At 45.7% G+C, this 288,358-nt stretch overlaps 1 protein-coding gene across 3 annotated transcripts; it reads right to left on the bottom strand.

Moving 5' to 3' along the window:
* Positions 1-65,560: 65,560 nt before the first annotated feature.
* On the bottom strand, positions 65,561-211,943 carry SATB2 (SATB homeobox 2). Of its 3 annotated transcripts, XM_054171396.1 has the most exons (12): positions 211,732-211,943; positions 206,409-206,487; positions 202,962-203,180; positions 183,279-183,455; positions 142,890-143,016; positions 141,513-141,636; positions 136,090-136,192; positions 121,302-121,774; positions 106,361-106,573; positions 101,674-101,829; positions 89,309-89,506; positions 65,561-68,393 (listed from the first exon to the last, which is right to left on the bottom strand). In XM_054171396.1, the coding sequence occupies exons 3-12, from the start codon at positions 203,128-203,130 to the stop codon at positions 67,938-67,940; spliced, it is 2,196 nt and encodes a 731-aa protein (XP_054027371.1). In that variant the 5' UTR covers positions 203,131-203,180; positions 206,409-206,487; positions 211,732-211,943; the 3' UTR covers positions 65,561-67,937. The 3 variants fall into 3 exon arrangements, with proteins under 3 accessions (XP_054027371.1, XP_054027367.1, XP_054027362.1); XM_054171392.1 differs by lacking the exon at positions 211,732-211,943 and having other exon boundaries at positions 206,409-207,214; XM_054171387.1 differs by lacking the exons at positions 206,409-206,487; positions 211,732-211,943 and adding an exon at positions 203,699-204,389.
* Positions 211,944-288,358: the final 76,415 nt, after the last annotated feature.

Raw genomic sequence — 288,358 nt, 5'->3', positions numbered from 1 at the left:
GCCCCAATGCCAGCTAACTGCCTTAAATTTATTCCTGATTTTCTTTAGATCTTTTTATTCATGAAGCATCTTTATCTTGGACACTGAAGATCCTACAAAGCCACAACTGTTGCCACTAACATCCATTCCACGTTCAAAGACACTTCTAGCTTGAAGGTGTTTATCTTTTGCCTCTACATTTGCTTTACACTGAATATCCTTCTTGCAAAGTCCTGGTTTCTTATTTGAGTCTGGGGGAAGCATCACTGAGAGGCAGCATCACAGATTGTGGAGAATTTGCCGCTTCTCAGTTCTAGAGAGTTTCACAATCTACACACTTTTCTAAAAGTAAAATACTTGAGCTTTAAAGTAATTTTCCCAAGTTCCCCCAAAAAAACTAAATACATGTTTGCCACCTTATACTTTTGTGCCTCCACACAACTGCATGGATCACATTTCCCCTCTACCTTAGTCACTCCACACAAACCCAGCTTTCAACCTCCTGGATTCTTCCTTCTCCAAACATCACTGCAGTTCTCACCACTGAGACATGGAGAAACAGCAAATTCACATCTATCATCTCGGACAATTTCACTGTAGTGCTGGATAGAGTAGTGCTGTAATCTTATAGACACTCACACTGCATGCTTCTTATGCCCCAGTCCACTACACAATCTCTCCAAGTACTCTTTCAGTATTTCATCACTAGCTTCTTCCACCATCCAAACAGCTGCCCCCAAATGCTTCAAGCTTTCCTGTCTCCAAGCTGACGCTTTTCTGACCCTCTTGTCTTCTCCTTCTGGTCTTCATGCTAGGCCTCCTTTTGCCATCTGCAGAACTCTAGCTCCCACACACAGCCCCCTCTCCTCCTCCAGACACCAGTGCAAGCCATGGGAGGACGTCGGATCTGTTTTCCAAAAGAGAGCATTTGGGGCCTTGTCATTTGCAATCAAAAGCCAGCCTCCTGGCAGAAAAGAGAGTTTGGATTAAATCAGAGAAAGAGTATGTTTTAAAAGCTTTGCTCTCTGCCTCATCTTGCTAGAGCCCTCATCATCAATACACCTCTTGGGCTTCTTAACACACAGCCCTGGGCCACTTGTAGACAAGCAGTAAGCACAGTCTTGCCTTCACACAGCTGGAACAAGCCCACAGTAACTACATGCTAGCAGCAGCAACGCCCAGGAGCTCTTCTGGCAGAGAGCAACAAGCCAGTTCTACCCCTACCTGTCCTAGAGACTGCCTTATTTAAGGGCTAAGGAAATTTTAAGGTTAAAACATGAAGGTTTTGCTGAGCCACTTCTTGATTTTGCAAGGATCTGGCAAAAAATAAACTTAGCTCCAGTAGTTTGTTGAGGAATTCAATTAGATCTGGCCCATAGCCAAGGTCAGCCATTAGAGAGTACTACACTCTTGTCTGCCCGTACATTTTGAGACGATGAAACTCCCTCAACCACTGTTCTCCTTGAGAGCCTTAAAAGGGTTCCCTCACTCCAGCAGAGCATCTCTCACAGCCATGTTATTGCTGGAGAACTGAAAAAATACAGAATAATACCTACATCTGCTCTACCCAGCATACAGAGGGGTTTTTTCTACTTCTCTTGCCTGGAGCACCCAGACAGAAGACACAAAGCTGACTCTAGCAGAGAACAAACCAGACACCTCACGCACAGCTTCTGCAGTTCATGCAAGGTTTCACCTCTTCTTCAGGCTGTCAAGAGGCAGCATGAAAAACTGCTTGCATCCACTCCACAAAGGACTCAAGCCTCTTGCTTAAATCATAGAATCATTTGGGTTGGAAAAAACATGTATGATCATTGAGTCCAACTATTCATCTAAGACCACCATGGCCATTAAACCACGCCCCCCAAAGTGCCACGTCCACATCTCTCGAACACCTCCAGGGATGGAGACTCCACCACCTCCCTGGCCAGCCTGTTCCAATGCCTAAACACTGTTTCAGTAAAGAAATTTTTCCTAGTATCCAACCTAAATCTCCCCAGCACAATTTCAGGCCATTTCCTCTTGTCCTGACACTCGTGAGGCAAAACCATCCCTTATCTCACTCCAGCCTCTTTTCAGATGGTTGCAGAGGGCAATGAGGTCTGCTCTCAGCCTCCTCTTCTCCAGACTAAAGGACGCCAGCTCTCTCAGCTGCTCCTTACCAGACCTGTTCTCCAGACCCTTCCCCAGCTTTGTTACCCTTCTCTGTACACACTCCAGCAACTCTATGTACCAAACCACTCTTATGTCCCAATTACTACTCCTATTTTTCTGCAAAAGGACTCCTTTTCATACCACACACAGCAACATAATAAATTTGTTGGCATATAGTCTCTCTTCTAACACAGTGTAGTCTTCTAAGTTCTCCAACTTGACCCAGAGCAGAAAAAAACCCAAGACTTCTTTCTTTCCCAAAGGAGTGCCACTGGGAAGCAGAGCATACAACGGGTAAGTAGATTAAAAAAGTACAAGCCAACCAAAGACAAAAGGCCTTACCTCAGGAAGAAAATCTGGCACTACTACACTGGACTCCGAACAGGCTGCTTCTCCCACCAGGCTCCAGCCAGCCCATTAGCAGCCAATTTGAGAGCTCACAGGTGCTAAAAGCAGAGCAGTCTGGGTACCTTGCTGTGGCAAAACCCTGCAAAGCAGAGGGAAGGTTTACATCAGCCAGAAGTGGTCAAATGCTCTAATCATACTAAGTCTACCAAAAGCCTTACTAACCCAAAAAAGCTTTCTTTTTCTTGTGCAAACTTTCAAAAACGTGAAGCCACTGATGGCTTTTCACCCTTTCCTTCTCAGCTGACAAGTACATTCTTGGCATTTCTGGTTCTGACCTTCATTTTCCCCAAGTTGTTGCCTGGAACAGTGCCTGGAAGCCTTAACTGTAGAGACGTAAAGACCTCCAGGGGCTAGACAGTCCAGGAGGTGGATCCAGGAAATTGTGATTTTTGTTACCCAATCCCATAATCCTGCTATCTCTTTATAAACTGGCAGCAAGGCCAACTCAGTCTCTTCTCCCTCCTTTTGGCTCTCCACAGGGAATCCTTATCTGGTAACATGGGGGCAGAGGCCTGCTTGTGGTCTTCAGAGGCCTGGCTAATTTGTCCTGTGCCATTTTGGCCTGTTTAGGCCTAATGAAAAGGAGACAATGCTGGGGGGGTGGGGGGAGCACTGGGCCTTGTAGTTTAGTCTGGTTGGGGGAAGGTTTTGGGTTTTTTTCATGTATCCTGTACACGTATTAGGAGTTAAGGATTCATGTGTTCTGTATTTTCCTGTATATTTATGAATATAATTCTGCATTTCCCTCCAATTCAACAGGAGCATTTTATTTTACTTCCTTTGGGAGTAATATTCTATCTGTCCACTCTTTAAACAAAGACAAACAAGCGCTCAGCACCAGCCATGCAGCTTGGTACAGCTGCATTCTGACACAGGGGTTTTGGTTTGTTGCTGGGGGGGTTGTTTGTTTTTCTTTGTTTATTTCATGTATCTATTTGTATGTGTGTGTGTATATATGAAAAAATACATATGAAAATAATAATAATACAAAATATATAGGGCGACAGGTACAAACTTCAACATACAAAGTTCCATCTAAACATGAGGAGCAGCTTATTTAATATAAGGATAGTGGAACACTTGAACAGGCTGCCCAGAGAGGTGGCACAGTCTCCTTCACTGAGACATTCAAAACCCACCTGGATGCCTCCCTGTGTGATCTACTGTAGGTGAACTTGCCTTGGCAGGGGGACTGGACTCAATGAGGTCTCTTCTAAACTCTAAGAAGTGCTGGTTATGCTGAGTTGGGTGGGGAAAACATCTTAATTTGTTCCAAGGACTTCTCAGGATATCAGGTAGTGATAGAACTAGGGGGAATGGAATGAAGCTGGAGGTGGGGAGGTTCAGGCTGGACGTGAGGAGGAAGTTCTTCACCATGAGAGTGGTGAAGCCCTGGAATGGATTGTCCAGGAAGGTGGTTGAGGCCCCGTCCCTGGAGGTGTTTAAGACCAGGCTGGATGAGGCTCTGGCCAGCCTGATCTACTGTGGGGTATCCCTGCCCATGGCAGGGGGGTTGGAACTAGATGATCCTTGTGGTCAGAATCACAGAATCACCAAGGTTGGAAAAGACCTCAAAAATCATCAAGTCCAACCCATAACCACAGACCTCATGACTAAACCATGGTACTTCCAACCCTGACTGATACTAAGTAGAAACTTACCTTTTGTTATGATTCTAGGTTCGGGAAGTAAGTTACAGAGTAGCAGAGTATTTTTCAGTTTGAGACGAAAAGCCAATAAACCCATTAATTTATATCTTAATCACCTTTGCTTGGACAAAGCAGCTGCCTTCAACAAAAAGAGGGATTTTGTTTAAAAAGTCTTTCTACCTGCTTTGGTTTTCCAAGCTATTCCTGGGAATTTGAGCTGAAAAGATGTGGGGAAAAAAGATGTGGGAAACAAAGAATGCTACGGAGGAGAACACACTGCTGGATTACAAATGCAGGTAGTGCTGACAGCTGATGCTAATAAAGCCCTTTTGAAGACAACTTCTCTTGCCTTGTTGTGGCTGCATAAGGCAGGAGAAGTGGAAGAACAGTGGTGCACAAAAACATTTTTGGCCTTTAACCTCCACCAAGGAAGTGTTGGGTTGTGATGGTGAAAGCTACAGGCTAAGCTGTATCCCAGAGGTTCTCCCAGGACAGGGTGGGAGGAATACTGATTCACCAGATCCAATTTTAGATGTGGTTTGCACTATCCTTTCCAGGCAAGTCACTCACCTCTCTGAGCTCAAATTCAGGCTGGGAATGAGCTTGGTATTTGAGACAAGAAAATCAAACAGCATTTTTACTGCCCCCTCTCTGGCTCTCAGAGCAGAGTGGCATGGAACTGTTGGAGCAGGTCCAGAGGAGGGCCACAAAGATGATCAGGGGGCTGGAGCACCGCCCCTTTGGGGACAGGCTGAGTAAGGTGGGTCTGTTCAGCCTGGAGAAGAGAAGGCTCCAGGCAGACCTTATAGTGGCCTTCCAGTACCTGAAGGGGGGCTACAGGATTGCTAGGGAGGGACTTTTTATGAGGACTTGTACTGAAAGTCAAACCCCTACTAAAAAATAAGGCATGAAAGAAAAGTTGAAAGACATTGAGAGTGATTTGTAGTGATACAAGGGTTTCTAGTGATAAAATTAGGGGATAGCTTTAAGCTGGAAGAGGTAAGATTTAGACTGAATATTAGAAAGAGATTCATTACAGTGAGTGGAACAGGTTGCCCAGGGAGGTTGTGGATACCCCCTCCCTGTCAGTGTTCAAGGCCAGGCTGGATGAGGCCTTGAGGAACCTGTTCCAGTGGAAGGTGTCCCTGCCATTGGCAGGGAGGTTGGAAGTAGATGATCTCTAAGGTCCCTTCCAACCCAAAACATTATATATGATTTTTTTTTTTTAATTACTTGTCACAAAGGGTAGGAAGACTAGATCCTCATTTTCTGTAGCACAGCACCATGTTTAGCCACACAGTACTCAGGATATTTAGCCTGGAGAAGAAGAGGCTCGGGGAGACCTCATTGCTCTCTACAACTACCTGAAAGGTGGTTGTAGCCAGGAAGGGGTTGATCTCTTCTTCCAGGCAACCAGCACCAGAACAAGGGGACACAGTCTCAAGCTGCACCAGGGGAAGTTTAGGCTCGAGGTGAGGAGAAAGTTCTTCACTGAGAGAGTCATTCGTCATTGGAATGTGCTGCCCAGGGAGGTGGTGGAGTCACCATCCCTGGAGGTGTTCAAGAGGAGATTGGATGTGGCACTTGGTGCCATGGTCTAGTCATGAGGTTTGTGGAGACAGGTTGGACTCGATGATCTTTGAGGTCTCTTCCAACCTTGCCGATACTGTGATACTGTGATACTGAGCTGAATTACATTGCACTTTGCATCCATGTTCATCAGAGCGTGGTGTGGCATTCCCCTTGGTGCTGGGTGGTTATTATTTGACTTTTTACCAGTGATAAATACATTGAAAAGTATAATGGGAAGTGATTCTCATCACCAAATCACTGGGTGGGCACTGGATCAGGCTGAGGCCAGGTAAAGCAACTTGTCTTGAGCTGCAAGAGATAAATGTGAGAGGGCAGCTAAATCTTCTCTGGCAAAAGATTATAAAACACCCTCCCTTAAATCAAGACAAGAACCATTGGAAGATGATTGTAATGTTGTTTCCCCCACCCAAGCCCCAGGAGGGGAAAGGCTAAAAGAAGTTTAATTTTAAAGGATCTTTAGTGAGTTTTTCAGTTTGTCATGCAGGCTGCCAGTCACTCCAGGCTGACAGTGTCCCCAAGCCAGGGTGAACAGACTGCCAGGGGCCACGGACAGAGGCAAGGAAAGAGCCACTGGTAAACTCATTCCCTAGATCCTTGCCAAAAAAAAAGGCACGGGGCTAAAGAGGAGGGCAGTCATGCAGGTTTGTCAGCAACAGATCTGTCTACCAATGTGGCTGGTTCCTTTCTGGAACTGGCAGAAGTGATGAAGTCCCACAAACTGTTTCAGATCTGTTGAATCAACCTTTACCAATGGGGGGAAAAAAAGAAAAAAAGGGAAGGGAAAAAAAAAAGGGAAAAGGAAAAATAAAAAAGAATAAAGATGTTGTGGCTGGATAATTTTTCACCAGATCTAGTTGTATGATAGAGCTAATCAGAGGCGGGGGGGGGGTGTCACTATTTTCCACCAGCACTCACTCCTGCCCCATTGCACAGGAAATACAGTACAGACAGCAGGACAAGCTGGAGACTTTGTTCTACACCTGGGGTGCTAACACATGAATACTTCAGCAGTGGGATAACACCAATTCCTGCAGAGAGAATGTGGGCAGAGATCCCACAAGCTATGCCTGAAGAAGAGCTGATTAGGGATGCCAAGTTTTGTCCGTGTGTAAATTTACAGTTGGTGGCATTTCCACTGTAAGTGCCATTGTCAAGATTTTAGGATTGGATTGCAATAAGGAAAAAAAGAAGAAAAAAAAAAGAAGAAGAAAAAAAAAAGAAAAAGAAAAAAAGCATTTGACTGAAACTTGCCATTCAACTTCTCATCATCAGAGTAAAATACCATACTGTACCAAGAATGAAAAGAGAGAGAGAGAGAGAGAGAGAGAGAGAAAACAACAACATTTAGCAGGTTTTAAAATTATGCAGATATTTTTAATGGCTTTGGAGTATTCAGACACTCACTCATATGTCAGAAAACAGATTTGATTTATAGGAATGACATTTGGCAGAGCAATTAATCCATACTATGTTCTAATCATGTTTGGTACAAGGAGAGGAAAAAAAAGTCAAACTTAGGTTTAAAGCTGACTGTGCCAGGAATTATTTTCAAAGAAGGCTCAGAAGGGTTTTTTGTAAGCTCAAGGACAAAATCTGGTCTTTATTCCTTCCCCACTCCACCACCCAACATGTGAATGAAGACTGCATCCCATTTTCTAGTGGAAACTCAACAATTCAATCTTCTTCCCTCCATTGGAGGTGAAACAGGAGTCTGGACCCCGTCAGCTGCTAAACAGAAAAACGTTCCCCCCCAGGTTATTCCTGAGTCCCAGGAAGTCCTGAGAGGGTTCATCAGGAAAACCTCAAGATTTCATCAGGCAGAGCAGGGATTTGCCTTTGTGTGAGGGAAATTTTGCCTTTTGCTTTTGTCTGATTTGTTTCTTCTGGAAGGAAACATTCACTGGTCAACACGCTGTCCATCTCAGACACATTTCTTGAGGCAGAGTTGTTCCACTTCCCACCTGGCATTCTTGGATCTCAACTGATAGAGCATTCACAATTGGCTTTGGGGGTTTTCACACCACAGAGAGTAGTGCACCTCAGGCACCTGCTGTAGCATAGAATGTTAGGGGTTGGATGGGACCTCTGGAGATTATCTAGTCCAACCCCCATACTAATGAGAGTTCACCTAGGTCACATTGCCGAGGAATGTGTCCAGGAAGGTTCTGAATGTCTCCAGAGATGGAGACTCCACAACCTCCCTGGCCAGGCTGGCCCAGTTCTCTAGCACCCTCACAGTAAAGAAGTTTCTCCTTAAGTTCACATAAAACCTCCTGTATATTCCAGTTTGTGACCAGTGCCCCTTGTCCTATCACTGGCCACCACTGAAAAGAGACCAGCCCCATCCCCATGACCCCTATCCTTTAGAAATTTATATGCATTGATAAGATCTTGTCTCAGTATTCTCTTTTCCAGGATGAAGACCCCCAGGTCTCTCAGCCTCTCCGTGTAAGAGAGATGCTCCAATTCCCTAATCATCCTCACAGCTTCCTTTGAACTCTCTTAAGTAGTTCCTGGTTCCTTCTTTAACTGGGAAGCCCAGAACCTACACAACATTTCACATGCAGCCTCACAGGGGAAGCAGAGGAGGAGGAGAACCTCCCTTGACCTGCTATCCACACTCTTCTTATGGCACTCCAGAATACCATTGACCACCTTGGCCAAAAGAGCACATTGCTATCTCATGAGGAACTTCTTGTCCACCAGAACTCCTAGGTCCTTCTCTGCAGAGCCACTTTCAATCTGGTCAGGCCCTCACCTGTACCTGTCCAAGGGATTATTCCTCCCCAGGTGCAGGACTCTTGCCTTTGTTGAATTTCATGAGGTTACTCTCTACCCAGCTTGCCAGGTCCCACTGAATGACAGCACAGCCTGACAGTTTGCTAGTCACTCCTTCCAGTTTTGTAGCATCCACCACCACGGAGGACCAGGCCTAAGGGGAGCTCAGTCTGCAGCTTCCCTCCTGGGTGCAGAGTGGGACCTTTTGTTCCCAAAAGGGGTGTGCTGCTGAGACCTATCAAGGGTCCTGGGATGGCAGGGCTAGACTGCTTGCTTGCCCAGCAGCTGTCCTTGCTCCTCTAGGTACACCTGTGGCTGCTGGCACCTCCCTTGTGCTCTGCTGGTTTTGTGCAAGCATGAGCCTCTGCTTCTTTTAGTCCTGTCTGAATCCCAGATTTGGAATTCTGCAGAGAGGAAAAACAACTCTGTGGTCCAGATGTGACCATTAAGAAAAGCTTCTCTGACAAATCCATTCTCAAGCACAAGGGCACACGCTCCATGGCAGTTCTCACTTAGAGACTATGTAGAAGCTGTGAAGTAGCTCACACAGTAACTACACCACATCTAATGCAGCATCAGTGCCAGTTTGCCAGGAGAAATCTCTCTTGAACCCTGTTTTGTCCCAACTCTTAACAGCTGTTCCACAACAGACTGTTGCTAGATCTGTAGTTGAGTTTGGACCATCAGCTGCTCCTCACTGGTGGCTGGACATTCACCAACAACTCCAAACTGTCTGACACTTCAGGTGGTTTTCCTGTTGTTGTTTTTTTTTTTAATTACAATTTTAAAATGCAGACCTCCTCCTTCCACTACCTCCATTAAGTCTCCTTCACATCCCATCTCCAGAAGCTTCTGCTTAATTTATTCACTTATGAAAACAGGTTCCTCTCCATCCCTTCAAGAAGAGCTTTAAAAAGCCAAGGTTACACATCTAAGACAAATAAATAATTGCTTTAGCAGATTGGTTTTAACACCTGCTATGAAGATTGCAAAACCATTCACATTCTACCTATAACTCAATTTTCTCACATTCATAACTCAGAAAATATTTGCCTCTGGGTTTAATAGTTTCCATATTCTTTTGTGCCTGAAGATGTGTTGTTAAATATTATCACTACTGGAGGTAGGTTGGGCAATGTCTTTCAGCCAGATTTGGATTAGAGGAAGAGAGAAGAAAAATTCTGACCAGATGCACAATTTTTAGAAGATGAGTGAAAAAACCCCAGCTGGTCTGAGCTAGCTTCTACTGAAAATTACACCTCCAGGAAAAAGTAAGGCAGGAGAGAAAAGTTCAAAGACATTGAGGAGTGACTTGTAATGATACAAGGACTTGCAGTGAAAGGATGAGGGGGAGTGGATTGAAGATGGAAAAGGGAAGATTTAGACTGGATGTTAGGAAGAAATTCTTTACAGCAAGGGTAGTGAGACACTGGAACAGGTTGTCCCGGGAGGTGGTGGGTGCCCCCTCCCTGGAGGTGTTCCTGGCCAGACTGGATGAGGCCTTGAGCAACCTGATCAAGTGGATGGTGTCCCTGACTATGGCAGGGGAGTTGGAACTAGATGACCTTTAAGATCCCTTCCAACCCAAACTATTCTATAATTCTATGACTTTGCAGCCTGCTGACTCTTTCACTTGCAGCCAAATAAGGATTCAGCCCTTTGCAGGTTTGTGCCAGCTCCATCACCCAGCTGAACCAGCCCAGCAGGCCAGAGAGTCCATGGGGCAGTCTGTGCAGTGGCTCTGTAGCTCTTTCAGGGAAAAGGCACAATAATGCACAATACAGTAAAATACAGACATTAGGAAATGGAGAGTGGAAAAATATCACAAACGAAAGAGTTGCCACAAATACATCCCCACTCTGTGATGGCACACACAGATCTCTGCCACACAGGATGCCTTTGCAGCCTGAGCTGGTTAAAACAAATGCAGGGGTAAAAGGGGAAGCTCCCCACCCTTTGAATTCAGTACATCTCTTTCTGCCTCTCCCTCAAGGGTACTCTCTGAAGGCAAGACTTCCTGCCTACATGGACTCCCATGGGTGTTAGTAGATCGTGTATCTCTCCAACACAAATGCTCCCTCACTGCCATAGAATCATAGAACGTTAGGTGTTGGAAATGATTTCCAGAGATCAGATGATTCCCAAATGATCCAACCCCCCTGCTAAAGCAGGCTCATCTAGGGCAGGCCACACAGAAACGCATCCAGACAGGTTTTGATAAAGTCTCCAAAGAAGGAGACTCCACAACCTCCCTGGACAGCTTGCTCCACTGCAACTTGTGCATTCCTGAGCAACTTGAGCCTTTTGCTTTGATTACCCTCAAAATCCTCCTGTGCTACCTCATGCCTGTTGGAGAGGGAAGAAGGGGTTGGGGAAGATGCCAGATTTGCTCTTCATGCCTCCCAGGCTCTGCCCCACACCAGCTGGGGGCAAAAACACCCATGCCAGCACCCAGAAACTACCACCCTTACGTCACCAGCTGGCTGTTGCAGCCTGAAGTAGGGCTGTTGCCTCCACAGTGGAGAGACTGATGTTTGTGCCCAGTCTTTCTATTGCCTTTCCACTGGAAAAACTCTTGCCTGTCCAGATGTTGCTCTTGGGGTGTCAAGGGCAGTCCTGTGTTCACTTTGCCCCAGCAGCTGGCCTTCATTTAAGCACTGACTTTGATCTCAGCAGGGAGCTGTGAGCTGCTCCACTGTCTCTGCGTGGAGCCAGCTAGAGGATGGGGTAGCCAAGGTGTGAATTCACAGATGACTTTTGGCACTAATAGTCTGACATTCCCCCCGCTAAATAAAATTACAGAATAATAACCAAATGTGGCATTTCAAGTCCCCTGCCTTTTCCAGGGGAGCATCTCAGGCTGTTACACTCCCACACAAGTTACTCAGATAAAATTGGAACAGAAAAAGTTCCCAAACCAAGCAGTCAGTATTCCATTTGCACATGTGAGGCCTTATGCAGAGCTCAGCTGAGTCAATAGAAAGACACCTACTGGCTTCCCTAGCCATAGTAAGCCTGCTTTGGCCAGAACACAGAGTCTGACTTACACATTTTCACTTAAAACCTGACATTTTGCTCTGAAAACTTTTTGTTATACCTGCCTGAAGCCTCACCTCCTGGATCTACTGCTCATCAGCGCTCTTCCCCCGCGTTGTCAGAGCCAGTCAGCGTCTGAGGAGTCATTATTCCTCACACAAGCACACAAAACTGGTAAGCGTTTCAGGTTTGATGTTACAACTGCTCACTGTCACCTTGGTGTCTGCTGCTGCCAGTTATTCTCTCCACAAACTCTTTGTCACAGCGCTCACAGCTTTGCTGGAAGGCTTTCAAGTCATTTTTGTGAGCTGAAATCCACATCACAGGCAGGCAATGCACACATGCACAGCCTGGAATCGCATAAACAAACAACGCCCCCCCAGCCTCTGCAAAGCCTCTTCAAGAGCTCTTCTCTTTCACAAGAGAACACATGTGACTTGCTCTGAGGATACCATAGGCACTGGGGTTTGGTTGGGTTGCTGTTTGACTTGGTTATGTTTTGTTGTTGTTTTCACAGAATCACAGAATGTTAGGGGCTGGAAGGGACCTCAAAAGACCACCCAGTCCAACTGCCCTGCCAGAGCAGGATCACCTATACCAGATCACACAGGGACACATCCAGGCAGGTTTTTAATATCTGCAGAGAAGGAGACTCCACACACCCCCTGGAGAGCCTGTTCCAGTGTTCCCTCAGCCAGTGAAAAAATTCTTCCTCATGTTTCCATGGAACTTCCTATGCCTCAACTTCCACCCATTGCCCCTTGTCCTGTCAGTGGGCATCACCAAGCAGAGCCCGGCTCCATTCTCTTGGCACCCACCCTTCACATCTTTATAAACATGAATGAGGTCACCTCTCAGCCTCCTCCTCACCCAGCTAAAGAGCCTCAGCTCCCTCATTCTCTCCTCCTAAGGAAGATGTTCTACTCCCCTAATAATTTTAGTGGCTCTACACTTGACTCTCTCAAGCAGTTCCCTGAGGTCCTTCTTGAACTGAAGGGCCCAGAATGGGACACAATATTCCAGATGTGGTCTCACCAGGGCAGAGTAGAGGAAGAGGAGAACCTCTCTCAACCTACTAACCACAGCCCTTCTAATACACCCCAGGATGGCATTGGCCTTCTTGGCCACAGGAGCACATTGTTTTGTTTTGTTTTTAACAATAGGAAATAGGGGTTTCCTCAGTGCCTGAACTTTGAAATCTGGAGTGTGAGCTCTCCATCAGGAGATGTGGCCAGCCCACAGGTATTCTCTCCTGTGTTTAGAACTCAAGTTGCTATAACAACCCATGGCATCTGCTCAGCCCACTAGCTATGCCATTTTTTCCCTTTCCTTTTGGGTCTCCCTATTCTTCTCAAGTCAAGTGCTTTGCTTTGATTTTTATTTAAGAAGGTAGCTTACACTCCAGTGTCTGTATGTAGAATGAGCTGAAAGAAGACAAATTTCTTTTGGAGTACCTGGCTGAGTAGGACAAGTTCAGGGCCTTCTTCATGCTGAAGTGAAGATTCGCCAGCTCCTGCTGCAAGCCTGACATTCACTGCCACAACTTGTGGAAGTGGGGAGTCTCTGCTGAACGATAGACAAGTGATGGACACTACCAGGGAGAAGCCAACAATCTGTATCCTTGGCTCTGTATAACTATTATATTTCCACCTTATCAAACATTTTCTTCTCTTCTAGAGAAAATTTCAATTTTCATTGAAATGGATTTTTTTCCAGATTTGGCTGGGAGGAGAGGCAGCAAAATAAAAGGGACATAATTTTTCTCCTTCTATCAGAGCAGCAATGCTGCAGAGGAACCATGATTTGGATTTCAGGCCCTCACCTGTAGATTAGCTGCCCAGGTCTCATGCCCCTGGGTCAGAATAATCCTCACTATCAAAACAGGCTGAGGGATGAGGAGATAGAAAGAAGTCCTGTGGAAAAGAACTTGGGGGTGCTGATGGATGAGAAGCTGGACATGAACAAACAGTGTGCACTTGCAGCCCACAAGGCCAATGGCATCCTGGGCTGCATCAAAAGCAGCTTGGCCAGCAGATCAAGAAAGGTGATTCTGCCACTTTGTTCTGACGAGACCTCACTTGGAGTACTGCATCCAGCTCTGGAGCCCTCAGTACAGGAAAGACATGGATCTGAGGGAGTGGGTCCAGAGGAGGGCCATGAAAATGGTCAGGGGGCTGGAGCACCTCTGCTACAAAGACAGGCTGAGGGAGCTGGGGTTGTTCAACCTGAAGAAGAGAAAGCTCTGCAGAGTCCTAACAGTGGCATTCCAGTACCTGAAGGGGGCCTACAAGAAGGATGGAGAGAGACTGTTTACAAAGGCCTGGAGTGTCAGGATGAGAGGCAGTGGTTTCAAACTAGAGAAGAATACATTTAGGTTGTATATAAGGAACAAGTTCTGTACTGTGAGAGTAGTGGAACACTAGAACAGGTTGCCCAGGGAGGTGGTTGAGGCCCCATCCCTGAAGATATTCAAGGTAAGGCTCAACAGGGCTCTGGACAGCCTGATCTAGTGGAGGATGTCCCTGCTGACTGCAGAGGTGGCTGAAGTAGATGACTCTTGGAGGTCCTTTCTGACCCAAACCATTCTATGATTCCTTCTTTCCCAGACTGGTGTTTATGTTCTTCTCTTGAGAAAGGAGAAGTTAAGATCTGAATCCAGAGAAAGTATTTAGAGACTTAAGAGGACACAGAATCTAGTGTTTTTCTATCTTGAGCATAAGCTCTAACCAATAAATAATCAATTATGCACAACTAAGCACAAAACAGGACTGCAACCCTATTGCTATCCCTATACATTACCAGGTGTAATTCAACCGCAGATTTACACAAAAACTGATGTGACTGTTACTCTGAGATTAATTAAATGTTATAGTATGGGTTTGCTGTGGTCAAAAATTGGTTCAAATACTTCTCAAGAAATCAAATCAAATCAATATACTTTGTGGGAATAGTCAGAAGTAGAAAAGAGCCCTGAAAATTCTAATCATAACAAGGTACAGAACTCTGGGCACGTAGCACATTTTACTAGTTAAAAACTTAGAACTTGGCCTGCATCAGGAATAGTGTGGGCAGCAGGAGCAGGGAAGTCATTGTGTCCTTGTACTCAGCACTGGTTAGGCCACGCCTTGAGTACTGTGTCCAGTTCTGGGCCCCTCAATTTAAGGACATCGAGACTCTTGATCCTGTCCAGAGAAGGGCAATGAGGCTGGTGAGGGGCCTCGAGCACAGGCCCTACAAGGAGGGGCTGGAGGAGCTGGGATTGTTTAGCCTGGGGAGGGGGAGGCTGAGGGAAGACCTTATTGCTGTCTACAACTACCTGAAGGGAAGTTGTAGCCAGGTGGGGGTTGGTCTCTTCTCCCAGGCAACCAGCACCAGAACAAGAGGACACAGTCTCAAGCTGCACCAGGGGAAGTTTAGGCTCAAGGTGAGGAGAAAGTTCTTCACAGAGTTGTTAGCCATTGGAATGGGCTGCCCAAGGAAGTGGTGGAGCCACTATCCCTGGAGGTGTTCAGGAGGGGATTGGATGTGGCACTTGGTGCCATGGTTTAGTATTCATGAGGTGTTGGGTGACAGGTTGGACTTGATGATCTTTGAGGTCTTTTCCAACCTTGTTGATTCTATGATTCTATGACTCTTCATACAGCTCTGCCTGTGAATAGATAGCTACAGCTCCCATGAAATGGGCAGGACACTAGGTTCATTGGGAGCCTTTCTGGTTTAGGAATGAAACATTTTGTCTGTGAGTTTTAAAAAATACTTACAATGTTTTTATCCATATAAATGACTCATTTAAAAACTCTGTTTTCTAAAACAAACAAACACACACCCCACAAAAAAGCCAACAACAACAACCAGAAAACCACAAACCAACCAACCAACCCAAACCACAACCAAAAAAACCCAACACCCAACATCAACAATGGTTTTCACAAGAATGTTTGCTTTTTCCCATCAGCCCAGTCCCAAAATGCTGCTGCTATCAACCAGCAAACAGCAGTGCTGGGAATACCCAGGTCTGTCCATTGCCCCACAGAAACAAAGATGGCACTTCTCAGGGGCTTCAGGGCAAGCATTCTGAGTGTCTCAGAAGCCACGGCACATTGTCTACCAAAATCTGCAGAGCAACCAACTCTCCCATATGTAATTCTGCATGCAAGCAACTTGTACATAAATTAAGGCATGAGCTGCCCTGTTCTGACCCAAACACACCTCTGAATTCATGTCTCCCAAGCGAGGCACTGCTGAGGAATGTGCTCAGACCTGTAAGACAAGGAGACAAGGCTTATTGTGGGTAGGACCTGAAGGCTTTTTCCTGCTGTGTGAGCTCTGCAGGAAGGTGGCACTGGGAAGCCAAGCACCTTGTCATCTCATGCAGGTGCCTCTGCCTGCAAGGAAGCTCTCCAGCAATGGCTGATGCAGCTAGTGAGAGGCCTGGTGTGCTGGAGCGTCCCTTCAGCCTTGGCCACTTCCCGTCCCTCATGCATCAGCTATGAGCGCAAGAGCTCACAGGGACTGGCAGGCTGGGCAGCGAGCAGGGCTGAGCCTCACAGGCAGGAGACAGCAGCTCCGGGATCAGAAGGAGCAGTCCTAGGTAGGGCACAGGAGATAGCTCAGAGACATCCCAGAAACTGGACTCAGGGAAAGCCTCCAGAGAGGTCCGTCCTCCCACAGCCTCTCTCTCCTGTGACAGCACTAGACCTAACTTTAATCTTCACTTGCACCTACAGAGCAACATCTGTACTTGCTAGGGAGAGCCAGATGTAGGCAACATGTCTGTCACCCCACACAAGGACTTTCAGGGCTAACCATAACTCAATCCTGTGCCACGATAGCTCCCATGAGGGGCAAGCAACCTGGTCTCCCATTTGTCTCAGGAAGCATGAGATGCTTTCCTCTGAAATCACACCTTTCTCCTTTAAAGCTTCTGTGTATATTTGGTAGCTTTTACATATGTCATTTCTGTACCACAGCCACAGCTCCCACCTGGAGTTTTGCAACATTGTCCACATGTTACCTTTCCTGCAGGATATAAACGTGTTACTGATACTATTTTTGCACTACAGAGAGAAAATGAGATGAAAAGAAAGCAGAAGGAGTGAAGTTTCATGCCAACTGCCAAGCTGGGGCTCACCTTGCACTGGAGGAAAGAGAACCAGGAAAAGCCACCTTTCCCCTTTACCTTGCAAGCACTTAGGGACGGCATCTCTGTCCAGGCACAGGGACAACAACATACTAGGCTGCCAGCAACCTTGTCAGGGTCCTGAGAAGACATCTCTGAACTGTTCCACCCCACCCCCAACAGGTAGCACTTGTCTCTGAGGCTCTGCAGCCTCGGTGCAGTGACACTGTGCTGTACTGTGGCAGATGTCAAGCCAGTGCAGGAGAAACCTGGACCAGGCCACTTTGCCATCACAGGACTAGTCACATATGTGTGATAAACCATAAGGGTGCTCCCAGAGACCAGTTGGAGAGGCAAGTATCTCAGGAATGCATTTTCCACTAAAACAGACACACAGAAGTTTTGTTCCAGCAAGCTTATTTGACTTACACTCTGAGAAATGCTGGTGTGAACAAAAGATAATGTCCGAATATGGACACATTTATCTCTATTTCATTTTACCAAGAGCTTTCCTTACTCAGTTGGCCAGGAAAGAGGCACCTGTTCATTCATCAGCTTTCTCCAAATCCCAGGATTAATAGACTCCTACTCTGAAGGCTGAGCAGGAGACAAAGCAGCTAGAGTCAGTTTTTACTGTAACTTAATGCTCTGATCACAGGAACACAATCTGACCCAGGACCCTCAGTCCTGGGCAGAGGTTATAAACAAATGACACAAAGGTTTCTTTCATTGCAGACATGGCAACAGGGGCAATGGTTTTAAGCTAGAGCAGGGTAGATTTAGATTGGACATGAAGAAGACATTTTTACTATGAGGGTTAGTGGAACCCTGGAACAGGTTGCCCAGGGAAGTGGTGGAGGCCCCATCCCTGAAGATATTCAAGCTCAGACTTGATGGGGCTGTAAGCAACCTGAGGTAGTTGGGGATGTCCCTGCTTATTGCAGGAGGAAAGGACTAGACCTTTAATAGTCCACTCCAACCCAATGCATTCTATGATTCTATGACGTTTTGATCACAGATGACTAAAGTTCAGAGGAGTCTCGGTCTGATAAATCTGAGAGCCAGGTTCCTTCCCCTGCACCCTACTTGCTCTGCTTCTGAGCGTTCTCTGCACCACTCCTCTGAAGATGGCTCAAGTACAGGAAACAACATTTTTAATTCTACCTTTTAAGCTTTATTGCAAACTTCAGTAATAGATTTTCATCCCTGTTCTGCCAGAGTTTGAATCCAGACAAGTTTACCAACCTTCTGGCCATATCTCTGAATTTGTACTTAAGAGACCTAAAATGAGGTATTTATAGGGTGTGTGGACCTGGCACTTAGGGACATGGTTTGGCAGTGACCTTGCAGTGCTGGGTCAAAGGTTGGACTGGATGATCTTGAAGGTCTCTTCCAACCAAAGCTATGAGGAGAGATTGAGGGAGCTGGGGTTGCTTAGCCTGGAGAAGAGGAGGCTCAGGGGAGACCTTATTGCTCTCTACAACTACCTGAAGGGAGGTTGTAGACAGATGGATGTTGGTCTCTTCTCCCAGGCAGCCAGTACCAGAACAAGAGGACACAGTCTCAGGCTGTGCCAGGGGAGGTTTAGGTTGGATGTTAGGAAGAAGTTCTATACAGAGAGAGTGATTGCCCATTGGAATGGGCTGCCTGGGGAGGTGGTGGAGTTGCCATCATTGAAGGTGTTGAGGAGGTGACTTGATGGGGTGCTTGGTGCCATGGTTTAGTTGTTTAGGTGGGTTGGATTGGTTGATGGGTTGGATGTGATGATCTTGAAGGTCTCTTCCAACCTGGTGTATTCTGTGTATTCTGTGATTCTGTAACAGTTCTCCTACTTTTACTACACTGTAATAAAATCCCAATGAAAACACCCCAATCACTAAGGCTGGTCTCTAAATCAGGATCCAGAACTGGGACTGGAGTCCACTAGGTGCCTCAGGAGGTCTCACTGGTTGCATGGGAAGTTGTTCCACCCTGATGAGCAGGCAAAATTACAAATCCCCCTGAATACTGGTACCTTGGTACTCTGAGCTGTTTGCAGTAAGGCTCAGTGACTTTAAAACCTGGGCTCTTCGACATCTAATCATCACCGACAGCCTGATAAGCAGCTCTGCTGCAGCCCAGCAAGCTCAACAGACCAGACTGCCTGTGTTCCTTGGGCAGGTTGGGACCAAAGGCAGACCGAGAGATGTTTAAAAGTATTTTCATTAGCCAGCATTTCCAGCTGTACCACTAACACTGTTCAAAATGGAAAGCAATTCTCTTCCTGGCACCATTTCAGAAGACTTAAAATGCATCATTCTAATTACTGCCTGACAAATAACCCTGGAATGCTAGCTGGGAAGTTTGCAGTGCAGACAACAGATACATTATCATCACACTGGTATATTGAACTTTTTATGATGTCTAATATCTTCAGGTTATACGTGAGGGAAAGCATCCTTTGCCACTGGCAGAGAACTGCCCTCTAGCACACAAACTGAAGGTTCAAACCATTGTGTGACACAGCTATAAACTCAAGGTCATTTTGTGGTAAAAACAATCTAGAAGAGTTGCCAAATCAGTCTTTGAACTACTCTTCATCATTTTGGATGGTGATTTCCTTTGGTCTTTATGAATTTCTGGAGCAGGAGACAATGTAGCTGAAGTCAGTCATAGAATTCCTCCACGTTAAATTAACTCTCTGCAGTTCTGGTTGCATTAGAGAGCAACTGCCTAATCTCAGAAGAATGGAGTTTCTTTTATCAAGTCCACACATAGATCTGTATCAGTTTCTAGCAACAGAGCTAAATTCAAACTTCTTCAGAGGTCTGAATAATTCAGTCTTTCCCCCTCCCCAGGTTTCTGACAGCAAGCCACATTGCAAAATACCATCAGGACCTTTGTCCTCCCCATACACGCAGCCCATATCCAGTTCAGGGGATGCAGAGACCTCACAGGGCTGCCTCCATTGGGTGCTGTTTGCCAACCTTCCATTCCAAGTTTTTTAAGTGTTGCCTGTGACTTGGACAAGGTGCATTCATACAGAGTTGATGTAAAGCTGAAGCCTAAACAAGTCCAAGCAAACAAGTACGAATCACATGTCAAAGAGTTTAAAAAAAGCTTCAAAGTGTGAAAAGCAGCCATTAGGAGAGGTAAGAAAGTAAAGACTGATTAAGCCCACTCCCCACCTCTGCAGTGCCCCTATCATCATGAATGGGACTGGGTAACACTGAAAACCCTGCTAGCTGCCCTCTGTATACACCTCTGGCAGTAACTGCTTATCACCCAGGCTAGCAACATGGACTGATTTCATGGTATTAGATTAATTTAAGCCCCCTTCTCTCCCCTTTTTTTCCCCTTTTTCTTCAATGAAATAGCTATTTGACATAAACATCTTTGTTTGCCATATCACTAGATCTGCTGCTAATTATAATGCTGAACCCAGATGCTGGTGGAGGAAATTAATCTACGTCCTGCGTAGTTTGTTGGGCTTGTTTTAGTAGGTTTGCCAAATATTTAGTGAAACCCTCATCTGACTTTTATTATCCAGAGATAGATATTAAAGGGCCAAATACTGTTCTTATTCTCACTGGCGTAAACCTAGACAGCTCCACAGAGGGAAATAAATATCGTTACATTACTGTGGATTTACATGATGTTAGTCTGGATTTACAGTACTGTAATTCCTCAGCAGTGGAACCAGGAAGCTAAACCACAAATACTCCACCATCTAAACCTGGGCTCTGTTCTCAGCTGAGAAGCACAGTTTTGATCCTGAGCAAAATGCCAGTATTCAATATGCATTTTGCTGTGTTGGCATACAGAAATCACTTGTATTTTGCAAGCTGGCCTACAGAAAACACCTGTAGAATAACTGGCATCAAAATGACTGTTCAGAAAAGCAGAAATGTTTCATTACAGATCAGTTCTGGCTATGAGCTGCTCTAAGGGCCAAAGAGCCTCATCTGCCTGCTTGGCTCATCTGAGCTCCCCATAATCCCTCAGTAACACATCACCAGTGGAGGAAGGCTGATGGTGATAGAAGCTGTTTGTGTGGACAGAGCAACCCTAGGGCAAATGCCAGTCTTGGACATGCAGAAGTCCCAGGAAGTACCAAGAGCTCACTGAGGTCTGAGAGAAGTTCATGCTCCCTCAAAGAAAGAAGTTTCAGTTCTGCTGGGAAAAGTGGTCCAGTCAAAGAAAAGAGACATTTCCACTGGAAGAAAATAATCAACTGTTGCTCTGTAGAAAACATTAAGGTTTACTAAGCTCCCCTTTCCACCCTCATTTTTACGAAACAGTAGTTTTCTGTTGCAAATCTTTGGGACGGGGAATCATCAGAATAATTGGTAATTCCCACACAGAAAACAAGTGTAAGCTTTTGGCTCTAAGCTTTAACAAAAACAAAACCAAAAAATCTAACCACCTTTAAACCAAGAAGTACCAAAGTCAGCATTCCCCTGACAGAAGCAAATCTATGTTGTGAGAAGTGTATTTTCCATGAGAAACAAAACTGACAGAAAAATTCCCACTCTGCTGCAGACAAAACTGTGTAAGCCAGAAGAGCATCCTTGTATGCCAGTTGACATTTAAGGCAGTAGCATCATCTAAGCAATACAGACTTAACAGACAGGGAATTTCCTAGGGAGAAGAATAAAACTCTGTTGAGAGATGCTGACCTGTGGCACACCAATGTCTGTCAGTCTCAGCAGGGCATCAATGGTGGGACATGCCACAGCCTTCAACTGGGGTGAGGATTTTAGGAAACAGGTATCCACAACGTAATGCTATAAATGTTAAATTTAAATAAACCATAGAATGATTTGGGTTGGAAGGGACCTTAAAGATCATCTAGTTCCAAGCCCCCTGCCATGGGCAGGGACACCTTCCACTATGTCAGGTTGCTGGAGGCCTTGACCTTGAACACTTTCAGGGAGGGGGCATGCACAACCTCTCTGGGCAACCTATTCCAGCGTCTCACCACCCTCACTGTAAAGAGTTTCTTCCCAATATCCAGTCTAAATCTGCCCTCTTCCAGCTTTTTTATTTTGGTTGGTTGGTTTGTTTTTAAGATGATGTGGTTTCATCCAGGGCATATACAGCATGTTCTTAATTGCAGCCCCCTGGTGGAAAACCACTTTTGAGAGCAACACCAGGCCCTGTGATTCTGAGCTGCTGCCATGACAAGAGGCAGCAAGACCTCTGTCAGTACCACACAATTCTCCATTCCTGTGGAACAGGCTGTAGAGCCCAGATCACAAGTTAAGAGATCCTCAGGGATCCAAGTAGATCAAAGCAATTTACAGGAGCCTGAGGCTAGCTGTACAAATTGAGCTAAGTCCAGTTCTCAGCCCGACAGTAATTGAGTGGGACAGATTTTAGGCAAAACAAGTTCCTGCTCTGCACAGCACTTGGAAGGCCTCCACAGTTTGTCTCTGCACAGGTACAGTGAGCAGCAGCAGCGCAGGCTCTCTGGGAGAGGATCCTCTTTCACTGCAGATTTGAAGACACTGCTATCAAATAAGTCATATCAGAAGGTTTCTTATCTCTCTTACATCCTTTTGCTCTGATATTCTCTGTAGAGCTGTTTGCCACCTGAGCTCACCCTGCTTTTTGCCCAGACTACACACACAGGCTTAATTTCCAAGTGTCTTTTCAAAGCCAAGAGGGGCAGAAGTTATTTGGTACATTATCAGGTTTGGTACCTTTCCACACAGCAGCAAATGCTGATCCTTTTTGACAGACACGTCTGGAGCAGCAGAGGATACTTTCCCCTTTCATGTGGGCTTTGAGAACTGCAGTGTGCTGTGTGTCTCCTCTTCTGGGCTATGGCAAACACAACATAATTTGCCATTCTGCAGTGTGACTCCAACTCAAGCTAGAATCTGGCAAAGCAAAGCAATGCTAGAGAGAGCAAGCATGAAAGAAATCCAAATAATAGTTATGTGCACAGCAAGACCCTCTGTGCTTTTTTGGACACTAGAGCCAAAAATGGCACCTTAGACTTGCAATATTCTGATAGAAGCCCAGCTACACATCAGTACTACTTGGACAGCAGAGGCCCACTAAGCTTCCCAAAGGAAGGCCTTCAGCTAACACCTTGTACTGCAGCTAGGGAAACCTTTCTCCCTGCAGAGGAATCTGAGTGACAGAGGTTTTGACCGGAACACCTCTGAGGGTAGCAGCAGGAGCACAGAAGCCCCAGGCTGTTGTAATGTACACCTCATACATTCATGAATGGAGTCAGAGTATGGAGAATGTAGCTCACCAATCATTCCAGTTACCCATCTACAGGTAAAAAAAATAGAGCTGGAGACAGCACAACCTCTCCCTTCTGAACTGCAGCAGGGTTTCCAGTATCACAGAAATCACAGCAGAAATGTGGTTGCCATACATTTAAGGAACTGACTTCAGGTGGGCAACCTGCTCTGCCAGATTTTGTGTCCCCATGCCAAAGTGTACTTGCTAACATTTCACATCAAAGAGCAGGTGTGCACATACATGCGCGAGCAGCACACCAGGACTCCAAGCCCTGATCCAGTTGGAGCTCTCTCCAAGGAAGCATGGGACACTGCCAGGGTTCGAACATGAGGCTTGGCTCCAGACAGGATGGGAACCACTAGACGACACACACTTCTTTGGCACAGGTGGAGCCCAACCTCAGCGATCTGGAAGACAACCAAGTACAGACAAGCCACTACAGCCGGCGTTCAACACAGCTTCACACAAGCGTCCTCCTGTAACCTTCCAGCTCCACAGCCTTTGGTAGCAAAATGCAGCATGAGGAAGAGTCGCATTTCCAGAAATCCATGTGATATACAGACCTGTGTGAAGAATTCTTCTACAGGCCAACGTATCACATGGGTTTCTGAAACAATTCTTCAGGCAGGTCAGTGCTGCCCCCGCATTTTTGCGGTGCACTTCTGATTGCCTTCAGCCCACAACAAATGCTGTCAGTGCAGTAAGCTAAGAGAACTGACCTGTTAACAAAGATTATTGATAGTGCCCTGCTTCTAGAGCATTATAATCTCTGCCTAGAGATTGTGGAGTTCATAATAGCTGGCAATAAAATATTTTTATCCCTCCAGAAGGAAGATAACATATAAAGTACTCAAGGGCTTAGCATTTCTAAACCTGTAATGCTTGTTCCAACATTATAGTTTCATAAAGAGTTCTTTGCGCTGTCCTTTTAGTTACAAATTCTGTTTTGGTTGTTGTTTTTTTTCCCAAGGACAATCTAATAGAGTCATTTAAATTGCTGGCATTTACATCTCTAATAAACTGTAACCTGATAATCAAGGACTATAAAGGATTATTTCTCTTGCATTATGACAGAGCAGCCATAAAAGTACAAAATCCAGAGAACCATGTGTACATAGCCCTGCTGACAAACACAGGGCCTCATCCTTCTGGCCTCAGCAAAACCTGACAGACAGGGCCTCCGAATGCGAAGACTAAAATGGTTGTTCCCCACAAACATTTACTCCTACTTCCTCCTTTCTCAAACCAGATGCCAAGCTCCTACTGCCTTTTCACTTTCAAGAGTTGTTGGCTCTTTGCTTCAGGTCTGCTGGGGCTCTGTGTGAACAGAAGCACCTGGTGCAGATTGCACCCACCACCAGTTACACCAGGAAGGGATTGGGAGAAGAGGTCCTCTTTAACAGGAGTGCTTTGGGCGTTGGCACATACCTACACAACAGAGCTGATTTACTTCCTCCTCGAGACATATTTTAATAACCTATTTATTACACTTTCATTTGACGTAGGGTGCACAGGAACACCCTAACACACTTTTACACAGAAATCTAGCAGCAGCAGGGGAACTACAAGAACACAAAGACCACGTCATGGAGCTTAATCTGAGGGCCAGCCAGACCAGGGATCACTCTCCAGACTAATTTAAATGACAAACTCTGCACCAGGCAGGTGAAACCCTACTTGTAAAATTTGCTTTGTTCACTTCATTTCCACTTACCTGAGTGCTAGCCATCAACATCAATTTCCCCACACCTTTCTTGGATGCCCTTTTCCCCTTCCCTTTCTGTTGGCTAATTTCAAGATACAGGATTAAATTATGAGAGGAAAATATGGGAAGGAAAATCCATTGTGGGTCAAAATTGAAGCAGAACAGCAAACAAGGCACATCCTCACCTTATGCCAGGCACATGCTCCTGCTAATAGGGATGGAACAGTGCTGCTGGCAGGGCATCTGGGGGGCAAGCATGGGCTGTCCCACGTGCCACCTCCTGGAGATGGAAACAGCCCCACTCTGCTATGAGGTTCTCCTGGCCTTTCATTTTTTTAAAGGACTGGGAAAAGAGAGGCCCTTGTACAAGCAGCATAAATAAATCCAAACAGAGACATAATTAGAGTGTCTTTACAACAATACAAAGAACAGCAGAAACACCAGTCTTTAGCAATAAATGACATTTCTAGTCTTGAACAGATTATAAGTGCTATGGAACGGAAAGTCAGCCTTCTCCTTCCATTCACTAGCTCACATCTCTCTTACAATGGAGCCCCTTTTAATGGCTAATCAGTATCACCACATCCAATGAAGAGCAGAAGCAAACTGGCCTAAAAGTCTACAGCTCTGCAAGGTGGCAACTGCACGAAAGTTTCAGAGAGGGGTTGAACTGAATTGAGGCACACTGGGTACACTGGGAGCAGCTGCAGCCCTGGGTACTTTGCCACAAAGCACTCTGCAGAATCAAGGGCTCTGGGATCCACAGCCATCTACAAAGCTACCAGCCAAAGCCTCTTCCATTGCAGTTTTTGTTACCAATGGTTTTGTGGCTCCTCCACAGCAATGCCAACAAGCATCAATTCCATTTCCTCTTGGTGTCACTCATGCCAATGCATCTCCACTTCAGTGTGATTTTTCTCTGGCACCCAGAAAAGTAAGCTGAGGTCAGCTCCACAGGCTTCCTGCAGGCACTCACGCCAGCACAAAGCAGATGGAAACCACATCAGGGTGAGGATTGTACTGGCCACCTGCTTGCTCTACTGTGGGCAGATGCAGTGCAGTGGGGATTACAGCCTTGGGCCTTCACAGGCTGCAGCTCTGCTCTGTTCTCTTGCCAGTGGGGCTGTCCATAAAGTTTCCTCTGAGGGAACCAAGGATTCACTAAATGCCCTATCAGATGTAAAATACATTCAGAATGGTCCTGCAAAGGAAATTTCTGCAATAAGGCTGAAAGAAGTCATTGCCAAGTGCTTCAGATGAATAATGTTTATAGATTGAGACTGACTCCCTTCTCCCTGTTGAAGCCACAAGGGTCAGCACAAGCCAAAGCAGAAACAGGTTCTGGCTAATTCCGGAGCCCTCTATTGCTGAACCACTAACTAGGTGTAGCTGGTGGGTGGAAAAGCTTTTAGCAGAAAACAAGTAGTTTTGGCTACCTGGGAGCTAGGAACTCAGGAGAAACAGAGAAGAGACACCAAGTACAACCAGTCACAGTAAATGGGTCACTATTTAGAAATGCAAAAGCTTGTCACATCCTTTTAATTATAAGGATAAGTTTAAGAATAAAAAACAATTACAGCTGAAAAAACACCTCCCTTAAAGACTGAGTGAATTGTTCTACCTCCTGCAGCCTTCCAAAAGAAACATTTCTAGGGCGTAATACGTACATAAAATACCACCAGAAACTCAGTAACAAGCTCTTGAAATCTCCTGGCCCGCAGAGCATTCCCTTCCTACGGGTGCAAGCAGTCACTGTGCAAACACATTATGGTTCTACAAAGAGTGTGTGTTGGAGCAGAAGTGTTGTCCAGGCAAGAAAACAAGCAAGGGCAGTCTGTAGAGCTTCCCAGGCATAGTGATCCTGTTCCCAGCCACAGCATCTTTCTGTGGGCCTTCAGAGGTAGACTAAGCAATATGGCACCATTTGTACCCTGCACTAATACCAGGGCTGCTGTTTAGCCTTTGCCTGTCCAAGCTCTGGATCTGGTAGCCATAGACACTACTGGAAAGCCCCTTCTCAGCTTGACACCTTCGTTTCCCGGGCTACCCAGGCAAACATCACGGCCTCAGCTAAAATGCGAATCGCAAGCCCTGCCTTCTACTGGGAACAGCTGCTTCGGGTCTTCCAAGCCGTTCTGAGCTTTCCTTTGATCCTCAGAGCCGTGCAATTTTGAAGTCCGGCCTCAAGAGGGAGATGCCAGAGCTAAGGATCTTCCCCGCTCCGCATGTGCACATTGTAATAGACTTAAAATTCTGGTATCCCAAACTGTGCTGCCAAGATAATCCTTCTATGGTTTCCCTTAGCCTTTGAGACACGCTTTCACTGACAACTCCCTCCTGCCAGCTGGAACCTGCCCACTGCTCCCAAAACACAAGTCTGCACCGCTGCTTGTCCCAGTCAATTCCACCAGCCAAGGCTGAAAGCCTTACTTGTCAGTGGGAGCCCAGCACGGAAGCCCTTGGATGGATCAGATCTTTGCATCAAACAAACACTGATTACAGGAATGCCAAATACTTTGCAGGGTCATATCCTCACTTCCCATTCATTTGCAGCACATCTTTCCAGACACAGCTGAAGCAGTAATCTTCAGCTTAATTTTTCACAGTTCAGGCAAGAATAGAACTACGCAGCATCCTGCTCTCAGCAGCATGGACATCAGCCCAAAGCTGTCTCAGCTAAACTGACCTAAACTCTCTGCTGCTACTTGCACCTGGCTCCCTGGGGCACATTGGGCTTTCTCTTCAGGAAAAGCTCGGTGCCACGCACTTCATGGAATCCATCCCACAAGGCAACATATTTGCAGTGCAGAAAATGTTTGCAACATTCATTTCCTCAGGTGTTCACATACTCCACAGCACTACTGACAGCTCGTGCACCACCAGGCTGCTTTGAGAAGCCTCAGATATGGAAGAGGCTCGGCTCGGCTCAAACTGAGGTCAAAAACCTACACCTAGTTTGAACCAGAGTGGGACATATTAGGCCAGCAGTACACTTGAGACCACCACTGCATAAAGTTATGTTGCTGAATGCGAGAAGAGCACAGACACGCCGTTTGTGACCATGCAGGAAGGCAGGTGTGCAAGTGAAGAAGAGCCAAGGTGGAGCACTGGACAACAAATAGAGCCTTACACATACTCAGGAGCTCTGGTCCAATTCCAACATTCCCATATCTCAAGAATACATTCAAGAGACAAGGTGGATGCTGCTCAATCAGCAGCTTCTCTTAGAACTCATGGTGGGATGCTAGGGACAGAAAATTCTGATAGCTGAGGCTGCATTTGGTTCAAGCCTGGTCTCATCCTTTATCAGAAGCCAGACTTCATCCCATCCAGTTACTACAGCAAAGACATACTGCTTCCCTTCAAACCACAACCACATGGGCAGAGCAGCTGCCAGATGTCCTTTCCACTGGAAAAGTGGGTTCTTCTCAAGCATCCTGAAATTCTGGGCAAATGTACTGCCTCTTGAAGATGTCCAAGGGTCCCCTCCCTCAGCTGTTAACCTGTAGTGTGATGACAACTTGTATTCTTATACAGTTTTTCTTAGGTACCCGCACACAAATTATTCAAGTATTTGTTTATTTGTGCTCTAAGCCCAGCTGATGCACCGAGGTTTAGCAGCATATCCAAAGCTGACCGTTGAATCTAGCCCTGGCACAACAAAAATTAGTTGGGGAGGAGCTTGGCAGCTCAATGAGGGGTTTAATATTTTGGTGTCTTTCCAGCAGCCCCCCACAGAAGAGACAGGTTTTTTTCTAGCCAACCCAAAAGGGAAGTAGTCCCTCAAGGTACCAGAGGGGCTCTCCCACTCCTCACAGTGGGGAGTTGCACCCAGCAGGGCAAGACCAGCACTGGTGGGAAGGTGGCCTCTGCCCAGCAGGTCCATGCTGCTCCCAGCCTTGCAGGTAGGCACACTCCTGGTGTGCTGCACCTCGTGGTGACTCACACGTGTGGGGAGGACTGGCAAAGCAGCCCAGGAAAGGGAAGCCCCAGCAGAATGTCACTTGTCCATGCAAGCTCTCCACAGATATTAACAGGACAGATGGCAGAAGTGATTGGGCTTTAAGTGATCCAGCTTCAAACTGGAGTCTGAAGACAACACAGACAAACTCTCTAACTCTAAAGGAGATTTAGAAAGCAGCAGATAATTTGGTTGAACAAAGCCAAGTTATCAGACATTTGCAAAGCCCTAAGCTCACCTAAAGGCACAAAGAACTAAAGAAAGCATTCAAAAAGTTACAGAGGGAAAGAGAGAGAATAAAATAAATTCCCCTAATGTACCACAGATACCAACCACCACACACTACCTACAAACCATATGTTTTTCCCATCTGTTCTGTTATCTTCAACTAAATTTATAGTATTTGGGCTATCAGAAGAATTGTCAAGCCTGAGCTGGGCAGGATTATAAAACCTAGGTGTTATTACACTTTAAAAGACAATTTTTCCCTCCCCCAGACACAGGACTATGCATTTCTCTTGCTGCTCTGGTCCCACAGATGATGCCACACTTCTTGTCACCTGCCATAAGCAGCAGGGCAACCCCAGCCTCCCAACAAAACAGTAGCTCCCCTACCTTTCTGCTTTTCCTCTCTCTTCCCCATGCTTCTCTCCAGGTAGGTCACAGACAGAGGTGCAGAGGCTGCAGTGCTGCTTCTTGCAGTGCTGTGAACCAGTGAAGCCCACCTAAGTCAGCAGGAGCAACTAGTGCTCTGGGGCAGGGCAGCAACAGCACCACTTGAATTCTCCAGCATTTTCATATCTGAACCAACAGTGCTGTGCTTATGCAACAGTGATGCAGGGAAAGAATGGGGTCAGGAGAGCAAGGTTTTGCTACCAAACATAGAGGAAGTGGAGGTCTCCTTGGGAAGGAAATAATGAGGCTCCATAAGGCATCACTAGCATTATGAAATGAAATAAGCCCTTTCTATTCCCCACTCTCTAAGCCAGAGAGCACCGTGGGCTGCTATTACCCCAGCACAGAGCCTCCTTCCACAGACTGCGTGTCACCACCACTGAGGAAGTCAAGAGCTTTTAAGCTGGTCTAAGAAAAAGCACTTTTAGAGACAGCCTGGGTGGCTCACAGCCCACCCCTTCACTGCTAACCCTACAGCCAGTCTTTCAGAAAGAGCTCAGCACACTGGATATCAGAGCTTCTTGAAAATATAGCCCTAGTCCTGGGAGCCACATTTCCAAGAGGTGTTCTCCACTGTGTGCTTCCATCCATAGCATGTTAGCTCTCTCCTGCACATGCAGCAGCACTACTTTCAGGAGCCTGCACACAGAGGGGAACAGCTTGGAATATCCCAGCCCTGGCTGTCAAGTCAAATCAGGACCCTTCATGCTGAACCCTATCCCCTTTCTGCAGGAGCCACTCCAGCCCCTGCATTGCTGGCAGTAGCTGCCTGCCTCCCAGCACCTCTGTCCAGAAAGCAGCATGACCCACAGGGCTCCAGCAGCCTCCCAGGAAGCCCACAGAGAAGTAGAGAGGGGAAGGCTCCAGTTTGGTTTTCCACTGGCCAAGGATTAGGGTAAACGCAGCAATTTTCCACATGGAAGCACTTTATGGAGCATGTGGAATTCCAAGAGGTGTCTCATTAATGGCAAGTGGTGGAGTAAACAGTGCCACACTCCTGCTGTCTGGTCCACCTGCCCCTTGCCAAGTGCTGCTCTGCAGTGCTGTCTCAACCTGCCCACTGCCAGGTGATGGTTTCCTGCTGCCCTCACCCCTGCCACACAACCCATGCTGCCTCTTCTTCATTTGCTTAAAGAGCTCCCTTTTGAAATGAGCTGAATGCTGAAGCTCAGCCTGAATCCCTGGGAAAGCCCAGCTCCCCCTTTGCCCTTAACTGGTGCATTTGGGGGATGTGCTGGCACAGCACCATCTCCCTTCGGCCACCCAGGGTGGATGGCAGATTGTGAGGCTGTTTTCCCCCACTCCCTCCACACTCACAACTTTCACCTGTCGCAATCAGCTGTTATTGCCAAGCCTGCCCCTGTCACACAAGAGGCAGATGACTTTAGGGAGGGGAGAGAAAGGCTGTTTCATTCTTACAAATGCTGCACAGAGCAGTTTTGGGGGTGGTGATTCAAACTGCAAAGGCTTTTTAGAAAGAAAAGGGGGGAAAGAAGAAGAAAAAAGTTTGAGTGTCTGAAAGCATTCTGTCTTCCCTCTTTTCTATAAAGAATAAAACCCCATTGGTTAATCAATCTGAGTTTGCAAACTTGAATCATCACTGCAGAAAATGTGTCCATCTCTGTATTACAAACAGCCCAAACTGACAAGCTTTCAGAAGTGTAAAGCAGGGGGTTAATACAGATACAGCTACATGGACAGAATGCAAACTATTCCAATTCTTAGAGCCAAAACCATTCATTGAATTTGATCCAAATTAATAGTTGTGCCAGTGTCTGAGACATGGTGCCCCCTGACCAACTACCTTGAATGTGTCCAGAGAAGGGCAACAAGGCTGGTGAGAGGCCTTGAGCACAAGCCCTATGAGGAGAGGCTGAGGGAGTTGGGGTTGTTTAGCCTGGAGAAGAGGAGGCTCAGGGGAGACCTCATTGCTCTCTACAACTATCTGAAAGGTGGTTGTAGCCAGGAAGGGGTTGGTCTCTCCTCTCTAGCAGCCAGCACCAGAACAAGAGGACCCAGTCTCAAGCTGCACCAGGGGAAGTTTAGGCTCAAGGTGAGGAGAAAATTCTTCACTGAGAGTCATTCGCCATTGGAATGGGCTGCCCAGGGAGGTGGTGGAGTCACCATCCCTGGAGGTGTTCAAGAGGGGATTGGACATGGCACTTGGTGCCATGGTTCAGTCATGAGGTCTGTGGAGACAGGTTGGACTCGATGATCTTTGAGGTCTCTTCCAACCTTGGTGATACTGCGATATCCCCAGCTTCTACATTGCTCACAATGTCATATTGGTATGGAATACTCCTTTGGCTCATCTGTCTTGGCTGTGTCCCCTCCCAGCTCCTTGTGCGCTCCCAGCCTCTGCTAGCAGAGCAAGAAGGGAAACTGGAAAGTCCTTGACTTGGGATAAACACTGCTTAGCAACGAATCAAACCTAAGTGTGTTATCACCATTTTCACCTTAAATCCAAAACACTGCACTGTTACACAGCTACTAGGAAGAATTTCACTGTTGAGAACAGGACAATAGTTGGCTATGATAGCTCCAACATTGCATTTGGGGCAAATGAAGCTGATTAGGTGAAAATAATCCAATCCTTTAGGAAGTAGTTGTCTTTCCATAGCTTTATATTCAATACTGCATTTAATGCTGTACAGTAAACATACTAAGTTCACAAAACTTGCTCCATTCTTCACATCTTTCTAAATTCTCATTAGCAGGGTTGGGTCCTTTTTTCCTTAACATACCCCCTGCAATAACTTCAAATATGAGTCCAAACTCAGTCCCTCACAATGCCCAATGAAAGGCAGTCACACAGCCCACAGAAGAGATTACACATAATCACAGAACATTAGGGGTTGGAAGGGACCTCAAAAGATCATCCAGTCCAACCTCTTTGCCAGGGCAAGACCACCTAAAGCAGGTCACACGGGAACACATCCAGGCAGGTTTTGAATCTTTCCAGAGAAGGAGACTCCACAACCTCTCTGGGCAGCCTGCTCCAGGGCTTTGTCACCCCCACAGCGAAAAAATTTTTACGTATGCTCCAGCTTGCACCCACTGCCCCTCATCCTATCACTGGACATCACTGAGCTGAGCCTGGCTCCATCCTCCCGACACTCACCCTTCACATCTTTATAAACATGAATGAGGTCACCCCTTAGACTCTTCTTCTCCAAGATGAAGAGCCCCAGCTTCCTCAGCCTTTTCTCACAGGGGAGATGTTCCACTGCCTTCAGCATCTTCATGGATCTGCACTGGACTCTTACAAGCAGTTCCCATTCCCGAGAATCATTTTGGTTGGAAAAGACCTCTGAGATCGAGTCCAACCATTGACCTCTGCTCAGCTTGATCTAAGGATGAGTGCAGAGGGTTACCAAACACATCCTCACCTCTGTAAAATGAAGAACTCTGACCTGGAACTGACAAATGTGACTCTGAGAGCCTTACAGTACCACTTGGAGAGAGTAATTTTTAGAGTAGAGCAGGCCATGAGAACCACTCATGTTTGGAAGGAATCAAAACTTTATTCCAAAATTAATCCAGGATTTTAGAAGCTATTTTGTATGCAAGACACAAAAGAGATTACTGCACAGAACAAGCACTGTTAAAACTTTGCAGGAGGGCAAGAAAGCAGGGCTGCTGCAGCAGGATTTAGCAGCAGGTCTGCTGCTGCATTCACCCAGCAGGCAGACATGAGGCACACATGCAGGTATGCTCGCTCACTCTTTTCATCCCAAACCTGCTTCCCCTCAGAGTTACTGCCCTGAAGTGAAGCAAGGTGCTGCTGATGTTGCAAGGCAGGACAGTTGGTCTGTGATCAGGCAGCCAGCCAGAAAGAACACCACCACTGGGGATGCACACTTTAGCCTTTTCCCACATTGAATGGGGCATTAACTTCAAAGTCTATGATCCCTTAAATCTTTAACAATAATTAATAGGAGGAAGATGACTAATATTTGTGTTTGCCCTTAAACCTGTGCTTGGGGGAGAAAACAAGAGCTCAAAGAAAGTGACTCTTTATGCAAGCAAAGTCAACAATATTAGTTATTCCTGAATTGGTTTGCCTTAACTCCAATGTTAATGCTTTACTTGGCCTTGTGCTCCCAAGTGGATTGCATTTAGCACTTCAGCTCCTAGAGCATGAAATATTGCACTGCCCAGGTCTCCCTGTGCTAACTACAGCAACTTGAGGGTTGCAGCGATGTCTGCTACTGCAGCCCTGAGGAACTGTCACAGCCCAAAGAAAATCAGCTCACACCATCCAGTTCTGGCTTCCAGGCCTAGTGGCCTCCACAGTGCACCCAAGATGGCATATGGGACCCTGCAGGGAAGCAGCACACCAAGCAGGCTGACAGGCTCCCAAGCCCAAGGGAAGATTCACATCTATTATCTCTAGGTGTTAACTTCAACAGTGACCTCAGGCAGTCAATATTTCACTGCAGTAGGTTGGTTTTCTGGTTTTCAGATATAGTGTGGGGCCTTTCCCCCCACCCCCCCCCCCCTCTGGCTGAGATAACTTTATACTTTTCTGAGTAGAGAATGTACAATATAGTTGTAAGAGAATTCCATGTTCACATCATCTCCACTGTGCCACTTAGGGAAACCTGCTAAAAATTAGACAGCTGTTCTTTCACACCAGCCAGAGGTCTGCTGAGCAAAGCCAGCTTTCTTCCATCCACTACTGTCGAACAGCTATACCAAGTGAGGTTGCACACAGAGTTCAGACAGGCTAAACCAGCACAACATACCAATTCTCCAGCATTTCTTTGTCAGCCTTAAACAACTCATGGTAGAGGAGTGCTAAAGTTACTGATTTTTTTTTCCCCTGTGATTTCACTGCAGATGCTCACAAGGCCCTTTAAAGGTGCCTCCATGCTCAGTAGATCCTGGTGTGGCTTTTGACACACCAGTATGCTAAGTCAGGTCAACAAAGCCCAAGCACTGTTTGCTCCTGAGGCAGGTACAGCAGGCAGTGAGAATTTATTCAAGTCCCTTGCAGAGATCACAGAGAAGTGGGGAAGTGTAGGAATGTCATGTGGTAAGGAGACTTCCCCATATCCAGCTCTGCTGTGTGTACCAGTACAACCTAAAGCCACCCCAAAATAAGAGAAGCTTGGGCCATAAACCATGGAGCTAGCCCTCCTCCTTTACCACCCAGGCAAACTTGCTATGATATTCAAGAACAGGATGAGCCTCAGGAACCACAAAGAGGCCCCATGAGGAAATGAGCCTTAGGGTCCAGCCCAAATTTTGAGGATCTCCATTTCCTTTGGAATTTTGAAGCCTACATATCTCTTGCTGTTCTTGCTCTGGTTTAAACACCACTTTATGCCAGGCTACCATTTAAAGACTATTTAAATTAATATAGGAAAACAAAAATTAAGTAGATGTTGTCAGCATCCAGCCAATCAATAAGGGAGCAAAACTGAGATGGAAGATGAATGTCCCCTAGGACTAGGGGGAATGGATCCAAACTAGAAGAGGGGAGATTTAGATTACGTGTTAGAAAAGTTCTTCACCATAAGGGTGGTGAGACACTGGAACAGGTTGCCCAGGGAGGTGGTGGAAGCCCCATCCCTGGATGTTTTTAAGACCAGGCTGGAACTGGCTCTGGGCAGCCTGATCTAGTGGAAGGTGTCCCTGCCCACAGCAGGAGGGTTGGAACTAGATGATCCTTAAGGTCCCCTCCAACCCTGACAATTCTGTGAGTCTGTATTTCAGAAGAGCTCACTGCAAGGATCCAACCCAAAAGCCACTAATCTAAATGAGAGTCCTTGGATTAGGGTCTTAACAAGTTTCAGATGCTCAGTCATTTGCAGAGATGGGAATGAACTTCAAAGGGTTTGATGTAGAACTGAAGTTCCAAGACTTTGGATCTGAGCATCCTGGGACTTGTAGGTATGTTTCCAATCATCTGCAGATGCAGCCTGCAATGAAAGGAAACAGATCCCTCAAAGTTCAGTATTTTGCAGACAGAAAGGTCAAAAAAAAGCATTTTGTTTGCAGGAGAGGGTCAGTTCATTCTCTCACTGATTCTTATCAAACCCTCACACAAGCCAGCTGAGAACCACAAAGTCGGGAGCCAAACTACTGGAATTTAATGGCTCATTCTCCAAAATGTATTGGCTCATAAACATAGGCTGTGTTGTCATTCAGTGCTAATTTACTTCAACAATAAACTTATTGTGACTTGTGTTCCCACTTCAAAGAGAGTTTTTATGTGGCAAGTGGGAGGGGCATAAGCGGGAGCTTTCCTCTGGTGAATAAAACAAAGATACAGTAAGGTGAAGAAAAAAGCTCAGTAATTATCCTCCACAGGGTGTAAGGCTATAAAATAGCAGTGCCTCAAATTATTTGCAGACTTGTCCACATTTGAGAGAAATAAAATCTTTCAGAGGAAAACACACCTGTGCCACAGGTAATTGCCCTCACTTACAAATTAGAACTGGCCCAACAGATGTTTATTCCACCACACACAGACAACAGAAGCAGTAGAAAAGGCTTTGCCTCTTTGCAGAAGTGGAAAACGATTAAACCGCCCATAAACCAGTAAAAAGCAGCTTTGCCTGAACCTCTTCTTACAGTGGCTGCTTCAGCAGTGAGCTGATCATCCCTTGACAGCACAGATGTGAGCCAGCCAGCTGGGAGGTGGGCAGGACTCAGAGAGAACAAGAAAGCAAACATGCATTTCTGGAAGGTGTTGAGAGCCAGGACCATGCAGGGAGAGCACCCTTGAGGTGCCCAGGGAGGAGGAGGCAGGTGCAGAGGGCTCCAGCGTACCAGAGAGGGCCCATCAGGCCCCAGCACACAGCTCCGGCAGCAAAGCTGCTACAGTGATAGCTAACCCACCCCAGCATCACAACACTCAGATGCAGCAGCCTGAGCTCAAGACAAACTGGCACGTGGGCATTTTGGAACCAGTGTCCAGGGTTTTCCAGCAGGGTTTACACCTCTATCCCAGCACATCTGGCTGGGACAGCCCTGTCACAGCTGTGTGAGACTGTGACACGCTGAGGGATGGATCCCTAAAGGCACCCAGGGCTTTTCATTTAGCTCCCATTGATTTGGCTGGGAAAATCCAAGCATGTCTGTGAGGAGCTGGCTTAGCATCTCTCCTTTCCGTTGTTCTGCTTTCCTTATCAAAAGCATTTTGCTTTCCTTTCTCTTTGTAACCAGTTCTTTTTATTGTACCACTTGGTTAAATCCAACCCACCCCTGCACTACAATGTCTCCCCAGGAAGACTCTGCTCTTGAAGAAGAACCCAACAGAAGAGCTGTTCACAGGATGTGGGAAGGGTCAAGGTCAGCCTGACTTCCACCCTGGATGTCACATCCTGGAAAAATGCAGACTAGAACAATTTTCCTTGAAAAACATCAATATTCTTTTGGTGAAACCAAAATGTTTGGGGAAACATGTCCACTATGATAAAAATGTAATGGGGACAATAGTCCCAACATTCCACTGCAATCATCTTGTATAGTTAATGCTACAGTAAATATTTACACTGACCTCTCCCAGCCATGCATTTCATATTGACTGTGATTATCACACTTCACCTTAAACCTAATAGAACCATTTCTAGGCAAATAATCAACGTTGCCCTGAACTGGCTTCACGTGAAGATGCTGAGATGTTCATGTCTCACTTCAATTACAAATGAATTTTAATTTTTAAACACTTGGACTTCCTGCCAGCCAGGAACAGTGGCTCCTCACCACCAACATTCTGAGGTTAGAGAAGTTACCTGGAGTGGCTGGTGCACCTCCAGACTCTTGCTCTTGAGAGAGTGCTTTGGAGACAGTCCACCAAACAGGTTACCCCCAGGACAAAGCTTCAGCACACCAGAAGCGAAGAGTCAAAGGCAGCAGTACCAGCCAGGGCTGCTCCTGTCACACCTCTGTCTGCCAAATTCCATCTCTTCACACACAGACAATTGGAGGCTTGTGTTTGACCACAGCAATTTCTTCCTTTTTTGCCCCAGTTTCTCAGTCTGTCCCTGAAGATATTACTGCTCCCTTCTACCTCCTGATGAGCCAGTGATCTCCACCTTGCATGTCACACACATTTACATATAATACTAAACCCAACTCCTGGTAGATACATCACTCAGAACACCACATTAAGTCACAGCCTCAACAGCACAGGCCAGGAGCCAGGAGTGTGGTGGCAGCTAGAAAGGCACCACCTCTGAAGTATGTTAGATCAAGTGTGACTTATTTAATCTGCCATTCATTTTTTGTGCTGGCTCTGCAGCTGAAGTGCTAGCTGCAAGCTTGAGTTTTTGAGGTAGGAAGCTTCTTGCTGTGGCCCACTGCTCTACAAAGGTGTCATTAGAGAAGTCTGCCTGAAGAAAATATCTCAAAGTTCTTTGTGCAGCTGACATCTACCTTTCTTAAGTGTGGCATTCATTTAAGTATATACCTAGCTAAAGTATATATATAATTATGTGTAAAGTGTATATATATCCACTGTCATCATTTAGCCTAACAAAATACTCAATCCCATTATCTTTCCTAAGTGTTCTGCATACTTTCTTCTTTCTTGCCTTATAGGTGACTTAAAGCAATTGATTTTATGAGACACCAAGTGCATTTCCCTTCATCACTCAAACCCACAGGCACTGCCTGGCATAGCCAGCCACACCTTTCCCTCAAAAATCCTCTAACCAGCCCTGCCATACACAGGAAGGTTGGACTAGATGGTCTTCAAGAGACTCCTTCCAGCCTTAACTGTTTCCACAACAAAACCAAAACAACATGGGGGAAAAAATTTGAACCATAAAACCAGTCACTTCCAAAGGAACAAACTTTTCATAGATTCATAGAATGGTTTGGGTTGGAAGGGACCTTAAAGATCATCCAGTTCCAACTTTCCTCTCACAGGCAGGGACATCTTCCACTAGAACAGGTTGCTCAAGGCCTCATTCAACCTGGCCTTGAACTCTTCCAGGAAGTGGAACCTCCCTGAGCAACTGTTCTTCTTACTTCATTCAGGCCTTGCTCCTGCACACCTTTCCAGGATACCTCCTTACAGTCAAAACCTGATGCACATCTAGCAGCTGGATGCAACTGGGAGTTGTGCCAAAATATTTAGCAGGACTCTGCAATATTTGTCAAGCATCTTAAAGCACCAACTGTGAGGTGAATGTGTGAGAATTTCAACTTGCATTTGGCTAAACCACACAGTGGTAAGCTGTCACAGTTACTGAAGATAGGCATGCTTAAAACAGAAGCCCAGGGCACCTGGAGAAACAGAAATCAGAAGGAATTCAAGAGGCTTTAAATCTAAACTATCCTAATTTTTAAGCCTCCACGTGCCTGAGTTTTACTTTGCCAATAGCTAGGCTTGAGAACATTGATACTATCAACTGAGAAGGAGTTTGAGCGTTGTAATGGAAAATAAATAGCTTTGCCTTATGACTGTACACAGTACAGGCTATACAGTATTCCAACTGGATTAGAAAGGCTGGGACTCCGAGTAAGCTGAAAAAAGATGCCATTAATTTCCTGGTAATTTCAGGGCAATTTGAGTAGTTCTACGGGACCTATCAGTACACCATACATGCAGCTGAAATGTGCTGAGAGCAGGAAAAAAAAGAGAGGTGTAGGAGCACAGCAGTGACACATCCCACAGATGAGCCAGGGTATGGCCACCATTGACTGACAGAATTCTATGTTCAGACCTAATGATTAAGACTACAAATGAAACAAGCCAAAAAAGTGTTACAGGAACAGAACAATCCCATTTTCTAACACATTTTCAGCTCCCACAAAAAAAGCTCTCTCTCACATTAATGTCAGTGACATGAGGAATACGTGTTCTTTCTGGGAGAGGGCCAGCAGCAAAGGCTCTGCCACTTCAGAAAGGCATGCTGTCTGCAGGAGCAGAGAGGAGAGCTTGTTGTACCATTAAGTGAACACTCATTTCCTGCATCTTTAAACTCTGGTACACTGCATCACAAGACACTCCAGCCCGCCTGGGTCGCTCATGTCAAGTACGCAGCCTCCTGGTTAATAAATTACTTAATAGCTCATAAAGTGTCCCGAGGCTCCCCTCCGACTATAACCGTTCCCATGCAGTAAACCAAGTACTGATGACACTTGGAAGTGTTTACATATCAAGTGTCAGAAAGCAGAGGGCAGGCTGTGCCAGCATCCTATAAACACATTCTTGATGCTTTTAAGAGGGGGAAGATGGACATCCTTGCTGCAGAGTAGGCAACAGACCTCCTGGACTGCACTTTCATTTGGTCACCAAACTGCAGAGAGATAATAAAACTGGGTATTCACAACAAACACTTCAACCCTCGCCTTACATCAGCATTATCCTACAGTTTATTACCCTGGACACAGTCATTGGCAGCTCACATGGCAGCAGTAGGTGGGCACGGCAGTAGCTAAGCTTGGTTTCCTCCAGAGCAAAGGGCACAATACATTTGCACCACAAGCCCAGCTAAAGCATCTGGACTTTGAAAAGTGCCAGAAAACGTGAAAGTTTGCAAATTAACTTCTGTGTTAATCCCACTCAGCTGGTGTAGAGTGCATCAAATGCTACCACCGAACATGTCACAGAGCATACTTGATGAAGGATATTTAACACGAACATCTGGACTTACAGGGTCACTGCAGCATCAAGTGGTTATCCAAGTGACTGCTGGCCCAGCCTCTAGCACAAAAGTTGCTATTTCTTTTGTATCCTACTACTAATGCACCTGTTCCTTTCTTTAAGCACAAATCCTAAGCAAGAAATCTACTAAGACTAAATAATCTGATCAACAGCAGAATACAGAACAGTTATGAAGCAGAGAAAAAAAAAGTGAGTAAGAATTTTAAACTCTCCACCACATACTCTGAAGGAGTCATGATTCCACCCTAGAGGGTTTTATTCCTGGAGAGATTTGGTCTAAATGACTATTTTGTATGTAGAGTCTTGCAGCACAAGCTAGGATACCAAATATCAAATGAAATCTTAGCACTTATTGGAAGAAATCACAGTTGCCTGGAAAACCTTCAACAGTTACATTAGATCTATAAAATATCTGAAGGCAATATTTGAAGACAATATCCCAGATTCAGCTCTCTATGCAAGGTGCAGCAGGCAATACTCCTCCACTTTCTCAAGATGTGCTTTAACAAAAGGATTAAACACCCTTTTCAGGAATCATCTCTCCCCCCTCTCAGCTTTCCAGACAAGGTTGTTGATATTTTTTTTTAATTATTTTTGCTGCCAAGCCATGCACAGTTAAGGCAGTATCAAGGTAGCTTTTGTCTTCTTGTTTCCACAAGGACAAGCTTCACTGACCAAAGAAGCTCCAAAGAACTGTCACATCCCCCACCTTAGTATCATGGCTGTACTGCTGGAGCTGCTGCAGGGTCAGGTACTTCAGCATGATGCCAGCCATGACATCATCTCCCAGAGATCCTTCACTAGAATCCTAAGTCTAGATTGGGCTGAGCAAATCTGGAGGAGTGCCAGCATGTGGTCAGGCAGAGCTCTCCAAGAGCAAGGCAGAAGAGCATTGTCCCACCACAGGAGCACAACATACAGCATCCTTGCAAAAATGGCCTGCAGACTGAGTGCATCCAGGTGGAGAAGCATGTACCTCTGGGACAGCTCCCAGAAGCCACTTGTAATTCTTCTGCCTTCTGCACAGGGCTGTTCTAACACTCACACTTCAGCTCCTTCTACCCTTGTGACAACAAGGATTGTCTTGAGGGAACAGGTTGCTCCCTAAGCTCTTATCTTTTACCTCCGACAGCCTGTGCTTTAACCCCACACCAACCCAGGCCAAGCTGTGGCTGTGCAGGCTGGTGAGAGGTCTCACTGCCAGTCCTGTGTGGCTGCAGAGCAGAAGGGGTAACTGGGCTGGAGAATGGCTGCAGAACCTTACTATGCAGGGTGGCTTTTGCCAAGGTAAGAAGCAGGCTGACTTTAAAAGGATCAGGATGCATTTAACCATGCTGACAAAATAGGAAAAAAGAATAAGAAAACAAACTGAAGGCAAATTGCATTTGATCTGGAAATTATTAATATGTGAGACAATAAAGCCAGCCCCCTTGAACACTGTTTGCACAGAATCCCTCCTCAGAGCCAAACCACACTTTGATGGACTTCATCTCAAAAGAGCACTGCCGAATTGAAACACAGCTACTACCACAACTGGAGGGTTGTGGTGCCAAAAGATGTCAGATTGAACACGAAACAGAATTTTCATTCTTTGGTGGAGTCCATAAATATTAACAACTTGACACCCCCTAATGACAGGAAAATGCACTTAAGCACGGACAGAGAAACCAAACTAGCCAGCCATTCTTCTTTTAGAATTGCAATTGGCAATTGGTTGTAGAGGTCAGGGTTTTCCAGAATCACTGTATGGGGATTAACTCTGCGGACATTGTGAGTACACAAGAGGAGAATTTGGGCTCGTGTGGCACAAGAGGATTGCAAAGTCCATGAAATGGCCACCCCATCCTTCCAGCCCTGTGCTGCATGGAAGCAGCTGCCAAATCCTGAAGTCAGCCATGGAACAGAGGAGAGAGATGCAGAACGGGGCTATAGCACCCCTCCTGAAGCAACCTAATAGCTGCACAGCATCAGTCCCTCATATCCATCTGACATACTGACAGAGCCTGAGAGTCACACAAAGAAGAAATGTCAGTGCTTGGGCTTGGACTAGATGACCTTTGGAGGTCACTTCCGACCCAAAGCATTCTAGGAGTCTGTGAAGTGACAGGGAGAGCAGAGCACCCAGGACTTGCTGCAGTGCATTACTTTGATTCATACCAGTTGAGCAAGGTGAGAATTGTTGGGCTCATTTATCTGATAGAAGGAACTGTATGACTTTTGGGAAAAAACAGCAATTATAGCCCAAATCTTATCATTTAAGTCAGAAAGCATATTTGTATTGGTCCTCCTGCCCATCAAAATAGGTAGGACATTATCCTCTAGGTAAAAATTTCCACCCTTCAAGACATGCCACAACAAAGAAGTACTAACTCCAAGGGAAAACAAACAAAAAGGCAAGAATAACAAAATTGTTTCAGTTGGAAAAGGCCTCTAATATCATATCCAACTATCAACCTAAGACCACCATGGCTATTAAACCACATCCTAAAGTGCCATGTTTCTTAAATGCCTCCAGGGACAGTGACTCTACCACCTCCCTGGGCAGCCTGTTCCAATGCCCAACCACTCACGCAAGAAAGAAATTTTTTCCTAATATCCAACTTATACCTCCCCTGGCAAAATGTCAGGCCATTTCCTCTTGTTCTATCACTTGATACTGCACCTTCAAGACTTCCCTCTGTGTCCATCCTTCCTGGACTCCTTGGCCCCTTAGGACTGCTTCCCAAGGGACTCTGTCCACCAGTCTCTGAAACAGGCCAAAGTCTGCCTGCTGGAAGTCTGAGGTGGCAATTCTGCTGACCCCTGTCTTTACTTCAACAACTGAGAATCCAGTCATTTCATGATCACAGTGCCCAAGGCAGTCCTCAGCCATTACATCACCCACAAGTCCTTCTCTATCCACCAAGAGCAGGTCCAGCAGGGCACCTTCTCTAGCTGGCTCACTCACCAGCAGTGTCAGGAAGTTCACCATGTACTCAAGGAACCTCAAGGACTGCTCCCTCTCTGCTGTGCTGTATTTCCAGCAGACATCAGGGAAGTTGAAGTCCCCCACAAGAACAAGGACCAGAGATCATGAGATTTCTGCCACATGCCTAAAGAGTATTTTATCTGTCTCTTCATTGCTTGGGTGGTCTGTAACAGACTCCCACCAGGATACCTGCCTTGTTGACCTTCCCCCTGATTCTTACCCATAAGCACTCAACTCTATCCTCTCCATCATTAACCTCAAGACAATCAAAACTCTCCCTGACATGCAGCACAACTCCATCACTTCTGCTTCCTTGCCGATCCCCGCTGAAGAGCTTGTAGCCCTGGATTGTGGCACTCCAGCCACATGAGACATCCCCCCACATTTCTGTGGTGATCACTAGATCAAATTTTCCTGACAGACAATGGCTTCCAGCTCCTCCTTTGTTTCCCATGCACTTAGTGAAGATGCACTTCGGTTGGTCTGAAGATCTTGCCACCTTTTGTAGGAAGAAGTCACAGTTCCTGCCCTGCTGTTCTCAGGTGCTCCTGTGGTTGCTAATTCATTAGAAGATAGACACTCCGGCTAGTCTGCTTGGGTTTGGCTTGGAACATCCACAAAGCACAGGATATTCTGAATTCTGAGTTTTGCTCCAAACATCCCTCAACAAAACTTTTCTATATAACCCTTGTAGAGAACTGAAAGGGAGTGGGAAATTGCCTCTGTGTGTGGAAAGAAGCAGAAAATAAAAACAGGCCTTGTGGTCCCTTCCAACCCTGACTGATACTATGATACTATGATTTGTTTCACTTGCAGAGGCTTTTGCACACACATCAGGAAAGAAACATATTTATAAATATTTGCATTATTGCCCAGAGTGGAAGTCAGTTTCAGCACTGAGAAGGGCACAAGTTGATAAAAATAGAGCTGCACAGTGCCTTGCCGCTTTCTTAATGATGAGCACAACCAACAGAACATGTGCCTTCACATACTTTCTTCCACCAATCTCAGAGAGAAGTTCAGGAGCTGAAATGAGGTCTAAAGGAGCAACAGTGCATCAGGCAATGAGAATATTCCCCAGCCAGTCACAACTATTTCAACCTTTGCAAGTCCCAAAAGAGCTTTTTGAATGGCTGCCCTTTGGTTACCACAGAATTTCACCTGCTGTATTTGAGGCAGAAGCAAGCTAACCTCTCTGAAGCCTCTGGACACGGAGGAAAACAGCAGCTTTGCTCCAGGAAAGCTCCTTCCCCATAGTGAGTGCTTTGCCTGCAATCTCCTATTGCAGGGATTGAGGCCTGACCGAGCTTGGCCTTGGGATGCGTTCACATTCTGCTCCAGAGCAGAAGGAAAGCACCGTGGAGCCACTTCTTCATGATTTACTATTGTACAGGAACAGGGATGTCCTAGGCACATTTCTGAACCTCAAACAATATTAGAAACACATAGGAGAGATGGTACCAACCTCAAACAAACACTGAAGACAAAGAATCCTTTTGTTTCTAGCATTAAATGAAGTCAGCAAACAGATCTGGGGGGAGATATTTCCATGAGTCCCTAGAAATCATTTGGAGCACCAGGTTACTGCCATCATCCTGGCTCGCTCTTCAGCTTCAACTTGGAAACAGAAACCTTGCACATATCAATGAACAGCCCTCAGGAGCAGCTCCTGTACAAGCCTCGGCTTCTCCTGAAGAGAGCCCAGCACTGCCTGCAGAGTCCTTCCCACTCCTGCTGAGACAACCTGCATTTGTATGTGCTGGTAAAAGCAAATTGTGGGTGGACCTCCCTCAAGGAAGGGGTAGAGCTCTGCAGTGCTCCTAATCTCTAAATTGTTTAGGTAATTCCATTTGACTTTCCTGATAGACCAGGAATGTATTTTGCAGAATCATTTACTGATTGCCCATTTCATTGCTTCTGAAGCATTCCCAGAAAGGTGAGGAAAGGACAGGGACATTTTGTTCCATATTATCATTTCTTCATCTGCAACCATTAAGGTATTTGGCTTTAGGTCTTGTTCAAATTTCCTCTCCCAATGAAAGAGTGTAATTTCTTTCTCTCTGTCTCCTGCTGCCCACCACTACCTTTTCTACTCCCCTGGAAGTTGCTTTAGGAGGACATGCAGAAACAGCTGCTGCAAGAGCACAAAAGGGACCAGTGACCCCTGACAGTGGTAACTCACACCAATGCTGCTGGAAGAGGCACTGAAACTACCTCTTGCACCACCACCCTTTCAAACTCCTGCCACAACAACGTTCTGAACTTCCCCAATTGTCTGTACAACATACTTCCAGCGTCTGACCACTTCCACAAAGAGCTTCAGTAGGCCAGCCTACATGTAAGACTCAAAAACCCCAACAATGACACAAGAAAACAAAGACAGAAAAAATAGCTGTAGAAGATTTCACCAAGGCTGTGGCAGGAACTTAACTGCCCAGCCAGCAACACGTTCAGGTTAGGAGCTTCTACCTTCACCCCAGCCGTTGGACCCCAGCAGATGCTAGTACCCTCAGGATGACTTGATCCAACTTTTTCTTTTTTACATTAAAAAGTACACAAGAACAATATAAACCATTATATAAGAGACAAATGTGTGTGGTTTTAAATTAGCTTGTTCCACAAACAGGGTATTGAGCAGCCCCATCTGCACGTGGGGAGGCAGCAATGGCCAGGTGCGTGCGTAGGAGAGGGGAAGGATTAAGCAAGGAGGGAAAAACAAGAACAAGTAGCTGAGTGCAACGTGAGGATGTAGGGAGAGGGAAAGAGGACAGAGCCTCCAATGTGGCTCAGTGGCAGACAGGGCTGACCTATGTCACTGCTGCTGAAGCTAGCATGAAGCAGAGGAGCAATTCCAGTACTTTGGGTGGTGATCCTGCAATCCCTCCACCACCAAATCTTGCTCCTCAGCAGCTTTCTGCAAGCTGCTGGGCCTAGGCCACTCTGGCACTCACCAGAGTGTGTCTGGCCTAGACTGTAGCTGCCAGAGCATTTCACTGGGAACATGAGGATTTTTGCAAAGGTAACTTGGGAGCAGCTATGAATTCAGGTTCCTAGCTTTACATGGGCCTGCAGGGCTAAGACTAATTCATACTTTAGGACAGTCTAACCACTCTTCCTGGTGACCTGACAAGCTCAGCAGGGATATGGGTCTCTTGTTAACAGCTGATGAAATACCTTCAAGTGTAGGAACAAACTCAAAAAAAAAAAAAAGCTACAAATGTCTAAATTTGAGCAGCAATGAGAAAGCAGAACTCCTGCTATCACATTTCTGACAGTGCCAACAGATACTCAGTGTTTTGGGGCATGCGGCAAGGGTTGGATCTTAGGTCCTCCACTGGGGTCCAAATTCTTTCAAAGCACTATTATTTTTTTTTGCAAAGCACTTAGTGCCTCAAATTCTTACCTGACCTGCCAGATATCATAGGCAGCCTCAGACATGAAGTTTAGTTCAGGTCCATCTGTAACACAGAGACATTTTTGCCAGTTGCTCAAGGTACAATGTAATAAATTATGGCAATTTAGCAGCAACTGAGCATGTGTTGCTACACAGTATTATAACGACAAACCAAGAGATCACCTCTAGCCACATCTTTTCTTTCTGAATCAGAAACCCCTTTGTGACACATGCTAAATGAGATGAATTGATAGCTACAACACGGGAACAGGGTGCAAGAATTGGGGTTGTTCTGGAAAAGAGAAGGCTCGAAGAAAACTGCATAGCAGCCTTCCAGTACTTGGAGGGGGCCTACAAGAAAAACTGGGGAGGGACTTCTTACAAGGGATTGTAGTGATAGGATGTGTGGGAATGGCTTGAAGCTGGAAAAGGACAGATTTAGGAAGAAATTCTTTACAATGAGGGTGGTGAGACACTGGAACAGGTTGCCTGAGGAGGTCACGAATGCCCCCTCCCTGGAAGTGCTCAAGGCCAGGTTGGACAGAGCCTTGCACAGCCTAGTCTAGTGGAAGGTGTCCCTGCCCATGACAGGGGAATTGGAACTAGATGATCTTTAAGGTCCCTTCCAACCCAAGCCATTTTATGATTTTATAATCACCAGAGCTCTCCTGCCTCATATTGAGGTTTAGTCAGGAGAACCTGAAATGTTCCTGTGTTAGGGAGAGCCCAGAAAGCCCCTGTGTGCTTGACTTCCAGGTGGCTGTACTATAACTGCTAAGTACCACTGAGCATCCTCTGATGCACAGCTACCCAAAACACAGGAACACAGAACATTTCTAGGCCAGACTCTCCACCACCAAGTTGCATTTGGCAGAGATGGGGACTATCTGCAACAGGCAATTCAGTTCAGGGCAGATATCCAGGATCAGGGGACCTGCAGCAGTGCTGCCACACCAGCAGCATGCTTTGCCCAGCTCAGCTGCTCTACAAAGCAGTAAAGTAACTCAGCTGCTCCTGGGGTGGGTGCCCACTTGCAGCCAGCCTCAGCTCACTGCTCTGTGCATCTGTTCAAACACCAGGCTCCTAGCTTGCTTGCAGATCAGCTGAGCTGTATCTAGCCTGCACAAACCATGGAGAAGACAAGCTTTTCATGACAGCCACAGGCGTTCCCTGCAGAGGGTTTTACCAGCTACGCTGGATTTGGCTAGGATAGAGGAATTTTCTTCACAGAAGCTTGTGTCACACTATGGTTTGGACTTAGGATGAAAACTCTTTCTTTGGAGCCCTCCTTACTCACACCTTCCAAACACAGGCCTGCTGCAGACAAGCTATCCCAGCTAAAGCATCTGCAAGGATTTGTCTGATGTCCCAGAGGAAGCATTCCTCCCCTGTGCAAGTGCCACCAGTGAAAGTTATCTCCACTTCCTATACATAGAACTAAGATCCAGGTCCCTAGGAGCCCAGAAGTTAAGAGGGAGGCTGTAAATTTAATAAGGCACTGATTACATACAATTGGAGAAGACATCCAACTATAATATTGATATGAGGTGGATCACAGGGCTGCAAACTTGCAGAGACATTCCATCATCAATTGGCATTTCACATGGCAGCTTGCTGGCCTACAGGATCTCTGTCAAATGCATAAATGGGAGCTTTAAAGGACTACCCACAGCTTAGTTAAGAGCTAAAGACCAAGAGCTTGCAACAACTGCAGAGATGAGGTTTGTTGTGTTCTCATTACCCTTGGAGACACTATCAGGAGTGGTCACGTGCTCATGACAGGTCTCTTGCAACAGCAAACTGGGCAGTTTTCCAGATTGGTATCTCCAGAGCAATCAGAGCCAAACTGCAGCTTATCAGACTCTGACTGTTAACTTTGTCCCTAATAGAGATGTTTCCACATCTCACTCTCAAGTCTTGGTAACTAGACTACTTTATATTTCAGACACTTGGCAACAACAATGAATACATCGATGAAGTTCCTCCTAGATGCCCATGTTGAGGTACCACACACTCAGACCAAATCTCATTTTGTGCAGGCTAAATGAGCAGCAGTGCCAAACCAGCACAGCTTGTCCAGGGCAACTGCAGGGATACTAACACAACCATACAGAAAGGATTTATAGGGAAGGGACCAAGAGGCAGTGGAACCTGAAAGAGCTGCAGAAGTTGGTGACTGGATCATTTGCTGATGTAGGTGGAAAATGTAAGAACCACTTCTTCTGGCCTGAGCTCTGGCCCCATCCTATTCAATAGTCCCATGAGAGAGTCAATGCTCAACCACAGCATCAGCTGCCTGAAATACAAACCCTGACAGTACATTATTTCTCCCACCACATTTGTTCTTCTGCAGCTACTTCCAGTTCTGCTGCCTGAGTCCCCGTTAAGGCCAGCTAAGAGAAGCACGGTAGAGATTTATCCCTTAAGAGATCAGTGGGGTTTTCCCCTGTACACCTCTCACTGGATATGGGGGCTTCACTCTGCTTCCCATCCCTATCTCCCAGCTCAGGGAGCTGGGTATCCAGCAAACAACTGGTCTTGCTATCCAAGACTGAGGCAAAGAAGGTATTGAGTCCCTCAGCCTTTTCCTCATCCTTGATGACTGTTCTTCCCTGCACCCAACAGAAAACAGAACTTCTCCTCAGTTCTCCTTTTGCTGCTTATATATTTGTAGAAGCATTTCCCATTCTCTTTAAAAAACAAACCCAGATTACCTTCCAGTTGGGCTTTGGCCCTTTTCATTTTCTCCCTGCACATTCTCACAACAACCATGCAGTCATCCCAGGTGGCCTGGCCATTCTTCCAATGACCACAGACCCTCTACCAAGCTTCTCTATTCAGCCAGGCCCCTTCCTCCCCACCAGCCTGGCTTTCACCACATAGGGTTGGCCTGTTTCTTTGCTTTTAAGACTTCTCTCCTGAACAGTGTCCAGCCTTCCTGGACTTCTCAGCCCTTCAGCACTGCATTTGGTATTATAGAATGTGTCAGAAGAAATCCTAGTGTTCAAAAACACGATTCTACACTTGTGGAAATTATGCACTGGAAATTAGACAATGACAGCTGAACTCCAAAACTTCTTTCTTAGTTTTCATCTTGGTTCACACAACTCTAGGTACTTGTGAGCTGCTTCTCAAAGGATCCAAAAAATATCCTCTCAGAAAAGCAAAACATGTCAACTTCAATCAGGATCCACAGCTCTACATTAATAAAGACAGCTGAGTCTGTGTAATCACTGCTCATATTGCACATTACCATGTATGCTAAACCCCCTGTTTACATTAGAGATGTACTGAGAGCATGGAGTTCTGGCCACTGCACATTTGGAGCTATAAGGGTTTAGATTTTAAGCACTCTGAGAACAAAGTTAATCTCACTCTGCAGCTAAAAAATGAATATAAGCAAGATTCTTTCATATCAGAAATCCTTCACATGTTTGTTATTACATGAATCCTCCAGAATATTTTCTAGCCAAAATACTTGGCACGCTAAGAAAGTTCTAATGTATTTGTTCAGTTTAAAAATATCTATTAAAAAAAAAAATCAAGTTAAGATTGCAAGGCCAGTGATGCAGTCACAGCCCTGAATAGCATAGAATCAACCAGGTTGGAAGAGACATCCAAGATCATCAAGTCCCAATATAACCCAAGATGAAGGCAAACCAGGAGTGGGAGGACCACTTATACTCAGGGACTAGGTTGTCAGCGTGAAAACCTCAAGTGGGCTGTAAGTGTAGGGTTGACTGTCTTTGGGGTTTTTATATTTGCTGATTCAGCTCTGCCAGTCAAGCCATGTTGTTCTTCAATTTGACTAAGCAGGCTAAACCAACTGATTTCATGTTTATTTCAGGTTTCTTTGCCTTATCTTGATCCATTTGGCTGATAACTCAGCCTCACAAGAAGCCATGGTGTCTTCTTTAATCATCACCTTCTCCAAATAAGATCTTGCTCATCTTCAACATGCAGAAAGCCAGACACAGGCAGAAAAGCCCCCAGCTACATCCACCCAAACTTAAAAAACCTCTGTGTGCCACACAAAGGCAGCACTAACGGCACTTGGCTCACAGGAGACTTGTATGCTGGTTTCAATTGCCAAAGATTGGGAATTCAAAAGTTTGTTCAGTTTGTAAGGGTTGTTTTTAAGTGCCCATTAAAAGACAAAACACTTTACACCATGTTACCCTTCAAGCCTGGCTGTGTGCCACATGGTGACCTTGCCCAAACAGTTCCTCTTCCTTTTTCCCTTCCTTCAGAACACCTTGCCCTCCATCAGCTTTGGTGCCATATTCAAAGGGACAGTGCAAAAAACTAAGAACGAGATTTGTTTGGGGTTTTTTTTAAAGGTCTAGTGCTATTTTGAGAGTTCAGAAGCAGTCAGAAGTGACATCACTTTTCTAACATATGTTCCTAACCATAAGTGGTGGGAATTTCAAAGCACACTCACCCTGGGTCTTTTTTCTTTTTTCTCTGAATCAGTAGTCAAACTTCTATTGACCCTAATGGGAACTGAATTGAAATACTCAACAGGAGAAGGATTAAAGGGTTCAATGACACCAGCAGTCTCCCGGATTTCAAGACTGAAGCCAACACAGGACTCTTCATCGTGCTCCTCTTTCCCCACCGGTGACCCAGCATCGCCTGGGCTCCTCATGCAGCAGAGCAAAGAGGCAGCCCTCCTGCTTTCCAAAGGCGCTCTCACCTTCCTACACAGTATGAAAAAACCCCAATAATAAGGCACTGTTTTGATAGAGACAAAATGGTTGTTCAAATAGTTCTGCTAATTTCACAAAGATGCGTGATAATGTTTCACATATGGCTCTGTGCCTTTTAATAACAGAAATTGAACACACGTTTCAAGACACAAGTTTTGTTGATAGGCTGCTGATAGTCCAGAGTAACTGTTTGCCTTGTGGTTTTAATTATTCTAAAGACAGCCCAGGGATCATTTAGCCAGAGCTAATGGGTTTATGGGCTCTTTAAGAAGCATGATAAGCCCACAGATGTGGCAGCAAACAGCATGGGGGTCAGAGCTACCACAAGGGTCTGCACTCTGGAGGATGAGAAGGTCGCAGTGAAGGGTTCATCCTGCAGCCTCAGGCCTCTTAATTATCACATAGCCATTAGGGTAGCTGTGCTCTGTGCAAATATCCCTGTTTTCTTGGGAGGAGACTCCAATTTTGAGAGCACAGTCCACAGCCCAAACATTCCTGGCTTCACAGCAGTAGCCCCAAGGATAGCCACTCATGCCAGAGAGCAGCAGGCCCTGAGGTTCAGCCTCCCTATCCCCTCTCCAGAGGGGAGGCACTCGTCCATAGTGTCACCCCCACTTACGCTTGCCAGTCTCTCATACAACCAATATGCATGAGGAGACCACAGCCATCCCCATGCCCACCTTGCCAATACCTCATGCCAGCCCAGGCCTGTTTGAACTGGGATAGGAACTGGACAGCTGGAATAGGACAGGCTGCAACTAGTTATATCAGCTAACATGACAACGCTTTGGCTGTGAAAATAGGTTTTGGTTGCCACTAGGCCTTGTGCCAGGAACTAGACCAAGATGATGACAACGCTGTGCCATCAACTGCATTTGGTGACATGGGGAAAAGGGCCTGCAGCTCAAGTACTTATGAGCAGAGAACATGTCTGAGCTCTCCAGAGCAAGGGGGACCACCCCACCCATAGCTGCAACCTGTCAGCTGCAGTGCTTTTACCTGGATAGCAAGTTTGGAGAGTTTGGAACAGCATCAGGCTATTTTAGGACCAGCTCTCACTCAACACTGATCTGGCATGAAGTCATTGGTGCTATTCCTGGATCACACCAGTAAGAGGGAGTTAGGAACCTGGCCCCTTCTGTACAGGCTGTGCTATACAGTGTTAAGCATAGTTTCTTTTAGAGCACTACCTGTTAATAATTCTAGACAAGAATTTATATTCTAGTGATTAAATTTAATCAGCTTCACACAAAGAATCACACACAGAATGTTAGGGGCTGGAAGGGACCACGAAAGATCATCTAGTCCAACCCCCCAGCCAGAGCAGGATCACCTATACCATGTCACACAGGAAGGTATCCAGAAGGGTTTTGAATATCTCCAGAGAGGCAGACTCCACAACCACCCTGGGGCAGCCTGTTCCAGTGTTCTGTCACCCTCACAGTGAAATTTTTTCCCCCCATGTTTACATGGAACTTCCTATGCCTCAGCTTCCACCCACTGCCCCTTGTCCTGTCATTGGGCATCACTGAGCAGAGCTTGACTCCATCCTCTCAGCACTCACCCTTCACATCTTTATGAACATGAATGAGGTCACCTCTCACTCTTCTCTCCAAGCTAAAGAGCCTCAGCTCCCTCAGTCTCAGCATAAGATGTTCCACTCCCCTATCATTTTTGTGGCTCTGCACTGTAGTCTTTCAAGCAGATCCCTGAGGTCCTTCTTGAACAGGGGGGCTGAGAACTGGATACAATATTCCAGATGTGGCCTCACCAGGGCAGAGTAGAGGGGCAGGAGAACCTTTCTCAATCTCGTAACGACATCCCTTCTAATCCACTGCAGAATGGCATTGGCCTTATTGACCACAAGAGTACATGGTCAACCTCCCATTCACTAGGACCTTGGAAGCATCTTGAAGGCAGATTATTTTATCCATGAAATGGATAAAACATGAAAACACAGGCAGAAAACACAAAAAGTCCTAGGAGGTAGAAGTCAACAGTATCTTAGGTTTCAAGAGTTAACAACAGATTTAATGTGCATGAAAATGCAACAGCTTGATTCCACCTGCACTAGGACAAAGCAGGAAGCCAGCAGCTTCACAGACACCATATTGAGACCTCTTGTCAGGGACAGAAGGAGGACCAGGCCACCCAGCTGCAGAAAAATCTCTGCAGTTCATGTGGACCTTAGAAAGAGATAAGGCCCTGCCACATTAGAAGTTTCTCCTTCTTAGCAAGAGACCCTATCAATTTTGCAGAGGTTTTCAGCCCATTATCACATTACAGGTAGACAGTTGTCATAAAGCATTAGATCTAAGCAAGGCTGACAGCATAACTGCAGGCTAGCTCCAGGCTTGGCAGTCTGTGCAGCACCTGCAGGCGCAGGACCAGAGCGTGCTCCATCAAGAGACAGGCTGGTGTAATCTGCTGTGAATCACTTGGAATTGCTGCCCTTAATTGACAGTGCACTCAAGACCTGGCCTGCTATGTAGACAAAATCCTCAAAGTACCAGCACACACACTGCTGCCAGGAACCTGCTTGCCCTCAGATGAGCAATGGCTAGAGGCCCACCTTTTCTTACTAGAGTGAGAGGGCACCTCCTTTGGCTTCAGGTTTTGTTGTTCTCATTGATGTCAGAATTTTAACAGACTTTAGACATAAATTCTTATGCTGCACTGGAAACATCAAGAAAATAAAACTAAGAGTGCTTCAACGCCCATGCTGCCAAGACAGGAGGTAGAGAGGCCAGGAAACAAAGGGAATTCAGGTCTTAGAGGCCCCTTAGCAGCCTCAGGTTTTTAATTAAAGCTCCAAAAGCGTTTGCTGAAAAGATTAGGGGGCAACATTAAGAACATGCTGGGGAGTAGGGGGGGTTGTTCTGGCTGTTCTCTGCCACAGATGCAGTTGTTTGCTTCCTGGTGAGAAGCCAGCTGAAAGAAAAGCCATAAAGAGATCACATGGCTGAAGGAGCAGTTTCCATGACTAGACAAACCCTTCTTATTCTCTTAAAGCCTGCAGGGCCCACACGACAGTACCTGACCAGACTGACAGCTGCTTGCTCAGAGCCACAGGACCTATCCAGGGCTGCATCCTGCATGGGGCACAAGAGTCTGCCTCACTCAGCACCTCCATGGTCCAGCCCAGCCTCTCTGGTGTTTGCATAGCCCTGCATGTTCATTTCAAGGGCCCATTTGTAAGATGGACCACCAGCAACTAATGTCAGATCTGGTTTAGGACTTGGGTTTATGGCATTTAGATAGAAGAATAATTGCACGGGGATGTGGTTTGCTCTAGAGAAATAAAGGCTGTGTTTAAATGTCTGAAATTCCTGGTGACTCTAATAATTGCAACCTCTGCCTCAATAAAACGTACCAAAGGTATTATTTTTGGTTTCAAACAGATGCAGTAGTCAGTATTTAAAAGGAAGACGTCTGGGCGGGCTCACCTCTGTTTCAAGGGAAGAGAAAACTCCTGGAATCTTGGTTTAGTGTCTCTCTCTCTTTCTCTCTGTTTTTACAGCCTCCTTATTACAGCATTATAACCTTGCTGCAGTTCCTCTCTTGCTTCTTCTAACCAACTGGAAAGTAGCTCTACAGCTGTGCAGAGAAGAGGTTTTATGACATTAAGGTGTGTTTAAGAGCTTGACCTGGTAAACCACCACGTCCCTAGAGAAACACTATCTCTGCAGCAGCTCAGCATCCCTCAGCACCCTCCCGAGTCAGCCCCACAGGCACTAGCACTGCTCCAAGAATGACTATTGTACCACTCTAGCAGGCACCAAACAAATTTAAGAAGTTAAAAGTCCCCTGCCAATTTTAACTTGGAGGATCATAGGGATACACAACAATGGCTTATAGGTCCCAAGACTGTATTTTCAGTGGCATCTTGATACTTCAAGGTGCATTCAGGCACCTGACAGTAAGTCTCAGAAGGTATAAGCTGGTGAAGCGCCCACCTGCAGCTGTTAAGTGCTGCAGTACCAAATGCCTGTATCTGGAAAAAAAAACCCAAAGCTCAGGGTCCCCAGCACTCTTGGAATTTTGCCTTGAGCTCTCTGCTGACCTGCATTGCTCACATGAACAAAGTCAGATGCATCTCACAGAAGCTGGCAGAAATTGGGCCAGCGTTTCATGATTCATGTGCCTATAGGATTAGCTATAATTAGCATCTTCAAGCAAGACAATAACTGTATCATGCTATTGCACTCCACAGATGCAGTATCAGCACATATGGAAGTAATTTATTACTATAAATATTCAGGCACTTGATAGTTATCCAAAAATACAAAATCAGGTTAATCATTCTATCCTACAATCCCTGGCAAGAGATTTGAACTCAGGTTTTTCTGGCTCAGCTTAAGGTTTTACATATATGATCAGCTCTGCCAGCTGGCAGCACTAAAGTCTTGGGCTGAAGACGTTCAGTAGCCAAATCTATCTGCACAGTAACAGTACAGAGCTTAGCTTTTTGCAAGCCACATCCTACCTAAAGATACCTTCCTGCTGCACAGAGCTCTGAATGTTTATGTAGGACAGGTAGAAGAAATACTTCTCTTTTTAGAGTTAATCATTAACACCTCTCAGGGAAATAAGCAACAGAGGCTATTGTCTTATTTCCAAAGGTTACCTACCCTGGGGGAAGTGAAACACTAATTTCACTTGTCCCACAACACACAATGCAAAGGTGGCTGTGCTGTCCCCACATGCTTGTGTGTAAAATTGTTTCCATAAATAAGTGGAAGATAAAATCTCTCAGGAATGCATAGCTACCCATCAGAGCAAAGGCATGGGAGAATAAACTGACAAACCTCCCTTCTCAAAAACCACTCAGCACCAGTGGTTACTCCACTTCCAGGAACCCAGCACACCATCCTTGGACTCATCAGCTCTCCCACAAATGCAATAAAACTCAATGGCCATTTTACAATCTCCTATTAGGTGTCATAAAAGCCACAAGACCCATGTGTTCCTCAGCAGCCCTGCTCTTCCAAGGGAAGCTGCTGGGGTTTCAGTGCACACAGGTCCATGATTGGTGATGTTACAGGACACACACAGGCCCACCCTCAGTTCCTGGCCGGTCTCAGCCCACCTGCACCATCTTTTATGTGCATTAAGATGAAAATGCTTCTCAGATACCAACTATTCAGAGGCCAGGCTGTGGCTCATGACCCCAGTCCCAGCCCCAGCCCCACTTCATGAACAGGCCTGGTGACAAGACAGCTACTTTCACAGGACACAGAGTCAGAACCAAAAAAAGCACTGATGGAGCAGAGCCAGCCCTGTAGAGAGACAGCCTGGGCACCGCTGCAGTGAGTTTCTGGAACTGGGAGGCTGGCGGGGAGCCAGCCTAGGGCTCTGCAGGACCCGCACATAGCTAAAACCTCCAGCAGGAGCCAAGCTGGCTCTTTACTCTGTGACACATCTGTGCCCCAGCCTTCAGCACATCCCAGACTGGACCTACTACCCAGATTATCGCATCACCCATCAGCTCATGGCCAGCCGACTGGAACTAGAAAAGCTGGTGTGAACTTGTTACTAAAAGAGACTTCAAAAGAGAGCTGCAACTAGCAGCTGAACACAGGGACATCATGCCTCTCTGCGAAGGGGATTCCCCCAGCCACACAGTGTGGATCAAGTGTTTGGCTTCAAAATATTCAGTAATGGTCATCTTGAAACCCCTGAGGAACAAAACTTCCCTGTACCACCACAGTACAGGTACAAAGTAGAGCCCTGTGCAGGGAGGCTGAAGCAGACAGCACAGACATGAGGTTTCTGCACTACTAACAACAGTGCCTCAAGTTCTCTCTCTTCACTGGGAAACTTCAAGTAACTCAAATAACCTGTCCAAGAATGCTCAAGTCTCCCCTTCCTACCCTTCATCTACTCCACAGCTTACAGACTCACCACCACCTCACACACTTTCTCAGGAAGCACCCAGACTCCTCATCCTTACCTTGTTTGCTTCCAGGATGAACTCACCAACATGTTCTTCTGCAGTTATTCTTGCTCCTCCATCAGAAGGTTATAGGTTGCCACTCCTCCCTGCTTGCTGTACCAGGTCAAGCACACACCCACAAACTAAAGAACTGTTTGGCCAGAAGACCACCTCCCTTCTTTTGCCTTATCTCTCCCCGAGTCCATCACCACCTGCTAATCAAAAAGCAGCCCTGAAGTCCTGGCAACAAGGCAGCAAGTTGGGCTAGACCAGCCCCCTCACAAACACACCTTGAGGTGCTTATACAAGTGGCCCCACACCACACACCCAGGTTAGGTCCCAAAACTGAGTGAATACCTTCCTGGGCCAGTAGCTGCTGCCTTGAAACACCTCCATCTCACAGTTCAAGCAACATGCCTCTCCCTGCACGCCTTATGATGTGTTTTGGGGAGCAGGGACAGAATCAGCAGGGCAGTGCACTGCAAGGTCCTGAGGTGAGCTTGGAAGGCTGGGTCACCTGCTGGATGTTGCAGTGGTGGATATATTCATTCAGATGGCCATACACTGCTTTCACCCCATTCCTGCATTTGCAAGACAGTGTATAGCTCTGTTTGTCCACAGAACCTTAACTAACATTGCATCAGGGAAAATAAAAGAGACAATTTGCAGAAAGTGAGTGCCTGTTAATCATAAGCTAGAGGGGAAAGGAAAAATTTTAAGTGAGATATAAAGGGAGGAAGTGACTCAGTGGGTGGGAGGGAGGGGACAAGCGTTCCAGACAGATGGGACATGAATAACTTTTCCATCTCCCTCTCTCTCTTCTCTCTCAAGTCTTGCAGGAACTGCTGTGTTGAAACAGTCAGTCATTAACTATTTGATGAGGTTTTAAAATCTGAACTGAATTCTCTGAATGCAACCAACTATTATTACAGGGCCTGCAGCACAGCAATGCAAGTGTTGGAGCCCTTTGGCAAGCCATAGCCAGGCAGGCCAGGACTTTGTGCTCTGCAGGAAAAGCCACTAAATGGCCTCAGCTGCTCAGGTCTGCACAGCCCTGCTCAGGCTCAAGCAATCAGAGCAGCAGCGATTAGTGAGTCTGCAGACCAAATGTGACCAAGCAACGGGACATCCACCTACACAGCCAGCTAAAGGGACAACACCGAGGCTCCACTGCCCAGCCTGGGAGAACCAGGCCCATGGATGAAGACCACACTGGAGGACATGACTGTGGGCCTCCAAAAGCCCTCTCGCTTTGGTTTTCCTCCTGCAGTGCCATCCTTGGTGCAGATTCTTCCTCATAACAGCATCCACCTTCTCAGAGGGCTCAGGCACAAACTGCCCTTTGGTGAAGGGCAGGATTCAGACCACAAGTTCCTCTACTGCCAACGGGGTAACTCTGCCTCTCAGACCACCTTATGTCACACCAACAGGCTCTGGAAAAAAATGAATGAAGCATTTCCCTCCCAGATGCCAAAGGCTAATTGACCAGCAGGAGACCTGCTGAACCTGGTGGAACCAGGGTGGATATAATCACTCAGGAGAGCCAATAAGCAATTAACCGAATGGCTTCAGCAGTTTCGAGGTCTGCCCCTTTATTCAAGAGCAAAACAAAGATCAATTTCTTCATAGGCTCTCTAATATCTGCCATTCCTACCTTCTCATTATTAGTATTAGCATTGCAGCAGTGTTTTCTGCATGTAATGAAAGAGCAACACAAGGGTTGGTATGAGTGATAGAAAAGGAATGAGCAAAATCTCAAGCTCCAAACCCCATAGATACATACAGATACACACATAAACCAGGAAGGCTGGACAAGTCCTCCACAGCACAGGTCCACCAGGCCACAGGGGGATTTACACCACAAAGTAAGAGGCTTCTCCTGCTAATCACTCTAACGAGTTTATCAGAGCTTTTGCACAAGGAAAGGTGAAAAATCTCAGTCACAGGCACCGCATGCGGTGACATCAAGGACTGGTCCGGGCTCCCCAGCACTGCTGTGACAGCCGCGGGCTCACCCCACCCCATGAGCTTGGCCCTTTACTGCTGGCAGGTGGAAGCCAGAGGAGCCAGCTTATGATGGGGTACAATAGCCCAGAGCTCAGCTGCTTGCTGGCCCTCCCATGGTGAGATTGTGGCAGGCAGGGTACGGGCACACACTCTCTTCTGCCACTTGAGGACACTGGCCTCTGGCCGGGGACCCCAAGAGACATGGTCCTCAAATCCCAATGCTGTATTGCCCTGCAGTTCCCCTATGTATTTTCCCTTTTGAAACAGCAAGCTCCTACTCTCTGCAGATACATCGCCAGCTGAAGTCATGTTCCCTTTGTCAGAGAGCTTCCAGCACTTCTTGCAGTATGGCAAGAAGCGGCAGCAAAACAATGTAAAAAATCCTCCCTGCCTCCCAAGCCCTCCTTCTCTCCTCCCCTGAAAGCAGGGCCACTTGGTGATGATAATCTCACCCGTGAAGACACAAACAGTGTTGTCTACGTTTCTCAGCATCTCCCACATACACCATCACGTGTTATCAAGCAGCCTTCTGGTGAAAGTGTAGGTTTCCCTTTTTGATGCATGGCCCTGCTTCTCCACACCAGCAGCAGCAATACTGCCTTCATTTCCCTCATCAGCATGTTAGCTGAGACTGGTTTACACGACTGCACCGCAAGAAAAAACATTGAAGAAGAAGTCTCTGATGGATAAACCCAGAACTAAGAGGAAGAGGATGATGCTGGAAGCCAGCTGTAGTAGCTGGATAATTATCCAAGACAGACAGGCTTGTTGATTTCCTCACAGCAAAAGGTACAGGGCTGTTTAATTGATTTTAGACTGTAACTAAACATACACTTTCAATATAATAAACAGCAAAGCTATAATACTGCTCTCCCAATGCAAATTGATCCATTACAGATGAGTGTTTAGATCAATGTGTCATGTCCCAATTGGAAATAAAACTGTTTGCTCAAGATCACTATACAGACTATAAAGACAACAGGCACTGATAGATGATACTTATGTGACAAGAAATGGCTCTTAAGAAGGAGATTGCCAAGACCCTGTCCATCAGCTATGAAACCAACGTTCTCACAGCAACCATGTACACATTTTTAAGGAAAACAAGCAAGATTCAAAGATCCCAAGGCCTTTGAGACAGAACACACGAAGCACTAGAACAGCAGAGGGTCCTGTCAATGGGTGGGAGAGCTTCACACCCACACACAGTAACAGCAGAAGCCAGCCACTAAAACATCATGGACCACATCCTCTGTGGCTTTAAGCAGACAGGGGGCCTGAAAAAGTCTCTAAAGCCTTGTGAGTTTATAGTAGCAGACACTTTGCAGGTCTTCCATTGTTAGTGTTCATTTGTGAATCACAGAACGGTCAGGGCTGGAAGGGACCCCAATGATCATTCAGTTCCAAACCCCCAGCCATGGGCAAGGACACCTCACACTAGATCAGGCTGCTCAAAGCCCCATCCAGCCCAGCCATAAAATCCTCCAGGGATGAGGCTTCTACCACCTCCCTGGGCAACCTGTGCTAGTGCCTCACCAGCCTCATGGTGAGAGCTTATTCCTAACATCCAGTCTGAATTTACCCATTTCTATTTCTGCTCCACTCCCCCTACTCTTCTCACTACCCAACATCCTAAAAAGTCACTTACCAGCTTTCTTGTAGGCCCTCTTAAAGCCTTGAGGCTCAGGTCAGCATGGGGGGCAAGGGACTATAAATGTAAATCCCTTAATGGAAGAGGCCCTCCTCCTTTTGGTGGGCACCGTCCTCAGCCAGGGCAGAGCTGAGGTGTCAGCAGGGTGGTGCAGGGAGGCTTACTTCCCTCAGCCCCACAGTCCTGCTTGCTTTCCAGAAAAGAAACTTCATGTCAGCTCCAGTACAGTGGCATGGGGGCCCATGACCATACCTTGGGCAGAAGCAGGGTAGCCAGCACCTGTGGGTCACGTGGGACTGCATGATGCCATTTGTCCTTTCACATTACAGTGGGCTTCTGGTTGCTGCAGAGAGCAGCAGGGTTCATCCTGTGTGCTTGTGACCCACATTTTGTCACCTCTGAGCACAGCCAGCCAGTGACCTTCCACCTCTGTCGTGATTAACACACATGCAGCTCTTGCTGAGACCCCTTCACTGCGGGCTTTCCCCACCTCACAGAATCACACACTTGGTTGGTTGGTTGGAAGGCATCACTGGAGATCGAGTCCAATCCCCCAGCCAAGGCAGGTTCACTCACGTAAGGTCACACAGGACACATCTAGGTGGACTTTGAATGTCTCTGGAGATGAAGACTGCACTATCTCTATGGGCAACCTCTTCCAGTGCTCCCTCGCCCTTATATTAGAGAAGTTCCGCATCATATTTAGGCGATACTTCATACGTTGAACTTTGTGCCCGCTACCCCATGTGCCTTGCTTATGTGGGGCATTTCCACCTCCCTTGGGTACCGAGACATTTTTCTTAGTGCAGGAGCAAGGGGCTCGCCTTTGCGCTGGGCTGTGCCCCTGCCATTCACTGCTGAGGCAGCTCCAAGAATTTCTCTTGCTTCTATACAAAGGCTGTCAGAACCCTCCTGGCTGCTCGGGTGACCGGGCTGCTCTGCAGCCCCTCACTGGGCGGGCCGGCGCACGCCGGAAGGACCCCCAGCTCCATGGGCAGAACGGATCCGGCCCACTTGGGCCACGCCTGCCCGCCCACGGCAGACAGGGCCCCGGCGGCGAAACGGAGCTGCCCCAGGGCCGCGACCTGCCCGGATGAGCGCCACACGCACGCCACCGCCTCACACAAGCCAGCGCCACCAAGGGCGCGAAAATGGCGGCTGCCACCGCAGCGCCAACACCAGCCAGCTCGCCCCACCCACTCCGGCTCCGCCCTATTCTATTGGCTGGGGCTCCGCCAGCGCCGCTCCCTATTGGCTGTGCCTGCCTTCCATCTCAACAGCACCGGGGCAGGAGCCGGCGGCGAGGGCGGTGTGAGGTGGCGCGGCGGCCGCGGGCAGACTTGCAGCTGTCAGAGCGCTGGGGTGGCGGTGGCTCACACCCCAACGGCTGTCCGCGCGCCGTGAGCCTTGCCTCGTCCTCAGACGGCGTTGGTGCAGGATTGTGTGGGCAGCCCCAGGGGCTCCAGAGCCGGGTGGACCCACCGCGGCCTGAGGAGCAACGGGACGGCTGAGGCCTGTGGTGACAGGGTTGTGATGGCGCTGGACGGGCAGGCGCTGCAAACAGCGGGCTTGCCTCTTGTTGATGGATTGTTTAGGTGCAACACTGTCACCTCGGGATCTGGCAGCCACAGACGCCCGTAGTGGGACAGGGCTGAGCTGGCTTAGCCTGGTGAGGCTCAGCTGTCTATGAATGTGAGGGGTGCTGGGTGGCCGCAGGTCAGGAAGGGACACTGGGTGGGGGAAGCTAAATGAAAGGACAATGTTCACAAAGAACAAATGATGCTAAATGGCTTGTGAAAACAGATCCATTAAGCGAATTATATTCTGCAACAGCACTTAAATACAAATAGAGGAGAAAAATAGCCTTTAAATACAACAGAGGAGACTTACCAACGGCTGGACCCTGTGGTGAAGGACTTCATTTACTGGTCATCTGCTACTCCTTGTCCCTTGCCTCAGTTCAAGACAATTCATCTCCTTGGAGCAAGGAAAAATCCTTCTTCGGTACCTGGGACTTTCACCCAGAAGGGAAAGGCCTAACAAAAATCAAAACCAGGAAGGGATAGCCAGACAAATTCCCCTTAGAATGTGGTACAGATTTAGCAGGGAGAGAAACCACCATTCAAACAAACTACTGAGGGCAACAGTAAACATTCTGGCTCCTGAGGCCTTCAAATCAAGACCAGACCCTTTCTGAAGGGTAAGTGGTATCACTGCTCTAGAGAACTGGCTGTAGCTCGAGAAACACTAACACGGGACAGTGTGGATGACTCTTGCCCTAAGCAGGCACTGCCTCAGGCAGAGCCAGTGGTGGCAGGGCTGGGGCACAGTGTGCCTAATGTGCGTGCAGGACCATGGCAGAGGTGAGCAGCTCAGCAGCAGGGCAGCCTTTTGCACAGCCAGACCAGCACCAGCTCAATGTGTGAGCCTCACCTTGCCTTTCACACCGCCAGACCAGCGAGGGTATCAGCGGCCACAGCTCCCCAGTACAACGTGCGAGCTTCGCCTTGCCTTCCGCCGCCTTTATTCCCCGGGCTCTAGTGAACCACACCCACCAGCCGGTGAGGACCAGCAGCTGGCCACCAGCAACTCAAAACTGTGGGGAAGGGAGAGCCTGCAGAGATCTGCGCTTGAACTGCTGCTGCTTCTCCCTCGCCACTGCCACGTTTTTGCCCGAGGTGGGGCTGACTCACCCGCAGCACGCTCTCCGGCTGGCAAACTCCCCGCCGGCTGCGCTGCAGCCAAGGAGTGAGCGCAGGCAGGTTTCCTGCCACCGCCGTGAGAAGAGGCTTCCACGCTCTGAACTGTCTGTGAGCAGGAAGAAGGGGATCTTGGCAGGGACTCCAGAGCCGCCTCTTCCCATCCCTGCTTCCATGAAGTTTTCCAGAGGTTTCAAGTGTGGCCTGCATTTGTTGCTCCCTGTTGGCTTTGTCACACTGCCTGCTCCCAAAGTTTCAGGCTGCCAGCATGTCTCCCCTGGATGACTTGGCTCATGTTATTTTGTGTTAAAACCGGTATGTTTTTTTAATGGCTATAAATAAGTTAAAGGCACATCTTTAATTAATCACTGCTCTTCATATTGTAAGTGGAGATTTTTTTGTAATGACTCGTTTATGATTTTAAGATGCCATTTGCTTGCTGTCAGATGTATCTAGCATTTATCCCTCGGTCTTTAGCAGGCTCAGGACACAAACAAAATCTCGTCAATGAAGGACCGTAATCCGTTTAGTCTAGAGCAAATAACTGGTTACTAAGTGGGAGGAGATCGAGGGGATACTTTTATCTAAGCAACAATGAACTTCAGGCAATAAAGCAATGTGTTCAGAATCCTAAAACCATTTTAAACTAATCTTAAAATGTTTATTTTTCCCTCACACAGATTTGAAATTGGAAATACATACGTCTGGACGCCTGCAAGATGAACAACAAATTGAAGCAGCATCATGCAAAGTACAGAGAAGTAGAGGCATTAATAGAAATATTTCTGCTATAGTAGCTATTAAATGTTTGTTTGTTTGTTTTTTTACAGTTTGGAATAAGAACCCATATGTTTATAGGCATTCTCCACCTCCCCAAATGCATGTGTGTCTGTCCTTCTCTAAGCATTCTTTAGCTGCACACAGACAGCATGTGTAAAATTGTCTGTGAACTGAGAGTGCTTCTTGTTTCGTGGCCCATGGGACAGGCAGAAAAGGACACCCAGTTCAGCACCATCAGCATCTTCACAACCTGCTCAGTGTCTCTTCCTCCATACCCATGAGAACCTGGCCTTCCTGCCCTGTGCATCGGGGCTGTGCCTGCAGGTCAGAGCAGAAGTGGCTTGCAGTGCCAGGCTCCAGGTGCTCTCAGTTACTGCCCTTTCCTGACACAAGCAGGAAACTGAAGTGACAAGCAGGTGACTGGATATCCAAAAATGTGGTTATTCCCCGCTCCCTTATTTTTTTTCACAAGGGAGTGGGGAGGTATTTTATAGAGGATATGAAAAAGCTATGAAAAGAAGAACTGTTGCACTGGAACTACAAAAAAAGGTAAAAACAGCTTTAAAAACTTGCTCTACCTTCATTCCTAGACATCTCAAGCCTGACATGCAGTGTATGATCTGTCAGCTAGGACTGAATCCGGGCACTCATCGCTTTGTTAGCTTAAGAATTTTGAGCAGTTTTTTCCATTTATTTGTATTCTCCCCCAAAATCATTTCACACATTGCTCAGATACATCAGTCCTTCCGGCATTCCTCTAGACACTCAGTAGGATGCCCTGCTATAAATATAATAAAGCCTTTTATTATGTCCATTAACCATGGACATATGTGCTCCAAAAGTTTCCTGACACGCAGTCATTTGTGGCTTTTTAATTATAAACAGGGAAAAAAAACACCCAACAGCTCTACCAGCAGACTGGCAGACTGGAAGTGGATCTCTCTGTGTGTGGAGTGTGTTTTCCGATGGGCTGACGCACCCACACCCTTCTCCCAATCCCACCAGAGCCTCTCTGCCTCTCTACAAGAGCCAGTGACACAGCGGATCATCAGTCCTGGGTGGTGCAGATCTGTCACCTGTGCTGGCCCCAGGGCTTCTGCAGGTTTCCATCTCCTTTTTCAACATGCGCACACACCCATGGACCTTGTTCCACCTGAACTCAGCCGAGGGGGGAAAAAAAGAAAGGCACAGTAAATTACTTGACAAATTAAGTCATATTTATTGAATGCGTTTTATTTCAACAACCAAAAAAATTCTAACAGCCTAACAATGCACATAAGTTAAAAATTAATTATCACTTAGTGATAACGAAGATAAAGTTGATTTACATGGGGGGACAGGGGGGGAAAGAAGAAGAAGAAGAAAACATTTACAATATGTTAATCCTTATTCACATTGTTGATACCGCAATAAAACACAAATATTATTTTTTTGATTTTTCTCTTTTTTTTTCTTGTCTCACAAAAAAAAACAAACCAAAAAACAAACCCAAACCAAAAAAAAAGGGCGGAAAATTGTGCTTTGTTAAGAGGCACTACAAGAAAAGTTTCTTTCTCCAAATAGATATTATATGATGGATATTGAATAAATAGGCAATATATGCATTGCAATTCGCAAAGTTCTGGCAAGACCACAGGCTTAAAATGCCCACAGATTCACTTAGAACCACTGCAAAATTGGCAGTGAAATTAAAAATAAAAAGGCAAGACTCAGCGTTGAAAAAATACCTAATAAAATTTTTGGTTGAAGTGTAAAAGATACCAAATGTCAATGCCATCATCAGATAACAGCCTCACACAGCCTGGCAAAGCTCAGCTTCCTTTCACGTGTATGGAGTGATTTCATCTACGGGAGAAGACGACGGTTCCGAAAGAGCAGCTCCGAGAGAAACGTGAAGCAGCAACCACCGAATTTCTGATTAAAGCTGCAGCACACTATAGAAATGAAGGATGAGGAGCAGAAGTAAGCAACCCACCAGCGTTTCGCAAAGGCATGTGGAATTTATGTAGAGATACTCTTGTGGTTCAAACATTAGTTCTGAAAAAATTCCTTAAAAAACCCAGAGGTTACTGAGCAGCTAGAATTAGCTTGTATTGCAACATCTTCTCCCTGTAGAGCGTCTGTTCGGAGGAACTATCTACACACAGAGGTTTGTGTTCCCTTCCTAACTCCTACCTTTTATACCTCTCAAATATATAAATAGTATTAACAGTTATAGTACATTGCCTGGTGGAGTAAACAGAAATGAACGTTCAGAGTGATATTGCATGAGGTCTTTGTCGAGGTCACACGAAAAGCCCATGTGAAAAAAGGAAGAAGAAGCCTTGTTGGTCCATTATGACTGCAGTTTGAGCAGGGGTCTGAACTCAGTCCAGCTGAAGGGCAGCGAGGGTGAGGTCTGGGAAAGCACTGCACAAAGTGAGAAGCAAACACTCCCTGCTGTCCCTTCCAACGTGACACCCCAACAAGCGTGACACGACAGTGGAGGGCAGCGTTAGTGGTGGGCCATGGAATCGGCCTGCGCTAGCTCTGCCTTATGCCAGGGGGCTGTGAGCTGGCTCACTGCAAGGCACCCGGGGAAGGCATGGGGAGCCCGGGATGCACCACACCACGGATTTGATGCACAAGAGCTGGGCTGGACACACTGCACTGCACTGGCACGAACCTGGCACGGACAGAGCCCAGCTGAAAAAGCAGCATGATGCAGGTGGGCCAGAAGTCAGCATTCCAACCCTACCTCCACCAGCAATTTACCCGCACAGGGCTGCTGAGTCTGTGGCACTTTGTGTCCCCATGTAGCTTTACGTGAGTGTGTGTGTTTCACCTCTGTACAAACAAAACAACGAGGAGGAAGCTTGTAAATGTGAAGGTCTGAAACAGAGAACAGGCAAATAAAATCCACAGCAAAATGTGGTTTGTTGTATGAATTCCATACCTCAAAACTCAACAGGTTACCTTTCTTCTCTTTCTGTAATCACCTCGTCAATGGACAAGTCTTCTCTGCACTGAACTTCAGTTCTAGTAATTCTGAATCCCATGAAACTCCATCTGTCCACTGAAAAGGACTGTCTGGAGAGTGGAACCTGCCGTATCCTTTTAAGTGTGCACTGTGGTTAATGTACTTTAACTCACTAGTTCTCTTTTTAAAGTGCCCTGACTTGTTTTTCCATTTTATCTTTTTTTTTTTTTTCCCCTCCTTCTTTTCTTTTTTTGGCAGTGTTGATTTATGTCTTTAAATACATACCTAAAAAAATTACCCATTGAGGTGCCAGATAGGAAGCCATATAATAATGAAACAAAACAAAACAAAAAATCAGGGATAAACAGAAAATAAATAGGAATTCAAAAATAGTCACCACACCCTGAGAGCAGGTGGCAGTTTATCAAAGAGCCAAAGCAACTCATTGTGAAGTGGTTTTAATACATAAACAAGTCTCATCGTTAAGGAACTTGTTTCACAGTCTGTACTTCCAGGTTGTCAAGTTCCGTCCCATGCAATTTTTTTATATATATATATATATATATTTTATGTAAATATATATATACACACAAAGTTGTCAGTTTTCCTTCATTGATCACATAGGACTTTTCCTTCCCCTTTACTTGCTGGCTGTCCCTCTCACAAGTGCAAGGCTAGCGAAGGCATAATCCTGTGTGACTGCAATGGGTACTTCAGCCAAACGTAGGAGTGTCCCACGGGAGCGTCTGTGCCGAGGCGATGGCTGATGGGGCAATGCTGAACTCGTTCGGTTTGCACATGGACCGTGTGCAGCGGCAACAAACAAACAGAAAGGGAAAAAACAAAACAACTGAAAACAGGAACAGAAAATCCGTGGATCGATGTATTGCTTCCTGCGCCCTTGTCTCACATTATCTCTGGTCAACGTCGGCGGGAGCTGCCTTGCTTTTGTCGGGGTTCTCCTCCTCAGGCTCCACTTTGTACATTTCCTCAGAGCCCTCCTCGCTGTCATTCTCCTCCGACTCCGTCAGCAGCTCCTCATCCTTGTACTCTGCCACATCGACCACCGTTCCCAAATGCTCTTTTAGCTTCCCGTGGTGCTTTACGTGGTAACGCTGGTTCTGGAAGAATTTGATGATGGTGTGTTTAGGGAGATCCAGCTGAGCAGAGAGGGTATGGATGGCTTCCTGGTCGGGGTAGAGACCCACATCATGGATAAAGCTTTGAAGAATACCTAGAGCTTCCAAAGAGATCTTGGTACGGGACCTTGGCTTTTTGGCACAACTGTCCTCAGCAGGTGGAGGAGGAGCCTCTTCTCTTGGTGGCGAGTTCTCCTTTGCAGGCTGGGACTGCTGTCTGTGCAACACCTACAAGGTCAAACAGACACAGACTTCATGGACATGCTGACCCACTTGGTGCCTGAGCTAAGGGCATTGTACAGCTTTGGGTAGAAGAAGGCTTTGGTGAAGGCAAGGACTCACTAATATCCATTTCTGTTACCTTCCTCACCTATTAGACAGCTGCATGAGTAACTACAGGCTGAAAGGAGAAAGGCATAGAAAAGGTAAAACATATATAAAACCACTAAAGGTGCTACTTTATAATGAACAATAACTTGGCATTTAAATCCATCACAGTTGCTTTATGGAGGGAAAAATTAGCAGAGTTTTGTGAAAAAGACATCACAGTCATTTCAGCCACCCCACACTGCTGCCTTTAGCATCTCTTGAACAGATCTCTCCGTATTACGTCTTCATTAATTTATCTAGTTAAGGGGTTCTGAGTCAGATGATTATATCCCTCCATCCCGAGGAGCCCTCTGGGCAAACACACTTTTCAGTCCCGTAACAGATTTTCACCAGCAGCATCTCCTCTTTGGCTAATTTAAATAAAGCACAAAGCACACACAGCTCTTCATGTTACTTTAACTAAGAAAGGGCCTTGTGCAGCCTTTGTTCCAGGGGAAAAATACCTGCTCTGTGTTGTTCGAAATAGAGGAGCTCCAGATGCTTGCTTTAAACCAGTTCTGTACACGAGAGATTAACGACAAAAATCCCCTCCAGGACTGGGGGCTGGATTTGCCCAGAGGTTCCTTCAGATGCAGGGAAATAATTATTAGAACTCAACGCTCCAGAGCTAACAAAATCAATATGAGTAAATATTTCCTTCCTCAAGTAAGAGGGAATTCAGGCTTTTCACCCAAGAAGAAAACGTCTCTGCTGCAAACTGTAACATCCAGAAAATCAACCTGACATGAAAGCTCTCTAAAAGGAAAAAAAAAAAAGGATAAGTAACAAAAATGTGCTGAGAACTGTCATAGCCTGGTGACAGGCACACTCCTGGCAGGAGCACTGAGAGCAGCAGAACTGGGATCGCTGACACAAGCCAAGGACACAGCCCCATGAATGTGCCACACAGCCCTTACCAACATACTCTCCCATCCTGTGCCCTCTGCTCCTGTCCCCTGGCAGGGCAAGGCCCATAGCAGCCAAAATTCCCAGTGGATTTACCCGCAGAAGCAAACTGCCAGGGGATTTACAGACAGCGTCATTGAGAAGCCTCAAGTAGCATCACTGATCAGAAGCTGGATCCAAGCAGCAGCTAACAGAGATAGGAACGCGTCCAGGAAGAGCGTGAATTACTCAGCTCGTTCCTGCTAGAGCTGGAAGTGGCTTTTTTTCCCTTTTCAGCTGACAAATAGCATGAGAAACGATCCAGCCTGAGAAATGTTACAAGGCTTCCAATCAAATATAATGATGAAAAAACCCCAACAATACAGGATCAGCAGCAGTAAAATGTTTAATTTGAAAGAGATGAAGAGATGCCTACAGCATGTATAAAGCAATCAACCAAAGAGAGGGCTTGGGGAAGAAGGGGAAGAAAGTAATTTTACTTAACCCTTCCTCTTCTGGAGTGACCTCTCCACCTGGTCAAGAACAGAGGACACATGACCCAGGGGTTGAAAAAGACCGTGCTTCATTTCCCTTGTTCTCTTCCTAAGTGATACAAAACCCTAAAGCTACTCTCACAAGGGGTAAATCTCCTTATTTCCCTGACTCACTCGACTAGCACAGGACTAGTGACACTCAGAGGATTCAGCAGCACAACACTACCCCTGTATGAAGAGATGGACAAAGACAGAGAGTTGCCCTCAGGTTTAGGCTGTGATGGATTTGTGCTTCCTCCTGAGAACACAGGCTGTTGATTACAAGAGAACACACTTCCAATGGGAAACGAATTGGCTGCTGAGGCACACCACGCACTGTGAAATCTGAATGGCCTTTCTCTACATGCTCTGAACCAAATTTGTAAACCATGCTGCTGGATTGGGGCAATTTGCTTACTCCACGTCCAGCTCTGCAAGCCACAGCCTTGCAGAGGAACTAACCATTTCTGGCAGTTTCAGATTTTCAGGTTTTGAGTCATTATGATGCTCTTCCACTGGCTTCACATGCTGCCTGAATGCTGCAGGCCCTCGCAGGACACTTTGGATTTGGGTCAGTCCTGCTCTGTTTCTGTACTGCAAAGAAGGAAACCCCACTGATGTCCCATGATTTAGATACAGGCTACAGTGCATTTTCCAGCAGAAATAAACCCAAAATGATGGTCTGACTGAGGATGAAACACCACACATATGGTGGGCTGCAGAGAGGAGGAATAAAAATGATGGCCATGCTCAGCAATCCTTCCAGGCTCAGGAGGGTGTGCATCCCAGCATAGGTGCACAGTGTTCCCCTTTGCACTCTCTCCTTCATGCCCTTCCCCACCACTCCCAGCCCACAAGTGGGGCAGCCTCCTCCTCCTCCAAAGCCACCACCATCTGGAGCTGACTTCCCTTTCCCAACTTCGCTTCTCACTGTCTCCCCATCTACTTCCAAATCAAATGTGAAGATAGATATTTCCTTCCATGCCCACAGGACTCATTTCCTCCATCCCTTCAAGAGATTTAATTTTTAACTTCTACAGCCATGGCTACCTTCTCAAGTATTTCAGAACAGAGCAGCTTTGGAGGATGGTACTTTAGGAAGGTTGGCTCAGGTAGGCATTAATCTTAACAGCTAAATTCATTTTATCCAACAACAAGAACCAGCTCTGACAGAAAACTTGCAAGAAAACAAGTCTGATGGAAGTTGACTTCAAAAGATAAAGTAACTGGTCTTACATGGTACTGTACTGAAATATGATTTGAAGGCCACAATGAAAACCAGCTGGAAGCCATGTGTAAAATATAATAGTAGATGCCTACAGGGAAGGAAGTGAGATATTGAATGATTAAGTTTAGGAGAGTATATAATGTAGTGTATCATTACGGGGGTGATCAGGATTACTGGTAATAAACTAAGGGTTTGTGGTCTTTCTAAAATCCAAAGCCAAAGTTACTGGGGGAAGGGATCACCGCACTGTTTGACACGTACCTGCTCCCAAGGTCTTGGGGCTGAAGAGATCTGCCTTGGGCAGGCTGGGACAGCAGAGTTCCCACATGGAGGAGAGGTGAGCAAACCCAAACCGAATGACGAACGTCATGGAACTGCCATCTGTGTCTGCTCTCTATTTAATTTTGGCTGAATTCACTCTCCCACTGATCTTTGTTTCCGTTTCCCCCTACTTTCTATCTAGGATCAGACATGTGAGAATGGTGAGTGGCTAAGGGGAGCTGAGCAGACCACACACATGCACTCGGGCACCGACCCCAGCGAGGCACTGGCTGACGGTGCTCGCTCCATGAAGTGCCACCTCTTGTTGACTGAACAGCCATTGCAGCAGGTTAGGAACTGCAGCGCTATGTTGGAATCCTAAGCTCTGTGCTTAGGTAATAAGGTCCTTTTGTTTCCTTTGCAGTTAGGATTAGTCACGTGGGCTCCTTTCCAATGTGTTTAGCTGAGATGACAATGTGCCCCTTAGCATGAGTGATACCAAAAATGGTACATTCCTGGAAAACAGGACTATGCATTTGCAACAGAGACTGCCCTGAAGAGCCACCACCTTCCTCCATGCACAGACAGCATGAGCACTAACAGGCACCTCTAGTGATGGCCACTATCAGTCCTCACCAAATCCAACAAGTAGAGAAGTTCAATGGCTTGGTCTTCCCTTCACCCTTCCCTTCAGCAGGGGAGAGTTAGATTGGACATTGTGAAAACTTTCTTCAACAAATGGGTTCCAAGCCCTGGAACAGGCTGCCCAGAGCAGTGGTGGAGTTCCCATCCCTGCAGGAATTGAAAAGCCATGTAGATGTGGTGCTGAGGGACATGGTTTAGTGGTTACCTGGCAGTAGTGCATTAATGGTTGGACTTAAAAGTCTTCTCTAACCAAAATAATTCTGTCATTCTATTCTCTGTGATGGAAAGGGGTCTTGCCTTTTAGTTTTCCTTTGTATTTCCACTGCTCTCATAGCCAGCCATAACACTGCATCACCACAAGAACCTTAATACCAAAGAGAACATAATTCTAGCCTGCTTATGGAGCCCGAAATAACAGGCAGAGCGAATGCACACACATTACAAAATGGAAGTTCCATACCTATGTTTGGTACATCTGATAGCTCTTCAAGAATTCAAGCCTAGTCAGCAGGATTTGCCACCAGCCTGACCCAGTGCAAACAGATTCACTGTGTACTTCATGTAAGCAACCCGGCTGGAGAAGGTTATTCCCAATGACCAGTTGAAGTCAAAGGCAGTGTGGAGGACAAGCTCAGACAAGGCCTTCGGCTGCACTTCACTGGGACCAGAAGCTGGAATGTGCAACACTTCACCTCTGCAAGCTGAGAGCACCCAGGCAGTGCTTAGCTGCCATGTTAAGAGTTTACTTCAGAGACAACCCCTATTACCTTGTAAAGAAATCTTGAAGCTAGAGGAAGCACTGTCCCTCTTGGAGATCTTACAGGAATAACCTGTCAAGGATTATCTACTTGAAGAGCCTCATGCTCCCTACCCTCAGCTCCTCTTTCTTCACACACGGAATGTGCAAGAGGAGAGCACAGTGAAGCTGCTGCAACAAACAGGCTTGTGCCCCACCCCAGCCTCCCAGTCCACATCTCACAGGGGTAAGGGCATTAATTAGACACAATCGCTGTGCCAAGGCCCTTTACAGGTTCCCCAGGAATGTCTGTTGGAGAACCTGCAGCAGAAGTTATAATTTGCACCTGCGTCCATTTCTTTCCTCTTAAAAATTGCAGTTGTTAGGCTAATCCTTGGGGTTTTTTTCCCTTGCAAAAATACCTTCATTTGGGTAAACACTGCAGCGCTGGTCGCAGCTCCAAAGGAAGTGTTTTCTTTGGGCGCCTTCTCACAGCGGTGATTTCACACTCTGACACCATAAAGCTGTGTTAAAGACTGTGGTTTAGTTCCCTTGCTTTTCTTGGATTATACAGTATCCTAAGGTCAAAACTCAGGAAAATCCAAAACTGTTATTAAAAAAGAAAAAGTATCTATGAAGTGATGACAAATTGCAGACTACAGGTGTTAGATTACATTTTGACTCCAGGCAGATTTAATATACTTTAGTTTCCTTTTTACAATTGCCCTTAGCAGGTACTGTTATCGGTAAGGGATTTTAAAAAAATATATGGTACTCAATAAAAGCAGACCGTGCCAAGAGAAATCAATACCACCGTGCAAAATGGTAGGAAGTCTGACATGGATAACTATGTTCACGTTCATCTAACTCCAGCCTGAGCTTCTCTTAATTTTGTAGCTCGAGTGCTAACCACATACCCCATGCATCCTCTACTGCAGCTTGGAAATTGCTTCACAGGAGTAAACAGCATTATTAGTGGTGATTAGAGTCTGTGTTTGTGGAGCTGATGTACCCCGGCTCGTGCAAGCCAGTCCAAATTGGCCAGCCAGTGCTGGTGGCTACAGCATCTTGTAACCCAGCAGCCTTGGTCCTGTTCAGCTGCAAAGACAAAGCAGGAACACAGTAATCCCCCAAACATCCAGACCTTCACTATCCCGCTTCTGCTGCTACTGACCACTACTGCAGCCAGAACGTCACACCAGACAAGCCCTGCGTCCTAAACCCCTCAGCTGTGAGGTACAAGTCACTCTCTCAGCTATACAGAAGGGGAGTTAGAGAGAACTGTGAGGAGAGAAATTAATTCCATGGGGGACCCAAAGTCAAAGGCAAGTTTGGTTTCCAGGCTGGAATGCAAGTGGGTTGAAGTGATTCATTTCAACATCTTTGCAGCACGCTCGCCACATGCTTCCCTTTGCGGCAGTCGCGTGGCTTTAGGGCAGGAAATAGGCAGTGATCTGAAAACACGGCGAGACATGAACAAACACCCAGGCTCTGAACAGCTGCCCCAGCCCTTAGCTCTTCTCCAGGACCAGGCTGGCAGAAGTGGTCCAAAAGGTGACCAAAAAAAAAAGTGACCAGGAAGAAAAACACCAACCAAAACCTGACAGAACTTTCAGCTGTGCATTGCTTTTGCCCTTCCACACAAAGTGATAAACCTGAGCATTTAGCAAACCATAATTAATCTTGACTTGAGGGCAGGGGGAAGGTGTCCACACACACACACCCCCCCAAGCACACACTGCTCCCATTAATGCTAACAGGAGCTTAGCACGCATCAAAGAGCAAATACACCACAGAACACTTTTAAGAGCTATCATCACTGGAGACAGAATATAAATTACAGCCTGATTACACAGCACTGCTGAGAGGCTGCACATGCAGCACAGGTCACAGCCACAACTGCAGGTGACTAGGTGACTTCTGGACAGGTCTAAGGTTACTGCAAAACATCTGGGCAGAGGAATCCATCCTTCTCTTGGCTCTGCTCTCAAGAAGCCATGGCACTGCTGTCTGCACAGTTGTTTGAAGAATGTTTACAAATCAGCTTGACAAAGAGAAAAAAAACCCTCTGCCATCACTTGACCACAATCATGATCTTATTCTTCAGTAATGCGTGGTTTATTTCCCTTTCCCGATCTCCGTTAATGGACAGCACGTGCCTACACAATAGCCACTATTTTGTCTGCCTAATGTTAAAAGAATAAATCACAGCCCTCTGACAAGGCAGAGCAGTGTCCCGGTGTGTCCTGGGTAGTTGCTTTCCCTCCAACACCCGCTTAGTTCTCCCCACAAGGGCACAGGCACTGCTTCTCTTGCTGCATTGCCTAGAATTGGCTGATTTTATAGGGAGGCACAAACGAGCTCATGCTGACAGAGGCCAGCAGACTGGCTCTGGATACCCCCTCTTTGGCTGCTTTAAGCCAGCCATGCAGGTTCCCTGCACAGTGACTGTGGCCGTCGGTGAATATCCCTCTCCCGAATGCCCTGCTGCAGCAGGGAGGGCTGCCCACAGCTAGGACTCAGCTGGCAGGTGGAGCTGGCACGTACCTGCTGTACAAACACCCACCAGGCCGGGTTCACTCTGGCTCCTGCTGGCACAAACCGGGGCACTGGTGACAGAGGCCGCTGCCGCCAGGAAGCATTGCACAATGCCGAGGCAGACTCTCTCCTGAAGGCATCAGTGATGGATGGCTCCATTGTCTGGGGATGGGGCATGGCCAGCACAGCTGGCACTGGGCTGGCTTGCTGCGGCCACGGGCAGGCAGGCAGGACACTGCTGCCCTTGAAGAGACCATGAAAGCCTCTTTTGCATGTAACCGATGGTGGTAAAACCAACTTCTTCTCCAAGGGAAAAAGCAGTAGTCCTGTAAAGGTTGACATTGCCCTTATGCACAACGATGCTAACCAGAATCCCACTGCAGTGGGACTTACAACATCTGTGTGCACACCGAGGGCCACCAAGACCTGCTTAATACTTATCTTCTTCCAAACAAGTCCATGAACTTCATGGGCCTCTGGCCTGCCCTTTCTGTGCTTTCTCTTCCTATCCTGGCATGGCTCTCTGGGGTGCTATGGCATGCAGAGCCCTGCTTGTCAGGTTCCAAGTAGAGTCTGAGCATGGTTGTAGCTGGAGAGAGGATCTGTCAAAGACTTTGGGTTGATTCTGAGTTTCCCCCATCCCAACTGTAACTAATCCTAATGAGGAGCTGGCAGAATGCCACAGGAATGAAGAAAGCAACAGAAAGCTTTTTGGTTTGCCTTTCTGTAGACAAAATACTTCTGGTATCCTCTGTGTTGTCTTGTTTAATTAACACAATACATGTTCTCCTTCTCTTTTGAATACCAGAAGACTATTCATGGGCAGCATGAGCAAGATCTTTCCTGACAATTCCCCCAACCTGGAGCCACGCTTAAGGTCTGACCCCTAAACACAGTGGAATGAACAGCACCACTATAATCACACTGTTCCCAGTGCTGGGAGTGGGCACTGCATTATTTCAGGCAGGGTATGTTTGGGTTAGAGGCTGGATTTGGTGGTGGGGGGAGGGGAGGTGGGTAATTATTTGTCCCATTGAAGGGCTGTTTGGGGTTCCGGGAATACCCAGCTGTACTGCTGATTTTTACAGTGGGGGTAGCTAGGAGTCAGGGGAACCTGACTGTTATGGTTAGTGAAAATAGTAGATTTCTGCTGATAAAACACTACTCAGCATGTTTTTTGCTTTCTAGATGTAACCACCAATGCACTTAATAACAGGACTCGAGCAAACTGGACTGTGTGAATCAAACACATAAAAGTCTAAAAATTCCTTTTTTTAGAAAGCAAGTCTTGAAAAGTGCATTATAATCAACTACCAGGGTAAAAGCAAAATAGCCAGCACTGCCACACACCCAACTGGCATCATGTGCTTTATTATACCCTGAGTTTCAAAATGGGTAAACAAAAATCAAGTGACCAAAGTACAGCCTCCTGCACACATCAGGACACTGAGGAGAGGAAAACTCCAAGAATCAGCTCTGAAATCTTTTGTTTTCCTCACTGCACTGTGGAGAAGGTGGGCAGGTCCAGAAGACTGAGGAAGCTACAGTGGTGTTACTGCTCCTTGTGTCCCACAGCTCTGATCTGCACCTATTTGAAAGATCCAGGATGCTTTATGGAAAGTAAACAGCACCTGCAGTTAATATTCACACCACTAGAGAATATGCAGGTGGGGAAAAAAGGGCATTCCATATAAACCAGTTTGACATCTGGCCAGTGAGGCACCACTAGAATGAAGCAGAGGATGACAATATTAATGCCCTGGGATCCATCCCTGGTTCTGCACTACTTGCTGTGGGGACCTCCATAGACAGCTCAACCCTGGCTGGCTATGAACACACAGTGAGAAGTTCACACTTCACCGGAGCCTGCAGCCAGTGTAGGTCTGTCTGCAGGGAGCCCCAGGCTTTTCCTAGAAATGCAAAACACCATTTGAGATTTCATTATGATAGAATCATGTGGCATTTCTCAGTCAAAATTCATTCTTTTGGTCAACAATGTCAACTGAGTGACATCAAAGCACTGCCTACATGAAGCTGGTTCTGCCAAGTCGTTTGCCTGCAGTGGCAGGGGGTGGGTATTCTGACAAAGTTCAAGCAGTTGTTCAGGCACTTGTCGCTACACAGCATATTCTGCTTGCTTTTATTCAGAACAACTTTTGCTCTTGAAATTTGTGCTATTTTCCCTTCAAGTATGACATTGCTGTAAACTGCCACAAACATTTTCTTTTTTTTTTTTTAACTGAAAATAGTAATTTTAAAAGCACCAACAGATTTTTTTGGTTCTCCTTTCAGTATTACACAAAAGTGAGTAACCTTTAAAAATCAGCTCAGGCCCTTCTACGGCTCCAGGCTGTACCACCCAAGGAACAGCAGCTCACAGCCATCTCTTTACCCACTTCACCCTGAAATATACAAAGGGTTGCACTGATGGGAGCCCTGAAAGAATGAAATATAATGCAGTTTATAAAAGGAGCTGGATGGGAATCTCTCCTAGCTCAAAATCCAATAAAGCTTACGATTTTTATTGCATGTGGGAGTCCTTTGGTCTATTCAATACCGATTAGCAGCTTGGTCAGTCTGATAAACCAGAAAGTGCTTATGAATGTATTCTGGCCAGAGACATCCAGGAGCAAAGCATGTGTGCTGCAGCTGATAGGCCTGGGGACACACATGGACCTTGAGATTTCTTCCTTAGTTCTGTGCCATGGTTTTATTCCACTGACTCCAGGCCTTGCTCATCTTTGAATCTTCCCAGAATCACAGAATGACAGGGATTGGAAGGGACTACTGGAGACCATCTAGTCCAAGCCCTCCGCCAATGCAGGACCACCTAGGGCAAGTCACACATGAAGGCATCCAGGTGGGGTTTGAGTCTCCAGAGGAGACTCCACAACCTCTCTGGGCAGCCTGTTCTGGTGCTCCGTCACCCTCACATTTAAGAAGTGTCTCCTTGTGTTGAGGTGGAACCTCCTGCGTTCTAGCTTATGCCGATAGTTCCTTGTCCTATCACTGGGCACCACCAAATAGAGCCTGGCACCCTCACCTTGACACCCACCCCTCAGATATTTATAGATGTTGATAAGATCTCTTCTCATTCTTCTCTTCTCCAGACTAACCAGCCCCATATCTTTCAGGCTTTCTTCACAGGAGAGATGTTCCAGTCTTCCAGTCATCCTCATAGCTTTCTGTTGGACACTCTCCAGCAGATGCCTGTCTCTCTTGAACAGGAGAGCCCAAAACTGGACACGGGGAGGCATTATCTGAAAACTATTCCCCCTCACCCTTCCAACACACATGAACCCCAAAAATTTACAATCTGCTTCAGAGTTCTGGGCTGGACTTCAGTGGGCCCCAGGCCAGAGCAACACAGCAATCTCACTCCTGATTTAATTTAAACAAGGGAACACCAGGAGTAACTTCACTTACAGTAAGCAATGCTTCCTTGGTGCTCATCAGGCCATTGAAAAGACATAAGCAGTTTGATGCAGGGAGACAAAGACAACCACAGAATGAATCAAAACCAGGGTAAAATTAGAGATTAAAAGTAATAATGCTCCTTTCAGCAAACCACAGTCTGAATACATGGTAAGCGGTTAAAAGGCACTATCACTGCAAGATCTAGCGATGAAAAGAAGTCTGCTGACTGCCTGCAGTGTCAGCTGAAGTTGCTGTGGTGCAGGAGCATTTCCCTTGCAGGGCAGCATTCCCAGACCCATCTGCAGCAACTGGGGGCTGCCACAGCTGACCCTCCCCAGTCTCGCTGAAGAAAAACACCCACACTCCAAGGCAGCAGCTGGAGAGAAAGGAAGAAAAGCCCAGGTGTGGCAGACCTTCTAGAAGAGAGCTCCATGGAGGTTCCCTCCCCAGACCAGCAGATGGTTTCCAGTTGGTCAGAGCCAGGGTCTGCTTGTTCCCTGCCTGCTTGCCTTTGTAGCTTATCTAGATCCCATCAAGATCTGCAGTCTGAAAAACAGTAGAATGGCTAAGCACAGAAATTAGGGAAACTAAGCACAAATGAGCCTTAGTTTGCACTTGTGCAGGTGAACAGGGGAATCTCTGGGGATGACTGCAGCAGTGCCAGCCCACACAGCCACCCCATGCTGTGACACAGCTCGCCTGAAGAGGCTGGGTCAGGTCCTCTTAATGCTGGGGGAGGCACCAAAGCCGAGCTCAACTCTACCCAAAATGCCTTAGGAAACAGCTCAGCTGCTTTGGAGATACCCCCGATGCTGATTTACATCCTGACTGCTTTAAGCCTAGTGCCAGTGCCTGGTGCTCCACAGTGCATCCTGCCCTGCTGATGGCCTTCTGGGGTGGGGGGTGCTGGCACACACCAGCGCCTACTGATGAGCTATGTACAGCTCTGAGCAGGAGCTGGCTCTTGCAGTGTTGTGCACGGGTCAGGCACAATCCCACCAGCAGTCTAAGCACAGGCTACCATATGGAACAGGCACTCTCAAATGAAAGCCCCAAAGCCAGACGAGATCTGAGCAAAGGACAGTTTCACTTAAAGGAAATCTCTGAGGTCAAGCAGCAATTAACTGAAAGGTTCTGATTGAATCTGCTATCGACTGGCTCCCAGCAGCCAGCCTCCTGTGTCTGATACCTTCTGGGCTGTCTAGGTGCCAAGACATTAAACTGTCAATAATCTATTAATACAAAACAGCTCCTCCCACCGTGCTCCCCCCCGCCCCACAAATACTCTCAGGCTAAGGAACTGCACTAAAATGATGGGAATTCAGGAAGTGAAATGGAAATGAGCTTTTGACAGTATTTCTTTGCTTGGTTTCAGCTGAAAGTACAGCAGCATCCATGAACAACATAACACGTAGTCTATAACTACATGGGGGAAAAAAAATTGTGCTAAAAAAACCCCACCCAACCCAGCCATGATTGAGACCATACCCTGAAATCTGGCTTTCTTTCCCAAGCCATCTTTAAACAGTCTAAGTTAGATTTAATTAACAATTTACAACAAGGAGAGAGAAGTTATTTAAAGAGAGGCCTACAGGTCCTTAACATTCGGTGTCTGGGAAACAGTTGTATGTAAAGAAGTGGGGGGAAGTTTTAATGAATTTAATAGGGAAAAGCACTTTAATTAAATGCTGTCAAAGAGGATTGTATTAATGACTGCACACAAAGGAATTTGAAGCCAGCCAAGTATATTTAGCAAATAGGAAGTAGGCTTTCAGAGGCTGCAACTATTTATGTTTCTGCCATTGCAATGCATCTAGGAGATGGCGCTGCCAATTGTGAGCAGTTACGTTATTAGATATGATTTTATTTATTATGGATTATTAAAATTTCAAATGCTGCAGGGAATGCATTATTTCCCTTCCAAAATGAAAGAACAAAGATATTTCCTGCTTGTTCAGTAAGAGGAAATAAATAATAAATAATAATAATAACTTAGCACTTAACTAGTGAAGTGCTGTCCAGATAGATCTATTTACGAGGCTTCTTGCCTTCAGGAATTTTTAGTGTGTCGCTTTCTTCCTGCTGCAACTGGATGGATTCAGAGTTGCTACCACAGCTTCCCTCCACACAGCACAGAAAGAAGAACCAGCTCCTACTCTTCACAGGCAGGATATAACTCCTTCTTATGCCCTGTGGTAGCACAAAGGACTGCTGCCACCCTCTGTGTGTTTCACATCTAAAAATTATCAAAATCCAGAGAAATGGAGGGAGGCTGGAACTAGATGATCTTCAAGGTCCCTTCCAACCCAACCCATTCTGTGGATCTATGAATCTAGGTTACCAGACTAATCTTCTGATCGCATTTTTTTCCAGACCTAACCAATAGACTTAGCGCTCACATCAGCCCCCAACAACCATGGGTCCTCATTTTGGCAGAGCGTGCTTGCCCCCCTCAATATCCCTGTGAGGGCACTTGCGGCAGGAAGGAAGGAGGCTCTTCACCATCCCCCCTGCCCTCACGCTTTGGATTCCAGCACAGCACATCCAAAGGGTATGGCCTAATAAGAGCATAACACAGGGCTCCATTCCATAAATTTGAGAAAGAGCAACTAGAAAATTCAAGAGAGTCAACATTATTTTGTATCCTGATGGTACAAATAGCATCAATCTAAATTTAGTCCAAACTGGAAACCAAGGAATGTTTTTGACACAAAGTTAATGAGATGGCTGGGTCTGTAACATCCAGGCTATGTTCTGTGATTTACCACATCCTTTCTGCCATATGCAATGGCTAATAACCATTTTAGATGCTTTTAACTTCTGAGAGCTCCACCAGAGGCACCTCAGATGTGCCTGTAGTCCTTGGTTTCTGAACACAGAGTCCCTCTTATGTTAGGCACCATGATGTGAGCTAGTCCTAAAGTACTGGTTTCAAAATCTGTTCATTTGTACAAGACTTTTACCTTGTCATTGGGAACATGAAGAAGTGAGTAGAACTCGGGGAAAAGAGACTGGGGAGGAGGCACAAGGGGACATCCACTGCCTTTCACAATGTGAGTAGCATCACAAATGGTGGAGTTCAATTTTCTAAATACATTATCTGATTTTTATTTTAAGACTTTAATAAAAGTCATGTGTGATATATGTTGAGAATGTAGCCTTTGTTGTTCCACAGCTAGGGATCTTGCAAACAGCTTTGCTTTGTCTGTGCCAAGATATTTTGGAATATTCTTTGAAACACTGTAAGCATAGATGACTGTGAGGGGGGAAAAAAAAGTGCTACTGTACTTCTGTATAGTGGATGTGTGAGAATAGTGCACACACAGAGAAACACCTCCTTTTCAGTCTGCAGAAGCTTCAGTTCCTGTAGAAGTCCATACAAATACAGAACACACACAGCATGCTAAGGCATCCCTGCATACACTGCAGTGCTGTTTCCCTCCCCATGTCATTTTTGTCCTTGCCTCCCTGCACAGAAAGGCCAGCTGGCTCTGGCTGGGCTCTGACTTTACCCTAAGAGTTCTGTAAGGAGCCTGAGAATAAAGTGTTGCAGATGGCCCATAGCCTATAAACATTTACACATCTCTAAAGCCTGCTGATACCATTTATGTACAAGTGTGATGGACAGAGAGTAGTTAGGGAGCATTAAAATGAAATGTAAAAGTGCAATATTTGTAACTGCAAACATTTTCAAGCGTAAATGGAGCACAGGCTCAGCTCATGGCTTTGCAACCTTCAGGATTTGCCTGCTGCCAGCTGACAAGCTTCAAAAGTTCTGTGAATTTGAAGAGCTTTATTTAGTACTTTTTCTGTAGATGTTTGCTTATCCTCAAGCTACTGCAACTCCATACAACACTGGCAACTCAGCACTTATGGAGAAGGCCAAGACTAGAAGAAATGGGGGATAAAACTGGTCCAGCTGTGTGTGAAAGGCAAAGGGGTGAGATGGCAGGGGCCAGAGCCACAGTGATGTAATTTGCCAAAAAGATGACCTACAAGAACAAGACCAACACAAACCAGCACCCTGCTGATGAATGCCAAGTCTCTGCAGTGCTAAATCTGCACTTTCACCTTTTAAGTGAAGTTTCTACCTGGAACATCCCTTCATGGGAGCCAGGGCAGCCTAAGCAGAGACGCTCCAGGGCAGCCTCACACAAGCTGCTGTATGCCTCAAACTGGGCTGCATGTCCTGCATGGCAGCACACTTGTCCTGGGCTCCAGGGACTGCCTGTACCTCTGCTGCAGTGTCAGTGTCCTCACAGTCTTCGTTGTAAGAAGCTGGTGAAGAAAAGTACCGGCCATGCTCTCAGGGCTCCCTTGCTTAGGAGTCCCATGTCATTCCTGCCCTGTCCTCAGTTGATCCTGGACCAAATGAAAGCTGTCCAGGAGCAGGTGACACTGAGATGACCTCACCTCAGGAGTCCAAATAAATGCAGAGAGGATGTACTACTTCAACAAACCTAAATTTGACACCTCGGAAAAAAAATGGAACAATCCCCTTTACTTATCTCCCATTTTTAGGGTTAAATGGAACCACGTTAAGCCTAAACTGATCTCAGAACAGAAGCAGTTTTGCTTGAATTGCAAGTCCACTCCCCACTATCATTTCCAGGGGCATGGCAGGCGTACAGCTAATAAAAAGCAGCAGCACTTCTCAGCCACATGAGATGCCCACACTAAAGATTAACAGCCGAGGAGGCAGGAGGCAGGTTTGGCTGTAGCAGTCAAAGCTCATCAGCTGCCCACTGCAGTCATGGTAATGCACATCACTAGAAGCTCTGCCAGACACCTGAGAGTCCAGTGTAAAGGAGCTGCTATCTGATAGGCACTTACAGGTACTGCTGTCTGCAAAGAGAGTCCCTTATCCCCACCAGAGAGCAGACACACACACACCTGAGAGAAATACAGAGTAAGCGGCACTGGCAATACATGTTGCCTTCAGCTTTAGCACTGCACAGAAATAGGAGTTACATCATTTGAGACTTCTTTTTTTCAGTGGTTTTTGAATGGTTTAGGTTGAAAGGAGACACTGAGATTGACTGATTGATTAGAGAGCGAGAATGGAACTCTAGATCACTGAGGGAGTCAGACATTCTCCGCTCACAAAATGAACAGGCCTGGTTCTGACATGCTTTTTCCCCTGTAGTTCTCAAAGACACAACAAATACTCTAGCTGCAGCCCACTCAAGCCAAAGCGCTGAGCTTTTTCAGTGAAATGAGTAAACCTGCAATACAAGCATCTCTACAAGTCCACCTGGGTTTGTGGAGTACAAGTTTTCACACCAACCTTGACCACTGCTGTCTTGAGCATACATCACATCCTGCCATGGGTCAGGGAGCTGAGGGGACCAAAGAGCAGTGGGCATCCAGCTGTGGTCTGTCTTCTGGGTGCAGGGAAACCATCACTGAGCAAAACTACCTGGGTGCAGCTATTAAGAATGAATCACAGGGCACACAAAGAAAAAATGTGTCTATATAAAGCAGTAAGCACCAAAGTCAGAGAGCTAGCACAGCTGGGGAAAGTAGGTTTTGTCCAAGTCTCCCAGACAACCCAGTCTGGATTCCCAGTGTGAGGAATCCCCTGCTGTAACCCATACAAACAGGGCAAGAGCTCAGTGGGCACATCATCCCATTAAGCACACCATGTTCCCCTATGGAATAACAGAGCTTCGCTTCACTCACCTTCTACGATTGCCCAAGTATTATTAATTAATATTATTTTAAAAGAAAAGCAGCATTAAGGCTCCCTGTTTTTTCCATTTGCATGCTCTGCTCTGTGTGACCCATGAACCCTGCAATGTTGTTTAGAAGCAGATCTTTCATTAGGAAGCACCACTGTGGTGTTCACTCCCCTCCTTATTACTTCTAGAAAGGGAATATGAAATTAGTTTCATTGGACTGCCATCGCCACTTGCCTTGACCCACTTTCACGAGGGCTTCATGTTCTGTGCTTTGGTATTTCATTGCCATTTGTGAAACATTTGTCCCTTTGCATCCCACACCAAATGACAAAATTAGTGTTTCATTTACTTCTGTGGGATGTTGTTTTCTGCACATTTAAAGAGAGACCACAATGTTTGCCGTGAACACACAATACCAAAAGAGCTTTCCTACAGCTTTGTGCTGTGCCTTCTTTTATTTACTAGTGTTCCTTCATGATTTATGACCTGAACTATTGTAAATTGCCAGATTTGTCTAAAACAAAGCTTCTGAGGGGAAAAAAATAAAAAAAGAAAAAGGGCAGAGGGACATAATTTTAAAGAAGTGACAGAAGTAGCAGTGTATCAGAAAACGTGTGAAAACCATTCCTGTTTCTTTAAAGTCAACATTTGACTGCTCTTCAATCAGTATGTAGCCAGCAGTGCCTGTTAGCTCGGGCAGAAGAGAGCCCAAGGTCTCCCTGCTCTCTGAGAGGCAGCATGCTGTAGCAGTAGCTCCTTGCTCCACAGAGCCAGGCCTTTTCACCCCAGCGCTCCAGAGGCAGCAGCTTGGTTCATCCTTTTCCCAGCTGAGGCAGGTTTCTCTGCCCTGGCAATTAACAAAGAATTAACACTACATGCCAGGAAAGATGCTTATTCTCTGGAGTGGTCACCTTGGACACAGCAGACCAGCAATGGGAGAAGGGAGACAAATTTTCTGTGGTCCAGCATGACTGTAATATACATTGAGTCCCTGGCTGGCAGTGGGAAGTTGCTCTGGCACTCCTCAGCATCACCACTCCATATAGGTCCATCACCAGCAAATGGCCTGGGAAGGATGGGGTTTAGTGAGGGATGGAAAGTAAGACAGGGTACCTTCATCTCTACAAAGCAAGAAGCTGAACTCAGAAGCATGAGGACTGCTTGCTGCAAAGTGACTACTGTGCACTCAGTCTGTCCAAGAGATCTACCTGTGGGCTGGGCCAGGCCAAAGGTCGAGCGAGGGGACAATAGGACAAAACTATAAGGATGCTTCCAGCATATCCTCCACCCTCCAGGAACCTGTGGCTGAGGCACTCCATATATCAGAAATTATGTCCTTGAGGTACCCAGCTAGCAACCATCTCACGGGTCCCTTCCCCAGTCCCACAGCAGCACTTTGTGAACACACCACACTGAAGCGCTCCTTAACACCCAAGCCAACAGCTGTGGCCAGCTCAGCCTGCAGGTCCACAACACGTAGATGCCACAGCATGGATGTTCTGCTCCCAGGCCGGGTAGGAAAATCCGCGCTCCAGCATGTCCATATGGTCACACCCGCTGCCACCAGAGAATGCAGCTCTGTCACAGAGCTCCACAGGCCTCACTTTTTATGGCTCCCCAGCACAATAACAAATAAATCAAGTGTGCAGGGAGGAATTTCTTGTGCACTGAGCTTCCACTATAGAGATTTTTCATTTCAGCAACAGGAAAATATTTGATTAAATGGATTAATACATGGCTGGTGGGAAAATCTAACAGAAGAGAGAACCCAAAGCTGAACAGATACTGAACACAGGACAAAGACCTGCCACAAAAGAAATAACAATCCCTTAAATATCAAGACCTAAGGTATGCCCAGTTGATCCTCTACAGCACCATGAAGACTGCCACATTGTGCACACCCTGCTGAGAGAGGACAGAGAGCACACTGGGCACTAGGGTGATCCCTTCACTGAAGGTGTGCCCAGCCCTGTAATCGGCCAAAGAACTACACAAAACCCCATCACAATTCAATCCCTGCCATTTCCATGAGGCCATACCAGGAAAAAGGCTTAAATCTATCTATCCATTATCTTTTGCCTCCCACACCTCTTGTGACAACAGCTAGGATTTCCTTCCAAGTCCTTCAGTCTGACAGGGTGATCCCAGCTCATAGAGGGCTGGACCGTGGGGGCAGGGAGCTCTGGCAGCCTGTGTGCAAGCTCTCCCACCCTCACAGCTGGAGGAGCAGGAGCCTGAAGCATCAGACACAAGTTACTATACACATGTCAAACTCATCAGAGCAGAGAGAAAGATGGGGTGGGCAGAGAGAGAACAGAGGTAAGCCTCCTGCCTGCTTTGGAGTTAACAGGACTGCGCCCACTGTCGTGCACAGTGCTGCAGTTCCTACCTTCTTTAAAGGACTCTCATCTACAGACCAAGGCTGCAGGTAAGGGCTCGACTTACAGTGCACTTCTCACTAGCAAAACCTGCAAAGCAAAGTAGGTCAGAGACTGCAGCTTTCAGATGTTTCTGCCCCCTGCTAAAAGGCATCCAGGCACCCTGGCAGACGTTCTGCACCCACCACTGCTTTGAGAAGAAAATGAGAGCTGCTTTCCCACTTGACACTACAGGGGTATTTCAGATAGGCAGAATGTAATTACTTGGCCTGGAGTTCGGCCAGGAGCAGGGCCCAAGACCCCTACCCTTATGTAAAGTGTCACAAAATCTCCAATGACTGCAAGTGTGAGGACCTCAGCTTTACATCTCTGGCTGCTGTCATTGATTCTTCATGGCTAATTACCTAATAGTGACCCTTCCAGCAAAGCCAAACCCCAAACCTTGCTGCTTGAAACAATCCAAGTCCCAGAGACTGAAAACTACACAAAAATTGCTTGGTGCAGACTATCTTTTGCCAGTAGGGAGCAGGTGGACAGCAAGCCTCCTGTGTCTTGCACTGGTAGCGTGCCACTCGGAAACCCGCTGGGGTTTTTGGATGGGCAAACATAGCTTTAAAACACAGCACCCCCAAACCACAAGCCTACTGTATCAACTGCAGAGCAGGGTCTCCAGAGTTTTGCTGCATGTAGTTGCCAGCTGGTTCCATTTATTTTTCTTCATTTTTCATATTTTGACTGTAATAAATAATTAATCCATGGCTTTGTAACTTGCTGACAAATACAAATGAATCGCATTCCAACGAGGTGTAACATGTCACTCACATGAGCCAACCTGCATGATGCAGAAAAGTGATGTGCAGAAGGCTTGGAAAGTAGGCTAATCATCAAGGTCACCCACCAGAGCTCAGGGAAACTTTCTCTTCAGCCTGTCCTTTGGAGGACATTCCTACTTGCTATAGGCAACACAACTGGCTTTGCATGCTCCAACTTAACCAGTTCCAGTTATCTTCCCACACAATTAGCTCAGCCCTTTACCTTTCATAGCTCCTTGCCTCCCAGATCCCACAAATTTTAGGGGAAAGAAGTTGATAGCAGAAGAGACAAGAGTGAACTAGGCAATATTTAATCTGGGTGAATCCAATGTGCTTCAGAAGGGGCAGGACTACAAGACAGAACAACTTCCTGTCGATGGATAAAGGTGACTAGAGAGCTGGCAGCAGTGCTAGAGGCAGCAGAGCAAGAGCAGCGACAAAGAATAGAGGCTGAATGCCAAGGTTCACAGCAAGAGCAGCAAAGCAGTGCAAGCTGCCATCAAATGGCAATGGGGACAGCAAAGGTGGGAGGAGGAGCTGTGAGATCATCAGAGAAACACAGCATGGACAAGTCAGAGTGGTCACGCAATGGAATCAGGTGCACGGAGTTCCAGAGGCCAGCCAAAAACAGTCTGTGGTGGAAGGTGTTACCTCAGCTTTCTAGACTGAAAAAAACATCTCCTGAGCCTCTCCTGGCCATCAGCAGATGTCTGACTTTGTGTTGTGCATCACTAGTTATTGAGAAGACTCATAGGGCTGATTTTATCTTCTGCCTGAAGCTGGAACTGCAGAGATGAGAAATCCTGCAGTATTTTGTGTCAGTTTTCCTACTCAGATGAGTATATTTGTTCCTCATTCTATTAAGACCCAGGACAAAGACATAATGAGGATGCACAAACCAAAAATGCATTCTAGTAAACAAGGTGGTAGAGAAGAGCAAAACAACCCTGAAGAGGCTGTAGAATGAAAGCCTGTTCCAAGCAAATTATAGACTCACTGAGGTCCTTTCAGAAGTACTTTCAAGTTTCAGTGGGTATCTAAAAACACTTCTTTATGTTACACCTTTCAAACCCCTGTGTTACCCCTGCACAAACAAACTTCTCCTACGCTCCTACTCCTGCTGAAGTGTCATCTGGCTCCACTGAACAACAGCAAACATTCAGCTGCAGTTGCCTGTTTACCACCATTTGAGAGTGAGCATCGAGGTGCTCAGGCTGTGAGAAGCAGCAAGTGACCAAGTCCCCTACTCCTGCTTCAACAGCTGCACACTTCTAGCTGTTGCTGAGGGACACATTTGTATTCCTCCAGAAGCTGGTAGCTTTAGACAGCTAAACTGTGTTCTAGCCACAACTACTGACACAGAGGGGCCTCTATAGCATCACTTCTGCTGCCCTGGCTGTTCTGGGTGGCAGGGATTGTCCCAGCCCTTCTCTTCAAGCCCCAGCACAAACCTGCTGCAACATATGCTCATATGCTGAAACATGCATGCGGTGAGCTCTGAACTGGAGAGCTGTGGCCTGCATGTGGCCCTGCAGATGGATGAAAACTGGTGTGTCTCACCTTGCAAAAGCAGAAGACAGCTGGAACCAGCTGCTTCTCTCCACCTCCAGCAGCTGTTCCCCCCCCACGGAGACCCTGAGAAGGAAGATTGCCCTCTGACCTGCACGGGCTCAGGAGTGAGCTGGACAACGTGCTGCATACGCTCGCTGTGGTGGTGCCTGGACTCCTCCTCGTAGATCACATCCCTCTCGTGCTGCGGCAGGTTCAGGAACCGACGGATGGTGCAGAGGTTCTCCCAGAGGGTGCGGTTTTCTGGGCTGGGGTTTTCTTTCCAGCGAAGCAGCTCACACAGCCAGCCCTGCAGGGGAAAGGTCAGCACAGGTAACTCACCCAGCACCTAGGTGGGAGTGAAAGGTCAGCTAGATTTAAAGCTCTGTGCTGCAGATTTTACTGGCCTCATCTAACACAGAACATGCCATACCCTCAGCTGCCCTTTGGTCTCAACAGCTCCTTCATATGTTTTATCTCCTGCAAACTGGAAAACAATCACAACTATCACCACTTAACAGGAACGAGGAAGCACAGCATCTCACCTCCTTTCATAACCACACCACCTTTAAAATGCTTAGATAGAAATATTTTTTCTAAAGAAAGCCAGAGGTGAAATAAAGATGCACCTCCACTTCTCTTTCAGAGCCCCTTAATTTCTTCCCCCAAGCAGGAGAAAAGGAGATGTAATCCCCGAGACTTATTAACAACCCTCACGTTTGCAGCTGCAGAACTAGAAATTCAGTTGCTACAGAAAACATTTAGAAGATACTATCAAGTAAAGACCACAGATCTACTGTCATTGTCACTCCCCCAGGTCTGAACCCCACAAAAATTTGACAGCTTTAAATAATCAAATGGCCACTTAAAAGATGCAGACTCACAGAACGGAAATCCTCCAGTATTAGGCACAAAAGCAGCACAGTCCTGCAGAATCATAGGATTGTCAGGGTGGGATGGAATCTCAAGAATCATCTAGTTCCAACCCTCCTGCCAAGAACAGGGACACCTCACACTAGATCAGGTAGCTCAGAGCTGCATCCAGCCTGGCCTTAACAACTTCCAGGGATGAGGCTTCTACCACCTGCCCGGCAACCTGTTCCAGTGTCTCACCAGCCTCACAGTGAAGAACTTCTTCCTAATATCCAATCTGAATCTACCCATTTCTAGTTCTGCTCCATTCCTCCTAGTCCTATCATTACCTGACACCCTAAAAAGTCCCTCACCATCTTTCTTGTAGGCCCCCTTCAGATACTGGAAGGCCACAGTAAGGTCTCCTTGGAGCCTTCTCTTCTCCAGACTGAACAGCCCCAAGTCCCTCAGTCTGTCTTCATAGAAGAGGAGCTCCAGCGCTCTGACCATCCTCATGGACCTTCACTGGACATGCTCTAGCACATCCAGATCCTTCTTGTAATAGGGGCTCCAGAACTGGACACAGTACTCCAGGTAGGGTCTCACCAGATTGGAGTAGAGTGGGAGAATCACCTGCTGGTGATTTCTGGGCTGCAAGTGCACACTGGTGGCTCATGTTAAGTTTCTCATCCATGAGCACCCCCAAGTCCTTTTCTTCAGGGCTGCTCTCAAGCCAGTCGCTGCCCAGCCTATATTGATGCTTGGGAAGTTACAAGAGATCAAGATGCTAGGTGGAGGTAGTTCCAAACCCAACTACAGGTCACAGTAATAACAGATTGTATTCCTGCTGTATGGTTTTAAGGTTAGCTTGAAGTGCCTTAAAAAGTTAGCACTGTATGAGATCGTGTGGGCCCTCTCCACAGGGGAGGAAGCTGAGAACCTTGGGGTGGGAACAGGAACCACTCTAAACCACAGAGCCAAACAGAGAGCACACAGCAATAGCTGCTAGGGTGAGGACAACCCCACGTGTGTGGTGGCACCCTGGTGTCCATAGCAGGTTAACCAGGGATGGTGGCTGTCATGGCTCGTGTCTGTGGGGGGAACCACAGGACACAGCCAGCCCTACCTGGGGCTGGGGACAACCAGCTCCCTCCTGTGCCTGCACACAGGAGATGCCATGCAAATGACAGAACACAAGGAGATAATGCTGAGGATGCTGTCAGTGTGCCTACTGACTCCTGTCAAAATATTTTACCTAGTAGCTCTATAACCCATCATTGTCAAGCTACAGCTCAGCATTTCGACACCATTTTGACAGGCACCTTACAATACCTAAAAGAGAGCTTGAGCGATGTGAAAAAGGCTCAGTACCAGGAGCAGCCAAAGCGGTGCTCTTCCCAGCAGCAACTGGAGCAGGCTGGTCCAGCCAGGCTCATCACCAGCCCACATGGGGTTTTGGTATTGCTTTTTTTGTGTGACAACTTGTAAGCCATTGACAACTTCTCCTGTGCACTCTAAACCCCACATATAATATCATAAGCCCTTGTTTGTCTTACTCTCCACTGTGTCTTCTGCCCTCACCCTCCCAAAAAAGGCAAGATTTGATTATCTCCGCTGCATCAGCCAAGACAGCAACACCAGCTGTTCTCATTGTGCAGCCTCTTCCTCACGGCCTACATGTTAATAACCTGATCATTCCATTTTCTCCTTCAACTGCCGGCTGCAGCACAGCAAAGAGACAAAAACCCAGGCCCATCTGCAGCAGCTGTAGGCACTGAACTGTGAAGCCACCAGGGATTTATAAACTAATCTGTAACACAACACTGCCTTGTTTTTACAAGTGAGAGGCCACATTTGTGCAGACCTGATCTTTTCTTGCAATAAACTAGGAGAGGTGCAAGGAGGAGGGGGGTTGGGGAGCAAGGGTGAAAACAAGATATCTAATCATTTACTTGGAGAAGAAAGTCATCTGTGTTATATTTTCAAAGTGTTTTGCCTGATATTTCGGTGATCTCTCAGCCAGGTGATGTCTGCATTTTTATGTGGTTTGTCCACAACCCTTGCCCTCAGTTCTCCCCTTTTCCTCTGCTCTGAAATCCCCCAAACTATCTCTCTTTTAGAGGAAAGACAGGAAGACAATCCGGCAGCTCCACTGTGTTTTCTCAGGGGTTCCTCCATACAGAGAAAATAATTTCTGCAATGGAAAAGAAACCATCTGTGGAAAAAGTAAGCTCCTGCTTCTCCCTGTTTTCAGCAACCTGAACAGGTCTCCAACAGAACTCTTTCCAATGTTCCAAGCAGCACACAAACTCTTGCACTTGGCAGAGGTGGAGCCCTGCACAGGGCTGACCCAGGGCAGGATGGCTCCTGGGGCTCTCCTGAGGGCTGTTGGCACTTGCACAGCACCCAGATCCAGTGGAGCCCAGGGATGGTTTGGCAGGGCCACGTCCCCTTCCCAGAGCTGGACCTGCTAGCCTGATGGCGACTGCTGCGTCTTGATTGATCTGCCCCGTTATAATCAGTACTCATTACGATCACTTAGCCCAACACTACAGGCCTCATTATGGACTAGGCACTCGCTGCCATTAGCCTTTAAGAAGGATGGCGCTCAATTTGCCTGGCAACATGCGAGGTCCTGACCTTGGAGCTATTAGGGAAAAGATTAGGCTGCAGTGTGACCATGTGTGCAGACATGAGCAAACCAAATTAATTTCTGGCAAAGGGAGGCACCAGGAAAAGAACTGCCACCCTGAGGACACCTGAGAACTTCTCCATTCCCCAAAGGAGATAAGCTAATGGCACGTTTAAAGGAGCCTGGTTCTGAAGGTGAAGCACATTCGTGGTATTTAGAGAGATATTAATCCAGTTTCCCCACAAAGTATTTGCTTGGCTGATCAGATTAAGGGATCTAGCCTTCAACAGCACACCCCCGCCACAGCAGGCCCCAAGAAATCTGTGATACTTCACAGACTCAGACATATTGCACCATGTGTACCCAGCTGCTACAATAATTAGCTTATGAATGTATCAGCTGGTTCTGTGATTTTTATAAATAATAACTAACCTACGGAGCAGAAAGATTTTCATGAGCCTAATATTAGCAAGGAATTGCAAGGTGCACCTAACTCTGAACTGTCATTGTGCTAAATGCCCTGGCTTCTCTCAGGCTGGCCAGGACTGGATCTCCCCCAGCACCACTTATAAATATTTATTTTTTTTCTATCAGCAGCATATTTGTGGCAGCTTTCTTCACAACAGCCTGCATTCACTCACCCCTATGTACACACATGTACACGCCACGTGCACGTGTGGTGCATCTGCATGCAAACCTCTCCTCTTAGCCGCAGGTAAACCTCCCCTCTTGATGCTCTTTTCCTACCCTTCCCTTTCATTCCCCTCAGCATCCCTTTGATCATCCATCCTCCAGTAGGCAGGAGATGGTTTTGGCTGCTGCCCGAGCTTCCTCACAGGTTCTTTATGATCGTCAGTAAGCGCCTCTCCCCGGCACAGATGAAAAAGTCTGCATCGGATTCCTTTCCATATTTATTTAAATAATCTTAGCACGCCATCCAAGAAAGTTTTGCAGTACCAGGCCAAAAAAAAAAAAAGAAAAAAGAAAAAAAAAAAGTGTAAATGTCAAATAAAACAGTGACAGATGACGGTATTCTCTATTGAATAGCACCGTTTCTTCGTGCATGTTCAATGAGAACTCATGAATTATTAATAGGCAAATCTCCTTTTTCTGTTAAAAATCTCAACTTGGGTTTTTTGGTTGCCTTTTTTTTTTTTTTTTTTATTATTATTATTCTTTGCTTCCTTCCTTCCCCTTCCCTCCCCCAGCTCCTTTCTTTTTATTTATTTCTTTGGGTGTGTGTATATTACACAGAGCTTTCCAGGAGAATTATTTCATTTGAGAAATGCTAACATACAGAAATTCTTGGAGCTGCAGCCATTCACAGTGAATTTCCATCTATAGCTGCATTTGTTGGCATGAAGGAGGAGGAGTGAAGTAGGAGACGTTATCTCACCACCTTTTCCCCCACTCATCCACGACATCTGAGCTCACTGCCTCACAAGCAAACCCAACTGCTGTGAATGTGCTGCAAACCCAACAAACAGCACATCCCTCCCCAGACCCGCGGTACGCTGCCTCTGATCCTGCCTCCCCTGCGCATCCCGAGCCCTACTCCACTGCACAAACAGCCCCCTGACTGCCACAATCACCAGGAGAGCGTGTCACCTGCCAGTGTGACATGTAACAGTGACAGTATGGGTGGCAGAATCTGGCCCCTAATGTCAGCTTATAAGGTTCTCAAACAGGAGTGTCTTCCATTAAAAATAAGGAGGGAAACCAGCACAATTAAAAGATGCTTTTGACTCCACAGCCAGGCACACCCAGTGCTTGTGGATACAAGGAATTCTGTTCAGAACTTCCTTCATTTCACCCCAAAACTTCTGGAGGCATCCAGAATGCAGCCCAATTTAGCTCATTAGAGAGAGCTGCAGAGGAGCACTGGCCTCTATTTTTGTTGTTCTCCTGAGACAAGATAAACATTTTCTAAGCATTTTATTTGATAAAACAAATAATATCACATTAATGTCCTATTTTTAACCTCTCTCTCTGTCTCCTAATCAAATACATTTCCACATAGCTAAGCAAACAACAACAAAAATCTGCAGAAAGCCAGCCATTCCCATTGTGCTTTTATGCTGTTAAAGGAGCAGTGTGATAACTGCAGCAAAGCATCAGCCCTGACCACTCCAGCCCCTTGAGGGACAGTTAGCTTGTGCATCCTTTGCCAGCCCTACTCCCTGTCACTTACCCCTCAGCCCCTTCCTCTTAGAAGCAGGACCCTTTCAGTCCTGCCCCAGAGCAGGGGAGGTGTACACAGAAAATCTTCCTGCAGATCTGCTGACTTGCAGCCAGCCAAGGACCAGACCTCTGATGGACAAGGTGTGTGGGAAGAGCTCAGGCCCAGTTAGCCTGGGGCTACAGGCCTGTCTGATGCCTCAAGCAGCATCTCTACCAAAGGCTATCGCAGTAGGAGGCAGTTGGGCATCCACAGTGACTTAGTCACCAGTAGCCTTTCTGCTTGGGCTGGACTGTGAGGCACTTTGAGGCTGGATAAAGCTGCAGTTCAGCTGACCTTGTGCCCCTCTGCACTTAACTCTGAATCAGAATTAATGCTAATACTAATACAATTAGCTTCCTGTGCTGACATTTTCTTGGGTCTCCAGTGAAAGCATGAGTAGGCAAATGAAGAGTGATTCAGGAATAAATCTCAAAAAGAAATGTAAAAGGCCGTTTCCTCACCCACATCATCAGTGCAGAAAATGTCAACATATGTGACAAGAGGGAAAAAAAAGCATCGATGATTGACGCAAGTCTTGAGAGACTGGGAAAGAAACGCTGCGTGCCCCACAGAAAGCTCCCTCTCTGAATGGGGTAACAGAGTCCTCTGGACAAACTTCCTCAGCCTCTTCCCTCTGCTCAGTTTGGGACTGTCTGCAGTGCCAAATGAGCCAGATAATATTCAGCTCTCATTCCTTAGTCGCCAAACTCTCTTTCCATGAATCCAATAAGTGTCTATTAAAATAAATAAACCCCCTAATGATTCAAGATAACCTAATCAAGAAAGCTGAAATGGATAAAAGACTAACTGTAATGGAGAGTTCTGTCATGGCTTCAATGAATTCTTGATGAGGGCCGGGGGAAGGGGACTGAACCTGAGAAGCTTTACCTGGAGCATTTTGATACAGTTCAAGGTTAGTCACTCCATAGCCTAGATCTTCTGAAACACTCTGTACTTGGCCCCCCCTCGAAATTCAGGGCAAAATGCAGAGCACTTTCCTGAGGGTCAGTTTCTCACTAGCCTTCTAAACCCCAAAATGAATGAGGTACATGAGCCCTGCTGTGTTGCAGACTGATGGGAACACTGATGTCTGCTTATAGTGCTTGACCTCAGAGAGAAGGATGCTGTGTGCTGAGGATATTTCCAGCGTGCCAAGTTCAGCATAGCCTCTCCCCATGCTGGAGAGGAAGTGTGGGCTTGTGGTTAGGGCAAGCAGCCCACCAGTAGCTCTCAGATCTGCCAAGGACTTCCTGAGCAAAGCCCCAGCTTCACAACTGTCCCTGCTTTACTCAGCTGCTGAGAGGCTGTTTCAGAGGCTGTCCTGGAGAGAAGTGACACTGCAGCTGCACAGAGCAAAAGCTCATAGATTCATAGAATGGTTTGGGTTGAAATGGACCTTAAAGATCATCTAGTTACAAACCCTACCCAACATTGGCATCTTCCACTATACCAGGTTGCTCAAGGCCTCATCCATACTGGCCTAGAACACCTCCAGGGAAGGGGCATCCACCACCATCCTGGGCAACCTGTTCCAGTGTCTCACCACCCTCACTGGAAAGAATTTCTTCCTAATCTCCAGTCTGAATCTTCCCTCCTCAAGCTCCAGTCCATTCCCTCTCATCCCATCTCATAAGCCCTTGCATAAAGTCCCTTCCCAGCTTTCTTGTAGGCCCCCTTCAGGTACTGGAAGGCTGCTTTAAGGTCTCTCCAGAGCCTTCCCTTCTCCAAGCTGAGCAGCCCCAACTCTCTCAGCCTGTCCCCACAGGGGAGGTTCTCCAGCCCTCCAATCATATTCATGGCCTCCTCTGGACCCTCTCCAGCAGTTCCATGTCCCTCTTACACTGGGAGCACCAGAACTGGACACAGTACTGCAGATGAGGTATCAGCAGAGCAGAGGGGCAGAATCCCTTTCCTCATCTTGCTGCTTTCATTGCTTTTGATGCAGCCCAGCACACAGCTGTCTTCTGGGCTGCCAGCGACCATTGCTGGCTCATGCTAAGTTCTTCATCAACTGACACCCCCAAGTCCTTCTCTTTAAGACTGCTCTTGAGTCACTCCTCACCCAGGCTATATCTGTCCAAAGGTACTTCAAAGAATTTTTAAATTCAGTCCAGAAATGTCCTTCTGTTTCCTCCACATGTAGCAAGAACATCAAAATGTCAGCAGAACAGATATGCCCCAGCTGTGGAAAGTCACATCACCACAAAGATACCAAGATGCTACCACAGTCAAAAGTGTCCTATACACGTAAACAATATACACCACTCATCTTCAGCTCCAGCTGTTCTTTCTGTTTGTGGCTCATCATCACTGGAAACCAGTCAGTTTAAGGGCAAAGAAAATACCAATTAGAAAGTAAAAGACAGAGAAAGGCACCTCATCACATCAAATGAATACAAGAGAGCAGATGCTGAGAAGGAAAGAGAGGGACAGGTAAAACAAGGGATTTCTACAGCTAAGCCTGCTCCAGGATGATGCTGTTCATCTTTCTCACAGCACCTCTATTTTCTTCTCAGAGCATGGGCAGGAGGTAAGGATATGGGCAGGTGGCCATGGTGCCAAAACCCATCTAGCACAGGCTCCTGCTGTGGGGCTAACACCCTCCTTGGCTAGAGAACAGGCTCCCAGACAATCCTGGCAACGAGGCAGGGATCTCAGTGTGAAAAGGAGCAGCTAGAGGAAAGGCAAAGAACTGTTGAATTGATTTGCATCCAGAGCCTTGGGTTTCTGCTAACCTGAAGGGCCTCAAATGAAGGGCTTTTCTGCCTCCACACTCCACCCCAGTCAAGCTTATTTTTTGTTTATTTTTACAGAGGGCAAAGACACAAACCAGAGACTGAGCTTTGCCAGCTTAACAGTCTTCCAAATGATGCTCCATGGGGTCTCTCTTGCTTTACTGTGCTGCAACTGGAGTGAATTCCAGTCGTTTGAGGAAGAGTTTCAGATTCAAGGGTTCACTTTTGTTTTCACTGGAGTGATGAAGGTCCATTTGCCCTGCTCAGGGCAGATCCCCAGCAGCACATGCCCTGCTTCCCCAGTCTGACCAAGCAGAGTCTCTTGCCCTGGGAGAACTGTCTCCACATCCATACAATCTGTGCCTGCCCTCAGACTGTCAACAAGGGCTCCAGCCAGCCATGCCTGCTATTTATTTGTATAGTGACTGTTTATTATGAACAGAACTATATTCCTAAACTAATTTTGCACAGACTGGGAACAAACCATCTGCTGAGGCCATCACAGCCTCTGCTAGGTCAGAGGGGTGATGCTGCTGCACACTGTTACAGAAAGGCTGGCACACGGTCATGGGGGAAACAGTTTTCCTGAAGTTGTACTGCAGAGCTGCTGCAGAACTGGATGTAGAAGCCAAACCTGCTGCAACCCAAGGTCAAAGCCCTTGCCTGTCTCACCACGCAGCTTTGGAGACACACAGCCTACCCAAACCTCTCTGAAGTGACACACCAGAAACCCATCTCCTTGTAAGTCAAATACAACCAGAGAAGCCTGTGCACGTTTGCACAGGTTGGAAACCAACCCCTGGTGTCCTGGCTATACTGAGATTGACTCTTGACGTGGTAATATGGATCGCAGGCATAGCCCTTTAAAGGACAAAAAGCACTGGCAAGCAGCACTGCCAGAGAAGCAAGCTGTCCAGTAGGTATGTCACTAACAGTTGACAAACAAAACAGGATGACACCTTTGGAGGGCACCAAGTCCTTCAGCTCCTGCTGCCTTCAAAAATACAAAGCACTTCACAAGCAAGGCTAGAAGTGTCTAGGTTCAGTTGCAAGGAACAAAATGCATATTAAGGAGAGTCTGTCTAAAATGAATGGCTTGAGATACCTGTGAAGGTGGATTCCCTTAAAGAAGTGCAACCATACTACCTTTGTATCTCTGTGAGACCTTGTTCCTCGCACTTCGGTTGACTTGTAAGCTTGGTGATTGTAACCTCAGTTTCTGGTAGCTGCCCTTCCCTTTAGATGCTGAACTGAGAGTTTGCCATGACTTAAAACCGAAGATGGCTACTCGTTAAATTAGAGGTCAATTAACTCCACCAGTAGATGCTGCTGCTTGCAATAACTGCTCTCAGTGGGCACCACTCCCTGTACGAAGAGTGAAGATGAAATGAGGGTTCCACTGTCTCTGGCTGCTCTCTCGGGTACATGACATACAGCCCTGCGTATAAAATGTCAAAACAGCCCTGTCGGAGACTCACTGGCTGCTAAAACTGTGAAGATCTCACAGCACCGTGGATTGCTGTTGACAGAACAGCAGCGACCAACATAACACATGCCTTGTTAGCAAACTGGAAGCCTCTCAGTAGTCTGGGGTGAGGGAATAATAGAGGAAGCCAAAGCGATGCAAACCAGGCCTGTGGAGAACAGCAAGTGAACGAACCTTGGCGGAGAGTCCAAGCAAACCCTCAGACTAGCTCTTTCTTCCCCTCTTTCCAACTCCCACTTCTGCAAACATGGGCAGTTTTCAATGAGTGCTTCCCACCATGTAGCTCAGCTGCTGAAATCAGCAGCATCTTCACTCAAAACTGGCCTGCACAAAGCAGGGAGAAAGCCCTACTGACAGTCTTTCAACAAGCCAGACCTGAGGCGACCTGCTGACCACTGCACCGTGCCAGCAGCTCTCCTCAGCACAGGAGGTTGTGTTCCAACTTTTGGAACTCCTCCTGGTCCCACAGCACCCCAGCCAGTGGTGGGACAGCACAGGCAGGCCAAGCCAGCCTTTGGGGCAGGGGAAGGCCCCATACACTGCTGTGGTTCTTGGCTATGGCCTCTCTACCCCTGCCTTCCAGTACCCCCATAAAGCACTTTCATGCTCCAGCAGAGCGCTTTGACATCTCAGCATGGCAAGTGCTGGGTCATCCCAGGGAGCCAGCACTGCTTTGGCAGGGCTGTGAAACAAAAGAAACATCAGCCTCAGAAACGCTTCTTTCCTCGCTGCTGCTGAGGAAACAAAACCGTTGTGTGCAGCAACTTGGCTTTAAGCAATAACATTTGCGGATCCTGCTCTTAACCTTTTGCATCTGGCTCCCAAACCTGCCCTGCTCTTTTTCCACGCGAAAGCCTAGGGAGCCTGTTTTTGTTTGGGTGCTGGCGTGCAGCGCCGCCAGAGAAGGGCACTCACACTGGCACAGCCCAAAGCTGGTGAGCCACCCAAATTATTGTTGGGTGGCTCAGCCTCTCTCTATTTCAAGAAGCCTCCGGGTATAATGACAGGAAGCTTGCAGGCAATTTTAAACCAAACCTCAGAAAGGCTGGCATTCAGTCTGTGTTAAATGCTCCTTATTAAAAGCTATCCAGTCCAGATTCTGGGTGGAACTTTGATATCTGCATGGAGTAAAGAATAAGGGGCACGTTTGCAAAATCAATTGTGCAGTTTTTATATTTACTGCACGTTTACCACATATGTCATTTATTACACAGTGGAAAACCGTTAAATGCACAGTAGTTGTGCCAAGTGGCATTATGCTTTTAACAGCTTTATTCGTTTAACAGCTCCAGTTCTCATTATATTTTGCCATGTGGTACATGAGATTTTTATGCATTTAACAGTTTAAGAGGGTTCCATGGTATTTTCCTTGTATGTCTTTCATACTGTGACTGGGATTTTGTTGGGGGACAGAGGGGTTGTGGGCTGTAACCCCTGCACCCTGAGAAGAGAGAGCAAAAGGCCAAGAAAATAAATGATTGAATGAGAAAGGAAAAATGAATCAGACCTCTGTATGTCAAGATACAAATACCTTTAACGGGGACAAGGCTCTCGCATGAGCTCTGACAGCCTTTGATACATTGTTTACACGCTGTTCAACCTCTTATTTTACATCTACTTTAAAGACTGCGATGTTGTTTCCCTGCACAGAGGGCAAGAAAGTATTGCATTTTTCAGGGTGTGTGCATCTAGACCCTGCTGTCCCACCTTGTCACAGACACACTTGTGTGCATATTGATGCCCTCTCCTCACCCACCTGAGCAATTCCATACAGGACATGGAGGAGCCCTTTTCACTGAGCAAACAATTCCTTTTGATGGACTCTAACCCACTTGTTACCCTCCCTACAAAAAACTCTCTCTGTCCTCCTTTCCACAAAATCCTTTTTGGTGTGTTATATTTTTTTAAAGAGTTGGATGAAATTTTTAAATTAATGGATTCCCTTCAAGAATTTCACCCCCACCTAGGTTTGCCCACATGTATTTTTTACACCCAAGGTGGAAATTATCCAGGAGAACTTACTGCAGTGCCCTCTCATGTCTTTTTGTAACAACGATTGGATCTGATGTGAATTATTCACACGGCAATACCGTATGCAGCACATACAACATCAAAAAAAAAAGGGGGAAACACCTGCCTAATACACAGCTTCCCAGTGCCTCCCCTCAGCTAATCACTTGGGAAAACCATTTCTTTGCATGCCAAATGAGAAGGATACCATCATTTTGAAAGGTCCCCGTCCCACCAGCAGAGGTGTAAGTCATACACCACAAGTGGTCAAAGGCATCTATGTTTCTACAAAGGGGAGAAGCTTGGCCTGTGAGCTGATCCTTTCCTCAGTCCTATTTTAAAAGGGAAAAGGAAACCACTTCAGCAGGCGAAAGCCAAAAACACGACAGGCTCCCCAGAGATGCAGATTATTGTTATTGCAGGAACAGATGTAGTTTTATTGGTGGGAAGAGGAGATAGGTCTAGTTCCAACCTTGGGGTTTGCTTGAAAAACAAAACCCCAAAAAGCCCCACGACAAAAAAAATCCCCTCCACCACTCACCTGACTTTTATTGGCAGCCACTTTGGCAAACAGAGCTTGAGATACCTTGGCCCTTTTCATCTCCTGTTGGATCTCGTCATAAATGGCAGCTGTGATGTTGACGTTGGCGCCGTCCGCCTTAATGGGGAGGTCTGTTGTTGGTGTCGAGGTTTTGGCCTACCAAGAGACCATGAAAATAATAATTAAAAAAGTGCTGCTTTCAGCCCAGCCATCTGTGCAGAAATTATCAGAGGATTTCAGTCAGCTGATGCCAAACTGCATTAGCTACAGAGGGACACTTCCTGTCCGTTATTCTAATCAGGTTAATTGTGATTGGAAATAATTGCAGTGCATTCCTATAGGACATGCAGGGCCCTGTCAACGCTCCCCTGCTCCCTCCCAGCAGCTTCATGAAGCAGCTCAAGCACAGGACAGGTAGCCAGGGCACCGGGCTGCGGGCAGCCGCTCCGCTTGGCTTTGCCAGTGAGCTGCTGCACCAGGGGCACCAGCCCCTACCTTCTCCCCCCTCTCTAAAAGTGGCCTACACCTTGGAGGAAGAGCCAATTCTCCCAGAAAAAATGAGTAAATGGGTAGAGGTCTCTAAATAATAAATTATTACTCAATTTAATGCACTCCCTCAAGTCTCCCTCATCCTTTATTAAAGCTATACGTATGTCATTTGAGTGCCTGTGGCTTCCCAGCCTTATCATCATTATGCTAGCCAGACAATCACCTAATTTCACCTAGGAAATCAGTGGAAATGAAAAAAAAAAAAAATCATTTCACAAAGCTGGGCTTTGGCATGCCTTTGATGTGCTGCCCTCATTCTCCTAAACTCATATTGAGATTTTGTGTATTCCACTGCACTCCTTTTAATTGAATGATTTCCCATCAGCTTCTGTGACAAATGAAGGACAATAAGGGACGCTGCCAGTACTCTCCCCAGCTAGACTACCCCTACAAGCCTTCCTTCAACACAGTTCAGACTGCTGCAAGATGGGGTTTTACAGCCCTTTGGCCATGGCAGTCCCCAGAACACACTAGCAGCCCCTTGGAGAGAAAGATCTCATTTGCTTTCCAAGTGCAAAGAAGAGATCCCAGGGCTGCTCACTGTCCCTTATGTCTTCTTAAGGTAGACTTGTAGGTTACTGACAAAAAAATCTGCTTTCTCCTGAGGTGTAAAGGACTGAGGAAATAAAGCAGCCCGGGTGGCAAAGCTCACACTTCCCCAGAGATCCAAACCTCCCATAAACCCTGCTGACATTCAGCTGTTTGACCCAATTCTAAACCTTTTCAGCTGCCTCCCATTTCTGTGTCAGAGTCAAGCCTGCTAGAGTACATCTCATGTTAATTTTTCACCATACAGACATGCCCAAATGCCCATTTGTTAATGGGAAGGTTAACTAGGCAAAACCAAACCTTCTGAACTTCTACTTCTGCTTTGCCTTCCTCCAAATCTTCCTCTCCCTAACATCTTTTTTGTACCAAAGGCCACATTAATAACAGAGTCAAAATCCAATCAAGACAACAATCAAGACTAATCGCTTTGCCTACTGCTTCCAGATAAAGCTTTAACCAGTCTGCATCTTCTCCCTTTCTTACCCTCCAAGTTCATCAATTCCTGTTGCAGGCATGTGGAGAGGGCTTAGGATTCTCCTGCTCCTGCCAAGGCTAGCCTCTTACATTTGGGCAAGGGCAGCTGGGGGGGAAGCTGGGGCAGACCAGAGCTTGCCCATGCCCATTGGGACACTGGTGCTCAAAGCCACCACCCTCCACTGGCTGTGAACACAGGCCAGCTTGAGGGGTAGACTGACAGGGACAGCACACTCTTAAACTAAATGTTCACAGATAGATGAGAGTTAAGGTAATTGTGAGAAACACAGGAAAACAACAATGAGATCTTGGGAAGGAAGAGGACAACCAAAGTCTGTCAGGACTCATTTAATGGAGCTTAGTTTTACCAAGGGCCCTGCAGTGCTTTGATGGTTACAAAAAAAGCCTTCCCAGTCACTGGAGCCTTTGGCTAGCACAGCAGCCGAGGTCACCACAGCCTCAAAGGCCAGTATGAAGGCTGGAGATCCTGAGAAGAACAAAATTGGCATGTAAAAGGAAGATTAAAAATATAGCACCATCCTGCATGGGTTTCCTACGCTGCCAGTTCCATACCTGAAAACAATCCATCCCTACACACCCTGAAAGCTGCATCATTTTTCATTTCATAACTGAAACAAGTAGGGCAAGCATCACCCCCAAGTATCACAGTCACCAGATGGAAGTATTCCATCTTAGAGGCCTAGATTCAAACCCTACCTGGATATTAAGGGGTTTGCCATGACTGAAATATCTCATTGCAAAGAGTGGGGAAAATACAAGTGTTTGTACGCACAGTGCCAGAGCACTGAAGTCAGCTGTGAGCCAGGCCCCCTGTGTGCATGCAGTACCTCCCAGCAGCTCCAAGCCTCTTCCCATAGCACTTGCACCTGGCTGCCCGATCCATCTGCCATTCTCACTTTGGGGCAGGGAACTGAGCAGGGGGGCCTGGGGCTGGCTCAGAGTCAGGACAGCTGGGCTAGGTTGCTCAATGTGTGCCCTGACACCAGCGCTTCCACAGGTATCTGCCAGTGCTCTCCTACGTGGCACACTCGAGAACCATTCCCAGAAGTACTGCCGCAGGAGATCGGTATCCATGGAAACCACTTTTCCAAATGCCATCCCATCAACTTCCCCAACACCCTCACAATTCCTGCAAGGACAGTGCAGTTTCTACCACTGGTGCCTCAATGCACCCTGCTCTGGGGTAGTGACATACCTGCTGAGGAGCTAACACTGCTGAGGATTGCTGCAAGGGTGGCACTCGTCTCGTCAGAACTAATACCGGGCATATGGGCAAGCAGAGTGGCCGTGCTGGCTGCCCAGGAGCTGGGAAGCAGCCTCATCTGCAGAGGTGTCCAAGTTGTCAAAACAGCACCTGTGCTGACTAGTGTTGGCCCTCTGAGGGCTGGGGAGATGTTATCCGGCAGGCACTGGGTACGAAAACCTTTGTGTGCCGCTTTGGCTGATTAAAAACCTCACAATATTGCATTGATTCTTCCAGCCGAAATAAGGCGAGGATGGGCTGCTTCTAGTGTATGGCTTTCTAGCAACACTTGGCTCTTAAAAATGTAGGCAGAATTTCCATTATTTTAAATGATGTTCTAGCTGTGGCTAAAACATGGGGAAATGTCACATTTCAACAGAGGAACGAGATGGGACAACAGATCCAATTTTTATTATCACCAGATTGCATCTACATTCTCCATTTCCTTCTGTTTCCTCCCTATCTGATTGTAGTTGCAAGACCTATTGCGAGAAATCTACGTAGGAATAAGCTACTTCTTTTGTGAATCCATGAAAATGCAGAAAGGGGCTACACTACTCAAATGTTAAAGCAGCTCCCTTTATGATTTTATTTTCACTAAAAAAGATCAGAGGTACACAACGAGTTTTCCATGACATAAAAATTCGGTGTCAAATCTGGGTTGGCAGGATCTATTTGCTTTCAGTGAAAACAGTGCTTGACATCATGTATGTGCTGAAGTGCACCCAAACACCCAGGTTCCACTGAACAAACTCAAGGGTTTCCACAAAATCAACACATCTTCCTCAAGGATGATCAGTCTGCATGTAAAATTGTGTGCCTCCCCTCCCCTCCCTAATTCTTGCTTACTTTTAGCAACTGTGGTAAGGAATTCCATGAGAAGTGCTCAGCAAAATATGGTTATAAGCACGGCTAACACAGCCCAAGACTTCACAGACTATGTGTCTGTGATATCACCAAAGCAGAAGGGTTAGTTGAGCACCAAAGCTCGAGAGAAGTGCTGGAACTGACCTGTCATGTCTGCACAGGCAGACATTTCAAGCTCCAGTCAGGCAAATGTCATGCCAGGAGTTAATCATCACCCTGTGCAGGCACCCTCACTCTTTCAGAGTGTGTCTGGGACTGCAAGCAGTCTGGTACAAGGGGAAGACTCTTGTGGTGCAGCATGTGGATGCTCTTTCTTAGTGCAAAGGAACAATCTAATCAGGGAAACGGGTGGCAGCCACACATTAATAAACATGTGAAGTTAAGTCAATGAGATCAGAGCTGGTTTGAAGCTGTAAAGCATCATCTTCCTTCCCAGCACCCTGCCCATCTCTGCTTTCAGTACTTCAAATGATTCCTTCGTGTAAGCTTCTCACTGAAGGATTGTAATCTCCTATGCAGAATACAGAGCATGCTAATTTCTAGCAGTGCCTATCAGGGAGTTCACTGTTGACCTCTTTTCACTACACACTTTTTACTGCAACGTATATGAACCTCTCCATAAGCCAACAAACATCCTCTGCATTCAGCAGGATGCAATGGACACAGATAAATGTCACTTGCACTCTTTTCTATAATCTATTCTCTAACAGACATTCAGTGGACATGTATCAACACCCACACACACTCCTTCAGGCACTACTGTTACATACTTCTCTACATTTATGTCATTGATTAAAGCTACAGTCATCATCACAATGTCCAGTTGAAATCCACTAAACATCTTTTAACAGCCACTCCAAACCACACAAAAGGATTTCCAGAACTTATCTGGGCAAGGAGAGAAACAGACAGGGGGAGGGTGGAGAGGAAATCCTTCCCTGGACTAATCCACACCACAAAAAGTAACAAGAGACTGCATCTTACCTGGGGGGTTCTGGAGGAGCTTGGGCTGCTGGCAGCTGAAGACACCATGCTCACGTTGGGGTTCATACTTCTCTCTCTCTCATCCTGATAGATACGATCCCGCTCCGAGTCAGGCAAGTTGAGGAAATTCTGCATTGCCCTTAAGTTTACCAGCAAGGACTGGGAAGCTGTCCTAGGGTCTTCTTCTTTACGCAGGATCTCTGACAACAAGCCCTGGTTCAAAAAATTACCAAAAAAAGAAGAAGAAAAATAAAAAAAGAGCCCAGTCATGTGTTGGGCTTTTTAAACGTTTGTTTAGTATACTCAGCTGAGTTCCTATACTGAGAACCTGCATCAGAGTCTCATGGGCTCTCCCCAAGGGGATGTTTTGTAGGAAAGTGTTTGCCTTCTGGGGGCTGGGGTTTATTTTGGGACTGTCCTATTCTGGCACTGCAATAAGCTGATTATGGAGATGTTGGAAAGGAAGGTAGGTGCACTGGGTAGAAGAAATTGCAGCTACCACCAGGTGCTTGCTACAAATATTTTAGGAGCTGTTAGGTTGGTCTCTCTCTCTCTACTTGGAGCTGGGAACACTTGGCAGTCTTGTTCATCTCTGACAAATCTGACAAGGTTGGTAAATTTAGTCTCGACATTTAAACAGTGCAGGAGGTTTATAAAGAAAAATGTTTGACTGCTTTCTGATGTTACAGTCCATTCATTTTGGTCTGGACGGTCATTTCTGAGAGGAGAAAGATGGAGCAGTAATAAAGCCTGAGAATCCAGCTTTAAGGATTTAACACATTCTCTCCTGCCTCATTTTAAAACACCACAGGATTCATACCACAAGATGATACCATGTTCACCTGGATTTTACCAAAACTATCATTCCAGGAGATAAGCATAGTACTTCCCCCCACAAAAAAACCCCACACCCAACCAAAACACATCACCCCCCCAAAAAAAACCCCCAACAACAAAAAAATCCAAAACAACAAAAAACAAACTAAAGGGAGTTGAGAGAGATGAAAATGCAATTAAACCAGGTTTAAGAAGTTCTTCACCATGAGGATGGTGAGACACCGGAACAGGTTGCCCAGGGAGGTGGTAGAAGCCCCATCCCTGGAAGTTTTTAAGGCCAAACTGAATGGGGCTCTGAGCAACCTGCTCTAGTGTGAGATGTCCCCTGCCTATGGCAGGGGGGGTTGGAACCAGATGATCCTTGAGGTCTCTTCCAGCCCTGACAATTCTATGATTCTAAATTGAATGATGGGATCAAATTCCTGCATAACCATACACAACAGTTCCACAGATAATCTAGAAGTTAAGGGCATCACACACATGCCTTGATAAGGGCCCACAGAAACTACTGGGACACTGCACTACAGCTGGCCAATTACCCAAATGCCAACATTTTTAGCATACATTGATCTCTTTTGCCAGACTTCCTGACAAAACCAGCAGCCCAGCAAACAGCACCTCTGTACCTGCATTTGTCTGCTATCAAACACCGATGCTAAAACACACAGCTGAAAGCTTTACACCAGACATGCTCAAACCCAGCTCCACACACAACCTGAAGGCAGGCTGCACACAGATCTGTCTTTTCAGCTCCTCATCTACATAATTAAGCTAAGAGATTCCCAATTACATTTTCTTGCAATTATCTGAGTAGTTACCAGAAGGACTGAAGCTGGGAGTGGAGCCATGGAGGGGCCCTGCAGTCAGAAATGGGATGAGAGAGAGAACCTGGCTGGTGAGGAAGGTCTGCACTAGGAAAAAGTTTGAAGAAGGTGCTGGGTTGGCCTCTGGTACTCTCTGTGACCTCAGCACAACTGCATGCACATATTTGGATTCTTCCTCAGGGTTTACCACCCCTCTGAGAAGCTAGGGACATTCTGAAGAGCTTTCCAAAATCTGCCAGGCCCACAGGTTGAGGGAGATTAACCAAACAAGGACATTACAGAAGCTTTGAATCCATGACTTGCATGATCCCATGTCTGACACAGCAAGTCCCTGTTATAATTTTCCCTTAAAGCCAGGGGAATCCTCTCCTAATGCAGTAAATAAATATCAGTTCCAGAGATTCTCCAAAGTCTTAATTTCCTGAGTCATTTAAAGGATACATAACATCCTTTTTTTTTTTTTTTTTAAAAAAGAAAAGATAAAGAATTAATGAGCTTAGGTTGAAAGGAAGGTACCTGAAAGCTACTGGAGCTGATTCTGAGACAGCCTTTTCTCCCTCCCATTTTATCCTGGCTAAATTTATGGTCCAATTTCAAAATTGGAGAGCAGAGATGTATGTAAAAGCATGCCAGCAATTACTTTTCAGGGCAGTCACTGACTCTCTATGTAAATCAGAGGCTCACAGGTAGAAGCAGCTTGGTCATGGTACTAAGAGTTATCTCACTGCCTGAGATACTTGTGCTAAGAGGCCGATTCATCACCAGATGGTGTCTCTGATCATTCACAGATTGCATTGGTTTGGAAGGCACCCTCAAAGGTCTTCTTGTCCAACACCCCTGCATTCAGCAGGGGCACCTCCAACTAGATCAGGCTGTCCAGGGCCACATCAGCTCTGATCTTGAATGTGTTTAGGGACAGTGCCTCAACTGCAGCCCTGGGCAGCACTCCCATTGTAAACAACTTCTTCTTTACATCCAGCCTAAATCTACTCAGCTTCAGTTTCAAACCATCGCCTCAAACCATCACACCCTTCTAAACAAGTCCTTCCCCAGCCTTCCTATAGGTCCCCTTCAGATACTGAAGTGTAGCTCTAAGGTCTGCATGGAGCCTTCTCCATGCTGAACAGCCCCAATTCTTATACCCAGGTGAAAGAATTCAGTGTGGGAATTTTAGCATGCTGATTTGGTGGTTCTGAACCCTATCCTATACCCCGTGTTTGCACAAGAGTCTCACCCCTGCTACAGGGATGCAGTAGTGTTTTGAACTGCTGCTCAATCACGAGGCTGTCCAGCTGCTGGGTACCTCACTTTCCTAGACAGGCTTCAGGAAGGGAGCCCAGTTCCCTGCCCCTGCCCTTCTCCCCTGTGCCCTGCAGCTAGAAAACCTGGTACCAAAGAGAGTTTTTCTGCAGCTCCCCAAGTGCTTTGGCAGCATAGGAGCCACATAAACAGCAGGGCACACAGTAAGAAAACTGAGTCAGAGGGAGAAATCTCATGTCCTCTTACAACTGAAGCTAAACAATGCTGGTAAACAACAGTGGCTGGATAGCTGAGTGATAGTGTAGGACAATAAAATAAAGTATCTGGAGAGCAATAATGCTTACAATAATATAATTCTGAGCTACTGAAGTATACACTAACCAGTGAGCATTATAAAAAATAAAGTGATATTAAATAATCTGCGCAGCCTTTTTGTCACCTGCAACAAATTAGGCTTTCAATATGCAAAACATCTTCCTTCCAGAAAAACAAATGATCGTGATTTCATTTAATTGTAATTTAATGAGGCATAATGTATTTTTTTTAAAGTGATATACACCAGGTGTGTGGTGAGGAAGCCAGCCCAGCCAGACAAGCCCCACTGTTTCTATTTTTGAGAGAACCCTAAAGCCAGCCAGTGAGTGTTTTCATTTCTGCAAATTATGTTTCTGCTGGAGGGAGTGAAGGAGGGAAACCCACAGCATTCGTACATTTGTTATAAAATTCCACTGGCTAGATTAGCTCATTCCAACTTACTTACATCTCACATATTTAAAAAAAAAAAAAAAAAAAAGAATGAATTAAACATTGGCAGTTTGCAGAGTAACCAACTCTGCAAACCTACAAGAAGATCTTCGGGGACTAGAAAGTCTCCAACTGATTTTAAATAGCCAAACAAAACCGTCTATACTGAATACAGCTTTCAGGGTACATTTCAGGACATGCAGCTTGGTAACAGCTTCGATTTTCCACTCCTGTGCATCACTTCTAAGCCAGCTGCTGAAGAGGTAACTGATGAAAAGTTCTGCAAACAAGGTGTGTGCTCACCCTGAGACAAGGGCCCTGTGCAGGCACAACTTTATTCACCCTTGGAACTTGCACCATTTTTTCAAGTTACACACTGGAACCAAAAAGTAATGCAAGTGGTGGAGGAAGAAGCACACGTCCAAGCAAAATAAAACAGTGGTTGGATCTATTTAAGGCAGGAGGAATTTTGCTGGTGGTTGGGGTTTGTTTTTTTCAGACTAGCTGAAATGCAGTCCTTCAAGACAGCAAAGTTGCCATTGTGGGAGATGTGCTCTACACTCATCCTATGAAAACCCATTTGTGAACTCATTTCTTTTATGTTTATTAATTACAGGATTTCCAGGACAAAGAACTCAAACCACATGGACAAGAAACCTTTTGCAGCAACTTCTAAAAGATGATGCAGTAGGATGTAGAGCAAACATTGTTCAAACTGAGTCATATAATGGGACGGAGATTGGAATCAATACAGCTGACCAATATGATCAAGTATCGATCCTTTATTGTTCCAGTATTGCAGGCCTATGGCACAGGCCTATGGTGTGAGTATAGCACAGTAAAGTAAAGCATGGAAGAAGGGATAGGAAAGGCAGAAGTGCCTAGCAAGGGAACTGCTACAACTTATATAAACTCGGAGAGCCTCGTTGGCATGGACTCATTGGTTCCCTATGAGTGACCACACATCACACTATTATAGATTATTGGTCCAACTACTGATGACACGCGAGGTTTGGTGATGCAGGTGCGTGTCCTGTTGTCCCAAGATAACTCGCTGTGTTTATAGCTACCAGTGTCTTGCTTTAGTTATATGCTGCAAGACAGCACTGTTTGGTACACTGATAGCTGGCTCTGCACTTATGCTGAGCATGGCCTACCACTGTGTCAGGCTCTAAGCCTGCACTGCCAGATTGCTCACACTGCTCATTGCTGGCATTGCCACAGTCATATGTCCAAAGGACCGACAAACCAGTCGTCAAGGCCAACACAAAGGCTTGAGCAAAGCAGACAGAAAAGCTTGAGCAACGATTGAGCAAAACCTTCCTGCCTTCTTCTCAAAGAACTTTGGCTCAGGCCTGAAAAGGGTGTAAATGAGATTCCAGTGGGACACAGCAGACTTCACTACCAGCAACTGAATGCATGACAGTTCTGCAACCAGAGGTGTTCAAAAACAATCTGCATGGAGGCTAACAAGGTTATGTGGGAGGACAGCACAGACTCCAGCATCCTGGGGACAGAGGAGGATGAGGGCCATCGGCAGCAGGAAAGTCACAGGCACTGGCCAGGAGCTCATGCTGGATGGGAAACATGCTCCGCTTTGGGCAGATCTAAGTAACATGTTTATGAGTAGGCACTGAGGTTAAGAAGGTTCAGAACAGGCTTTGGACAACTGGAGTGCTACCCATGGCAAAAACTTAAATAAACCCCACTAATATGCTAAACCTCCACTTTTAAGCTCTGTATAAGGAGACTGTATACACGAAAGCCTAAGAAAGCATGAATGTATTTCTCATACTTTGGGTTTATTTGTGCCTCTCCATACTGCAACCATTGCCAAAGGCAACAGAGAAAATGCTGAAATGCTAGAAAATTGGTGCTCTGTAGTTCTTAAAGCTCCAAGTACTTTAAGCCCAGTGACAGACTCACTAGAAAAGCTATCCTGCGTCCCATGAGGTATCAATGCAGCTCTGAAGAGGCTCAGAAAACAAGAGATTTACTCAGATTCAAGAACTGAACCTTAAGTGTCAGGGATGGAAAGATGTCCATGTGCAGCACTACAGCCCAGCACATGAGGCCTCTTCCCAGCATGGGAGGCAGCACTCTGGGCATACGTGGTTAGCTGCTCACCCCTCCTGAACTGCACTGAAATCCTGCCTTCACCATACAACTACTTGATTTTGCCAGGCTAAAATGACCGTTTACATTTAAACTTGTTTGCTACTTGTGATTGACAGCTAGAGGAGGTAGGTTGGCTTGGGCAGCTCCACAGCTGAAGCAGTGACCTCTCATAATCAGTTGTCTCCCAGTGCCCTGCAGCACAGCTGCAGCCCAGGAGGCAAACCCTATCCGAGGCTGCATAAACGAGTGTGACTAGCAGGGCAAGAGAGGCAGTTCTGCCCCTTTATTCTGCTCTGATGAGACCCCACCTTGAATACTGTGTCTAGTTCTGGTGTCCCCAGTCCTGCAAAGATGATCCAGGCAGGGAGCACCTCTGCTGTGAAGATAGGCTGAGGGAGCTGGGGTTGTTCACCCTGGAGAAGAGAAGGCTCCATGGTAACCATACAGCTGCCTCCCAATACCTGAGGGGATTCTACAGGAAGGCTGGAGAGGGACTTTTCATAAGGGTATCTAGCAACAGGACAAGGGAAAATGGGTTTAAGGCAAAGGAGAGCAGATTTAGACTGGATCTTAGGAAGAAGTTTTTCAGTACAAGGCTGGTGAGACTCTGGAATAGGCCAGGGAGGTTATGGATGCCTCCTTGCTGGAGGTGTTGAAGGCCAGATTAGATGAGGCCTTGGGTAACCAAGTCTAGTTGCAAGGCGTCCCAGGATGTTGGAGTAGATGATCTCTGCAGTGCCTTCCATGTTAAGCCACTCTATGACTGACACACCAATGCAGTCCCTCATTTAAAAAAAAACTCCTGATCTCCAGATTCACTGCCTACAGCCAGAGGATGAGCCTCCTTCTTAAACTCATTTAACTGATGCTAAACCACACACATCTCAGGAGAGAGCTGCTTAGGCACAAAGCACTTAGAGGCTGATTTGAATCAAACTTATACAGGGTGCAACAATGACAATTTGATTTTTATTATTAAAAATGATGGGCTTAAATCCTCAAAGAAAATGCCATTATTGCATTAGTTTAATAAAACCTCTTTCTTATTATGGTTTCTCTCTTTATGAGGGAAGACAGGATGTGCATGTGGAGCTGAATGTGGATGCATGGGGAAGAGAGGGGAGGCAGAGGAAGACAGACCACCTGCATCCACTAAATGCTGCCACTTTGATGAGGTGCATGTGAGACATTTATACTGGAACAGGTTGCCCAGGGAGGTGGTTGAGGCCCCATCCCTGGGGATATTCAAGGTGAGGCTCAACAGGGCTCTGGGCAACCTGATCTAGTTGAAGATGCCCCTGCTGACTGCCGGGGGTCGGACTGGATGACCTTTAGAGGTCCCTTCCAACACAAGCCATACTATAATTCTATGCTGGGGAAAGGAGCAAGGCAGCTGGTGCACCCTCAGTATCCATGCATTTGTTTCCCAGGCTCAGGACTGCTGTGCATCAGCTAAGTGCCTCCTCCAAGCTCACATTCTGAAAGCCTGACTCACATGCTACTTAAGATCTTTTCATTCAGCCTATTGAATACAATTAAGTTAATTGAAATTGAAAATTTGGGGCAGTGCAAAACCCACTGTTGGAACAAATCTCCCATGTACCAAAAAATCTGCAATTTATTACATTAAGCACTTCCCTTACAGACCGTGCTCTTTCCGGGGAGAAGGCGGGTGTGCCACAATTCACACAACAACAAAACTAGCAGGCAGCATGAAAGGGCTTCCTGCAGGAAGAGAGAGTTTTCAGGGCAGGGGAAGCAACAAACACGCCCCTGAAAACCAAAACCAGAACCCTTGGTAACTGAAAGTCTGGGCACAATGGGTAGACACCATAGTGGTGAAGGCAGCATGGCTCACTAGGCGCCAGGCAGAATATTTAAATCACTTCTCTTCCTCTTATTTAAGGAGAAAGTTATTTACAAAAAGCATTCTGTCCAGGATCTGGCTCACAAACAAGTAGAGGTGCAAGAGTTACTTCACAGAATCATAGAATGGTCGGGGTTGGAAGGGACCTCCAGAGGTCATCTAGTCCAACCCCCTCTCTGCTGTAAGCAGGGGCATCCTCCATTAGATCAGGTTGCCCTGTGTCCTGTCAAGCCTCACCTTGAATATCTCCAGAGATGGGGCCTCAACTACCTCCCTGGGGAACCTGTTCCCATGTTCCACTACCATCACTACCCTATTTTAAAGCCTCTTAGAAGACTCTCTTTTGATCCCACTTCAGTTTCAGAGAGTCATAGAATTGTTTCAGTTGGAAAAGATCTCAAAGTTCAACCATCATCCAACTCTACCACACCAGGTGCTAAACCATGTCTCTCAGCACCACATCTACATGTCTTTCAACCACCTTCCTAGGGTGTTCCAGTGTTTGATGTCCTTTTCAGCATATGTCTTCTAATATCCAATCTGGTCTGGGGTTATTTTGCCAAAGAACATAGAATTAGACATAAATGATGAGTCCCCTCCCTCCTTGCTTGTCTCCAAAGTCTTTCTTTGGAGCCTCCCTACCAACTTGCTCCTGCTCTTCAAGCCTCCAACCCCTCTGTAACTAGCCTGTGATGCCTTTGCACACCACAGAAGACTTATTACCTGCTTCCTTGTTGCTTGGACCTGTGCATAGCCATACCAGCAGCTGAGGCATTGATCCAGCATTGATCCTTCATTCCCCTACACTTCAACCCACTGCTGCAGCCAAGGTGTTATTGAATCCCTTGAACAATGTGGATCAGTTTAGTTTATTTCTTCATAAATTCCAGTGCTTTGGGGACTGGTAGAGTTTCATGGATTCATAGAATGGATTTGGTTGAAAGGGACCTTAAGGACCACCTAGTTCCAACCCCCCTGCCATGGCCAGTGACACCCTCCACTAGACCAGCTTGCTCAAGACCTCATCCAACCTGGCCTTTTACACCTCCAGGGAGGGGGCATCCACCACCTCCCTGGGCAACCTATTCAAGTGTCTCACCACCCTCTCTCTAATGAATTTCTTCTTAATCTCCAGTCTAAATCTGCTTTCCTCAATCTTAAATCCATTCCCTTTCATCCTATCTCTACAAGCCCTTGTAAAACGTCCCTTCCTGGTCTTCTTGTAGGCCCCCTTCAGGTACTGAAAGTTTCCTGCTCCTGTGTTGCTGCTTTCTTCAACCCAAGGAGTTAGGTTAGGCACCACAAAAGCAGGCAGGAACAGAGCTGGGTAAGCTCCTCAGGGCAGGCAGGAGAGAGGGAGCAGTACTGTCTTTGTTCCTCAAGAGTTACAAGCAGCCTGAATATGCTTGGGTGTTTTTATCCAGCTCTCTTTGTATCTGGCACCACAACTCTTTCATTCAGAAAGACTCAGGTTCACAGATATTTCCAGCTTCTGAGGCTGTGCAGTAAAACAGGCACTGGCCACTTGCCTAAACATGTTACTAGTTTTGGCTATTATGTCAAAATATTGGACAAAGAGAAAAGAAAAAAAAAAAAGATGCTTAAAAAATTATATATAAACAGAAACAGTCTATAGACTTTGCTGTCCACTGGGCACTTGCAGAGCACCAGGTCCCTGGAGCAGTGGTTTGGACTCTCAACTTACAAACCATCCTGACTGCAGCCACAGGAGCTGGCAGCTCTGCGAGACGCTGAGCAAGTGGGGAGAGGAGGGAGAGCATGCTGCTCCTTATGCAGAGCAGGATGTAAATGACCTATTTTCCAGCTAGAATTCTCAAGAGCAAAGACCACTTCAGCACCTCTGGATCTGCTAAAATACCTTCCCAAGGAGGACAAAGTAAATTTGAAAGCCTTTTCATGCATTTCCTTAAATACTCCTTTTTCTTCTGCAGCTATCACCACCTGTCCAGCTCTCCTTGAGGAGACTTGATAGGGTGCTTGGTTGCACGGTTTAGTTGATTAGGTGGTGTTGGATAATAGGTTGGACGCAATGATCTTGAAGCTGTCTTCCAACCTGGTCTATTCTATTCTATTCTATTCTATTCTATTCTATTCTATTCTATTCTATTCTATTCCTTGCATTACAACCTGTGATAAGCAAACTTTGATCTTCCCAACCTTTTAGTTGTGACCCAAATGCTGTATTAGGAGATAATATAGTGCAAAATGGAGATGGGGTAAGGATGCTGCCCTGGCAATGGCCAAAACCCCTGTGTGTAGTCTCCACCAGAAAGATGTCCATGGCCTTGGTAACAACTTTGGCCAGCAGCCCCCTTGTCCTGCCTCCAATTCCACAGTAGCTTGGCTGGCCAACCCAAGGGGTGCCTATGTTTTCAGAGGGTATGACTCATAGTGAAGTTAGCCTGAAGAAAATGCATGTTCCAGCCTGCACTGAGACCAGCAGGAGAGAGTTGCTCCCTCTGCACATTACAGAATCACTGTGGTTGGGAAAGACCTTTAAGAACATGAAGTCCAACCATTACCTAAGTCTAGAAGAGCCACTACTACACCATTTCTAGATGGCTTTTAAATACATCCAGGGATGGTGATTCAACCACTTCCTTGAGCAGCCTATTCCAGGCTTTGAGAACCCTTTTGGTAGAGAAGTGTTTTTTAATGTCTAACCTAAATCTCTCCTGATGTAACTTGATACCATTTCCTCTTGTCCTATCAGTTGTGACTCGTGAGAAGAGAACACCACCACCACACTGCAACCTCCTTTCAAGGAGTTGTAGAGAGCCAGAAAGTCTCCCTTCAGCCTCCTTTTCTCCAGACTAAACAAACCCAGCAGCTCCTCACCAGACCTGTTCTCCAGACCCTTCACCAGCTTCACTGCCCTGCTCTGGACCCTGCACCTTGATGTCTCTCTTATACTGCAGCACCAAAAAATGAACCCAGTGCTGTACATTCTCACCCTCTGCAGCCTGGACCTTGCAGGCACTTGTGCTCTCTGGCCTTCTTGAAGCTTTGGCTGCTTTTGCAAGTATGTGCAAGGCACTTCCAAGCGCAAGGTGTATCTGCTCTGCCACTGAAAGCTGCACTTCTCCTGTGGATTTGCAGTATTAATTTCCTTATTTTCTTCTCATGATCAAAAAGTGCCAAAGCCACTTGGGCACAAATATAGTTATGCAAGGAAGAAGCTGAACCTCCTGCCCAGCTAACCATCTTAGTCATAGCAAGCTTTCTCCACTGCTTGATCCACTCTTCCCTGGATGAGCCAGCAGCCCCCCTCATGCCTTGGAGGGAGGGAAGTGGTAGCCAGCTAAGCATGGGGCCAGGAATATAAACATCCCTTGTGATGTCCTCTGTGTCTGCATGCTACCCATCTCAATGGGGCTCCTAGAACAGGGCAGAAGAGCCCCAGCTCTACTCCTTACTACACCTTCTTCACAAGTTTGAATAGCAACTGACTGCAGCCCACATGAGAGGACCACATCTGGAGTGAAAAACTGCAGTGCTGCTGGATTCTACAAGAGAAAGGACAGCTACATACAGCCTAAGAGGGTGCCTCTCCAAAATACACCAGCTGAGTTGCTCACAGGCTACACCAGCTTAGAACACAGTAGTATGCCCCACCATTTAACATGTTTCAAAGGCTGTGTAGGAATTCCCTGCTCATTGGAAATGGTGCCAGTAACTGCATTTTCTCTGTGGGTCTGAAAACTCTCTTCTCCCTGTCCTGTTTGCATTTAGATTCCAGAGCAAAGTTGTGACACATTCATCTTTAGAGAGTCAAAGAAAGGGCAGAGGTTAGCCCAAGGCATTTACTAAAGGTCAGACATACACCACTTTGAGGGTTCCTCATACCCAGTTTCAAATAAACCTGGAACTTTGTTTGAAGGAAACCATCCCATGGCAAACATGGCATGGGCCAGCTCCAGACCACATATCCTGTGCAGCTTTCCTGTGCACTCAGAAGGTCCAAAGCTGCCTGATGTTCAGTCCGCCTCTCAGAGTGGGACCTCAGTGGGAGCACTGTGCCCCAGGAGATGCAGAGAATTTGCCACAGAGCCAGAAGCACTTTTGTTTTCATCTGTGCAGGCAACATGGCCACAAGTATATAGACAAATACTGTTGTCTTCAGCTATGTATTTCCAACTTGAGGAGGCAGATTTGGACATTTCACAAGCTATAAAATTGCATTTCTCATGCTTCTGCCCTTCTCGTGTTCCTCCTTCCCACACACACACGCATACACATGTGTGGAAGCCACTTGTTACGATGGAGTTAGCCTAGTTTGGATCAAAGCTTCCTCTACTTCATTTAACAGATTTGCTCAGATGGAAGGTCGCAGGGGAGAAATAATGTTAGTAAGAGGGGATTTTCAGCACTGAGCATGTAGGTCATTGGACTTCAAAATATATTAGAGAATAGTTTATCTATTAAACAGGTCGCACAGTACATATTTCATGAAGCTATACTTAATTATAGGCTAATGTGCACCACAGAGCTAACCAGGAAGAAAGCTGAAGCAGTGGCCTATAGCACAGTGATTAATACAGTTATTAGCTGGCTGGCACACAGCATCTATTATTTGGTACTATCATGAGAAACAAGAGACCTCAGGTTTCTGAGGCTGGGACTTGCTGTGAGGCACAACCACCCCAAGCATTTCCAGAGAGAAACTCACTCCTCTGCATGTCCCAAGGAGAGGATCCTTGGACAGAATGCAAAGAAGTGAGAGCAGACTTGGAATTCCACTTCAGGTGCTTTTATGGAGCTTGCTTCTCCATCAGTGTGTAGGATGTTCCACACCTACTGTGCAGCACAAGGCTGACTGTCTGAGCACCTCTTCTTAATATCTCAAACAGTCTCTGATGGAGGGGGAACTTCATCTGAGTTGGAATTAAAAGCTGGGGACAAGTAAGCACAAGTATGTACCTATGCTGTCAGGTGTGACTGACCCACAGCCACACTGCCAGGAGACACTGAAGTGGGGAGGAAACCACATTTTACCCAAAGACCTGTTTAGCATCCCAAAACAACTAGATCTGTGTCAGAATACTGTAGGAGGTGTACAAAGACCAAAAAACCTTTTCCACCACCCACAAAACCCCAAACCTGCAGCTGATTTAGCCCAGATATCAGATGATGTGTCCTACGGTAGCTGCTGTTAAACACCACAGGCAGACAGGATTCTGTGACATTGCTTAGCAGAAGCCAATGTGACCTCCACGACATGCTTACCTTTTCCCTGCTGTCCTGGAAAGTCAACATGCAATGTTTGGTCAGTTCCACGCAAGGCTTGGTGTTTCTTAGACACACCAAATCAACACCTTGCCTCCTGCCACAGCAGAACAGTTAACACATCACTTAGAATCATAGCATCATAGAATGGCCTGGGTTGGAATGGACCTCTGAAGGTCATCCAGTCCACCTCCCTCTGCAGTCAGTAGGGGCATTCTCAATTAGAACAGGCTGTTCAGAGGCCTGTCAAGCCCTACCTTGAATATCTCCAGGGATGGGGCCCCAACCACCTCCCTGGGGAACCTGTTTCAGTGTTCCACAACCCTCATAGTAAAGAACCTCTGTTCCTAACATTCAATCTAAATCTGCTCTTTTCTAGTTTGAAGCCATTGCCCCTCATCCTGTCACTTTATAAACAGCCTCTTTCCATCCTTCTTGGAGGCCCCCTTCAGGTACTGGAAGGCTGCTATTACGTCTCCCTGGAGCTTCCTCTTCTCCAGGCTGAACAACCCCAGCTCCCTCATCTTGTCCTCATAGCAGAAGTGCTTCAATCTCCGGTCACTTTCATGGCCCCTCTCTAGACCTGCTCCATCAGGTCCATATTATTCCCATATTGAGGGCTCCAGACCTGCACCAGTACTCCAGGTGAGGTCTCACCAAAGCAGAGTAAAGAGCAGAATCACCTCTCCTGGGGAATGACATTTTGGTTTAATGGCATCTTGGGCATTACCACCCCAGCTCTCCCAGTCTGGCTAAAGCAGAGCTCAGTGTTTGGTGACAGTGGCAAGACTCTTACCAGCAACATTACTACTGACCTCTTGTTCAAGTTCAGAATGTGTCATTCTGTCAATACCATCTACCTTGATTATACAAGGCTTTATATACAAAGGATTATGATCCCAGAGGGATGAAAAGCTTTTCCAAATTAAAATCAGTATTTTAAAGAGGAAATACTCATACATTCCCATGTAGTTTTCATTTTATATCCTCAAGGCTAACCCCAGAGCTCAAAGTCATGTTGATTGGAAGTGAATGTTTTTTCTGACTGCAGCCATCTTATGAATTTAATGGAAGAAGGGAAGTAATAAAAACATGCTCCATACTTTAATTAGTTCCCTCATAACATGGCATTTCCAAAATGGCAGTGCCAAAGAAAATCATTAATCTGAGAGAACCGACAAAGGCACTGTACGGGGCAAGGGACAGACCTCCAGGAGACAAGACACACACACCCACCCTTTTCTTCTCTTGCTGCTAAACTGACCTCAAAGACCAACCAGAAGACATTTGTACCAACATTAAATATGAAGCCACTTTCAATTTCTTTAGCCTTGCTATGGATTATCAGAGCTGAGCGATCACATTTTGCGTGCCTTGAATGGCAGCAGGATACATGTGAACGGCCTTGTCTTCCTGAGCACATGTCCACTCTGGGTTCTCTGGGTGCCAAGCTTAAGCTGATGCTGCCATTTAGTCCTTCCAACATCTGCATTTCACTAGGTAGTGTGGAACCCTGTCAGACCTACAAAAGCAAACACCACCTGCTGCAAATCACAGCATCTCTCCCAGCAAGCACTCTTCAGCCCATGCACGCTTGTCTTACACAATCCTTGTGGCAGCAACCTCTGGCACCAGTTGCAGCATCAACCTCTGGCACTAGTTGTGGCATCAGCTGTACCACAGGAAGCAACTGAGGAAGTTACAGAAGCCCACAGACACCTCTGACCCTCACAGTCTCTTGTTACCTCTTCCTGGCCATTAGGCAGGGGCAGATGTGGAGGCTGATAACCACAGAGAACAACTCAGAGAATTCAGGCAAACAGAGTTACTACTAGAGAAGAAAGCTCAGGTAACAGCACAGAGGTGACCCAATGCAAACCAGCTGTTCCAGGAAGAAACAGCCTTATCCAATCCCAATAAAGAGATAGAGGGGGAAAGGGGAGTGTGCTCTGACCTGTTCTTATGGCACACCTGCCTTGACCCACAACAATCACACAGCCCCACAAGAGCCACAATATCTTGGTTATAGAACAGAAATCAATACCTGTGTGCGATTGAAGGCTACTCTTGCAAAGACAGCTTGAGACACACTGGCTCTCTTCAGCTCATCTCTGACTTGCTGGTAAATATCTGGAGAGACTTCCACTGATGAATTCGATGGCTCCGGTTTGACGGCTCGAGGGATGGGCGGATGATTCAAGAACTGCTGGTTGATAGCTTGTGGGTGCTGGTGAGCCAATAGCCGGCTGACAGCAATCTGCTGGTTTATCAGATGGGCCATTGCTATCTGCTGCCTCACCAGCTGTGGACTGAGCTGAGGAGACAGGAGCCCAGGGTTTATCATTGTCTGCATCGTTGGCACTTGGTTTCGGATTGGAGTGCTGTGGTGAATCTGGCCATGAGGAGACTGTTCATTTGTTTTTCCCAAGGTTGCCAGCTGGTTGATATTTGGTAAGTGCATGGGACGTTGACCAAGAACACAATAGTCTGAAAGGTTTTCTCTTTCCCCTCTTTCCACTGTTAAAAGAAAAAAAGCACTTTGCTGTCATTTCGGTCTGCACTTACAAAAGGACTCCCAGGGAAGGGTTACTGCAGGTGACTGCCAGGCAGCACTTTGCTTTACTTTGCAAATCTACACTTGCATAAAAACTTCACAGATACAAACACAAGCAAAAGCAGAACAAAGTAAAAGCAACAGCAGTAATTAACATTCTTTTGGACTTCTCAGGCATCACCCACTGCTCAGGAAGCCTCTTTATTAAACCAGTAGCAGATATCCTCTCCAGTCTCATTCCTGCTGGGACATTTCCCTTTACACCATCACTAACTTTTGAAGCTGTCACAGCAAACTTTGGAAAGCGGTCAGTGTTTCAGAATCCCTGAATGATGCAGTGATTCCTGTTTCCAAAGCCTCATTGCTGTGAGTCTGCTCGGAAACATCTCTGCACAAACGCTCACCTTAAAGAAAGTGGCTTCAAAAAACACCCCACTTTTGGTGCAAAGCCCCATGATCCCTAAGTGACACCATGCTACCAAAACCCAACATGCTGCTCAAAACAACGTAGAGACTAAGTGTATATACTGGGCCCTTTAACTACTTAAGTCACCAACATCCAATACCTTAAGTAAGCAATTTCCAACATCTTTCCATGCCGCTGCAAAACTAAATACACTATTACAAAATTCCCCCTGATAGTTGTACTTGAATTAGGAACAGGTTGCCCAGGGAGGCTGTGGATGCCCCATCCCTGGAGGTGTCTAAGGCTAGGTTGGATGAGACCTTGAGCAAGCTGGTAGTGGAAGGTATCCCTGCCCATGGTACAGGGATTTGAGCTAGATGATCTTTAAGGTCCCTTCCCAGCCAAACCATCCTATGAATCTATGATTCTATGAATCTGTGAAATAAATCACAGAATCACAGAAACATTCAGGTTGGAAAAGACCGTCAGGATCACCGAGTCAAACCGGCAACCCTACTCTACAAGGATCACCCCTAAACCATATCCCCAGGCACCACATCCAAACCACCTTTAAACACATCCAGCGTTGGTGACTCAACCACCTCCCTGGGCAGCACATTCCAATGCCTGGCCACTCTTTCTGTGAAAAATTCTTTCCTAATGTCCAGTCTAAACCTACCCAGCTGCAGCTTGAGGACATTCCCTCTCGTTCTATCACTAATTACCTGTGAGAAGAGGCCAGCACCTGCCTCTCTGCAACGTAGTTCTAGGTAGCTGTAGAGAGAAATGAGGTCTCCCCTCAGCCTCCTCTTTTTCAAACTAAAGCTTACAAATATGTAAGTGTAACTCTTCTATAATTTTAAGTAATCAGAAGCCATTGCACAGTAGGCTGCAGATTCCGTGTGATTCACTCAATGCGGTTGGACAGACATTTCTATATTGATCTGCTATGAAAGTGTTCAGGGCCACATATCATACAAGCAGAAAACCACCAGCTCATCTGGTATTGCTCTCAGCAAATAAGCAGAGAGGATTTATTCCATAAATGCAGTAATACTATTATAACTTGTGTAATGATTAACAACTGTACAGGGCTTTGAACTCTCTAAAAACTTCATCTATATATAAAGCTTTGAAGCTTTACACAGTTAATTCTCAGGATGACAGTTTACTGATGACTACTTCTGTTTCCTTCTAAATAAAAAGCTGGGGCTTTTCACCTCCCAGAGTTAACCTCAGGCAGAGAGCTCCAAGTTCTTACTGGGGAGGGAGTCATGCCCTGAACACACACAAACACAGTTGCTAACTTTAGAGCTGCCTGCCACTCCAGAACGTCACAAGTACTGAATTTTACAACTAGTTGAATTAGTACCAGGATTTTCCTGTAAGAAATTTTAACTCTCCCCATTCCTTTAAAGGAAAACACTTAACCCCCCACCTTTTAAAACAAACTAAAAAAGCATTTCTAAGGGAAATATTAAACCCATTTCTCCACAAAATCCAATGATCTCCTAAGTAAGTGCTTATTTGTGCAGTAGGTTCCAGCTACTGTGCCATGCACAAACAAATGTCAGCAAATGATCAGTTTTGCTTTATTGCTCACAGAGTGCCAGAGAAAGGATGCAGCATTCCACTTTGCCAAAAATGCCAAAATCCAACTCAAATGCTGATCCTTGTGACGTTAGCAGGCCTCCCTGACCATCAGGTACAGAAAGCTCCATACCACCACTCTCTAGCTAGCCATGAAGTCATCGAACGGCTTAGGTTGGAAGGGACCTTAGAGATCATCTACTCCAACCTCCCTGCCATGGGCAGAGATGCCTTTCAACTAGACTTGGCTGCTCAAGGCCTCATCCAGCCTGGCCTTGAACACCTCCAGTGAGGAAGCATCCACAACCTCCCTGGGCAACCTGCTCCAGAGTCTCAGCACCCTCCTGCTGAAGAACTTCTTCCTAACATCCAGTCTACACCTACTCTCCCTCACCTTAAAACCATTCCCCCTTGTCCTATTACAAGGCACCCTTATGAAAAGTCCCTCTCTGGCCTTCCTGTAGGCTTCCTTCAGGTATTGGGAGGCAGCTATAAGGTCGCCCTGGAATCCTCTCTTCTCTAGGCTGAGCAACCCCAGCTCCCTCAGCCTATCCTCATAGCAGAGGTGCTCTAGCCCATTGATCATCTTTGTGGCTCTCCTGTGGACTCGCTCCAACAGTGAAGTATGAAGTGGGAGCAGTGTTAACACTAGGGACCAGCCTGACATCGATACAGAGATGTCACATGTGGGGACAGGGGAAGAGGGGCTGCTCCATCACAGCCCCAGACCATGTTCTGTGGTCGAAACATAGACTGTGAATCCATATGGCCCTACCAACTGTTGCCTCCTCAGCCCCTCTGCTGTTAGTTTGCACCTGAACAATGCCATTAAACACAGAGCTGCCAACAAAACCCAATGGAATCCTTCCAGAGGTCCAGTAGCTGCTTGGCCATCAGGAATTAATCAATGTAAATGGACCAAAGGTTTTGCTCAGTGTACATGAAATACTTGGAGCATCCTGCTACAGGGAAATAGTGTAAGGACTCCTTTTAGTCTTTATTTACACCCCTAGAAATCTAGAGACCTTCCACTAGGAGCTTTGGAAGAGCTGAAATAAGTTCTGAAGTATTTTGTAGTTTAAGAAATACACAGAGAATAAGTCACTGAAACCAACAAATTACTACTTGTTAGAACACAAAAACAGTAACCAAGTGTTTTTGAAAACTTGGTGAGAAATAAATATAAATAACATTCACTTTCTGGGCTGAACCACACTTGCCAAGTTTCCACCCACTTCTGACTTCAGTGCCAAGTTATAAAGCCCTATAAAAATAAAGTTTAAGATGAAAAGGCTGCCAGGCTGTTAATCTCTGCAGCGCTACTTGGAATTACAATTACAGAGCCATCACCTGACTCCCTTGCATCGGTGTGTTTTTCCCTTATTATCAGTTTCTTTTTGCGATCACGTTAGGCTATCCAGCTATGCACACACTGCCCATAAACAAACCAGATTCTAGTCACTTCAGCCCCTTCAATAATAAAAGGTTACCATTCACAGTTACGCTGGATGGAAAAAATGTGCATTACTCAACTCCTCAAGACTCTTTCCTTCTCTTACACATTGCTCCTGTCCGATTCCCTGTTGTTCTCTGGTAACTAGGGACTGGTAGTGCTCTGTGGAGATGGACAGGAGCAAGCTTGAGACAACCCCGGGATGGAGACTGGCACTGTTCTGGAGACAAGCCAGCTTGCTGGCAGTGCTTTGCAAGAAAAGGGATACAGGAGCAACAGAGCTACTCTGACACCAATGTTATGCTTCAGATCTTCCCAAGGCAGGGTTTTTCCATTGGCATTCTCCATTTTCCATGTTCCTACCCCATTAAACTTTCTCTTGTCCTTCCCTGCTTTGCTACTGCTGAAGTCAAGCTGGGGATACATTTACCGCTCTTGCAGTCCTGTATGAACTGGCTGGTACTTGAGCATATCAGCATACAAAGCAGTGAAGACAGAGCAGCAGGACCTTAAACTGGGATGGAAAGGACTCCATGCACGTGTGCTGTGTTCAAGTACTGCTGATAAACTCGTACTGCTGATAAACTCTCTTTGCTAGAAGTGCCTGTGCTACTTAAACAAAAGCTGGTCCAGGAGGCTGTTACCCACCTCCATCTGTGGTGTGACCACAGCAAGAGACATGACAGCATTTCCCTTTTCTCCCTGCATCCCACTGCTTGGTACATGATTCTGCAGCTCTTTTCCTGAAGAGCTCTTTTAAACCAAGTGTTGTTGTATTTCAGAGCCACCCACCCTCCTGAAGCCATTCCCTAGGTAGGCAGATACAACGTTCTGGCCACCAGGCACTGTGCTAAGCCCAGTGAGCAGCTCTCAGAGCACTTAATTTTCCTATATCCCCCTGTGACATCACTACCTCTGCAAGATAGTCAGAAGGCGACATAGTCCTCGGAATGGGACCAGCAAATTGCCATATTTCAGTGCTCCTTTCTCTTCTAATGATTACCATGTGTGTCAATGTATTTCAACTCCATACTGGGTTAGAAGCTTCCTGGACACAGCACAGAATAAATTCAGTGCACCCTTCCCTGCGTGATGCTCTTAATCTCTACCCAAATCTTCCCTGCACGGTCAAGCAGCTGACACAGTCCACAGCACAATGGCTTGGGGTGGTCTGCATACAATTTCCCATTTGAAATAAAACCAGCTCAAAAGATTTAAAATAAAATGTATTCCTCCACCTTTTCTTCCCCTCACCCTTTATTTTCACTGAGCTGTTAGTAGGAACATTCTGACAAACAGCCTGTAGGGAGTGTAGGGTTTATGAGCGACACTGAATTGAGTGACAGCACTGGAAACCAAATTCCTCCACACAGCAATGGACAGCAAGAGCTCCACAGCCTCCCAACCCCCATGACCCAGCAAGTCTTGGACTTTTCAGTCCCACAGGCGCATGGGCACTTTGCCCCACATAGGAAGAGGCTGGTAAAGAAACATTTTGTAATAAGCTACTAGCCAGCAGAACCGCCACGCTTCAATTGTGACAGGATGTCACCACCCAGGGCTGTTCTCCACTGCTTTAGAGTTTGCTGCTTTGTTGTATTTATTATTTAAAACCTGGTGATCATAAAAGCCACAGCCAAGCAGGGAGAGCTCTGTGAACTTCAGCATGCCCTGCACTAAACTTAAGATAAAAAGGTTCTCACGATTTCTTCTGGCTTAGCACCATCCTACTCACTGGAGCAAGGCCTGAACATCGGAGCCATACTTGGGGGACAAAGCACTCTCCTCGGAGAGACAGGACTGTGGCACTACACCGAGAGGTGCCCTCTTGCCTATGCTATATACAATTATGAACTACCACTATGTAAATAATAACTACTCCAGAGCACAGGAGGTGCTTTTAAAGTGGTAGTTCTGTTTCTTTTCATCTATAATTAGGATAATTACTTATTTCTTTTAATCACAGCACACTTAACCACTTCAGTGCAAAGGGCTGCTCTGAGGAATCTCATTTTCCTTCTACATCTAATCTTCATATTTACCCCAAGACATTCACTGCCTGAACTCTGCCTGGCACATTTGTTCCTGCAGTGAGGGCTGGAGAAAAAGCAGGCTGACTGGAGTCAGGACTTGATAAAAAGTTGTAACTTTTAAAACCTTTTTTTTCCGCTGCTCCTGCAGGATACTAAATAATCTCAAACCAGCTAGAGAGTACATAGAGAAACTGTTTGGCTGCTAGCTGTGGGTAGCAAAGGCCTTTATCCAAGCCTAATGGAAAACAGACAGGAAAGGCCATTGTCTGTTCTTCCTTCTGCTGCTCTCACCACAGAACAAATCACCATTTCTGTATTCTAAGAAATACTATTTGAAGTGAGTCTTGGATCATCACCAGTTCAGGTGAAATGAGCAGAGTGTACTAAAACTGCTGACTGATTACAGGCACAACCTTATCCTTCCCAGTTCTCCCAGTTCTGCTTAAAACATATCAAGTCATATTCTTCCCACAGAAAAAGATGTCCCTGGACTGCACTACTTCCAAAGACACTTGTCAGAAGAGAAGAATTTAACCTATGATCTTATTTTGGGTTACAGCACAGGCTCAAGAGGGCCCTGAGAAGTATGAACTTCATGTTCATCTTCTGTAAACAAGATATATCAGATTCTGCTGGTGTTAAAGGTGCTTTAGTGAGCACCTGGTGTGATGCAGGAATATTGGTCAGGAGAAGGGGAAATGAAGCAGCAGGGCAAATATTAGACAGAACTGATAGAAACAGCACTGGTTTAGATGGAGTGATGTTTTCATCTCATACAAAAATGCCTCCTTTCCTGTCAGACTGTGACCAAAGTTTGTCCAACTATTTAAGTACTAACCTTTTGTTGGCACCTCAAGAGGGATGTGCAAACCCCTTAGAATACACAGTCAATTGTGCAGTCCCTCCAGGAGATACAGAAGCATCACTTCCTCACTCATAACATCAGAGATGGTGAAGAGAATGGGGCAGAACACAAGCATCATTAAGGCAGGTATACAAACTCTTTAAGTACTTTGAATGAACAATTCTGTTTTGCTCTCAGTTACGTATTCCATGAAATCCATGGGATCAGAGACAGCCACATGGCAGCTCTCACACCAGGAAATCTCATGCCTGTACCTAAGTTCAGATTTTCTTCCTCTTCTAATCTAACTTCCACCAATGCTTACTTTCTAAAAAAATCCCTTACAGCTAACATATCATTGCTTGGCAGCACACAAATATTTAAACATGAAGGAAAATTACTTTGAGGATTCTGCAGTTAAAAAAACCCAAGTATTTGGGGTTTAGAAAATGAAGATGGTCGTTCTTTACTAAGAATTCAGAAGTGGTTAGAGAGAAGACGAGCCTCAGCACACAGCTGCTTCTCACTGAGAAAAGCACTGCACTTGGAACAGGAGGCATTCTAAAACCATGAAGCTGAGTGACATGATTTGAGCAGGTCTGGTCAGCATCTATCAGTTATAACAGGTGTAATGGGACAAGTGGCTAGGTAGTCTCTCTACAGAAAAGCTTCCAACCTTTATTGTTTTGACCTATCTTGCTTGAAGCTGCAATGACTGCAGCTCTAGCCATATGTACACACAGGAGAGGACATTCAGCTAGCCACACACTCTCTGCTGCTACATTTGTACTACTAAGAGCTTCAAAAGAGCCAGAAGGCATGGAAGACACCCTGAAAAGCCGACATTCATATATGCATTTATTCAGATTAAAAGTTAAGCCTAAGTAAGAAAACCAAAGCAACCCCAAAGACTGTTTGAATTCTCTTTACAGAGGGGAATAGCCAAGAGGGCTACAACTCATAAAGCTCCTGGAACACACTGCAGTGGGCAAATAGTTTCTTAACAATACTCATGCAGAAGTTCCCTAGACTGGCACTTGGCATTAGGGACACCACTGAAACACAGAATGCTAATGTGGGTGTGGAAAACAGCAGCCAAGGGGTCTATAACTCTTGCTGGTTCTTGACAACTTGTAACTTAAAGAGAGCTGACACTTCTTCCTAACAATCAATGCAAACGATGAACTGCCCTCCTCACAAAACAGCACAGCAATCCACATGCTAAGAGGAGATCTGAGTCACAGATGATCTTCATCTGTGACTCAGGTCATCTGTGTCATCTAGATGCTGACATGCTTGTCTGCACATGATGTTATTTTCTTCCCTTTTTCCTTAAGAAAGTGAGGAAAGTCCTATTTTTAGTGAAATAAATACACAGTCAGGAGCGTAAAAGTAAGAAAAGGAAAAATTACAGTAATGTTAAGAGCCACAGAGCTGACCTGAATGACCCTAGCTGGTTTAGTGCCAGCGCTGCAGCTAATATCCAAACACAGTGTGAAGTGATCTCTTCTTAAAAATCTGAATATTTCTGCCTCAATCTGTTAGTTTAAAAGGCAAAAGGTCAAGATCTCTATATGCATATATACACATGCACACACACCCCCCCCTCTGTTTACATAGAGAGATACACAAGCACATATCAGTAAATAAGGTATTTCTAAAAGTTGAAGAGAAAGATCTGGTGTGCCTTTTCCTGGGGCTTCCTCAACATCTGCTTCAGAGGAACAATTACAAACCATTCCTCAAAGCACATAATGACCAATTTCTCCAGACTCACACTGGCACTAATACGTTGCTGTAGTCCTAGGTTCCTTCAGCCTAGAAACAGGAAAGCTGGGAATCCTTCTGAATCCCATGTCCAATCTCTGTCAACCTACAACAGTCTCTAGAAGATGAAAACAGACTGCTGTGTCTATTGGTCATGGGAAGTAATCAAACATACTTTCAAGAACAGAACAGTAACAAACAGCAATCAGTAATAATGGAAAAAGCAAAGAGCAGCCAAAGCAGACTCTCGATTTAAGGAAGCTATGAAAGCTTTTTTCTTGCATTCCTGATCTGTAGAAACAAATAAGTGAGCCCTCCTCCTTTAAACTGAGAAGCCTCATCCTTCCACAAAAAAAACTGTACAATGGTTGCAGTCTCAGAGCTCACGTCCACAGAGAGCTCTATTTTGACAGCCACTGGTGGCAGGAGCAAAGATGAGGTGTTCTTAATAAGTAGACAAAGAAAATATGTCTTTTTATTTTTAAGTTCACAATGTATTTTTCTGCCCTCTGCCATCCCAACTTCCTCCCACCAAGCTAAGCTGTGTCATCAGGCAAAAAAGAAAAAATTCACACCAGTCAAGAGCTTCAGTTGTGAAAGCATTTTGATACAGTGTTAGTCCTCCTGATGAAAATAGAAAGCATGACACTTGGAACTGAAATATCTATTGAGAAAGAGCTAAAAAATATTCCAAATGCTACGAACCCAAAACACTGGGCAATGAGTGGGTAACTCCTGCAAGTTTTATCCCTTGACAGTGATCCGAGTTGCATGGCAAAGTGCCGAAATATTTCTCTCCACATACAGAGTTACTTATGATACAGTTCCTTAAAAAACCCTTATTTTTATTTGTGCATCTATTTGGTAATCAAATTAGGACCCAATACAAGCCTTTTCAAAGTAGTTATTCAAATCCTGCATTTCAGCTACATTGAATACCTTCTCCTAGCTTCAGCAAGTTCAGCATCTAGAGAAACCAGATGGCAGTTCTCAGTGAGAGCAGCATCCCCATGGGACAGGGCAGGAGAGAAGGAACTGGAGCACCACTGGACGAAGCCATTGCTCTAATGCTCAACACGTCACAAATAGGTAACCTTTTTTAAAAAGGAGCACTCTAATTCCTTGTTCAAGTAACTTTAAACACACTTAAAGCCCACCACATATGCACAACTGCACATTAAAACACCTTGCAATCCTTCAAAAGGAGGGGAAATTTGGAAGGTAGAATTTAAGTCTTCACATGACGTTCAACAAGACCAAGTGCAGGGTCCTGCACCTGGGTCAGTGCAATTCTAGGCACCAATATAGACTGGACAGTGACTGGTTTGAGAGCTGCCCTGAAGAAAAGGACTTGGAGGTTCTGGCAGATGGGAAGCTCAATATGAGCACTAAGCATCAATCTGCACTTGCAGCCCAGAAAGCCAATCATATCCTTGGCTGCACAACGAGAAGTGTGGCCAGCAGGTTGAGGGAGGGGTTTCTCCCCATCTACACTGCTCCCCACATGGAGTACTGCATCCAGTTCTGGAGCCCCTGTTACAAGAAGGATCTGGACATGCTGGAACATGTCCAGAGAAGGGCCATGAGGATGATCAGAGGGCTGGGGCACCTCTCCTGTGAGGTCATGCTGAATGAGTTGGGGTTGTTCAGTCTGGAGAAGAGAAAGCTCCAAGGAGACCTTATTGTGGCCTTCCAGTATCTGAAGGGGGCCTACAAGAAAGTTGGTGAGGGACTTTTTAGGGTGTTGGGTAGGGATAGGACTAGGGGGAATAGATCCAAACTAGAGAAGGGGAGGTTTTGATTAGACATCAGGAAGAAGTTCTTCACCATGAGGGTGGCGAGACACTGGAACAGGTTGCCCAGGGAGTTGGTGGAAACCCCATCCCTGGATGTTTTTAAGTCCAGACTGGATGTGCCTCCTGGCAACCTGATTTGGTGGAAGTGTCCCCTGCCCATGGCAGGGGGCTTGGAACTAGATAATCTTTGAGGTCCCTTCCAACCCTGGCAATTCTGTGATTCTATGAACATTAAATTCATTCACAGTGCATATTCTGAACAAACTCACAAAGCTCCATAGCTTAATTAGCTCCCCAAATAATTACAGGCACCCATGAAAGGAAGGGAAAGTTCACAGAAGAACAGTAAGCTTTGTTTCCCACCCACTGCACATTTTCCTTAAGAACTGTGTTAATACAAGCTCTCCTTCAATTGCAGATGTGTCCCAAGGAGATTGAAGAAGTGGACAACCTGCTGTAAGCTCACACGGGGCAGGCTGAGAGCCAGGAGGAGATCAAGTGCCTCCTGCTTCACAACAGCCAGTTCTCATGCTACTGAGTAAACTGTGAATGGCTTCAAACCTCAAGGGGCTGGGGCAGGACAGGAGGAGAAATTCCAGCAGAAATGTGCTCTAGCATCATGCTGCCACAAGACTAAGTTGCCCTGCTGAGCTGAACTAACCCCAAACTTCTCCAAATTACAAAGTGAGTTCAGAGCACACCCTGAGCTTGTTTACTTGAGATCTGATATGATTCCATTTGTATACAGCTTTTACATCTGTTGTGAATGATATCAAATTATTGATTGTTCACTTTCTTATATTTTTTTAAACATTAACTATATTCTCAGCAACCTGATGCTTTTTTCTTTTATTTTATCTTTTTTTTTGTTTCCAGAGCACTTTTTGGTTTTGCCTGGCTTCAGTTGTAATTACTTTGATCTTCCAGAGTCTATCATTATTTTACTCTTTATTTATTCCTATGAGAAAGGAAAAATGTTTGACCGAGGAGATCTATATGTGGCAATTTGTAACAGAATCACACAGCTTATGTTTAGGAAATCATGGTTTTGATTAAGAAGCAACAATTTAGTTCCCACTGTTTTATTAAAACAGACATTAGCAGATAATAGGAAACACATTTAACACTGTAGGCTACGTTTAGTTTGAGACGTCAATAAAGTCAGTTCAAAGCCCCTTCCTATTTTGCGTTTACCACAGCTCCTGTGAATGGGTTTTGGCTTTTACTTTCTAATAACCAGCTCTCCAGTTGCTCACTGCTATGGGTGCTGGTCCCAAAGACTAAATTGTAATTTTAAGTAGTCTCTCCAGAATACAACCCAAAAAAAGGAACTGCTGCATCATCCATTCACCTGCATGGAAAATAAAAGTCAGGGTTTCATTATTACAGAATCACAGGGCTAGGGGTTGGAAGGGGCCTCTAGAGATCATCTAGTCCAAAGCAGGATCAGCTAGGGCAGGCCACACAGGAACGCATCCAGGTGGGTTTTGAAAGTCTTCACCACCTCTCTGGGCAGTCTGCTTGAGGGCTCCAGCACCTTCACCATAAAGAAGTGTCTCCTCATGTTGAGGTGAAACCTCCTGTCTTGCAGATTGTACCTGCTGTTCTTTGTCCTATCACTGAGCACCACAAAAAGGAGCCTGGCAACTTCATCCTGACACCAACCCCTCAGATATTTATACATATTAATCAGATCCTCTCTCAGCCTTCTCTTCTCCAGGTCTCTCAGTCTTTCTTCACAGGAGGGATGTTCAAGTCCCCCAGTCACTCTTGTAGCTCTCTGCTGGACTCTCTCTTGAACTAGGGAGCCCAAAACTGGACACAGTATTCCAGGTGAGGTCTCAACAGGGAAGAATGGATAGGGAGGAAAACCTCCCTAGACCTTCTGAACACACTTTGCTTGCTGCACCCTTCTACCCATTAAAGGAGTATGTAATGACTTAAGCACATAACTAAGTCACTGATTCTGCACACTAACTGAGCTGTCCTGTAGGAACTATCTGGCTACAGTAAAGAAACAAAATATCATGAAAACAAAGATGATGAGAAATTGTAAGCCCCTAAAGTGCAGAAGCATTCCTGCTTCCAGGGGTTTTAGATTACTGCCCTAAAGTTGTATGGCTGTTTATTCTCCATGCACCACTGTATCTGCCACAGTCGCTTTGTTTTCTATCCCACTCATATGGCTGATGAATCAACACTACTTGAACTGCTTTACAGCAGCTTGTGTTTACTTCACACATACCTTAACCTTACTTCTTCTCCTCCTACTAACACACACACTTCCGAACAGCAGCGACTGCCTGTGTCTCTTTGAGTAGCACCGATATAGAGTTAGCTGGCAAACTCTTCAGGTTTGGTTCCTTGACCTCTTGATTGAGGTCTCATTCTGCTTTTGCTGTACTTCACAACTTAACTGTGCACTTACTATGTCAAAAAGTAAGAGCTTAAAGAATTCAGTGCTCTAAGAATGGAAGAAAGCTGAAGACAGCAGTTTGCTAGAAACACTCAGGAGCGGTGGTGGCATCTCTACAGTTAAGAACACTACAGATAAGGGCTTCCAGTGCCTCTCCAACTAGCACCCTTGCCCAGTTTGGAAAAAAAGAAGTGGGGGGGAAAAAAAGAAGAAAAGCCCATCTCTGTTTTCCTAGAACGGCAAATAAAAACCAACGGTGCTGACCTTGAAGCTGTTTGCTTCCTGTGATTGTTTTTCACCCAGAGGACACATTAGAGCACTTCAAATTTATTTATTTTTTCTTAAGAGATACCACTCAGAGAAAAGAAACACTTCTGAAGCACACAATGGCAATATACAGAGAAGAAGCTATCCAGTTTATTTAGCACCAGGGTAACCACACACTAAAAATGTCCAACATTTTTACTCCAAGCCTAAATCATTTTGGTAGCTGAAAAGCAACACCTCCCTTTCCACACCTGCATTGTTAGCCCACTTCCTTCTAGACACAAACAATTTTACCATAAAACATTCTTTTCTTTTTTTTTTCCCCCTGGTGAAAACATAATTCCAGCAGAGCCCAAGCCTGAGCGTCTCACAGGTGTGCGCCACACAAGCCAGACACAGGGAGGAGAACCAGATGCCTCAGAACTTGTTCTGATGTTTTATGCAATGTTGTTCCATGTGTTCCTAACTCCAGCAGCAGATCTTTATGGTGTTATGATGTAGATTTCTATCCTGTCCTATGGCAACTAAACAATCTTTCACAGTCCATGCAGGCCAGCTTTCTAAGAGAAGGCGGCAGATTCCTTTTGAAAGGTGCTGATCTTCATGTGACTAAAAACACAACGGCTTCTTGAGAATGACAGGACATTCCTCTATTTCTGCATAACATCTAGGAATCCTGCTATGACTTTCCTGGCCACTGAAAAGACTATGGACAGACACCATAAAAACAACCTCTGCCTTCTTTCAGACAACGACTCTTCCCTTCAGTGGTGCAACAGGGAGAAAAACCAAGAAGGAACCTTTCACAGCATGAAGCTGATCTCCAGTGCTGATGGACATTGGAGATAGAAAGGCCAGCTGGTACTGTGGAAAAAGCTTTTGACTAACCCCAAACTCCTGCTCAAAGCACATGTGTGTTTTTAAACAAACAAAAAAAAAATCTACCAAAATAAATGGTTCAGTACACTGGTAAATCCCTTCCCTAAGGAAAGGATGAATAGAAGAACAGCCTGCTTGTGGTGGATGCTTGTCACATCGCTTCATGTACTATTAGAGGGTGATAAGACATTGCAGTGGTGAGAGTGGGATGAATTTACACAGAGTAATTTCACTGCCTCAGGCATTCACTGCTAACCAACTCATCTAATACCATTGTAGAAAAGATGCAAGCAAGGGGCTATTTTCATCTCAACCTCAGAGGGAGCAGCATCTTGTTATTTAGCAGTGTCTCCTATCAGAGAGAGGCAAAATCTTCCACTGGTGTCTAGATTCCAAGTGACAAAACAGGGCAGGAATGCCTGTACACTTCACAGTACTAAACACAGAGAGCAAGGGTGTGTCCTAGAAAGACAGGTTTTAGCTTTTGTTAACAAATATTGCTCCCCCCCACCCCCCAAAAAACCCCACCTTTTTGGCCTCATTCAAAACAAGGCTGCACTCTCAACACAGCTCAATGGGATGTTTAAAGCATGTTTTAAGTGCCCTGTGTTTTCATAACAACCTCCTTTGCAAAACATCAGATGCAATTTCAAACCTGTTGTGATTGTGCCCTCCTTGTAGGCAAATTCACTAATACTATCACAGTTCATTATCACTGCTACTTCAACCAAATCATCTCAAACTATCAGCAGAAGTTCAGCAACTTGGAAAGTTACACATAAATAAATAAATAAATAAATAAATAAATAAATAAATAAATATTTTACCTTTAATCTTCTTGTACTTTTTGTACCATCTCCCAAACTCCTGGCACTTGGTTGCTGACACATTGGCATAGTATGTGCTATTTACAATGGATGAAATCATACTCTGGAAGCACAGACAGACAGACAGACAAAAAAAAAGTGTTGTAAATTATCTTACCCAATTACAAATCTTTTCCAGGGCAAGTGAATGACATGCAAGTGCACTATGACCAGCCATTTGTGACCTTAAAGACAGAAGTAGTGACCGATGAGGACAAAATGATGGGGTTTATTCTACATTATGTATTCCCAGCCGTAATTAAAATGACAAAACAATTATTTTGCATAATAATGCAAAGAAGAAAAAAAGGATGTAGCACAAACCTAGACTGAGACCTACAGCTCAGGCTGAGGGCCAGGTCTGTTTCACTCTGTCCTTGTGATATTGTAATAGCTTCAGCTGCACGACAACCGGCGGTGCCGCACTGGGAAGCAACACATGCTCACTGCAGCCGGCTGAGAGAACAAGAGTGATTTAGGAACCAGGTCCTAAAGGTAAGATTAGATGCTCCAGCATGCATAATCCAAATAATGTTTTTCAGATGTCTCTGTTCTGCTTCCAAATGCAGCAAGACCACACAGCCAAGAACGGGAGAACATCCGTGCTACTCACTGCAGAACACCAGTTAGGCAAATCAGTTAAATTAATGTGATTTATAGAAACGTGTGATTAGCCCCTGTGGGAAGAATCACCCAGCAGAAACATTAACAGAGTGAAGGGAACCACACATACTACAATGCAACACAGCCAAAAACCACCCAAAAAAAGCTCTGAGCTGAAATATCACTTGCTTAACCACCACCCTCTCTACTCTCTGCAAATTCCCTTTAAGTAACTCACGATACAAACCAACTGAAGCAGGTTGGCGTAGAGCTGATCTGCAGCACCCATACCCATCACAACCATACTTTTATACCTGGCATGCTTCTGCCCATAGGGTGGGAAAGAGCCTGGTTCTGGCAGTTCTTGATCCTTCTCTCCCTTCCCTTCAGTGATTCTATAGAGGTGGCATCCTTAACAATAATTTTGCTGTCCTTTCTCCCCATCTGAACCCTTCCAGGGTCAAACCATTCCCAGTACATGGCCATTTCCAGCAATGAAATGCAGTTGAAGACCACTAACCTATGCACCTTCTCCAGAAATCACATATTCCTTAAGTCCTTCTTCCTCACCCATGCCAAAGCTCAGAAAAAGCCCTGGCACACTGTACGACCTTGCTGCACAGCGATGAGAGAATGATGATGATCTCACAGCTCCAACAAGCTATTTACTGCAGGCTCAAGCTCTGGCCCACCTTTAAAAAGAAGAAACACCTCCTCCCCTCTTCCACATTTATCCAGCCTCTGACCCAATTCACTGCAACATCACAGGACTCCAGCTGTTCCTGAACTCTTGAGTTTTCGGGACTTGAAACATGTGAGCAGAAATGAAAGACTTGGGATAACTGGGTGGTTTAGTTTGAGTCTGTTACAGGTAATTTCAGTGTCAGGAAAGAAGTTCTTTTGCTTTTTCACTTGAACTTTTCCACTCCAAGGCTGCCACAGTGCACTGCAAAAGTCTCAAGGCTATGAAGTAAGAGCTTTTGTGAGTAGCAGCTTCAATTTCTAAACCCAAGATTCAATTTTCTAATTAAAATCAATATTTTGAGACATAAAACTAGCATCGTGGCAGTCAGCAGCAGTTCCCTCCCCATAAATCCTCCCTTACTCTAAGTCATTTTAACAAGTAGTAGTATTCTAAAAGCCTGACATGAAGATAGCTTCTAAGGAAGGATTTTCAGTAAAATTGAGCTAACTTGGGGCTTTTTAGTGTCACTTCAGTTAAATTTCCAGTAACTAAGGAAGGGTGGAAAAATTGTTTAGTTCTGTTTACGTAATTTGGTTTTCCCTCTTCCCCTTCATCCCCCCAAATTCTCTAGCTCTACAGCAAATTGACGTTACTGAAATTGTAGGGCTATTAACTATCACAGAATATATGAACCCATTGACCTTTGTTTGAGAAAGGAAAGCCTAAATGACACAGTAAAATCAACCAGTAAATCAACCACTGGTGAAAAATGCAAAGCAAGATTCTCTTCAACTCCTCAACAGAAGAGCAAGGGGAACAAAAAAATCATAACAACTTTCAAAATACCTCTCCTCTCTCTAATAAATACACAGGAGCCCAGAAGGTATTCCTGCTGGGAATTCTGCTAAGACTGCAGAAAGGAAATCCCCATTCAGAAAAGTGGTTAATTGCAAACTTCTAATTACATTTACATTATTCCTGAGAAAATCCTTAAGGAAGCGTCTGGACATGGCACTTTAGGACATGGTTTAATGGCCATGGTGGTGTTGGGTTGATGGTTGGACTCAATGATCTTGGAGGTCTTTTCCAGCCCTAACAATTCTATGATTCTGTGAAGCAGCAGACACATTTGGTATGCATGTGGTCATGACAGCCACATGGAATGAAAACTGCTTAGACCAAGAGCTAAAGAAATACCCACACAAAGAAAATCTGGTGCAGTAAGTTTAGGGAAAGAAAATATGGGAGTGCTCACATCCAAAAAAAATCTTGCTCCAGCAAAGACGAAGCATGGTCAGTGCTGAAATGAGTTCTACAGGAAAGGCAAGGGTCTCTGTGCAAGGATGGAAATACTGAAATAATTTGATTTTTTTCTGCCATACACACAATGCCCCCACCTACCCTCCTTCCCCCAGCCACGGCTTGGTAAACTGGGATTTATTTGTTTGAACAGGAGCTGTATGCTAAGCTGCAGCCACATGATACACCTAACAGAAAAGACCAGGACAGTTTTAAATCAAAGTACATGATTACATTTCCTATTAGCAGCAATCAGAACCCGAATCTGGACTGCACAGAATGCTCAGGCACCGAGCACCAGAGACGGCCTCAGCAAGCGCTCCCCACGCTGCCCCTCTCCACTCGGGTACTGGAGGCACTGCAAACACATTAATAAACAGCAGCATTTACTCTGCAGTTTGACTCCAGAGAGACCACTCTGCAATTTGCTGCTGTCAATAATATATTAACCACAAGGGGGTTGTAATGACATTTCACATTTGGCACGGTATTTTTTTAAAACTGATTTGGGAGAGGGAATTGTATTAGAGGCGCATTCAGAGGATGGTAATAGACAACTCCTACACAACCTTCCCTTGTATCCTCTGCATTTTGTGAGCCAGAACAAAAGAGACAGATACTTTTAATGGCAATAATACTAATAATAAATAATTAAAATAGCCATTAATAATAATTATTATTTATAATAAGCAATAATAACAAATAATAATAATAGTACGAGCTGCATTCTTGCAGACCCACTTCAAGCGTTAGTCACTACTCAAGGCCACTTACACCTGTGCTTACAAGCAAGCTCAGTTTTCTACAGAGGGATCTCCTTTTAGCTTTGTCCACTAAAATACTGGGGCAAAGATCTTTTTGATGCTGCAGTTCTGCCATCAGTAATTTTGCAAATGTATTTCAGACTGAGGCCATAGGAGTAAACCAACTGCAGACTTTCCATTTAGTAACCTTTGAAACTGACATGGGAGGAAAGACAGCACAAATGGATCCTGCATACGAAATGATTCATAGTTTAGTTGCACTGGATATTGAAGATTGGGCAGAGAAAACCATATGCTGCAGCCATCTTTAGCTGACCAGATCCCACAAACAATTCCATTTAAAGAAGCTACACTTTATCTGTGTGAAAAGAAAAACACTTCTGTGTTTGACACACTTGGGCTCTGCACATATCTCGAGCCACTGATACTCCTTCATATCCTTCACAGAATGCTAGGGGTTGGAAGGCACCTCCAGAGATCATTGAATCCAACCCTCCTGCAAAGCAGGACCACCTGAGGCACAAGAACACATCCAGGAAGGTTTTGAAGATGTCTAGAGAAGAAAACTCCACAACATTTCTGGGCAGCCTGTTCAGGGCTCCAGCACCCTCATGGGGAAAAAGTTTTCTCTCAATCTCTTGTGACTGAGTTAATGTCCATTGCCCCTTGTCCTGTCACTGAGTATATCACTGAAAAGAGACAGGCTCCATCCTCCCAACAGCTACCCTTCAGGTATTTGTAGACACAGATAAGGACCCCTCTCAGCCTTCTCCTCTCCAGACTAAACAGCCACAGGTCTCTCAGTCTTTCTTAGTAAAAGAGATGCTCTAGGCCCTTAATCATCCTCATAGCCCTCCTTTGAAATTTATCCAGTAGTTCCCTGTCCCTCTTGAAGTGGGGAGCCCAGAACTGTACACAGTACTCCAGATGTGGTCTAACGAGGGCTGAGTAGAAGGGGAGGAGAACCTCCCTCAACCTGCTGGTTGCACTCTTCTTAACGCACCCGAGTGGCCTTCTTAGCGATTAGGGCACATTGCTGTCTGGATAACTTGTTATCAAACAGGATTCCCAGATCCTTCTCTGTAGAGCTACTCTCCAGCAGGTCAGCCCCTAATGTGTACTGGTGTATGGTGTTATTCCTCCCCAGGTGCAGGAGTCTACACTTATCTTTGCTGTCCTTAGGGATGAGCATACAGTGCAGGACAGAAGCAGAAGAGACCAGGCTGGGCGGGGTAGCAAAGCAGTAGGGTTTTAGAAAGACTGTGCATTTTTCAAGGTACAATCAATGGATTAACCTGTGATTCTAAGAAAGTTTTTAAAAGACATCATTTTTTAATCTAAGCAAAGATACTTGGCATGGGTGCTGAAGTGTTTTTCTGGTGGTTTTGTGTTTGATGGTTGTTTTTTTCTGAGGCAAGGAGGACTCAATCATGAAAACTTTATGAATCTTCCCTTATGACAATTTGAAGTACAAATAGAGCTCCTGATACCTGAAGGAATCTGTGTCTTAGCATCTCAGACAGGATATCACTGCTGTTTATAAAGCACTCATGGAGAAGGAGACTGAGTTTTTGTCCTTTTTTGAACACAATTACATAACACATTTTTTTTCCCTTAGACATTGGAGCATGATTGTTAGAAGAGCAGATTTTATCATAGCTGAAAGCTGATGAAAGCTACCTGTGGGTTAGTGGGGGAAGCAGGCCTCTGCTAGTGAGAGGAAGCCACTCAGATCTTACACTTGAGGATCACTGGTTCCTATTGCAAAAGTTTCATATCAAGATCTAAATAAAGAATTCACACCTCTGAACAGCAGGAGAAAACCCAGCCAATTCATTCATACATTCCACCTAGGAATGCACTAAGAAAACACAGTAGAAAGATACTTTTCCTTTGTATGAATTAGAATATTGCCTTTCTAAAGAAATGGATTCAGTATTTGTGGAATTGTACAGTCTAACCCCTTCACTGAACAAATATGGGTTTGATATTTTGTAAACCTGGCTTTCCCTAAGCCTGTTAAGAACACTGACCTGGGAGAGAGGGCATTCTTTGGCTAATGTGCTCTGATTCATCTCTTTGAGCAGTTCCTTTAAGGCATTGCGAACTGTGGCGTGGTTCCACTGCTCTGCTGGCAAGTCTTCCAACTTCGAACAGCTGTGAAAACAGAGCACAAAGCAGATAGAAACATCACCTTCACAGACACTTACTCCTTATGAACAAGTATTACAGACCTTTAAGCAGCAAGCACAACCTTGGAGCTTCCTGCTTAGCTGGCCATCAAGGTGTTTCACCCCTCTTTTCCCTCCCCTCCACGCCTGACTCCCAGAAGACATGAAGTTCATCTAAAAGAATGACAGTACAGGGCAGGAAGAGCAGCTGATTCCACAATGGGATTGGATGACCATTCCCTCTGAGGCCTGGTGGAGAGCAAAAAACTGCATAAAGCAAGACCCAGAAGCAGCAGGATAAAGCCATCCTCTCCAGACAGAAAAAGGTACTCCTGCTGCAAGAGAAGAACAAACATACACGCCATACTGTTACTAACAAAATCCCCAAATGGTGAGGACCCTCCTGGTGCAGAGGCAAGACCTTGAAAAATTAATTTACACAGGTTCTCAGAGCAGCCTCATGGCTGAGGTATCCATCAGTCTATCAGAAACAAAGGAAGGCCAGCATCTGTCACGTGCAGCTCATTCTCACTCTCATTCTACAAGAGCTGCATACAGAGTGAAGCTTTTGTCTGTGAGTGACTTGTGCCTCTTCCAGGTGAGCAACCTTGTGGTCTGTGCCTACATACATGCGGCCAGACCTGAGAAGCATGTTAGCCAGCTGAGAGAAGCTTGTCATTTGTGTCTGAGAGACTCAATGCACGCTCTGAGGTGGTTCCACCATCTGTCTATACAGCCTGGCTTCAGCTTCAGAGTTGAAAGTTCAGTTGAGCTTGAGGAGTTCAAGTAGTCAATGATCATCTTTTCTCAATGTCACAGGCTATCTTTTATTTACATGGCATCCAGGCATTCAAGCACTTTGAAATATAATGAAGGAGATCTTGATCTTGGCTTGATAGCGAACTTGACAGTAGGCTGGATGGACTGTCAGGGCCTTGAGAACCCATGAAATTAGGGGCTGTAGAAAGGTCTGGCTGTAAGGGCCACATATCTTTACTTGACTGAGTTTCTGGCCCTCCCCTCTCTACTACCATATTGCCACTTCAGAAAAACATACAAACTCAGTTTGAACATGTAGCAAAAAGCTGCCAGGTGACTCACCCTTCTATTCATTTTTCTTTTCATTTCATCGAAAGGCCAGAAATTAATGAAGACAGGATGTGCTAATCTCTGTAGTAATGTTGCAATCGGCAGAGCAGCTTAGAGAATAGAGAAGGACAGATGTTCAGAAACACCCACCTTTGTAATTGGATTTTCAATGTCACAACATGATAGACATCTTGTAGCATGTCGGCTACTGTCGCATCTGGTGCATCAGTCACATAACTGAGAGGGAGGGGATTCCACCTCCCAAGCTTGATTATTCCTGAGAAGAAAAACAAAAAATACTTTATCAGCCGCTTACCAAACCCTCTGTTGTAAGTCAAGGCAAATCAAGAGTTAATTGATATAACCACAAAGAAAAGTCCTCCAGAGGCTAAAGAGTCCTAAGGGAATGGGCATCTTGTCCCAGAATATTGTAATCTGTTACTCTATTCTGTTTTCCTGTACCTCCCGATTTAAGGGACTGTACAGCCAATTCTCTCTCTCTTCTCTCCATCTTGGGCTGTGTGCTGTTATCTTTGTGGTTTGTGGGGGAGAGGCTTTTTCCTGGCCTTGGCTGGCAGGAAATTTCCAGCTATGCCACAGGGCCTGGTGAAGCCGGCAGTAGGTCTGCTTTAGTGGGGGGAAGGGGGGAAGGAGGCAGTTTTGGCCTGCTCTTGGGCCTGCTGAGGCTGAAGGGGGTGGATGTTTGCAGAAGGCTCTGGAAGGTTTTGGCCTGGTAGGCCCAGGTGAAGGACTGAGCCTAATTTGTAATTGTATTCCTTCTACCTGAATACCTTTGGCATATATATTTTTAAACAGAATTTCCATTTAAACTTCCAATCCAGTGTGGAGCATTTTTATTTCACTCCTTGGGAAAGGAGTAAAATATCTTTTCTGTCCTTTTGCCCTGGGCAGCTTGTGGCTCAAAACTAGGGCAGGCTCTGATGAGCTCGTTTGCTCACAAGACCTGCCTGGAGGTGCAGGTGTGTTTTTCTCAAACAGATGTGTTGTACTGACTCCTGAAGCAAATGATGGGGAAGAGTAGGAAGAGAGTTTCAATTCTTAGCGGAGAGTTGCTGGCATGTTCCTGGCTATTAAATTACTTCAAGGAAGCCCAGGAGGCTTCTTGCCTTCCCGTCTTTCATCATCCCACTAAACCCTAGTTCTCTAAGTTAGAACAGGCTTTAAATACTCTAGTACTGATTTTGCAGTCTACAAAGCCCTTCAATAAAAAAGTGCATTGGTTTTGACATGAACAGGAAAATTCCTCTGTGTGGGCTTTCAGCAGTTACAATCTAAGCCTGGTCCAATTCCCAGTGTGAATGGATGGCCCTGGAAACCCACCAAGCAGGAAGAGTTCACTCCCAGCTACAAGCTGCACTGTGCAGAGAGTTGCTTTTCTTTGGGTGCAAAAGCTGCAAGCTGCTGACCACGGATCCAAAATAGCATTTTGGAGGCGGGGGAGAATGCTGTAAGTGCTATTTCTACTTCTGTTCATCCTTTAATAGGCATCATCACCTCTCCTGGGTGTGCTTGTCACAAAGGCTGTAAGGTTGGACGGTAAACCATTTGCTGCAGAGGTGTTATTTCTGTTTAGACAATTGCAGAGGGCCCACCCACACCAAAAAACAATGACTAATACCCAGGAATGACTTCCAGGAAGATGTCAAACCAAGACACCCGCAGTGCCACCTTCCATGAGAGCAAAGCAGTTCAACCTTGTTTTGCACTATCACAACTACTGTTTTTACTCCCTCCTCCACCACATTCCCAGGGCCCCACTGCTCTGCTCACACAATATCTCATCACAGCCCAACAAGACAACAGTCACCTTTTCTCCCATTTAAACTGATGCCTTTTGGGGTCTGCTTAAATACTTCTTGATCTTAAAAAAGACCATCTGTAAACTCTACTGCCAGAAATACATTATTTCACAAGAAAACTACTTCCTCTGACAGCAGGAGCCCCAAGAACCTGCCTTGGGTATCTGGAAGGATACAGTGATGCCAAGAAACTTCACTTCCTACTCCCAGTTATTCACCAGCTCTGGAACTAATCAAACTGAAATAACTGGCACAGGCCCTTTTATCCTGATCTCCCAAACACGATCATAAAATAAACGCAATCTCTGAAACGATAAAACAAAGCCTCTTGCACAGAGACAACAACAGAACATTACATTTATGAGCCCATGAAATACCTGCCATGGAGTATTCCCCACCCTCTCCCCACCAGATTGAAGAGGAAATCATTTTAGGTCAACTCCATTTCTGAAGTACTTAAATGTTTGTGTTTCCTGCTGATGCACTGCTTTGCAAGGTATGTTGTTGACCATGCACTGAAAGAATCTGGAAGTGATCTGGTTCACCTGAGTGGCACAAAGTTTCTGTGGTACAGACAGTCTAGCAAGGGGAGATCTCGTCCAAATGAAACAAAAAGTTACTAAGTGTTGCTTGATATCCAATGCTTGAAAATGGGACATAAACAGAACAAAAACATTTAAATGATGCACTGTTTCAGTATTAAGATTTAACAATCTGGTGCTGAATATGCTGCAGTATAAATAGTGCCTGGACTCAGATCCAGTAGAGTAACACACAACTCCCATTCACAGCACCGTATGTCTCCAGTGCTGGCTCCTTGAGTCATATTCCACATGCCAAGAAAAGCTGTTTTTCTTAAGGGGATAGTTTACTTAATGCTATCTCTGGTGACAACAAGAAATGTATATAGTACAGCATGTATTAGTCACAAAATGAGCGGCGAGGGTCCACCAAGTAAAATACATGCTGAGAAAACACAGTTTAGCTGCTGACTTCCTCCACTCCCTTCTGCTACATAATAATTTCAAGCAAAATCACCTAAAAATCCAGAAATCTATACCAGCTTCACAGAACACTTGGCTTCCTATGTTTAACCACGCCAAGTTTTCATGTAATTGAAAAAATAAGCATCATATGTGCCCCATAAGTTACATCTAAATTGGTAATATTTTACAAGAGGCTTTATTTTTCATTCAATTAGGGAAAGCACTTGGAGCACACCATCTGCAACTGTTCAGGCCTGGCATCGCTGGTGAGAGACAAAGAGACAGTTGGGGGTCACTGGAGTTACCAAAGGTGTCCCCAAACTGAAGAAGTTGAGAGGAAAACCACAGCGCAGCCAGAGCCTACCACGGGAAATCCTCTGCAAATAGCTTTACAGGAAATGCCTGCTACTACTGGAAGCTGGGGAGAGATTTTCTTTTTTAAAATCTTCCTTTGCAACTGGAGAGGAAATTGTTTTGGCTGGATTTAGACAAACACAGGTGTTGCCATAAGGCTGGGTGCCTCTGCACATTAACACCTGCTGCAAGTCCTTTCCTCTGGTACAGCACTGCTGATGCACGCTGTTTTTTAAGCCAGTGTGATATGATGTGTGAATTTTTTTCTTTTGCCAGAGTACTTTAAGCTGGTCCAAACCATAGCCAGAAGTCATGGTTTCCATCCAGCTCCTCAACAGACTTCACAGGTGGTTTACTTCATGGTACCAACACCATACTTAAGGCAGCTCTAGGGCTGTCTTTGAGAGGATGATGCCAACTTGTGGAGCAACCTTGTTTTCTGCCTGCTAGAAGACATCTCTGAAGGACTCCTCAAGTAAAATCTCAGTGGACCAAAATCCTCCCCCTCAAAAGGTCCCTTCTCATCCAGAACTGGGTGTTTCTAGTGTAGCAATAAGATGAGAACAGCTTGGTAGCAAGGAGCCACTTCCCCATACAGGTTTTTTATTGTTCCTCTCATTGACTCCAAATGGTGCAGCTGCGGCTTTTAAAGAAACCACTTTAACTGGCCTGAGCTTTCATCCTACCACAACTGAGACTTGGGAGTGGGGACAAGAACAGGCAAGGGTCGATATGTTATTGATGAATACACTGCTGCTCCAGAAACCTCTATCAGCTCCACACCTTCTCAAAATGCTGTGGCTACCACGCAGCAGATTGGCCTGCTTAGGTAATCTGGAAGCACATCTTCTGTGAGCTCACAAAACTCTTTTGTTAATGAGCCCGAGTCTCTGTCCTGCATTGATGATCCTTTAGGGCTCATCTCCTGTAAAAGTGTTTTGAAGGGAAAGTTCAACAGTTTTCAAAGCTTGCATGGACTCAAAAAAAAAAGGCTAAACATTGGAAGAGTTCTCTAGAACTCATCTAGAAATAGCTGAGTGCAGCCCAGTCTAGTTAGTCAACTGAAGACAATAAGGAGACCAAATAGTTACCTCAAAAGACTTTTTTTCAAAACATTAAAGTAGAGATTCTCTTGTGGAATGTCCTCCTAAAGACAGGCCTTTTAGTATGATTTAGCTTCAGCTCCCTCAAAATGCAGACAGGGAAAAAAGACATAGGAACCCATCTCAGAATCTGCTTAACTCCCTTCAGCCAGAAGAACACCAGAACAGCAGCCAAGCCCTGTGAGCTGTGTCAGGCTCACACACAACCACTGCAATTCACTGCTGTTCCACTTAGGCCAAAAATGTGCACTCTGCCCGAGCGCTTTCAATTGAGCTTCATATGAAATGCAGCTCCTTTGGAGGAGAATGTGCTAACTACACAAGTCAGAGCAGAGCAGCACATTTCACAGAAGGCTTGACCAGGACTTCATGGCTGACCTCCACAATTAGCAAAACTTGTCACGGGATCTTCATGACACTTTACAGGATTGCTCTAAAGAGGGATGCAAAGTACTGGGATCAGTCTTAGAACTTCACCCTAATGACACATGAACTGATTGGATGCAAAGTTGAGGTTGAAGCAGGCTTCTAGAACAGCTGCATTACTGAGAAGTGTAACAGCAAAAGGCAAAAAGCTGCTTTCCTACACAGCTAAGCTGTGTAAGCTTTCAAAAGCTGTACCAGGTCTCCACACATTCATTTACCACCACCACAGGTCAAGGGTGGTCAAGTGCAAATACAAGGCTGGGTGAAGGCCACAACCAACATTTGCTGTTGTGATGAGAATTCAGTCAAGCAGTTTTGTTTAAACCATCTCACTAGGAGAGCAGCCAAACAGAAAGGGACCTAGAGGTACTGACAGCTGACTGAACATGAGCCAGCAGTGTGCCCAGGTGGCCAAGAAGGCCAACAGCATCCTGGCCTGCATTAGGAATAGTGTGGCCAGCAGGAGTGGCAAAGTCATTGTGCCCCTGTACTCAGCACTGGTTAGGCCACACCTTGAGTCCTGTGTCCAGTTCTGGGCCCCTCAATTTAAGAAGGACATTGAGAATCTTGAATGTGTCTAGAGAAGGGCAACAAGGCTGAGGAGAGGCCTCAAGCACAAGCCCTACAAGGAGAGGCTGAGAGAGCTGGGGTTGTTTAGCCTGGAGAAGAGGAGGCTCAGGGGAGACCTTTATTGCTCTCTACAACTACCTGTAGGGAGGTTGTAGCCAGGTGGGGGTTGGTCTCATCTCCCAGGCAACCAGCACCATAACAAGAGGACACAGTCTCAAGCTGCACCAGGGGAAGTTTAGGCTCGAGGTGAGGAGAAAGTTCTTCACAGAAAGAGTTATTGGCCATTGGAATGTGCTGCCCAGGGAGGTGGAAGAGTCATCGTCCCTGGAGGTGTTCAAAAGGGATTGAATGTGGCACTTGAAGCCATGGTTTAGCAGTCATCAGGTCTTGGGTGACAGGTTGGACTTGATGATCTTTGAGGTCTTTTCCAACCTCATTGATTCTATGATTCTTCACAGGAGCTCTGAACACAACAGCAGCTCAGGAAAAACTGCAGGTTAATGTCAGCCTCCAAATGCTTCAGATTCCTTTTACAATTCCAAATCTGGAATATTGTGTCCAGTTCTGGGCCACTCAGTTCAAGAAGGGCCTCAGGGAACTGCTTGAAAGAGTACAGTGCAGAGCCACAAAGATGATGGAGTGGAATATCTCCCTTGTGAAGAAAGGCTGAGGGGGCTGGGCCTCTTTAGCATGAAGAAGAGGAGACTGAGAGGTGACCTCATTCATGTAAATAAAGATGAAAAGGGCAAGTGTCAACCGGATAGAGACAGGCTTTGCTCAGCGACATCCAGTGATAGGATAAGGGGGAACAGGTGCAAGCTGGAACAGAGGAAGTTCCAGATGAACATAAGAAAAAAACTTTTTCATTGTGAGAGTAACAGAGCCCTGGAATAGGCTACCCAGAGATTGTGGAGTCTCCTTCTCTGAAGACATTCAAAACCTGCCTGAATGTGTTCCTGTGTGACCTACTCTAGGTGATCCTGCTCTGGCAGGGGCGTTGGAATCGATCTTTTGAGGTTCCTTCCCACCCCTAACATTCTGTGATTCTGTGAAATGAAAGACCCCAGTGAAAGACTCAACAAACCCCTGCCTTCTGGAACCATCAAGCCACTTATTTATCAACCATGACTGACAGGGCCTCCCTTCGAGATGGGCAGGCTCTTGTGATGTTGATTGCATCTGTTTATCCTCTTCAGAGGCATCTTGTCCCTATTCCATAGAATGCAATTTTCCTTTGTTCAGCTGTGCTTTGTTAAAGAAATTAAAAACTGCCTGTCCCACGTAATAAGTACACAGAATTATTTATCCATAAATCAGTTTGCAGGAAATCACTACCCTGTGGTACACAATAACTCAGCCTGTGTTTCTAACCTGTACCCTGGCTGTAGTATATCAAACTCTAACAACATAAAGACATAATTTGTAGTTATTATTGTTAATCCAGCAAAGGGAATGACTTTTCAAGCAGACAGGAGGGGGAAAAAAGGCAATGGGAACAATTTAAGGAAAAAAAAATATTAAAAATATATTAAATTAATTTTTGTATTATATTATTGAGCTGCCTTTTCTAGCTCTTAGGGAAATACTTTATAAAATATTGTACTGCCTTTGCCCATCATTATAAGAGTGCTCATAGTATTCTACTGAATTTTAATCAGTGACATATTGGAGTAATAGATGGGAAAAGAATAATCAGCATAATCCTCTCCCCCTGTACTTCTGAAGTGCCTTTCATCAGAAGATCCCAAAGCACTTTACAAACACTGATGCAGCTTTGTAACACCCCTGCAAGGTAGACTTCATTATGCCAACTGCTGCGTTGGGGACTTAGTGACTGAAAGCACCCAGTGAACACAGCTCTGTGTTACACAGCCCTGTGTTCATGCTGATACAAAAGAATCCCCCTCCTTCCTCCTTTCAGGCCAGAATAAATGATTCAGTGAGAGCACAGGAATAAACTCTGTGCTCTGTGGTCACACTGTGCTGTACACAGCTACACATCAACGGGAACACCTACGTTCCTCAGTGGCAAGCACTCCACCCCAGCTCCTGAGACTGGAGTGGCTCTGGGGCTGTGACCTTCACCCAGGGGGATGGCTCATCTGAGCTACCCAACGGCTGAGCCACCCAAAGCCCTGGCAGCACAAAGCATCTTGTCCTGCTGGTGCTGGAGAACCTTCGGGTTGCTGTTTGAAAGCCTGTCCTGAAGAATGTGTACTTGGGGGGGGTTGGAAGGGATGTGCTACAGAAAGGGATATGGTGGTGCCAGAAAGCACACATGAGCTGCTCAGACACTCATATCTAGCCTGTTGCAGGTTGTCCTGGTTGCACTTGTACTAACACACAGACTTTTACCCATTATTTACCTATTATCTATTATTATTTGTGGAGTCTCCTCCTCCAGACTTTCAAAGCCAACTTGGTCACGTTCCTGTGTGGCCCGCCCTAGGTGATCCTCCTCTGGCAAGGGGGTTGTACCCAGTGATCTCAGGATGTCCCTTCCAACCCCTAATATTCTGTGAGTCTGTGGTCTATTTACATAGCAATCTACTAAACAGCTTATAGAAACATGGAGGTAGCTGTCAACAGAGAGCCTGGGAGTATTACAAGGTTTAATTCCTGAGCTTCAGGGTACTTCCACAGATGAAAATCACTTTGATGTATGACCTTTAGGTTGAGTTTTGAAATTTTTGAACGCTGGTGAAGCCCATTCCTTTCTTTCTGCACGACTGTACTCAAGCACTGCACTTCACCAACACACAGGAAACAGTTTGGTGCCTTGCAATTCTACAGATCAGGTTCACATTTTACAGAAAAAAGATTGTGCCTCATGTAATAGATGCTGCTTCACATTTGGGAAACGTTATGTGAGGACCCAAGACTTCTATTAGATTAATTCAATATAGGCACTAAGTTACTAGACTAAATTAATAAAGATCTTCTTAACCAAAAAAAAAAAAAAAAAAAAAAAACAAAAAAAAAAAAAAAAAGAAGAAAACCAAAAAAGAAGGGGAGGGAGAGAAAAGCACAGAATGGACACACAAATTAAATAACATTTTCTGGAGCTTGTTATTTTGGAAGTCTTTATTTAATTTTCCAACTCCTTATTCTGTTCAGAAAAAAAAAAAGCCAATAATTGGTAGGGAAACAGGAAAAAAGTTGGTATTATTTACTTCAGGAGATTATTTTTAGAACTGTTATATGATAGAATATGAACACCACAAATAAATAGAAGGGTGAGGACGCAAAAGGAGGCACAGAGTACTACAACCACTGACTTTTTTTCTCTTTTTCTTTTTTTTTAAAAACATTTTCTACACTATTTTTAAAGCTATTACTTCCACTGTGGAAAACTACATTTAGCCCTGCACAGCACCTCTCTTATCTCACCTTTATGGGGCTAAATCTGGACTTCACTTCCATTAGACAGCAAGAAGTACTACATGAATAAAGGCAAGTCCTCATTTTCTCCTTGGTTTGAGAGACAGAACTACTTACTAAGTATCACTTCCATGGCATGAACAGAAAACTCATGCCAGAAAGGCTACCACAGCCCAGATACTAAGCAGCTCTTAGCAGCTCTCCTTCATAACCCTGTGGGCCTAGAGCTCTGCTTTACCTTCCACCAGTGTCCTCTCCTGAGCGGCACCATCACACTGGGGATGCTTTCCTCAGCAGTATTATTCAGTAGCCCCAGCACCCACAGGGTTGCAGCACCTACTCCTTCACTAGCATCAACCTCACAGAAAGCCCAGAGCATGGCACTTGCCCTATTTGTGCACAACATTACTGTCTTTTGGGCAACCTCTGATCTTATGGTAAGATCTTAAAAGCTGAACCTGCACAGGAGCAATGGCTGTGCTTCCTCCCAGCAAGCAGTGGCTGCTGATGCCTTAGACCAGGAGTGTCACAACTCAGCCTGTTCCCTGATCAGAGAGCATCCTTAGTTGCTCCCACACCTGGAGATTTGCTCTACCTCCTTAAAACCATCACCGTTTCTTTTCCTTTGGACAGCAGCTGCCTCCAAGTTCCAGGCTTCCCAGAAGACACTATCTGCTTCTCTGCCATTCTCCATCTTGGGACCACAGATCTTGCCTCCTCCCAGAGAGTAGATACTGCTTGTTGGGATCTGCAACATGCTTCCACCTCAGCTTTATGGGCTGAAAACTGGGGTTTTGGTGTCTTTGCCTCAGTTGCTAAGAAACATGAATGTAAGTGTACCTAACAGGTGGTGCTTTTCTCCACTGCACCCATTTCTTTAACAGACGCAAACAATGCCTGAATCATCTCACCCCAAATTCTGGGCTTGGAGACTATATTGCCACCTCATGACCTACATGGGGCTGCACACAACTGAAAGGACCAGAACTTTCCACAAACATTTGCTTTTTCACCTTCTGTCAGCTTCCTGCCTGGCCAACATCTCCAACACAACCTGCCTCAACTCCTCCAGCAAGAAGCAGCCAGGCAGAGAGCCTTCAGCCCCAACCCCGCAGAAGCCTTTTCTGGATTTTATATTCATAGGATCATAGAATGGTTTGGGTTGGAAGGGACCTCTAAAGATCATCTAGTCTAACCCCCTTTGCAGTAAGCAACAGAATCCTCCAAAGCCCTGTTGAGCCTCACGTTGAGTATCTCTAGGGATGGGGCCTCAACCACCTTCCTGGGCAACCTGTTGCAGTGTTCAACTACCTTCATGGTAAAGAACTTGTTCCTAACATCCCATCTAAATCTATTCTTCTTTAGTTTGAAACCGTTGCCCCTCATCTTATCACTGTAGGCCTTTGTAAACACTCTCTCTCCATCTTTCTTGTAGGACCTCTTCAGGTACTGAAGGCTGCTATTAGTCCCTGGAGCCTTCTCTTCTCCAGGCTAAACAACCCCAGCTCCCTCAGCCTGTCCTCATAGCAGAAGTGCTCCAAGCCCCTGATCATTTTTGTGATCCTCCTCTGAACCCTCTATTGTGATGATTTCAAATGGAGAAGAAAGGGAGAGGTAGAAGATGGTTTTCTTCCTTGCTTTTTAAAGAGACACCAGAGCCACAAACTCCTTCAATGTATGCAGCTTCGATACTTGCCTATAAGCTTCACACAGAAAGACTGTTTGCTGAGCAGGAAAAAAAGCACAGGAACGTGGCACTGCAACTGAACGTGTAAAACTCTTTAGAGGTTATAAAAGAGCATTGCTAATAGGACATTGTAGAGGCTAATAGGCTTAGCATTAAGCCTAAGGACATTGTTTGGCCTTGTACAAATCTGAATATCCTGCCCACTCACAGCAACAGAGCTACAGAGAGCAGCGAAAGCCTGGCTGCGCCGGCAGCCATACAGTAGCCAGCTAGCTTTGTGTTGAGTCAACTGCAAGTCGATTTGAAAATTCATGGGTGTCAAGTCCAAAGAAAAATAAGGACACACAGCATGCTGTGCTGCACAAACCAAGCCCCTAACTGAATGCAGATTCGTATTCAGGCCTATGTGGTTTAACAGCTTAATCTCTTTAGTTTAAGATTTGTGTCTTTGGGGTTTTCCTTGCGCTGTATAAAGACTAGCAGAACGTTTTCTTTCATGAAATTACTACTTTTGGCTTGCCTTCTGTCTTTTCTTTCCTCCCACTAGACATTCAGCTCCTGACTTCCATGAAAAAAAACAACTGACGAACTAGTAGGAAAGCTTTAACTAGCAGGATAGAAAAGAATGTATTGCTGAGGGAAGAGAGAGCGAGGATTCTGATGAACACCCTGCACGACAACTGCTTCAACCAATCCAAGGTGAGAGCGGTGTGTGAAGTTCCAGTTGCTGTTACCTCTGCAGTTTGACTCAGAGGCTTTTGCTCTCCATGGCTGTGTTATTGCAGCTCCACATGCACAGAATCACAGAATTAACCAGGTTGGAAAAGACCTTCGAGATCATCAAACCCAACCTATTACCCAGCGCCATCCAATCAACTACACCATGGCACACACAAAACCAGACCTTGTCCATAGGCTTGACGTAAATATCTCTAATGCCGTTCAGCCAAAAACTAGATCCACCATGAAGCAGTTGAAGAAGGCAAGGCTTATTTTTAAATGTAAAAAGCTAGAATACAAGGCAGGAAAATTGTCCATATGTAAATGTGCATACACAGATAGATGTGAGAATATGCAACAGACCAAAGACTGAGGGTTTGCTGATCTTCAGGCTCATGCCTCCCTCACAGCTCACAAACAGGAAAAAGGCAATGGATCAAACCTTACACTCCCCTTTCAAATTTATCTCCTAGACAGCCACATAGCATCTGTAAGGTTGCAATATTTCTTCTCAAAATGCATTTTAATACCCCAAGTCCCTGATTTGGGCAGCACTGCAAGTTCAGATACATTAAATTAAATTCAATGCAAATTTTTCCTCCCCTGATACTCATTTCAGTTCCTCATCTCCCTCTTTTCTTCCCAGGAAGAGCAAAACAATTCTGCATTTCTGACAAGTCTAAATAAAGCTTTGCTGGTTACTAAACTATGCTACATTTCCTATCAACAGAAAACAAAAGAGGGGGGAAAAAAGGAAGGGAAAAAAAAGGACTGCAGTTCACCACTAGAGGAGATGACTCACAGCAAGCAGGAACTGCTACCAGACTCAGAAAAAACAACTTTCCCTTGTACCGTTTATGAGCCCACATTGTGCTGAGATGAACCCAGATTTGTTTTCTTAGCCCACATCTTCCTAGAACTGAACCTATTTTCTTACAAAGCCACCAGAACCTTTTTGGATGCTGTTAGCATTTTCATCATCATGTTAGTCAGTTTGTGAACCAAGGAAAGACAGAAAGAACTAGTTTTTCAATGTCAATAATAAATTTCTCTGCACATGGCAAGGACTGGAAAGAGTTATTTGCTTTCTGGATGAGGAGGTTTGCAGCACAAGCACGTCATGCTTTGAAGTACTTCCAGAAGTTTACTGCTTCTTTACATAGCAGCTAAGATTCTCATTTAATCACAGCACACAACTTGTGGAGCTGGTATGAAGAGAATTAACTCTACCCCAGCCAAAACCAGTATAAGCCACTGCATAACCCAATAGTCTCAAGCTTCGAGGGCACCACAAACACCCTCAGCAGACAGAGGAGAGATCCATCCTTTTGTTAATAGCTCACAGTGCCTCACAACTCACTGAGCTGGAAGGCAGCACACCAATGCTCAGGCCTTTTTGGGTTTTGTGGCACTGCAGACACCTTCAGAAACAGGCTATCACAACAGTCCCAATGATGGGTCTTCTGATAAAACAGTCCTCAGCTAAACTAATGTCTGTACCAGAACCCTATTCCTCCAGAGCTCACTGCTCTCGCCACTCTTCACCTTCCTAAACACCATCTCAAGTTCAAATGCCAAAAAAAAGCCTAAAATAATCCTTCATGGTTACAGTCCACGACAAAAGGGAGGTAAGACTAATTTCTGCTCACATCACAAATGCCAGGTGTCTTGGGTGCATGTATGCATGGCTTCCAAATTTGGGTAAGGAGAAAAGGAACCCAGAGACCCATTCACAGTTCTGGGAAATACCATTAAATAAAGACACACTGGGGTGATGGCTCAGAACATGGTACAAATACTGGAAAATCTGTGGAATCTACCAAAGATGCCATTTTACCATTGTGTACAACCTAGACTACTGCCAGCATTCTCCTGTGTACCCCAAATACACAGTAACTCACTAGGGAATTCAACTTACTACAAAGTGCAGGAGATGCATCAAAAGAAATGTGACCAGCAAGTCACGAGGTGATTCTACCACTCTGCTCAGTGAGACCTCACCCAGAGTACCCTGTCCAGCTATAGGGCCCCCAACACAAGAGAGACATGGACCTGCTGGAGCGAGTCCAGAGGAGGGCCACCAAGAGGGCTAAGAGAATTGGGGTTGCTCAGCCTGCAGAAGAGAAGGCTCTGGGGAGACCTACATTTCAGTATCTGAATGGGACCTACAGGAAGACTGGGGAGGGACTCTTTAGAAGGGGTTGTAGCAATGGTTTGAAACTGGAGCAGGATAGATTTGCACTGGATATAAGGAAGAAATTCTTAGCAGTAGGAGTGGTGCTATACTGGAGCAAGCTGCCCAGGGATGTGGTTGAGGCCCCATCCCTGGAGAAATTAAAAAGATCAGACTCAATGTGGCCCTGGGCAGCCTGCTTTAGTTGAACGTGTCCCTGCTGAGTGGAGGGGCATTGAACGAGATGACCTTTGAGGGTGCCTTCCAACCCAGTGCAATCTGTGAATGATAAAACATGTAACTGCTTCCCCAAGGTTAATATAGAAAGGTGGAGACACTGCATGCATACACATTCCCCAAAAGGACAGGCAGAAGGACCCTCCAATAACTCAGATGTGCATTCTCCTCTCCTTACTCACAGAGAGAACCTGAGCGAACCTCTGTGCAGTGAGGAGCACTACCAGCACAGCTGGCACAACACAAAGAGGTGGCCTTGGGAAGTTTGTAATTTTCACAATCTGACTGATTTCAGAGGTCACCCTGGAAGAAAAGCCTCAATCTCCTTTCCGACGACACAATCATTTCCCACAGCCAATAACTGCTCCCTGCTCTTGGCACTCACTCAGATGGTGGGATGCGAGTTGTACTGTAGGTATCTTCAGTTCAATGCCAGTCTATTTTACTCCCCCAAAGTGTGTTGTTTATTTGGAGACAGAGTATTATTTCTTGCTTCATACTGCAGGCATTAAGACAGGTATAAACTGCAAAGAAATAAAGATTAAACAGAAACTTTCCTACTAAAGAACTACCCCAAAACCCTGAGATGCCTAAAATGAAGCAATTTAGACTTGAAAGCCATTTGAAGAGTCTTTCTCTAATTAAAAAAAAAAAAGGGGGGGGAGGGGTGGGTGGAGAAAACCCAAGAGTGTATAGAGTAAAGAGGTGATGCAGCACACCCACTCAAGCATGAGATACTCAAGCACTTCTTCAAATCTGTGGCTCTCTAACAGAGGCAGTTCAGTTTTTCTGCCTGCACTCTTTCATCGGCAGCACTTCAGGTGAGGAGCAAACACCCACAACAATGCTTGTCCACCTGGAAAAGTCCACTGCCTCAGAAGTAGCCTCCTTTGTCCATTTCACATTTGATGTACAAAAATCCAATCAGAAGCTGCTCTTTCACATTTCCCTATAGATTGCCCTGGTTTACAGTTTAGCACAAAATAACCCATTTGAAGAGCCCATGCAAAATGGGTTCCAAGTCAGTGTGACCAGGTACTGCTGTGGTGTAGGTGCAAAAGGTCAATGCCACAGTTAAAATTGTAATCTAAAAGAATAATCTTAAATAATAAACAAAAGTGACAAGTTATGGATGAATCTATAAGAGGGTGAGAAATGGTTTCCTTTAGATACACTCTTCTAGACTAAACATGTTGCTCTCATGAAATCTGAGAAGTTGTTCCATCCGGTCATGCTGGAATGAGTCCAGAGAAGGGCAGCGAAGTTGGTGAGGGGTTTGGAGCACAAGCCTTATGAGGAGAGACTGAGGGAGCTGGGGTTGCTTAGCCTGGAGAGGAGGAGACTCAGGGGTGACCTTATTGCTCTCTACAACTACCTGAAGGGAGGTTGTAGAAAGGCAGAGGTTGGTGTCTTCTCCCAGGCAGCCAGTACCAGAACAAGAGGACACAGTCCCAGGCTGCACCAGGGGAGGTTTAGGTTAGATGTTAGGAAGAAGTTCTATACAGAGAGAGTGATTGCCCATTGGAATGGGCTGCCCGGGGAGGTGGTGGAGTCACCATCATTGGAGGTGTTCAGGGCGAGACTTGATGGGGTGCTTGGTGCCATGGGTTAGTTGTTTAGGTGGGTTGGATTGGTTGATGGGTTGGACGTGATGATCTTGAAGGTCTCTTCCAGCCTGGTTTATTCTATTCTATATTAAGTTCTACACAGTCTTCACAATCAGGAGGAATTTTATTGCTGGTGGTCCAGATATTGGCCTCTTACCTCCCTTACCTACTCTGAGAGGCAGGTAAGGACATCCAGAGAAAAGAATAGAAGATCTGGTGGCCTGTCATCTGGAACCATTTAAAAAACACTGGTGATTTGTAGAAGCTAAGAGAACAGGTTGTAATGAGAATACTCTGTCTTTAGGCTGGGCTAACATAAGCTCTTTACAAACAGCAATGAAATTGAGGTACCAATTTTATGACATTAAGGACTTAAGCCCGCTTTTATCCAGGTATGCTGTGTACCAAAGGCTTCACGTTCCCTTAGCTGTGTGCCTGCATGTGACCCACTCAAAGAAAAGCGGCGGCATACCTGAAGCATTATTTGAGTAATCCTTATACTGAAGGGAAGTACTAGCAAATTTAGCCAAATGTCACAACAAGCCATTGGTAGGACTGCAAAGTGATGCTGTTGTCATGGCTGAGATGTTTTCTGCCAGTAGGAAAAGGGAATCTGCAGTGTCCTACATCATGAGAAATGGGTAGACTCAACAGGCTGATGGGCAAGAATGACACATTCTCCCTCAGCCTGACAGACTGTAGAGCCCTCCACCAACAGCTGCCCCAGACAGAACATGGTTTCAGCCTTGTTGCCTGTCCTTTAGGTCTCCTTCTGTACAAAGTAGATAGTTTCAATTTGTAGCTTGCAAATGAAAGAATAGGTTTTCTTTTCAGCTATAACAGATTAATCACAGTCCTTAAGATGCTTTCAATCCTGGATGGGAACCCCTCATGGCAAACAAATCTTCTGGTCAATGCCTGCTCATCCACCCACCCAGGGCCACAGCACTGTCACCTCCCTCCTCCTGCCCACATCATGCTACTCCTGTCTCTGAATAGCAGCCAGCCACCTCCCAGCTGTACAGGAATAAATCTCCAGACCTCAGACCTCTAATGTCCCCTCCTCCTACCCCTGAGGCAATGACTTACACTCTACTCAGCTTGAGTCATGACTTCTCTTCCCATCTTCTTCCCATGCATTTTCCCCAAATTTATAACCAAGCAGAGGAGATCACTGGAGGCTGCTGTGGCTCCAGTCTCCTGGGATGAGCAAGGGATGCTCCCTGAAGAGCACTCAGCACCAAGAATGCTCGGTCAGCCTGTATAGAGCAAGGCAGCCAAGAGAACACAAAGGTGCAGGCTGCCAGGGCAGAGCAAAGATACCCCTTGCAGATGCAAAGGAAGACGGCAGGCAGGGCAATCTCTGCCAGCCACATTTGCACCTCAGTGCCGGATTCCTTTGCTGTGCACATATGGGCTGCACATTTCACTGGCTGGCTGCACAGACCCAGCTCTCTAAGCAGTCAAGGAGAAAAAAAAAGATTTCATTGCTCCACTGCCAGAGAAAAATCTTTTTTCATATAGTCTCTTCTGGATCAATTTTCATGTATACATGATTAAATATTCAATGGATAACTATATCTAAATAAGAGGTATTGCACAAGGAGGACACAAAGCCACAGAATGGCAGAGAATGGAGCAGTCAGTTGGAATCAAGCCTCCTTTACTCCTTTTGCTGTGAAAAATCAGTGTTTGTAGGGAGCCGATACAATAAAATGCAAAGTGAATTTAAATGGAAGGGTGGGGGGGGAAATCAAACACTGACAGGGACTAAAAATTTCCCCTCTTGCCACATCTGAAGATGTGTATCACTATTCGTTCTGGATGCTGAACAGCTGTGGTGTGTGGGCATCTAGACCCAGGTACACAGCACAACTAATGAGAAAATTAAGAACTTAAGAAGGAAAAAAACCCCACCGCCACAAGACGGCATAATTTCCAACTGCTCCCCATGTAACAGAGATCAGTGGATTGTGGAAATAACGGATATTTTGCTTCAGTGGAGAAAAATCAGGGGAGAAAAAGGAGGACGAGTCGGTTTATAAACCCACAACTTGCGTAACTGGTTTTGCTTAAATGAATAACAAATCAACTGATCATTTCCTGGCAGATGGAGTATTGCATTCAAAGAGAATGTCAGAATTTTATTCTTCAATTATTTAGCCCTATGCTTACTCCTGACCACTAAGTCCCTTTTTCATTAAATAAATAAAATATTTGGGTTTAAAACTGATAAATTTTGCAGGAAAGATTGTCTCTGAAAGGAGAGAAAGGTGAAAAACATTCAAACCAGAGCACCTCAAAAGAATGCATTTTGAAATCTGCTGCCCATGCCGCTTCTGTTTGACTTCACATTTAACTTTCTCACCTGGCAAAACTATTTGAAGACTGTGATAAGGCCACTAATGTAGCTGATTAATCCCCTCAGCCCTCCACAGGCTGCTTTCATCCAGATTTGTTAATTGCCAGAGCAGCAGCACTGCTGGTGGGTGAGCTTCCCAGGTGAGGGCTGAGCCCTCACGGCTCCAAGTTCATCACTCTCCACATTGCTAATGAGACAAGTGCAGCCCAACATGAGGTTAATTGTCAGAAGCAATAATCTAAATTAAACTGGCCAACATTCAAGTAAAAGGTACCCTTTAAAATGTCCTGCTCAAATGAAAGCAATATCAGAAGTTTATTTGCCTTCTCAATCCAGAATTACAAGTTTTTAACCCCCTTTTTCTCTTCCCCTCTCAGGAACCAAAGTAATTATTTTTAATACAGTGACATATGTTTGACAAAAGTATTCAGGAGGGGGCCGTGCTCCACTCCAAGTCTCCACGGAATTTTGCCTTCTGTGATCACACATCTGAGCTCAGATTTTAACCCAACCAATGAAGATCTTTTTTCTTTTCTTTTTAATAATGGCTATCAGCTGATGAGAAATCCTTTCAAAAATAATCCCAAAACATGGAAGATCTGGTGTGATGTTCCCAGCACTGAGAAGTATAATTAAAAAAATATGGGAAATGAAAAAAAAGAGTTCACAAAAGCATTTAAGAAATGGCTCAAGTCAATCCAAAGCTCACTTGGGTTTGGCTGGGACTACAGGCTCACAGCAGCTTCACCCTGCCAACACAAATACAACCACCCGTTTCTTCCTGATGCTTTCACCCTGGGAGGGACCTGCTCCTTTGCTTTCTCCTGCCATGATAATGAGATGCCTGCTACGATTTTATTTGGGTTCCTATCTCTGCCTGCCTTTGAAACAATTATTTTGTTAATTGTGAGAAGAAAAGGACTTGAGTGGCACCTCAAACTGACATAATAATCAATAGCTTCCAGATAATTGCTATGTGCTGTAATTAAAATAATGCACATCATTCAGGGAGAAGTTTACAAATACCTTTGGGGAATGTAGTTTGGGATACAACTCCAGGCAGGGAATTAGTATAATTTTGGTTTTAACCACAGAGAGAAAATGTGGAATTTAAAATAGAAGTTAACCACTTCTCCTGCACAGCTAACATTAAAATGAAACCAAAAAAAAAGAGTGTATTTGTTTGATAAGAAAGAAAGTCGTGTGTGCAGTTAGTGTTTTGTGTGTGCTTACCTGTAAGGAATGGCTGCAAGACCTATGGAAAAGTTGTTTTTGTTTTCAGTTAACCTTTTTAGTATTTTTTTTAGAACAGATTTTGTAATTTCCATGAAGCTGGTAAGCTCATAAAGCTCACTTGAAAAAAAAAAAATCACTCAGTCACCTATATCTAATCTCTCTGCACTAGTGACCATCAGAGTATCCAAGTTTTCAGAGCTCCTTACTTCTAGCCTTGAACACACGATCACTTTAACTCAGGTGATGCAATAAGTGTAACAGAAAAAAATAATGCTGCCCAGAATCTGAGGGAAGCCAGTAGATTCAAGTGATGTTAGATCAGACAAAACTCAGCTCAGCTTCTAGGGATTTTCCACAAGAAGTGCCCTTCTGCCTCTAACAAAGGGCTGAACTCCTGAATCACTACAAAAGCCTTACTCTAAGAGGTAGCTGGCAAACAGGGTGTCATGAAAAGCATCTTAATTTAGACTTGGCCAGCTCCAGATGAGGATGATGATTTGAGCTAGCCAAAAACACTTTTGTATTTCTCTTTTTAAATTCCCATTCGGGAAGCTGCTGGTCCCTCCCTCAAACCTATCACATTCAACCCACAACACAAAAGCTCTGGTACATTCCAGTCCTTCGATGTGTTGGACAGCCTACTGAGGAATCCAAGGGGAAGATACAAACTCCTCAATGCATCACAGTGAACTCTGAAAGTTTCACAAAATCACTTTTACCTTGGTTCACCAGCACGAGCAGCTGCAGCAAGCTGTTCAACCAGCACAGCCAAAGAGGACTTCTTGAAGATAAAAAGACAGTGGCAAAGCTGAGAAGACTCAAGAGTTCACGACCATTACTATAGGTATTAATCCTAGGCTGCTGCCATGCTCTTGCTGCCCAATTCTCGATGTGCACACAAAGGCAAGCAGCAGATGGTCAGCTCATAAGACCTGAAATACTGGCATAATCTATGTTAACTATGCCAGCATTGCCAGTCTCACAAGCCACTGACCTGTGCCCACACCCAGCCAACCAGAAGCTCATTGATAACTAAGCAAAGACTTAAGATGCCTGCTGAACACTTCAAGAAAGGACTTCACAACTAGGTCAGCTGAGTATGGCTCTTTGTGGACTAAAATAAAGTAGTTAGAAAAAAAACATTTTTAATTTCTCTTCATATGCAGTAGTTTGATCTCTTTCTCCCTTCAAATCTGAATTTCTCTTTACATTTAGCCTGTATCTAACTAAAATACCACAGTTGCTCCATCACCTGATGATGTTTCCCCAGCAGAGAAGACAGGGCGAAGAAAAAGAGATGAGACCCATAGGTGAAAACAGATTTAATGGAACAGCCAAACTCATCCCGATGCCAGTATAAAGTGTATAGAGTTATATTCAGCTCAGCAAAGTTACAGCAGCCACACTAAACAGGAAAGGCAGTCCTCAGGAGAAGGGAAAGGAGCCCAAGCAGGAAGCCCTCACCCTCTGGAAACTTCCCCCTTAATAGTGAGTGTGACATTTACGGTACAGGATTTACCTGGAGCCAGCTCAGGTCAGCTGCCATGGCTGACTCCAAACTGCTAACAGCCTGCAGCCCAGGATTCAGTCCCAGCAACACCAGGACACTCTTTCCTCTGTGGGAAGTGAGAATTCTATTATTCATTTCTCCCCTAACATTATCCAAGAGTTACTACACAGTCCCACTTAAAAGTATAAGGAAATACTCTAACGAGTATGAAATACTCTGAGTAACTACTATAGATGTAATGATAGAGAAGTGCCTGCTTTCAGCATTAAAAAACAAAAATTACTTCCAAGTAGCTTTTCTAATTGGGCTAAAAATGTGCTAGGCAGCATCTAGTGTCTCAGTTATGTATCTGAAGCACGCTCTTCATGGTTTCACTGGAGATTTGAAGAGGGACACAACCACAGTAAGGTCAGAGAAAACAGGACACGGAGAAAAAACAAACAAACATAAAACAAGCTTTGTTTTTTTTCTTTTCCTTGCAAATCAAGAAATGCACCACATAATTCTTTCACCTGCCTGACACTTTTCACTTCCAGCATCCAAGGAGCAGAAGGCACATTAGACAGCTGTAGGACTTCTATCTGGAAGAAGCCTAACATCCCCTGTCCCGATCCACAGACACTGATACCAACAGGGCAAGTCATCAAGCAGCTACTTGGACCAGACTGGTAAGGTTATGGTTAATTACCTCTGCAAACTAAGCCCAGACTGGAAATAGTCAGTCTTCCTACAGCTTTAACAACTCAAAGAAGCAGGATGAGGACCACTTTTGCAGGACTAAGCTGCCATTTACCACTAGTTAGAATTAAATAAAGCAGAAAGACAGATCTGGAAAACCTACAGCACTTCCAAAACATGACACTCTACTCCAAGATCCAGCACAGTAATAGATTTGTACAGGAATAGCTATTTCCCTGGCAAGACAGTGCAATAATGCAATTACTGCCATTTAATTAATTTACATTCTCAAAATCTGTCTCCTTACAATTTCTAAGTATTTCACTTGAACATCCAGACAGGATTTTCTGCCCCAGTTTGCTGCAGCAACCCCTGCCACAAATGGCAGTCTCCTGCAGAAGGGGATTCTCTGGACATGCATGCATGGGGCAGGACGGTTTGGTTTAAAGCAGGTCAGTGTGCAACGGAACTTTTCTACCATGTGGGACTGAACACCAAGAAATCTGCTGCCATGCTCTTCTGCAAAATGAAATGCTACTGCTGCTAGGTCTGGGAGTAATTACAGACATGAAAGGATGGCTGTGGAAGTTTGCTGTGTCTTCCTCACCCTCCCGTACTAGAGAAGTGTTGGCCTTACAGCCAGTAACATCCTGAATAAGTAAGGTGCCACAGACTGAACGTTTCCTTTTGCTTTGCTTTCAAGTGTCAGCAGATAGTGGTGGCTGCTGAAGCACGTTTACAGCTGAAGAATGAGACCTTTCTTTGTCTGTACCCATGCAGCCCCAGGCAAGAGCCATGCTGGGAAGCCTTGACCTCCAGCCCAACAAGGACACTTACTAGGGCTAAGGCTAATTCCAGCTCCTCCTCGCTCATTCAGTTTCTTGAGCTGTTTGAAGCAATCATTACCAACTCAGCTACATTTTGCGGTCATATTATAAAATGAATCATTGTTCAACAGTCCAAGATTGCTAAACTCATTTTGTGTGTGGTTTAGAGTAGAGTCACTGGTTGCTCAGACCCCTCAGAGCTGTACACCCTCCAGTCTCATCGCAGTGGGGAAAGCGCTTGTCTTTGGCGCTGGTCCAAACGTAGGATGGTGTAAGAGAGCAGAATTTGGCCTCTAGTACTTGTTCTCACAAGCTCTCCATGAGCCAGCCAAGATTTTTTTTCAGCCAATTCCATCTGAAGAGTTTTTACCTCGGGGAGTGTCTAGCTTTTGTGCAGCTTCTGGGAACTGAAATATCCACCACTGCTTTTGAGGTACTCTGATTACACCCTCCCGAGCATAACTTCTCACTACACATCCCTATAGGCACAATTCCTGCTCTAAAGAGAGCCTGTGGAATATGTGATGTTGGGGTTTGGAAGGGGTGAATGAATGCTCCATTATTCTCCCTGGTGGTACAGCCCTGGTTGCTCTGAAGTTTTACAATGCAGCGTATTGCTGTAATGACATCATATGACATCATAAATCTCCCAGGATTTCTAAAGCTTCCTACATAACCACCTTGTTAATACATTACAAAAAAAAAAAGTTAATCAAAGAAAAATCTTGTGTATTTGTGTGCTATTTAAAAGTCTAGAGACAAGTACTAACCACCTTGTGCTGTAAAACCACAACTCTTTACCTCAAGCTTTGAAGAAAAGAAGGCACCATCTTGATTTATGGCTGCAGTGAGAAAGGGAACCCTGCTTTTATATTAAAACCTCACAAAGAAAGCTCCTCTGCTAAATGTATGAATCTTAATTCCAAGTAGCATTTCTAACAAGTTACAAAAAACAAAAAGTTACTGTCTTTACCTTATTACATCCAGGTGTTTATGGTATTTCAACCACAAATAGTCCAAATTAACCAGTATTTTCCCCTTCTTTTAAAGCCTTCCTACACACACACGCATGTATTAGTCAAGCTAATGACCCGCTTCTCAGCGCGTGCCAAAAAGGTGTTTCAGTCAAACACAGACATACACAACTAAAGCAACACCATCACCTACTGTAAGGCTCCTAGCTCCAGGCTTCATGTGCCTCCCTACTCTGCAGCTTTCTCCTTCCTCCAGTCTTCAGAAAAGCAATAGAAACCAGATCTAATCTTACACAGGCTAAATGAAACATGTCTCCCCTCTCTCAGTCTTAAGAGCTGCCATGCTTCTGTCCTCCCAGGACACAAGTCATCTTTATCCATGACTGAAGAGGTAGGAGGATTCCTACAGGTAATTTCTGTGGTGTTCATTCATAGAATCACAGAATGGGTTAGTTTGGAAGGGACCTTGAAGATCATCTATTTACAAACCCTCTGCTACAGCCAGGGACACCTTCCACTAGATCAGGTTGCTCAAGACCTCATCCAAGCTGGCCTTGAACACCTCCAGGGAGGGGGCATCCACAACCTCCTTGAGCAACCTGTTCCAGTGTCTCACCACCCTCACTGTAAGAATTTCCTCCAATATCCAGTCTAAATCTGCCCTCCTCAAGCTTCAATCCATTCTCTCTCATTCTGTCACTATAAGTGCTTGTAAACAGTCCCTTCCCAAATTTCTTGTAGCCCCCATCACATACTGGAAGGCTTCTTTTCTCCAGGCTGAACAGCCTCAACTGTCTCAGACTGTCCCCACAGGGGAGGTGCTCCAGCCCTCTGATCATACTTGTGGATCTTCTCAGGACCCACATATCTGTGTCTCAAGTGTTCACATAAGGAAGCAACAACCCAAACCCAAAACTTCTACAATGTATTATAAAAGATAATAAAATGACTCTAAAGTTCCTTAAGCATAAAATAGCCTACAAACGGATGGCTTTCATGTAAGGAAAAACATTCTGTAATAAAATGGCTTTGGTCTATCCCTGCTGTAGCTAAAACTCATTCCAAGAGAGCTGTATTGAGCTTGGTTTTCCATACTAGGACACAGCTGGAAAGTTACATGGATGGAACACCCCAAAGAAGCTCTTTGCAAACAATCAACAGTGGTTGCTGATCCTCATAGATGAGCATATCTGAAGCTCTGTTACCTATGCTTCCAACCTGCCTTCCAACAGGTAGGTTACTTCTTCGAATAAAACCAGTTTGAAATGTAGTTTGAGATACATCTGGAAACAAAAATCCTGTTTCAACCTCTGCCCTCAGTTGCATCAGTGGAAATCAAAACTCCACTGACTTCAGAAGCATTTGACTTGATTTACTCTGCTGTAACTTAAAACATGGCTTAATTTTCTTGTTGAAGCTACGGCACCAACAATTGTGAACGCTGACAGCATTGTGTGTGCTAATTTTAAACTCCGTCTTGCACCACTGTATTCCAGTTTAACTTTTGCATATCACGTAGCCCTCACACCAAGACAAACCTTTCTAGTTCCATTTTTGGAACAGCAGTACCAGAACACTGCATTTAGGATTCCACCATTGCTAGGAACATTTAACTCTGAGATATGCACCTCACACTTTGGTTTTAAGAGATGAGGACACTGTCTCTCCCACTACTAGATTTTTCATTTCTGTTCTTAATTTTTCCTACAAAGGAAGCAAAGTCCCAAATGAGATTGCTCAAAAAGTTATGTTAATTGTGTGTGGTTCCTGCTTTGGCATCTCTCACCCTTTCCCATCTCTCTCTTCACAGGACATCTAAAGGAAAAGCACTGCTTCTTCATAACCTTCACCGAGCTCCAACAGCTCCCTGAAGTCACTTCCAACCCCAGTTTCTTGCAGTCCCTAAGCTGTTCTGCAGGAGACCTTTACATGTAGCATCAAGGAAATATCTTATCTGCTATTTCTGCAAGTTTGAATTGCTGTTCTGCCCATAGTAGGAATGGGATAACAAGATATTGCTCAGTACTAACTGAAATCCTCTTTTTTTTCTGGGAAGAATTAGGAAACATATGAACTGTCCTATAATATTCAGTGGTTTGCTGAGCATGACTATGGTCCAGCCACATGCCAGAGTGTATATATAGCCTTACAAGTTTATAACATACTGAGGTTTCTGCTTAATTTAAATTTGCTACTGAATTCTAATACCCAGTTCTCTCATTTCCCCATCTCCACACATCCCCCACTGGCACTCAGAAATAACAAGAGGGCTGCAGGAGGCCCCAGGCGTGTCTGAAACCGACACAGACCCACACAGATCGCGCTGTCGCATGCCTGCACACCCGCAAAGCAACGTGCTTCGGAGAGCAATGCTGCATCCCAAAGTCACCAACCAGCTTCTTCTTGGTTCCCAGCAAAGCAAAATGCCTGGATTCTTTTCTGTTCCATGTTCTCTTTCCACAGACTGGAGCATGCTCACAAGCTTCCAACAGAATCCTCTAAGATCTGGGGGTTCCTCTCTACAAATTAAGATTTGTAAAAGAAGCAGCAGCTCTCCTCATCAAGAGTCCTACAAGTGTGGGAAAGGAAATGTCAGAATTAACAATGCCAGGTATTGCACTCCCACACAGGGTTAATTTTGTTTCCCAGTAGAATTGGGAAGTCTGTCCCACCCATCAGATGAGCTACTTGACTTCTATTAGTGTTCTGGCACCTCCTTCTGTGCAAACACAGCCCTTCTATAAAGCACGTTATAGAAAAGACATAATCCAGCCAGCACAGAAATCAGGGAAGGTTTTGCGTCCGGATTTGAACTCAGCACTCCTCATATCAGGCAGCTTCTTCTTACCCCCAAGTATTACATCACACTCCTAGCTGGATGGAATAAGACACTCAGGAGGTGTATGAGGTCAGGAGAAACAGAACCAAGCCTTCCTCTATAAAGAAGCTGCTACAAGGCAAGACCTGACTCAAGGGACCAATGATTAGAATACATTCCATTTTTCCTCCTGTTAAGCTACAAACTGCATCCCACAGCCACTCAGGGAAAATAACTGCAGGTTTTGTAAGACAAACACCATGTTGACTCAAGAAATTTGTCTGTCATAAACCAACTACATTTTGTATCTAAAAATACAGGGACTAGGGGCTGCCTATCTACTACAGGATCTGCATGCTACACCTACGTTGCTGCAAATGCAACTGCAGACACACATAGAATCCTAGAACCGTTTGGGTTGGAAGAGACCTTAAAAATGATCTAGTTCCAACCCACCTGTCATGGGCAGGGACACCTTCCATTAGCCCAGCTTGCTCAAGGCCTCATCCCGCCTGGCCTTGAACACCTCCAGGGAGAGGACATCCAAGACCTCCCTGGGAAACCTTTTCTAGTGTTTCATCACCCTCACTGCAAAGAATTTCTTTCAATATTCGGTCTAAATCTGCCCTCCTCAAGCTTCAATCCATTTCCTCTCATCCTATCACTACAAGCCCTTTTAAAAAATCCTTTCCTGGCTTTCTTGTAGCCCCCTGCAGGTACTGGAAGGATGCTATAAGGTCTCCTTCAAGCCTTTTTTTCTCCAGGCTGAGCAGGCTAAATATCTCAGGAGGGCTTCAACAATCCCATGTACCCTTCAGCTAACAGCAGCTTGGATTCAAACCCTGCTCCTGGATATGTGGCCAGATAAAATCCACACAAAATGCTAAGCACTTGGAGGAAAACAAAGTGTCTATTAAGTGCATGGGAGTCAGCAGTGCCATCATGTAATCCTTGGTGAAAACAGGATTTGATTTTATTTTTACATTTATTGCGATCTGTTAAAAGTCATCCCGTTTAAACAGCATTGCACAACTTCCAGACAACTGAATCTGTGAAAAAAGCCTTATGGCTTTGTGTCAGGTCTTTCCACATTATTATGGTGCAAAGGCTACATAAATTTATCTCCTTCTAATTCTGGGGTTTTTTTAAATATCAAGACACTGGGGCTTTTTTTCCATCTGCAGCTAAGATTTCTCCATCTCCATCACATTTACATGCAAAACCAGAGTTTACGTACAAGAGACACAAATAACAAAGAGGAGGACTCAGAGGAAGCCTTGAAGACATTTGATGCCACTTCTATTTTGTAACAGCCTCTCCTTCCACTAAATCCAACCATAGGGCACCGCACAGCCACCGTAGTCCTGGAGTTGCTGGACCTGCAACTCCATCCCAATCTTGCTTCTGCAAGAACTGAAGAAGAATGGACCAAGGGAATTGCTGTTCCTCAGCAAGATGGTGCAAGTGCTCGCTGCATCACCAAAAATCACACTGCTGGCCCTCAGAGACACAAGGTTGCTATTACAAACAGCACTGAAGCACTTGATTCCTTGGCTCTCTCCTCTTACATTTTGCTTTCTCCCTCTCCACTTTCCCATGCAGACACACACTCAAAACCTAAGCCACAAAAAGGTTCTTGCAAGATGAAATTTAACTACAGAGGTAGAGAAAGGAAAGGGAAGAAAAATCTCCTGGTTTCACAGTAAAAAAAAATACTTGTTAGCGAAATCACTTTGGATTAAGGGGCAAAAATGGTTTGTGAAGTGTACTCCACAGTTCACCACAAATGATAAGTTCTCATCTCACTCAAAGCAAACCGTGGAAGCTCTCTTGCTAAAAGTCCTTGCATTTCTTTCCCACTTGCCTCTCTAAAGTGCTATATTTTTTTAGCCCCCTTCTAGCCAAAATCATACATTGGGATTTAGACAATTTGGCAGCAGCGCTTCAGTGTCAGGGAACAACAATCAGCTTTACAAAAGCACCTTTCTATCAGTAAACTGCACAAGGAAAGTACTTCTGGATAAAGAAAAGAACATCCCTATAAGCATCAAACTAACTCTTATGATAAATTGATTCAACCCTCAAAAGGTCAGTAGAACATTGATTAGCTCCTTTATGAACAACACTGCTCTTGTGGGACCCCCACCTTGAATATTGCATCCACTTCTGGTGTCACCATCGTAAGGAGGACATAGAACCGTTGGAGTGAGTCCAGAGGAGGACCATAAATATGATCCAAGGGCTGGAGCACCTCTGCTATGGGGACAGGTTTAACGAGATAGGGTTGTTCAGCCTGGAAAAGAGAAGACTCCAAGGATACCTTATAGTTCCTTTCCAGTACATGAAGGGATCCTACAGGAAGGCTGGAGAGGGATTTTTCCTAAGAGCATCTAGGGACAGGACAAGGGGGAATGATTTGAAACTAAGGGAGATTAGGATGGATCCCTGGAAGAATTTCTTCATTAGGAGGGTGGTGAGATTCTGGAACGAGTTGCCCAGAGAACTTATGGGTGCCCCTCCCCTGGAGGTGTTCAAGGCCAGACTGGATGAGGCCTTGGCAGCCAAATCTAGTTGAGAGGGATCCCTGCCCATGGCAGGGGTGTTGGAGCAGATGATCTCCGAGGCCCCTTCCAACCTCTATGATTCTATGTATACATTCACAGTGAATACTGTTCTAGAGGTTAACCTAACCGGTTTAAACAGACACCCAGTTGTATTTGAACAACCTTGGCAGCAAGGCAGACACAGTTCAGTTTAAAAATGGTAAATTTACCATAAGCCATTTTACATGTTCAACAACAGAATAAAATTCCATGAAGAATAGTTACAAAAGACAAACTTTTAGTAACTGCCAATTTCTGCTGAATTCTGCCATAAGGACAATACTCTGCTATTAAAATAATCCTTGAATGGTTTGGGTTGGAAGGGACCTTCAAGATCAACTATTTCCCACTTCCCTGCCATGGGCAGGGACACCTACCACTAGACCAGCTTGCTCAAGGCCTCATCCCACCTGGCCTTGAACACTTCCAGGGAGGGGACATCCACAATTGCCCTGGGCAACCTGTTCTGATGTCCAATGTAGTGTCTCCTGCTCCTGATTTGCCCCTGCTCCCCACAGGGCCCATCATCACCCCCAAAAACACGATGGTGGTGGCAGGCACTGACCTGATGTTGACATGCTGCTTAGGTTCCAACCTGGACTAGGCTCTGTGAACCTTTGAGGGGTGAGCAATTTCAGCCAAGCTGCATGACACCCACCTGTGGGCCCTGGTGGTGGCAGTTGCTGGGGCTCAGCACAGTGGTACTGGTAAATACTCAGTGGTATTAACTGGTTCCCCCAAAGGAAAACACCTCCTGGTTTTGCATTAGGAGCAGGAAGGGAGGTTTATTCCAGGTGCCTCCAGAAGCACCCAGCAGGGAAGGAAATCCCAACTCTGCCACACCACAGCATCCCTTGGGTGACATGACACCAACAGGGTCACAGCAGATCCCACACTTCCCTTTGCCTCACGGGAATGCCCACCTCCAGTCCACCATCCTACACACCAACCATCCTCCCCAACCACAAACCAGGCTTGCAATCCTTCACCTCTGTGATCTAACCTGGACTGTGGCATCTCCCATCTATATGGAAAGTACCATTCAACCCACAGCAAGTCACCTTCCTCTGAGCTAACGCACGCTTCTGACATCAACAAGCCTTTCTTCTGCCAATAAAATGACAATTCTACAGTTGATCCAGGAGGCAGATCGTGCTGCTTCTCTGAGTGCACATAAAACACACTTTGGCACAGATTTATCCCATTCTGCACTGGGTTTTGTTTTATGGGTGGGGCTGAGGTCTGTTGATTTGGGTTTCTTTGTTTCGTGGCAATTAGTTGTAAAACACCTAAAGATGCACTGCCAGAACAACTGCTTGACACAGAGCACTTTGTGTCTTATTGTCAAATATTCAGACACTCAATCCAAACAAATGGTGCCTGTAATAAAAATACTGCCATGTATCTTCATTTGTACCAGAACAAATCAGTTTTATTTGTTCATTCTGAGTTTTAGTGTCATAGGTCTCTTAGAAAAGATAATTTATAATTCCTTATGCAATTCGATATGAAATTAAGTTGCCTTGCTCTGCAGAAGAATTTATAATAAAGAGATCAGGTTCAAGCAGTTCCACTGAAAATATTTTGATGGTGTCAAAAAAGACAGCATAAAAATCTTTAGTGTTTTAACAAATTAACACATGCCTTTTGGGTAAAGTACTGTACATGCTGTTAATCTTTTAATTAGGTTCTCAATTTCATATACACATTTATGGTAGGGGGCATTTTTAGTGATCAGAAAATGCAAATGCATGGTGTTGCTTAGCAAAGCTATCAGGCCCAAAAAAAAAAAAAAAAAGAAAAGAAAAGGACTGGTATGTGTAGCCCTCCATTTAAAAGCTCCACAATAAAATATTAATAAATCTTTCTGAATATTACCAAGGAAATACCATTCTCCATTCTTTTAAGCAAACAAATACAGCTTTCAGACTGAGAAGGGGGAAAAAAAAAAAAATAAGACTTGTTCTCCAGACTCAAGCCACAGAAAAAGAAACTTTTATGTTTGCAATGCATGTAGTTTTTAGACCCATCATCAAGCCTGAAAAATATGTAATCGCTGTTCTATCTATATAAATGGATACAGAACCAGTGACGCTGGAAACATCTTCTGCAGCAGCACTGCTCAAAATGCCAATTTTCTCATGCTGACTGCTGCACAGTCCTGCCTAAACATCTCCTTCCACCCTCCTGAGAGGATTCTGTATTACCTACAGCTCATTATTTGATACAAATTGTGTGTCAAATAAGGTATCAGATGCTCTTCCTCAAGCATTTGGTCCGTCCTCAGTTTTAACACCCGAGAAACACTTTTCCCCCACAGACTATTTCATACATTCAATAGCTGGTGCTGAAAAAAAAACAACCAACCCTCCTCAGAAAGGCAGACAAACTGCCACCAGTTAACGATCCCTGTGCCAGGGGGCATTTTTAGCACCAAGTTGTCACTGTGAAAGTAGGAATTATCAACCAGCTACCCCACATAATGATTTCTGCTAGGAAAAGGAAAAGGCCAAAATGTGGCTAAGTAGCAAATATATTATAAAAACAAAGTATGAAAGCAATTTATCTAAGAATCCTGACTGGCACTGGCACTCTCCTCCTAGCCTGCTCATTTAACTCTTTGCTGTTAGCTGTGGCAACAGCCAGGTGAAGTCAGACGTTGCACAGATAAAACTAGGGAGTGAAAACAGAACAAAATGCAGCCCCTAGATCCCAGCAGCACCATAGCTTTATTGTTTAATTGACAGCTCTTTCCCCCTACAAGAATTATTTTTCTGATGGAATACAGTTGAAAGTAAAATCGCCCATAAATTCCCCAACCTCACTTCATTCAACTTCATGTGATGCCTTTTTTTTCAGTCACACCTGTATAAACTTCTTTTGCTTTTTAAGTTGTCTGGAAAAATCAGAGCCCTGTACTGGTATGAGGAGGAAGAGACACGCAGCCTGAATAACCAAATAGCTCAGTGGATGGGAGAGGACGTGCACTGCCGCTTCTCTCAGCCGCAGCTCGCATTTGAGCCTTCACCGATACTCTGAGTGAGCTTCCCGCAAGCAGGACAGTAGGCCCAAGGAGATTACTAACAGCATTGCCTTTTGCTCAGCCTTTCCATTCTGTAAATGCAGCCATTTAATCTCCTACAGAGCTCTGATGACAAACAACACAGGAGGACAGACTGCCCTTGGAAAATCCAATTGGTACAAGAAGATGCAAACATCAAATGTAGTAGCTGATTGACAGCTTCATTTATGTTCCAGTGAGGGCCAGCAGGATCAAAGCTGGGTCCCTTCTACAGTGTTCATGCACGGTGGTCAGAAACACCCTGAACTGAGCCTCTGCTGTCAGTGCCAAAGTTTTTTCCTAAAGAAACAACCTAACAAAGAAGACAGATCAGGGTGTTTGCCATCTCTCTTTTTTTTTCCCTTTAAACTAGGAAGGACTTTGTCTATCCCCTTTAAGTTCTCCCCCCTTACTTTGTTAGGTTTTCAGTTTCAAAACAAGCTGTTTTTCATACTCAGCTTGTCTACATGGCTAAAGTGGACTGAGAAGTACCATGCACCATGGCCTTGCAAGGGACCCCACAGACAGTACTGTTGCTCTCCACACACTCAAACCAATTTCCCTTCACAGTGAAGCGAGATCCCAGGCAGGGCACTGATGATAAATGGACTGAGGACAGATCAGCCAGCAGAAAAAGCTTTGCTTTCTTCTCAACAGCATATCCATCTCAAATGCTCCATAGCAAACATATGCCCAAGGCAAACCAGAGATACTAAAAGGTGAGCTGTGCATTCCCACAAGCAGGAGCCAACCTGGAGGATAAGCCCTGCCTCTGTCAGGTTAAAGAATGAAGTGTCTGGAGGTGGGCTCAGCTTCATCCCCTGTGGGAAGGCAGATAGGGCAAGGCAATCTGCAGCTGGAGCAAATGGCATCCCCTCGTGCCACAGGGTTAAAATGCTGCTTCCCTTGCCTAGAACAGAGACTGGGAGGAAAAAAAAATCTCAGCTGACAGGAATATTTAAGAACTACAGGAAGAAAAAGGCAAATCCAGCCACCCTAATATGCTAACCACCACCAGGCTTCATTCTCCTCACATTACTGAGTGTTCAAACCTTCGGCTACCTGGCTAACGGGCTGCTATCTGCACCTCATTTGCCTCCTCTGTACAGGGGAAGACCCAGTCTACCCTCATTTATTCCCCTTTTTAAATACAGTGCTGCTTTGTCATCAGAATCATTAATATTTTTTAATTGAAATTAATAAAGGCTATTTCCCAATTTTCCTCAAAAACAGCAGTGGTTCATGAGCTTGTGGACTTAGCTGAGAGCTTGGGAGGGTGGCCAAGAAAAATCTGCATTTATTATATGCTCATCTAAGTTTTTAATTGATTACATACAGGCCTTTGGGAGTGAACTTGATTTTTGTTTTACTCTAAACTACTGTAAGGGTGGCTCTGACACCAAAATGTCTGCGGCTCAATTTCCCCAGCATTTCTTCATTGGTTTACAAAACTGGCAGAGTATGGGAAAATCTTTCCTTGAAGAGAGCAAACCTTGAAGTCACTTCTGTCCTTCAGCATTATCTTTTGCCACACAGCCTGCAACACAGAGTGTATGGAAAGCACGAAGGAACATAGTTCCGATCAGACAGAAGCACGGATCTGCTGCTAGAGCCTTAGCAATATTTCCCAGGAACAAAGAGGGAGAGAAGAACAAAAGGTTTAATGATTTCCACCCTTGGCACAGTCTGGGTTTGATCCATTGTGACTGTGGAACGAACAAACTACACGCACACCACTGTCACAAGCCCACAGGAGCCCCCAGAACCGCTACCGAAAGCCCGTTGTCTTTCCAAGCACTTGGCCTCGGGCTGCCGGCCTCACAGACAGGCAGGGCAGGAAGAAAGGGAAAGGTTTCACTAGGGCAGCCAGAGCCCGTTCTGTCCACTCTGCTCCCTCCTCCTACCCCGCCTCCTCTCCTCCTTCTGAGCTGCCTGTACTCAGTCACAAACCGCAGCTGAGACGGAAAGTGGCCGGCAGAAGTGCTGAGCTGTTCAGGGCTGCCTTTGGTTACCCTCCTTTGAGCTGTTCAAACACTAATAAATTACCCATTCACTCAGACTACCCAGATGCTTGCCATCGAGAAACATAGATTATTATTTGTAGAAGGCTTTGTTCCATCACAAGAAGCCTGTAAATAATATACTTGGATCAGAAATCCAACAGCACATGGCAACTTTTACAGACAGCAGCATGGGGTGGGTGGCAAGGAAGAAAAGGAGAGAGACCTGACCGTTGGTTAGGAGCTGAGAACTTTCACAGTGAGCTTATCAAAGAATCAAGTATTCACTAGAGTTCATGCTGCCAGGCTAATGAGCTTAGTTAAAAAAAAAAAAAAACACTACAGATGGAGAAGGGGGGTGACAAGAAACCCAAAAGGTTGGTGTATTAATTGGATTTTGATCTTTTGTTGCCATATATATTATACATATATTATACTTCTACATAAATATATTTTTGTAGATGTGTAAAATATATCTATGTCTATTTATAATCTACATTAAACTATAAATATGGGTGCATATATATATATAATCCAAAGTAAAACATCAGATATATTCCATGTGTGTGTGTGTGTATATATATCTCCTAGCATTTCTTTCTATGCCACATTTCCCACAGAAAAAAAACCCCACACTAATTTTAGTAACCCTTACAAATACAAGCAACCTCAATCTCTACCTCTTCTTTTATCTTTTACAGAAGTTTTTCTTAAAAGTTCCAAGCAACCTCTAAAGACAACTCTGGGGCTTTAATTGAAACGGCATGAGTTGCTGAAACCTTAACAACAGTGTCTTTCAAATCCTGTAGCCATTATGCACCAAAAAGGGGCGGGGGGGGAGAAAAAAAGGAAAGAAGGAAAAGGCTTTAAATATTCTCATTAAATTCTAAACTTCTCTCTTGGTTCCTGTAATTAAGTTTCACTTAAGAATTATCATGAAGTTTCATAGTGAGGACAAAAGAGTGATCTGCTGGTAAATGTCTGCATATAGGGAGGGAAATAAATATTTGAGAAGTACTCAGCCCACTTTCTTCAAACATCAGGAAGAAAGACAAAGAATACAACTCAAGCAATGCACAGTTCTAGAAGGAGAAGCTTTTACTAGGAAACTTTGACCTGGATGGCTGAGTATTGCTGGGAAAAATCCAGCCTGCTTTGTACTCCCAGAGAAGTTGACATGACACTGCCTGTCAGAATTCACTACAAGATTCATAGAATGGTTTGGGTTGCAAGGGACCTTCCAGATCATCTAATTCCAACCTCCCTGCCATGGGCAGGGACACCTTCCACTAGAACAGCTTGCTCAAGGCCTCATCCCACCTGACCTTCAACACCTCCAGGGAGCAGGCATCCACCACCTCCCTGGACAACCTGTTCCAGTGTCTCACCGCCCTTGCTGCAAAGAATTTCTTCCTAATCTCCAGTCTAAATCTGCCCTTCTCAAGCTTCTAACCATTCACCCTTGACCTATCACTACAAGCCCTTGTATAAAGTCCTTTGTAGGCCCTCTTCAGGTACTGGAAGGCTGCTGTAAGGTCTCACCAGCGCCTTCTCTTCTCCAGGCTGAACAGCCCAAATTCTCTCAGCTTGTCACCACAGGACAGATCACCAGCCTTCTGATGATCTTTGTGGCCCTCCTCTGGACCTGCTCAAGCAGTTCCATGTCCCTCTTACACTTGGGGCCCCAGAACTGGATGCAGTTCTCCAGGTGAGGTCTCACAAGAGCAGGGTAGAGGAGTAGTCCATCTGAGTCTGTAACCTCACATACTATTGTTAAATTATTTCATTTGGGCCTTTTACAGTTCATTATCTGCAAAACCAGAAAGAGGAAAGAAGAGCTTGCCCATAAAAAGCAAGAGGGGCCACAGGGATTACTAATGGTAAGGAGCTGTTAATTATAGATGGAACTGAAAGGAGCTCAGAAGAGGGCTGTGTTGGTTTCTTTCCTTTGTTTTAAGGTGGGATGTCTCAGTTTTAAGGTCCATCAGTTACACAGGTTGTACACACTTTGCTACAGAGTGTGTAAAGGAGTTTGAGCTGAGAGAAATAGAGCAACTCCACACAGACTGACAACTGTGCCATCTCTGTACAAACAAACCAGAAAAAGCAGCAGTAAGCAGTGACAGAGGCAGGAAATTACCCAACATGTAGTTGGTTTAAGTCATTACATCACCAACTTCTCTCCTATTCACTACCCCAGTACCATAATGCCTAGGTCTTTGACCACATGAACAAGGAGCCAGGGCTCAGACAAATGACCCCAGGCACTTATCTGAGGAGTCAGATGATCCCAGACTATAACACCCTTGTACTTTATTGCACATTATTTACAGGTAAAACATGAGCCCATGTTTCCTCTCATTTTTCCCACACTGATACCTAGCAAGGCCTTGTGTTAAAACCAGCCCACCCCAGCCACAGCAAACTTAGCTGTCTACATCAAGCACAGTTTAGCAGGACTTCACCACAGCATCTACTGCACTTTTTTTTTTGATACAGAAATACAAAAACAGCTTCTGTGTGTTCAACACAGCCCCCAACTGGTATGTTCTGCCTTCACCTGACATTCAGCTGGAAGTTAACTATGGTTCTAGAGACAGCACAGATGGAAATATCTCAGAGGATCTTTCCCTACTAATCACCTGCTTAAGTCCTCCCAACTGGCCCAGGGGCCTATACTTTTAGACCAGCTTAAGCAAATCTGCTCTCTCACTGGCATTTATACCTTCACATACCTGTACAAGTGCTATGATGCTGTACGTGGCCAGATGGTCATAGTGGCCTCACAAAGGCTAGCCAACAGGAAGAGGCCTGGCATTCAGGCTGCCACATTCTCACACACAGCAGCCTGGGGTTGGGACTGATTCACTGAACATCACCCTATCAAAAGGTGTGGACTTCGCTTTGAAATGCTCCTTAACACAGGTCTCAAGTGCAAGAGGCCTCCAAGAGGGACATGAAGACACTTGCACGCTTCCTGCCCCAGCCATGCGCATCATGGATTCAGAGGAGAGCCCTTACACGCCTGTGTGGTGGTTTCCTGGCTCTGCAGTCAGTCGTATCCCTCTCCTGCTCTTCACTCAACACACAGCAGTAGAAGAAAAAGAGCACCATGAAGAGGGGCCTTCAAAGCATTAACACAAGGCACTGCCTCTTTCAATGGCTCTGCTCTTGGCAATACATTACGAAAGAACCAGGGCCTGGCCATCTCCGTAGTGACAGGGATGGGAAAGCCCTGATGTTTCCTCGCTCTGTGTTAACTTCCTTCTGCCATTTTCTTACCCCTCCTTTTGCTTCACGTGGCACCTCAGCACCACTTCACTCCTCTGTGCAACCCTTTCCTTGTGGTGACCACAGACAGCAACTAACCCAAGCGAGTATTTGCCAGTGCCCAGCAAAAGCTGCCACCAGGGCAGGTGCTCCACGCTGCCCACCCAACACACTGAGCAGCAACACCAGGGAAGAGAAGGCAACTCCATGACACTGGCCCAGTTCAGCTTTGCAAGCTCTTGCAGACAAGATACACTAGTCCTGCATGTATACTCATGACAGCTAAGAAAAAACTGGTCAAAAGAAAGATATATAAATCCTATAACCTCAAGAAATCACACTGGTTTCTTTTTCATATTGATTCTAAGCGGAACTTGCAAAGAGTGTCAAACTAGCACTGCTCTTCCTCCTCCCCCTCCAAGGAAGGGATCAGCATTCACTGCAGGTCCTGGAGCTGCAGGACTGTGCACAGGCAGCTACTTTCATAGTGCTCTGCTCTCAGCCCCTACCCATTCCCTTCTCTGACACAGCCCAGCTAGGATACCCCACCCACCACAAAAAATAATTGCACTGGGGCAAGTAAATTTTATTAAACTACATATAGAACAGGTGTCTCTTTAAAACATGACTCTCTTCCTCTCTTGAAGGTACATGTAGCATGTTCCCCAGCATCAGGTGTAGACTCAAATGATGAAAGAAAAAAATACGTAAATGTTTATTAAACCTTTGTTGCCATTCACACCACCAACTTTCACACCCCAGTGCCAAGCTGTTAACGAATTCCCATGCTGTTCCAGGAGACTTTTCACAGCTCCTGTCAGAGAAAGGAAGTTTTGCTTGCTGTAAAAGTCTCTGCTCCTGCCACCATCAACAAAAAATGTCCACAACCAGCTGTTTGCAAAGTAAATGTGTCCTGCCCAAACTGCAGGGAATAAAGAGGTTCTTCCAGTGAGGCGTAGGGCCACCATTATGTATACCTCCTGGCACTTGTTTTCCTCAGGGTTATTGATGCTAAGATTTCTCAACTCACCTACCAACCAGGATTAGAAGTTAGCCATGGTAAGTCAAGTAACCACAAGCTGGTATGCAAGGCTACAGGCCAGATGGCAGCTTTGTGCGCAGGCTGCAGCTCACCTGCTTGGACCCAGCATCACCTCCTCAGTGAGCTCTGCAGCTCCAGCCTGTGCCCAGCCAGGCAGCCTGCAGCATGACCCCTTTGGGCACACAGACCCCCTTTTGAGAAGGCCACACATCTCCTACTCCTCCATGCCACATTTCCTCCTGGCATCCAGACCCTGCCATACAGACGGCAAGCATAAGGAAGAGGTACTTGAGCCTCAGCAGGACAGTGAGGTGCCATGGTGAATCTCGGCATGAGGCTGAAACTGCATGGCAATGCTCTCTGCTGCCACAGCTTCTCTTGCCCCCACAGCTAATGCTGTCACCTGCCACTGGAGACCCTCTTCTAAAGGAACTGCTAAAGGCAAGATATTTCCCACAAGCTGAAGTGAACATTGCTGCTCCTCTCAGTCACCCAAAACAGCTGGGGGGGTGGAAATACTTTCCCAGCTCAAAAGGTGACAATTGTTACACCCTACATGACACCTTAGACAGCCTTTACAATTCAAAACCTGCCTGGATGCATTCCTGTGTGATGTACTCTAGATGATCCTGCTCTGGCAGGGGGGTTAGAATAGATGATCCTTTGAGGTCCCTTTCAACCCTAACATTCTGTAATTCTATGATACAAAACCTTTGGCAATCACATTTACTTTATCCTTAAAGGACATGGGGGACATATATTCACAGCAGTGTTCTACAGAGCATCTTGCTCAACGCTTTACCATTTTGAAACAATGCACCTGAGGATCTTCCGCTTCTCCTGCAGATCCTGTAATCCATCTGATCGCAAAACACAAAGAACTAAGTGACTGTTCAGCAGTGTGTATTGCTAAATTAAATTCAGCCAAGCACTACAAGTCTGCCCAAGAAGATTTCTGCAACAGGAATGAATAAAGCAAGTAGCCTTTTTTTTTTTCTTGCCCTCTTTTTAGTATCAGAAAATTGAGTTCCCAAAAAAATCCTCCCATCAACAATTTAGCAGCGTGCTTCTGCCAACCCTAATTGACAGATTATAGCCCAATATTCTGTAAATTTTCTCATTAAACTAAACAGACTTAGAGATCTATCAGCATTCTGTCTCTGCCTGTACCTCCTCTCTCAGCCTGCAGACAGCTAGCACAGATGCAACACACTACACAGCACACTGCATGCTTCAGTTTCCAGTCTTCAAATCAGCATGACCTGCAGGATTTGCACAGCATACACAACACACTCTGGAGAACTGGTCCTTCAGTCTGAGGGTAAATAAAACCCAGGAAGACCCTTGTTAGCTGACAGATCTTTAGAGCATTTTCTGTAATTTCTAAATGCTATACCATGTGAGATTTTCTAGCAGAAGGTAACTGCTGCCTTAGAGACAAAAATGCCCAAGCCTTTTTAGATTAATTACAAGAATTACAGAGTCAACTTTTATGTTCTAAATGAGCTGTTTGAGCAAGACCACAAGCAACAGATCAGTATCTGAAACTGCTCCCTGCCAAAGTCTGAAGTTAGAAACACAGTGGCTGTTTCCTCTCTGCACCATGGCTCATCTTCGTGAGCCAATCTGTCTCCTCCCTGCTATCCTCACCACAGAGAGGTGCTGCCAAAGCCAGCTTCCCCCAGGTGAGAGGCTCAGCCAGCCTGGATCACTGCACCGAGCAGCATGCCTCCTTGGAGCAGGTTTCTTGCAAAGCCCATTCTCCTTCCTAAGTGCCAAGAATCAAATCTTGGCCACCTAACGCGGTGTGTTCCACATGTTGGCTTGCAACACGTTGAGCAACTGTGTTAACTGAGATGGATAGTGCTGTCAAACAGGAAGCTGGCTCACCAGGATGGCAACAGTGGGATACACTGACCTTTTACATTTGGAATAAAAAGTATCCCCAAAATGGCACAAAATGTTTCCTATTAAAAACCAAAACAGCTACCTTCTTGCAGAGCTTTTGCTGCTGTATTGTGTAAATAAAAACATGTGCATGAGCTCTGTCTGCTTCAGGAACCTGAGCCTCTCTGAGAGCAGAGGCTGACTGAGGAAATGAATCATTATCACCCTGCTTGGAAAGTAGTTTGTACAAGGAGCCCGCGCTGTTAACCACACCTGGAATTCCTGAATTCAGCACGGCTGTTCTCCCCCGCTCCCCCCTCCCTGTTCTCACATTCAAACACACAGCTATGCACAATAGCTGAAACCAACAGATCAAACCCAAACTCCCAGGCAAAGCTTCTCAATATGCACAGGTTTTACTGGTGATGTGAAGACGAAACTGAAACTCACGGGCTTCTCATCCAGCACTGAAATAACCGGTTTAGTATATTAAAGCCTCTTGCAATGCAAAGTTCATTCTGGAAAAATTTTTCCCAACCCACTACCTCCTGCCCATCTCCCTGAAGATTAGGATTTTAGGTTTGCTTTTTTCAAGCTGGTATTTTGGGCAGAGAGAAGAAAGCTTTGTTTATTTTAAGATTTTCCTGCTGCTGAGAATCATCTCTAAGTGGAAGGGACTGTAGAGCTTTTTGAAGGGCTCTGAAGCGATATGGTAGGTAAGTGAAAACTGAGATCAGTCTGCACATTTAGCACTACAGCTACTAGCCATAAAGACAACATGTCTATATATACACAAGCATTCTGTACAATGTAGAACTTTTTTTTTTTAATTGAAGACTATATAATATGCTATTCAAAATGACCCAGAGGAATCACCAGAAGCAATCCAGCTGTACACCCAGAGGTTTTGTCTGTGCTGACTTCCTTGAAGCAGTGACCTGCCTGGTGACACGGAACAAATGTGTCATGAATATGCTGATCATTATCACCATATTTCACACTCCAGCAAGATCCAGCATTAGCTCTCTAGGCAGGCTAACAAGGTAGGGCTTGTTGCACACCTAGTGTAAGGCTAAACAATCAACCCAATTGATATAGCCATTTCCAAGATTTGCCACCAGTTTTCTTGCTTTCTCGTGACGCTGAACAACCCGAGGCACTGTTTTCTGCCGGTGCAGAGCAGGAGGAAAAGAACTTTATGGAGTACCTTGTGCCTGAGCTGCAGAGCTGTGGGAATACCCCAGAGCCAGGAGCGCTGTCTCCACCAGCTGGCTAAAGAGCACATCTTTGCGAACCAGAACGAACTCTGCATGCTCTTCTCGGTTATCGTATTCAAGAGAGGCGTCCGACTGCTCCACCACACAAAAGACTGGAATCATCAAACCTAGGCGAAAAAAAAAACAACACAAAACAAATGACGACAACAAAGCATCAATAACAGAGGAATGAGAAGTGTGTCATACATCTCTGATTAAAGCTGTAAATTACAACACCTCCTAGAAGGCTCCTCTTAAGTGGAAATCTGCTTTTCTTCCCTGTGGAATAGCTTTTGTTTTCTTTCCAAGGGAAATACTGAAGTCTCGTCACTTGACTCATTTGAAAACCACACTAAAAACTCCAGAGAATACAATTCAGGAACAGAATCACAGTCAAACAAGATTTCCTAATGAGACCCTTTCAACACTGCAGAAGTTTTCTGCAGCTCCATGACTGCCTATTCTTGCAGGTCAGAGCTTCTCCATGTTCAGCCGTATGAAAACCTGACGCACAAACACTGCTTCTGCTTCCCTCCACACAGTGAGCGTACAGAGGAGTGGGCAGAGGCTAGTTCTGTACACAGCTCTTAGCTGAGACAGGTTTATTTGGTCATTTTCAGATCATGGCCAGTCTTTTCACTGAGCAAGAAAATCACCCTTGCATTGATTTCGCTGGAAACTATAACGCTGTGCTGGCAGCTGATGGTCACACAGACCTAGAGAGGCCAGTGGCTGTTCTGAGGCATGTATGAAGAGAATGAGAACAGCTCTTCGACAGAGGATCAAGGACAAGAAGGAACTACAGAAGTGGAAAACTCAGAGGGTGGTCTGGATTCAATTTTGTTCTGTTTTGTTATAGATTTACTTCTGTGGTTACAGGATCAAGTCATCTATGGCAATAAATTGTGGGGCAAGAAGTTAAGAGGATGCAATACAACAGACAGTAGAGAAATAAGCCCCTTTGCAGGTGATGGCCCTAGAGGACTCGGAGCATTTACAGAGGGAAGATGGAACAGACGGAAAACCTATGGAACTGCCTGGCCATTCCCACTGCCTGCTCCAGGCCAGGGGTGCAGGCAAGGAGTGGCAAAGGGAAAACCATTCTCTCCAGTCACAGAAATGTACCAGTTGGTTACACACAATTTGTTAGCCCTTAGGTAAACTAGGAAATATTATGGCAGAGTTAAACACAAGCCTAAAGCAGTTCTCCAAATGTGCTATATATGGCTCATAATACTGCTAGAAAGCTGACCTCTAACTCCTGTTCTCTAGGATGAACTAGAACCATCTCCAGTAGATAACAGCTATATCAAATAACTGAGCATATTTATGAAAAGCCAGGCTCAAATCACTGCATTCCTGCACCAGGCACTTCTTCAAGGGGAAAAGGGGAGAATGCCACATTTCAGTTCTCCTTCTTTCTGTACAAAGTCAGTTAAACATCTTCAAGATCTGCTATCAGTAGCTTCAGTATCTACAAACCAATAGTTACATATCCCTTCAGAGGAGTCACACTGCTCCTAAACAGATACAGTAACACCACTGACAACTGCTAAGGGACTTAAATCCCCCTCGCCTTGCATTTGCAGAGACTAGAGTTACTTTAAAATCTACTTTAGATACACAGTTCTTAGTGACCTATCTGACATGGAGCAGCTCCCGGCCTGAAGTTCTAACTGCAGGCCAGCAGCAGCAGCTACAAGCCACAAGACCTAACTGATGTGGCATTTAGTTCTTTGTTTTAAAACACACCCTGAAGTAATGTGTAAGTAGGTTACAGCATCACATTGATGCTGCTCCCTTTTCACTCCTTGATTCTAGGTTAAACTGATGCATTTTTGCAAGTTCAAGCAGCCAAATTCTAACACATGGTGTTAAAAAAAAAATAAAATCTTAGGGAACAAAAAATTTCTAGGTGCTTTCCTGAAAAGACAGTGCACAGCTGATACTCTTCCTCTGACATCAAGGAGAAAAAAAGAAGTAAAAATCTATTTCTATCACAGGTTAAAACTGAGTTCACTTAGTCCATGAATCACTTCACTAGTTAAAATTAAATTTAACTTCCCTAAGTGACAAACTTGCCTTCCTGTCAAACAAGCAGTCCAGCAGAGCACTTCTGATGGGACTGTTCATGTCTTAACAGAAGATTTAAGATGCTTGGCCTAATGCTGAGGCTGTGATGTTGGTTGTGTAAATTACATTTTGGCATGACATAAGTAGGTGAACACAAACTGATGAGAGGGATGCCACTGTGTCTGCTGTCCTGCTGCTGGATGCTTGCCTTGTCACACAAGTCTTTCTACCTTTTCAGCACATATTCTCCACACACATTTACTGGCTTAGTACAAACAGGATCTCAAATGCTAGAATTGATCCTGTATGTGGCATCACTTTCTGAATGTCATAAAAGACCCACAGGACTCTTGCCCATTCCTGCTGCTCCTTCTTGCAGGGACCATGCTACAAGCAACAGCTTTTGCAAAAACATCTCTGAACCCAGTGACCCAGCCCGACTGATGATAAGCTGCTATTAGAACCTTAAAACCAGGGAGCAAAGGGCAGGTTACCACATCTGCCATTGCTAACCCATTCTCATGCCTCTTACCACAGTAGAAGGAATCTTAATACCAATCCTATTTAACTAAAAAACAAAACCCAAAACAAAACACCAACACAAAAAAAAACCACCACCAAAGAGTAATCTAACTTATTTCCAAGCAAATCTCACTCAGAGGAAGTTCTGTCTGCTTTGCCCTCTATTTCACATTGGAGAGTGAAGCTATGTCTCCAACGGACTTATTGCCTCAAATTAATGTATTCTTTCCTTCTGATCCAAACATACTGAAAGTATCCACAGTCAGAAGTCAAGATGCTCTTTACACACTCCATGTCTGGCTCCTAGATGTATCCATTACAATCCCAGCTCACTGGGCCCTCACGGAAGACCAATGCGAGTTAGCCACTGCTCATGGTTATTCCTCTTGAAGATCTTAGAGCAGCACTCTGAGAGCAGGAGACCAACCAACCATAACAAAGTCTCACATACAGTGCTACAGCAGCACAAGCCAGCCTTACTTAGAACTCCTGAAACTCCTCAGCCCTCCCTTCAGAACTACTGTTGTCCTCTCTCTCTCACACACACAAAAGGCTGATGTACTTTCTGCACTGAACTTGAGTGCACTGCTCTGTCGGCTTCAGAGGGATGCTGCTGCAAGCCATCCTGCACAGCTCATGGTGGATGACACACGGCACTGACTGTCACAGCCGGAGAAAACAAGGGATAATCCAAGGGCTGAAAAGGAAACCGTTTGCTTCCATGAAGTATGAACACAGTGCTGGAATGCACACAGAACATTAATAGTGATCACAAGTTACAAAAAAGACCTTTTTTCTCCTGGATATTAATTCACTTAACTGGCTTAAAAACAGCTCATTCGGGCTTCTTACAGAGCTTTGACTCCACACAGACAGCATCTGCAGAAAATGCTAGGGGAGCATAAACCAAGATAAAGTCTTTTATAAGGACACCCATACTCAGCAAGAATTCCTTCTAATCCATGGAAAAGAACAGGAAAAAAACTGCTTCCACGGTCACCCAGAAGAACAGAATGGTTAACAGTGAGTGGTATTTTATAATGGCTTTTTAAAATCAAATTCAGAGATGGGATTTAAACTCCTCTGTTGCTTTCACACAAAAGCTGCAATGTACAGGGGGAGGACTTTGTAAACATAGCAGCCTTTTTTTAGCCAAGATTCTTCTAAGGGGCAGAGACATTAAGATTAAATTAAATATGTATCAAGGAGACCTATGTCCAAACATGCATTTTCTCCTCCTTGCCCCCTTCAGTCTATAGTTTTATTTCACCAGGGAGCAATCCAGTCTAAGAAATAAAGGAAAGAGAAACAAGTATTTCATTGAAGAAGTGAAAGCTCTGGACGTTCTGCTGCATAAAACAAATTTTTACCCAACCCCCCCTTGAAGTCAGTTAAAAGTATTATCCAATTGCAGTCATGCAACTCCCTGGAAAACATTCTGAGTTTTAAGATTTGCAAGCTGTAAATTTCTCATGATCGACCAAAAGGACAGGACAGAGCAGATCTTATGAAGTTCTGCGCTGTCTCTTTCGTTAGTTAGCAGAAGATACCTTGTCCAGTGCAAGATTTAAAGCAAGTAATAAAGGTGATACTGTCAGGACTGAACTTCTCTGCATGTCCACTTTCACACAGCCATCATAGCCAAAAAGGATGCAGAAAGCTGAAGAGGAGGTTAAACTGCTTCAGCCACCCTCCTCTCCAGCCATTAAACAGGGAGCAGCGCTTGAGTGTCCTAATAAGTATAATATGAAGATCAGCCAACAAGAAGAGGCACCAATAAAATTTGTGTCTTCTTAGATTAAAATCTGTTTCCATCAGCACAAGTTTTGAGCCCCGTCTAGGTGTTATTTAATTTAATCTAATTTGAACAATTTCCAAAGATCAGCTTGATTAATTTCAACAGCACAGTGTTATGGAAAGATTTACTGTACAGGGGTTGTCTAGCAGGGAATTAATAAAGAAGCCAGTTCTTAGCCCTGAGTAACATGAGGTTTTAAGACTTCCCAGATTTCTAGTGGGAATACTTCACAACACAAGCATGTTTTCTTCTGGGATTGGAACTCACCAAAATTATTAAAAACTGAGATCAAATGGTGGTGTCAAACCCAAAGGAAATCATTCTACAGTGGAGAGATTTTTATCAAATGAAGAAAGTGGAAAATAAAGTTTATGTTGCTCCTGTTGTGCTTTGGGTTTTTAGGGTTTGTTTATTGGTTGTTTGCTGGTTGGATTGGTTGTTTTGTTGGGTTTTTTTTAACAGAACATAGGCACACACGCTGAGTAATCTCCCTCAAAGACAAAGCAAATTTCTATGGTTGGGAACTTGGAAACCAGGACATTTATCTGAAAATTCATGAACTACTGAAAACTCCTCATTACTGCACATAGAAAACATTTTCCCTAGAAGAGGCTGTAATGTGGGTTATTCTCCAAGCCAGGCTTCCCAATACAGAGGAAAAAATCATCTAGGTAACAAGAATAGAATCCACAGATGTTTATTCCCACACACACCTCAAAACACTGAACTACGAAGTACTTCAGTTGTGCTGCTAAGGTTAGACCCTTACCCTTCAACAGAGACTAAGCAGTTCAGCTGGCAAAGCATGGGTCGTCTTGACCAAATGGTCTAGGTAAAGACTCTATCTATTCAACCATAAAGCATGCTTCCACGTTGGCAATAACCACGGGATGCAATCCAGCTGCAAATGTTCCCTCAACCTGATTTGCTGCTGCTTTTCTTCTATCCAGCCAAGGCAGTAAGGGGAAAGCAACCCATTTATTTATTTCTCTTTGCACTGCAATAGAACTCACCACATGTATCCCATCTGCAGAGGTGGTAGGACTAGACAACTTTTGGAGGACCTATCCAACCCAGACTGATCTGTGACTCAACTCTCTTTCCTTTATTTTAAATAAATTTGAAAAATGATCCTAAATTGGGGAAACTGTTTCAAAAGGTAGAAATCGGCATCCATGCTGCACAGGAGAGGTTTGCCAGCTCTCCACCTCATATCCTGCAGCTCTAATTGAACGGGCAAAAACTAATTGAATTTGATAGCTTTCAGTTATTCAGAAATACCTGAAGTGCTGAACCAAAGATGGCCATTCTACATTCCAGTGCCAAAAAAAAAGGAGAAAAAAAAGGGGGAGGGTGGGTGGGGAGGAAGGAAGCTTCAAAGCCTCAGCATGCCACTTCTTCAAAATGGTGCCAACTGCAAACCCTGAAGTGATCAGAAATTAAAGCCTAGTGCCTGTGTTAGTAACCAAGAAGTTTCAAGCTGCACCAATGTAGAATCATTTTGGTTGGCAAAGACCTTTAAGATCAAGAGGAGATAAATTCATAATGAAAAAAGATCAACTGCACTCCAAAATGTTATTTTCTAAGAGGAAGGACATCAAACAGTATTTGAAAAAGCAGGGGTTAGTTCTGACCTCAGCATCACTTTTACTTAAATCCCAGTGTAGCCATAGCTGGTGGTGATGTGTGATCTTACCCAGAAAATCCTGCACAGCCCAGGTGAGGGCTGCAGATACAGAACACAACAACAGGTGGAACAGATATAACCATCCCATTTCCACAGTGCCACATGTACAGGACTGCTCACACTTGAGAATGATCAGGTTTGAAGCAGAGCCCATGCTCAGCCCAAGCCTCTGCAATTCAGTGATGCGGTGGAAGACAGAGCTCCCACTTTTCAGCAAGGGTTAGTCATGTCCATCAAAGCTCACTTTCAAGCTACCCCATAAATTACAAATATAATTAAAGCGGACAGAACATAAGCTGTCGGCACTTAACTTCTCCACAAAGAAATGCTTGGTTTGGGTAAATGGACTGTGTTCCAGCCTTTGACGTATCAAGCGTGAGCTTACAACAGTCTCATTAAAAGGCTGAGAATTCTTCCACTGTAAATCTTGTTTAATGGGGGAGGAATGACTTTGTAGTTGTTTGTCACTAACCACTCAGAAGCACATGAAGAAAGCTGGGTGTGCACACTGACAGGCAGCCAGCAGGAAACCCCTGTGTCAAATAGAGGGGATCCTATCAGGATCTTTACAACTGTACAATCCTGTACAAAACAAAAGCATCAAGCATCTCATTACAGCAAAAGCTTTTCCTTAAAACCAAGGGACCATGCTTTCTGCTAAACTTCTGTACTCCAATGGGCTCTAGACAAAACGTGAGATATTTGATTTTTGCATATAACCCGTAATGTGATGCTATTACACTCCTACTCTTCATGGCTTTATAAGCCTGTTGCAAATAATTTGTTCCAGGATGCAATTTGGTAAAGAAAAGCTCAGTCCACAGATGATTTTAATACAACGTTTGCCAAAGAAGCAAAATCATGTTAAATAATATTACATGGTGGAATTTTTCTTCTTTGGAGGGCCAGAGGAAGTAAAACTAAGGACAATATCTTTCTCCTCCTTAGTTATTTTTTCTGGCTTTACATATTCAATAAATCCGCAGGCAGGAAATGCATTTCTACATATTATATCTTAGCCAATGGTGAATGCAAACCACAAGATATTATTTACAGCCTTCTTCAGCTTCCAGTCCTTTCTGTGGCTTCAGTCTCCCAACCATCACAACTATCCCAGATCTCAGGAAATCTTATAAAGAAGTCACTAAAGTCTCTGCAGATGTCCCCTGTTTCTGACAGCTTAACTAGCCAAGGAATCCTCCTCCTAGTTGAAATAACAGCTTTGCCGTTTAACACAAAATATTCCAGGCCACTGTCCCACCACAGAAACATATTATGAAACACAGAACTTGATTTGATAATACTTGAGTTTCTCAAAAAAGGGTACAGAAGAAAGGGTGCATTCAGAGCGTGTGCTGAGAGGAACAAGCTACAAGAAGCAGAGGGACAGGAGGTGCTTAGCCCTGGCACAGCCTCTCCTGCGGTGTTGCTCAGGGCAGGGAGTAGGCCTTGCAGTAGTGACACCACGCAGGCCTTCACCAGCCAAAGAGGATCATCTGTTACTGGGAACTAACCCCCTGTGCTAAACTATCTAGGAACTAAACTCCCCTGTGTTAAACTACTTGCACTGACTTGATCGAGCTTCAAACCTGCCACACTGGTTGGGCCCAAAGGGCAAGGGAAGGAGCAGCCCCTGACCTCCACACCCCCAGTAATCCATGGACAGCTGTGCACAGGGCAGCCAGAAGGCAGAAGACAATGAACAGGAGAATGAAGAGCTTCCAAATCTCCACCTAAAGCAGTGAAAAGTGGGAGCAATGACAACCCAGACCTCCAAATACATTTTTTTGTGATCCAGAGGCTCACAGCCATCTCTGTGGCTCAGCAGAAAAACCAGCTCACCCTCCCCAGCCACCCCCAAGCTGTGCCCAAAACGCCTGGGGGTGTACCAGTGCCTGCGTTCCATGAGGCCCATGTGCAGGCTTCCCATCCACACAGCAGGATCATGGGATCATTTAGGTGAGAGAAGACTCTTAAGGTCATTGAATCCAACCACACACATTGAAAGGCAAAGGGAAAGACACTATAGCTGCATTTTTCCAAAAGAAACCAGCGGTTGTTTCAACACCTTTCCTGGTTAAAAAAGAGGAAAAAAACACCCCCCAGCAATACTTTATAACATGAACTAATGGAAAATACACTCATTTCACTCAGACCAGTGAAGGAAACGCTTTTAAATTCAAGTGGTAGGTTTTGGGGGGTTATATATAAAAAAAAAAGTTAAAAAATCCCTGAAGTCATTAATTTCCTATAAGTTTTAGGTTCTGTAACTGAAAAAAAAAAAAACAAAACAAAACAAAAAACCAACACCACCACAAAACCAAACAAGTTTAGGGTTTGGGAGAGGTTTTTGGTTTGGGGGACCGCTTACTGCCGTTTTTCTCTCAAATACATAACAAAACTTGCCTAAGGGGCTAAGACTCTCTATGCCAAATTCCATCCAGAATTAATTTTAATGATCAACATTTTTAAACCCTGCAAACTAGAACCACTAATAAGCCCTTAACTTCAGTGGTGCTAGCAGATGCCATCATATTATGTAATTTTTAAAGCAAAAACCCATCTTCTAGCAAAAGCATTTTAATTAAGGTTCTATTAACTAGTCTCCTGGTATTGGGATAAGTCCCGTGGAATGTAACATAAAAGCTTTCATAGTTAGTCTGAGGTTTTACTTCTGGAGAAAAGTTGTGTACCACTCTCAGGCCTGTTTTGGGATCTCACCAGTAAGCTCTTTTCTCCTTCTTGTCCATTCCTCTGTGAACTAACCCCCTGGCAAGAAAAAGAAAAAATTGTCTCACCCCTCCTTCATGTTACTAGATAAATAGCTGACGGAGAGTCTCATGTAACTCCGTCTCTGTCTTCACAACCAATTGCAGGCTCCAGCTGTAAGAAAAGCTGAATGGATCTGTAATCATTGTACTTGCTGCCTCCTTTCCTCATGTCTGACCGTATTATAAAAACCTCATTTCTAGTGGAAATGTCAACAGATAAGGCAGAACTGTTTATGGGCAAAAGTTACAAATACACACACAATAGGACAAGCAACATTAAACACTGTCTCAGAACAAATGTCATCAAACTCAATGGTTACTGATGGAGCCCTTTATCCTGCTTCATTTTCAGCAAGGGTTCACCTACTGTTATGGCAACATCACTACTGGATGGTACTTTTTTGGTATAAAGGAGACCACAAAAATCTTCATCAGATCTTCAGCAGGAAAATGAACAGAGGAAAGAACCACAACCATGAAGGAGTAGAAGCAGCTTCATCATTCCCTCCTCTAGAAGCAGCTAACTTCCCCCTTTGTCTCCCTTTGCACCAATCAACACACAGTCTTCAGATAGTCTGCACTCCTAGCCCACTACAAGCCAGGAAGTGGCATCTGGGGAAGCACTCCACATTTTCAAAAATGAGATCACACAATCACCAACTGTGCATTTGAACAGTTTTCTTCTAGGAACATTTACTTTCATCAGCAAGCAGGTCACATTAATCTAACACCTTTTAATAACTACCACATCTTTATCAAACAGGCCATGAGGTCAAAGACCAAGAGTTAACAGGCACATCCTCTTTCTCAGGTGTGCACAGTACACCTACTTTCTTCAGCCAGTTAGGGATATTTTGCGGAGAGAGTGGAAGTGATCTACCTACAAGCTGACCTACCATGTGTGGATTTACTCATGAAGAGTCAGCAATGCATGCTTTTGGGACTCAACAGGCTGAATTGCTACAACATTACATACACAGAGCTACCCTGGAGAATCAGATACTTCTGGTAGTGCAAATGCATGTGCTCACGGAGAGGTGTTAGCCAAAGAAAGCAGATTACATCTGCTCTCCGAAGGCTGAACTGGCTCCCAGTTCACTTTTGGATGCCATGCCAAATGTTGATTTATAAAGCTGTATGGTACATGACTAGAGCCAAGGCTACTGTAGAGAGGATCTCTCTTTCCACCTATGGTACGGCAGAAAGTACACTTCGGTTTGCAGGTCTAGAAGTCAGCTTTGGGGGAAAGGGAGAGCCAGGTTCCCTAAGCCTCAGGCCTTCAACTACAGCTAGGTCCCTGTTCAAGAGGAACACAGCCACAGTGCTGCCCAGCATGGGGCCTTTCTGTCTACAGGATTTTCATCAGAAGATTGAGATGCTGAGGTAGCTAAAGAGTCCCATAGAGTCAGATCCAGGCTTAGGAGACCAAGAACTCTCAGCGGCACACATGTCCACTGATCTGGAGAGAAAAAAACAAAACAAAACAAAACCCCAAAACAAACAAATGAAAAATACCCCCACACACAAAAAAAAGCAAAATAAAAAGCCAAAACAAAGTAGCACAGCTTTTTTATTCTGAAAGAGAAAGAAATATTTTTTACTACTTTCTACCTCTCCACGGCATTCTCTGAGTCATCTATTTGGCAAGTCAGCGTGAAACCATGCTTGTATTAATATAATCAGAAGGGTTCAATCCAATGACAGAAATGTGACATTCATTATTATGCCAAACCCAGACACTCAGATAATGCTTACTTGAGCTTTACTGTCAAGCAGTACGCCTACTTGCTGCATACTTGCTCACAGGAGCCCATCTGAAGTCTACTATCCAGACTTCTAGCTTCAGCAGCAAACTCTACTTAAAACAAAAAAAAAAAAAAAAAAAGGAAGAAAATAATAAAAAAGTCCTCACTTCTGTTACTCTGCATTTTCTCTAAGTCTAAAAATTGGTAGAGTGTATGACAGGTCCACCTCATTTTTCTTAATGATGTTTTTATTATTCTTTCACTCAATTAAAACAGAAATGGATATTGCATCTTCTGACTGTATAATTGTTATTGTAATCTGTTTTCGATCACTGCTTGGGAAATGGGTCCAAAACAACATAAACTATCCACAGCCTCAGAATACAAGTCATTTTCTTTTACTACGACACTTAAAGAGACATCTATCATGCTGCTCTGCTAGCATGTTTGTATTATGGCAAGAAGAGAAAAAAGTTATTTGTAAGTTGGGAAAAGACATTATGAAAATCACCTTTTACTTCAAAGTATTGTATAACTCACAATTTAGAGCTACATTTCTTAATAACCACTCAATAAGGCTGGAAATTGTGCACATCTAATTTTAATATATAAATAATGGAAATGCATATAAGCCAAAATATGCTCAAAATATGAATTTATATTACTCCTGAAAAAGAGTCTGGTTCCAGTTTGGAGAATTACATGCTTCATTTCCAATAGAAGCCTGTCAGCTAAAATTTATCACAAACCCTCTCTGTGAGTCTAGATTACCAGGGTGGTGAATACTTCTATGTGAGTTCCCCCACTCGTCTGAAGTTTCTGCCCAGACAAAGTCAGCAGCTTCTGGAGAGCAAAGTGTCGGAGATACACAAGCACAGCACTGTAGGAATCAAACAAAGCACCACAGAGAGGAAGAGTAACCCTGTGGCTGCATGCAGCGATATGAACCATGGAGTTTGATATGAGAAACTCCCCTCACAATGTTTCTTGCCAGATTTTGTACTCTGGGAAAGATACAGTGTCAGTAGAGTGTCTTTTCATCTCGGCCTGTGTTTTTGGGGAACAAGGAGGGAGCACATTTAAGTGGGAGATATTGCTGCTGCACTCTGAAATGCAGTGGGCACACAGCTATCTCCAGAGATGCCCCAGCTTCATAGAAAACATAGTCTGACAGGTTATTTTTATTAATCTGTTTCTGAGCTTTTTCACCTTGCTGACAGTGCTTCTAACAATGTAGAGTTGCGCTCAGGCTGTTTAATATTGCATGTCGGTCTGAGACAAGGACACCAGTTAGAGCAAAAAACTGACAATTTTTTTTACTATTAGCCAGGTAATTCTCTATTTAGAAAACAAGTCGCACACTTAAACTGAGCTGCCTCTTCAAGATCTTTCTGTGCCCTTCCTATAGCTTTAACTGATAACAATCCCTTCTTCCCAACATAGCTGCACGTAACACTAATAATCATTCAGCATTTACCAGGAGATTTGAAATATACATTGAGCTGAGAAGTGCAACTTCTGTCCTAGCACCGGCTTACGATACAAACAATGCAGGGCTCACACTTCATCTTCTAAGCACTCCTCTACATGATTTGTGTAGCCTTATTCCAAGTAGAAATGCCTTTTGGTGGGAGGTTTTACCTGAAGTCCTCAGAAATGATGTTCACATCCTTAGAAGTCAGAGTAGGAATTACACTTACCAAAAACCCCAACAAAATGAACAAACAAACAAACAACACACAAAACGCCAGACAAAAACAGACCAAAAAAAAAAAAGAAAAGAAAAAAAATAAAAAAATAAAAAAAAAAGAAACTATGAACACCTTTCACACACTCTTTGTAAGGGTTTCACAATGCCAGTAGCCTTACACTGTCAACAGACAAATGCTGGTATCCTGGTATATCTATGAATCTTCAGCAGATACCAACAGAGCTAGTACAGGTATATTAAAATAGACAAAACAAAATTCCTACTTAAAATTCCAGGTCATGGGCTGCTTGAGTTTTTTGTTTAGTTGTTTTTTGGGGGTTTTTTAAAGTTCTCTAAAATAAAGGAAATAAAAATGGAAATGCGAGGTGGTTTTCCCTTACTAATATTCGGATCCATGCAAATGAAGACAGGACAAAGTACAGACAGCAGCTGCACTACGTGCTTTAGTGCAAAGCTGTGGGAACCCTGCCTCTAGGACTGCAATATCATGGACAACATGACTTGCTGGCTGAAAACACACCACACACCAAAGAAATCAACACAAGAACCTCCTCTAGATGAGCTAATGGTTCCCCCTGAACTAAACAGCAAAGTGCGTTTTCTGTCTTCCTTCCCGCTAATCAATGTCAACTTGTTTGTACATAATCCCACAGCAGAGACCTCGCTGATCTGCATTCTGCAACAAATATGAAGCTTGTTGGAAGGCAATTTGTTTTTAGCATGGCTGGAGGCTAGAAAACATTTCTCAAAAGCCATCAAATACTCAGCTGCCTTTTGTCTGTTTCTTACATCTGCATTAGCGACACATGTCATAGTGGGGAGCTAGCATCTGACCCAGGACATTCCATACAGTAGGAACCAATTAGCACCAGAGCAGTTTTTCAGAGCTAGCAAGGGCATTGCTTCCTCACCCCACAGAGCAGGCTGGCTTCGAAACCACCCTGCGCTTCAGAAGAGCAAACTCATTGGGTAGTGACAGAGTCTGAGCTGGCCACAGGTTATCTGCCCATCATATCAATTCAAAGGGACAGGGTAATTCTTTATACCTTGAAAAACCAGGCCTTTAATCCTAAAACACAGCAGTAGTTACTAATTTAACTAAATTATGAGGGATGGTAATTAAAGGCCTAACTTATCTATGCCTTGCAATTTGGGATTCAAAATAAAGTCTTCCAAAGTTTTACAGATTTTTCAGTTATTTTGAAAAGTTTAAAAATAAGATTTAAAAGCAGGTTGGGGACTGCTCAGTCACAGAAATAAGAATTTTCCTAAACAGGTCACACAGCTGTTTGGTGAATATAAATATATGACTGCAGTAAAACCATCCTCATTTTACAACACCATAGATGCCAGATTGCATTACCATCTTCTGTGTCAAAGGGAGTGACAACAACCTTACTGGTCCAAGCACTTGGCTTAAGCTCCAAATCACCGTTGTGGCCCTTTTCCTCCCCAACCCACACTGACAACTGTAAGGAAAATGGCAATAACAGAAAGTAACTGCAAAAATACTCAGACTCACATCTCCAGGAAAAGTATTAAACTCAAACATTTTAAAAGGTATTTGAAAGTAACTGATAACCATCTGAAGATCTGTGTGCTACAAACTGGAACTTTCAAATATGACATAGCTGTCTGCTGAAATGACGGCTTGATTACAGCTACGTTATGCCAGACCTTCGCTACTTTTAAATTGAGATAAAATCAGTGCAGCAAAATAATTTAAACAGAATATAAAGACTTCCTAAAATCAAGTATTTCGGAAAGGAATCTTTAAGCCTGACCCTTTAAGTGTTTATTCATAACAATAAAAGTTTAACACTGTATTTCTTCCTTCGATGTCTAAATCCTTTGTCTAAACCCCAAGTGAAAAATACATCGCTATTTAATTTCTTTCCCACTGGCATCTTCATGGTTTTTAGTAGGATTTTTGCCACCTTCCTCAGGCACAAAAACAATTCTGGGGAGTCACTGACAGCCTCACCTGAACAGGAGTTTTCAAACAATCACCCTATAAATAATTGACAGCGAATAGACTCTGTTCTGTGCCAGTCAAGCTACGAAAAGGCAGGACCCAGTTTATGAAGTGGGGGGGGGGAAGAATTAACAAAGAATTTTCAAAGGTGTTGGTTTCTCTTTCTTCCCTTTGGTTCACGATGAGAACAACAGCATCCAGTTAACTAATGTGGCCATGGGTCTGGGGTGGGGATGAAGCGGGGAGATGAAATACTGAGGAACTGTTTTAGGAAAAAATGAAATCTTACTACAGCTAATCTTGAACTCAAAATTGTCGGTGGCTTTCTGCAGATGCAACTTAAGAGTCCCAAAATTACCCTAAACATCAAATTATGCCTAGGTCACCGAATGGGTGGATACCCTATACTCTCTTTAATGCCTATGTTCAATTGCACGCATGTTTTAACTGTGTCTTTTAATAACAGACCAAGCACTGGAAACACATTAAAAAAAGACTATTTTTCTACCTCAGCAAAAATACAGCTGATACACTGCATGACCCCTTCAGGAGTGACCACTCTGTTTGTTCTATTTACATGACACAACCTGATTGGAAAAGCAGGGTGGGGGGTGGCAATCAGCAAAAACACCAGAAACACATTTTTAAGCATGGCTCATGAAAAAGAAATCACTGTCTTTCCTTCCCTTACTGTTCCTGTTCTATTAGAGGTCTCTTCATCATTATTCATCAGGAACATGCAAAATCCAATAATTTACACTTCCTCACAATCCCTACTGAGTTATGTCAAAGCACAAGGCAACATTTTCCAACTATCCTGTAACAGATACAATACTAAATACATTCACACACTGCTGGCTCCTGAACTAACAAGGATTTGCAGCTTACGTGTCTGTGTATCTCTACATGCTTCATTCTTCCAAAGAGCTTCCTCCAGGCAGCAGGAAGATACCCTTCATCTGGGGTCTAGGCAGGAAGACTATCCAAAACTTAACCTTTCACTTAACTCAATTTGCAAGGGCAAGCAAAGCATGCCTCCTTACTCTGCTCAGGATGCCTTTTATAGCTTAATGTTAAGTAATGGTTTAGAACAGAGGAGCAAATTTCATCAAGCTGCACTCCTCTGTCGGCACAGAAGTGGATTTTCTCTCCAGTAATGTCCTTCAAATCCTTGTAGAACATGTAAAAGGCAGCACAAACCCCATGACATTTTTGCTGAAGTACTTAGAATGGATTTTGACAAATGCTCTTTAACCACCCTCAGCCAACACTTTTGTCACCCCAGAGTCGTATGGAAACAGATTTCCAGCAACACCTAAGCAGAGAAGACCCTGACACCTCAGAACTTTATGGGGTTTCCAACAATTAGCAGCAGCACTCCGCAGAGTCGCTGCACCCACATTGCTGGTACATCTGACTGTATGAGCAGCGACCACATCTCTGTCATGCAGTTTACTCTGAACTCCCTGAAAGTTTTCTTCTTCCTTAGTAGTCTGTAAATTAAAATGCACATTTTTACAGTTAAATGATAAGAATGTATCACTCTCAAACTGCGTCAAACTAACCTAACCAGCAAATTGTTTGCAATTGTTTCCCGCCCAAAATTTGAATGTGTTCCCTTGGCTACATTTTGATTTTATGTTTCTGTTGCAGCAAAAACCGAACTTCACACCAGCTCCTTCTGCACACCAGCACTTTAAGTTACATTCAGAGGCTTCTAATGCTATTTTTCTACGCTCCTCAAACTAACACACACACGCATACACACATAGAGATACACATCCACTCGTACGCAAGTGGGTTCATGAATTGCAAGCAACAATTTGGTAAATCTAAGTTTCCTAACCATTAATCATCCTTTTTTTTCTTTTTTTTTCTTTTTTTTTTTTTTAATTCCTTATGGAGTGAATTACTAACTGAGCAGAGACGCCAATTCTAGTAAGTGAATGTTACCCAACAGGGATATAAAGCTGTCAACACCATGGTGCTCTTGTTTGCTCTAAACTCTCTCCCAGGCTTCATATGTTTTTTAAAGCGATATTAGCCTTTTTTTTTTCTTCCCAGGGACCTTTATGAAACCATCCTCTCCTGAACATCTGAGTGCTTCTGCTGTGCGACACATGGGTTTTGAAACAGACAGGTCAGATAACTGTAGGAACATTTCACAGAGCACTGGGTTAGTCAGGCAAACCAAAACCGAGCTCTAACACATCAGACTGACGCTAACAACATTGTAAACGGTACCACAAGTTTTAAATCCTCTATTAAACACAACCCCTGAGACCTCGTTTATCTTTTCAGTGACCTTCACCAGTTTATTACAGCTGCTGCAATGGCTCTTTGAATTAAGTACATTCAGGTTCAGAATTTTTTTTTTTTAATAAATAAATAAAAGGAGAGTCATAAGGCAAAATTTCTCCTGAGAACAATTGATTTTCTGTCTTCACTACAAAAGCTTATTTTAAAACACTTTTTCACTCATAATCTAGAGAGAAAGCTAAAAACACCTACAGCACTATAATATTTCTCTATTTCTCAGGGAAGTCACTGGAAAAATAATCGTAGCAAACACTACGATTATAAAACTGGTTACCAAAGGTCATCAGTCTCATTGTAGCACCAGTGACTTGAGAGCTTATTGCTCTGTTCCCAGGGATTAAGCTCAGAAACAGATATTATTACACCAAAAAGCCACTTGACAAGTAGGAAGGAATTTCAGGATTTACATAGCTAAGGCCCAAAATGAGATGAAGAAAAAAAAAATTGATAGCATCTGTCTTTGCTTTCAAGATCTTTATATACACTTTATAGAATGCACAAAGAATTAAAATAAAACCTAAAATGCTCTCTGGTTTCCAGTGATATATTCCAATAGTTTTTTCCCAAAATTAAGCTCACATTCAATAAATATCAGCACTCATTAAAGCTTATAAAATAAGAATAAACTGAAAACTGACAACTGAAGCCCACAATGTCATTTCACCACAACTTCCAACAGTTTCCTTTTTACCAAACACTAGGAACAAGACTAAAAGAGCCTTTATTAAGATTCACTGTAAGTTTAATACTAATTTGCCACTATACTAAAGATGAGCCTTTCCATGAACATATACAGTTGCATTTCAAAACCCCAGTGAAAAAAAGTTACTAACAGCACAGCAACTAATGTACAGACACAGACTTCCACAGACACCTGAAACACTGTGATCTTCACTCAGAAAATGATCACTTGGTCACACAGATTCTTAAAGACCACACTTGAAAAAGAACAGAGGAAAAATATCTGGAATTAGCTGTGTTGATTTATCTTAAGAGCATTTCCAGGAGGAAAAAAAGAAAAAAAAAATAAATCAATTCTAAATAGTACCATTATCTTATTAAAAAAAAAATCTGCCTTAACTAATTTAGTATTGAGTATTACAGAATCTAGGTAAAGTATTCAGACAAGAATAATTCTCCTCTTGCTTCCAGTATCAATAAGGAGTAATGAATAAACTTTACAATGAATAGCCTGAAACCAAAGAGATTGAGACTGTGTAAAGAACACCAGCCAAGAATAAAAACAAATGACTCCTGCATTTCCTATTTCCCCTACACTTTTACACTCCAGTTTGCACCAGCTTTATTAATGAAAATGTAAGCTCTTAAAAGTTTGCTTTCAGAAATGAGAGTCTTTGTTTAAGTGGAAGAAATCTTCCATAACTGAACAGGCCAGATTCAAGTTGAACCACCGGTATAGCTATAAAAGCTGGTGAATTTCTCTTGGCTAACACAGCTGCAATTAGGAAGCAACATATATATATTCCAAAAACATCCCTTTAAAGTATGTTTCTATAACTGCCCCAAGGAAAAAGACTAGCTCCAGTTCTAACGGCCCCTTTAAAATCAGGCAGCTATAACGCCTTACTCTCCAGAAAGGCATCCAAAACTACATATATTATTCTTTACATGTTTAACCAGTTCGTTTTTACAATTGTTCAGGAAACTGTTTCTCCACCAATTTGTAAGTGGAGTAACACTACGAGCCTTTCACTGCGGAGCTGTTCCTTCTTTTTCCATGCGTTAGAAGAACACGGAGAAGACATTTAGAGAACAGACACAGCGTCATCCAAGAAACATAAAGAACTGCTGAGATCTCTTACCCTTCATTAGGTGTGTAAATGAATCCTACGTTTGTAAAATGAAATAAAATCTGCAGCCCCTTTAGTAAACTTCAGCAATTAGGAAGCCTAGTGAGACAAAGAGGTCTAAAACAAGCATCTAATGCTAAAATCGCTAAATAAACCTCACGTAATACAGAGTCATGTGACGACCATATCAAAGTATCTCCTGAGATGTCATTTACACAAACTCTTTGTGTACAAACAGCTACATTTGTATGTTACCACTCTGTACATTGGGAAAGACAAACACACAGATGTTGGTTTTTAAAATATGAGGTTATTTGTGACCTGTCCTGCACTAATTTTGCTCCTGACATCTGTCTAATTTCAGGATTTTAAAGTACCTTTTTCCAAGCATGAGGCTGCATTGTATTAAATGTGACAGCTGCATAGCCAAGATGAAAAATCAGAGGGCATTTTGGAGAAGTGGCTGGAAGTTTAGCTGCATGGAAGCAAAGGCAATAAAAAGAGCAACGACACGTGCCACTTAAATATGTTCTAACACAGAACTGACCGGCAACTAACGAGTAAATATAAGTATGGAAGTGGTGCAGAGAATGGCAGAAATGTTGCAAAACTAATGCTTGGCAATTCTGAAGAAGTCGGACTCCCTGTCCTCTTTTACAACTGCTACAAAATGCAGTTTAGAGAAATAAAACCTCCCCAAACGCAACCATTAACACCTCCATTTTTCCCTCACGGAGGGACCTTTCTCGGAGCTGTACCAGCGGGTGTTGCACACCCGATTTACCCCTCCCGCAACCAACCCGAGGCGATGCCCTCCTGTGCGGATGCTGCCCGGGCCCCGCTGCCAGCCACCAGCTCTCTAGCGGGCAGCGCCGAACCAGGCCTCACCTGCGCCGGGCCGGGCGCCCCGCTGCAGCCCGGGAGGGGACCGGTCTCGTCAGGACCGAGGCCTTCAACCAGCGGCTGCTGCCCGCCGCGCACCACGGCCGAAGCCACTTCACGCAGCTCGGATCCCGCAGCGGCGTGCAGCAGCCACACGCTGCCCAGGACCGCGGGCAGCAGCCGGACAGGGGCCACACCGGCCTGAGGCAGCTCCGCCACGCACCGCGCCGACTCGCCCGCCAAGAGCCACGCCGGGCACGCCGCTCTGCGCTCCCCGACACCGGGGCCGCCGCGCCGAGCTGAGCCGGCGGTGCTGCTGTGAGCGCGGCCGCACGGTTACCTCCCACGGGCTTGGTGACAGCTCCGTTGGGCCTCCCGCGGGTGCCCATGGGGCTACCGTTCTGCTCCAGCCTGGCCACCTTGGCGGGGGGGGGGCCTTTGACATCGGGGCTGCCGCTGCCTCTGTCAGGGCTGTCCCGCAGGCAGGGGCTCTCACTCCTCCGTTCCATGCTCGGAGACGCAGCTCCCGCTGGTAGGTCGCAGTAAAAGGAGCACGGACCTAGGGCGAGAGAAACAAGGGGCGCTTCAGCTGCTGTCGCCCGGCACTGGGCCCCGCTTGCCCACCCGGGTCCCCGCAGTGCGTCCCCCGGGGCGGCTCGGCCCAGCCAGCAGCGGCCGGGGCGCGATGTCGCCCCGCTCCCGCCGCTGGAGCCGGCTCCTCTGAAAGCGCGCGGTTCGACCCCGACGGCCCCATCCCGGCTGCTCTAGCCGTAAGCTCGGCCCGCGGCTCGCTGCCATCCGGCCCCAACCTGCCGCGGGCCCCCTGGGGTGGGCAGCGCTGTCTCCCGGTCCCCATCACGCCGGGGCTTGCAGGCCGGCCGGCAGCTTTGCCGCAGCCAGGTGCTACGCCTCGGGCCCCGGCGCGGCCCGGGCCCGCCCCCGGGGGCCGCGGGGAAGCGGCTGCCCGCCCGGGCGGCCCCGCAGCACGCCCCCCCCCCCCCCCCCGCCGGACAGCTGTGCTGCCACGGAGCAGCCGGCCGCCGGCGAGCGGCTCCCGGGAGCTGCCACTGTACTTACTGCTTAGAGCCTGTCTGTAAGCTGGCTGAGCTGGGCTCTGTCCATGGATCAGAAGTAGAGAATCCAGGGTGGAAAGTTTCCTTGCTTCCTCCTCTCACGCCGCTTTCTTCCCTTGTACTATTTCCCCCCACCCTCAGCCCCTCCTTGCCCTTCTCCTGGGGTGCTGAGGCAGCGGGGCCGGGGCAACTGCCCGCTCTGCGCGGGGCGACAGGGGCCAGAGCCCCTTCCCGGAGGGTCCCGGGCGGCAAGCGGAGCTGAGCGTGGAGGCCGGGGCGAGGGGGCGGGGAGCGGCGGGGCCGCCAGCAGCAGTTCGGAGGAGCTGGGAGAGGGAGCCGGCTTCTCACACCTTCCGCGCAGAAAATCGACACCAGGGGAGCAGGGGGAAGAGAAGAGGAGGGAGCGCCGCTCTCCCGGGCTCGGCGGCGGCGGCGAGTGCCTAGCGGCGCGGGGAAGCGGTGGCGGCGGCCCCCGGTGTGTCACTTTCAATCGCTCCCTCCTCTGCCAGCAACAGCGGCGGCAGGAGGGACTCGCCACAGAGTGGAGAAACGGTTATTAACTGCGTTGAGTCATGGAGGCAGAGTGAGTCCTTTTGGGGTTGTCCGTGGGTTCGGCTTTGGTGCGTGTGTCTCTGTGTGTGTGTCTGCCTGTCTGTCTGCGCCGCGCTCCCGTCCCAGGGCTGTGCATCCCAAACATCGCCACCCCTCCGCGCCTCCGACACCCCTCCCCTCCCCGCCCCCCCGCGCAGACCGAGCCCCGGCGCTTCCTGGGGACCACGGACGGGCGCGTAGCAGCCCCCCCCTCCGCCTTGCCGGGCCGGCCCGCCCCGCACGATCCCGGCCCCGCAGGGTGGGAGCCGAGATCCACCTGGCAGGAATCACTAGGCAATTAATAAATAACGCGTCTCGCACAGGGCCCACCTGCGCGGGGCAGCGTGGAGTGGGGGTGGCCGCGGAAAGGGGAGCGCGGCAGGACTAGGCGGCGGTGACAGGAGACCGGGGGCAGAAGGTGCCAGCGCCAGGGCAGTAGGTCTAGGGGAGGGCCAAGGGAAAGAGGAGGAGGAGCCGGGGACGAGGCGGAGAACGACACCGGGGAAGCCGGAGTTTGGGAGACCGGACCAGCCGGGGAGGACTGAAGCCGCCACCGGTATCCTGTCCCAGCGCCCGGCTGAGTCCAGTGCAGCTGGTGCCACCCCACCCTCCCACACGAGACAGCCGAGGGTCGGTGGGGACCCTCTCACAGCCTGTCCCCGGCGGGGCGATGCGGAAGCAACTTTTGTCGCCCCGGGGGCCGATCGCACTTCCTCCGGGGCTTCGAGAGCGGGTGGGCGGTCTGGCCCGACCCCAGGTAGGGTCCTGCCACAGCCCTGCTCTCCGCTGCCGGCTCCAGGCAGTCACCGGGCTGGCCCTGAATAATTGATGGCGGGAACCGGGAGGAGGTGACAAGCGGGCAGGGAACCTCTTCCCCCGATAAATATTTAATAACGGAGCTCCGCGTAGCGCACGATAGCCAGCGGGGAGCGGCGAGCTCTGCTGGAGAAGTCGGGTCGGGCTCCCCACCGGTTCCGGGAAGCCTGGCAAGCAGTCATTTTTCCCTCCGGTGCCAGGCGCACTGGGGCCGGCGGCAGAGCGGCCACTCCCCGCGGCGGGGCCATGCCCGATGGCGCGCCCCGAGGGCTCGCAGCGCCCCCTGCCCGGCCCGGGGGGCACCGGGGAATGAACCAGCGGCACCGCTCCGACGAGCCCTCCCTGCCCGCCCCGCGTTAAGGTGGACCGAAAAATCCCTTCTGAGGGGTGGGCGGCGGATGGGCGGCGGGGGAGGGAGGCGGGGGGTGGAGGGGGCGGCGGACACCTCCGGCGGAGCCTCCCTCCTTTGCCGCTTGTCCGTCCCTGGCTCCCTGCACAGTGCCGCCTTCCCTGCCAAGCCCCCTTAAGAGCTCTGCCTTTACGGTGGCGCCGGAGGGTCAAAAAAAGAGGGGGCTATGGGGTCGGGGGGCATCCCCGCCACCGGGCAGCACTCGCGGTAGGTTTCCGTCCGCCCCGTAAGCGCTCAAGGAGGGTAAAGTAGCGCCAACGGTAGCCCTTAGACTGCCCGGTGCGGCGACCTCCGCCGGTGCTGCCCCGGGATACGGGGCGGGAGCTTGGCCACCGCTGGCCCCGCTGCCCCGCACTGTCGGTGGGCGCAGTGACGGGAGAAGCAGCGGATCCCCGGGCAGGGTAAGAGACAATTCGCTTCGCTCTGCATCCGACCCCCGTCCCGGCGGCGCGCAGCAGCACCGAGCGTGGCTTCCCCCCTCGGCCAAAGGACACGAGTCTCTCCCCTCCGCGGAAAGGGCCGTGGGACCCGCCGCCAGCTTTGCCCCAGGACAGCATGCCGTGAGCGCGGGTGAAAGCCAGGTCCTATCGTTGTCAGTGTCCGGGGGAGCCGGAGAAACTGCCCGAGACCGCGGAAGGCCAGGGCCGGGTCTCTAGGAGCCACCGGACGACCGAGCGCCGGGGCTGCGCAGGCTGCGGAGGAGGAGAGAGAGTAGCGGCTACCGCTGTCCCGCTCAGAAAAGGGCCTCAAAGTTTGGAGAAGTCTCGTTTTCTTTTTAAATAACCCGATCTAACTTTTCTTCCTTTTCACCCCCCCTAAATCTGATGGAGCTCAGCAGCAGCTCTGATTCGGAAGTTCAAATTTTCCATCAAATGATTGAATAATATTTTGTTCTTACCTTTGCTGTTGAGCTACGAATTCGCTCGGATCAGTGGTCAGAAAGTTGGAAGAATTGGTGATTTAGGACTTCAGTACTTCTGGAGGGAAAGGGGAAAAAAAAAAAAAAAAGCCAAGGGTTTAGCCAGGATCTTCCCTGTCTGATTCGTTACTATTATTATATCTGATGATGTGGATGGATGGAGAGATTCAATCCAAGCCCATTAATGAGCTAATTTATAAACAGCATCGGCTGAGGATCTTCATTTACATGTTGTCAGTGATCCCGTCCCGCACCGCGGAGACGGCGATTACCGGAGTGCAGCAAAGCGCCTATAAGAGTGCGACCGGCTTGTTAATCGATTAATATTTCATTGCCTGTAAATATTTCATACAGTTTTTAGGAAAACTATCGATTCTAAATTATTAAACTACTCAGCAAGGCGTCTGAATAATGCATACGATTAAATACATTTAACTATATCTGTAGCGATTGCTCCATCTGCAATCAATCCCCCGCTCCGCTCGGGATTTGTCCCCACCGGCGCTGATTCCTTATTTGCGCGATCACCGGAATGCCGGGATCGCCAAATACAGGTTTATTCCTGTTTTCACAAACCGAACGGTTAAAGAAAATGCTCTTTTGTCTTTGAGATGGGGAGCGGTAATCGTTCGAAAATTTGGACGCGGAAGCAAAACGAGTAAAATTAAGTGACTGCTAACCATGTAGATGAGTAGCCGGTGGGTAGCCTCTGTTATGTAAACACCAGTTAATTCAGGCGTATTTTATGATACACGATGCTTACTTTTCTTTTACATATTTTTCTCAATAAAAGCCTTTTCTTTCTGATTCGAATTAGAAACGTGGGGGTTTTTTTAGCCAGTGCGTGGTTTTGATGTTGTCCTTATTTCCAGTGGGATAAAAAAAAAAAAAGGCGATTATTTCCCATAGCTTTCCCCCATCCGTCCTCAGTCTCGATCTAAAAAGAAACTATTTTAAAATTATCATTAATAACCTCTCGTTGTTTTTCTATTCGCACTCCAGTACGAGAATCCCCTGCTCCCGCACTCCGGGAAGAGCAGAAGCGGGTGCACTCCCGGTGCCCGGCCGCTCCCCGTTACTGAAGTTTATGGACGCCTCAAGTGGTTGATTGCCAAAAAAAAAAAATTCTGAACAAAGCAAACGAACAAAACCACCTCCTTGGAAAGGTTTGGTTTTCATTAACTACTGCTTCTCGAGCCAAGGCGCAAGGAAGCGATGGCAGCTCAGTGCCCGCGCAGGCTGCAGCGGCGGGCGGCTGCAGCTGGGGCTGCCGCGGGCTCCGGGCTGCCGCGGGCTCCGAGCTACCGCCGCGCGCCCTGCCGCTTCCGCCGGACTCTGCCGGGTGCTGTCCTCGCCGCCTTCTTTCTAACCGCTCGCCGGGTGCCTTCCAGAGGCCGCAGTGTCCTGTCCCCAGGACAGGGGCCTCCCCGCCAGGTTCGTCTGGCACGAGCCCTCCGACACGCTGTGGAGCTGCGGCTGCCGCACACGTGTGCAGCGGGGGACCGCTTCGCAGCGCGGAGGCCCGGGGCTGCCGCTACACGGCAGTGGTCGGCGGGATGGGTGCGGTATAGTTCCGCAGCCCCGACGGGGTAGCGCCGAGTGCCTGCGGGAGCGGCGGCCGCAGCAGGCACCGCCGAGGCGCCGGGGCTCGAGGAGCGCAGGGCGGCTCACACAGACGACGATTCCGTCTCCCCGCTCGGCCTCGGTCCTTCCCAGCGGCCGCCATTTCGGCGGGGACCGAGGCCGAGGCCGAGGCCGCGGCCGCTCCTTGGGGCCCAGCCCGGGACCAGTACCAGACCAGAAGCCCGACCCGTCCCGCCGCCCTGCCCTTCGCACAGCGCCATCGCGCGGGCGTGGGCACAGCCCGGGGCGGCAGGGCAGGGCGGACAGTACCTGCCGCAGGACCTCCGGGCCCCACAGCTCCGCCCTGCCGCCTCGCCGCATGCCGTCGAGGCCCCGCCACCTCGCCCGCCGCTGCGGCCCGGACACGGAGGCCTGGCGAATCTGCGCGAGGCTGACTTCCCGCCCCACGTTTCTGCCTCGGGCCGGGACAGGCGCGGGGTAGCCGGGGAGCCACCGGCCTACCGCCGCACCTCCGCCGAGCGAGAGCTCTCTGTGAGGAAGCAGCCATCTAACCCTGCCGCCGAGGCTCCGCTCCACCGAGGGTCCTTTGTCGGTGCCAGGTTGAGAAGATGAAGCTAAAACGAAATGAGCGTGTCCCTGAGCCCGGCGGCGGGGCCAGCTCAGTCGTGCCGCAGCACCTCGGGGGGACAGCGCGGGTTCCAGCCCACAGCACCAGCGGGAGCACGGGGAGGGCCATAACCACCCTTAGCCCAATATCGCCGCTTTCCTGCCGGCAGCCCAAGCCTCATCAGGCTCCTTCGTGCTGTGCTAATTGCAAAAGAAAGAAACAAACCAACAAAATAAACCCAAAAGTATCTTTATGGCATGCGAGCGCCGGGTAAACGGTTTTGCGACAGCAGTGTCCCTCAAGACCCTACCCTCGCTTCCATCCTACCCCTCGCTGACTTTATTAATGCTTTATACCGTTAGTTACATGAAGCAAACTGCAGACATCAGAGGAAATCTCTGCAGCCAGGCGCACACGAGGAAGGGAAAAGCTCGTCCGGGGATGTTCGTACACCGTGTTTCGGTGCCCAGAAGGCAGCGCAGTTCCGGCCGAGGAGGGAGCAGGGAGTGGGGCTCAGCCTGGTGCAGAGCTGAGCGGCCGCGATCAGGGTCCTGTCAGGCTGTCGGGGTCCTGCCAGGCTCCCTGCTACACTCCGGCTCCCCGCTGCGCTCTGTCGCTCTCCGCATTGCTCACGCCCGTCTCCAGCTCTCATGTCTCTGTGCCCCTGGTCTCGGATTTGCGTTCTCTCGCAATCACAGGCGGCGATGCGAGCCGCAATGGGATCCCCTTGGTGCGATTTCACGCTGAGCGACCCGCCTCCCTGGGCTTGTTCCCCGCTAAAACAGCTCTGTTTGGAGGTGTGAACTGCAGGGAGCAAAAAGTACGGACCGAGCTGCCCGTGCCCTGCGCCTGCTCTTCTTTCAGCCAGAAGCTCACGGCTGGTAAACGAAGGAAGGGTTTCGCCGCTTTCGTTGCACTTCGGGACAGTTCCCGGTACGCGCGACAGAAGTGACTAGCAAGTGCGGAGACGAGCCCGCCCGCTAAGGCCACTCTAGCTCCGGTCACCCCAGGCAGGGCGGCCACCCCCGCTCCCTTACCCAGGATGGCTGTGCCGAGCAGGAAAACGGGCGGATAGACGAGCGGAGTCCCGGCTGCGGACACCTCTCGGGCTACGTCGTGAACGAGTACGAGGGGAGGCTGCAGTGGCCAGCCATCCGCCGCGCTTCGGGAGCCAGCCCGATGTCTGCCTCTCACCCCACGGATATTTGGGTGGTGCCAGGGACCCCGTTCTGCCCCCCGCCCGCGCTCTCGCTCTGGCGGCGGAGCTCAGCAGGACGTGCGGTGAAGGGCTGAGGACTCGTACCCCGAGGTACGTTTCAACTGCAACGATTTACGCAAATTAGCAAGATCTAGGCCCTTGTGCCCGGCCCGGCTCCGACCCGGGCGCCCAGCGTCACCCGCCCGCGCCGGACACCGCCTCCTTCCGACCTCTCCCCAAGCTCCTGCGGGGATCCCGCAGCGCGGGGAGGACGGAGCCCCTTCCACAGTCCCGCGCTCAGCCCCAGCCCCGCCGTGCTCAGTCCCAAGACGGCGCGGCTTGGTAGCGACTGCCTACGGAGCAGAGTGCTGCTTTCCTCCTAAAGCCAAACTTCGCCTCTTAACAGCCAGTCCCATCTTTGTGTGCAAGTTAAACCAGCAGCAGGCGTGTAGGGAAAACGCTCCACTCTGCGGCACCAAGCAGCGGCTCCCGCCGGCTCCTTGCCCGAGAAGCGGTGCCGGTGGAGCAGTGGATCGCGTTGCCGGCCCACGCCTCTGCCCTGCCAGCGCTAAGCCGAGGGCAGGTCAGCCCGTGACAGAGCAGAGACCAGCCGGCAGCTGGGGTGCTGGGCTTGCAGAGCGATGTATCGTTTTCTGTGCAAATAGCTGAAGGGTGTGGATCTGCTCAGAGACGAGGGGCAGGCAGTGCAGGGCATTTCGAGTGAAGATAAACAATAGGCGTTTATTGAACTGCAAAGGCTGCAAACGCGCTTGGACAGATTGAGGAAAAGCACCCGAATACACCAGGAGCAGCGAATGTCTCACAGCCCAGCTCTAGCAGGGGGCTTACAGCACCCCCGGCCGAGCCACGAATCAAGCTTGTCCCTGGTCCTGGCCAAATCGCTGCGACTGGGAAGCGAAACGAGGCTGATCGGGTAGCGCTCAGCATTTTCGGGCTTACACAAGCCCTGTGCCACTACCGGGGAGGCTCAGCAGGGCCTGCAGAAGGGGTATGCATGGGCAACGGGGAAGGAAAAGGCCAAATCCTGCCTCTTTTTCTCCTGCAACAATCCTACCGTCTTTCCTCGTGGCCTCAAAACCTTGCCTGCCTATATGCACACACACTCCAAAGAGTTTCGCGGCTAGGGTTGGCATACTGCCCTCGGAAGGAGCCCCCGGGGTCTGGGGCTGCCTGCCCGCTTCCGGCCGGTTCAAGGGTAGCCGAAAGGTGCCCGCCGCCCGGGGCAGCTCCTTTAGCATTGCAGGGCCGCGTCCTGCAACCCGGCCCTGGCTTGCCACCGCTGCGGAGTGAGGTCGATGCCAGGGCCACGGGGCCCTGGGGCCACTGGACGGAGCCTGCCCACGAGCCTGGGCGGAGCTGGCCCCTCTGCTTCCGCAGCCCGGACGGCGCTGGCCCGGCGGGCAGGGCGCGGAGCGGGCCGACGGCTCCAATGCCGCGGTGGCCCCGGGTCAGTGGTGTCCGCAAAAATACGCACACTGTCACACAGCGAGGGCGATTGCGCGCCAACCCACCTTTGCCAGCGCCCAGCCAGCTCCGCTCCTGCAGCGGACACCAGGCTGGTGACGGGCCGCGTTAGCGGAACCCACCGGATGAAATTCCGTTAAAAAAACAGCCCGAGCGCAGCCCTCCTCTACACCTCATCACGGAATCACTCCAAACCAAACAGCATTTAACCAGCGTGTTTGTTCCCAGCGAGGCCGGCAGCTCTCGCTCGCCTTGAGCCGTGGCGTGGCGACTTGGTGACCCTCGGGAGCCGCAGCACTCCCGACCCGGCTCAGCCACTTTCCGTCGCAGGGTCCCACGCCGCCGCAGCCTCCCGCCCCCCGAAAGACGAAACGTTCCAAGAACTCTGCACTTTGTCACACGCTGGAGTATTTGACAGTCACAATTACCTGTAAATATTCCGACCGTTTTGTATACGAGACACTTTTTTAGCCTCAAGCCTGGCAAGTCTCACCGAGAGGTGCTGTAACGCCACCGCAACTTTCCCGTGGCAGACGGCAAAACCGAGAGAGCCCGAGCTGCAATCCCTGGCTTCGCCGAGCCCAGCAGCGGCAGGGACAGCCGCCACCTCCCTCCCTCCGCACCCCGAAATGCAGCAGCCAAACACTGAAGTGAAAACGCTAACAGTACGGCGAGGCTGCAAACTAGTGGCAGAAAAAAAGAGGTCCCGGCTATTAAATAGCCCTCTCGGACAGAATCGGTTCACACGCGGGCAGACAAGATGTCACTTTTTCTACAGTATTTGCAACCGCAGTTCAAGGGGCGGGAGGAAAAAAAAAAAACAAACCCAAACAAAAAAAGGACCTGAGCTTAGCTGGCCACTAGTGCCTGAACTCCGAGATTTTATAATCGGTCTTCCCAGTTTTCACTCAACCTCCTCTACCCGTCGCATCATAAAAATGAGCAGCGTGGAATTACCTGTCTGCTTCCTTTGTGTCTCCTTCAAGTAAAGAAGGTAAAAGTAACTTCACCTATTAGCTTATACAAGTAATAAAGAGGTGGTAACTTGGAGCTACCACATTTTGAAGATGATGTCACATGCTTTAGCACAAATAAGGGTGTTATAGCCCCAGCAATTACTGGCTCAATTCATCTGTGCCACAACCTGTGGCGCCTCGGGTTCTCAGCAGGTATTTTTTCTGTCCCTGGGAGAACTCTGCGCATCCCGCCTCACCGAAGACAAAAGGCAGTGGCACCTCGGCTTTTCGACCGTCCCTGCTCGCCTATGTTATCAACATGCTCTGACCACCTCCGACGGGAGCTCTCGGAAGGAAGCATCTATGTCCCTCCGCAGCGAGGACAAACAGGAACGTCGCGGATTCTGTGCGTGCTCTTAGTCAGGACCGTGGCATATGGCTTCGGTGTCCCCTCTCCCAACAGGCAAGAATTTGCCCAGCTCTCGCCGAGTTTCACAGCCCTGGGTTTTCACTATGTGGCTCGCAAGAGAGGGGCTGCTCAAGAGCCAGCCGCCCCGCCGGTCAGCCCCGGGGGTGCTCCTTACAGAACCGAGCAGAGCCTGGCAGCGAGATGGGCAGCGCTGCCTCCCCAGGCGGACAGTGTCGCTCGTATGGGAGGGAGCCCGCAGCTCTGCCGGCATGCTGCTCTGGGAAGGAAAGGGACATTGAGAATCGTCGGGCACAGGGATGATGGAGAAGCCTCAGGTGCTCAGGCGTCAGGTGCTGCGGGGCAAGGCCAGCACGGAGGGAGGCAGGATGGGTCGTGACCCCCGTCCCGTCCCCTCCGTGCCGGCGGTGACCCTTCGAGGCACCTGTCGGGCAAGACGTGAGGGTCGGGAGTGCTGCAGAAGACCCCTCCCGGCCCGAAGTACAGCCGCTACCCCACACTCTTCCCTCGCACGGCACGTAAAGGCTCAGGGTCCGACCCCGGCGCCGCCGAGGGAGCCGCGGGCAGCCCCTGCAGATGGGCAACCCCTGCAGATGGGCAACCCCTGCACCGCCTGTGCCTGGCAGAGGCCGCTGGGCTGAAAGGCTCTCTCCGTGGCACTCAGCAGATCAGGACAACTGAGCTGGAGCAGCACCAGGCCGGCGGCTCGACTCTGCCAAGTACACAGGGCACTGGGCCTCCTGCTTCGCGTTCACAAAACGCTGCCGCCACTCTCATCGTGTGTCCGTTGTCCCTGCAAAGGCCGGTCCGTACCACTGGATGGGGGCCTGTAAGCAGCGTTGCTAATCTCATCCTTTTGCTGCTTGTCTTCAGCCTCCTCGTCCTGCTTAGGGTTCGTCTGACAGGTTATCGGGGCATCTGAACACTAAAAATGGAGGTGCTTGTCCCGGGTTCCTTCCCTAGGGAAGGGGATGTAGGGAGACTGCATGACTAATCTAGTCTTAAGGAAGATGGAGGCACGGATGTCTCCGCTATACAGCTCGCCTATGCCCGTGGTTTCTCCACCCTGTTGCCGGTTTTGCTTTCACTCCCCACGCCAGAGCTCGCCGGGCCTTTGCAGTGCCTGTGCTAGGAAGCCTCCACAGAAAGCTGGCACCGGGTGGGCATGCACATGCCCTCTATCCATCCTGCATCTTGCCTGGCGGCCAGGAGCCTTGAGGGTTTGTTTGCCACCGGAGCAGACAACCCCAGTCCCACTGCGGAGCTCCGTCCCAGTGCTGAGATAGGGAATTGGCCCCAGGCAGGCGCCCTCCCCCTTCTCCAGACCCCCCAGGGCTGAGAACGGAGCGCCCCTTGAGCCCCTCCCAGCACATCTGGGGCAGCCATAAATGATTAAACATTTGCAGAGTAGTCGCAAGCGCAGAACACACCCGGCCCCCTCTGGCTGGCCCCCGGCAGGCGCACGGCGTGCTGCCCGCTGCCCGCTGCCCCTGCCCCGGGGCGGTGCAGAGGCCGCCGCCCACCGAGCACTGCAGGCCGCTGACGAGGAAGAAAGGCAAATAGCTCACACTCTCATTTCCACCTGGTTATGTGGGCCTGCCCAACACCCTATGCACTGGATGCTTACAGCGCTTTCCAGAGCTTCAGCAGTGAAATCCGAAACAACTCGCTGCGCCCGCCCGTTTTCACAATGCAAACTGGCAAGGAGCTCAGCGCCCGGCCCTGCTGTGCTGGCCCTTCCGTGCTGCCCCGGGCCCGGCCGGCCCGTGGGTTTATTGATGCATTAGGTGTCTTTCATCTTAGTACGAGAGAGGAAAACTGCAGTCTGTTTATGTTAATATGCGTTAGATAAAGACAAGTAACCAGCGCAATGCAGCAGCTCCTCTCCCCTCGCAGCTTCCTCTCTTCTGCCCATTTTACTCGCTGCAGATGATCAACATTCCTGGTCCCATAACAAGCATTAGAAATAATAAGTCCATAAGGAAGCAAAATAGGAGGTAGGCTTAGTGGGCACCAGGCACAGAGAGACATGCAGCTGCCAGTCTGGATTTTGCTCTCACAGATACATGACTGGTGGGTAATGCACAGCTTGCTTCCAAGGTTCCTGAGGATGAATCTGGGCTGCAGCTGGCCATGCACTGCAGGGTAAGACCCTCAGCTTGCAGTGCAGGGATTGTTCTCTTGGAGATGGTAGTGGAAGCCACTGGTAGCTCACAAGTCAGCCCCTGCCACCCAGTTCTGTACAATGAAGGATTTCCTAGCAAGACGATACAGGGTCTGGGGAGATCTGGACCACACGTTCTCCCAAGGGCCTCCACAGAATAACCTTCCTAAGAATCCTGAGATTTTTTAACCTCCAGGCATAAAAAGGGCAGATTATACAATGACATAGATTGGTTTTCAAAACTTTTTGTGTAGGCTGATGGTTGGAACAAGCCATGGTTTAAAAGTTACAAGAGAGATTTGAAGAACAAAGGTGAGGAAAGTCAGCAATGAGCAATGGGTGGTGGACAGAGGAGACCAGTCCTGTTAGTACCACCCTAGTGGGACCTGCCTGAAGAAGAGCTGCAAGACAAACGATCTTATTAGACAAGAGACGACTGACTGAGGAGCAAAGCAGATATAAATGTGCCACCTGCAGCAAAGAAGTGCTTTGTCATGGCTCACAAGCAGCCACCAGATGCAAAGCCACAATAAACCACACGCCCTTGTTCCTGCTGTTAGGAACTTCAGTGTTGAAGATGCAAAACATAGGAGGTGATTATTTATGACTGGAAGAAATAGCAGGGGATGCTTGAGATACCCCACATGTAACTGGATTCAGGACCCTATCTCAATGCTACTGGCATTATATACTTGTCCTCCATAATTCAAATCCCAATACAATTTTAATTGCAAAATGAGGTGTTTTTCTTCATTTCTTGCCTTAAGCAGCAGCTAATAAAGACAGTATTAGGCAGTTCGCTCCCTTTCCTTTCAGTAGTTCCTGTTCAGCATGAGTTGAAGTGACCACAGTGAATGATTTGTCTTTGGGTCAAGGTCATGATCCCCTGTCAAGCTGAACACAGCACAGCCTTTGAAGCCAACAGGAGCCTCACACAAGGGAACAGCAAAGGGATCATGCTACTAGTTTGTAATGCAATCTGGAATGGTTTGGAATAAGAAATCATGATGAGATCTTAAGTTATTGTCCTGATGCAGCCTTCTTTTTTTAATTTTAATGGTGAAAGAATTACTGGTACCAAAGCAGGCTGTTCTTTCTACATTCTCCTGAGATCCCTGCTGTAGAAAGAGTGCCAGCACCTCCGTTCTTGGGCAGTAACTGCTCTCATGCAGTTTCTGTTGTGCTCACTATTGTTCTTAGAGAAGTGGAGTTGGTGGAAGATGCATTTGGTTTTCCTGACATCTTTTTAATAGGTTGTGTTTGGGGGCTTGGTGTTTGTTTGTGTTTTAAAAATAAACAATCAAAAAAAAAGAGAGGTTTGTCCTCTAAAGAGATGTCTTTTCAAAGCATTAGAACGAGGACAAGCAGGGGAAACAGTCTTTGAAAGAAAAATTACTTTGGACAAGTTTTGAATTTCAAACATAGCCTTTGTTTATATTTGACTGACAAAAAGCCTCTCACATAGTCTTTGAAAGGTGATTACATTAGGCAGGGGCTATTTGAGCAATCTCACATCTCATAGCTCTGTTGTATACAGGGATCTGTCCATCTACTTCCCTCACTATAGTCACAGCTCCTTGAGACTTTATTCAGCTCTCTTTCATCGCTTCTGAAGGCACATGAATTTTTTCTCTTCTTGGAAACTAAACTCAACCCTAAGACTTCTGGTGGGCTGCAGAATCACTTCTGGGCTGTTGGTAAAGTTGTGTTTTTTAGAGACGTGTGGCAAGATTTTGCTTAGAGCTGGGCAGATTTTTTTTCCCCAGTTTAAAAAAAAATTAGGATACCAAAAACCAATGTCCATTTCAAATCACAACAGTGAGTTGAAATTTTGAATGTTTCACGTATTTAAGAGGGAAAAAAAAATTCGCACTGGAAATCCTTTCCAAATTCAATATCCTTCCTTCCCCATTCTGTTTTTCCTGCCCTTTAGGAGAAGAGCATGAAACCCCTCCTGTAAAGGCATAACGCAACAAAGTGGCACATCCAGTTATCACCAGCTCAGGTGGTCCTGTCCAAGCTCTTGAGTGCCAGGAAAGCTCTCATTGTTTTTACTTTCTGCATAGTCTCCACACTACCATATTTTGACCTTGCTGCTGCACTTGTGCATCTCTGCTGCAATAAAAGCCACATTTGTTGACACATTTGCAGGGTTGTGGGTTTTTTTTGACAGTGGTGTCAAAAATGCAGAGTGCAGTGCACTGTGGATAAGGCAGCTGAAGGTGATCAGAAATGGCCACTCAGTGTTGCTGTGCTGCTGTACGCTTGTACCAGAGCAGATGAAATCAGAATTCTGTTCTGTGTTGTGCCATCAATATTTAATCCTCTGTGTCATTACATCTGCCCTTTCTCAGGTACAGCAGAGTGATAATCTGTGCTGGAATGTTTTAGCGAAAACAATGGTCTTACTTCAGTAGTTTTGCGAACATAGGTAGTCCCCCTCAAACTTCTCTTTTCCATCAAATACTGACAAGAAAACGGCTTCATTGCTCTTCAGTCCTCTCACCATTCAGATAAATGCTGGCAACCACATAATCAGATCTTCTTCATAAACTGATCCAGTCTAAAGTTAGCTCAGATTTTTTTATCTGTTATTTCTGTGGGGGCTTACCCCCAGTGAAGAAACTCCAGCTTATTTACCAGTGTCTACAGCAAGATGAATCATGCTCAGCCATGAATAAAGTCAGAAAGCCTGGAAAAACACAGGAGCCAAGCCTGGGATCCAAGACTCCCAAAGGGTGACTCTTCAAACAATGTGCAGAGTCTTGTTCCCCTGGTAGGATAGTAAATGACATCACTCAGCTACTGTTCAGACAGAGTTGCTTCACTGAGGGACCAGCCCTGAAGTCATCACCAGTATTCATTATTGTGCCGCTGGCCAAGCTACAAGTCTTGGATAAATTAATCAGCATTTGCAAGTTTCCAGCTGATGTTCACCTTAACTTTAGATGGATGCCATTGCTTTGGGTAGTTACTCTCCTGCAGAGCCTGCTGCCTTAGGATTTATGGACGTGGAATTTAAATAGAGGTTCAGTTTAAACTCATCAGCATTTGGAATTTTCCAGCTGACGTTCACCTTAACTTTAGATGGATGCTATTGTTTTTGGGGGACTGTTCTCCTGCAGATCCTGCTGCCTCAGGATTTAGAGATGTTCAGTTTAAACAGGTGGCTATAATTAATTATTCAGAACGATTTTTAGGAATTTGGATTTTTTCTTTTCTACTGACAGTGCATTACTAATAAGCATTGTATGAAAATAAGGCAACTGCATGCTGTTTGGGGTATTTGTGATTAAAAAAACATGCCCTAGCTCATTGTAATATTTCTGTAGGCTGGCATTCTTTGTGAGAAATTTATTTCTTGTAGCTGTTTTGGGTTTATGTTAGCTGTATATTTTAAGAACAACATCCGCTCAAGCAGTTTCAGCTGAAAAAAAAAAAGAAACCTACTTACCTCGAGGAAGGGAAACCAGAAGTGCATTTAATTTCTAATTCCATATGAACTGCATTTCTGATCTCATCTCCCATTCATTCTCAGCAGGCCTTTAGCAAACACTTGGTTGCTAGTGGAAGAAGTGGAGAATGGTGAGCCAAGGAGATTATTAAAAACCAATTAGGGACAGTCAGTGGATGAGGGTGCTCTGACAAGCAGTATGAAGAAGTTGGAAGAGTACCAGGAGCTAAAACACACACAGAGAACCCATTATTCAGCATGGCTAATATGCTACATTCTTGAACTTGGAAAGAAGTAGGCTGAGTCTAGCATTCAGTTAAAGAATTTCTTGAAAAGAGAAGGTAGCGAGCTGCAATGTGAGGCTCAGGAGCCTTTAAGTTTCCATACAGCTCCTGCTGCAGAAGGAAACAATGGAGAAGGTAAAGAAATATCTGCACTACCTGCTTTTCCCCATTTACCCTCAGCAGATGAGCTATCTGGGGACAAATACCGTTCTAGACACAATTGTTTCTTCACAACACTTTCCAGACAACACTTTCCATTCTGTTATGTTTTGACCACTTAACATGTAACCAAACTTAAAAAAAATCAAATGGTTTGAAAATGAGGCTAATAGCTCCAAATGAAAAAGAAGTGCCAAACAAAAGAAAAAACAAACAAACAAACAAAAAAACCCAAACAACAAACAACCTGCTCCCCAAACTATCCTTCAACCCCCCAAATATTTACACTTTGGTTTCAAGGTATGTATTTGGAGTACATTACATTGACCTCTCTTTGACTACTAGAAAGATTTTGTAGTCCAACCTGAAGTGCTTCTTTTCCTGGGTGGTTTGCTTCCTGACTCACAAAATCTTGTCATTGTTCAGAAGCAACATGGGCCAGACAGGGCTGGGCTTAACTAGAGTCCCTAGACCCATAAGCAAGTTGTGTAAGGGGAAGCCTCATGTGGGGCTGATTAGAATAGAATAGAATAGAATAGAATAGAATAGAATAGAATAGAATAGAATAGACCAGACCAGGTGTCCTGAATGGACAAAAAAGCCTCAAAATTGCTCTGAATCAGACAATGAGGCAGAAGTTAGTAGATCTGGTTCTTTAGGCTTGCCTGAACATGTTTCAGAGCCAAAATGAGCCAGGTGGGCGTGCTTTTGGCCACGTTTGGGAGAAGGCTTTCTATAGGTTGCAATACCAGGGTTTTACCCCTAGATCTGTGTTGCTTCTGGCCATTATTGCCTCAGGAAATCTATAAGTATCAGCCCAAAGAGCCAGAGGGTCATCTTGCAATTGTCCACGCTCTGGAAGGAACCACAAGCTTCGCTTGGAAGCTGAACTGTATTTCAGTTTACCCAGACAAGACAACAAAGACCCCTCGCTGGTTCAGTGTTGTAAAGCCCAGAGGACAATCACCCGTCTTGCCAGGCCGAGAGGTGAAACCCCAGAGGAGCTGAGTCCCCAGGACAGTTTCGTTTGACTGGAGCAAGGAGCGAGCACTGCTACAAAAGGATTACAGCCGAGAAACCTCCTCTCTACAAAGCTTTCAGCTACAAATCTTCTGGGAATAAATCCTGCCTCAGGAACAAGCTGCAGACACCAACAGAAAGTGAAACGGTGCTCCTGCAGCTTCCACGTGGGCGACGCCATTTTGGTTTGTGTAGATCTTAACGTGTGCCACGAGGTATCAGATCAGTGAGGAATTACAGTATCTGATTTTTATAAGCATCTGTTGAAGGTCTGTTGCCTCAGGGAATTCTGGAGTCCCCTCCCCCGTTGTGGCAGTCGCCGGCTTCATTGCCGAGGTTCCTTTTCTTTACAGTTTAAAGTGCTGTTTGTTGTTGCTGGATCTTTGTACATATTGTTTAAATTGTTACTTGTTCCTGCTGGTGAGGTATCTGTTCCACAACCAAACACCTCAAATCTGTAAATAGGCTTTAATTAGTGTTGGTGGGGTTTTTTTGGTGTGTTTTTTTCTTTTTTTTTTGTGATTAATAAAATTATTAATATTTGAACTAATCGCTCAGCTTATTGAACATTAATATATCCTTTTATAGACCTCAACACCAGGTTTGAAAAGATCTTTGATTAGAGCCAATAAGGCCTCTTAATACACTCAGGGCCCTGACAATTATTGATCTATCTCTAAACCATGGAGAGAAATTAAAGAGTGAAACTGAAAATGAGGTTTTTGTGTGGTGGAAGCAACCATTCGAACTATTAGACATTAGCATAAACTCCCAGGGGAGGTGGTGGATTCCTCTACATTAGGCAGTTTCAAGGCCCAGCTTGACAGGGTGCGGGGCCATCTCATTTAAATTATATTCATATCCTGAAAAGTTGGACTAGATGATCCTTGAGGTCCCTTCCAGCCTGGTGTTCTATGAATCAATGAATCTCTGTATGGTTTCTTGCTCAGCCAGTGCTTTGCACCAGGTGGGATGTGGAGCACTTGGCACATATGCATATTCTGCTTGGGTGGAAAGGCACTGTACAATCTGTCTTGAGCCCCAGCATTAACAAACCTAACTGAAGGCTTTTCCTTGGTCATGTAAGCATCCTAGTATGTCACAGTTGTGAATGACATGGAGGTCAAATCAGACTCTGGCTAACAGTGCCTGGTGCACACTGCACCACCAAAAATCTGAGAAGAAATCTTATGTCACTAAACTCATGCAGGATTTGCCACTGCTTTCCATGAAGCCAGCATCTTGCCTCAGGCAAAAGCAAAACTGCAGAGGTTACAATATCTGCTCTTCCACTCCAGCTCCCAGGAACAAGACCTGAATGGCAGATGTATCATTATTTATTGATACACAGACTTGAATAAACTTTAGAGTCTCAGGTGATAGCTGAATGCTCTCCTAGTTGATAAGCCATATTGAAGGCTCTGCAGAGGGACCTTGACAGGCTGGACAGATGGGTGGAGTCCAACGATGGCATTTAACAAGTCCAAGTGCCAGGTTCTGCACTTTGACCACAATAACCCCATGCAGTGCTACAGGCTGAGGTCAGAGTGGCTGGAGAGCAGCCAGGCAGAAAGGGACCTGGAAGTACTGGTTGACATTAGGCTGAACATGAGTCAGCAGTGTGCCCAGGTGGCCAAGAAGGCCAACGGCATCCTGGCCTGCATCGGTGATAGTGTGGCCAGCAGGAGCAGCAAGTCAGTCTTACCCTATGCTCAACAGTGGTTAGGCCACACCTTGACTACTGTGTCCAGTTCTGGGCTCCTCAATTTAAGCAGGACATTGAGATACTTGAACATGTCCAGAGAAGGGCAACGAGGCTGGGGAGAGGCCTTGGGCACAAGCCCTACGAGGAGAGGCTGAGGGAGCTGGGGTTGTTTACCCTGGAGAAGAGGAGGCTCAGGGGAGACCTTATTGCCCTCTACAACTACCGGAAAGGTGGTTGTAGCCAGGAAGGGGTTGTCTCTTCTCCCAGGCAACCAGCACCAGAACAAGAGGACACAGTCTCAAGCTGTGTTAGGGGAGGTTTAGGCTGGAGGTGAGGAGAAAGTTCTTCACAGAAAGAGTGATTGGCTGTTGGGATGTGCTGCCCAGGGAGGTGGTAGAGTCACCATCCCTGGAGGTGTTCAAAAAAAGATTCGATGTGGCACTTGGAGCCATGGTTTAGTTGTCAGGAGGTGTTAGGTATTAGTTAATACGTTGGCCTTGGACTTGATGATCTCTGAGGTCTTTTTCAACCTGGTTGATTCTGTGATTCTGTGTGGTATTTGAAGAGCTTATTCAAAGACAGCTCAAATTCCCTTTTTTTTTTTTTTGTTTCTTTGTTTGTGTTTATTTTTGTTTTCCCTCAGAGTAAAATGAGATGACAAAATATAAACTCTGAGCAGTGAGAACTGTTCAGGTAACTGGACACACAGAGGCTTCAGTTGGCAAAATCTGGTCATTGTTGCAAAGCAGATTTTACCTGGACTTGTACAATGAGTTTGTTGGGATTTTTTTTCATCCCCAAAGATGTATTTCTTGGTTTCTTTACATGGAAAAAAAACCCCAAGTATTTCTAAAAAAACCATAAAAATCAAAATGCACAAATTAGGAATTGTGTTGTAGTGCAGGAGACAGGGCTATGTAAGAGCTGTGGGGTAATGAAAACAAAAATCAAATACATCAGTGGAAACAGATTTAATTCACTGTTGGAAATGCCTGTAAAACAGAATTCTGCTTTTGTTCTTCCTTTCTGAAAGATGGAAAGTCAGCTTGCACATCGTGTTGGCTAGCATCTGACAACAGTTTTATCACAGGGAAGATGAGGCTTTTATCCTGACTGAGCACTGGCCAGCCTGGGACAAGTCTCTGCAGCATGGTCAGGACAGTCTAATCCTGCCCTTCCCATGCTTATTTGAACTGATTTGTGTTCATCCTAGAAATGCTGGTGGGTTGTTAGCTGTAGTGCTGCCTCTGGCAGCCTTTGAAAGACCATGAGGAAGCCTAACAGCTGGCTCTTGTGTGCTTACGCTTGGAGGAAAACAAAAGCTAAGTCTGGCAAGTACTGTGAGAAAACTGTGAGGCCTTGAGCAACCTGCTCTGCTGGAAGGTGCCTCTGTGCATGGCAGGGGGCTTGGAGCTAGAGGATCTTTAAGGTCCCTTCCAACCCAAACCATTCTATGAATCTATGAAAAAAAACAATACTCTGTTGCAAACAGGAGCTGGAGGAACTGAGTCAACAAACAATTTTAAGGAGGAGATGCATGTCCTTATCTCACACCTCCTTCCATTCACAGATACAAATGCCACTGACAGCAGTGTCCTCTGGAGCACCAGTACAGCAGAATTAGAAGGTCATTGAAGCAGATGACTTTTCCAGTCCTTTTTCACAGGTTTTTTTTGACCCTGGCATCTGTTCTCTCACGTGGACCTACATAGAAACGTCACCAACTCTTAATGGTTTGTTCAGGCACCTATCTATGATGGGGATGGAGGAGATGCTGTCTACGGAGAAAAGCACATCAAGAGCTAAAGCACCAAACCTCTTCTTGCGTTCAGATGCCTTGAACTGCTGCAGTTATGTGGCACAGCCTGGCACCTGGCACATCACACTCCTTCACAGGTCAGAAGCCAACAGCTCCAAAGAGAGAACCAGGCCCACAATTTGCAAAGCACCTCTGGGTCTTTTCAACATGCTGTGTACAACATTTGTACATGTGTGCTTGTGAGGTGGGGGAGGCAGGCCTGGGAGAGGTACACAACAGGTAGCAACATAATTAAACCTAAAAACTAATAAGAAGAAAGATCTATAGGAAGGTAATATCACCTTGTGGCTTTGCAGGTTATTTTTAAGCACTTTATAAAATCAGTGAGAATGTGGCTGTGGCATTCACAGTTGTGATACAAATCACTGGGCTTAGTTACAACAGCAATCTGGCCTCGGGTCCATATTGATTAAACATCTACTTGATCAATAAAAAACATAACCCATCCCTTTATTTCAACTGAGCTCAGGATCTGTTATCCTGTACAGCAGGACTAAAGTTCAGCAGCTGCAGTTTATCCTCTTGGCTGCAGGAATGGCTGCACCCTAAGGACCATGTAGCTGTCTCCTTCTCCAGGCTGTGAGCTGAGCCCTCTGGCACTGCTCTATAACCAGCAGGGACAGATGCCCATTGAGAAGTCACAGAATCACAGAATACACAGAATGTGGGTCGGAAGGGACCCTCAAAGGTCATCCTGTCCAATTCCTCTGCAGTCAGCAGGGACAGCAGCTGCCCAGGGCCACATCGAGTTTAACCTTGCATGTCCCCAGTGATGTAACCTCAACCACATCTCTGGGCAATCTGTTCCAGTGTTTCACCACTCTCATTGCAAAGAACTTCGTTCTTATGTTTAGCCCAAATCCATCCTGCTCCAGTTTCAAACAATTGCCCCTCATCCTATCACTACAAGCCCTTGTAAACAGTCCCTCCCCAGCCTTCCTGTAGGTCCCCTTCAGGTATTGAAAAGTTGCTATAAAGTCTCCCTGGAGCCTTCTCTTCTCCAGGCTAAACAATACCAACTCTCTCAGCCTGTTCTTGTAGGTAAGATGCCCCAGCCCAGGTGCAGGACCTTGCACATCACCTCAGCCCACTTCTCTAGTCTGTCTGTCCTTCTGATAGAGCTCCAAGAGCATTTTGCTCCTGGTCAAAACTTGCAATCAAAGGGGATGGAGGGAAGCAGGGTCAATGAAGAATATTTGCATAGCAGCAGGGCCTCACAGTTTGTGGCTTTTGAGCCTTGGGCACAGGAAAGTATTCACCAGGTTTTATCCACTTCAGCTGCTTTTGGATGGGAGGACGAGGCCCTGAGTTTGGACCTGGTCCCAACAAACTAATGAGACATGGATGATCATCCCAACAGATACAGAAAAAAGGTTTTACTGAATTAGGTGAATAGAGTATTCATCTTTCACCTTCACTCCAGCTCACAGAAGTGGGTAAAGAGCTTGTTCTCTTGTAAAACCAACATAAAAATAATGGAGAATGCTTTTACAAAAAAGCCTGATCTGAACAAAAGGAAATATATAAAAGACAAAAAGCAATAGAATAAAGAATAAATTCCTCTTTCTCTTTGGTCAATACAGTTTATTGTTTATTACCACCACATTAGGGGCTTGTGCACCTCCTGAAATTAAATTAGAATAGTTAGAAAACAGCTTCACTTTCCTGGGGAGGTGCAGACTGGCACAGGCAGCTGTGTGCACTCACACACAGGAGCCCTCAGAGTGAAGAAGCAGAACTGCTGCTGGGCAGGGCTCACCTTGGTCCTCCTCACTCTAACCAAAATGCCAGGTTTTATTAACAGACTGATTCTTTGAGACTTCTCCCTTTAATCCTATATTAGAAATCACAAACTTGAAGTTCTGATACCCAAAGAAACAACAGAGATGGAAGAGGGGCAGGTTCAGTCATAAGGCAGACATGTCCTTTTCTAACTGCCAGAAGCTTTGGCAGTTTAGCAAACATTTTAGGGAGCTGTTACTAAAAGCAAGTGAACAGTAGAAGGTAAATTACATCTTTAGAAGTATAAGCATGACACCTGCCAGGCAGTACCTATCTAAATTTATAACAAAACTTTTGGTTTGTATCCGTTGTCCCTTGTCATATCGCTGGGTGCCACTAAAAGGAGCCTGGCCCCTTCATCCTGACACCCACTCCTCAGATATTTAGATGATCCCTTCTCAGCCTTTTCTTCTCCAGACTAAACAGCCCTAGGTCTCTCAGCTTCTTCATAGAAGAGATGTCCAAGTCCCTTCATCATACTCATAGCTCTCCAAAAGGGCAAACAACCGCAGACAACCTGAGGTTCCATTCAGTTACAATATGTGGGGGATCTCCCTATAGAAGCAAACCAACAGTGGAGCGTGATGTCTGTTTTGTGGGGGTGCTGCCTACATGGCACTGGTACAGCCCCACCTTTGACATCCCAGTAATGAGGATGTATTCTGGAGGAAGGTATCTGAGAAGCTGCTGTTGCCTCTGCTCTGGAATGTCTGTGTGTAGCAAAGCAAATGATTGCCTGGAGGGGATTTTCCCACTGCTCATAAAAAATGTCACATCCTAGCCTTGTTCCATCTGTACTGTGCTTTCTCAGGGCAACACCAGTGCAACCCACATGGAGAAGACTATGCTGTAAACAGCCACATTTCCAATATTACACACAAGAGTGATGATGATTTTTTTCCCATTTAAAAATGATAAAGAATTCACATATTAAAAACAGAGCAGAGAGCAGTGCTTTACCTGCAAAAAAGTAGCAGAGCCAGATTTGTGAAACAGCAGATTCAAGGCCCTGTCTTCATTGAAGTGAAATGTTGAAGAAACCAGAGAATCAGCAGGAGAATTGTGAGGGCACAGGCCCACATGGCCCACACAGTTTCTACTAGAATTGCAGCCAATAATTCTATCCTGACTGACCCACCTTGTGCCCTGACTGGCCCACCTTGTGTCCTTACTGGATGTAGTGAGATCTGAGGTCTGGCACAAGAAGAACTTGTAGAAAGGGAGGCCCAAGATGTAGCACATTTGGATTCATCCAGATGTGTGCTTCATGTTTTCTCTGTCACAAAACTCACTGGGTCTAAAGTGTCTAAGCGTAAGTTTGTGTCTGTGATGTCTTTTCACTTCCAGCAAACTCTGGAGAGCAAGTTAAGGCTTCCTCTTGGAACAGACTGTAGGAAATGGATGTCAATATAGCACATCTGAAATTGAGAAAACCCCCAAAACTGTATGGTACTCCCAGGGTAGCACCCAGGGCCAAAACCCTCAGCAAGCCTGTCTCTATAGAACAAGAGCTGGGAGGTCTTGCCCTGACAGAACCTTCCAGGTCAATCTCTTGGCTAAAGCACTCCACCTACATGTGACCTGCAAGGCAGCATCCAGCTTCACCAGCCCTGCACACATGCTGAACATGCTGAAAAGCCCCACAGACCTAAGCAGTGACACCTACACAACAAGCCAAACATGCTAACAGCTGTCAGGAACAGTCCACTACAGCACAACCACTACTCTCACATTTGCAATTAAATACTTGTCACAACGGCATGATGGCTGCCAGGAAGCTGTGAGGTGGCAAGAACAAGGCAATAGTCACAGGTTGAAATACCTGTAAGGGAGACAAGGAGGGATTCTTTGTTCTACACCCTTAAGCTTGCATCCTTTCGCTCCCTCCTTCCCATACAAGATGATGAATCTCCCCACAGTCATCCGTGCAGAGGTTTCCATTGTGCTCCTCTGGACATTTCCTTGTTGCTGTGTCCACGTAGATAGCAAATAGGTTAACTTTTGTCCAGAAGGCAACTGTGTCCTGGGCTGCATCAAGAGGAGTGTGGCCAGCAAGTCAAGAGAGGGGAGGGGCACAAAGATGATGAAGGAGCTGTAGCACCTCTGCTATGAGGACAGGCTGAGGGAGCTGGGGTTGTTCAGCCTGGAGAAGAGAAGACTCTGGGGGGACATTACAGCTGCCTTCTAGTATCTTAAAGGGATTCTACAGGAATGCTGGAGAGGGACTTTTCACAAGGGTGTCAGTGACAGGACTAGGGGGGACATCACAGTATCACAGTATCACTAAGGTTGGAAGAGACCTCGAAGACCAGCAAGTCCAACCTGTCACCACAGACCTCATGACTAGACCATGGCACCAAGTGCCATGTCCAGTCCCCTCTTGAACACCTCCAGGGACGGTGACTCCCCCACCTCCCTGGGCAGCACATTCCAATGATGAATGACTGTCTCAGTGAAGAACTTTCTCCTCACCTCGAGCCTAAACTTCCCCTGGTGCCGCTTGAGACTGTGTCCTCTTGTTCTGGTGCTGGTTGCCTGGGAGAAGAGACCAACCCCTTCCTGGCTACAACCACCTTTCAGGTAGTTGTAGAGAGCAATGAGGTCTCCCCTGAGCCTCCTCTTTTCCAGGCTAAACACTCCCAGCTCCCTCAGCCTCTCCTTGTAGGGCTTGTGCTCAAGGCCTCTCCCCAGCCTTGTTGCCCTTCTCTGGACACGTTCAAGTGTCTCGATGTCCTTCTTGAACTGGAGGAGAGTATGTTTAGATGTTTGGATTTTAGGAAAAAGTTCTTCAGTAGGAGGGTGGTGACACTCTGGATTAGGTTGCCCAGAAAGGTTCTGGATGCCTCCTCTCTGGGGATGTTCAAGGCCAGATTGGATGAGGCCTTGAACAGCCAAGTCCAGTTGAGAAGCATCCCTGCCCATGGCAGGGAGGTTGGAGAGGATGATCTCTGAGGTCCCTTCCAACCTGAGCTGTTCTATGATTAAATGGAACATGACACACAGAATAGTTTGTGCTTCTGACAAACTAGAGATAGCCCTGTACGTTTTGACTCAATTCACTCTTCCAACATGTTTCTTGCTAGCAGGCAAATCAGTCCAGATTTGACTCAATTCTGTGCTGATGTGAATTTCCAAGTCAAAACTTCTCACTTGAGGAATACAGAGAGCATTATACACACTCTCTAATTCTTGGGGCTCTTTCTGCCTGGTCTGAAATCCCTCTTTGTCTCTCACTTTCCACACAAGAGGATGGTACTCCCTGTAGAAACAGAAAATGGGCAGAACAGGAAACAATGGATGCTGACAAGCACACTGTCATTATAGGTATTTATGTGCTGAGTATCAAATTGATAGTACCTTAATTTGCAACTTTTGCTCATCTGTTCACTATTATTAAATGAGCTGAGAAACCAGAGGAGATTTTAGAGTGACAGAGGGTAATTATACACTTCAGGAGAAGATATTTTTCATCTTGGGTTTAGAATGTAACAACCTATTAAAAAAAAACACCCCACACAAAAAAAGCACAAAACCACCAAAAAACTATCAGAGAGAATGTGAGTATTTCAATTCAGCTGCATTGCTGTCCTCAGAGAGCAGGCTCATTAAACAACAACAACAAAAATCTACTTTCCACTGTGATTCTAACTCAGCACACAACCATTGCAAAGGCCACGAGAAGTTCTTCCCTTAAATACTTAACTCTGCTTAATGCAGATCTTTTTGGAAGTCCTGTCTTTGAGTAGTGAATGTGTGTGGTTGATCAATAGTCTGAAGACTTTAAATTTTGGTGAGTGATTTATCTCTTTATTTTTGTTAACATCCATCTGTGCAGGAATTTGTCTAGCCTGGTTATAGAGTGGCTCTGGGTGTTCTGCTTGATCTAGCATCCAAAAGCTAAGTATTTTTTAACACCAAAGTCAGCAGTGGGAAATGGGTACATTGAAGAGAAGGATCAGCAGTGATGGATAAGAAAAGGTGTGGGGGAAAACTAGCAAGCTGACCTTATCCATATTATGACCTGAAATTACTAGTTTCAGCTTGAAGAGAGAGGTGTCAGGAATTACTCCTTGAGGAAAAATGCAGCACGTTGTTACTCCTGGTCCAGGGCAGTGAGGTCCTCCAGTGGCTGTTCACCCTTAGTTTGAAGTTTGTGTTTCACATTTCTGATCAAGATTCTTCAAAAGAATCACAGTATCACAGTATCACCAAAGTTGGGAGAGACCTCAAAGATCAAGTCCAACCTGTCACCACAGACCTCATGACTAGGCCATGGCACCAAGTGCCATGTCCAGTCCCCTCTTGAACAGCTACAGGGACGGTGACTCCACCACCTCCCTGGGCAGCCCATTCCCTGCTGCCACAGAGAGCTAGCATCACCTGGCTGTTGCTTTTTCATGCAGAGGTTCAAGTCATTTGTCTGTTCCTTCACACTTCATGCCTGAAGCCTAGTCAAAACTCACGGGAAAACAGAAGTCATTCTGCCTGAAAACACAGGAGTCCCTGGCCAAGGGTCACTTCACTTTATGGTTCTTGCTCTCCTGTTTACTGCTTTTGTCCTAGCATAGGATGTGTCTGCAAAAGCAACATAATACATTGCAGCCTGAAAAATGCCAGCACTGGCTTCACAACATAAGAAAAGAGCTCAGACTCAGCAGCAACATCGACTTCCTAAACTGATTCAACCAGCAGTCAGCAACCCCAGATGACTGTCATTTTGTAACCCTCCAGCTACCACAGACATTCTCTCCTCTGCAAGACTTCATCTTGCATTGCACAGCACCATGTTGCCAAAGCTCTGCCATAGACAGCAGTCTTGGTACCAACAACTGTGAGAAGCTGGTATCAGTTTGCCTGGCAAGGCCATTGAACACTTGCCATTCACAGGCCTCTCTCAGTTTCTGGGGGGTCTAACAGGGGCTTGTAGTGATAGAATGAGGGGGAATGGCCTGAAGCTTGAGGAGGGCAGATTTGGACTGGAGATTAGGAAGAAATTCTTTACAGTGAGGGTGGTGAGACACTGGAGCTGGTTGCCCAGGGAGGTTCTGAAGGTATCCTCCCAGGAGGTGTTGGATGAGGCCTTGAGCAAGTTGGTCTAGTGGAAGGTGTCCCTGCCCATGGCAAGGGTGTTGGAACTAGATGATCTTTAAGTTCCCTTCCAACCTAAACCATTCTATGATTCTATGAATTATGAGCTAATACCAGGATTTGAATTCAAGGTGCCACGTTTCAGAAAATAATTTTTTCAGCTGCACAACCCTTCCTCAGCTGTCTCTGAAGCAGCCATGAAGAACTGAGTATTTCCCAAAGCAAAGGGACTTCTGGGAGGAGCTGTGATCAGTGCGTGTGGGTACTTGTACATGAGTGAACTCTTTGGTCCCACTCAGAGGCAGGCCAGAAGGAGGTTTTTGGTCTTTCCCTGGTTATCGCTAATCCACTGCAAATGGAATAGTTCATCTTGTCCTATCTCCTCATCTTCAGAGCTCTCCAACCCAACCTGATACTGATGGCAAACTAACTTAATAAGATGGGGTAGATGCATTTCTGGATCAAGATTAAGTAAAACATTAAAAGCATTGATTATACTGAAATTTTCTATGCCAATTTTCTGCTGAGAAGGAGAGATTCAAAAGGTCAGGGCTCTCGCAGTACCGAGTTAGTGGTGGATTAGTTACAGTAATTCAGCCTGAAAATTCCAGGAGAAGGAAACACAACAGAATGCCACGAATTACAGGAGGAGACCACAGCTTTAATCAGCTCTTGGGAAAGAAGAAACATGCATCTGATTATTGACAGTTGATAAACTGAGTTATGAGGTTTGAAGAAACTAGGGCAAAGAAAGAGTTCTAGGGTTGTGTTTTGTTTTGTTTTTACTTTAGGTAAACAAGTTTTTGTTTTCTTACTCTTCCCCCACCCCTGATTACAGAGACTTTTTTTTCCCTGACCCACTTTCAGAACTGTTACCACTGTTCCTGGCATTCAGGTTTTTCAGGCCCTCACCACTGTAGAGTCCGGGAAGAGTTCATTTCCAAGTGATGTCTTAAATGAAATCCAGGAAGCAGGGGTGACTCTGAGAGGGGTTTGATTGATTCTGTACAGTGAAACTGTGCTAATTACACAGGCCTCTGAAAAATCCACTCTTCAGAGTCTGAGTGTTAAAAGGCATCACAGTCAAGGCTTGTAAGTCAGCTTACTGTGTCTGTTTTCAGCAGCCTCCAGCTCCCACGATTCCATCACTGAGGACCTTGCCACTGAATTTTCCACTTTGTACAAAATTCTGTTCCAAAATCATAAAATGATAGAATGGCTCAGGTTGGAAGGGACCTCCAACCTCTCTGCAGTGGGTAAGGATGCCTCTCAACTGGATTTGGCTGCTCAAGGCTTCATCCAATCTGGTCTTGAACACCTCTAGGGAAGGGGCATCCACAATCTCTCTGGGCAACCCATTCCGGAGTGTCACTAGCCTCCTACTGAAGAACTTCTTCCTAAGATCCAATCTAAACCTACTCTCCCCCATCTTAAAACCCACCTCCCTTGTCCTGTCAGTAGAAATCCTTGTGAAAACTCCCTCTCCAGCCTTCCTGTAGGATCCCTTCAGGTATTGGAAGGCAGCTACAAGGTCCCCCTGGAGTCTTCCCCAGGCTGAACAACCCTATCTCCCTCAGCCTGTCCTCATAGCAGAGGTGCTCCAGCCCTTGGATCATCCTCGTGGCCCTCCTCTGGACTCACTCCAACAGCTCTGCGTCCTTCTCATGATGGCAACACCAGACCTAGATACAGTATTTAATTTAAGTCTTTATTAAGACCCAAAGATCATCCATGACCATGTGTGCCCATTCCTCCTCTTTCTCCACACCATCATTATCACTGCACCATGCAGATGGAAAGTAATCACTGAAAGCACACGGACTGCATTAATGAATGTAGAATGTGAGTTGAAACACAAGCTTGGAATGGCACAAAGTGCCTCATTCACCTCCAAGGATTGATTACCCTGCAACTCTTGAGCTAGTGTGTTGATGTTACGTTAAATTGCTGCTGAATCTATCAGAGAATTTCACAACACTGAACAACCTCCTGTGACTGTCCAAGCTGAAATATGAGAGGTCTAGAGAGAGAGAGAGTGAGCAAACCCGGTCTTATTTATAGGTGTTTTCTTTTCCAAAATAATCTCATTATTTTCAAGCCAATCTAGTGGTATTTTTCTCTTTTTGAGTTTGGCTAGTATTTCCCAATGTTTCATCAACATTTTCTGCCTTGGCCAGAAGCACTAGAAACACACACAATACCAAAAGACAAGCGTACGAATGCCAGAAAACGAAACAAATAAGAAGCTATGCCAAATGCAGAAACGGCACAAAAACATGAAATGAGGGAAATAAGTCAGCCTGACCATCTTTTGTTGGTATTATCTTATAGTAATTAATACCATAGGACAGGCATTTTTGTTTTGAGTTAGATGTCTTTACTTGACGTTGCCTTGCAAAACACCAGCGTGTGACAGCTCTCAGGTTTTCTTCTCTCCGAGTAATGCTGCCACAGTTCCCCGTCGAGGAACTGCCCTCACAAGCAGGTACTGGAATAGGGACAGAGAGTTTTGTCATGTTCCTGTGCAAGAAATCCGTGTCAGAGGTTAAAGAAATCACTGCTCCAGAGGCTCTTAAACATGTCGTTGTCATAATATAAAAACTGACTTACTAACTTAGATTATTTTGAGAGTTAAGTGCTTGTGTTATTGCAAATTAAACTAATTAGTATCATTTCCTGACAGCTGCAGTGAGCGATAGCAATTCCATGATTTTCTCTCCAGCCGCTCGGTGTGGGATGAGGAGAGGAGTGGCGACAGCTTTGTGATTTAATGGAATGGGATCAGTTTATCATCGTAAGGGCACATCATTCCAGCTCTGCTGCTTCCCCTGCTCCCTCCCAGTTCATCAGCCATTATTGCACTATTAACGTATTACAGGGAAAGCAGGGCAGACAGATGGGAGTTGCTGGGAACTTTGCAAACAGCCAGGCAAAAATCTGTGCTGGAATTCACTTGTGGTACTTCCCCTTTTGGAACCACCGTAGATGATATTCACCTTCCTTTTAGCCAAAGTTTTAGCTGCCAGTAGGAGAGAGAAGAACTCATTTCCATACCACAGCTGGTTGAATTGTTGCAGAGGCAGCCTCGCCAAGCGGCGCTGATTGGAGTCTCTACCGTACGTGAATCACCGCATGAAAGAGAAAGTTCCAGGATCTAACTGACAGGCATTTAGCAAATCACTCACATTTAGCACGTGTGGGAAATGTGCACCAAGCGTGGTGGTAAAGCCATTGTGCTGACTGCTCCCCAGAATTTCCATAAGATTCCGTGAGGAACAATAGCAGACAGTCCCAAGGAGCTCTTACAGTACGGCGGACTGAAAGCTGAAGGTAATGGGATCAGTAAGGAGCAGTCTAAGATTTCTTCAGATGAGCCAGAATGAAATACAACTCTTGTCCATCTCCCACTTCACAGAAGCCCACACAAATGGATGAAATTACTCAGAATTCAATTATTCTGGAATTCCAGCTTTCTAGATACCATTGGGCCCTGCTTGAAGTTTTTCATGAGATGGCTTTGGTCAGATTTGTGCTCTACTTGTGTTACTGAACTGGCTCCAAAGGTTTGCCTTGTCTTGGAATCACTGGAAAAGACTGCAGCTTTGTGGTGCACAGACTGGATTAATGCTTTCAGCTACTAATTAATTGCTGATCATCAGCATGGAAATTGAATTACCTGTAATCATATTAAAATATGGGGTTTTGTTCCCTTCCTCCATGAATCATTTAGCTTAGAAAGTCTTGCTGGAAAGAAATGCATATTTTTGAGACAACAAAATAGCTTAGCAAGAAGCTGAAAGGATGGGAAAAATGAATCCTCTTCCTCACTGCTCAGCAATAGTCAATGCATAATTCCATCCATCTAATGTCTCAGTTTGGTCCCTGTTAGCACAGGGTCTGAGTACCTTCAACTTTTTATGTATTTATTTTCAGACTACTCAACAAAATGGGAAATTCCTATGGTTCCTAAGGATCATTTGTCCAAAGAAGAACAAAAGACTGAGAATTCCTTATGGTTTCAGCAACATTTCTACTATTTACTTTCCTATCATCAAACTTAGCTCAGCAGGAAGCAACATATCCCTGCAGAAATTAAGGCACTTAGAAAATAAAGGACTTAGCCCCACAAGCTTCCTCATGAATGAAACAGGGACAACAGCTGTGAAGTCAGAGCAAGACCCTCACTGCTGTAGGCAAAGCCTGCACAGCTCTGGTATTTTGCTTTCTGTCTCCTCATAGGTCCTCAGAACTGTGCCCGTGTGTCCAGTTTCTTTCAGTGATCTACCGACTTGTGACAAGTTTCTTGACAGAGCCAAAGTGTCCTTTAACACTAGTAGTGAGCACACCTCAATGCTTTCAGAAGGCAGATAGGAAGTTAACATCAAAATAACAGAGTCATCACTGACAAACTTGGTGCAGTACTTCAAAAATGTATCCCAGAAGCAGGAGTAGTGGGATTTTCATTTTAATCCAACCTGCTTCAGTCTATTTTTTATGAATTATAGCTCTTATAATTCTAGATGCCTTAAATTATTATGAGCTTTAGAAAAAAACCCATAGATTCATAGAATGGTTTTGGTTGGAAGAGACCTTAAAGATCATCTAGTTCCCACTCCCCTGCCACAGCCAAGGACAGTTTCCACTAGACCAGGTTGCTCAAGACCTCATCCAACCTGGCCTTCAACACCTTCTGGGAGGGGGAATCCATGACTTTCCTGGGCAACCTGTTCCAGTCTCTCACCACCCTCACTGTAAAGAATTTCTTCCTAAACTCCAGTCTAAATTTGCCCTCTTCCAGCTCAAAGCCATTGCCCCTCATGCTATCACTACAATCCCTTGTATAAAGTCCCTTCCTGGCTTTCTTGTAGGCCCTCTTCAGGTACTGGAAGGCTGCTCTAAGGTCTCCCAGGAGCCTTCACAGTATCCCAGTATCACCAAGGTTGGAAGAGACCTCAAAGATCATCAAGTCCAACCTGTCACCACAGACCTCATAACTAGACCATGGCACCAAGTGCCACGTCCAGTCCCCTCTTGAACACCTCCAGGGACGGTGACTCCACCACCTCCCTGGGCAGCCCATTCCAATGACGAATGACTCGCTCGGTGAAGAACTTTCTCCTCACCTTGAGCCTAAACTTCCCCTGGTGCTGCTTGAGACTGTGTCCCCTTGTTCTGGTGCTGGTTGCCTGGGAGAAGAGACCAACCCCCTCCTGTCTACAACCACCTTTCAGGTAGTTGTAGAGGGCAATGAGGTCACCTCTGATCCTTCTCTTCTCCAGGCTAAACAACCCCAGCTCCCTCAGCCTCTCCTTGTAGAGCTTGTGCTCAAGGCCTCTCCCCAGCCTTGTTGCCCTTCTCTGGACACGTTCAAGTGTCTCGATGTCCTTCCTAAACTGAGGGGCCCAGAACTGGACACAGTACTCAAGGTGTGGCCTAACCAATGCAGTGCACAGGTGCACAATGACTTCCCTGCTCCTGCTGGCCACACTATTCCTAATGCATGCCAGGATACCATTGGCCTTCTTGGCCACCTGGGCACACTGCTGGCTCATGTTTAGGCGGCTGTCAATCAGCACCCCCAGGTCCCTCTCTGTTTGGGAGCTCTCCAGCCACTCTGACCCCAGCCTGTAGCTCTGCATGGGGTTGCCGTGGCCAAAGTGCAGCACCCGGCACTTGGACTTGTTAAATGCCATCCCATTGGACTCTGCCCATCTGTCCAGTCGGTCGAGGTCCCTCTGCAGAGCCTTTCTACCCTCTAACTGACCAACATCTGCTCCTAACTTGGTGTCATCTGCAAATTTGCTGATGACTGACTCAATGCCCTCATCCAGATCATCAATGAAGATGTTAAAGAGGATGGGGCCCAGCACTCTTCTCCATGCTGAACAGCCCCAACTCCCTCAGCCTGTCCCCATAGAGGAGGTGCTTCAGCCCTTTGATCCTCTTCATGACCTCCTCTGGACCCACTCCAACAGTTCAATGTCCTACTTATGCTGGGGGCGCCAGCATAGATTACCAGAAGCAATATTTCAACATGCTACATTATGGGAAAGCACTCAATGCAGCTTTCAAACTGACTAGTGATTTTGAGTGCCTGATCTATCTGAAAGAAGTCTGATTTTAGCAAGTTCTAGTACTCACAATCCGAGAGGCAAGCTTGCTTAAGGCATCTCAGGACAGTCCTTTTGCAATTTGATTTCCAAAAGTTCTTGAAGATAGGTGATTTGGTATCCCAGATGGAGAGAGGCACTAAACACATACAATAATTACCTTGAGATCACCAGTTCCCAAGAATATTCAGACAGAGCAATCCTTCACAGCCTTTTTGAGGGGCATAATCTCAAGCCTGTAAGTTTCAAAATGACTGAAGCAGCAAGATCTGGTGAACACAATGTTTCTTTATGGACTGGAAAAAATAAACAGAATTTGGTTTCCTTACCAGAAACACATTGCCATTTCTGTATTATAAGATAAATTAAACTAAAGAAGCCAGCTATTGACTTCTCAGGTTACAGGGGTTACCACAATAACAAAACAAAGCTCACACTGCTGATCTGTTCCAGGGGTTACGACCAGTCCTGTCTGGAAGGACAGCCACAGCAGTGCAGCAGGGATGTGCTGCTTAAACAAATAGTGCTCTGCAGAACTTGTCATGATTCAGTGGCAGACATCCCTCAGACATGTAGTTCCCTCATGACAAATATTGTCTGTTACTCAATTAACACATCTTTAAACTGAGAAGACAGGCTCTTGGCAAGAGGCATTTGCATTGTGCAGTTAAGCAGATAAAATAGTTGCTTGCCTTGTCATAGAAAGATATTCAGTGGTAGAAGTGTGCAACCCTCCCAGCTGAGAGCTGCTCTGTTCCAGGGTGCTGCCCAGGCACCTACAGCACCCCATGACCTGAGTGACAAGCATGCATCCAACGCTCCTCCAGCGTGACTAGTGTGGTAGTCATTGCTTTTATTTTCAAGATCAGAGATCCACAACACCACGACAGCTTAAAGCAGCACTGTTAGCACACACTACAAAATGTCAGTACTCAAGGAAGGAAAAACCCAGTCACAGTAGTGAAGCTGCTGCCTGTTAGTCATCCAGGCAGTAACTCACAATCAATAAAAAACCCCTTGACCAGAGGGATACAGTGTGGGTGTCCGATCCTCAATGAGCACCCCAGTGCCAAAGGCTCCCTTACCATCTGACAAAGCCTTCAGACTCTCTTCTAGGAGTGTATTTCTGCTATGTGCTACACAAACCTTCCTTTATGAAAGATATTGTGAGACCCCACCTTGAATACTGCATCCTGTTCTGCTGTCCCCATCATAAGAAGGACACAGAGCTGTTGGAGAGAGTCCAGAGGAGAGCCACAAGGATGACTTAAGGGTTGGAGCACCTCTGCTATGAGGATAGGCTCAGGGAGCTGGGGTTGTTCAGCCTGGAGAAGAGAAGACTCTGGAGGGTCATGAGAACTGCCTTCCAAAACCTGAAAGGAGCCTTCAGGAATGCTGGAGAGGGACTTTTCATAAGGGCATCTAGCAACAGGACAAGGGATAATGGTTTTAAACTGAGGGAGAGTAGGTTCAGACTGGATCTTAGGAAGAAATTCTGCAGTACAAGGGTGGTGAGACACTGCAACAGGCTGCCCAGGGAGGTTGTTGAAGTCTCTTCCCTGGGGGTGTTCAAGGCCAGGCTGGATGAGGCCTTGAGCCAACAAGGCTAGTTGAGAAGCAACCCTGACAATGCCAGGGAGGTTGCAGTAGTGATCTTTGAGGTCTCTTCCAACCTGAGCCATTCTGTGATTCTATGATCTCCATTTCACATCCTTGATTCCAGTCAAGAAAAGGCCTTTCTCATTCACTTCCCCTTCCTTACATGTTCCTTTATAAGCACTGGAGAAAATGGGACCTGCAGGTTACTGCTTTGCTGTTGAACACTGAAGCAGGCAAGCCTCAGCCCAAACACAGACTGCAGCCTCTATGAAGAGCCACCAGTGGCTCCCAGGGATGTTGTTCCTGCTGCTGCAGCACAGTTTGGCAGCAACTGTCTCATTTTATCTGGACGTTGAAGCTATGTGGATTAATCCTCAAGCTCTACAAGCTTAGATTCAGCATCATAGACCTTTTTTTTTCCCTTTTCAGTTTCAGGCTAAGAAGCCTGAAGCTTAAGAAGCCTGAAACTCCTTAGACATCAGGAGTCCTACAGACATCCTTTCAAACCCAGAGTTGCTTGCTGTCTCCTCCCCAATTCTCTCCTCCTTCACACAGGAGATCTTGATGTACCAGAGCAAACTCCTCACAGCCTCCTGCTCCTTTTTCACCTCTCTCCTGTCAGCAGAGTACTAACAGCTATGGCCTTCCTGACTAGACTGGATGGGGTCTTGCACACTTTTTTCCATAGTGAAACCAAATGCTTGAAGAGGCTGAGGCAGTTGCTGTGGGTGTAGAATGATGAATGGATGTACTCTTCAATCCCTCACACCTTCTCTCACACTTACTTGAAGATTTTCAGTTGCTTTTATCTTTACTTCCCAAATCTTCTATATAATTCCACTTCTAGCCAGCTCACATCTTTTTAATATAAACAAACAAGTAGTACTAAAATCTCCACCCTCCTAAGCTCTAGATCCAAATTATTTGACTTATGCTTAGAACATCACAGGGCACAACAAGGAACTGAGGTCTGTGGTGTAAGTGGACTCCCCACTACACACTGGCCTTGAAGTGTGAACCTGTGTTCACCTGTGGCATTAGTTCTAAAGACTATAAACATAAAGCCTCTAGACTTGACACCAACATCTACTGTTGCTTAAATATTGGACTTAAAAGAATGAGAAAAGAACAAATTATTCTAGATTTATACAACTGCTTCTCTGCCTGCTAGATACTGAATTTTCTTTTTAACAGAGCTAAAGGTTTTCACATCAGGTGGCTAGTTTGTCTCCTTCCTTTCCATCTTAAGAGAATGTGGTGAGAAGGGCAGGTATTTATGAGTACCTGGATTGTAATCTTCATCATCAGTTCATTCTGCTTTTGTGTTCGTTACATTCTAGTGTTAGGACCTCAATTTGCAATTTTAATTATAGAATAATAGAATGGCTTAGGTTGGAAGGCACCTTAGAGATCACCTACTCCAACCTCCCTGACATGGAAAGGGAAACTTCTCAACTAGACCTGGCTGCTCAAGGCCTCATCCAACCTGGCCTTGAACACCCCCAGGGAGGAGCCATCCACAACCTCCCTGGGCAATCCGTTGCAGTGTCTCACCACCCTCCTACTGAAGAATTTCTTCCTAAGATCCAGTATGAACCTACTCTCCCTCAGCTTAAAACCATTACCCCTTGTCCTGTCACTAGATGCCCTTATGAAAAGTCCCTCTCCAGCCTCCCTGTAGGCTCCCTTCAGCTACTGGAAAGCAGCTCTAAGGTCCTCCCAGAGTCTTCTCTTAATGACTTAAATAAGAGTAAATGCTCTCAGAAGAGGAAAGGGATAGAAAGACACAGGTAGTAGTATTTTCTGATCCTATCCCTACTGATGATGAGGCAAGATTCATTATCAATTGTTTTCATTGTGTCTCCAGACAGCAGAAGTGGCAGCTACAATTTATGAGTTATAAGCAACAGTCAGGTAAAAAAACTAAACAAAGCAGACCAAAATTTCTGAGAGTAGAGCTTCTTGTGGCGCTGCTAGGCTAACTTCAAGGCTTCCTGGTGACACATCAGTCACCACGAATCCTCATGGCATCTTGAAAAACATCTTCACACTGCCTTCTGGTAGGTGCAAGTACGTGTTACTTCCTTAGGATGGCCAACCTAAGGAAGTAACACATACTTGCACCTACCAGAGGACAGCTGTGCAGACACGGGAATGTGCAAGTCACAGACATGCAGTGCACAAACAAGGACAAGCCAGGTGGTATCCACAGCTCAAAGCCACACATGCTCATTTGGGAACCATCTGAGACCCCAACTGCTATGGTCTTCATTACTTTTTGTTTATCATCATGAAGCAACAATCCCCAATGTTTCAGCACAAGAAGTAGTGCAGTTTCCTCTCCACATCAAAGAATCCTCTAATATTAGTGCCTTGCAAAACAGGACATCAACTGCCATCCCAGAACTACTTAAAAAGCAGACCAAAAACAAAAGCCAAACATCCTCAGCATGATACAACTGCAAACATTTTGATCTCGCATGTCAAACAAGCTTAGTTTTGACACAGATGTCTAAAGTTTCTGCTGACTTGGCAATCAACACCCTGGTCTCACAAGCTTCTTAATATCCAAAAATTCCATGGCTGAGTGGTGAGAAATTATTTGGTGAGGGGTAATGGATTCATTCATCCCACATATCTGTTTAGGGGAATGATGGAGATGAAATAATTAAAAGCTAAAGGTCTTTGCAAGTCTTTCTTCTGAAAGATTCTTTGTATCAAATGCCACAAATTCACGTTGCTCTGCCACCAGTGAGGATTTTGCAATGTGGCAGCCACAGTAAATAGCATACAACAACTTGTGGTCAGCTGTCATGAACATTTAATTCGATGTTAAACACATTCCCAGCAAGGAACAGAGATGTTCCCTAGGTGTTAAAGCACTCCTCTGTCACTGAACTGGTGCACAAGTGTCTGCTTCTAGCAGGAGGCTGCAGGATCTGCAACAAACAGCATTTTTTTCTTGTGGGTTTTTTGGCACTTTCTTGAGGCCTCACATCCAACTAATGGCTCTAGCACAAGTTTACAAACCTAGAGACAGGCTGGATGTTAGAAGACCATTGCCACCATTGCTCTCAGGGAATGACTAGAGGGCTGTCAGACCAGCTAGGGGCAAGGCAGAAAAGCTTCCAGGAACCCACAGCAGCTTTTTATTTTTCTTTTTTCCTTTGCTTTTTAGCCTTTTAACTGTCTGGCAGGGATTGGAACTCCCTGCTTGCATCAGTACTAAAGAGGGTTGGCCCATGTTAGTGTGCTGTGAAGAATGCTCAGGGATCCCAAGACCACAGCTTCACATGCAGACCATGTGCCCTGGCAGCACTGGTCTCTGCTCCATGCAGATGTTTTGATTTCCTAGTCTGAAAGCAGATGTATCAGAGCTAGCAAACTTGGGAGGTGACCACACTGATCTCCCTGAGGGACCAGATGCAGAAGAAACTTGATGAGCAAACTCATGCTCCTGCTCCTGCAGCAGAGAGCATGACAGAGATGCTTCCTCACCTCTTTGCAGTGGCTGTAGTCATCACCCTTTATGTGACCAGGTGTTCACACTGTACTCTCTCCAACGACAGGAAAATAAGGATTTTGTCCTAACACAGTAAGGAACCCACACATGAAGGCTCTACATCAAGGCATGTGACAATTTTGTTCATTACATACCATGTCATAAAATAAACAATCATAGAATCACAGAATGCTAGGGGTTGGAAGGGACCCCCAGAGACCATCAACTCCAATCCCCCCCCCAAGAGCAGGATCACCTAGGGCAGGTCACACAGGAACGCATCCAGGAAGGTTGTGAAAGTCTCCAGAGAAGGAGACCCCACAACTTCTCTGGGCTCCATTGCCCCCACCTTAAAGAAGTGTTGAGGTGGAACCTCCTGTGTTCTAGCTTGCAGCCATTGTTCCTTGTCCGGTCACTGGGCACCACTAAAAGGAGCCTGCCCTCTTCATCTTGACACACCCCCCATTCCCCCTACCCCCCCACCCCCCGATATTTATAGATGATGGTAAGATCCCCTCTTAGCCTTTTCTTTTCCAGACTAACCAGCCCCAGGTCTCTCAGTCTTTTTTCCTCATAAGAGAGATGCTCAAGTTCCCCAGTCACCCTCACAGCCTCCGCTGGACTCTCCAGCAGATCCCTGTCTCTCTTGAACTAAAAAGCCCCAAACTCGACACAGTATTTCAGGTGTGGTCTCACCAGGTTTCCACCTCCAATAACACTGATGTTACACTTCCAAAAGAACAGTTCCTCAGCATTTTGGAAGGAGTGCAGTGAGCAAGCCATTGGCTGTATGTTTGCATTCCTGTATCACACAAAAGTGATTTTCGTGTTTCAGTCATTTTAAAATGTTTGGGATCAACCACCACAGTTGGTGTAAGTTTCTTCAAGCACTTCAAATCAGGCAGAAATCTTGTGATATGCAAAACCATACATTAGATTGTGAACCCAACTAGTTCAGCAGGTCAAAGGAGGTGATTCTGCCCCTCAACTCCAATCTGGTGAGACCCCACATGGAGTACTGTGTCCAGTTCTGGAGCCACTGTCACAGGAAGGATCTGGATGTGCTGGAGTGTGCCCAGAGAAGGGCCACAAGGATGATCAGAGGGCTGGAGCTCCTCTCCTGTGAGGACAGACTGAGAGAGTTCAGTCTGGAGAGGAGAAGGCTCCAAGGAGGCCTTATAGTGGCCTTCCAGTATCTGAAGCGGGCCTACAAGAAAGCTGGTGAGGGACTCTTTTAGGGTGTCAGATAGTGACAGGGGGAATGGAACAAAAATAGAAGTGGGTAGATTCAGATTTGATGTTAGGAAGAAGTTCTTCACCATGAGGGTGGTGAGACACTGGAACAGGTTGCCCAGGGAGGTGGTAGAAGCTCCATCCCTGGAGGTTTTTAAGGCCAGGCTGGATGTGGCTGTGAGCAACCTGATCTAGTGTGAGGTGTCCCTGCCCATGGCAAGGGGGTTGGAACTGGATGATCCTTGAGGTCCCTTCCAACCCTAACAATTCAATAATTCTATGATATTTAAATCCAACTTGGAGAAAACTAGAAATTGATGTAAAAATCTTTACATTTTAAGTACTGATGTTCATACTGACATAAGCTGAAGAAGCAGTCATAGAAGGCGCCTGAGACAGCAGAAGAGTAGGAAAGCCCCAGCCTTTTACGTGGCTACAGGCAGACATCCTAAATACACAGGTTCAGCTGGCAGTCTGGAAGATGCTGTGTGTAAATGCCAATGTTTGCACTTGGCACTCCTCTAAATGCTGAAGTCCTTTAACACACTACTATCCTTGAGTCAGAATTCTATGTCCACAAAGATATTACCACTCAAACACAAACATCCCAGCAGTTCATTAAACAGTGTGTTACTGAGGCTTTATGGAAGCAGGTACATTATGGAAAAGTGTTCAATTAAAGTTTCATTTGAAAATGCTGTTATGCAAATGCTTGAGTGATAGGACAGAGGCAATGGCTTCAAGCTTGAGAAGGGCAGATTTAGACTGGACATTAGGAAGAAATTCTTTACACAGTGAGGGTGGTGAGACACTGGAACAGATTGCCCAGGGAGGCTGTGGATGCCCCGACCCTGGAGGTGTCCAAGGACAGGTTGGATGAGGCCCTTGAGCAACCTGATCTAGTGGAAGGTATCCCTGCCCATGGCAGGGGGTTGGAACTGGATGATCTTTAAGGTCCCTTCCAACCTAAACCATTCTATGAATCTATGAATATTGCCCATATATATAAACTATTGATTATTTCCTTGCAAGGCACTTTGATTATCATATATGCAGCTGTTGAATATATTCATGATGAAATAAAGACTTGCTCCCAGCACAGAGCCACAGGAAAAGCTCAAAGAGAGGAAATATCCTTCAAATGACTTGAAGAATCAATTTTCTCACACTTTTCACTGCTGCTTTTAGGGGAAACCAAAGCTCACCATTTATTTTTCTTTTTTCCTGTGAAAAGGTTTTGGTACTCGTTGTTTTATTTTTTAAAAATGGATATTTTTTTTCCCTCTCAAAACCACATCTCTTTGGTAAAAACTAGAGACATTTAACAGAAACTGGAAATTCTTGCTAAGAATATGCCCATGCTAGGTTTACAAAATTCTTTTGACAGGAAACTGTTGGCCAGCTCTACTCTGGAAGTTTCTTGGCCATTTATTGGTGAAGAATTCGGTGTCTGAGAGCTGTCAGTGGTTTGTAGTCTGGTTTATGTGCTTTGCCCGTGGGTATACACCACAGAAAAGGCTCTGCATCGCATCCCTGATACAAAATACCCTAACAGCAGGAAAAAGTGAGGTGGGGTCACCTTGTTAATTACAGAATCACAGAATGTTAGGGGTTGGAAGGGACCATTAAAAATCATCTAGTCCAGCCCCTCTGCCAGAGCAGGATCATCTAAAGTAGGTCACGCATGAATGCATCCAGATGGGTTTTGAATCTGTGCAGAAAAGGAGACTCCATAGCCTCTCTGGGCAGCCTCTTCCAGGACTCCAATATCTACGCAGGGAAAAAGTTTTTCCTTATGTTCACCTGGAACCTCCTCTGCTTCAGCTTGCACCCATTGCCCCTTGTCCTATCACTGGACATGACTGAGCAGAGCCTGGCTCTATCCTCCTGACACTGCCCTTCACATCTTTATGAACATAAATGAGGTCACCCTTCAGTCTCCTCCAAGCTAAAGAGTCCCAGCTCTCTCAGCCCTTCCTCACAAGGGAGATGTTCCACTGCCTTCAGCTTCTTTGTGGCTCTGCACTGGACTCTTTCAAGCAGTTCCCCAAGGTTGTTCTTGAACTGCCTGGTGATATGTGACTTACAATATGTGCTAATGCACATCCACTTGCACTGCAGCTGGATCACAGCACCTCATGTCAGATTCAGGCCAGCTCTAGTTTTCCTCACATGCTGATAAAGACTGCAGTGAATATGCAATAGGAGAGGCTTCAGCAATGACTCTGGGAAGATATCTTTTTCGCCAGAGCATTTGGACATGTTAACCAAATGCAGGCCATGGTTTTCCCTTTTCCATACCAAACCTTCCTAATTGAATAACTTACTTCACCCCAGTGCTGTATTTGTGCTGTTGCCTTTGCTCCTCTTGCAAATAACATAAAACTGAAAAAGCAAGAGTCTGATTGTTGCCAACTGATTCGACCTTCCCTCAGAACAGGAGGGAAATGAAATTTCTACAAAGGAAAGTAAGTTTACCACATTATGGGTAGAGAGTATAGGGGGGGAAAAAAGACTATTTTTGTATGAATATTTCCACTACCCCATGACACTGTGCCAAGCTGAGTCTCTAAAACCAAGTTAAAGTATCCTCTCTGGATGGCATGATTTCTTGGTGGTTTTTAGAGCCAGCCACAGGAAAATTAAGTTATGTGCATTTTAGTCAGAAAGTCTTGTTTTGGGTTCAACAAAAGTGGGAAGTGATTAATCCTCCCCTAAAATATTCCAGATGAGAGCTGACACACACACACACACACACACACACACACATAAAACCCAAAACCAACCAGCAAAAAAAAATAACCAACCCCAGCCCTCAAATGGTTACTCTCCAGCAAGGCAGTTCATTGTGTAACTGGCTGAAAATGCACAGAGGTCAGTAAGTAAAGCAGCCAGATTCTTCAGCTCAAACAGAACATGAACCAAAGATAAAAAGGGTTGAACTGATGTGTTTCCTAATGGTAAGACAGGTGGCGACACTGTTTGAAGCACATCATAGTGTAATGAACTTTGCAGCTGGCTTAAGAGGTAATGAAACACCCATTAGAAGGCCAGTACCCAGAGGCCAGGGCTACACACAGAATTACCTCGAGGAAAGTGGGCCCAGAATCAGGGATCTACTGCAGAAAGTCCAGTGGAGAGCTACAAGGATGATTGGGTGACTTGGACATCTCTTCTATGAAAAAAACCTGAGAGAGCTGGGGCTGTTTAGACCAGAGAAGAGAAGGCTGAGAGGGGATCTTATCAATGTCTATGAATATCTGAGGGGTGGGTGTCAAGATGAAGGGGCCAGGCTCTTTTTAGTGGTGCCCAGTGACAGGACAAGGTGCAACTACAAGATGGAACACTGGAGGTTCCACCCTGACATGAGGAGACACTTATGGTGAGGGTGATGGGGCAGTGAACAGGCTGCCTAGAATCTCCTTCTCTGAAGACATTCAAAACCCACCTGGATGTGTTCCTGTGTGACATCCTAGGTGACCCTGCTTTGGCAGAAGGGTTGAACTCAATCTCTAGAGGTCCCTTCCAACCCTAATATTCTGTGATTCTGTAAATCCAGAGAATCCTCTTCTTGAGCTCTGTATCACACAATCCTTTGGAAGAACTCCTTCCAGCACATTCCCAGCACCAGAGCTTACATTTAGTGTTGACAGAACACAAATGTATCTGCCATTTTCTCTGATTGCAACCATTGAAGTAACTAGTTCAGGTCAACCAAGTAGTAGGAGAGAGGTCATGGCTACACAGACTTCTCAGTATGCCTGCCTGTGGCTACCTTGCCACCAGACTGCATTCCAAAGCTTCCTCTGTCACACAACACCAGGGATATACTTGCAGTTCATGAGGTATCCCTCCAGTCCTCAGAGCTGGCTTGCTATGGCCACACAACGCTGCATTGTGGCATGCAGACGTAGCTCACATTCCATGTAACACAACCTCAGCCCTGGATGGAGTTGTGATGATTATATTTCATCAACCACGCTGCTTGCAACAATCTAATTACGAAGAAGAAATTTACCAGGGCTCCTAAATGGCAAAGGCTGAAACACACCTCAGATGCAATGTTGTAAGACTTGCTCTCAGCCAACTAGCAGTGCTCATCACCGTGCAGCGGTGCTGTGCTTGCACACACGACCTCACTGCTGCTCACTAAGAAAGTTCACTCAGGTCAGGCATTGGAACAGGTTGCCCAGGGAAGTGATGGAGTCCCCAACCCTGGAGGTGTTCAAGAAACATGGAGACATGGCACCTTGGGACATGGTTTAATGGCCATGGTGGTCTTAGGTCAATGGTTATGCTCAAAGGTCTTAGAAGTCTTTTCCAACCAAAACAATTCCATGATTAGGCCAGGCCAGTCAGGCAAGGTGGGATTAGAAAGTGGAATGCATTCTGCACTCTGAAAATATTCTTCACCTTCCCAGAGGTCTCACACACACATTCTGCAGGAAAGACCAAATCTTTTAGAAAGATCTTATTGAAAGAAATTCTCAGCATCTTCATTTTTGTATTGGTGTAGAAGATGTTATTTTGTAATGTGGATCTGTTAAAAATGCATAATTGAAATAAACCTCTCTCTGTTTTCTCCAAGGATGAAAAGAAACACTAATAGTTTGCATGCAGAGCTTTGATACCCACTTGGCATTCTGCTGGACTTAATGCTAGCTCTACAAAGAAACAGTTACTGTCTTATGTGGGAAAGCATATTTGTGGCTGAGAAAATGCTGCAAAAATTGCAAGATAGCTTTGATAACTTTATACCACATTTTCACCCCCAGTTTTTACAGTCAACTAATTTAGCAAAAAATTGTGGGTTTTGCTTCTTATTTTCCATTTCATATCCATTGATTTAATGTCTTAGTTCTGGGCTAAGTATCATTTTGTGTGATGAAAGGGACCAAGACACAACTAAGGCTGCAATGCTTTGTGAACTTCAGCCACTTTGGATGAGTGGATTCTTGAATCAAAACACAGGTTACACTGCATCACTCTCCTAACCCAGCCAGGCCTCTTTCACTATGTAATTGCCTTTATCACAGGCCCACTTTCTAACAAATAATTTTTCCACCAGCACATCAAAGTGCCCTTGGGCACTTGGGATTCAGACTTTGCAACTCAAGAGATCTCCTTTTTAATAGCTGACGAAAATGTTCCTTCACTGAGCAGTCTCTCAGGCTCCTCAAGCTGAAGTCTCACTTTTGGCACCACAAAATATTTACTACCACAACTCTTTCCTAGAAATTTGAATTGGTGAGGGAATCTCTGCCACAGCTCTGCACAGCCTCCAAAAGAAGAAGCCAACGAACTGCTGATGCCTCTTCAGGCAACCCATCATGCACTCCAGCTGCCACTTGTGACAGCTTAAGTTGTGAGAAAAATACAACCAGGGCAGCCAAGTCAGTTCCTGAACCCAGTACCTGGTTGCAGGAAAGAACCTCACATAGATGCTTCCCTAAGCAAAGCACACATCATCTTGTTTTAACCATCCACATCTGCAGATTACATCCAGAGGCTGGGGTTGCAATGCTGTCTACATTTAACCCATATCTGGGGCTAAACTACAACAGTTGGTCTACCACCTGATAACCCCTCCCTCGCAGAGGGGTCAGGAAAAGGAGAGGAAACCTGTAGATTGAAATGAAAATGGATTTAATGGAACAGCCAAACTAATCCCAGTGCCAACATAAAGTACAAAGACTTATCCTCAGCCCAGTGAATGCATGGCAGTCTCAGTGAACAGGGACAGTCCACAAGAGCAGGGAGAAGCAGGAGAAGAAAGAAGAGGAGCAGGCACAAGAAGAATCCCTACCTACAGCAAATTTCCCCCTTTATATTGAGTGTGACATTCACAGTATAGTATTAATCTGAAGCCAGCTCAGGTCAGTTGCCCTGGCTGACTCCAAACTGCTAACGGCCTGCAGCCCAGGATTCAGTCCCAGCACCACCTGGACAGATTAGGACCTATTTTAATGCACAATCACTGCAACATGATCCCCAATGTGATTAGCACAGCTCAACCTTATTTGGGATATTATGGCTTAGATTATTCTTATTAGTTTCAAACTGATCTTGGAATGCAAGTATTACATGTGATTTTAATTAACTTTAGACTTGGTTGTTCTCAGCCCACTAATGAAGTAGCTGAACTTTCCCATAACTTGCTGTAATGACAATATAGGCTGGGCATTATCCTGAACACCCCCAACCTCTTTACATGGTGTAAAATTCATCCTCCTCTACTGGTGTTGTGATACATTTGAAAATGCAAACTCAGGAGTGAAAAGAAGCAAATGCACCACTGGACAAATGTGATGCTGCCTGGCACAGGAGCTCTCACCCAGTGCACATTGGCACAGCCCTCTGGTTACACAGAGCTTTATGTTAACAGGAGAGAGAGCTCTCCAGTCGGGTTTGTTCATGGAAGCCTCAAACACATACACAATTCAATCACATTTAGAAGATCATTTTAACCTACATTACCAAGACCTTGAAAGGAATTTCTTGGGTTTTGCAGGCCAAGAAAGCTCGAGTTTGCAAGAGCTTTATCCAGACTCTGGCAAGATGTTGTACTTTCAACACTGGAAACGGTTTCCATTGGCTGACTTGGTTGCTGGCTCCTGTAAAACAGCTTGGTGGTCCTAGGATAGCTCTTATTGGACTAATCTTCTTCACACAAAACCGACGACTGTAACTGGCATTAACTGTAATTGGCATTAACTGTTCCCTGCTTTGGGAGCCTCATCTCAGAAATCAAAAGTCAAATACACAGTGTGGGCTGCACTGTCCTTAAAGGCCCCTACACATGAGGGCTAAGGGCATTCTGAGGGCAAGGAACTGTGTTTGTCTGTGAAGTCAGGCAGAGACCTGCAGTCTCTGTCAATGTCCAGCCTGAGGAGAGATGAAAGGGCTGCTTCTCATGCTCAGCTGGTTGTGAAGTTCAACTTTGCAAGGGTTACCTTCCAATACACAAACCAAACCTCACTTTTCCAGCTTGATACAGGCCACTTCCAAACAAATTAAAACTTCTTAAATCAGCTCTTACCACTTCAAAGTATCAGCTGAATTAGAATATAATAGAATTAACCAGGTTGGAAAAGACCTTTGAGATCATTGAGTCCAACCTATCATCCAACACTATCTAATCAACTAAACTATGTCACCAAGTGCCCCATCCAGTCTCTTCCTAAACACCTCCAGTGATGGTGACTCCACCACCTCCCTGGACAGCCCATTCCAATGGCAAATCACTCCTTCTGTGAGGAACTTCTTCCTAACATCCAGCCTAAACCTTTCCTGGTGCAGCTTGACACTGTGTCCTCTTGTTCTGGTGCTGGTTGCCTGGGAGAAGAGACCAACCCCCACCTGGCTACAACCTCCCTTCAGGTACTTGTAGACAGCAAGAAGGTCTCCCCTGAGCCTTCTCTTCTCCAGGCTGAGCAACCCCAGCTCCCTCAGCCTTTCCTCATAGGGCTTGTGCTCCAAACCTCTCACCAGCTTTGTTGCCCTTCTTTGGACATGTTCCAACAACTCAACATCTTAAAACACCTCAAGTAACCCTGCACCAGAAAACTGGTAACCCAGTGAGTGGAAGGGCAGCAGCACTTCTGTGTGAAGCAAGGCTTCCTATAGCATAACTGGTATTGCTGAGGGCTGCAGGAAGTAATCTGGTCACTTTGTCTTTCTTCAGAGCCTGACAAGTGTTTGTCCAGAGAAGTTTTTGTTCTTAACTGGTCAGTCCTGCTCTTTGGTAGGACTGACAGAATGGGGAGGTTGAAAGGCACCTCTGGATATCACCTAGTCCAACACTGCTTCTCAAAGCAAGGCTAAGAGCAAGTTGCCTAGGTCCTTTTCCTGAGATGGGAAATACCATCTCTTTTGTTCACATATCCACAGATTGTACTGGGTTGGAAGAGACTCTCAAAGGTCATCTTGTCCAACCTCCCTGCACTTAGAAGGGACACTTCCAACTACATCAGGCTATGCAGGGCCACACCAAGTCTGATTTTGAATGCCTCCAGGGACAGGGCCTCGACCACATTCCTGGGCAGCCTGTTCCTGTATCCCACCACTCCTACTGCAAAGAACTTCCTCTTTATGGCGAACCTAAATCTGCCATGCTCCACTTTCAAACCATTGTCCCTTGTGCTGTCACCACCTGCCCTTCTAAAACAGTCCTTCCCCAGCCTTCCCTGTAGGTCCCTGTGGTGGGTTGAAAGGAAAAGCCCAGCTTTCCCTCCCCCACTAAGAAGAAGTAAAGGGAAAAAAAACCACAACTAGCCCAGCCGGTGAAGCAAAGGGAATGCTGTATTTACAAAGGCAATGTTGGAACACAGGGAACTTATGTACACAAATATACAGAATTTACAAGATATACAGAAATATACAGCAAAGAAACAAAACAGGAATAGGACCCCCTAACAGAGGGGGCTTTCCCCTTTACCCCCTTAACCCCCCCTACCTCCCTTCTTCTCCAAAGAGGAGTAGAAAGAGCTGAGTGGTGTTAACAAGATCAGAGAAAAGGCATAAGTACAGGAGGGTTAGTTCTTATCTGTTATTTGGCCAGAAGCCCAGAAGCGGTCAGCTAGAAGGGAGGCAAAAGGAAGCGAAACTGCCACAAAGTTCCAGCTGCTCCAGGTCTTAAGATCTTACTCCCCCATAATCCACCAATGAAATTCATTTAGAATACAGTATATTTACAAACGTTTAGCCAGAGTGCCCCTTCCTTAAAGGCACAGCCTCAAATGGTCACAGTCCCCTTCAGATATTGAAAGGTAGCTATAAGGTCTCCTCAAACACCTTCTCTTCCCCAATTCTTTCAGTCTGCCTTCATAGGAGAAATACTCTAGCCTCTGATCATCTTGGTGGCCCTCCTCTGGATGTGTTCCAGCAGGTCCATGTCCCTCTTGTGTTGGGGGCTCCAGAATTGAACACAGTATTCCAGGTGAGGTCTCACCAGAGCAGAGTGGCAGAATCACCTCTCTCCATTTGCTGGCCACATGTCTTTTGATGCAGCCCAGGATGTGAGTAGCCTTCTGGGCTGCAAGTGCACATTGCTGGCTCATGTTCAGCTTCTCATCTAGCAGCACTCCCGAGTCCTTCTTTCAGGGGTGCTCTCAATTTCATCATCTCCAGTCCATATTGACACCAAGGGTTGCCCCGACTTAGGTGCAGGACATTGCACTTGGCCTTACTGAATCTCATGAGATTCTCCTCAGGCTCCATCTGGTCCAGGTCCCTCTGGATAAATCCTGTCCTTCAGTCTTATCAGCCATACCACTCAGTTTGGTATCATCTGCCCTCAATCAAACCACCAGGATTCCAGAAGAAAGGAAGAAATACTTTGGGAGTCTTTCCTTAACCTAAGATCTCTTTAAAACCCTCTAAGGTGGAGGAGTGGCCACGCTTTTCCCTTCAGCCACCTGTAGGCAAACACTTCAGTGTTCACCCCAAGCACAGTATAAGCACTACTGATAACATGAACCATGTCAAAGCCTTAGCAAGAAATCAATCAACCTCCTTATGCCTAAGACCCTGAGAGATACAGAAGTCAAGTGGGTAAAGCTGAGCACTCAGAAGCTGGTTGATTAGCGTTCTGTTCCCACTTCATATCAGGTTACTCCAGAAAATGTGCTGTACTGTAGAGTGTTTGAGATCCCCTGCATACAACAGTCCTCAGTCCATTCAGACACATACTAATTCACAGCAGGTCATGAAGTGCTGTTAAAACCACACTGCGCCCCTGAAAACATGGTGCATGTGGCAGGTCTTTTAAAACTGTGCTTATTATCAGATTATACAAAATTACACGCAGAGAAAATTATGCTTCATTAGTTAATTCAGCATAAATGATGCACAACTGCTCAGAAAGATAATTCCTAGACAATGCTCTAGTTGTTACAGCCTGAAAAGCCAACCCAGCCCATCTCGAGTATTAAAATAAACCTAAAGAAGTTCCGGTTTCATGAATGTTTATGCTTTTTATAACCAACTTTTTTGATAGCATCACATTTATTAGGATGTTTCACCAAATACTCATTACATTGTCAAAGTACCACAATGTAATCAGAGTTACAGAATCACAAAGTGTTAGGGGTTGGAAGGGACCTCCAGAGATCATTGAATGCAGCCCCCTGACAAAGCAGTATCACCTAGGATAGGCCACACAGGAATGCATCCAAGTGGGTTTTGAATGTGTCTAGAGAAGGAGACTCTACAACTTCTGGCCAGCCTGTTCCACTGCTCCATCACCCTCATCATAAAGAAGTGCTTCCTCATGTTGAGGTGGAACTTCCTGTGTTCTAGCATGTACACATTGTCATTGGGCACCACTGAAAAGAGCCTGGCACCCTCATCCTGACACCCATCCCTCAGATATTTATAAACATTAAAGATCCCCTCACAGCCCCTCCAGACTAAACAGCCTCAGGCCTCTCAGTCTTTCTTCATAGCAGAGATGTTCAAGTCCCCCAATCATCCTTACAGCTCTCCACTGGACTCTCTCCAGCAGATCCCTGTTCCTCTTGAATTGGGGAGCTCAAAACTGGACACGGTATTCCAGGTGTGGTCTCACCAGTGCCGAGTAGAGGGGGAGTAAAACCTTCCTAGACCTGATGGATATGGTTTTCTTAAGGCACCCCAGGATGCCATTGGCCTTCTTGGCCATAAAAGCACATTGCTGTCCCATAGATGACTTGGATAATGATCTTTACATGGATCATTAACATAACATAACATGGATAATGATCCTTAAGAGCATCATAACTGACAGGTGACACCCTCATGCAGCATCTGTTGATTAGATCAGACTTCTACATGAACAGATGATCTACTTTAAAAGAAATACTGTAGCCAAAAATGCAGCACCATGAGTTATTACCACAGAAGTCACCATGAACCAGAGAAGCAGTTTAGGAAATGAACAGTTAGTGGAGATGTCTCTGATGGCTATGCTAACTTTACATTGAGCAGCACTGGCTTTCTCAAGAGGAGTTGTAAGGAATCTCTCACACTTTCACTGAACTGCAGGTGGATGGCTGTGTCTGCTAAGCAAGAAATTGTGGGAAGGATCTTAGGTCCCTTAAAGCAGGAGGGCTACAGATTGGCTGTCACCTTCATGGAAACATAGAATGGCTTAGGTTGGAAGGGACCTTAGAGATCATCTACTCATGCCTCTCAACTACACTTGGTTGCTCAAGGGTTCATCCAATCAGGCCTTGAACAGCTTTATGGAGGAGGCATCCACAACCTCTCTGAGCAACCTATTCCAGAATCTCAACACCCTTCTACTAAAGAACTTCTTCCTAAGATCCAGTCTAAAGCTACTCTCCCTCAGCTTAAAACCATCCCCCCTTGTCCTGTCACTAGATACTCTTATGAAAAGTCCCTCTCCAACCTTCCTGCAGGTTCCCTTCAGGTACAGCAAGGCAGCTATAAGGTGTCCCTGGAGTCTTCTCCTCTCCAGGCTGAACAAGCCCAGCACCCTCAACCTATCCTCATAGCAGAGATGCTGCAGCTCTTGCATCATCCTGGTGGTCTCCTCTGGACTCTCTCCAACAGCTCTGTGTCCTTCTTATGATGGAGACACCAGAACTGGATGCAGTATTCAGGGTGGTGTCTTATCAGAGCAGAGTAAAAGGGCAGAATCCCTCTCTTGCCCAGCTGGCCACATTCCTGTTGTGAAGGAAGCCTAGCCTTTAGGCATTTCTTTGAGTACTATGAAAGCAGAGTAGCTGCTCTGGGAAGAAAGATTGAGAGGCCCCAGCTTGTAAGTGGATTTTCAAGAGATATGTTTGACTTTTTTTGAGGACAAAAACAAATGAAGAGGCTGATTTTAGAATTAAAGCAGCCTACAATAACATGTATTAATAGGTACTGAACAGTAGTGTCATCACATTTCATTAGCTGCAGAGTGCTTCTATGTGAATCTCTCCTGTTTTCTTGTGAAATGGGGAGAGATGGAAAGCTACTTCCAGCTGGTGTCTAACCTAGCAGTTGTTCTCTTCTGTGGGAGGCCCCAGAGCAGGGGACAGCACTCCAGGTGAGGTCTCACCAGAACAGAGCAAGGGGGCAGAATCACCTCTCTAGATCTACTGGCCACACTTTGGATGCAGCCCAGGACTTCAGGTTCAAGTCATTAGTTTTGTCCAGGAAATATTAGTGTCTGGCTATACTTTACCAGGTAACTTCTTCAGGTTAAAGGTGTTGGGAAGCACATTGTACCATCTCCAGGCTTCACCATACCAGTTCCTCATGCTAGAAAGTGGATTAATAGCCACATTTAATAAATGCTTATCTTGGCTGGCAAAGAAGGGCCGTGGCTCATCCAGTCCATTTGCAAGGTAATACGCTGGTTTGGGGATCTTACTGAACTAACTGTGTAAAGCAGCGTGCCCAGAAATGGGTTAGGTCAGTTTATTTAGAAGTCTGAATAAGAAATTCCACATGACTGAGGTCTCATCCTGAAAATGGAGCTCGTAGTGGCACAGTGTGTGCCCTTTCTTCAAGGCTGTGGTTTTGCAGCATATTTTCTAAGGGCTACAACCCAGAAAGAAACCCAGCAGGGACACAATGATTGCACTAGAACGAAGCAGAGGGAGCTAACTACTAGGCAAAACTTAGCAGGTGGAGAATTTTCTCTCTTTCCTTACAGGAGAGAATAGGAAGCATGGGTGATATGAATCTCCTCTGATGACTTTAAAATTGAGGCATTCTCTAAGGAAGAATGAAAGCTCTTTCAGAAGAGCAGAGAAGATTTTAACAAAGGGAAAATGAGAGAAAAGAGGCTGTTTCAATTGGTCTCTGGGTATTTAACATATCTTTTGTAAAAATCCGATCTGCAATTACCCTCCCCTGAACAAGGGAGTGCATTGTGCTTTAATAATGACACCAATAGCGTGTGTGAATAGTGTGCACTTCCGTAATTGATTGCTGACAACCTGTCGTTGAATTCTCTAGCTGCAACGAGTTGCTCTGGATTACTGCTTCTAAAACTGGCAGAGTGAGTGAGGATGGCAAGACAGCACTGCAGTTACAGGGATCTCATGGGGAAGGCCAAATCCTACAGCTGCTAACTACTGAGCTCCCAAACAGAGAGGGACCTGTGGGTGCTGATTGACACCTCAAATACTGTGTCCAGTTCTGGTGCCCCATCATAAGTAAGGCACAGAGCTGTTGGAGCAAGTCCAGAGCAGGGCCATAAGGATGATGCAAGGGCTGGAGCACCTCTGCTATGAGGACAGGTTGAGAGAGCTGGGGTTGTTCAGCCTGGAGAAGAGAAGGCTCTGGGAGCACCTTATAGCTGCCTTCCAATACCTGAAGGGAGCCTACAGAAAGGCTGGGGAGGTACTTTTCATAAGGGTGACTAGGGACAGGACTAAAGGAAATATTTTTAAGCTGTGGGAGAGCAGGTTTAGATTGGATCTTAGGAAGAAGTTCTTTGGTACAAGCATGGTGAGATTGGTATGGGCTGCCCAGAGACACTGGGGATGCCTCCTCCCTGAAGGTGTTTTCTGACAGTTTTTCTATGTTGTTTCTAATAGCACCTTTGAAAGATTTGTAGACTCATCTCTCCTCAACAATTAATTGTTACTTAGAAAGTTTATTATATAGTTAACTTTTGATACATTTCTAGTAGTCAGTTGGAATTCAATTATAGTAACTATTCAAAGAAATCTGACTCTGCAGATTAAATAACACTACTCTTGAGTAAATGACATTTGAATATTCTCTCCTATATACAGACATTCCTTCCTTGGAATACTAACAACCTTGCAATACACTGTTTCCTGGCTGTTTAGTCCCATTAGATATTCATAGATTCACAAAATGGTTTAGGTTGGAAAGCACCACAAAGACCATCTAGTTCCAACCCCCCTGCCATGGCTAGGGACAACTAGACTAGGTTGCTCAGGGCTTCATCTAATCTGGCCCTGAACACCTCCAGGGAAGGGGCATCCATTACTTCCCTGGGCAACCTGTTCCAGTGTCTCACCACATTCAATGTAAAGACTTTATCTTCACATCTATTTCTTCCTCATATCTCTATTGTTATAGCATTCATGTGCTTTATTAGAACCTTAGGATCATTTGGGTTGAAAGGACTGTGTTCAAAAAATTAGTAGATGTGGCACTTTGGGACATGGTCATGGAGCTGTTAGGTACAAAGTTGGACTTGATGATATTAGAGGTCTTTTCCAACATTGATGATTCTATGATCTCAGGAGGTGTGTAGTCCAACCTCCAGCATAAAGCAGGCCCAGATCTAGTTGGGATAGATACACAAAGGTGAAGCTTGGAGCCTTGGTAGGGGACAGGAACAGGGTGACTAGTGGCTGATTGTAGGGAGCACTGTGCCTTTAAGTAGAGTGGGTGTTCCAGTTCTGACCACCACAGACTAAGGAAACTGGTGTTACAGAACGATCATTTGGGGTTAATGTATGATAGTTGGAACATCTGAAACCTGTTATTTTTCCTAGCTGAGGTTTATTCTGAAGCTTCATAAACTTTCCATTTTAAATTACAGAGCTTCCTTTTTTAACTATAATAAACTTTTATCTTAAAATGGTGTGTGCCTTTTAATCATTCCAAAGTATTTACTTTAATTAGGTTTTCAAAACCCTGCAGAAGACAGTGCTGTTCTTAATTTTGGCTGTGAGAGTTTGTTCTGCATTCAGCTAGCAGCAGTTCCTAATACCCCTGCTGAACTTCAGCCAAACAGAGCATTTGAGGCAAAGCAAGATGGCGTGGATTCAAAAAAGATGACTTCTTTTCATGAAAACATTGGTCCGGTTTCATGGCATTATCTATAATCCACTGGTTTAGCAGAAGAAAAGAGTTTTCATCTTGCTTTCTCTACAGACATGCAGCATGTGGCATTCTTGGAGTGTCAGTATTTGCTTGGGTTTTCCCATGCATCATTAAAGTTTTAAAGTTTATAGAATCATAGAATGGCTTCGATTGGAAGGGATCTCAAAGATCATCTACTCCAACCGCCCTGCCGTGGGCAGGGACGCCTTTCAACCAGACTTGGCTGCTCAAGGCCTCATCTAGCCTGGCCTTGAACATCCCCAGGGAGGGGGCACCCACAACCTCTCTGGGCATCCTATTCCAGAATTTCACCAGCCTCGTACTGAAGAACCTCTTCCTAAGGTCCAGTCTAAAGCTGCTCTCCCTCACCTTGAAACCATTCCCCCTTGTCCTACTGCTAGATGCTCTTATGAAAAGTGCCCCTCCAGCCTTCCTGTAACTCTCTGCAGGTATTGAAAGATGAGAAGTCCTAAGCATTTCCAACTCATCAAAAACCCTTGGGAGATGCAAACACCCCTTAGCAAATCAGGTTGAAATTACCTGTCCAACCAGAGGGAAAAAAGAAAAGGTTCTTATCTTGGGTTGCTGGAACTTCCTACCTAAGATGATAGCAGCAGCAAACCCACAACAACTAAGATTTTAACTGAGGTTCTCAGTTAAAATAACAGGTAATTGAGGAACTTGGAGTTCACAGCAAGAACTATCCCACATTACAGCCCAAGATGCTTATTTTTCTCTGGCATGTTAAATGAAAGTAGGTAACTTGGCTTAGTCAATCTAAGTTAACACACACTGTACCAGACTGCAAGATTTTGTGTCTGAGCAACCCAGAGAGTCCTTCTGGCCTTTTCTGGTACATTGCCATGAAAACAAGACCTGGGATGGGAGATAGACTGTGGGTTTTGACTAATTTCATTCTCTTACTTGTTTAGAAGAGCCATTCTAGCAAAGAAAAACTGATAGTGCTTTCTATTTATGACACCTTTCAGTAGGCCAGGGTCTCTGGAAAGCAATGCCATTTTGTAAGGACTTCCTATTACTCCAGCAGTACAAGCAGGAAGAGCCTCTCAGGCTACAGACATCATCTGACATTAAAAGAAAAGAGAAAGTTGTTCCCTCCAATTCTTTCTGGAAATATTGTGGAAAATGATACTAACACTGCAGGCCCTTTGGCTCTTACCCTTCTCCTACTCAATGCATCAGAAACATCATTGGTTTGAGAACAGATTTTTTGTAAACTGGACTGAGGAAGAGGGTTATTAGTGCTCACACACACAGAAGAGAGTGGCTGCTTTGGCTGGGTTATAGTCCTTGTTCCTCTGAAAGAGAAACTAGGAACCAAAGTACCTTAATTTAAGGATCAACTTAATACACAGGAAACAGAGTATCACAGAATCAGAGAACATTAGGGGTTGGAAGGGACCTTGAAAGATCATATAGTCCACCCTGTTTGCCAGGGCAGGATCACACAGGAATGCATCCAGGTGGGTTTTGAATGTCTCCAGAGAAGGAGATCCACAACCTTTCTGGGCAGCCTGCTCCAGGGCTCTGTCACCCTCACAGTGAAAAAGTTTTCCTTATGTTCATGTGGAATCTTCAGTGCTCCAGCTTGCACCCATTGCCCTTTGTTCTATCATTGGACATCACTGAGCAGAGCCTTGGTCTGTCCTCCTGACTCTTCCTTCACATCTTTACAAACATGAATGAGGTCACCCCTCAGACTCCTCTTCTCCAAGCTAAAGAGTCCCAGCTCCCTCGGCCTTTCCTTACGAGGGAGATGTCCATTGCCTTCAGCATTTTTGTGGCTCTGCACTGGACTCTTTCAAGCAGTTCCCTGAGATTCTTCTTGAACTGAGAGGCCAGAACTGGACACAATATTCCAGATGTGGCCTCACCAGGGCAGAGGAGAGGGGGAGGAGAACTAACCACTCCCCTTCTAATACACCCCAGGATACCATTGGACTTCTTGGCCACTAGGGCACATTGCACTAGAGTGCTAGAGGTGGAAATATAACAATGCTTGCAATATGGATTGCTGAGTTTTAGGCTGCCCTATATTCAACGGTATGCAGGTTTTCTGCATTAGCATTAGGCTCTTTTTGAGTTAGTCTTTGTTCCTGTTTGCACTCTTAGATGTTAGTTCTGCACAGGAATAATGAGGCTAATAAACCTCACAGATGTATACTTTCCTAGTGCCATTTAAGAATTCTAGAAAGTGAATCATATTATTTATTAATCTGGCCTCTGGTCCTAATTTAGTCTCAGAACAACAGACTCAGATTTCTTACCTAAAAAGAGCTAATGCAGCCCTTAAATGACATGACTTAAAGTAGACTTGCAACTGAAGGATGAGAAACATCCAAGTAAATCAGAGTCTGAAAATGCCAACCTGACATTTTGTTATTGTGCTGAGCTGGTGACATTGGGGCTGAGCGCTGAACATGCTCCTACTGCCAGTAGCCTAAGCAATGTAAGAACTCACTGCATTTTGAACACCTCAGAGTGGTGTAGGATACATATGTGACTTTTCAGGTCAGACCATTACAACACCCCACTTTCCTCAGCAGGGCTCTACTAAGATATATGACACCTGCTCTGTACTGCAGTTATGTCGCCAGTGTGAGAGCCAGGATCATAGTATCATAGTATCAGTCAGGGTTGGAAGGGACCACAAGAATCATCTAGTTCCAATCCCCCTGCCATGGGCAGGGACACCCCACACTAGATCAGGCTGGCCAGAGCCTCATCCAGCCTGGTCTTAAACACCTCCTGGGACAGCACCCCAGCCACCTCCCTGGACAACCCATTCCATGGCTTCACCACTCTCATGGTGAAGAACTTCCTCCTCACATCCAGCCTGAATCTCCTCACCTCCAGCTTCATTCGATTCCCCCTAGTCCTATCACTACTGGAAGGCCACAATGAGGTCACCTCAGAGCCTTCTCTTCTCCAGACTGAACAGCCCCAACTCTTTCAGTCTGTCCTCATAGGAGAGGTGCTCCAGCCCTCTGACCATCCCTGTGGCCCTTCTCTGGACACGTTCCAGCACGTCCATATCCCTCTTGTAATAGAGGCTCCAGAACTGGACACAGTACTCCAGGTGGGGTCTCAGCAGAGCTGCATGCAGTGAGGTCATGGTAAACTTTTAAACAGATTCAGGCCTAGAAGCTGCAAAGTTAGGCCCTGGATTCTGATGACACTTTGCATCACGTGAATGTATGCTTCTCTGGCAGTGTGCAAAGACCTGAAAGAAATGTCTTTCTGATAGCACCACTTATAATGGTACCTTTAGAAACTGATCACAAAATCACAGAATTGCGGAATGTTAGGAGTTGGAAGTGACCTCAAAAGATCATCCAGTCCAACCGCCATGCCAGAGCAGGATCACCTGTACCAGATCACACAGGAACACATCCAAGCGGGTTTTGAATAACTCAAGAGAGAGAGACTCCACAACCAGCCTGGGCAGCCTGCTCCAGTGTTCTGTCACCCTCACAGTGAAAAAAGTTTTCCTCATGTTTACATGAAACTTCCTGTGCTTCAACTTCCACCCATTAGCCCTTGTGCTGTCACTGGGCATCACTAAGAAGAGCCTGGCTCAGCACTGATGTAGCACACCACTTCTATAAACACAGAAAGCATAGATTAGGAAGACTTTTTTGCCAGTGACCGGTGCCTTCTAACTAAATCACTTTATGTCAACCATGCAAAGCTTGAAACAATTGCTGAAAGAATACTGCCATCATGTTTTCTTTTGTGGTCATTTCCTCCCCTCCCCCCCTTTTATTTTTATTTTTTGGTTTTCTCAATATTTAGGGCAGTCCTGAGTTACTCAACAGTAGGGAAACAAAGACAAGATGCTGACAACAGAGTGGAAAGAGGCTGAGGGGAGAATACTTTGGTTTTGTTCTGTGCCTCTGAGCATTTTCAACAGAAGATTCTCGGCTGCAGAAATTGATTTCTTTTTCCTCTTTATTACATAAATAATCTCAGATCAAACTCCAAAATACTCTTTCAGATTTTTCTTTTCTACTCATGCTTCCTGGAGGAGGCAACTGAAACCAGAATTGGGTACTCGCTGCAAAAACAATGTACAGACTTCTGCTCGAAAAAAGTGACAGTTCAGTGGCATCACAGCATCTTTCCTCTTGCAAGCCTTTCTAAGAGTGAAACTGTGTTCACAAGAACATTGATAGGGCAGGACTGGGAATGCTCAAGTCATGGAAGTGCCATGGGTTCAGCAGGTACACAGTCAGGAGAAAGGAACCTTGCTACATGACTGAAGTGATTAAGTACAGCATGAAAATCATAAATTCATGGAATGGCTTGAATTGGAAGGGACCTTAAAGATCATCTAGATCCAACCCCCTGCCATGGGCAGGGACACCTCCCACTAGATCAGCTAGATCAACTACTTTTACCATCATAAAGAATTAGTAAGTAATTCATAGCCTGAAACAATTGGAAACAAACAAACAAACAAACCAAAAAAACCCAACCAAAACCCAGAGAAGTTGAAGCAATTAAAATAGTGAAATCTGCTCTTGGAAACTCCATGGCTGAAGTTTCATCGACTGCTTCCTTGTTTGTTTCAACTGAAGCTAGAAAACGAAAGGGCTGAAATGTCATCCTTAGAGACCTTTGTCTGGATCCTTAACAACTAGAAATAAACTTCACAGCCACATTTCTGTATCTGAAGGGGACCTACAAGAAAGCTGGGCAAAGATTGTTTAGAAGGTCTTGTGGTGATAGGACAGAGGGCAATGGTTTGAAACTGGAGCAGGGCAGATTTAGGCTAGACATAGGAAGAAGTTGTTTATAATGAGAATGGTGAAATACAGGAACAGGCTGCCCAGGGATGTGGTTGAGGCTCTATCCCTGGAGACATTAGAGATCAGACTGCATGTGGCCCTGAGCAGCCTTATCTAGTTAGAGATATTGCTGCTGAGTACAGGGGGATTGGACAAGATGACCTCTGTAGGTCCCTTCCAACCCAATACAATCTGTGAAAACTGTTCCTAGCTCCTGTGACTTCAGGGTACTCCTAGACTCCTTGGTTTCCACAGAACTGTACAGATTCAGACCAGCTAATCACCTGGGCTTGGGCAGTGGTTGATTCCCTGCCAATTTTTGTTGTGTTTTTATGAATAATATATAAGCACCTTGAGCTGCAAGTAGGCACTGTTTGTTACTCTGAAATAAATAGAAATAATCAGGGCAATTTGGCACTTGTGCTTTTACTACCAAGTGCTACATAATTATAAGCCATTGGGAAATTCTAAGAGAAGCAATTTGGAACAAATGTTGCTTATACTAATGTTTAATATTTAGACTGCTGGGTCAACAGAAAGAGTTACAAGAGTCATTTATGGTGGCCTAATTGATGCCTGTGAAAAATATATTTATACTCAGTGGTGCTCCCCTTTTTCATCTAGCTGATCTATAGATTCACTATTTGATCAGTGTATCTAGCCCCACAGGCTCCATGGTTTGCAAACCACAACCTACTAATAAGCACCCTGCTGCCTGTTTGTTAAACAGATCAGCGCTGGCAGGCACCCAAAACTCCAGCCTTTGAAACTTGGAGCTTTTTTAACTTGCCCAGCTATTGTGTGGCAAGAAAGACAATAAACTATGAACCTCATAAATGCTGAGCAATTAAACATGAGTTAGTAATAGCGTTGTGGTAATAGAGACTGCTTACCTCAGTCCAACATGTCTCATTTCTTCCCTGTGTCATCTCTGCTAAAAGCCACCCAGCCAACCATAAGCAGTTTGCACACACACTGATGGTTGGGATTTCCTGGTAACCAAGATGGTGGCTCAGGGAAATCCACCATCTCAGCAGCAGCATTTTGCTTTCATGTTCACCCACTCAAGCTCACGGGCCTCGTGGTTTACACACTGAGACAATGTCTGTTGTAGAAGGAAGTTCAGCTCTGTGATCTCAACTCTTCCCTCTGCTTCTACAGAATAAGCAATTTACTTTTCAAGAGAGATTCTCCTCCCCCTCTACTCTGCCCTGGTGAGGCCACAGCTGGAGTATTGCCTCCAGTTCTGGGTCCCTCGGTTCAGGAAGGACAAGGAACTGCTTGGAAGAGTCCAGCACAGAGCCACAAAAATGATTAAAGGAGTGGAACACCTTCCTTGTGAGGAGAGACTGAGGGAGCTGGGACTCTTTAGTTTGGATAAGAGGAGACTGAGGGGTGACCTCATTCATGTTTATAAATGTCTAAAGGGTGAGTGCCAAGAGGATGGAGTCAGGCTCTGCTTGGTGATGCCCAATGACAGGACAAAGGGGCACTGGGTGGAAGTTGAGGTATATTCACTGTGAGGGTGATGGAACACTGAAACAGGCTACCCAGGCTGGTTGTGGAGTTTCCCTCTCTGAAGATATTCAAAACCTGCCTGGATGTGTTTCTGTGTGATTTGGTATAGGTGATCCTGCTCTGGTAGGGTGGTTAGACTCGACCTTTCGAGGTCCCTTCTGGCCCCTAGCATTCTGTGATACTTTTGGAAACACACTACCTTTAAAACTGAAGATCAAAACATCAGTTTAGTTGATGACCCATCCCAAGCCTGTATTTTGAAAAGAAGCCACATTCTGCCTATACCTGCACTATATTCCTACAGCCTCTAAACTAGATGGCTCCAGTAGCACATGGAATACAGTATGACTGCAATAGTTGTGCCCCATGACCTAGGAAAGACCTTGAAGGCAAGATACCCGAGGTTGGGAACAGACAGCGTTTGGGAAAACAAATACCATTTCTCTAAGTGCATCTAAAAATGTAAATGATGAGGAGGACATTGGTTTAAAGGAAGAAAAATTGATAGAGAAAAGAGAGAACAAGAATGGCACAGTATTTGCCCTTCATCTGCAGAATGTCATTCATCCATCCATCACCTAGGCCCCTTTCAGTCATACTCAAATAGCTGGATACAGCTATTTGAGAACTGATCAGACATGAATCTGATCTAAACTCTGGGGAAAAAAAAAATACACCTGGCGTCGTAGCTAGGCACTGCCCCAGCACAGAGGAATAGAAATAAATAGTTCACATGAGTGAGCTCTGCCTTGGGCTGGCCACAGTACATTCTCATGAAGAAGCAATGCAAAAAAAGTATCCACAGAGGCTCTAGGGACTTCAAAGTTGCTGGGGGAAAAGCACTCGTGGAAAAGGTTAACTCATCCTTCACATGTCCCAGGGCTCCCAACTCAGCAATAAGTGCGACCCATAAAGTTAATCCAGCATAGGTCTTTTGGAGCAACTGCTATAGAACAGAAAAAGGCAGGGAAAGCTTCCTGAACTGATGTCCTTCTCAACACACTCTTACAAAAAAGAAAATTGAAGAATGAAATGTACTGGACAGAGAGAAGTCTCCCACACCTAACAGCTCCATTCCCAAACAGTTCTCAGTTGGATGCTGGCTCACATACTTTTCCATATATCTAAGAACTATGCTTGGTGCTCAGGAAACATCTTTGGAGGGAGAAGGGAGATGCACCATGTGCTAGCCTTACTATTTCAAACAAAACTATATCCATAGCCACTGGAAATTTTTGCTTTCTTCAGATGTGCTTTGCAAACCAGAAATTGTTCTTCATCTTCTGGTGCTGAAGAACTACATTTGTAAAGTACCAAGGCAATCTAAACTCTTATTCACAGCCACAGGAACTACTAGGTTGATTTTTGTAAATGATTAAAATATTCTCAGCATCTGTTTATAGAGTGTGGCTAAGGAAGAGGCTTTGAGAAAATTTGTTCTCTGCCACACGGTTGTAGGTCTTAGTATATACAACATCCCTGCCTGCTACTGTACCTAGTAAACCTGTCATTCTAGGGTGAGTGGCCGTTTTGTTGCATTAATGTCACTCTGTAGAGAAGTAAGGGCTACAAACATTTGGTCACCAATATTTTTGGCTGTCTTAAACTGAAAATCCTATTAGCTGAAAAGTTAAAATGAGTTGATCATTTATGTAGCCCCAAAGTACACAGCACCTGGGGAGCTCCTGGGCTGGAATAGAAAGGATGATCATGCCTGAGTGTGCCAGCAGAACAGCAGCTTATCACCAAAGTTTACAGCTCCACAGAGATCGTTCACTCCACCATTTTGTTTCAAATGCTAACCCAGAGAGGCCCCTGCAGGGATGGGGAGGGTGGTGCACATCCAGGATCACTCCATTTCCCTCTCTGGGATACCAAGGCCAACAGTGCTATTTGTAGAGGAGCTTTTAGAGATATATGCATCACCCACCAAAACCAGAAGCTACCCAACAAGTAGCTAACAACTAGTTCCAGTTAGTACTGCCCTTGGCTGCTGTGATACAGAAGGGAAAGTGATACTGTTCAATACTGATCCTCAGAGACCTCAGACTGAGTTTGGATAATGCCAGCCCATGTTCCCCTCATAGTGCTAGCATCCTTACTTTGTAGAAAACAAAATTATTACTGGAGCAGTCTGCCCAGAGGGGTTGTGAAGTCTCCTTCTCTAGAGATCTTCAAAACCTGCCTAGATGTGTTCCTGTGCAGCCTGCCCTAAATCATAGAATTATACAATGGTTCAGGCTGGAAGGGACCTCCAAAGGTCATCTAGTCTGACCTCCCTGCAGTCAGCAGGGACATCCCCAACTAGACGAGGTCCTGCTTTGCAGGGGTGTTGGACTTGATGATCTCTGGAGGTCCCTTCCAACCCCTAACATGCTGTGATTCAATGATCTGTACAGCTTCCATCTCTCACACAAAGTGAGCTATGCATAATGTCATTTGCTTGGATTTGACTATGCCAGCAGACCAGTGCAGACAAGAGAAAACCAAGTAACCCTTTTCCTTATTTGCAAGTCAGAAGCACATAATGTTTATTAATAAAGAGCAGAGTTTACATAGCTTTTACTGTTATTGACCATAAAATGGCATATACTATAAGCAAGGGTGAAATTTCTAACTAATCAGCCCGTGAAGATCACATTTAATGGAGCATATAAACTTGGGCTCTTTACAAACCTTTAAGGGCTTATGCATTAAGCCTACACATATGCAGTCTTTATGCTGAAACAGGAGTTTGACACAATTCAAGGTTAAATGACCCACCTTGAGAGTCACAAAACAGAACCGCTTACACATTCCAGTACTTTTGGCCTTCCAGAAAGGAATCAAGTGCAATATGATGCATGCTCCTCAGCCAAAAAAAACTGTGAACAAGCCTGGATGAAAAAAAAAGCTGTAATATCCCAGACCCTTAAGACATGCAGTCAGTGGGAGAAGAATAGTATTTGCAATGTACATCCTGATCTCCTCGTGTTCTGGTTCAGATCACCGAGAACTTCTAGAAGAAAAGCTTCTACACTTGTTTTTCCTATATCCCCTATTGCCACTGTGCAGGCTGGCAATCTTGCTGTACTGATGACCCAAGGATTTGGCTTTCCTTTTGCAGTCCTCTCAGCAAAACACTTCAGCATGCATGTAAGCATCATCGACATTAGTGAAGCTTGTGCCCATTTGCAGCTGCTTTGTTGAAGTAAAATCCTGTGGTAGAGTAAAATCTCATATGGGCCAGCTTGATGGGAACAAAATCCAACACATCACATGCAGTGTTATGAAGTCATAGACAGCCAGATGAGGAACAGCTAACCCACTAACACTGGACTCAGTCCAACCCCTGTTCAGTCAAAACTTCAAGCAAATTCACTTACACCATCATGTAATTACACCAGTATTTGCCTGCTTTAGTCCAGATCTTGCATCTGACTCAATCCCTGATCCAAAGCCAAACTGATGTCCTTGGGAGCTTTCCTATCAACTGAGATCCTGAGGACCAGCCTCTCACCACCTGTTTGCATTAGCTGTGGTTATGACTTCAGCAGTCAGAGAACCTGCAGAGGTTTGGTCCTTTTATAATCTTGTTTCCATTTTTGCCTCAAAACGCTGTAATTAGAGACCTGCAGGAGTCATAACCATCACTAAGGTGTGCTAACCACTACTCTGAGGAATGTATTACCACTAGAAGGTAACAAAACCAGTATTATGTCATTGCAGAAGACAATATAATGCCCCTGTAATTCTGGATTCGGGACTTGCTTTGTCTTCGTGTCAGAATACAAACTAGATTCTGGTTTTAACAAAACTTCAGGATTGCATTCGCGTTTAGACTGAAATCCCCAAGTGTGTTCCTCTCTTGTTGTTCAGGTTGATGCTGCCCTCTTCTGAAAATACTGGATTATGACAGTCACTTCCCAGGAATTTCAGGACACTCAGAAAGCAGGCAATTAGTTATACAACAATCACCTAATGAAAAGAAAAGATTACTTGCTTTTTACTCTCATACAGCTCTTCAGTTTTGACTACAAAGGACTTGGGTAAGACACAAACTGTATTTCAAGGTCTTTGAGGAAAAATCTTACTCTACTTTTATCACCTCATGTCATGACAACAGCTTTCTGCCCCCTGTTCCACAATGCAAGCATTCATTTCCCACTTGTTATGCTTCCAGAAAAGCCTCCTCATGCATTATCCCACACAGTCTTCCATGTTACCAGAGATAACAGTAGACCTATTTCACTGTTCTCTTCAACATCACTCCACATACCCTACTATAACACCTACAAAACACTCACACTCAGTTCTGTCTTTACTGCACTTTCCTGCTCATGCACCACAGTCTCTCCAACCTTTGAAATATCCAGAACTTGAGTTTCTCATCCACTAAATACAAGAAATTGAACTGTAGCTGTCTGGTATGAATCTGAATCACCATTTGAGTGTGCCTCACAGAACAGCGGAGGCTTCCTCCCTGCCCTAATCTTCAGTTACTAAGGTCTTCAGAGCACACAGTTTCATCTCAGCAAGCTCATGAAGGAGCAGACTTCTAGACTGTTAGCACTAGGAGACCATATTATTAGGGCAGTAAGAATACAGGCAAGTGTAGTTCACATGGCCAAATTCCTGCCCAGACCAGTCCAAACCTGTGGCAGCATCAATTATTTCAAAGTTCATTCCTGACAACAGAAGCAATGACAATGTAAAGCTATGAAAACTGTTGTTTAAAGAAAATTATAATCATCTTGAGGTAAGTTACTGTGCTGACAAAATAACTAATACCTTCTACTGCACAGCCCAGATGAGTTTTAAACTTGTGTATCAGCTGCAGTACTGAACTTTAAGGTCTTCTGTAACAAGGAGCATTTAGACCAGGAAGGAGGTGCAAACCTTACCACAGTCCCCCAAAGAGCATTTCTCTGTGTGGATCTGAAATGAAGCTTCAAGAGCTGGGGCAAGCAAATGCTCCAAATGTGGTTTCTCTGCAAAGGAATGTAACAGCAGAGCAGTTCAGAGGCATATCTGGTGCTGAATTCCCCAGCACCTTCTGGTAGTGCCATGCAATATTGGAGTGGATGCAAGGAGTCAGCTGAAGAAACAGACAATTAGAGAAGAAACTTAAATTCACCCAGAGCTTATCCTGCTTGTAGAAAAGGAAGTTGTTACAGTGGCTAGCCCTTAACACTCCAGGGAATATGAAACATTCCTCAGGATATTAATTTGTTGTGTTGGGTTTTTTTCTCTCCCCAGTCTAGGCAACTAAAGCAAATATTTTCAAGGTGGAAATTTGGTAACGAGGCACCTGTTAAAGTATTTAAAGAAGCAAGGCTGGGTTTTGAGAGCCACTGTCATGCCAGCTCACATTAAAGCCATGTGAAGTCATCAGAATTCTCAGCACTTCTGGCAACATGGTTCTAAAGACTATAAAATATTAACTTATTAGCCTTTAAAAATATGTTCTGAGAGCTGTAATACTTCCTTGTGTTTTAAAAAAAATAAATCTTGGTATTCTTTTTAGGTGAAGAGATGTTTTAGAAGGGCCTCCTCATGTCACAAAGAAGGGAAAAAATGAGCCCTGGGAGAAGAGAAGCAATGCTACATGAATATGAGATGAGAGACAGAAGGGAAAAGTTGACCTTCTGCTAAGAAATAAGAACCCCAGCCCTGGGAGAGCTGAAATTCTGAGCAGGGCACCAACTTCTGCTCCTCTAGGCACCAACACTTCAGCAAATCATTTAGTTTCTCTCAATTTCTCACCTCTGAAGGAGCTAATATTTTTTTCAGGGTCTGGTGTGAATTAGCAGTGCACATATAGCACAAGAAAGACAGAAAGCACCAGGGAGTACTGCACTGCCTACACCAAGTGTTGAAAGATCATGGACCAGGCCACTCAGGTTCATAAAAAGAATAAATCAGGGTTTCCTTTTATTGCTCCTCCTCTTATGCACCTTCTATGTGTGTTTTCAAGATCAATTTATTTTACTTGGAGAATCAGAGTCTTCTATGAATAAAAAATTAGATTCTTTTGCAAGTCTATGGGTAAAGAAAAAAGGGAAAGCTGTCTCGTTGAAATATTATTTTATTAGTACTAAACTATATAGAATGGCTCAAGCTGGAAGAGACTTCAGAGATTATCTACACAAATCCCCCTGCCATGGGAAGGGATGCCTCTCAACTAGACTTGGCTGCTCAAGGCCTCATCCAGCCTGGTCATGAACATCCCAATGGAGGAAGCATCCACAACCCCTCTGGGCAACCTATTCCAAAATCTCATCGCCCTCATACTGAAGAACTGCTTCCTAAGATCCAGTCTAAACTTGCTCTCCGTCATCTTAAAACCATTCCCCCTTGTCCTGTCTCTAGACACCCTTATAAAAAGTCCCTCTCCAGCCTTCCTGCAGCTATTGGAAGGCAGCTCTAAGGCCCCTCTGGTGTCTTCTCTTCACCAGGCTGAACAACCCCAGCTCCCTTAGCCTATCCTCACAGCAGTGGTGCTCCAGCCCTTGGATGATCTTTGTGGCCCTTCTCTGGACTCACTCCATCAGCTCTGTGTCCTTCTTACAATGGGGATGATGGAACTGGATGCAGTATGCCAGGTGGTGTCTCACAAGAGCACACTCCTCTTGATGCAGCCCAGCACACAATTTGCCTTCTAGGCTGTATGAGTGCACTGCCAGCTCATGTTGAACTCATCAATTAACAGCCCCAAATCTTTTTCTTCAGGGCTACTCTCAACCTACTCTGCACCCAGCCTGTATTTGTGCCTGGGATTGGCCTGACCCAAATGCAGGACCTAGCACTTTGACTCGTTGAACCTCATGCAGTTTGCACTGGCCTACTTCTCAATCCTGTTAAGATCCTTCTGGTTCATCATGCTAAATGTTTCAGTGTGCCCTGTCAGCCCCACGTCACACAACTTGTGTCAATGCAGCCAAAGAGGCCCAGTACTCTCTGCTGCTCTGCACTCTGTTAAAAATGAAACATTACTTCTCATTGTTTCCTGGGTTTCCTAATATTTTAAGATGAGACATTATCTGCTTCCTTCAGGACAGAAATTCATTGTGCTATACACAGTGACAATTGAGGTAATACTTTGAAGTCCATTCCAGTGCTAAGAAGCACCAAAATCAAGCTGTGCTGAGCTGCTTGCAGGGGCAGGGTGCTATTACATTGGTTAAAAAATAAAGATAGAATTACAACAATTACTTTGATGCTCACAACAGGATTGTCCATATGCAAACAGTTAACCACCTCTGGCCAGAAATCTTTCTTGCTGAAATCATGCAGAAGGGAACTGTTTAGCAAAAGAGATAGGCCAGAGATCTGAAAGATGTTTGTGCAGCTCTCTGATATGAAAAATAAATGAAGGTGACAGCGGTTTCTTCACTTCTGTATCCATGGAGTTCAATGTGGGACCACACAGACTGCCATAATAAAAGCCACCTGATAGCTGGCCTGAGCTACTGATTATTAATATTGTTAGGCCACACCTTGAGTACTGTGTCCAGTTCTGGGCCCCTCAGTTTAGGAAGGACATCAAGAGACTTGAACGTGTCCAGAGGAGGGCAACAAGGCTGGGGAGAGGCCTTGAGCACAAGCCCTGTGAGGAGAGGCTGAGGGAGCTGGGAGTGTTTAGCCTGGAGAAGAGGAGGCTCAGGGGTGACCTCATTGCTCTCTACAACTACCTGAAAGGTGGTTGTAGCCAGGAAGGGGTTGGTCTCTTCTCTCTAGCAACCAGCACCAGAACAAGAGGACACAGTCTCAAGCTGTGCCAGGGGAAGTTTAGGCTCAAGGCGAGGACAAAGTTCTTCATGGAGAGAGTCATTCGCCATTGGAATGGGCTGCCCAGGGAGGCGGTGGAGTCACCGTCCCTGGAAGTGTTCAAGACATGGCACTTGGTGCCATGGTCTAGTCATGAGGTCTGTGGTGACAGGTTGGACTTGATGATCTTTGAGGTCTCTTCCAACCTTAGTGATGCTGTCATACTGTAATATATTAAAACCCCTTGCCTAGTCAGTAATTTTGTAATAAAGAGAGCACATCACTGCAGCCAAACAGTCTGAACTATTGAGTAGGGCATGGGGAAGTGCCTGCACCTTCACACATATTCTGGCATAGCCTGGCTTCACAAAGATGCCAGACTCAGGTCAGAGCTCCTCTTTATTTCTTTTATACCTCCTATTACAAGCATCAGCGGCGCTGACAGATCACTGGTAAAATTCAAGACTGTCATTTGCAAGCCACCTACAGTGTTTGGTGCCCACTTTCTATCCATCTCAGTGGGATTTGAATTCCCAAATACATTAAGTAGCACTGGAAATCTCAGTCCAGATCTTTAGCTTCATTTGAAACTTGCATTGTCTGCAAAGGGAGCCTGATTGGGGTTTACGATGAATCCTGCTGTCCGGGTACAATTACACTGCCAATATCTCAGCCATTCCCTAGAGCTGCTCCAGCCTGGCAAATCAGTTCTTTAATCTGATGACAAATTATTTAAGCACTGCACCAGAGCCAGCAGATCAGAGGGGCGTTGACAAATTCTATTTATGTCCTGACTATATCCATAGCAGCTGCTGGAGTGTGAATAAAGATTTCCACAGAGACCTGCCCTGCCTTCCTCTGCTAAGCCAAGACTGGAAGAATTCAAACAAACTGGGTGATTTATAGATCTTAGCCTTAAGAGTGATCACAATCATCATTAGAACAATTGCTTCACCAGGGAGAGTCATGATCTTAAGAGTGCCTGTGAGGAGATACACGGACCACCTGAAGTCAGGTCCAAGTAATCCCTTTGGCACATTACAATAAACAGGATTCTCCATGAGAACCACAATGTTGGTACAAACAGTGCATGAACCAGAAGTGAAGCCTTGACACTACAAAGATGAAGAGCCATAATTGATCTGGATATTGGGAGAAAGAGTGCCCTGATGAAGTTTGCAGATGACACTTAAAGGAGTAGCAGGTTTGACACTCCAGAAGGGAGAGACACCCTCCAGGAACACCTGGACAGGCTGCAGAAGTGGGCTAGCAAGAACCTTATGAAGGTCAAGTGTAGGGTCTTGAGCCTGGGAATACATAACCCAGGAGGGCAGCTCAGACTGGGATCCATCTGGCTGGTGTGCAGCCCTGTGGAGAGGGACCTGGGGGTCTTGGTGGACAATGGGCTCTTCATGAGTGAACAGTGTGCTGCAGTGGCAAAGAAGGCCAACAGGATGCTGGATTGCATCAAAGAGGGCATCACCAGCAGAAATAAAGTCACTGTCTCACTTTACTCAATGCTTGTCGTCATACTCTCAACTAGACTTGGTTGCTCAAGGCCTCATCCAATCTGGCTGGAGGGGGCATTCACATGGAGGGGGCATTCACAACCACTCTGGGCAACCTCTTCCGGTTTCACCATCCTTGTACTGAGGAACTTCTTCCTAAGATCCAGTCTCAACCTGCCCTTCCTCAGCTTAAAGCTATTCTGCCTTGTCCTGTCACTAGGCTTGGTGCCATGGTTTGGTTGATTAGATAGTGTTGGATGACAAGTTGGACTCAATGATTTCAAAGGTCTCTTCCAACCTGGTTAATTCTGTTCTATTCTAGACACCCTTAATGAAAAGTCCCTCTCCAGCCTTCCTGCAGGTTGCCTTCAGGTATTAGAAGGCAGCTATAAGGTCCCCACAGAGTCTTCTCTTCTCCAGGCTGAACAACCCCAGCTCCCTGAGCCTATCCTCATAGCAGAGGTGCTCCAGCCCTTGGATCATCTTTAGAATACATAGAATACATAGAATACATAGAATAAACCAGGTTGGAAGAGACCTTCAAGATCATCGCGTCCAACCCATCAACCAATCCAACTCCGCCCAAGCAACTAACCCACAGCACCAAGTACCCCATCAAGTCTCCTCCTGAAAACCTCCAGTGATGGTGACTCCACCACCTCCCCAGGCAGCCCATTCCAATGTGCAATCACTCTTTCTGCATAGAACTTTTTTCTAACATCCAGCCTGTATCTCCCCTGGCGCAGCCTGAGACTGTGTCCTCTTGTTCTGGTACTGCTTGCCTGGGAGAAGAGACCAACATCCGTCTGTCTACAACCTCCCTTCAGGTAGTTGTAGAGAGTAATAAGGTCACCCCTCAGTCTCCTCTTCTCCAGGCTAAGCAACCCCAGCTCCCTCAGCCTCTCCTCATAGGGCTTATGTTCCAAACCCCTCACCAACTTTGTTGCTCTTCTCTGGACTCGTTCCAGCAAGTCAACATCCTTCCTAAACTGAGGGGCCCAGAACTGGACACAGTACTCGAGGTGCGGCCTAACCAGTGCAGTGTACAGGGGCAGAATGACCTCCCTGCTCCTGCTGGCCACACTGTTCCTGATGCAGGCCAGGATGCCATTGGCCCTCTTAGCTGCCTGGGCACACTGCAGGCTCATGTTCAGTCTACTGTCGACCAGCACCCCCAGGTCCCTCTCAGCCTGACTGCTCTCCAGCCACTCTGACCCTAGCCTGTAGCTCTGCATGGGGTTGTTGTGGCCAATGTGCAGAACCCGGCACTTGGATGTGTTAAATCTCATGCCGTTGGACTCTGCCCATCTGCCCAGCCTGTCGAGGTCCCTCTGCAGAGCCTCTCTACCCTCCAGCAGATCAACTCCTGCCCCCAGCTTGGTGTCGTCAGCAAATTTACTGATGATGGACTCGATGCCCTCGTCCAGATCATCAATAAAGATGTTAAAGAGCAAGGGGCCCAGTACTGATCCCTGGGGCACACCACTGGTGACTGGCTGCCAGCTGGATGTGGCACCATTCACTACCACTCTCTGGGCTCGGCCCTCCAGCCAGTTCCTAACCCATCTCAGTGTGCTCCCATCCAAGCCATGGGCTGACAGCTTGGCCAGGAGTTTGCTATGGGGAACGGTGTCAAAGGCCTTGCTGAGGTCCAGGTAGACTACATCCACAGGCCTTTGTGGCCCTCCTCTGGACTTGTTCCAACAGGAAACCTCCTGAAGCACCAAAATTATCCCCCACTCCACTAGTGTCTGTCAGCTCTTCTCTCTACGACCTTGTTTTATGAAAGAGGCCCAGCAGTGGGAGTCAATGGGAATTTACCACTTCTTTTCATGGAAGCAAAGTTCTGTCTCCATCTCCTCATTGCCTGTCAGCTTTTGAAAGAAGTGTTGCTAGAGGCAGGAATACATTTTTAAAAGCCCAGTAGATTTCTACAGTGAGTTTTTAAAGTGTCCTTTATGAGTTTCCCTGAGGTGTTTATGGCTTATATTGCTCAATTAGCTACTTTATATTGCAGTATTTTCCTCAAAAGCAATCTTTGATTAATTGTAAACTCTTAGAAATAGGCTTCAGACTTTAAAAGTCCTATTTTACAGCTGGGATAAAGTCCTCTGGGACACAAGCTGAAGTGGCACATTTTGGCCATCAAAATCCAATAGTGTACTTCAACGCCGGCCCCATCATGATGATGGCTGTCTCCAATTCATTAGCCTCACCTAGTAACAAGCTGATGTTAGCACCTGTTCTCACAAAATGGATTTTAATAGAAACCAGGCCAAGCTGAATGCCTCTGCAGAGGTTCAGTCCTGAGGGCTGGCCAAGTCCATCCTAAACACATGGGAGGGTTATAAAATCTCAGTGTGCACAGATCCTGGGGTTTAAGAGCTTGTTTACTGAAGCCCAGTGTCTTAGGACTTGTGATAAATACTTCCAGCTTGAGTTCAGTTTTGAAAGAATTCTGCCAGTTTTCTACAATGTGTTTTACTTGACTCAGAATAATTATAACAGAAGAATTAAAAATGTAAGATGTCTTAATTAGAAAAGTACTATCCTTCCCAGAGTCACTTGTGTTACAGTGGTGGGTAAATAGAGAATAGAATTGTACAGGAGATTTATGCTCCTCTGAAACTGTGCAGTTTCCTCTCTATAAAGAAAACTGTTCCACCTTCTTTTTTTCTACTCACACAAGAAGCACTGCACTTAGGCTCACAGTGAGTTAATGGTTCTCACAGAAATGATTTAAATGCTTGGGACATCACTAAGAACTGTGGTAGTTGGAGCTGATTCATTAACTGGGAGAATTCTCTTGCCTCCAGGAACATTTGTGAAAAAAAGCATCTTGAAACCACTCTTCAGAATTCTTCCTGAGAAAAAGATGAATGGCATTAAACTCAGTGTTTTACAGATTGTCTAGGCCCTGTTCCCGAAGGAATGACAGTGCAGCTCCAAAGACCAGAGAAAAAGCTCCCAGTGGGAACATGCAGATGAAGGGAAGAAGCAGAGGCTGATGATCTTTAAAGCCAAGGCAAAGTTTCAGAGCTCTGGGAAAATGCAACCTGCCATCACAGCACTTTCAAAGTGAGTCGCACACCAGCCAGGGAACAGATCCTCCTCACCCAGACAGGACTGGCAAGGAAGTGTTGGACATGCAGATGTTTCACAGTCTGATAAGCCCCTGCACTGCCTTCCAGCTCTGGCTGTCTCAGAGCTCCTCTATTCCTAATCCTTCCAGGATGTCTTTAGGCTCGAGGTGAGGAGAAAGTTATTCACAGAGAGAGTTGTTAGCCATTGGAATGTGCTGCCCAGGGAGGTGGTGGAGTCACCATCCCTGGAGGTGTTCAAGAGGGCACTGGATGTGGCACTTGAAGCCATGATTTAGTAGTCATGAGGTCTTGGGTGACAGGTTGGACTTGATGATCTTAGAGGTCTTTTCCAACCTTATTGGTTCCATGATCCTATGATTCTCTGCTCAGAACAGGACATCCTGAGCACAAATGAGTAACCGCAGAAAAACTGATTTAGGGGCTGGGAAAGGCAAGTTCCATTGCTGTGCTGGCTGGGCTTGCATAGATGCCTAGGGAACTTCAAATCCTTCTTTTTCATCCCACTAGTCATTAGGAGAGGTCACTATTTTGGAAAAACATTAGGATTTATTTGTTCTGGTTTAAGATGAATCTAGAGTACAGGCATAACGTCAAGTTCAAAGCAGTAGTGATTTTCACAGCTCAGACCCTTGTGAGGAGGATTCTGTACATTTCAAAGAGTTTTCCACTCTCTGGTGCGATGCAGCCACTGCTTTCAACATGGACCCACTTCTGCTTATTACCTGTTAGTATTTATTACTCTAATCCGGGATAGGATTCTCTGAGGGGACAGTGATGACCAGGAGCAGAGAGATAACAGGACTGCATCTCCCAGCATGTTCTGTTCAATACACTTACAGTTAAAAAGAAACCGTCTCATTTCAGACTCCTGTAACAGGCAAGAATCGAAGATGTGTCATGCCAGATTGTGGCACCTCCAGCCCTGGAGTTCCTCAGGACTCTTATTGTAACCCTGAGCAATCTGACACAATTTTGAGCTCCATTAGTCTTTGAAGTCAGCCCTGCTTTGAGCAGGGTTTCCGCCAGGAGACCATCAGAAGTCCCTTTCGGCCTAGATTATCCTGTGACTAAATACCTCTACACTGTGCTGGTTTATGTATCTAGAGATTGCCTCTCCTTCCTGGTTTCCATTTAGTCTGTGTGGTTTGTGTTACCCACAGATGACGCCTCGTATCTTCTCCTCACTGAGTTCACGCAAATGAAGAGCCAGCACACCAGTCAGAGCTGCAGGACAGAGCTGGGCTCTCATGCAGTGCAGCAGGCAAGCACATCCTAAACCTCAAACTCAAGGGCAGTCACACTGATACAGCAGAACTGTTCCCATAGCTTTGGGTCAAGGTATATTGAGCTGCACATCTCAGCTCACAACATGTAACACCTTAGCTCTGGGTGAAGACTGCTATCAAAGTGAATTGAAATATTTATCTAATTCAATTAAACACATGCAACATTTGACTCCTACTAAAAGTTCTATTGAAATTAATAAATCCAGATTCCTTCTATGACAAATGTCCTGTATAAAGCTCAAAAACTGGATTAAAAGTAAGCAAAATCTTAATGATGAAATATTAACAGCACTTCCCAAGCAAAGTGAATATATGGAAATGAGGCACACCACAAACATGAGGTAACTACCTGTAATTCCCTAAAGTCTAGGACTGAGGGTAGCCTGTGCCCAGTGCAGTTGAGACCTGAACACAAACCCCAGAGCTGCTAGGCTGAGTCCTCTTCACAGAAATCCCCAGTGTGGCTGACACTGAGAAGAATTGAGTTACTCAGCAATGCCACACCAACCTCCCAGAATCAGGACTTGGAACAAGTTTCTTGCTGATGAGGCAAGCTACACATGTCACAGCTAAGCACACACAGCTATGCATGACTCCCCACTAAGTACTGGGATGCTGCTTTCTGTAGCAGAGAAGACTAATTCCCACCAGCCCATGCACTGGGCTCTAGAAGACAGAATAATCAGGATGCTTGCTTTTCCTGCTCTTGAAGACTCCCAAGTGCACTGACAGGGCTGCTAGATGACCTGAACAGAGCAGCACATAATCACCCAGGCACACATGTGAAGACAATGCCTGGCCTCTCAGCTCCTTCTTGCCTGCATAGATCCAGTGCAGATAAAAAGCTGACACTGATTTTTGCCAGCTGAAAATCTGCCCTGACCTTTAAAGCAGCTGAGGAACTGGCTGAGTATCAGATGCCTTCAATTGAGCATAACTATATTTGCCCAGCTGAACTCTTTATAAGAAAGCTGTATTGCTCTTGAACAGAGCACTGCTTTCTACAGCTAAGGTATACAGTGGGTGCCCAAAGGCTTTTCTTCTTTTTGCAGAGGTCTAAATATATTAGCCAGTTTAATAAGTGTCAGTGGCCAAGAAGCATGGATCTCTCCCTGCAGGTAAACACCCTCTTGATGAAAAAAGCCTCGTAATAATCTTGGATCCATTTCCAATTTAGACATGTATTTTCCCCTGCCATCAGAGTTTCAACTGCCTTTGCTATGAGCTCTGGATTTCAATTCACAGAGCATTAGCTATAGGCTCCTCATCAGCATCTTCAGGTCCACTGGGACATACATTCCAAAACACCGAGCAGCTGGAAGAGCTCAAAGTCCTGAGTAACAAGCAAAGCAGACCTGTTGCTCAAGGAAATGGGAGATATCCCCAATATTCAAGAGTGTCCAGTGGATCCAAAATGATGCAGGCCAAAACAGTCTGAAGATGTGACAGGGAACTCTCCCTAAGGAGGGATGTCTGCTGTCTTGTACAGAGACTGAGAGATCTGGGGCTGTTTAGTCTTGAGAAGACTGGAAAGGGGATCTGATCAATGTCTATAAACACCTGTGGGATGGGTGTCAAGTGGATGGGGCCAATCTCTTTTGCACAGTAATAAGACAAGGAACAATGGATACAAACTTGAACATAGAAGATTTCACCTCAACATGAAGAGAAATTTCTTTACATTGAGGGTGACAGAGCCCTGGAACAGGTTGCCCAGAGAAGTTGTGGAGTCTCCTTCTCTGGAAACTTTCACAACTGATCTGAATGCATTCCTGTGCAGCCTGCTCTAGATGATCCTGCTCTGGCAGGGGGATGGGACTTGATCTTTGGAGGTCCCTTCCAACCTCTACCATTCTGTGATTAGCAGCCTACAAGCCAGGGAAGGCTAAAAAAAATGCATCCAGAAGGGGACAAACCCATAGGCATGTAGATATTCTAGCATTTGTGTAGCTCTTACTACTACTACATGCCAAATGTGCAGACAATAGGTGAGCCACACACATTGCACTAGGAAAGAAGTAAAATGAACAAGACTCATGAGGACCACTGCAAGCAAAGGTGATTAGATCTCAAATGGCTTCTCTCTTCAATTGACCCTCTTACAACAAAGGTACATATGGACATAAGCTCTTGCTTTCCCTGCCTGATGCCTCACTCCTTGTTATGTTGTTTCCATTACAGCATACCAGCCCAGGCACTTGAAGGAGCATTAGCAGTATGCTCCTTCTTGGCACTGATTGCAAGTGGCAGCTGCATGGCTTGTAGTCAGTGAATTTTGCAGCTGGTCTGGTAGCAGTTGGCATAAACCTATTGTCCAGATGGACATTAAATTTGCATTATTTATAATACATCAAAAGTGAATAAACCTGTATCAAGTGACATTCATTTAGGGACTTGTTTCTGACAGTTCTGAAACCACTTTCACCCAAGCAGTGCTTAGATGTGGACTGCTTTACTTGCCCATAGGAAAAAGTTCCACAGCTCTTGATCACTGTTAACCCTTACATACACCAATGTGGAAGGAGAACTGGCAAGTCCTGTCCTTTCCACAGACTGTTGCCTTAAACTTCATAAACCCCTTTACCATCTTGTGTTCCCCTTTACTCTTGTGTTCAAGAGTGAAGATTGTGCAAGGACCTGGTCTGCTGAGACTGGAAGGAAGGATGGAAGAGAGGTGGGTCACAAGCTGCAGTTGGTGAAGCAGACACTAGAGAGGTAAACCATGAGCAGAGGCCTGTGCCTGATGGACTGTATCACATCATACAAGGGCAGTATCACACTAGGCAATGCAAATAGGTTTCCCACAGTGTTCTTCCCACTGCCCAGCCAGCTTTATAAACTCCCCTGTGTCACAGACAGTAAACCTTGTAACGTCCATCACTCTCCAGAATTCATAGAGAACAGCAATTCTTTATACTATAAGCCCTTTAGTTTTGCAAAACTGGTACAAAAACCCCCAGCTCATAATTGAGAACTATCAGGTGTGTCATTTAATTGTTTTTAATAACCTGAACTGAGAAATGGTGTCTTTTGCTTTGAAAATCAGAGCCTTCAAAAAGAAGGCCAACTTCATCTCTAGCTTCAGTTATTAGCCTTCAGCTCTGTCAGCCTATGATCTATTTTGCTAATACAGGCTTTAAAAATTCTGAGAAGAAAACAGAGGCCACTGGAAGATTCATTTTTTTCCTATAGAATGACAGAAATGGACACTTCTTTAGGCCCAAGCAGCAGAACAACCAACACCTTCATCACTTTCTGAAGCAATTGTCAGGTGAGACAATGGATACTGCTCCAGCCCCTTCCTGATGCAAGCTGTGAGGACATCTCAGTCTAGTGCTCTTCTCTCCTCACTGCCCAGAAGATTCAGTTTAATAAAACTTTGAGGCTCACAAACCAATCATGTGGAGGACACCACCACAAAATCCTCTTGTAATTCAACGGCCTGTGATGTTTCAGCAATCTGAGGTCACCTGTCACACAGATTACTCATTCCTGGATTCCACATCATTAAGACCTGATGGTACTGGCAGAGAGCAGCAGGAGCCTCACTGTGAGAAAGGTGATTAACTCAACCATGGCAGCTCCGCTATCGATTTGCCAATCCAGTACAAATTGAATGCCTGTCACCAGGCCAGTAGGATGGAGCTGAACAAGTAGAGGCTGTTAATCACAGTTAAGTAGCTATTTGATGGAGATGACAGGTCCAGTTTAACAAGCAGGCACTGCAGGGGCTGAAAGCAGCACTGTCTGTGCTGTAAGGCCACTGATTCTACAGCTTGCTCCATGCTGGGAGCAGCTGCAGGAAAACACCCCGCAAGGCACCACAGCATGTAGGGGTGGCTTGAAAGGAGCAAATCAGCAACCAGGAGGAACACAGCAACCAAGTGTGCATTTCCTTATTTAGATAGCATAGAATGGCTTGAGTTGGAAGAGAGCTCAAGGATCATCTAGTTCCAACCCCATTGCATGGGCAGGGACACATGTGACTAGACCAGGCTGCTGAAAGCCAGTTCAGGGATGAGGCCTCTCCAACTCCTCTGGGCAACCTGTTGCAGTGACTTACCACCCTCAAAATTTAGAATTTTTCCTAATGTCCAATCTAAATCTACCCTGCTCTAGTTTCAAACCATTGCCTCTTGTCCTATCACCACAGGCCCCTATAAAAAGTCCTTCACCAGCTCTCCTGTAGCACCCTTCAGGTACTGTAAGGCCACTACAAGTTCTCTGTGGATCCTTCTCTTCTCCAGGCTCAACAGCTCCAATTGCCTCACCTGTCCTCACAGGAGAGGTGTTCCATTTCTTTGATCATCTTTGTGGCCCTCCTCTGGACTCTCTCCAACAGATCCATATCCTGGCACTGGGGGCTCCAGAGCTAGATGCAGTAGTCCTGGTAGCATCTCACAAGAGCAGAGTAGAGGGACAGAATCACCTCCCTTGACCTGCTAGCCACACTTCTTTTGATACAGCCCTGCACATGGTTGGCTTTTTGGGCTGCCAGCTCATGTCAAGCACCTCATCAACCAACATGCCCAAGTCCTTCCCTGCAGGGCTGCTCTCAATCCACTCCCCACTCAGCCTGTATTTGTGCTTGGGATTGCCCTGACCAAGGTGCAGGACCTTGCACTTTGCTTTGTTGAACTTCATGAGGTTGGCTTGGGCTCACCTGTCAGGCCTGCCCAAGTCCCTTTGAATGGCATCCCTTCTCTCCAGCATGTCAACTAGGCCACACAGCTTGGTGTAATCACAAACTTGCTGAGGGTGCCTCATTCCCACCACCCATGCCACTGACAAAGATATTAAAACAGAACTGGCCCCAGTACTGACCCCTGAAGGACACCACTCATCACTGGTCTCCATTTGGACATGGAGCCATTGATCACAACTTTTTGAGAGTGGCCATCTTGCCAATGCCTTATCCACTGAGTTGTCCATTCATCAGATCCTTGTTCTTTCAACTTAGATCCCATGTAATGAGAGAAAACAGCTATGAAGAAAGGAATCAAACTTGCCATGGAGGAGAAAAATGGACACCACTATTACATCATCAGAGCATCCAGTTCAGTGAGATTACTGCCTTCATCCAGCAACATGCAATGCCAAGTGTTGCTGGATTCAAGCCAGCTCCTATGCTGGTGCCACCTCCATTTTCTTACAAATGCTTAAAACTTAACCTGAGTCTGGCACAAAAGTCCTTCTGATCAATTAGAGCAAACGTTTGCAAGTGAGGACATTTTCCACAGTGATTTAGCATCATCTGGCTGCCTGCTGTACGTAGGGAGTATACAGGCCTGCACTTCAAAGAGCCATGCCAGTGAGAAAATCTTTCATAGAATTGTTTTCTTTAGAAAAGACTTCTAAGATGCTCAAATCTGACCATGGACCTAACACCACCAAGGCCATTAAATCACCTCCCCAGGTGCCATATCTACAGTTTTTGAACACCTCCATGGATGGTGATTCTACCTCCCTTCCAGTGCCTGACCACTCTTCCAGTAGGGAATTTTTCCAAATATCCAACCCAAACCTCCCCTGGCACAATTTCAGGCCATTTCCCCTACTCCTATCACTTGATACTCTAGGGAGATGAGACTAATCCCCAGCTCACTCCACCCTCCTTTCAGGGAGCTGTAGAGAGCTATGAAGTCATCCCTCAGCTTTCTCTTCTCCAGACTAAACAATCCCAGTTCCCTCAGCTACTCCTCACTGGACCTGTTCTCCAGACCCTTCACCAGCTTTGATGACCTCTGGATCTGCTCAGAATCACAGAATCAGCCAGGTTGGAAGAGACCTCCAAGATCATCAAGTCCCACTGATCATCCAGCCCTAATCAACTAGACCATGGCACTAACTGCCTCATCCAGGTTTTTCTTAAACACCTCCAGGGATGCTGACTCCACCACCTCCCTGGGCAGCCCATTCCAATGGGCAATCTCTCTTTCTGTGAAGAACTTCTTTCTAAGATCAAGCCTAAACTTCCCCGCTGGGCAGCCTGAGACTGTGTCTTCTTGTTCTGTTGCTAGTTGCCAACCCCCACCTGGCTACAACCACCCTTCAGGTAGTTGTAGACAGCTCCAGCACCTCAATGTCTTTCTTGTAGTGAGGGGCCCAAAACTGAACCAAATATCTGAGGTGTGGCCAGTGCTAAGTACAGGGGCATGATTACTTCCCTGGCCATAGGAAAAGAGTTTTGGCCCCCTTTAAGATTCTCTGAGATCTCTGAGGTTTGCACTCATGATCACAAAGGTCAACCAGGCCTCAGACTTTTGCTTCTGTAGCTTAGTCTACAAGAATCCAAATCCGAGCTGAAGGCCTTGCATGAAAAGGTCTTCCAAAAGCCATAACCATGTGTCTTTCCCTATTTGTTCTCTCAGGCACAGGGAAGGCATCTGGTGCTTATTAGAAAACAAGATTAGAGCTTAATTATCTAAAATGATACCATCTCTCAACAGAGAATCTATGAAAAAAGAAACTGAAAACTCATTTGGTTTTGAGGACTCTAAATGGATCTTAAGACAAAGTAAATTACTGGAAAAAACTAATATTGTTCTCCTACCACATAAGACTGGAAGGACTTTCTATTAAACACATCTTTTAGGGAAAGTCATCACCACTCACCTTACTAATATGGAAGGAAGCCTCCAGTCACTTCTCTCTAGCAGTTTGGAACTAGTCTTGTCAATAAAGCAAGGCCCCAAAGGTTTTGTTTCAGTTCTCAACCTTGACATAGACTTCTTGAACAGCTTTGAGGAAACATTCTAATTACAACTGGGAATTAATTATAGCTGGAAATGCTCTCATTGAATGGAATTTCATTGGAAAATACTGACTCATAAAAGCAGTTTCCTTGAAACATTATTGTAGGTTCAAAGTTCTGCTGTAACACTGAACACTCTCCTGCCAGCTCACCCAGCAGGAATGGGATCTTCAGATACATAGCTTTGCTCTGGGGACCTGTTCATGTAATAAGATTTCACAGGATGTCTCTCAGGAGTTGAACACAGCTGGCTGCTCCATTTCAGCAACAACAGAGAAACACAGGGCTTTCAAGAATGTTGATTTCCTAGAGGTCTCATCCTGTGGCGTGCCCCAGAATTTCTGTTTTGCTCCCAACCAGAAAAACTTTCTGAAGCTTCCTAAAGTTCTTGTAGATTTTTCCATAGAACAAAAGGTTTGAATTCCCACTAACTCTCCCTTCAGTCTCTTTGGGCCATGCTCAGTTAGTATAGCCTGTGTCTCATTCACAACACAATGATTTTCTCCACATCAGCACAGAATTTCATGTATCCATAAACAAGGGTGCGGTGACCCAGGATCATAGAATCAATAAGGTTGGAAGAGACCACAAAGATCATCAAGTCCAACCTGTCACCCAAGACCTCATGACTACTAAACCATGGCACCAAGTGCCACGTCCAATCCCCTCTTGAACACCTCCAGGGATGGTGACTCCACCACCTCCCTGGGCAGCACATTCCAGTGGCTAACAACTCTCTGTGTGAAAAACTTTCTCCTCACCTCAAGCCTAAACTGTGTCCTCTTGTTCTGGTGCTGGTCACCTGGGAGAAGAGATCAACCCCCTTCAGCTAGTTGTAGACAGCAATAAGGTCTCCCCTGAGCCTCCTCTTCTCTAGGCTAAACAATCCCAGCTCCCTCAGCCTCTCCTCATAGGGCTTGTGCTCAATAGAAGGTAGCTTCAGCTGAGAAAACCTTTCTCCACCTCGGTCACTACAGCAGAACAACGGAATACATTCCTTAGTGTTTCAGTTCCCCCTCTGTCACAGTTATCCCCATTCCCCCTCCCTCAGTCTTTCTTGGCTGATTTAAAAGCACTCCAGGACACAAGTTGTCTTTTATTGTGTGCTAAGCTGTGGCTTCTGGGAAAAGCTACATTAAGTGAAGAGTCCCAGAAGAGCTTCCTTGTTAAGTTCTGCCCGAGTTCATAATTGTAAGGATCAGCTGCAAAGCTGACTTTTAAGCAGAAATACAGCTTAGAAGTGTTGCCAAATAAAGCCATGAAGAGGGACAATGTTTGAAACACAAAACCAGACCCCCAAGCTCTTAGAGATGCCACACCTTGAGTACTGTCTCCAGTTCTGGGCCCCTCAATTTAAGAAGGATATTGAGACACTCAAACATGTCCAGAGAAGGGCAACAAGGCTGGTGAGAGGTCTCAAGCACAAGCCCTATGAGGAGAGGCTGAGGGAGGTGGGGTTGTTTACCCTGGAGAAGAGGAGGCTCAGGGGAGACCTTATTGCTCTTTACAACTCCCTGAAAGGAGGTTGTAGACGGGTGGGGGTTGGTCTCTTCTCTCAGGTAACCAGCACCAGAACAAGAGGACACAGTCTCAAGCTGAGCCAGGGGAAGTTTAGTCTGGAGGTGAGGAGAAAGTTCTTCACAGAAAGAGTTATTGGCCATTGGGATGTGCTGCCCAAGGAGGTGGTGGAGTCATTGTCCCTGCAGGTGTTCAAGAGGGGATTGGATGTGGTACTTGAAGCCATAGTTTAGTTAGTCATTTAGTTAGCTGTTGGGTGACAGGTTGGACTTGATGATCTCTGAGGTCTTTTCCAACCTTATTGATTCTATGATTACATGATTCTATGATGTTACGAAATCACTGTCCCTTCCCTGTACTGAATGCAATGTACAGGAGCAATCCAAGCACACAAAGAATCCAAACTAAGGGTGAATTAAAACAGTTGATATTTTGGCACAGTTAAGGCAAAGAACACAAGAATTCAAAAATACCTGGATCATTCCCTAACTAGCCAGATAACTATCAGATAAAAAATGTGAAACAATTGTCTTGTTTTAAAAATCATACAAGAGAATTAAGGCTCCAGAACAACTCTATAGTATAATTGCTACAGCAACTTGCAAAGCAGTTTTACAGACTGGTTCTAGCAGTTCTCATACTACTAAATCAAATAGGCTAAACACTAAAATTTGAAGAGAAATAGTAATTTGTCGTATTAACACGTTTAAGAATGTTACAATGTGCAATGTGAATTCTGTTACGGCCACATCATATTGTAGCACTTGGAACTATTCATTTAGGCATATGAAGCTGGAGAGATGACCTCCTAGGTTACAGGTCCAATCTATGGCTAATTTAGCCTTACCCCACTCACATTTACCAATGCCTGAATTCAACAGACAGGGTTTTCTTACTCCCAACACTCTAACATTAATGTCATTCTAAAGCCTCATTCTAATGATGGTTTGGAGCCTTCTATTAAATTCCTGACATAACTTCACAGCATTTTCTTTTAGTTAAATAATTTTTCTGGCTTTGATATTTATCCCATCTCCTGTTCCTCCATTTAGTTTTCCTCTCTGCACACTTACTGAAAACTCCTTTTGAGGTGATTTATCTAATAAGGCTCTCCTTAAGAGCAGCATTAGTGCAATTTTATCATCTTACCACATTTTAGGAAGTTGTTGATCACAAAAATTATTCAAATATTGGCTGTATCTCTGACTTCACATGATGATGAAATCAACTCATCATTCATGTTACAAGCTCTAATTTCTTCAGCTGCTTTTATACTAGGATCAGCCAGATAAGTGTACAGCTAGCTCACTCTGACCTCATTTACCATGTGCCTAGACAGCTGAGATGGAACAGTGGAAGAGAGAGTGAAGGGGTTGCAATGACCAGCTGGTTGGAATGAGACTACAATTACCCCTTTTAGCAGTAGCCTTGCTTTCTGTCAACTTAAATAGCTTGAGAATTACAAAGTTAGTTCGCAAGCTGAAGATGTTTAAGTACTTCAAGAAGCCACTGTAGCTTTGCCTAAGCATAACAGCTTAACAGCCTGACTGTATGCTTTGGAAGAACGAATCACAGAATATATCTGCTTGAAAGACACCTCAAAGATAATCCAGTCCCACCTTCGATGCAGCTCTGAAGGGTCAACACTAAACCATGTCCCTAAGCACCAGGTCCACACACTGCTAATGAATGTCCTTCTGGCAGTCACTGCTGGTAACCAGAAAACCTGTCCATCTGATAACTGTTATCCAGTTATCCACTGTCTCTGACACCATAATTACACAAAGCCAACATCCAGGTTTCAGTGCACAACTGAGGATTCCAATTCATATGTTCAGACTGATTAACTGGCATGAATCCCATCAGCACCACTGCCAAGGCTACCTCAGTGGTGCCTACATGGAGCAGTTCACTGTTTCATTCAAAAATTCATCTTAATCTATACCAGCATCATTTTATTCAGAAATCAAACATTAAAGATTGAAAAGCTCTCAGGGCTACAATTTAAATGGCCATCTTAAACTGTCATGGGCTTTGAACCCTCAGTGACTGCAAAATAACATTAATGCAATCCTAATGCTGCCCTTGCACAGCTCCTTGAGGAATTCAATATGAAATAGTCCAAGAAAAAAAGAAAGGGCTACATTTTAATACCATTAAAAATTAAGCACCATAACAGAACCAACAGCAAAACAGCATTAACTGAAGGCAGCCCTTCTGAGCAGCTGAGGAAGTGACAGTTTTCAGTGAAGGAGGCTTGTTTGAATGTTTGTGTGCATACCCATATGCTTCATATTGATACACATGCATAAACACAAAAGTTGACTTTTTATTACACCATGGATTTCATTATATTGCAAAATTCAAAGGATACAACCTTATGAAAATCCAGGATAGCTGTATCAGGCTTGTAGTTTTAAATTGCATCAGATAGGCACATATTTACTACTGGCAGTCATTAAAACCTGTACTATAACTGCCACAGTAATGGCATTCTTAGGGAATGGGTAAGATGTGCATTATTCAAGGAATAATATGTCAAAAACTGAGACTGTATCTATTTCCCTGCTTAGATAACAGCTGGAAATTACATTAAAATAGAAGCCTGTAATAAGGAAACTCAGAAAAAGGTAAAAGAACAAAATACTGCAAACATTAAGTTTTAAAGAAATGTCATGAGAGACCCTGGAACAGTCGTCCTAG

The sequence above is a fragment of the Dryobates pubescens genome, chromosome 2 (genome assembly GCF_014839835.1).
Source record: "Dryobates pubescens isolate bDryPub1 chromosome 2, bDryPub1.pri, whole genome shotgun sequence".
Classification (NCBI taxonomy): Eukaryota; Metazoa; Chordata; class Aves; order Piciformes; family Picidae; genus Dryobates; species Dryobates pubescens.
This window is presented reverse-complemented; position numbering and strand designations above follow the sequence as displayed.

Excerpts from the sequence above, each read along its gene's own strand:
- SATB2 (XM_054171396.1), bottom strand. The coding sequence starts at position 203,130 with ATGGAACGGAGGAGTGAGAGCCCCTGCCTGCGGGACAGCCCTGACAGA. Across the intron at positions 183,456-202,961 it reads TGTCACCAAGCCCGTGGGAG|GTTTGATGATTCCAGTCTTT; the intron begins GTAACCGTGCGG and ends TTTTTCGCCTAG. Across the intron at positions 141,637-142,889 it reads TTGAAAATCCAATTACAAAG|CTGTTCGAAGTTGGAAGACT; the intron begins GTGGGTGTTTCT and ends CTGTTTTCACAG.